Source organism: Danaus plexippus, chromosome 28 (genome assembly GCF_018135715.1).
Source record: "Danaus plexippus chromosome 28, MEX_DaPlex, whole genome shotgun sequence".
Lineage (NCBI taxonomy): Eukaryota > Metazoa > Arthropoda > Insecta > Lepidoptera > Nymphalidae > Danaus > Danaus plexippus.
In genome coordinates, this window is record NC_083556.1 from 2,834,321 (window position 1) to 3,106,386 (window position 272,066).

Sequence of the window (272,066 nt, forward strand, 5' to 3'; positions counted from 1 at the left end):
CGCTCTACACAAACCCCAAACAATATTTCAAAAGCCAAAACATTATTCTTAATCTGTTTCGGAGGTGCGCACACACACACAAATACAAATACACGCACACAAGCTGAAGTAACAATACAGACGTAGATAAACCCACACACGAGTACAAACTCACACAAAACTATTAGACATAGATGGTTTTGGTGATTGATATAATTTTTTAGGCTTTGATAGAAAAAATGAAATTATAAGGAAACTCGATTTTAGGAGCCTTGGACTTTTGAGAGAAATCATTTTCATTCTTAGTAATAAATATAACCTGATGGACCTATTGAGATGTGGTTCGATTAGAGCATTGATCATCACCAGGAGTATCTGATGCTATCACAAAAATTTCAACATTCGCTATAAGTGTAGGTTAACTTTTAATTATTTAAAATAAGTTAAAATGTAAATATTTGTCATTTCTAAAACTCGATTGCGAAAAAATATATGATATTTAAAACAAACAAATTATGTCATAATATATTAAAGTGTTGCGATGTAAAACGTTAAATTATATAAATAATAATGCGAATGAAATTCACAACCTCTTTTTTCGTGAGTGGTTTAATGTAAGTAATCTATGGTTCAAAAAATCACCTTATATCAAATCATGTTTACTACAACTAAAGACGCTGAAATGTTTAGGTACATATTATATTATTTATCATTGCTATAGTTTAATTATTCCAAAAAACGATCCTAATTTAATACGTCATTACAAAGATTAAATAATATTTTATATACATACCACATACGCAGCTTAAGTCATTGACATTTGACAGATAATAAAAATAAATGCTCTAAATAAATAAATTTCGAACAAATAAACAAATATAATAGAAACGTATGAGAATTCTTCATAAATCTGAATCCATTATTATATATATAATTCATGAGTTATAATCGGTAAATGTATAAGCCATTAAAGGGCAGCACTTCCCTCAAATATTTGTTAATGCTCGTACCGTAATGGCGTCGGGCGCGGGAAAGTTGACAGCTGACGTCGGATAGATAATATGATATCATTTTGGTACATAATTTCATTAAATATTGTATTTTATTAAACATGTTTCGTTTTAATTATAAATATTTTCTCTTATTCTTCCATTTATTAGCTTTTCTTAGTATTCCTTTCTAATTCAATTTTCTTTTTCATTATATTTTTTTAAAGCCGCAACTCAAGAAGCGAAGGTCGGAGATTATTATGATTTGAAAATATTTTAATGACGTTTAAAATGTTTTAATTATATAAGAAATATAACTTAAATTTAATAAGAAAAAATTTAAAAAGAATAAGAAAGTTAACAACCAACTTTCAAGTGAATTTTCCATCAAATCAAATGGTATCAGAATTAATTCATTACTTTATCCCCTTTAAATAAATGACACGTAAGTATATATTAATACAACGCCGTTATCAACGTACCCGACTTCCAAAAAAGGTAGTTCTCAATAAGTTTGTTTTATTTTTGTACTCTATAAACATTACAAAGTAAATGTTATATCATTTTTTAATAAATATATACATTAAAAATTCTTTTTATATTACAAACAATACCTTCGTTCGTGTGAAATTATTAAAATACCTATTTTTTTCTATTCCGTCTGTGTCATTCTTGTCTGTCTGTCATTGCGACATTTGGAAGGTGGAAATTAAGCCAATAACCATAGATAAGGAAGGTACTGTCAGTCACAGACTATTCACTAGCCTTAAACACACGCAAGTTATGATTTGTATGAGAAAAATATAAGCGAACTGTTTTATATATATATATCCACATCCGTCATAAAACAAGAATTTTTTCTATCTATTTTTTAAAATTTTAATGTTTAAAGAGTACATTTATAGCACATAATGAACTAGATCGTTTATGCTCCGTACACACAGCGGTGACGGTCGCTGTGTAATTTAGTGACAATTGCATGGTATCAGTCTGTTATCAACCAACAGTGTAACGAGCGCAAAACAGACCAGCTAAGTTAAACATGACTAGAAGAAGATCTGGGATTATTGACATATATTAAATATTTATTATAGTTAAATTAAACATGGGTTGTACTTGTAAGGACAGTAGATTTTATAGTATGTCAGTTTTATTATAAAGAAGTGGGTAGGTAGGTATATCGAAAATATATTTTTTTTCAAATTTTTCCCTAGTTTATATAAAATCAAGAATATAGAGACATAATTATTTGTCTGTTTTCAAAACAACAATTATAACTCATATATATAATATAATGTTTTTTAAATGGCATTATGTTTAAATTATAACTAATCATATTCCTATTTCTTTCCATAAAAATAAAATAATATTAAGTAGCTGTCTTAACTTCTATTAAAAAACAAACAACGTGTACATAATTTTTTATTTTACTTTAATTCACTTTCATTATAACGTAATAAATTATAATAATGTAATCGACATATGTTTTGTAATAATAGTCTTAATAAATACGTCTATTAATTAGCTATGTCATATTAAATTCACCAACGAACCGACAGTCACGCGTGTACACACGTACTAATTTCAGCGCATCACATGGTCACAGTATTTCCCTTAACTCAACGTTACGACTCAATCGCCAAGCCGTTGTTTATTGTATGGCAAATGATTTTTATAATTGCATTATAATTAGTGCATTTAAATTATATATAGGTTCTGTAGTTTTACGTAACGAGACAAATTAACATACGGAGTCGCAGCAAAGGACTGTATTTACGACTGCATTAAGGCGGAGTACGCACGGAAGTGAGGAAGAACATTGATTTACAATTTAGTCTATTAAATCCCAAGAAGTTATCTGTTTTGAGAATGTATATAACGATTTTGATTGAACTTTTCCCGATGATACAATCATCAAAATGATTATTTTAGTTTAAATCATACAGGGAATTAATTATTACAGTCAGTTATACATTTATAATAACGTTATCTTGAATACGAATTATGTTTTAATGAAACCTTGAACAATATTTGATGGAATTTAATAAAATATAAATTTAATTCAATTGCCACATGTAACCAGCGTGTATGTCTGCAATCACCTTTACCCGTACCGCCGTAAGTCATAAACAGACCACACACGAAGACCGTACGTCACACCGAGGGAATTCTGTTCAACGAGATGAAATAAATTCCTATTGTCATGAGCGATTCCCTCTAGATAACTGATGCTGTGATCTCACGTGTCACGTGACATCTAATTATCGAAATTAACATCACTGTTAAGTGTTAACCGACTTACAAGGTGACGTGTAATGTTTCATATAAACATGCTCAGGAGTTATAACGTCTAAATAACGAACACACACAATAAAGTATACAATATCAGTGCGCTCTTTATATTCCTTTGACATCTGACAGCTCATTTTAAAATGTAAATTTCCTTAAATAAACATGTCGATAATTGCAGGGTATACCCCAACTCCAGTGCGAATGAAGCCTTAGAATATGAAAACAGTCAAATAATTCGAAATTAATTCAAAATGAAACTAATGCTTTATTGTCAATTAGTTATTGTTATGAAAAAATCTGTGATTCAATTTGAGGCGAAACAATTTTGAAAGCTCACTCATATTATTTTATACATAAAAATATTACATCAAGTAATAACAGAGCATACAGGCAATATAAAAATATTAAAACATAATTCTCAAACAAGAAATATAATGTGAGCGTAATAAAAATCACAATAGCATAAGTAAACAATACAATTATCAACAACAATGGCGGCCGTGATTGACACCTGACAGCTATTTAGGCGGGAAACAAGTGACAGCTTGTTAGAGACGCCATGTTGATAATACAACAATATTAAATCGAGTTTATTAATGAGACAGAATATTTTAAAGATTTATTGATATATATATATATTAAGAAACGTTTATATCGAAGAAATAAATAAGGAGAGTGTACAGTATCGTTTACGTATGAAGAAATTACTCCTAACTGTCCGTGTCGGGTTTAAAGTTTCAAACGCATAGTACGGATAAAATCTTATCAATATAATAAATTATTTAGAATATATAAAAAAATCAATAATATAATTAAAATTGAATACGTTTATTGATGTATTACATACGCTGGCATATTCTCGTGGCGAGGAACGCGTTACCTTACTATATATGGTAAATAAATTTATCTTATGTATTGAATATTTTAGCACGTTACTAACATACACGCGTTAGGTGTTATAGGTAATGATTCGATAAACATACACGTTACATATTAGTGGTTTGGCTGTTAGTTTGTCTGTTACGTGATAAACAGAGAACTGATTTTAAAGGAAAATTAAGAAGATACTTTTAATTGGAATAAATTAGAAAATATGTATTAATTAAATTTTGCATAGTTTTATATAAAGAAGTTTTCGTTTTATGAGCTTATTGTAATTTATAAATTTTTTATACTTTCTTAGTAACTATATATTAGCAGAATTCATCCTAAACGATACATTCCCAGCAACGGATATTAACAGAAATAACTTATTCCGGTCAGTAGAAACGACGTAACGTAGAAAACGTAAAAAATATACACACATAATATATATATATTTTTACTAACTTAAGAAGAAACATCGTTACTTCTATCCGACGGCAGAGATTTTTTTTATTGAACTACGACTGTATATACTATGTTATATATTAAATAGTTACGTTAAATTAATTAAAATATACTTAGCATTATCAAAGAATTTTAATATACAAGTTATATCTATAACTTAATATATATAACTTTGTGCATCTCTCATTATTTTCTAATAAGGGAAAATTTAATGAATATTCAATACAAACGATGTTATGAATTAATAACAACATAGTAATATTTTATTATTATAAACATATTATTAATTGATTATTTATAATAGTTTTAATACAAGCGAAACCGAATGGACATGTTAGTCTCGTGAATTCCTCGTTGTTTATATGTATGTATGTATGTTTATTATTCTATTTGTTACGCAGAAACTCCTAAACTCATTTACATTATAATTTATATTTATCGGAATGACAGAATAAAAATTGTCAGGGAATTGAAATAAAAAAACATGCGGAACCCGGTCGACGAGCTAGGGATGATTAAGACAAGTCCAATATAGCATATACTGTGTTGGTTACAGACGGAACAATGCGTGAATGTTTATATATCTAGACTATTAACAGACGATCTAGATATGTAGATGATAGATGTAGATATATATAGATAGATGACTAATTAATAACAAACATGCTTTAATGAAGGGAACATTATTATTGTATAATTTGTAGAGCGTGCCGGCTGACCGATATATAGATACATTACGAGACGCCGCTAAACATACAAGTGAATTGTAAATCAGATCCGAGCTATTGTGTGATGCTGCGTCTCCCTCGCGCGGCGCGAGGACCGCGCGGGAGCGAGAGGGACGGCCGGCACCCGCCTCGGCCACTCCGTTGGGTGATGGAGGAACCGCCTCCAGTGGAAGGGGAGCTCGCTCTGGGCGTGTCAGCTGATCGAGATCAGTCGCGCTCCGGACGCCGCACCGGCAGCATCTCCAGCATGGCGTACGAGGACAGGTGCAGCGGCCACGCCGACATCACACAGGTCAACCAGACCCAGTACACCTGCACTATCAACCCTAGGAACATCAAAGTACAGCCCGCGTCGCCGCCGCCCAGCCCCGAGTACTACCGGCCGGAGACTCCGGACGTGAAGCCCGTCATCGAGGACGAGCGCCGGAACCCGATAGCTTTCTCCATCAGCAACATACTACGTCCAGAGTTCGGTGTGACCGCCCTGAGGAACTCCAAGAAGATAGAGGGCCCTAAACCACTCGGGCCCAACCACAGCATTCTCTACAAGCCGTACGAGATAACCAAGGAGTTGAGTCAATATGGTTACGAGTATGTGAAGACGAAAGAGGATTTCAACCTGCCGCCGCTGGGAGGGTTGAGGCAGACGGTGTCCAACATCGGGGAGAAAGAATCCCCGAAGGTCGTGGAACAGAAGAGACCGGACTCGGCCAGCTCGATAGTATCCTCCACCTCGAGCGGCGCCGTCTCCTGCGGCAGCACCGACAACAGCTCGCAGAGCTCCCAGCTGTGGCCGGCCTGGGTGTACTGCACCCGGTACAGCGACAGACCGAGCTCAGGTAACGCATTGTTATTATAAAACGTACATACAAAAACACGTAAATATTATTTCAATAAATCTATACGTAACTCTCGCGCTACAAGATGTATTAACGAAAACACAAAACTGTCTTAGACGCCGTCGGTTAATCGAGTTAACAACTTACTGTCAGTCCCGTTGTTTTATTTCTTCATTCAGTATTTAATCGTAACTAAAGTCGCGTAATCACTTGTACTGAGAGCAAAAACATCGCGAGCGGACACGTTCAGTGCTGGGTTAGGACTTTTAATAGTTAGTTCTCATTTTTTTTACATAATAATACGATTATCATTATTTTTAATCTAGAAACATATTTTTCTCCTGTGGACGCCGTCTCGTTTTAAATGTATCTGGTCGTTGAGAGCAAACAAAGATCTTACTTGTATTATACATGCAGACGCCTGGGGACGGGTCGTTTTATACATTATACATCTTAAATATTGTATAATGTATAATTCATAGGAATAATTATATCTCAATCTCGGCCTCCCGACTGTTTTTGAGGTCTCTTAACCGACCTTCGAAGCGAGATGTTATGTTTTAATTTACAATTTTTATTGCTTATTGTTTAAGGATAATCTCAGCTGGTGTTTCTCACGATCTCGTCTTCTTCAGCTTTTTCATATTAATGTAACTTTTTGATTATTTGATATTAAGAAAGTTTATGAACTTTACCGTGACACGAACAATCATACATCGCCCAGTTAACACACAGTTGCTAGTTAATGTTGAGTACTAAGGTTATTATGAAACAAACAAATAAGTATAAACAATTATTTCACTAACTTATATCCGCGACTTCGTCTGCATAACACTTGAAGAGTGTGACTATGAAAATTTGATTCAGTTAAATCTTATATATATAAACCTCTGACAGTATTTTTGTTATATTTCCTTGTCATTTGAATAATTCAAACAGACATTGACAGTTTTATATATAAATATAAATTATAGCTTTTTTTACTGTTTTAACTTATTCTTATTTTTATTCTGTTAATATTAATGGAGTCCTAAATCAATCATCAATACATATTATAAAACAAAGTCCCTCGCCGCGTCTGTCTGTTCGCGATACACGGAATAACTACTGCACCAATTATCAAACAGTTATCATCACTCGATAGCGTGATTCTCGAGGAAGGTTTTAGTGTATAATGTGTTAAGTTTTTGTATTTACTTGTGTGTACATTAACGGTATTTGTGGGAGATGTCGGGAAAACATGAGCCGTCTGAGAGCTTTAACCGAAAACGCTGCCTAAAGCCTTTGAGATATAACAAAATAATATATGATGGGACTGTGTATCTTATGTAGGTCTACAGAAAAGTCCGCGGTGGCATATGTCTATACCTTAAGGATAACATACTATATCCAATTTACGACTTTTAAAAATTGGCATCCCTAAAGCGTTTATTGGAAAGCTATTTACATAAATACGGTATTCTTTATTAGTCTTATCAAAATAATTTACTTCTTTTTCAAGCCTACATCAGTATCCGCAAATTACTCTTTAAATCATTTAACTCGGGCGTACCATTTGAAAGTTATCATAATATAAGTTTGATAATTCTCACAATCAAATAGGCTATTTTATATTTTTTTGTACAGTCCGTGCTAAGCCGGGGCTGGTAAAATATATAGCACAGTACATAAAGTAATTCTTTAAATGATTTTACGTTGACCGGAAATCAAATCAGCTTATTATATTTTCTTAACTTCCTTATATGGTAAATAAAATAATTGAAATGAAATTAAAAATATCATTTTAATCATATATTTTTCTTCATCAAAAAAAATATATATTTTGTCATATAAGTATTATAATTGAATATAAGGTATGTTGATTTTTCTATATATTTTAATGTAAACTTCAATTTGAATCACTCTGATACGTTAAAGACCTCTGTATGTCCGTCCGTTGAATATTTACGTTTGAAACGCCGGACCGATTTTCATGTGATTTGTCATATAGATAGATAGGATCTCGGAGGAGGCTGTATAGTTATTTTAAATAAACGACAAACGTAAAGACAAGCGCGCATAATATTCTGGATGCCGTACGCTTTAAAATTTAAATTATCTCATGTATTTGTATGTATTTTGTTATTGATTTATCACAAACAAACAAACAAACATACAAGTGCTTTGTTTTCATGTAACAAGTAATTCTGAGACGTGACAGATCTATACTATCAATATATCCTGGTTTCACTTGACACGAAGATTACATCCAAGTTTGTATGCGCTGTGTACTGAGCGTGTCACGTTTTTCGTTCAATAACCTAAGTTACTGCTATAAATTATATTTTAAAAAGATATATTCGTGAAAAACTATTAACGCTCCGTATGTAGTCTGGTAATGTAAACTTTTATTAAGGTATTGTCTTGTTATAGCGCGGCGAACACACAGAAATACGTATAGTTTAAAATATTTATACTTTTCTTTATTAAATTTATTGATATTTATATAGATGTCTGCTATCTTTGTTAGATTTCAAATATTTAACATATACTTACTTGGACGTAATCGTCTGCTGACTTCAAGTAACAGTTAACGTCAAACCGACAGTTCCAACGTAAGTTCATATGTTTATACTTTATATTTATTGAAATACATATTTTATTACATGTATATATAGCTATGTATATATATATATATATATAGAAATATATATTTCTAATAGGTTTTAAGTGTAAGTGGTTACTATGAGGCTGTCGGTTTGCAGGTGGGGTCAATGAACTAATGGACGTTAAAAAACTAAATTCTCTAATAAACCTTATAATATATATATTAACTGTTTTATAATACGTCTTTTTTTTGTTCGTGCTACAAACTTGCTGTGACAATTAATTTGAGGATAGCTAGTGATGTACCATTATGGTGATGTGATATATATATAATAATTTTTCCGATTCGATCGAATCGGAAAAAAAAATTATATAGACCTAAAGATCAGTAGATTCCTTGAAATTAAATCTATTATTGATATTTATGTATTTTCTAAACGTTAGCATAATTTTTTTTTATGTAACTTATTTTAAACTCACCTCAATACCAGCGAAGGATCCCGATTAAAATACAATGATGATTATTATCGGCGAGGAAAATTATTAAAAAAAATATTATTCCTCACTAAACATGGACGACGTTTTAATATAATTTATATTATTAACTAATAACGAGAATTCAGTGAAGAAATTAATTACTACCATTTACGAACGACTGCGTTATTAAGTTCCGATTAATGTTTATTTATTTGTGACTTCTGTTTGAGTTTCCGTTTTTTTTGATGTCGGTTAGCGCGACGGAATGCAGTGTTCTCCTAGATCCGATCTATCCTCACGCGGAGTTTTAATGCAAACGGTTCAGCAGTTTAATTGATGCGTTACAAATTGAATTAGTTATGGATTTATAATATAAGTGTATTTTCACAATAAGGTTCGAGGTTATATATATTTTTTTAAGTTTCTCAACGGTTTTGTTATAACACATGCATTATAATAGTATATTACGATCTATCGATATATCTAACCACTAGCTATCGTTTCCCAACACTATTTACTGGGAACAAAGCGCCGTCCTGAGGCTGGTAGGTTTTTGTTACGAAGAATGTTTTAAGAGTTTGAACCCCTTCTTCTAAATATATATTAAAAACGTTTCTGTTCCTATTCACTGTTAGTTTGTCTGTGTGTATGTTACTCGAGAACTATTTTATTTTTTATAAATAACTTATGAAAAACGCAATTCCATTGAAACACCAAAATACCAAATAACAATAAAATCAGAACCTCACCCCACGGTCTTATGTAAATTTCCTTAAAAAATCAATTCTTTTAAGTGATACCGTATCCATAAAAAACGGGGGTCAATTTTGTATATCATTGGTACTTTAATATCTTTAAGCGAAATCCTACCTTATCACTGTAACATAACGTCGTTTTCAGATTGTGTTATTTTAATGTTTCTTACACGAACTGAATACGTAATGAGAGAATGGATGCGGCATTCTAATTGATTTTTGTTTTGAAATATATTTATTTATATATATATATATAGTAACTTAATTATTTTTTATTTCTTTATAACATATTCATAACAAGTAGCTGTTTCAGATCCAGTTATTTGTATATTATATTTACTCTCTATATTACTTTATTAAAACGTTATGTCTTAATTTATTTCTAGCCATAATATTATTATTAATTTTCACTTCTTTGAATAATTCTTGTTTGATATGAAAATAAAAAATTTAATAGATTTGATTAAATATACACAAGTAATGTGTTTCTCAAAAGTAAAAGAATATCACAAGTAGGTACTGTAACGAGTACTGCAGTAAACGCAGGACTGTAATTATCGCGTTAAGTGGGTACTTGTACTAGGGAAATTGTTGGCGTAATAAATTAATATTGATACATACGTATGAATAATTATATATTTTATATTCTCATAGAAATGTTCCGCGGACAGTTAGTGGTCGCGCAAAAACGACAGACGGACAATTATACAACTTTATGTATTAACATTCCACCGAGTCGTTAGAACGTAATTTATTGTTGGGGATGTGTTCATTTGTTTCACCGTAACTCCTTAACCCTTAAATATAATGATCTGTGTTATTTATTATTATCTATGAATATTTTTTTTTTTATTATCTCTCATAGAAAACTAATCGACATTCGTTATGTTTCGAGTTTTAATCATTTAAATACATGAAATTAAAAACGCAAATAAGATGACATACTAATGAATTAAACAAAACTATATATAATAAATTAATATATCTAATTAATTATTAAACTCGACATCGGCTGTATAGTGTGAACACAACAGAAAATACATTAACAAAAATTGTTGCCATACATTAATCCAATAAAAAAAAAAACAATTAAAAACTAGTAAAACCGTTTGTGTTAAGGAACGCTCTGGAAGCAATATTTTTCTGTTTCGTTCAGTAACATTACCGCTCGTTACTGAAAAACCTCTATTTCAACTCGAGTTTGTTTAATTAAAAACCTCCAATAAAAAAAATACTGGCCGTTTTTATCGGGTGATAAACTGCTCTCGGATCGTTACATACAAATATAAACTTTATACACATAAAGATAAAACACATTTTTAAATCCGTCCCGATGTTCCATTTTTCAAACGCTGTAAGGTTTGTGTTTATACCATTTCCTGTTCTATTCTTAAAGCGATAAAACTCAGTATTCATTGATGATAAAAGTCTCGATTTGTAAATTTTCAACTCAAGCGAATTCAGGATATAATTCTCTTATAATAAAATTCAAATTATCAAATACATTTTCTAGTGTATTAGTCGAATACATGACTCAAATATTTCCTACGTCATGGATATTCAAATCTTATTACTTATTAGATAAGGTTTATAATTGCTTGCAAGCTAAAAGCTTATTCTAAAATAGCTACATTTCGAATTTGGAATTATTCACAATTAATCATAAGCAAAATATTTAAAACGCCACAGTCTATAAAATATACGTGTAATAAAAAAAGATAAATACTTGAATTCGGTTAGTATTTTCTTTATCTGTGTGTACAGGAAGGCGGGAAAGTGTTTATAGCCGTGATAGGGGTGAGAGATTTATTACAGAGTACAGTCGCACGCTAAACTGGTCAGATCCGCGCCACAGATTATACAGAATTATATTACGTTAAGCCGCTATTACACGCATGGGTTGAAAAAAAAAACACTTAAGCCGCTAGTACATGGTAATACATACATACATATATATAATATATTTTCATTTAAAAATGTTAATCATAAATAAAAGGTTTAATTAATTCGCGATAACAATCCGTAGCGATTAATATAAACGTCATGTTATTTTATATAATATTTATTTGACAGTCGCGTGTTTACATAGTTTTTAAGGCGATAAACCCGCTGGTACAACTTTATTGTGAAATTAATTATTACTAAGGAGGTTTTATTCAATGAGAAATTTAAATTGTTCAATGTATAATGTATAGTTTACGTTTCGTTACCAGGTCCCAGGAGTAGACGGGTGAAGAAGAAGGCGAGCCCTGAGGAGAAGAGACCGAGGACTGCCTTCAGCGCCTCGCAGCTAACAAGATTAAAGGTACTATATAATATATATATTTATATAAGAAGAATAAATAATTAAAGCCAGGATTTGAACCTGCTATCCTTCGAACATAGTCTTAGTTGCTTGTGAAGTTGAGCCATCGTGTCCCTGTGAGTGTTATTAAGGTAGCTATGTTTCGGCAGCACGAGTTCGCGGAGAACCGCTACCTGACGGAGAGGAGGAGGCAGGCGCTGGCCGCGGAGCTGGGGCTGGCGGAGGCTCAGATCAAGATCTGGTTCCAGAACAAGAGGGCCAAGATCAAGAAGGCCTCGGGCCAGAGGAACCCGCTGGCGCTGCAGCTCATGGCGCAGGGGCTGTACAACCACGCCACAGTCACCGAGAGCGAGGACGAGGAGATCAGCGTCACGTAGATATATGATAGTCCGCCATTAGTATTAATAAGAAAGTTCCTGTCTATTATAATAAATTATTGAATTATGTTCGTTTTTTAGTCAAATGATGCGTTTTAACCAAGTAGCATAGAGGCTGGTCCGGGCCGGATGTCGGTTTCTCTGTATATATTAACGAGACATTTTAAACCTCTCACAGCTGTCACTATAGTAATGTTACCGCGAGTCCTCGGAGACGAACTCGATACGTACAGTTTATAGTATGTGAATACTATGTTTGATGTGATAAACAAACTCTAAACTGTCCGTTTTAAGTGTCGATTCAAACTGACGGTAAGATTACTATATATATAATATTCTGTAAATATTGTAAATATTAAAATATATTTTTCGTTACTGTAGCTCTCGTGTATATTATTATATTATATTGTTATATTAAATGACGAAATAAATTATATCGGGTTTAAACGAATCGTTTTATTTCATATTAAGATTATATATATGTACACAGTTTCAATCGAAAATTATTGAAATATATTATCAATAAAATCACATATAAAAAACATTCAGTCACTGTTTTCTTTACACTAACACAAGTCGGTACTCACACAGCACACGTAGCGTTAACAGTTTATCGTTACTAAGTCTATACATTAAGAGACGAAACCTCTCAGCATTCCATGGATCCACCGCGCGGGTGCCGGGTCCATCGTTGCAGGGAGAGGAGCTTCAACAGAGCCTGGGACTTGCGACCCAGGTGTAGGTTTAAAGGGTCCCTATCTAAAGCGCGTGAAACGCTCACCTCCACCGTCCAAGCTCCGCTCTCTAACCAAATATGAAACGAACCTGCTAGAGCTGGCTTCACGCACGTTCCAAGAACGAATTGATGTGAGTTCTGGACAGGCCCAAGTCTTTTAGCAGGTTGTAGAGAGATTTGGCTGTTATACCTCTCGCTCCTAACTCTACCGCGTACTTTACAACGAACATATTCTTAGTGAATACGTTAGTGAGGTGAGTATTAACGTAACGTAGGTTATTGAATGAAAAACGTGAAACGCTTCGTATGTAGTGTGGTTCAAACTAGTACTAAGCGTACAGAGGGATATATTATATTCTTATTATTCTATAAATTTTCAATGACTTCTTCATCAGAATTACATCTTAAATTATTTCAGTGAATACTTTTGAACATCAATAATATATGGAATTAAAAACTTAAATTTAGATTCATACAGAGGACATACGATACACTATGCTTATAACCTGACTTCACACCTCGTAGCGTCCACACCTAACGATCACCAATGATATCAATATCGTGGGAAGGATGGAGGCTGTGATATTCAGAGATTTTGACCTTAAAAATTACCTAAACCTTAACTGGTATTGGACTGCACTGGTGGGCAGGGTGGCCCTGATGATATTCGGGTTCCATATTCATCATTTTCAAGTCTAAAATGTTAAACAGCTTTTAAGAGCTTCTATCTTAAAAACCAAATATTCGAGTATTACTAAATAATAATATAAAGAATTTAAATAACAATACAACAGAAGAACAATTTTTTATATATAAATATATAATTATTAATTTTAAAATATATTCACTCACGTTACATGCGACATGCAATAGATAATATATTTTTCATTACATTAAATCGCACCGTTTACAGCGACGTCTTAAATTACATATAAATAATTTATAAAATCATTTGCCATTACGTGAAACGATCGGACGTTATATAAAGAAAACTTTTTTAATATAATGTGAGAAAAATGTACATAAATAATGTTTTTTTTTTTAATTCAAACTATTTTTATTAAAAATAAGATAGATAATTATAAGAACATACATTAATAGCCACGTAATTTTGTCCTCACTCCTATCTATATCTGGACGAAATTCCATTAAAATCGGTCTAGACTCACAAAATGTCAATAAAAGCAAAATCAAAAATCAAAGCTGAATATTAAATTTATACTAGGGAATAATGAAAATAATATATATATATATAATGTGTTAGTATTGTCTGACCGTCCAGCGATGATTTATATATATACAGGGTGTTGTGATAATGTGATTGAAAAATATTATTTAATATAAAAAATAATTTATGTATATATAAGAATAAATTTATTAATTGTAAACGATTTCCACCTGAACCTCTCGTTTGTTCCTCGTTAAGCCTTATTTAATTTAAAATCATTTGTAAAAAAAAACTCACATGTTTGTTCGTCGCTTCGACCAAGTAGGTATTGGTAATCAAATATTTTCACTAAATACGATTCATTTAAATAGTTAAGAAATGTTGTAACAGACAAACATACACAGCCATTATTATGACATATATAATTAATACTAGCTATTTAATATGATTGTACAAGAACATTTGTTATACAATAAAATTAAGAATTATACTTACTGAAAATCAATTAAAATTATGTTCAAAACATATTTTTTTATATATTAGTACGTCTGTCAGTCCGCAGTGGGTCGTGAACATCCTGTATGATCGTATATTACAGTGACACATCTAATTCCCGGCCAATTAGCGGGGCCCATGCATCATGAGGTGACCGACGATACCAATTAACGCTGTTTTGTTGAACGAGAACTATTCTTACAACTATCATGTTGAATAATTTTTAATATAAACTTACTTACTACAAGTCTGTGACTACAAACGGCGCGTTGCACGTTACTCGTTAAACAACCGCAATCACTCTAATCACTTATGTCTTTAGCAACAAGGATGATACTTAAAATATTCTCAATATAGAACGGGCGAAGTCTGGGACGTAGCTACTAGCTAGTTAGTCTCACTCAATATTGCTTATATGTGGTAATTATAACAATACTATTAAAAAAATTATATTATTTTTAAAACAAACAATATATTTATCAACAGTAAAGCGAACACTTAAAAAACTATTGAATTCTATTAGATTTTAAAAGCCGCGGGACGAGGGTGATGACACGCGCGAGATAAATCTGTCGGAGGCTGGGTTAAATCATCTAAAAACGGATCTGTACTTGCATTGTTTTTGTTGTTTATATTCGTTAAACAAATATAAATATTTATCTCACAACGCATTACGCATTAATAGTTGAGATGAAACTAAAAAGATCACTACGACACCTTAGATTAAAATTGAACCGGGCCTTGAACTTAGTCTTAATAAAATTTACATTACTACCAATTACTTATAGTGTAACCTAGCTGTGGTTATTATTTAAAGGTTACTAGTGTTAACGAATAACCAGTAAGTAAAATAAAGGCTGTTACTGTAACAATAAACGTATCAGTGGTTCGGTAACGAGCAAATATGTTCCTAATTAGCAAGTTCCTGAGATGCTCTAACGACGTTAATATAAGGCGCAGACATACACACACGATGCCCTCGCTGACGGACGAGTACCGCGCCAACGATACGCGCGAGTGTTATATGCTGAGCTAGTTTTGATGAAATCAATCGATTCCGATAGACGATGGCTTGGATGTGTGAACTAAATCGTTTCTGATGTAACTTTAGAATATGAAAAATTTTCTATTATGAGATATTTATTAATAATTTTAGGATATATCTACAGTTAATGCGATGTATATATGTATAGCTAATGTATTGTTGATCAGTTTATGAGTTACTGTGAGGCAAACAAACACACGTTAAGTAACTACCCACTGTTACAGTTTAAACATTTTCGGTTCAAAATTTGTTAGTTAAACCTTGATTTAAACAATTAACCGAGCCAACAATACCGTCCAGTTAAAAGGCTTTTGTACTTAAATTAGATTACATTATATTTTTCGTTGTAATTAAGATTTATGTTATTGTCTGTCTGTCTGTGTGTTACAAAGATACAATTAATTAATGTTTTTAATGCTGAAGCTATTATGATGCAACTCATGAAATTCTTACACGGAGAAGAATTAATTTTTTTTTCGTATTTTACGTTTTAAATTACATGTTATTCGTAATGTTTTTTTATATATATATATATATATTAGTAAAAAAGTATTGTTAGAATGAAACAGTGTGACATACAGAGAAATGTAAGTAGCTATATATAGTAATAAAATAATAAAATATATATATATGGGAACTCTGCTATATATAGAGAAGAAAAAAAATATTTATTTTTTTAATATTTTTTAAATAAAAATATACAGATTATAAAGGAAAAATATTTGTAATGAAATATAAATTCCCACATATATATACCTATATATATATATATTTGTTGATTATTTTTATATTAAAATCACTGTCTGGGATCGAACCCGCGATCCGAAGTACCATCACTCCTTAACGTATATCTAGTGAGGTGTTCAGACATCATGAAACACACGGACTGAAAAAACATACATACATATATATATATATATATATAAATATACATATACATATACATATATATTAATGTTTTATTTACATTCAAAGCGTTGTAAGAATATTTTTTTTTATTTAATGTTATTTTTGTTACGTTTTATGAACGTCCTTTTCATCGCGGCGGTTGTATTCGTGTTTCACGTCCGTGTGTTTACAGCACAAGTACAATCGTCAGATCGAAAAAACATCATGTACAGCGATGTCATTACTTTGATACTTGAACAAGTGACAACAATTTATTTGATTGTTCGTGATAAATAAAAATAATTATATATTTTTTTTATTCTATTCTTTAAACATTGATAATTAAGATAACCAAACGAAATGATTTTTTTTGTTTTGATATACAAAAGTAACAAATGTCTAAAATGTATACCCAGCTATGGTCAATTAGCGGACATTTTTGTTCTCATATAAATTTCGGAATATCAAAATCCTGAGCCAACAGCAATTTTAATTTAAATAAAAAATATCAAAAAACAATAAAAAATTAAAAGTATCAAGACTGACAAATCAAAGAGCATTAATACCGCGTTTCAACTTGGGTGGTCCCTTCGTCTCTCTCTTTCACACTTAGGACTATCGTTATGTCGAACTCTTTCTCGTCGTCAAATTGTCAAAGATTAAACAACGAAGCACGGAACATGTTTTTGATAAATTGTGAATGAAATGTAATCTACAAAATTTTTATTTTGTACCATTTTTGGATAACGAATTTTGACAATTATTATGTATTTCCTGAATACTATATCTCGACGTTTTGTCCTTAGTTCAAAAATATTAAAACATTAAGCGCATGATCTTCTATAATGTACATTATACATGTGTGTTAATAATTATTTTAGGTAAAGTGATACATTTCAAGATCTAAATCTCATAAGACTATTTTCTTTTGTCACTTCTGCATTATTAGTCTCTGCATTTCACCTTTTATCCTTAGTCCTTTTTAATCTATTTATCACTCTCTCACCTTCAAATTTCGCATACCCGTCTCGCTCGCTCATTTGCACTCGTGACGTCATCACTACCCCCATCCCTGTCTAACATAGGCGAGGCTACGTCTATCCCTTTCTAGTATGGCATAATTTTTTAGTTCTTATTTCAAACTCATTACAAACTTTTTAATTTCTTCTGCGGCCATTGTTATTGAGCTCAGAATTCCATCTACAAAATGTCTTAATGTTAGTACAATTATAATAATTAAGAGTAAGGAATGTCGTGCTATTAAATAAAACGTACACATTCCTTATCTAATAAGGATATTATTGGAATCGACTTGATATATGTGATTTATCCCAAACTTGGAATAAACCTCGAGGTAAGATGTTCGTTATTACTTATAATGAGGTTTTTATTCTGATTTCTAAGCGTTACGTAAGAGTAGTATGTACTTGATCCTTGTTTTTAAAAATGACTGCTGCTAGTGGTCGTCAACATTTTCTAATTGCGAAGTTGTTATTATTTTATCTAATACGTCATAAATATTAATATAATTATTTTGAACGTAGGTATACAATTTTATAAGCGAAAAGTAATTCCATGCGGACGCGTTTCTAAATCAGGCGACGAAGAAAAATTTATGGCTTTCCATATCCAACTATTATAATATGTGGGACTATATGAGGCATATTTTCTTGCACGCGTCGTATTTTTTCACGCTAGATCTTAAGAAAGAAATTCCATTGATATAATTATGTGCATATACCAAAAAAAATAATATAAATAGCGGCGTTTATAACGCCCGGGAGGATCCCAAACCATGTTGACTCACGTTACCTATGACCTACACATGATCTAGGGTATAATCAGCGTCTTGTGTTTGATCAATTAGTCGATAACGTCGCCATCTTGACAGCTCCATTTTGACATTTGGACAGGTGTCGTGACAGCGAGCAACTTATAAAATATAATTTAATTCTTTTAATAAATTTATATTTACATATTTTTAGTATAATATTTAATGAATAATTTGATATTTTAATTATTACAGTGACGTTTTTTTATCATTTATATTTAATATTTTTATCATGTAAATTATATAAATTTTTAAATGTAATTAATCAGCCTGGTCCACCTCCAGCCTATTACCTCATCTCGGTCACTTTACTCAGATTTTATGATCATATAAGCTTGGTCTGTTATCATGATATACGGATGGTTGGTCATTTCTATAGAAATATGTATATTCAAGATTCAAGACCGTCCTGAAACACACAAACAAACATCACAACTAACAACACTCACCCGTAAATACCATAACAATCATTATAAACAACATTTATTTTTTTATCTAAATTCACTATCGCACGCGAATTTTTACGTCTCAATTTAATCAAAATGATACATTTTAATGGTTCTGTAATTTGAAAAGTCATTAATTCAATACAAAAAGCTCTGTTAGCTCGCGGCTATTCGCTAAACTGTTGTGCTGTTGTGTAATTTGGTGATTCACCGGGAATCGAACCGGCGACCGGCGAGCGATCGACGTGATAATGATACTATTTCACACAAATTACACATTCATCGATAAATTAAGTTGAAATTAATTCTCATATTGTGATTCATTATTGACATTATAATTATAATGACTTGCTTATAGCTAACAACTAAATGTAATATTTGTTTTACGAATCGTGATTGGACACAGTTTTCAATAGTTCAATATGGAAGCTCAATCATTACTATTGCATTGTATTAATAATAATTAATTTATATCATATAAATCAGAAAGTTAAATTTCAATAGTATAGATTGTGTATTCGAATTAGTTGTAACAAAATGTTAGCAACATTCGCCAGCCAGAGCTTTAATATGACGTGGTCATACGATACGTGTCCGCCAATTTACGGAATCGATGCCTTTGATAATTAAGATTATTTATAAATTAAATGTAAATTGATATATTAAGTCCGGGCCACCCAGGTCGGCGTGTTTGTTTTTATTTGCGTGTGATAGATTGCGCGCGCGCATCGCTCGGATTGGTCGGCTGTAGGGCTGACGGTGCAACGTTCAATTTATAATGTATATTAAAATAATATATGTATAATACTTTAATTGCCTTACAGATATTTCAATGATATTGTAAAACACATATTTACGTATAATATTTGAGTAATAAAATAGGTTCAATTATAAAATTATTACGTACAATGATTTGTTATTATCAAAAATTCCTAAACTGTTATTATTGAAAATCTAATTGTTATTTGAAGTGTTATTAATTAGTAGTTTTCAATTTACCCGCGTTTATTACCGTGTTTGAAGCATTTCTGTGGTTGAATTTTTAATTGAATACTTAAATATAGCATTTGTTTCGTTAGATTCAAACATAAAATAACCTATATAATTGTACTAACACTGTAAAAGCGAATGTCTGTATGTTTGTTGTTAAATGATACAAACTACTGAACCGATTTGGATGTTGTTGTGTCTTTATATAGTTCATATTCCTAGAATAGCTTGCTAGAGCGCAATATTCAAATGAATTCATGTATTTGTTAATTGAGCAATCATATAAAAAGTCAAAACACAAACTATAAATATTCACAAAACACGAAATAATTACTCATAATTATATATGACTTAATAAACGTACTCCCAAGTAATTGCTTAGTTTTAGAACCGGTTTGTTTTATTTATTGTTTATGATAGTAATAATGTTACAATTTTATGTACCCCCGCATTTAATTAACGGCTTAATGGATTCAAATCGATTATTGCAGTCTTGGAATGTCTGAGACGTTATTTAATAAAGTATGAAATAAAAAAAAGAGAAACATTAAATATTTAATTTAATAAAAAAAAGGTTTGTCATCTCTGTGTTCGCGAATTCCGTTTCCAGCCGGCGCTGTCCGCGACCCCGACGCATTCTATTTTCAAAAATTCCTTCTTGTATTGATCGCGTTCGATTGCTTTGAAGTAATTACAAAATTGTTTATTTCAGCTCTACAACAGTATAACAGATGATAAGCGTTTCTATGTTCGTTACAATAAGGTCCATTGCTTTTAGATTGGGCTCCTCGCTAATTGGTATCCAGATGTTTATTTTTTTTATTTGAATTATTGACATGGCGCCATAATTTTGTTTGTTATTTTTTTTACGGAAGTTCCGAAAGTGTTATGACTATGAACCTCTTTGGTGCGAACGATTAATAATTACGAATTCCTGTGAGTATGAACGAAACGGAATTATAAATATAACTAATGTCGGACAATAAATCTTTAGAGCGAAGTGAAATGTTTGTGGTCGAAACCTATTTAGTGTTCGCGCGTTGGGCTGTGTGTGGCCTAGGCACCCTACATTTGTGTACTAAACTAATGATCCAATAAATTATGGCCTCGGGGATAGTGTTCGTTATTAGAAATAACAGTTCATACGTCGCTGGCCGGTGTTTCCATTTTTAAAAGGCCCCGTCTTTTTAATCGTTCCCTCGTAGCTAGCGGTCAGTGTAAAGTGGCCATCGTCGCACTGCGTCGTGGGTGGTCAGCCATTTTTATTTAACCGTCAAAAGGTCCCTAACCCCGATAACTTTCGTCACACCTGTTTAGGTTTTTTTTTTATTATTTTTACAGTTAGCCAGTAATTTAAATGTTATATTGTTTCATGATTCAATTGTGTAACATTTTATAATTATTATAACATGACATTGGCTGAATGTAATCGAACATGTTGGTGTTATTAATTTGGTTCTAAATTTGAATATAAGCTTCCTGACATTGATATTAAGTTTAGTAAAAATCTATTCTTTGTGTTGTAATAGCAACTTAAAAAGTCCTCTACTTCATTTTTGAATTTTTGTTATCATGTTTATATACAAGTCGTATATCTATCCTTTTAATTGAAACTAGATATGTATTTTAATAGTAATAAATATACTATGATAATTCTTATTAGTTTTTCATATAAAGACACACAGAATGCTCGAGGAGTCTAAAAGCTTTTTTCGTATTCCGAATTATAATCTATGTTTTTGAACGTCAGTCGTTACATCCAAACAGGTCCAATGTATGATTTTTTCCACTTGTTATATTTTATATCATTCATACATTAACGATAAAACGAAGGCCTTAATAAACAATAATCATTTTTTTAATATATAAATTTCATGAATTTAATATAAAAATTATTCAAGCACAAGCCATTTGTGTATAGAAGGTTATATGTATGTGAAAATGTAACATCTCTAAGGTTATTTACTTTTGCAAACATTACCCTTCATTTCCAAGCCGGTTCAGTATTTAAAAAAATGGCACTTCAAATGTAACAGTGTTATACATTAACAGTATCTGTGTTCTGTAAATCGTAACACGTGCTAAGGGACTTCCCCCCGATATAAAGGATAGTCGCGGAATACCAGGAGATTACGGGCTTACATGACGTTTGACAACACTTGATGGAGCAGATAATATATATGTATATATATATAAATCTTGAGACGATGCTGGATTCTATGTATACATATATATATTCTATATTTAAAGAAAAATATCTATTAATAAATAAATATCCGTCGTACCAATATTTCATAGTCGTCATGTAAGCCGCGTTTTATATCTGGCATGCGAAACTCCCTCGGATTCAAATTAACTATTTTTTGAGCAATTTCACAGTTACATCTAACCGTGACCCCCTTCTTATTGATATATATTTTTTATTTCAATCTTGTTTTATTTAACTTTTTAGTTTAAAATATTTTTTATTGGATTTTATTTTTACTAAAAATTTTAATTCGTATTAAATTTGTTAAAAATCGGTTCATATCAATATCTGGTGACATTACTTGGAGTTATTATAATATAATAATCGTCTGCAAGAATTGAATTTTCCGTTGGCATGTACCTAGTATGGCGGTTAAAATTTTTCCTTTGTCTTTTGAATAAACTTAAAAAAAAAACATCCCATTAAACCTACCCCCGTCTGTAAGAAAAAAGATTCCGGATTCGCGACGCCCTCAGAAATTCCAATAAAATCTCACCCCGGGGTAACCGTGGACGTGTCAAGGGGTAACTCGATAGTTTGGTTCATAAACATTGTTTTTGTTATAAAATACTTTGAAAATTTTTAAAATGAAACGCTCATATATATATATTTCTAATTCTTTTTAATGGTTTTTAACTAATTCAATATGCTTACCATTAGTCCTTTCCGCCAACTAAATACGGATAGTTTCCATATCATTAACACCTTATACCTGCTATCATGACAGAACATATAAATGAAGAACGTGAAACTATCCGTATCTAGTTGTTTTTAAACTCGTGGTAAGGGTTATTAACAATACTTTCAAGTTGATAGTTTTTATATTCTCAAAAACATTGTCAATATATTTAGATACAGCTACATTGCACAATAAATAACTTAACTAACTTACAATATTTACAATACTACTATTATTTTACATTAAATGGCAAGATCTCTTATAAATTACAAAAAAAAGAAACACACGCATTTTTTTTTTACATTCCGATAGAAACTTCAAGCGGATTCCTATCGGAATATTTACAGGGTTTAGCCTCGAACAAAGTTACACCGATTTAGGTTCAGCCGATGTTTATACATTAATATATTTAATTAAATGTCCGTCTATATCTATGTACCTATGTACTTTGTCACTTTTATGTCAAGTGCGGACAGCTATTGAAAATATCTTTGTTATGATCTTCCTCCGGATTCCTCTCAATTCCTCTGCTCCCTCTCCCTGGCCTTCATTTCTAACTCCTCCTCCTCCTTCGTCAACGGTATGGTGCTGTGGTTGTACAGCCCCTGCGCCATGAGCTGCAGCGCCAGCGGGTTCCTCTGGCCCGAGGCCTTCTTGATCTTGGCCCTCTTGTTCTGGAACCAGATCTTGATCTGAGCCTCCGCCAGCCCCAGCTCCGCGGCCAGCGCCTGCCTCCTCCTCTCCGTCAGGTAGCGGTTCTCCGCGAACTCGTGCTGCCGAAACATAGCTACCTTAATAACACTCACAGGGACACGATGGCTCAACTTCACAAGCAACTAAGACTCTATGTTCGAAGGATAGCAGATTCAAATCCCGGCTTTAATTATTTATTCTCTTATATATATTGTGGTGGACTGGTGACTGTACCTTGAGTCTAGCGAGCTGTGGGCCGGAGAAGGCGGTTCTGGGTCTCTTCTCATCAGACGAGCATCCTTCTCCGGGTGGCTTCTTAGGTCGTCTCGTACGAGGACCTGAGTTCAAAGGTATCGTCAAAAATAACAAACACCTAACGAAAACATTCCATATAAAAAAAATGATATAAAAAAACCAATTTAATCTCACTATAATCATTTCTTTTAATAGAAAGAAAAAACTTTGTTCCTATCTCTTTAAAGAAAATGCTCTGAGCTTATAACTATTGATTTTAAAACAAAGTTTATATAGATATGACATGTACAGAGATGTATTGAATTATATAAAATATATATTACACACACACACACACACACTACCATGACTCACACACACACACACACATATATAATACATCCATACGTGAAGTCCCCTTAACGCGTGTTTGAGTGTGCGTGTCACTGAATTTTAAACGTAATGACATTAACATTCTCCTAGTAAAGTTAAAATTATCATATAGTTATTATAACTTAATATTTAGTTTAAATCATTTAAAACACTAAAAAATCTGTTTTGTTTCATCCTTGTGTTACGTATAAATTCAAATATATAGCATCATGTGTGTCCGACGTTCCAAAATATAGACTTATCATTAAATGTGGGTTCACGCAAGCAACATAATCATATAAATATTAAGATTAATCTTGATAAAAACATTCCAACAACAAAAACAGGCAGAAACAAACAAAAACAAGCAGAAATACATAAAAACACCACGCTGGTACTCCCTTGAAGCGGACGATGCAATATCTTAACCAATTCACAATATAATTAAGTTTTTAAAATTGGTCAAAATATGACACCGATCGCCTCAAGGCCACGGCGGCCGAGTCCTGGAAAACAAAACTAGTCTTACAATAACACACGTACGATATACATATATATAATAAAAGTTCATTCACACTCAAATAAAAAAAAGCGTTAGAAAATATACAAAAACTTGTTAATTAGAACAAAATTGTCACAAAAACGGGTTTTTTTGGAACAAAAAAAAAATATATCCCCAACCGTGACTGGAGACGAGCGACTTCAGTTCGTCGACTCGACGAAAACAAAAAAAAAAAAAAAAACTATTAAACACAAAACAAATAGTTAAATAAGATGTCGACATGCATGTGTGAACCCTCATTGTAATATGACGTCTACATGTGTGCGTGTATTAATAATATATTTTTAATCTGTTAAATATATTGTCTCTCACTTTGCTGCCCAGACCTCGACCCGTACTTACTTCGTCCTGAAACAAACAGAAAATAATAATTAAAAAAAAAAATCACAATAATATTGTATCTGTATTAATAAAGACCCGATACGATATCGAAATCCGGCCTTCCGTAATGACGATGACAATTGAGGTTATAAAAGATTTTAAATCATATAATATAACTCTTGAAAAGTAGTTTTTTCCTTGCACGTAATAAAAAACATAAATTCCTTTAATCCTTATAAATATTAAAGTCTCACTGTGTCTTTTAAATACACAGTTTTATAAACAGCCCGGTCTTTTTACAAGTCGATGCCCACCAACGAAGCTGTTTAATGAAGACATTTTCTTCCAATACAACTAATATCTGTTTATATGATAAAGAACTTAACGTTTCCCTCAGACCAATGTCAACTCTCTCTCTTATACTTATAGAGTCTATTTTAATTTAGCACGATTATGGAATGGACAAATTAATTTTACAACGTCTTATTCGAATTTCTCAACTCTTCCATCGATCTTTACAACTGATATTTATCTTTATTTTTATGATCAATAAAGTTAAATTTTCATTGTTCTGATAAAATATTTTTTAATACCGTGACGTCGACCAGACAGCGCAAAAGAGGCTTAATGATATAAAAAATAAAATCTAAAATCGATCGATTAATATTATATTAATTAAAAATTACAAGTTAAACGAACATTTAGTTGTATTTATGACTCTTTCGGGCCGACGCCGCAACGGAAGCCTACGTCTTTCCGGTCAAATGTCGGTCGCGAATTTTATAGTTATTATAAAACAATTAAGTTTTGTAAATCGCTTTATAATACGCTGAATCGAGACTCGTTCAGAAATATCTCTGTTATTATTAAGACATCATTTATAATAATAGATCGTTTTTTTTTTTCGTAAATAGAATAATTATATGTAGTAACAGTTCTATTTAGAGCTCTGTTCTCATATAATTTTAGTGGTCGGCTGTTAATATTTAAACTGGTCATGTTTAATAGTTGCATTCTAATGTGTGTCTATGGTATGACGATTATGCAAATAATTTGACAACTTATACCGGCCATAAACAACTCTGGCGTTTATCTCTTTATTATCTATGCTCATTAGAAGCGTTCGTAAATTAGAAAATTTTTGTGGGTGAATAAATTGAATTTTTATTAAACTATAAATTATAATTAGATTAGTTGTCTAATTAGCCTTGTCTGTGCTCTCTATATTTAATGAGCGGCCATTTTTCGGTGACAGTTAAGTTATAGGAAATGACGTCATCGCTGTATATAAAAATAGGATTTTAGTAACGTATATCGTTGAAATGGAATTTATTTTTCATTAATATATAATATATATATGGTAAAAAAAATGTTAGCTACATTTGAATCAGGTGATAATGTAAAAAATATATATCGGACAAAAAACAGTATGTTTGTATTATAATACGTCCTGTCACTTAGAGTAACAGACGGACAAACATACATATATTATTAGACGATAAAGTTTGTACTATCAGTGTTGAGTACACACTCGTACTAAAGGATAATCATCTACTTAATTTAGATAATATACAGTATAAAAATATATAATTTTATGCCAGCATTACAACGACATATTTAAATTTAAAAAAAATCACATACGAAATAAGTTGTATCCATTAAATTAAAATTAATTTAAATTAAAATGTCACACTTATCTTATAGGTTTTATTACTTTATTTCTTATTGTATGTCTGTGTCTCTATCACTAAATAAAACAATTTGACTCATAATATATACGTATTAAAGGCTTTAATTGTATCTTTATGTATATGATGCCTAAATTTGAAACTACCCTATTTAAATCGGCTAATAACCAGACTTGGGGTAAATAGCATTTCATATATATATATATGTGTGTGTGTGTGTGAATATTTTGATGTTTTTGCATTGATTTGTTTGTATCTGTGTGTGTATGTCTGTATGTATGTTACGTGTGTGTATGTGATGTACCGACGGCGCCTAATTCATATTACCCCGGGTGGTCCGGCCACCCAGGAGAGAGCTGAGAGTGTCCAGGAATATATTCGGATTCTATACGAAAAAAATATTTTAATATATCCATACATATAGATTTTATTTATATAATAAATCGGTTATCACAAGGTTATGATTTGATTAAATTAATTAATTAAATTATATTTTTTTTTATTTTATTTTTTTATATATTCTTATTGGAATTATATTGAATTCTGTTTTCTGAAAATATTTTTATAATAATTTAAATGTCCGAACGGTGGTTAATTTTGCGATGTAAATTTCTAATATTTCTGTTAGTTATATTTATGTATTGATAATTAATTTATTTTATTTATCTATATTTTTTAATAACGGTTCGTCTCCACGCCATTTATAACGCGGCTTACTTAATGTCACCAAAACATTTCAAGTCGAGCCACAACTTTGAACAAATGTGACCAATGAAATATCGACTCTACGGATAACGTTTTAAGATCTAAATTCACATATAATATCAAACTTAACATTCCAATACATCCGTCATATCTTTAATAGAATTTAAACTTTATTACATTCAATTAAAGTTTATTATCCATTGTATGGAAATCAGAATTCAAAAATTTCATAAAAGGAATCCATTTCACCGTTCCCATATAAATTTTGAATGCACTCTATCTTGTTGCAATAAGGCCTAATGTCGCTTATCAGTGATTGGTGATCATATAATAAAAACGCCTTTATTACAATGGCATAGAGCGTAATAATAATAGGAGATTCCGAATGTTATTTTGTCGTTACTGAGAGGAATTCCTATCGGAATGTCTAAGTTCAATTAGTACTTTATTTAAATGGATTAAAGTTCGTTATAGCTTGGCAAATCTGAGTTTATTTAAGGAACATTTGTGTGAAGTAATTGAGTTGTTTCCCGTCCATACATTTTTTTTGTATGTCCGTCTGTTGATCCCGTGTTTAGTATTAATGATTTTTTGGATCTTTACGGCGGATGTAAATCCTTACGTGGTATATCTGGATCTTTTTACTTATATAACCTAAACTAATAAATTCTATTGAAGTTTGAACCTATCAATGCATTTGATATCAACTGTACAGATATGATTTTGAATTACGAACGACACTAATGAGTTCCAAAATCAGTCAAAGGTCCTCCATATACAGCCACAGCCATACATCTTTTATTAGAGTGGAATCTTTTTAATCTGTATTTTTTAAGTTAATCTGTCACTTGTAAGAGCTACCATGACTCATAATGCCACCCAGGCGCGTCTGTTGCCGTCCCGCTCGCACGTATAGCGCTGTCTCGCTCTATTTTTTTTTTATCTCCATTGAAGTTTGCTGTCAAAATAAGGATTATAAGAGCGCGCGGATCGCTTTATGTAATACTATGTTTTATGATTATACATTAATTAATAAAAAATATATTCATTGCTCTTTTTTGTTCGTTTTTTTCGTATATAAATTTTCAAATTATTGAAATTAATTTTGGGTTAAACTTGTAAATAAATACCTTTAAATATATGTATTTCATCTTGAATTACTTTTTTTGTAATATAAATCGCATTGTATTATTATATGTACTGCATAATATCATCCGGGGTTTGGTATTAAAAAAAAATAAAACTATTCGTTTTGAGTGATGACTTAATTTTTGGATCCACCGCAGACAGTACAGACACAGGGGATAATGTATAATAAAATACAATTCTAAGTTATTGATAAATGTGAATGATAAATGTATATAAATGTGTTCTTTATATTGGCTGAACAAAGATCGATGTAACTCTAACATGAAACAGATTAATATGGGCTTTATTAATTTTAATTATCACATGTAACATGAAAATTCAAACGGAGTTACAGATAATAAGAGATAAAAAAATATTCCCTTCTAAACAAATACATGTATTAACTATTAATAGACGGGAGGCGAGTTTTTACAACACGACTGTGATGCTGCGATTCTGCTTAGAATAAACAAAATAACGCGATAAATTATATCCTATGTCCTATTCTGATATCTGAGCTGCATGACTGTAGAGTTTTATCAAAATATGTTCAGTAGTTTTCGGATTACTGAGTAACAAACATCTTCATAGATTTTCATATTTACAATCCGTATGTTTCGTCTCCTGAGTGTCTACCCGTGTCGTATGGTGTCACAATACCTCAGTCTCGTCGTCTGTAAGTCCGTGTGTGTTTTTTACTAACATGTAATCTATACGAGTTATATTCACTTATATATAAATATAAATTTAATGTGGTTTCCCTTTCATACGCCGAGTGCGGAATCGCTTTTTACTGTGAGTTAAGTTTTTATTACGATTTAATATATATATCATATTTAAAAATAGTTACTTTAAATGCACATTAGTACAAATTAAATGTTTATTACAGTTAGATAACTAGCCGCCATTTTGCTAACAATTTGTACGTCATTTAATACTCAGCAACAGAAAAGTGAATTATAACCTAAACATCAAATTTAAATTCACAACATACCCATATTTTGAACATCCATTAACTATAAATAGTAAAATGACATAAATTTTTAATGTTAATATTAACAACAGCATATATAATCCAACAGAAGCACGACATCGTGAACGAAATTATTTTTTAATGGCCGCCAGGAAAAGAACCAAAACAAACAGCCGACGTTTAATTTAAGGCTATCAATTAGTGTGATATATATATAAAAAAAATAAGAACAAAGAGCGAACAAATTTGTCTACAGTCTAATGGCTGCGATATTAGCACGAAAATATTAACTGAAATAGCTTCAACATAAATACGTTAGCGACGCCATTAGTTTCACTAATCACGTATAAATTATATCACAGCTCGGTTCAACTCAATTGACAGCTGCCGTTGGCGCCAAATTCGCTGTCAGTGTGACAGCCCGTGTGATTTAAATAAAAGAAATTGTCATAATAAAAGTTTATTAACGCGAGTTAAAGTTAGTTTTATAATATGTGCAGTCACAAATGGCTTTAGTTCTGTTTTATTTTTTATAATATCTCGATTTAATTCATCGCAGAGCTACGTTGATAGTTTTTTTAAACCATCAACTGTGTATTGAGTTTTTAGTCATTCAGCTTTGATAGAAATTTTTAATTCGTTAAAATATATATATAGGTAAGTTTGATTGATCAAACAGATTATATATTTCCGGGACATTATTAATTTTATACTCGGTGTTCGTTATTATAATTAATTATGCACATTTTTTAGTAAACATTAATACGTTACTAATATATTTGGTTGTCATTTTCGACGGTTAATTAATTTTTATATATAAATATAAATTAAATAGTTAAATAGTCTTTAGTATATATATAATTAATTAAGGAATAGAACATATAGGATGATTCAGATTTAACCGACTATATCGTATAATGTTAGTACGTAATATTTGATTTCACTCCACTCTTAGTGTCTACCACGAGTTTGTCCTTATAAACTAAATACACGCAGTTTTCCATTAAAAATCCTTTCGCGCTACTTCATACTGTAAGTGTAACGTATCTACGACGTCATTTTGATTCATACTAAGGTAACAAATCTACATGACCTCAACCAAAATTATTTTTCTTTACGTCTCTTTTATAGTATGTATATATATATATACGGAACCATCACAGTCCGGGCGTCTCGGTGCTGGCCGCCGGGTCAGGTTACAGATATTTTTTGTCCATCTCGTGTGTGAAATCTATCGGCTTGTTAAGTTTTAATGTAATTGATTATATTTTAGTTCCATATTAGGTTACTAATATATATGTTGATGTGTATGTTTGTTACCGTTAATGCGTTAACTAAGAAAGAGGTTTTTTTTTTGATTTGTCAATGTTAAATCATAAATAGTTTAAAGTAATTCTTATAAAAAAATCCTAGTATTTTTTTTTTAAATAAGTTTTTAACTTTTATCTATATAAGTTTAGTATTTATGACGTGTGCGAGGAACAGACATTTTAATATATAATATTTATTATTCTCCTCAGTCACCACCTATGAGACACTTACAACTTAATCAAAAAGTGTTCAGCATTTAGTTCATCCTGTGACGTACATACATTATAAGTAAAATGTACTAATTATATATTCTAAAACACTAAAACAAAATAAATTAAAATTGATCAATACGAATGTCTGTATGTCTTACAATATGTTACGATATAACTCATAAACTATTAAATTTTATATGCGGATATAGTTACTATGGTTATTGCTTTTAAATTTTATCTCATTCGTGTTTAATTATGACAGATCTCACGTCTATCTGTTTAGTAGTTAGGTCGGGACATACAGACATATGTATATTATTAATAGTATTAATATTTGTATCCAACATCAATCTATTGGAACTCTGCTGTGTTTTGACAAATTCATTTTACGTCCGCCATGTTTGTAATTATTGTCAGGGTTGTCGATTCGATGAAATTATACAATGTCAAATAAAACTATTTTATATTTGAATAATTAATGAAATTTAATTAATAGTCATTGTAATTTAATATTTATGTAATAAATAAAAAATATGAATATATATTTTATGAAAACAATTTCACTTACAACAAATAAGTACGTATCATAAGGAATTTATAATAAAAAATTAATAGTATTAAAATATTTTTTTAAGTAATTAATATATAGTAAACATGTATAGATAAATTTTATAGATGGCAACCCTAATCCGCCGGCTGGGTGGCCCGCGCTTGATATCCACAAAACAACCAACAACGGACGTGACGTCACCGCTACGACGTCACCGCACGAAATTCGACTCTACCACCTACACATAAAGCTCACATTCTAATACTTCATTATTCTTGTAACACACCGTCAAGCAGAACTGTTCTCTATTTCCTTACATACAAGGTATATATTACTACGGAGCTACAAGGAGTTTAATTGCACTTTTTGATATATATATTTGTTACGGGTCTCGTCTGATCGATGTCAACAATTGTAAGCAATAAATGTCCTGGTCCTATGACGGGTTTGAACCCGGGACCGCGCCAGCGAGCGCGCCGCCGTTACAGCCGCTGAGCTATGACGCCCGTACTAATTTCATTTGATATTATTAGGTCTATTATATATAGGTATAACTTTAATAAATACATACATTATAAAGTTACATAGGAATCGGTTAAGACGAACAGTGATTTAATATGTACTATATCTATATCACCCACCACTTTATAATATGGTATAGTGGATACGAACCAAAATAAATTTTGGCTTAAAATCATACGTATATATAAACACATATATTTGTATCGTCAATTCAATATATATTATAAAACAAAGTCCCTCGCCGCGTCTGTCTGTCTGTTCGCGATACACGGGAAAACTACTGCACCGATTATCAAACAGTTATCACCACCCGATAGCGTGATTCTCGAGGAAGGTTTTAGTATATAATGTGTTAAGTTTTTGTATTTGCTTGTGAGTACATTAACGATATTGTTTGAAGATGTCGGGAAAACATGAGCCGTCTGAGAGCTTTTAACCAAAACGCTGCCTCAAGTCTTTGAGATATAACAAAATAATATATGGTGGGACTGTGTATCTTATACAGGTCTACAGAAAAGTCCGCGGTGGCATATGTCTATACCTTGAGGATAACATACTATATCCATTTTACAACTTTTAAAAATTGCCATCCCTAAAGCGTTTATTGGAAAGCTATTTACATAAATACCGTATTCTTTATTAGTCTTATCAAAATAAATTACGTCGTTTCCGAGCCTGCAACAGTATCCGTAAATTACTTTTTAAATCATTTGAAAGTTATCATAATATAAGTTTAATAATTCTCAAAATTAAATAGGCTATTTATATTTTTTGTAAAGAGCCCGTGCGAAGCCGGGGCTGGTAGCTAGTGTAGTATATATATGATGACTATGCTTCATCATCAGATTAGATTATACTTCCACCCCGATACTATGACGTTAGTACAGAAACGAAAAACTTTGAACTATCAGTTTGAACACGCAAACCTATGGTAACTATTTTTGTTGTATAATTTTCATGATCCGCATGATATAATTTAATGTTTTTACAATCGATCTATATTCAGCAATAATTAATTGATTATTTCAACTTCAGTAGTAGACTAGACATGTCATTACGTTTCACATACAGTGACACACACACACACACACACACACACATTGAGGGGACTTCACGTATGGATGTATTATATGTGTGTGTGTGTGTGTGTGAAAGTTATGGTAGTGTGTGTGTAATATATATTTTATATAATTCAATATATTTCTATAATACATTTCATATAAATTAATATCTCTGTACATTTCTTCTCTATGCAAAGTTTGTATGTATTCAGCGTAAATGAGTTCAAAATACTCTTAAGATAACCAAGACTTTGTGTTTAAATATATTTAATTACAAAACCAAAATATTTCTTTTAACCTTTTCCTTTTCAGGATCGCAAATTTAGATTTAGTTACATCAAAATCGTTAAGATTTCTTTTTTATATTAATATCAAAACCGACCTGACCGAGTTCACTCAGTTATAAATTACTTCTGTACACAATTACAATTTAACAATTAATTTCTTTATCAGCTTTCTTCGTTTAATATATTTATGTATATATCAGATAATTACGTAGAAACAATTAAAATTACAACAATATTATAATTACTGTACTAAAAAGATGTCGGACATATTGATATAAACAAACACGCGCCGATAAGGTCCGCCATATTGTGAGTTCGTAAAACATCGTTTACACAAAATTAATTCAATGGAGTGTTGCATTGATTAAACACTGCTGTTACGAGATAAACCAAATTCTGTCCGGGCCATTAGTCACCCCAGCGCAGGGGTGAGTGCTGGGGAAGATATTTTTAAGGAACTCCACTTTGATATACGAACTGTTTGTTCTTTTCGGCTGTACAACACCGACCTTCGCCTTTTGCGAAAAAGCCTAACACACCCATACCTACTATACAACAAAGATATCAAATAGATTTAATTCAAATTCAAACTAAGTTATGATTCGTAAGCAACAGTCCCAGCAGGACGCCAGTATCAATCAATTTAACGAGCCCCAATCCACATATAACCGTTACTATTAATGACACTAATCAAATAACCTCCTCAATTATAAACGATAGTACGGCGATGTTCTAAGCTTTGTACACCAAATGAATTTCCACTAAGAAGCTGGTAAGTAATTACGTCTTTACTAAAACGCGGGAAACTTGTAAACGTCAAACTGACAGCCCGCCATCTTGGAATGTTTCTAGAGTCAATAGTAGATAATTACGAGAACAATTAGTCAAGCTGTTTTCACTTTGTTATTTGTTTTATATATATATGAAGATATACGAAAAGTATATATTTTAATAGTATTATTAATATTGAAGCTTTAAAGTTAAGTTAGATTTTTAGTAAAAAAAAAAACGTTTTAAGCTAATGGCAGTACTTTTAAGATTCTTATGTACATATATGTATATAATATCTGTAGATCATTTTTATGTTTGAAGTATTTTTGTCGCTAAATTAAAAAATACAATCATACAAATATATGAAGTATATTAAAAATACAATAATCGATGCATACAGACAAACACTTACGAGTGTATAACTCATAAACAAAACTAATTTAGGCAACGCCAACAGACGGTTAACGGAATTAAAGCGATGCAAATTAACACAACATTTAGCGAGTTAACAAGGTGTTAACTGAAAAATTAACTGCCTCACCAACCGGGAGGCGATCACTTAGATAGTACTTACAGATGATAATAAACGTAGGTTTTTGATATTGTTACGATCTAATGAAAAAAATAATAATATTAATATTAATAATAATGAACAAACAAAAAACGGACATTTATTTATTTATAAGCGAGTATAATATATAATATTAAATTACTATCTACTGCTAGAAGACGGATAAATATGTTTCATATATATATGTATACATCACAGACAGACAGAATAACAATTCTATAATAATAAAATGAAACATCAAAGCAATTATTATAACACCATTTAATTAAAATAATAAAACAAAAACTGTTTTATCGGACCTCCATCGACACAGAATTCGTTACACAGATTATTCTTAATAACTCTTTTTAATCTATGGAACAAAATAAAAATCTACCTATTGTTCACGGACGAAACGGAATACATTACTTACTACTAGTTTTCCTTGACTACACACGGACGGTGTTCATGTTTTCGCGTTGTATCACCGCTATGTCGGTTCTAAACTTCAGACTAGCCGTATACAGTGAGTTTACGGCCGGTGTTAGATGTGCTAATAATATTTCCGATCTTAAAATTATAATTGAACGCAACAAAATAATAAGTTAAATCTTAATCGAGTTATAAATAAGGAGCTGGCTTTAATTCTGCATTCGTTAATAAATAATTTATTTGACCGGTCTTACATCGATTCACCGACAGACTTGGTTCGAGTTACAAGCGTTTTAAACATATATGTGTCAATACGAACTTATGAGAGTAAAAAACATCGTCAGGATATCAACATAGCTACTTCCTCGTGATCTGGTTACTGAAGGTGCTAATATAGACTCACATTAAAAGACGTTATAAAATGTACATATACACGGCTATACGTCCTTGACAAAATTTTAACATATATATATATATGATATATATTTTTTTATTATAACGATATTCACAGGCTAAGGTTTAAAGCATACAGCCCGGACGGTATTACAAGCATAATGCCAATGTCACTAATGTCATGTATATTTTTAATTTCCTATATCGACAATGATTCCGTATCAAATTACAAGAATACATATATGAATATATTTATATATATATATATATATATATATATATATATATATATATACATATAAATTTATGTATGTATGTAATCCTTTGATGATAGTCTCTCTAGTATTGGACCTACCGCAATTCTATTTATGCATGAAAATGATTTTCTCGATAAACTAGTTTGAAAACTACTTAAATTATCAACATTAATTGATTTTATACTATTAGTTATTGTAAATAGTTTTTATTAATTCCTTATCCATACAGTAGTTATACACGGGTGTAGTTCCATGTTGTTATTTATTATTATCTTGTATGAAGCACTATTGACTATGATACTAAAAATATTTTAAATAACCACCGACAATTTATACGTACGCATAAAATTTATAGTATTAACTGACATTAATTTAAACAATTATAATTGGACGGCAAAAAAACCGCTCGTTTCTTGAAGATTGCGTCCAAAAAAACGCTCAATTAAAATGGTATTCGAGACGAATCGCAAACCGGACTCGGGCGAGATTAAACAATTATCCCCTTAGTTATAGATAATTCCGACGACACTAGCAACGACCCGCGGGTTTGTCTCACAAAATATTATTTTTATTACATAATAAAGCTCACATATATTTTTCTCTTCAATATTTTTTTTTTAATATTTAATCTGAGCGTTGGTTTAAAATTTTTTATGAATCCAAAGATTGTATTTAATAAAAATCGTAGTAAGCCATTATCGTTTTTCATCTCGATATCTAAGTTACAACTATTTCTTATATATGGAAATATTTTGTTATATAAAAGACGAAATAAAATCTTCTCAATATTTAAATTAAACTTTATATATATAATACATGTTCATTTATTTGAAACTATGTCTAAATCATACTGTCACATCAATAAAGTACTTGGCAGATAGCTCACTGACGTTTGACTGACTTTTAATTGCTAAACTTAGCGCCAATTGAAATTTCAGGACGGGGGGGCGAAATCCGGGGGCTGCAGTGCTCCCGAGACGACCCCACACACATAACACATACGTGACATATAAGATATTTTTATATTTTTTATATTAATTCAAAATATATATATTTTTTCAGGTAAGTAAAATTTAAAAAATATATATAATGTTAAGAATACACATAAAATATATACGTAATTTCTTGATAATATTATTATTAAATTAGTACTACAGTCAGCGTCTATTTACAGCGGTTATACTAAACAAACCTTACTATACGTACACACGACTGACTCGGAGTATTTATTGAAACACCCGAAATAACTCAGTGAGGTAATTATATGTTATCAACATACAGACTAACACCAGGACCAATTACAAACACGACGTAATCACAGCGTTGCCTGTTTTAATTACACGTTACGTACTCAAGGATCCGTACACGGCGTTTTGCGTAATTAATGTCAGAATTATGAACAAAAATAACATTAATATGTGTATTTAAAACTAGATTATTTGGTCTTCTGTATGTTTTTAATTTAATTAACAACAGTTCTTGCGTTAACTTTCAAAGTTACGTCGTAATGTCATAGCGTAGGTGTTAGGTAGTGGTTATGCTTTGCAATAATTATTTGTGATATAGTTCACCAGTCACCACCAAACTGACGGTGTGGAAGTATTAACGAAATCGGCGCTAAACAAAGTCGCAGGCCGATAGTTAATAAAAACTAATGAAGGGGAATAAAAACACGTGTCATTTGATTCATAGTGAGGGGAAGACGTCGATAAAATGAGGTGGGTACATTTTACCGATGTATGTTAGTTTTCAACGTATGGATTTTGATAAAACTCTACAATTATATAGATCATATATTAGCATAAGATATAGGATATAATATATCTCTCAATTTCTTTTGGTTCCACGAAAAAATTACACCACAACAATTGACTCGATTTACTTGTGCAATATATTATATACTGGGTATTTGATACTCTCCGACTATAATTTGTTAAAACTATGTAGACGAAGTCAGGGACTGAAGCTAGTGTTATGATAAAACGGTTTAGGCATATCGATTTTATAATAATTTATTATTAATATATAGCGAAATTAAAAAGCTTTACGATTAAGTATATTTTCATTGCGCCTACTAACTGTTAAATTTGTAACATTACCGACATCTATTAACGTAAACACAGACAGTTCCGCAGTTTGTCATCCTAAAACTGTCAAAGCTTTCGAATGACTATCCAAATTTATAGTAAGTTTATCAATATATGAAAAAAAATACGTCCAAACTGTCCGTTTTCGTGTTAACTTTGCTCGTATTTAACGTACACCGAGCTCTAAATCGTAACAGTAATTAACAACTAATCAATAACACAAATATTTTAATTGTTTAATAAAATTTTTGACTTTTATTGATTTATTCGAATAAATATCATTGGAATAATTCAATTATGATAAAAAAATTTGCTTGATGGAGAATAAACGGAGAAGAGAGCAGGAGTGATATAAAAACGAAGAGGCTTGTGAGGTTTGACGTTTGTCACGAGTTAAGGAAACCTCTCAGCATTCCACGGATCCACCGCGCGGGTGCCGGGTCCATCGTTGCAGGGAGAGGAGCTTCAACAGTGCCGGGGACTTGCGACCCAGGTGTACGTTTAAGGACCCCTATATAACGCGTTAAACGCTCACCTCCACCGTCCAAGCTCCTCTCTCCTAACCAAGTTTGAAACGACCTGCTTATGTAGTTTAGACATCGGAATAGGACTTAAGATATAACTTATCTCCCTATTCTTTAAAATTAAGACAAAATATTGTTTCGTAAGTGTTGGTCACCGTGTTTATTATCTAAAACAATCCTCTCTAAACCTAACTCCGATCACGCAGACAAAGTCGATGATATAAACTAGTTCATAATCAACAAACCAATAGTTAGAATAGTTTTAAATTAAAAAAATAAAAAATAAAACAAACACATTTTTATTTTATATTTGTAAGATTTATTTTTGATAATTTTTTCAGTTTTCTGAAAATCACCATTTTTTTTTTATCCACCTGTTTAGCAAATACTCGTAAACTATAATGCCACAGAGCGCAGACGAAACTTTGCCTAGACTCTTTGAACTAATATTTAAAAATTAGTTAGTTATATAGATAATTAATATTTGTTAACAATAATGTTATTGTCACATTATTTATTAAATTGTTTTATACATATTATGCTTAAAAATCAATGGCTTTGTGTTTTATTAAATGTACTAAAAAATTATCTTCACATCTCGATTAAATAAGTAACATAGCGAACTTACGTGAAGGCGTATCTCAAACGAATAGTGTGAAGTGTGCACGCGTAGTAAGCACCATTAAAACACACATACTAAACAGAGGTATGTATTTGTTAAAATAACTATGTATATTTTTGCATCGTATTAAATTATCATCATTCGACGTCCAAACTGTCGGTATGTATGTGTGTACACGTACTAAGTTACTAGCTACATGCGCGCGATCTGCTAGCTTTGGTATAACGAGGACGAGATCAGGTTCGGAGCATCATGTCTGGTGGGATTTATAGTTTTTATGTCACAGGACGCCACTAATTACGTTTCTTAAGGCCAATTGACATGTTAATAGTGTATGTTTGTCTTATTTTTTGATGGTTTGTGAATTCTTGATGAGAGACAACGTCTATACATGTTCTCGGCTTGTAAATTTAATGTTATTTTAGTTATTGTGTCTGTCTGTTTGTTCCGTCTAATCTATTAACCGGCTGGATCGATTTCGATGGCAGTCTCGTAAACAGGTGGATGATTTTAAAAGTGTAGCTGAGTCTCCTATTCCAGTTCTGTTTCTTATTATATAAATTATCATTCCAGTTGGTAACAAGTACAACTTATTTACATTGAAATGACATTTATTAGTAGAACTCATGAATAAAATAATATTACGCATTAAAAATGGATTTGCTTATATGGCAATGATAAAATAAATGAAATTATACACATATGTGTATAAATGCTTACTACAAGTCTATATGGTCACACTGCACACGGACCGTTTCCCGTTTCCCATTTAAACATCAATAACCTACGTTCATACTATACTTGCGAAGGTACTCCGAACTCTCCGTATTTAGTGTGACGATGCAAACAATGTAATCACACGGATCGCTGCTTCTATGTCGATAAATTAATCTATCGATAAGCTAGTGTACATCTCGCAACCGTCGACATCTCCCCCTCACTAACCACCCTTCTTGTATCAACTATTTATAAGTTGATGTTTAATTCCATTAGTGATGTTTATTTTGTTTTTATTGCGTGATAATTTAATGATTTTAATGAAATTATACACTTATATAATTGTAAGGTATAATTAATATTATACAATTGTATAATTCATACGTTTCTTATAAAACGTTTCGTGTGAATTGTTTTAAAGGAATACTTATTATAATACGAAAATCATAATAGACTTGGATTTTATATTGCAATGACTCTATGTGTATATAAAGTTACGGCGGCCTGGAGGTTAAGGAACCGCCTCTCATACGTGAGGGCGCTGGTTCGAAACCTGGTAAGTACCAATGTGATCTTTTCCGAGTCATATGTACTTTCTGAGAGTATTTAGACACCACTGACGGACGGTGAAGGAAAACCTCGTGAGGAAACCTGGACTTATAATTTCAAATTATGAGTTTGATTCGCCAACCCGTCTTCAGCAAGCGTGGTGATTAATGCTCTAACCCTCTCCATGTGAGAAGAGGCCTTTGCTCAGCAGTGGGCTCCGATAGGCTGATGACGATGATGATGATGATATATATATAATCCAAAAACATTCGTTTTCGTATAATCCGAACTGTATAACTGTCGGTTTGACGTGCATACTTGTGGTAGGGGAATTAATACGAAAATTTTGTTAGTTTCCGAAAAATATAAAACTTGTTAAAATTTCAGGCGTATTATCTGTTGTTAACACGCCTTAAAGTTACACCCCAGCTCGGGTACGTACTGGGAGGTAGTCTGACAAGGGGAGGATTTTTAGGCGAAATTTTATCGTATCCCAATACAATAAGGTATACATTTGATTGTCATTAATCCGGCCGTAACATCAAAATCGCCATTTATAAAGAGCCTCATCAAATATATGACTGCTTTTATTTCATGGGTCACTGACTCTGGTTTATTATAATTTTCGATGTATTTAGGGCTAATATTTCGTAATATTTTTGTAATACATTTCATCCGCTTATTATTTACAATGAAAATATTATTTTGATAGTTATTTAACATTGAAAATTTCTTTATATATTTTCAATGTTGCTCTTACAGAACGCTATCTAACACCCGCTGTTTATTTAACTTGTTTATTTATAGAGAAAATAACTTGAATTTTATTAAATCTATAACCTTAATACAAACATATCGTTTAACTACACACTGAGCGTTTAAAGTTAACCGTGTTCAAACATGCTAAGTATAATATTATCAAGGTAGAGTTATGAATGGGAAACTGAGTACGTCCCGTATTTAGTTTTTACGGTACAAATACAGTAAGAGCGCTGTAAGTAAATCAATTTTCGTTCAGAAACACGTTTATTTAATCGTGAGACTTAATACTCACCGGAACTCGGTCTGTCGCTATATCTGGTGCAGTACACCCAGGCCGGCCACACCATGGGACCTTCACCAGTCGTACCTTCCAAAGAAAGAAAAGATAAGATAAGATACATACGTGATACATGCACTTTAAATAACATCCTAATTACACAGGGAGATAAATTAATTTAAATGAAGGTATCTAAGCCGTTCGCGTGTACTCAAGTAACAAAAACTAATATTACAGGATTATTCCTATCAGTTTTTTTATTATTTTAACTACATCCTCCAGATCTTTCGGTCAGTTAGCAGCAACCGTGATCACGGAGACGAGATGAGGATCTCCGTGATGATGTAAAGTTTGTGAGAGCAAAAATAAACTAACTTTAAAAATCGATATATAGCTATCAAATTATTAGTAAATGACATTGTTTTAGGAAAAACCGCTAAAAATATTATATAATGTTGATATTCTAGTGGACTCTGCTTAAATAGAACTCACCGGGAGTGGATGAAGCGTTGCTTCCACTGTCATCGGCTTTTGAGAGGTCTATCGCGCCCTTATCAGCTGGCTTTACTTCCGGGACCCTCGCCTCCACTTCTTTCACCGGAGTCACTTCCTTCACGGGGCTGGTCTTCTCGTACTGCCTCGCTTTCGAAGTTTTTCGCTTGGTCAGAGGATCCGTGATCCGCCTGCCGAAGTCAGCTTTCAGGATGTTGTCTATACTGAATTTCAGACAGCTCTGGTTTATGAAGTCCCTCTCCGATTCATTGTCTGGAGATTTTGGAGAGTAGTTCTGATTTTGGTGTCGGTTTTCGTCGCTCTTGTGGGACTTGCTCCCGAAGTTTATATTGAACTGGCTCATGTTCAGGCTGTTCTGGGCTATCGGCATTCGAGGTACATTGGCTTTGAGCTCGTGATTCATCAGAGGGTTTTGGAACATCATCGGCTGGTTGAGGAACATCAATGGGTTTGGTGCTATCGGATTCGGTCGCAGAAGGAGGGGCTGGTTCATAGTTAGGTTGTGGCTTAACTGGGATATAGCATTTAGGTGGGTCTGAATGTGTTTGAAGGTGGTTATTCCTTGGGCCTCTGGTGCTTTGTCGAACACAGGCGCTTCGTTGCCAACCGACAACACGGTGTCGTCACTGCAGCAGGAGTCGTCAACACTGATATCAGCTCTCTCGTGATCATCGTCCAACCTTGGACTAATACTGGAATTTCTCGAACCTTCCTCGAAATTAGGCGTATTCTGCAGCAGTTTGTCAGTGGAGAACACATTCTCCGGGCTATCTCTTTCTTTCTTTAGGACGTTGTGGATGGAGAACGAGGATGAATGTACTGGTCTGTCTTTCTCCTCGTAGTCGGGGCTGGTCGTGTCTCTGGTGTTTGGGGAGTACGGCTCTGGATCCTCGTCGCTAGGATCCTGGATCTTGATCTGATCCAGATGTGCGGTGACGGCCGCCATTTTGTTGGGATCCTTACGCCATCTGATGATTAAACAGAAAAACAAAAATTTTAATAGTTATATATATTTTTTCGCATGGTTAAGAATAATGCAAAGTAATGCTTGCAACTTAAAGAGGTTTGATTTAATTTTCAGAAAATATGCATGCTGGGTTGTGAGAGTGGTCAGTCCTAGGGCTTCCAATTTGACCTCATCTTAAGCCGGATCTGTATTCCGAAGACGACCCACAGATATTCAATCGTCTATCCAAAGTGTGACCGTAGACGCAGCTTAACCCCAACTTGACCAGACCACGCGGAAATATATACAATTGTTTGCTATAAAACTGATAAAACTCATAAGCCCCTTCATAAATATCCACAGACGAAGCCATAGCAAACAATTAAAATGAAATATAGGAATTGTAATAGAATTAATTTAGCTCCGATACACATATTTATTGAACCGTGATTAAGATGAGTTCAGTTAGAGCCTTTTGATAAATAATAATAATGATGGTCGACTTTAAAATATAGAAGTTAAACCAAAAGGGATACATAAAATATCAGTTAATATTGTTTATGTGATAACTAACCGCGTCGCAACCACAGCGATGTAGCTACAAAACGGGTTACAGTAACAATGTATGCTCTACTTGCTCGTATATAAAACCTCTACGTGACAAACTTCATGCTGGAAATTAATTTAAAAAAAATTGCATCCATTCCATTATTTACTCAGACGGTGACCTTATTAAAACATTTTTTTTTTATATATAAATATTTGTATAATTGTTAATTTCGTTATGTTTACATATTAATTTATTTTTCCGCTCCCATAACCTATTTCATCAGACTATTTGTATTGGAAGAAAAAAGTTAAACATGATTTAATAAGTAAAGCATACTTCCGATGTTGTCGACCACACACGATGCCCACGCGCCTTTAGCATTTCTCACTAATCATCACATACGAAATTCAACCTTATGTAGTTATAAATAAAGCCGTTTTTATTTATATAATATCTTGTCGTTAACAACAAATTACTGCATACATATGTCAACCTTAAGATTTATCAAAATAAGGTTGTTTTTCAAATGTTCATAATAAATTATCGTTGTAGACTTATTTGATTCGCATTCGAAATACGAATTTATAGAACAGCAATACAGATGTTCGAGAACGCAAATTTAAAGTTGTTAAACACGTAGATTGTACTCGATGCGGTCGATTCTCAACCTTACGTCACACAAGATAAAGCATCTGTGAGACGTATATAAAAACGTTCCAAGTGAATTGGATAATTGCATGGCTAAGATTCAACTTTACGCCGGTGGTTATAAGGTTGTATTTAATTTTGTTTTATTTTTATTTCAATACCGCTCTGCAATTTTCAGGTGTTGGCGATTTTACATAGTGAGCTCTGGGCCTCTGTAATTGCGCTATTAATATAATAAAACTGTATGTCTGAGCAAAACGGTTTTTAAATTGATATTTTTGTGGCGATTTCATTTTTGATTAAACGTAAAATTTAACAATAAATCATAACACCATTCCAGTCTTGGTTATTATTGAAAATAATCTAAGCTGGCTGAACGATCACGATCCTTCGTGTGGAACGGCTTTTTGGATTTTTCACTTACGCTAAACGTCTATAGTCTGTAGTTCAATGAATATAATATATAGATTAGTACTTCGTGTGTCATAGAGTGTGACGGCAAGACTGGATAACATAAAAAAAAATATTCATAAACTTATATAGATATAGTTTTTATTCGGTCAACCCTAACATGGTATGACAACGAATAGCCATTAACTTGTGTTTGAATCACATTATAAATAAAACTGTCATAATGACACTTAGTTTCCCGCCAGGAATGGCGCGGACAAATGTCAAGATGACAAGTCATATTTTTTTTCAGTTCCTTTATAGAAGCTATCTGTTTAAGGTATTTTATGGCCGAGTTATATTAATGTTATTATTTATATTTATAAACGCACAATTGCTGCATTTGATATTGGCTTCCGTTCATAACTTTATAACTGCGGAGGTGTGTTCGCTGTTTCATGTAATTTCAACTTCAACAAATGTTCCCAGTTTTGTCGGGGAAAACTATCCGACGCTTGGAAAATATAAATAAAGTTTTATTGTTGTCTGTGGTTACATAATCATCGTTTTTTAATGCTCATTGTTATTCACAGACGATAACTAAAGGGTGGATTATGTAACTGTAGGATATGACGTCACATACACGAACAAACCGGATATACAATTAGATGAAGAACCGAAGTAAATAAACGAATATATTTATAAAATTTTAACTAGTTTTATATATAATATGTCTTATATAATAATATCGATATAAAAACTATAAAATTAATTTCATTATAACATAAATATTTTATTCTACAAATAGCAGTCGATTAACACATTTTTTTGAATATATTTTCCTAATGACACCGTGTAAACTTTCAAAAGCATTTTATAAACAATGCAGCAGACAGTGGAAAATAAAAGATTATTTTTTATCTGTATTCATTACAATTCAACATCTGATAGTACGAATTAATTATATTTTATGTATTTAAATCACCCATTTCTACCTTACACAAGCGCCTTCAACGTCTATTAACACCTTTGGTGCAGTGTAAGAAAAAAAATCATTAATTCAGTATGTTAACTTGGGCTACTGTATTTTATTACTCTGTGGCAGTACAAATTCAACTCTATTTGAAACAGGCAACATTTAATTTCCTTTAAATCATCAAAGCTCGTAATATAAAGAATGTGTAAAATACAGAGCGTTAGCACGCAGTCAATTAAATATGCTATTATATTTTCAAATACTCCATGTTTATATTTCTCCACATTTTCCCGCCGTCGATAAAGTTGACGAAATTTATGACAATGACATCTGTCAGAATGAAAATCAAAGGAGTTTTAAATGTTTCTTTTTTTTAACGTCGTTGAATGTTAAACACATACAGTATAAAAAAGTCAGGCGCGATTAAAAAAAACACACGCAACACACTGATGAGAAACTGCGTTATTTTATTGCTAATTTATTCACAGTAAAGATGTTTTTATTGTTTTTAGTTTTCCTGCAACGTCTGTTTCGTTGCATCCCTTTAAAAAAAACAAGGTCCTTAGAACACAAACATATGCTTAACGAGAGGGCTGATCGTGAACAAGTATTTTCAGTAAATTACTGTCACCGAAATTTTTCTATGAAAAACCTTAATGTGGCAAAGAAATGTTTTCGCCACTAACAAAATAGGTTCTCACATCGTCATTTTATAGCGAGTTGGTAACAGCAATTCGTATCATTAGGAAATCTTTTGATTGATAATAATATTATTTTATATAAATCTTTTATTTTTCTTAATAAAATTCTCTATCGCTTATTCCATATCAGGTCTTTAATGTTCGATAAAATTATTTATCGTCACCCATAAAACTATATTTAATTATTATCATTATAACCTTATATGTACGTCGGGATCGGCATTCTTACTGACAGGAAAAACAAATTTGACAGATGTCAAGTATGACATTACCTGCGCTGAATATAACATGAAAAATATTACTTTATTATAGATTATATATAACATAATAAAACAATTATTTAATTATAATGAAATTACAATTAGTAGTGAACCTCGTTTGGATGGCTTCAAAGTATAATAAATACTAGTGTCGGAAGAAAAATCGGAAGTAAACAAAAATCTCTATCACTGTTTTTTTTTTTCTAAATTCGTTTTTTTTTATATAAATATTATATAATGCTCAGTCCTAAGCTTTATATTTCTATGTATTCAATTAACATCCTGTGTAAGTCTAAAAAAACTAATGTCAATATTTTATTTATGGTATTGACGATTTAAATTAAAACGTGCTCTATATGATAATAACTTAATACATAATACGTTATGCGACTTACAAGCTGTAATGTGTAACCTATGTCTAATAAATGATAGAGCTGTGACCGGTTACAAAACCGGTTACCGAAAACCGATAAAGAACAAAATTATAGCTTTATCGATAAAATTATATACACGGCGTGAAAAATAACTTATTCATTGAATTCTCTGAGTCGCTAAACAATATTTATATAGCGATACATTGACGTATTAGCTCCTATGAGTTCCATAAAACATAATATATCATTGAGAATGACGTGTATATTGAATAGCAAAATGGCGGCGTGATAAGAGAATCAGGTTATGACATTGCTTGTACAATTATTAGTAATGAACCCTCCTCGGGGGTTCGGATCCCACCCGCATCAATCAGGCCAATCAAACGCCCCTAATTCAATAATAATCTACAAAAATTGATGTCCCCTAACAAACGCGGGGCGCTTTGTCACGTCGGATGGCGATAAATTTGAGATCGGCTGTACGAGCTCTATAAAGAACCCACTGACGGCGCCATCTGTTGATAGATAGTGGCACTAACGTATCGACTACTGGAATTAATATACATTGATTTATTTAAGAAACAATATTTAAACTAACCTAACATTTGTTAGAAAAATAAAAAAAAATCTAATAATAATGAATATACTTAAAATAATTACCCTTGTAAGCTATGTAATAAATACAAACATATATATATATATATATATATATATGTTTTTTCAATATATAATAACATCCAATTAAAATATCTCCAAATTCGTTAACTAATATTATATTCTTATTATAACGGACCTTAATTTTTTATATTTAATTGTTATTTTTTGTTACAACCCGTGTTACACTGAGTATCGTTGCTTTTACTGTTACACGCAAAGTATTATCCTTAGTCCGGGTTCAGTTAACTCTGTAATGTCAGTATCACGTTCTTGTGCACATTTAATTGAATGATAGTTTTTATTTATAATAACTTCTTCCCGTCTGTCCGTGATCAGGGTTGTTGTGAGTAATCTGAGCCCCGGAAGCACTTAGATAGCTACTGAATAATAATAAACTCGTTGTATCCGAAAAAAATAGTTACATTAAAATCTGTACATGCGAAAATCTTTAATATTTTTATAACCAAGTATGTGTTTTTTCTCCGCTTACACCACGTGCCAGTAAGTTAAATTTTTATTGTAGTCTCAACTACCGGTGTGTATTAGCTATCAACTCGTACTAAGCGACTGGTAATTTCGACCCGTGTATGTTAATGTTATAAATAACTATAGTTATTATTAGGATTTGAATCTTTTTAACTTGACACTTAATTTTCGGTTAGATCGAATATAATTAACTGATTGTTTTGCTTAAAAAACTATATATATATATATATATATATATATATATATATATATATATATATATATATATAGTTTTTATATAGCCTTGATCTTAGTAGTCTAAGTCTAATATATTAATACCAAAATTATATTTGATTCTTAAACAAGAATAACACATTATTTAACGTGTGAATTACTACGGGTTACTACGTAAAAAAATAAATACAGAAAGTTTGTAGGTTCTCTCTATATAAATCGGTAATATTTTTATTTTAATCTATTGTACTTGGGTACGGACTATTTATTGAGACCTCACTACGTTCAGTCTTTACGTAAACTAACATGAAAGCATGTGTAGTGAAATAAATTAATATTTTAATCTCACACTGTTAGCTATCAATTAATGTAAGTAATTAATAATTTTATTATCTTTAGTTGTTTTATAGTTTAGTTATCTCGTTGTTATCTTTTCGATATTTCTGTCACTTAAACTAACTTTGTGTTCACGGCCTAGCGGCGGTGCTGCGCGGGTTTTCCGTCAGTAAAACGCGTATTTTCCCAAAATTTTATGCATTTTTCGTGGCTGCTCCGTCGTTTTGGAACCATCGTTTGTTTTTATGACTTCAAGACACTCGACTAGCCGACTTCAAATAAAGTGTATTATGTTGTATTAAAAAATTATAATTATTTTTATTTTTTACATCATTACTTACTTGTAAAATTTTAATAACCTAAATATATAACAGTTGAATACAGTACGCTTACAGCACTACATACGAAGCGTTTCACGTTTTTCACTCAGTGACCTGCGTTAATACTCACCTCACTAACGAACTCACTAAGAATATGTTCGTTGTAAAGTACGCGGTAGAGTTAGGAGCGAGAGGTACAACAGCCAAATCTCTCTACAACCTGCTAAAAGACTTGGGCCTGCCAAGAACTCACATCAACTCATCCTTGGAACGTACTTCGAAGGCAGCCCTAGTAGCTTCATTTCAAATTTGGTTAGGTGGACTGTAGAGAGAGGAGCTTGGACAGTGGAGGTGAGCGTTTACGCGTTAGATAGGTTCCCCTGAAGCCTACACCTGGGTCGCAAGTCCCAGGCACTGTTGAAGCTCCTCTCCCTGCAACGATGGACCCGGCACCCGCACGGTGGGTCCACGGAATGATGAGAGGTTTCGTCGCATAATGTATAGACTTATTAACGATAAACTGTTAACGCTACGTGTGCTGTGAGTATTAACACTTGTACTAAACCTACTGAACAATGAACCTGCAGAACCTGCGTCACTGCAATAGCTTCATAGACTTTATCTTCACCACAACATGGAGGCTAACACAGACAACCTTTAACCAAAATCGGTTGAGACTCAAAAAGATCTTACAATGACCATTAATTAACTTCAAACCCATCAAAAACATTACGTTATAACATAAAAATATCAGGCACATTTTACATAACGATCCAAACATACAAACGTGATGGGAACTAGTAACAGCTTGTACAGCATGGACAAGCGAACCCAGACACTGAACTAGTTAATTAAATTATAAACCTGTTGGTAACAAATCCGATGACCTTCTCAAATAGCTGATCATTACATCCAATCAGTATCAAGGGTCCATTCCCTGACGCGTCTAGGATGCCTGGGTATAACTGACGTATTATTTAATGTTAACCGACACATAAAAAGAAGTATACGTGTTCAACTTGAATACGACCTGTGTAAATAATCTAGATTTAATCTTCTATAAGATTTCATATTCAGGTATCTGTATAGAGATTCCGTATGTTATTCGTAACACAAAGACATACATACTCTCATTAATTTACACAGCTGTATATAATGAAATTATATTTTAACGTATAAATAGTTTTATTAAACATAACGAATAGATGTAACTAGTAGTGTTATCGCTCCCGCTCCCGCTACCGCTCACGCGTTGTGAACACAACCCTAACGAGAGCATTGTAACCGATTAAAACTATTAATTACAATAATACATGTTTGTACAAATAATTTATAGAGCAGCAAATAGTCAATTAAATATTGTTTTTATATGCAGACATATATATTTTTTTAAAACCTTATAACCCGCGTATTAATTACCCCGGGGGAGAATCGGGACGTTGTACAGGGGGATGGTGAACTAGTTACGTATATATATATATAGATTTTTACGAAAACTCTTATAGGTAAAAAAAAATATGTAAATTCGATGTATACATCTGTGTTGTCCTTGTGATTGGCGGCGTTAATGTAAAGCTTCATCGAAATGGGTTCAGTATTACACCAGTGATGGCCGAGGTTTGATTAGTTAAGAATAAATTTAGACGGAACATGAATTTGAGATAACCTTGTGTATGCTGTAATGTCGCTAATGACTCGAGCAAACGAAGTCGCCGGTAGCAGCTAGTATGCAGTGTTTGATAGTTGGACAGTCAAAACTTTAAAACTTTTCGTTATATAGCTCGTACTAAGAAAATATATACATATTTTATCTTAAAAATAATGTCTGCTGTAATATTTTAGTCGTAATTAGGTGTGTGCTGTGGGCGTATCCCGGTATTAAGCTATAATTTAAGAAAAGTTGCATCGTAATCGATCAAGTGGCTATGATTATGACAAAATTAGATTTAAGAAATAAATTAAATTATATACAGGTAATATTCAATAATAATTTAATTAACAATCCTTACATAAACACACTTATATATAATTACACGGAGAATCAAACAGTTGTTCAAACTAAAACAATGAAAGAATATTATTATATTATAACGAATATATCTTATTTATCAACATTATAATAATTTTACTGTAATCAATACCTCTTTTTTCTGACGCAATCGGGTAAATATAGCTCGAATGAAAATTAGTTTTGTATGTATATTTAGTATGTTAGATTGTTCTGTTGATCGCACCCAAAGATTTTATAAGGTAATATCAACAACAATATAAATTAATGAAAAGTAATAAATGATTTATATTGAGTTTCTAGAAAAATAACTTCGGTTTTTATGTAAGTCTACAGGAATAAGTAGAATATTAATGTCGAATTATATACATATATATATAAACTATGTTTGTTTGTTTGTAACGAGGAATAACACGTATATATATATAAGGCTAAACGAAATATTGATCGTAAAGTACAAACATTACTTCCTCCGCTCGTCTCTAATATGACATTAATTTGACAGAAACATGTTTTTTGTTTTTTTAACAAAAATAACTAATTTCACACAAACTTGCAGCTATATAACACATCGGAGAAAAAATAACCAAAAATTTAGGTTTATTGTCATAGAAAGAATATAATTTTAAATGCTTAGAAAACAAATACCTATTTATTATACTTACTCACGTTGAACTAATACTATAAACACAACTTCACATATAAATAAAGACTTCTTTTCTATTAGTTTCACAAACAAAAGTTAGGTACGTACAAAATTACTTAAGAAAAACAGTTTGAGAATTATATTACAAAAATAATATAATATATATAAATATAACGCCATTTTCATATTAGCGAAGGTAATATTTTTTTTACTTATATATACATATCTCGTTATTTTTATAATTGGTTTATATAAAATTCTTATATACAAAGGCATGCGACTGTACACAGCCATTAACATGTGTTAGCACTTTTAACGATTTCATTATATAACTGTAAGGTTATATTTGAATTCCTCGCCAATTATAATGATGTATAGAATGTAATTAATTTTAATTTAATAGTTTATATATATGATGTTTATTAATTAATTATATTATTATAAAACATCGTTTGTTTAATTTTAAAACTATCTTTAACTGTAAGTCGGATTATACACTGATTTTCGTCATATATCATTTAGTCTGGGTTTCAATATATATATTTTAAGTCGTTATCTTTTAACAAAGATATTATATTTTCTGTATAAACTATGGGTATATTTAAATTATCTTAAATCGCATCTTTAAAACAGATATATTTTAAAAGCTACGTTAATATTTAAGAAACAGCTGAGCTGATTGTGATCGCATTGTACAGACAGACAGAGCACAGGTTATATGAGATGTAATACAGATATCAGCCCTTCGATATTTTCTTTTTTAAAAACTCGCCTCTAGTTTTGGTCATTTATATATATTAAATATTAATCGTCAGTTCTGTTCCTAAGAATACTTGACTCACAGTTTCGTAATAAGATCGTATAATGTTTTGTTAATTTAATTCACATTATAATGTTTCGATTTTTTCGATGGGAAATTATTGAAGGAAGTCACAGAAAAAGTTCTAACGATAGCGGAAGTAGTTGAATGTTTTTTAACTGTTTACGTGACGAGATTGCGTAGAACATTAATATTAGGATAGAGCCTGGACAAATTTTGATAAAGTTAATACAAATTAATGTACATCTAGAGATGAGAGATAGATATTAGCTAATACTATGTTAGATATATCTATATATGAATAGTAAATTAAATAAGTTTTGTAGGTAGTCCCGAAACACGGAAGAACGAAGAGATAGTGTAAAGTGGATATAGAAATATTTCTTTCTTTTCCTTTAAAGAAATTTTAATTACCTTTCCATATTAAGTTGTTTAGTATGAAATAACACTTTTGTTATTTATATCAATTTATTTGAAAATTAAAAAAAATATTTTACCTAGTATAATGCTTAATTTTAAATTTTAAACATATAAATAGAAACCTTCATAATATTCGTATTTCCTATACAAATAAAAACTACACGATAATCATAAATGAAGTTATAAATTGATAGTTTATTTTAAATAAATCAATGAAACGTAATTCTAATTTGAAAACTCTCTTAATTTATCGAAGCGTACTGTATTGGTTATAAAAAAAAACCTACCTCAAATATAATCCAGACAGTGAACTCACTTATTAAACCTCTTTGGAACCAAAACTTCACAGTGCGATCACAGACACTGACGCATTATAACGAAAAAAAAAAAAAAGGAACACACGAATTCGCGCCAAAAAACCGATCACCGCGTGACGTTTTAATATGAAAAATTTGACAGTTGTTTTAATTAAAACCTCGTCGTGGTGATGAGGGCCGCGGTCCGTTATCCGCGAAAGCTGGTATGGACTGGCGAATGTCAGCCTCGGTCCCCTCTACCTCAAGGCGTGGCTGTGTGGAGCTCGCTGTAGGCGGGGCGGGCTTTTTCTTCCCTATTTATATTAGTGATGTTCATTCCACCGGTTTTATTTTTTTGGACTCCGCTTTATTATATTGTAATGTCTGTTTGTTTGTCCGATTTAATAGTAAAGTTGTCATTTCGTCATCGCGACGTCGGCTGTGTGAGGTGCTTTAATTGAATGACGTTGTTTTTTTGCTGTCAACTCGATCCTGTTTGTTATCAGCGAATAACATATGAAGAAAAATAGGATTTTTATTTCACAGGAAAATTTAAGACCGCTGCAATGAAATCGTTTAGGTATGTGAGCGAAATATTTTCATAGTAAAGAATAACGAGTTTAGTTACGATAATAAAAATGTATGACATACATATATAGGATATACTGTAATGAACAAAGTTATGTTAAAATAAAATAGCGTTCAGATATAAGGTATACGAAATAAGATAATCTAATAAATTTATTTTTTTATAAAAAAATACTTACCGATCTAGCTACAGACGAATCAAATCTTAAATACATTAATTAAATTCAACAGTTAGATAAAAATAGAAAAAAAAGTTTATTCTCTCATAATATTATTACATAATTTGTTTAAAAAAGGCTCTGTGTTCAAAATGAAACCTTCAAAGACACATTCAGTTAATCGATATAAAGATTTAAACTGAACACTGTAGGAATATCAGAAGTAATATTGAAACGAACTAATATATATATATACTTATTTATATGACAGAATCCTTTCTTCTACAAACTTTTCAAACTTCCCCGGGAACGCTGCCTCGATGTACCAGGATTAATGACATTTCCAATTCGTCACTTCCTCCGCATTCCCGGAGGCAATTACAAGCAGGGGGAGATTTTAATTAGTTAGATGCTGTGTTCGAACTCACCGGTACACTTGACCGAATACTACTCACATATATATATATATATATATATATTCTATTGTACCGAACAAAAAAATAAATTAGATCCTTTATTTTGATTATAATTCTGTATATAGAATTTGTTTTTTTCGTAATGATTATCAATGAGGACTTAATTTACACAGTAATCAGTTGATAATTACTGCACTATTTGTATATTTCATTAATTATCTCCGCTTGTAATAGTTTCCGGTCGAGTGGACTAAACGGAGCATCGCACACTTTGTGCAAAAAAAAAATGCTCTAAAAACAATGAGATCGTAATTCTTTAAGAGAAAAAACTCAAAAGGGAAGTTTTTTCTTTTAATTAAAACTTCCGTACAAGTCACTCCTTGACGTAACTAAACACGCTGACATACGAAACGTAGATAATTATCATATGTATCGATTTGTTAGGAAATATTATTTAATTACAAGTTATATATATAAATATAATTTTTTATTTTATGTCAATTATTGTAAGACTTATCGCAATACATTTAATACTTTCTTGTTATTTTTAAAGTTTTTTATTAGTTGATACTTTTTATAACCAAATACATTTCTTTCATTAATTATTGGCTTAATAAATTCATCACAAGTAAGAATTTGTTATAACAGTGACTCCATCTATCGTGTGGTAGATGAACTAAATTACTAAAACATTCTATTCTAAGAAAATATTATTTCAAAGTTGAAGACGGAGATATTTTATAATGAAATAATTATTTATTCATGATTAACTTTGAGTTTTATGTATATTTATAATAAGAGCCCTCTATTATTGAATAGCATAATGTGAGAGTATTCCTAACAGCGACATCTATTGTTAAAGATATACACTGATTAACTAACTTAAGTTAGCTCTTCTGTGGCACTCAATTGATTAATATTTAAAGTATCGAAGATAATGACCAGGAAGTAATTTTAGAAATTTAAATTATTTGTAATATATATTAAATAAACAGCCTTTTTATTTTCTACTGATGAATTTTGACATTTTTTTCCTTTTGAACTGATTTTTATGAGCTAAATTTACATGTCTAATGTAGGTTACCCTATATATATAAAATAAAATATTTGTTATTTTATAAAACAACTGCATAGTTGTAATTATTATATAATAATATAAATTAAAATTAAATAATATGTGTTATTGAAATTATTAGTATTTAGTAATGAAGAACTGAACACAAAATACTAATCATTTTTAAAAGACTTATAATTTATTTAAAATGACTAGGAATCACTAGGGATGACTAGGGATGACTAGGAATGACTAGGGATGATTAGGGATGAGAAAAAAATTCTTTCAAGTAATAAAAATATTTAACAAAAACACAAATGTTTATTGATCACCACTAACGGTGTAACATTATTAAAAAATAAAAACTACTATAATATGAATTTTATACATAACTCTTAAATTATATTTTGAAAGCAAATTCAATTATGAAGGTGTAATAAACACACATGACACGTGACTGGCGACGAACCGCTCTAGTCTTACTCCCACATAAGAATTACTCCTTAGGTTTTAAATCTGATAATAATATTTGCAATACAATTAATATATTTTTTAAGTATTATTTATGCATGTAACAGTTTTATAATAAAGCTAATTTCTTAAACTTAAAACTTAAAACACCCGTTTATCATATCATTGCCGATCCAACACTTTTTTAGACCTACCCTCACTATTCGATCATTTTCTCTTTGAATGTTCCAAAATTATAATTTATATATTTAATAGTATATTAATAGTATATTTAATAAATATAGAACAGTATCAAGACGAACGCGAGCCCACATTTGTAACAAGACTGAAATTGCAGTCGCGTGACGTGGCGGTAGGAGCTGTAGAAAGATCTTTTAAATAAGATCTTTCCTTTTGACTGTTTCTATCATGTCACGATTAGAAGAGCTGCTTTCGAAGCAGGACAAACTTGCAGCAGCGATTGAAGCGCTTTATATCCATGTTTAAAAAGGACGGGCTGGACGAAAAACCCCGGAGTACGAAGATGTTTAGACTCTTTAGATAACTATTGTTTTAAAACTAATCACAATCACCTTCCATTAATAGACATTGGTGATGTATCGCTTCATTATTTCTCAAATGAAAAATATGATAATGTCTAATCAACAACAAAAGATTAGGGATGTCATCAAGATATGTTTGCCATCAAGGAGAGCACTGAGGAAGCGGGGAGAGCTCGAACGCTCGAATCCCCGACATATTTACTGCAGAACCCCGAGCAGGAAGATACAGCAGGTGGTAACAAGACCGAGGCTATGTTGAAAGAAACAATTAAGAAACTTTTAAGCTTATATACGAACTGCAACAATATCAAACATAAATGTAGAACTCCCCTGTGGAAAAAAGTCTTATAAATTCTGATACAAAACAGCTAACTGGGTATCAGAATTTATCAGTTAAAAAATATTTATAAGATTGAAAAATTTTTTTTATACAGATTTCTATAAGAATCTATCAGTTATGAGAATTTATGAGGCCACAGGGTGTCCCAGATAAGTGGGAATTGGAAGATTTGTTGTGAACTCTACCATCTCGATGGTCTGCTATAAATACATTGATTTGGGAGTTAGATGTAGAAGTGGCTGGATTAAAGATCACGAACAAGAGTTCCTAATACGCATTAAGTCAGACGACACCTCGCCACGCCGGAAACAATTTCATCGGCCTCGGTCGCAGCAGCAAGCATCAACTTCAATGCAAATGCAAGGTAGCACACACATGTCGCTGCAAGGAGACCCAGTTGAAGTTTTGCTCCCCGCAGCCATAACCAAGACAAAATCTGCTGACGAGTCATATCAAGTAATGCGCCTCTTGTTGGATCAAGGCTCGCAGACCTCTCTTATCACCGAAACAGCAGCCCAAATTCTGAAACTTCCTCGACAAAAATGTAGGGGCGTAATATGAGGACTCGTCGCCAAGAAAAATAATTGCAAGGGGATGATCACTATATAAGGTATGTCGATGTTCGGCTAAAATTTCAGACGGTTTTATTTTAAACGAGAAAATGTGCCGGGGCCCAAACCTGCAACAGGATTTGCAGAACTTAATCACAAAATGGCGGCAATACTGCTGACATCGAAACGATGTTCAGACAGATTTGGATCAGTTCACTTGAGCAGTGTTATCAAAAAATTGTTAGGCGAAAAGAAACCAACAAATAAAAGTACCAGCTGGCAACCCACTACCGTTAGTACGGCGCTAAGGCGGCTCCATTTCACTCGTAAAAGCAATTCGCACGTGACGAGACTCAACTATGAGAACAGCGCCCCCGACGCCCTGAAGAATAGTTTCTACACGGATGATTTATTACGCGGATCCCATTCTATATGATGTGGGAAACAACTGCAGGGAGATTTAATAAAACGTTTGATTTACGGTGGTTTTAATCTTAGAAAGTGGAAGCCAACTCAACAGGATAAGGAAAACGGTAACCGTGGTCAAGAAAATTTTGATTTCAAGCAACTCGAAGCCGCTACGACACTACTAGACTGGAACCCGAAGAAATTTTTTTATTTCTTTCAACAATCACAACACCCTTCAAAGTACATTAAATAAAAATAATACTTTTGTCAGAAATATCCAATATATGACCCCCTGGGCTGGATTTCTGCTATCACTATTAAGCTCGAAATTTTATTTCTAGAAATATGGAAGGTTTAAATACAATGGGATGAACCAATACTGGAAGAAAGCAATAGTGAATAAAATAAAATTATTAACTATTATCAATAATAGTGTGTTTGCAAACAAGGGCAAATGACAGCGTCGAGCTACACGGATTCTAAGACGCAATCACAAAACTTTAAGTTTGCGCAGGTTTTATAAAATAAAGAAAGGTCCAGTTTACTGGGTGGTGTCCGTAGCGGGAAAAAATTGTTATCAATTGACAAGAACACATCTTTGTTAGAAATGAACTCAACAGAGCAGTTTTATTGTCCAAATTAATGAGGAAAATCACAAAATGACTACTAACCTATGAGTCAGATACGGTATAAGAAACAACGGTTTCCTGCTAATTATGATATCAAGGAATGTAAACAAGTCAATGTTGGAGTGGCTGAACACATGTTCGTAAGGGAGCTGGTCAACGATTTATTACAGAAGCACAGTTCACTCATTAAGGCTATTAGAATCATAGCTTCGATTTACAGATCAATTTTCCGGAAGAACGCAGATAACCTATCAGTGGATCAGCTATAGCTATGGATTATCGGACACGGGTGTTTTGGGAATTGTCAATGTTGCATGGGCCGGGAGCAGATGTCTTAGTGCCACCATTATGGTGACTGCCGCAGCGATACGAGGCTGCATACGTTGGCGGAGAGCTCAGCTTACCCGAGCAGCGCCGTGATTAGGTCGCGGCCGTAGGTACTGTGGGAAACCTATCCCTCTTTCGGCTGTTGTGTACCATGGTAGGGAGCGAGTTAGGGTGATGTGCCGTCGCCACCTTTTGCGAGGTTGTGATGCTAGAAAAGAAGGTGGCGAAAAGAGAGAGAAAGGCTGTTTCCTCTCTCCCCGAAGCAGAAACATTGGGAGCCTTAGGATGGCTAAATTCCGGCCACCGTAGAGCGCGGCCTGTGGACAACAGATTTGGGGCATCTTGTCGTGCGATAACAGCTGGAGGCTTCGAGGCGGCGACGTGTGTTCCGCGCGCGCCTCATCGTTGAGTCGTGCGGCCGGGTGACGGCCGCAGAGTGGGTGACGTACCCCGCCTGACAGTCCCCTTCGCTCTTATACCCACAATGCCAAATTTAACTTTCAACTTCTCAGTTCAGAGCAATAAGGATATGAATAAAATATTATATCCGGCCAACAGCCAAAGGATGTGGCGTCTCCAATAGATAATTTTAATTTAGCAGAAATATATAGTTTGCTACAAGTACGAACTAGAATTTCTTTAAAATTTCTCATCCTTAAATTCAAGATATCACTAATTAGAAGACATGTATAAAATTTTCAGGCTCATACCCAAATGACAACCATCGTGTTAATAGCCGAATAGGCTGCAATTAATCTCAAAAAAAAAAAAACTCCTATACCAGTCGCAGAAAGAGACCTTCAACAATGTACGCAAAAAAATATGAATAATATTTTGTGTTAATGAGATCTAAGATTTTCGCGAGTTTTATTCATTTCAATGAAATTAATATTTTTCGGATAAACGGGCAAATGGTTTCACGGTTACTGAAAAGTAACCGAAACGTCGGGATTATGTAGTTTTTTAAAATAATAAAAATCCGCGTAGTATATCCGAAATATATTAGTTTCATTTAAAAAAAAATTGTGTTATTTAAGGAAACCTGGCTATCACAACAACGACGACCAGAGTTATGTGGGGTGTACCCGGGACAAGGATTTGCATACTATGTATAACTAGCTCTTGTACTAACAGCTGGCGCGACTTAAATAAATTAAATGAATATTTTTACTTTGTCGCAACCAGTGTCATGAAGCTATGGTAAGAAGATTAAAACGACGAAACAATAACGTTTACGACGTCCATCATCTCAACAAGAAACAGCCAAGTATCTTCAGCCGGTCAGTGGCCACCGCGAGCAACAGCTACGGTTATGGCAGTGTTCAAAGTGTTCTAGAAGTGAAAAGGTTCAGTGTAGCGATCAGACATGTGATCCAAGTGAAGTGATTGGTGCCTCCGATAATAGAAGCGCGGTTCGTAAAATAAAAACTTGCTTCCTCTCATATTTCGATCGGTATTCGCACTATCGGAACAGTAGATTGTCATATTTCAAAAACATTATTTATCACCTCGTAAATCACGACATAACTAACCAAGAGATAACTAACACCTTAGGTTCGATGTACATTTTTTTTATAACTTTATCTCGACTTACTCAACGCCCATCTACTAACTCTTATCCTCCCTCCCTGGGAGCATGAACAAGCTACGCTGGAGATTATTACTAAACCATGTAAATGTACTTATTATTTATTTCGGTTCGCATTCAGTCATCAAGCAATCCTGTCGTTCTCATACATCATTCACTTCCATGATATATTTTAATAATATATCAGTCAGACCAATCTAAAGCGTATTTGCTATCAATTCACATCATTTTATTAAGTGTATGTAAACAAGTGCCCTCACACAAAAGGTCATATTATTTGAAGAATACTTCTAGGAATTTTTATTATTTTGTTATAATCTTATTAATTAATACTCTTTGTTTTAATACAATTTATAAATAATGTAATGTGTGCTCCCTAAGTGTATAAATTATAGCTCCTGTTTTTTCAATTGACTATAAAAAGTGCCGAAGATAATAACAACGAAGTATATTTAACTAGTTTTAAATATTTATGATACATTTTATATATTAGTAGAAGAATAATTAATAGAAGTATCAAATTTAATTCTTAATAAACTCACAGTCAAGTGTCAAATTCGTTTCATTTAACCATTCATTCAGTCTTTAATTTTATGTTCAACATTCATTCACACATTCCTGAATGAATACGAATCTCGATCCACTGACCAAATGACAGACGTCATTCGTGTGTCGCCCGATAAAGGTGGTTTCATTCGCGTCAAATGTTTAGTATAACAAGAGACACAGTCGCAGCAATATGTCCACCGATCTCAAGGTCAGTGTATTTTTAATTCAACAACTTCAGTGTTATGGAAACATTCCAGAACGTTGTCTTATGTACAATTTCCATCAGGAACAGACGCGGCTGTCTGATTTAAATTCCATATTATTATGACAGAACTAATATTCGCGACCGGTTCACAAAGTTATTTGCATCTACAAGGCTATATTAGTTGTCGATTATTTCTAGGCGTTGTTGTTATTATGTCAATATATTGTTAATTAACACTTTAGGGGTTTTTTTTTCGATGATAAAAAAGTACAAACATAAATAAAGTGACAGATTAAATTAACATCGATAAACGACATATATATATATAAGTTTTGACGGGATCGCCGTGAGAGTGGGCCGGTGCGGAGACCACCCCGGTTTGATGGGATCCTATGTACCATATAGATTTCATGCCGATAACTAGATTATAGTGTCGAGACTAGGTAGAACATTCCGACAAAGAGCGAAACAATGTTTTAAAGTAAGCCCAAATGTTATTCCTCAACTGTCTGCTTCATCACCCTTAACCAATCCCTCGTCATGAGTACCAGACTGGAAGATGGTACGACTTAGTTTTGTACCCTCAATTTATGATTTCCACTCGGAGTCCATGGCGTTTCAAAGCCATTACTTTCATAAATCGTTCTTGAAGTGTTCCTTGAACGCCTCGAGTTACACAGGTCCGTCAGTGATCTTATTAATTTTAATGAACTATACATATTTAGTACTAGAATTTTATACAATTATATGAAGCTATAAAAAATAATAACGCAAGCCCTGAACAAGTTTAATTATGTTATAGATAAAATTACATTTTTTCCTCATTTGTTTGAAGTAATTAATACTTTCTTCTTTTCTATTCAAATCTCAGGACATTAAATTGTAGTGAACAACATTCTATGTTTAAAATTAAACCTATATACGAAATAACTTGAGTCAAATATAAACAAAATCTTAAATAAAACACTCAAGTATGCTTACCGCATGTTTACCGTCACACTACATACGGAGCGTTTGTAGTTTTTCTGTCAATAATCTTCCCAGATTATAGTATTAATATACTATTGTATGTTATCTCTACAGATAACATATCTCTGACCTAACCACCTGTTTTATAATATTCAGTATAGATATGAATTGTTTAAACAAACAGCTTCAAGTAAATGGAAGTATTATATAAATATAAATAAAAATGTAATAAAAATGTATTTTGGCTTAAAAATAAAATTGAATTTTTAAATAACCAAGTCGTGGTGGTCTGGAGGTTAAAGACCCGCCTCTCATACGTGAGGGCGCGGGTTCGACACCTGGCAAGTACCAATGTGATCTTTTCCGAGTCATATGTACTTTCTAAGAGTATTTAGACACCACTGACGGACGGTGAAGGAAAGCATCGTGAGAAACTTGGACTTATAATTTCTAATTATGAGTTTGATTCGCCACCCCGTCTTGAGCGAGCGTGGCGATTAATGCTCTAACCTTCTCCATGTGAGAAGAGGCCTTTGCTCAGCAGTGGGCTCCGATAGGCTGATTTGTGACTAAATATGTTCTTAATCATTCATTTTTATCCAGAGGGTGTCCTACTAAGTTTTTTTCCGATATTTAGCCTTGGGCATACGGGTACGCGACCCCGGATCCTCGAGCCACCACTTTCATACCTCTATCCTCAGTCCATGAAGGTGGTGTCCTGTACCTCCCCTCATTCCCCTTCCTAACCTCTTTCCCCCCTTCTCTATCTTTTCCTTTCCTGGTTTTACCCGTAAGACGGGGATTTGGAGGTCAGACGGCAGTCGCTCCGTTAAAACCACTCCCGCCACTCTTATGGTTGCAAAAGATTATGGACTGGGTACGGCTAGGGCGTCGCCGATAAACGACGCGCAGGCACATCGCCCTACACCTGCGATAAGTGGGCAAGGGCTACCGTGTCAAGTACGGGCACGGCTAAAGACGTTAGTACCCCAAAGGAAACTCCGCTCCGAATGGACTTACCACCGCGGATGCTAAAGACCGTGCAAAGTGGAGGAGTTTGAGCAGGAAGGCAGACCCTGGCTAATGCTGGGATAATTGCCAGGAAGAAGAAGATGTTCTTAATCATTCATTTATAAAATATATTTTTAAGGTAAACATACCGTCATTCACACTCAACAATGGTTTGAAGATACCTGCTGTTGGCTACGGCACGTGGGTCAATGTTGATAAAAATGTAAGGAATAATTAAATATATATGTATGAAGAACAAAATATATTGACTATATAATATTATTATATTTTTCTTGTTTAAAAAACATTAGAACCGCCTCTTATTGGAAGATAAGCCGAAATTACTAGAGGCTATGTCACACGCCATTGACGTGGGCTATAGACACTTGGACACGGCACACCTTTACCGGACAGAACCGGAAGTTGGCTGGGTAGTGCGGAAGAAGATACAGGAAGGGGTGATCACCAGGGAGCAAATGTTCATCACTACAAAGGTTAGTATAATTATTACTTAAAACATAACAATACTAGTTAACTTGCGAGTTAACATAACTTGCAAGTTAACACAACTTGCGAGTTAACTGATCTTTTCAGTATATTATTACAACTAAAATCATTTTTTTTTTTTAATGTATTTTATAACATTTATGTGCGTGTAAAATGAATTATTATATTTGCAATATTTTTACTTAATCAACATTAATATAACATTACCAGGTAAGACAGGTAAGTAAAAATTCTACTCACTTTACTTATGATCTGAGGTCTGAGTTTCAAATGGTACTGCAAAAAACCTGTAGGTAGAAATTTTACCAGACACTTAATTAACATAATTTTTTGAAACAGTATTATAAAAGATTAATTTTAAATCTGGCAACACTTAAGATACATTTAACTAGCGCCCTTAACATAAAATCTAAATCGAGTAACAGACTAAGTAAGATTATGTTTTTTGCTGTCGGTATTTAAAGTGTCCAGCAAACAATTCTACTAACAGATGTGAGGCTGCATCATTTAAAATTTTTTACAAAATAAGCAAAAATCAGACCTAAAACAATAGTAAAATGAGTACAATATTTACTTACCTTTAGCGGCTGGGACCTGAAATAATACTGACCTATATGTTTTGTCCGTTACAAAATAAGTGAGGTCTGCGGGCCTGGGATATGTTTATTATTAATATAACATAACAATATATTCATCATCATTTAGCAACTCTTGGTCCACTGCTGGACATAGGCCTCTGCCAATTCGCGCCACATACCCGGTCCTCCGCCTCCCGCATCCAGTCCAACAATACATTATACACAGAATTTAAAATACTAATTGATAAAAAAAAAATCTCATAAACTAGTCTTTAAATATTTCATAAAATACATACATGCAAAAAAAATATTGGAAAATTAATGAATATTTTGAGCGAATTCTCTTATTTTAACATAAATTCTTAAATTCCTATGTACAAGAAAACAAAGAATTTACAATTAGTACCGCAGATGATCTCTTATTTACTATTTATAGTAACAATTGCATATTATTTTTTTATATACAAACTAAAATTAAAATAGCTTCTACATATTATACAAACATACAGTTAGTGAAAATCATTAGTAATTGATAAGAATTGTATTAAATCCAACTACCCTCATTTAATTCTCCTCATATATTTGTGTTATAAGGTATGGCAGCACAATCACAGGCCGGAAGATGTCGAGGCCTCGGTCCGAGGATCCCTTCAGAGGATGGGTCTGGATTATGTTGATCTCGTGCTTATGCACTGGCCTATGGCTATATCGGTAAGAAATTGACACACACACACACACACATAATCAAGTTATAATAATGACATTACACCTGCCCCATAATAAAATCATTATCATTTCAGGTCGAGGGTGCGGATGAAAAAATTGATTACATTGAAAGCTGGCGCGGGTTCGAGTCCGTTTTAGACAAAGGTCTGGCAAAATCTATAGGCGTCTCAAACTTCAATGCTCAACAGATAGAGAGGTTGTTGAGGAACTGTCGAGTCAAACCGGTGGTGAACCAAGTTGAGGTATACAGGAACTATAATAAATATATATATGTATAATATATATACTTTGTCATACCACAAGTATTGTTACAAAGAAAAATTAAATATACATAGCTTTACTAATAAAGATAACTGAATAACTTAATTCTGTTCTATTCTCATCATCATCATCACTCTTAAATAATTAAATTTTAACATAAGATTCAGATAAAATACACATATAATATTATATCTATATATTATTTTGATTTGTTAGCAAGAATTTTATTATTTATTTAGAGTAACAGAAATAATCTTGTTATGTTTAAAATAGAATAAATTTTAACTCACACAGCGCTATTACAGTGTTATATGTCGTTAATTTATAAATTTATTTTTATTATTATAATTTTAAATATCTTTTAAATATGGCATTTTTTTTCCAGTTAAACATAAACCTGGCCCAAAAAGATTTGGTGTCTTATTGCCAGAAGAATGACATCCAGTGTGTCGCGTACACGCCCTTCGGTAGTATGATGTCGAGTAGAGAAGATCCGAATAATGAAGGGACGAAGGTCGATGACCCCCGGCTGACATCCATCGCCAAAAAACATGGAAAAACTGTTGGACAGATAGCACTCAGACATTTGGTGGGCTTGAGTCACATTAACACACACTTAATAGAATAGACGATTATTATTCATAAATACTTAACGAAATGATTTTCGAATAATTATGAATCCGAGACAACACTTTCAGTTTCACTTAAAAATAAACACGCATTCGCACAGACCACACACGACAGAATCTTAGCTACCTATTGTGAAGACATTAAAATTTTAATAAAAACTCTTAACACTATAACTTGAATTTCAGTATGAACGCGGTTTGGTCGCTATACCAAAAACGATAACGAAGTCTCGCGTCGTGGAAAACGCTTCCATCTTCGACTTCCAGCTCGATGCAAGCGACGTTGAGACGCTAAACGCTCTCGACAACGGCTATCGAACAGTTCGTCCGTTATTCTGGCAAGAATATGAATACTATCCGTTTGATCGTGTCGACGCCCCGATACCGAAGATACCGGAGCAATACTTGAAGTGGGAAGATGGCGGGAAAATTGACATCTGACAAAAAGACATGTGACACTTGTTGAGAATAATTGAAATAATTACTAATGCTTCATTATTTCGTTTAAATTGTTATTCTTTAATTTTTAAATTTGTTATAATCTTAGAATCTTATTATCTTAGAATAAAATATACATATATTTTTTTGTAACGAAGGAAGTTACAAATATTAAAACCAAACTAGGTTTCGAAGTGGCTGAAAACTCAATGATATATTTTTTTAATAAAGTGAAGAATGAGAGATTTAAGAGTATTAATTTAGTAACAAGACAGAAATATCTTTTTAAAGAGAATTATTAAAACTGCACAACTTGTTTATTCCCAATTTCCATAGAATAATTAATAATGTCTCTACTCTCCAATCCTCTCCCCTCCCAAACTTTCTCCTCTCTCTTCTACGACACATCACACCACTCGCGACCTTATCTAGAGCGCCAACTCATGCCTTAGTCAATACAGCTTCTCTTTATTTTTGTTAATTAGTGCACTAACTTAACAATAGATGTCACTAATAGGAAAACTGACACATTGTACTAGTGGTTAATAAATATTAAATAAACCTTGTTATAAATATAGTAAAGACCCCAAAGTAAATCTGAGATGATTTCAATTTGGAGATAATATTTTGAGATCTAAGACTTTCGCGAGTTTTGTTCATTTGACGCGAATTCGACGCGCGCGTGTCGAAGTCAGCAGTGTGTGAACACACAATGGACAAACCAAGCCACTACATTCGGTTTGATAAACCATAAATCCTCGCACGTGAAGACAGGTACATACCGAGGTTAATACGAGAGGCTAATGAGATTGAAAAAACATCAATATTTCAATAGAGAAGATGGCTGGAATCTATCCAACACCTGGGACCCCTCCTTAAAAATATAAAATCCCATATCCATGACCACACAGCAGGACCTCGCGACACCGTAAGCGCATTTTGCCGGCATCCAGAGCGGTACGCCTGTAAATTAAGAAATCATTGGCGGTAGATGATAAATAACAAGGACCAACTGACAGACATTCACATCTCGTCTGCCCGTGGTCATTGTTGCTGAAAAGTAGCCGAAACGTCGGGAGTATGTAGTTTTAACAAAGAGACGAAACCTCTCAGCTTTCCATAGATTCACCGAGCGGGCGCCAGGTCCATCGTTGCAGGGAGTGGAGCTTCAACAGTGCCTGGGACTTGCGACCCAGGTGTAGCTTTAAGGGACCCCTATCTAACGCGCGTTAAACGCTCACCTCCACTGTCCAAGCTCCTCTCTCTACCTAACCAAATTTGAAACGAACCTGCTGCTTCGATTAACACGCTTTTTTTTATTATTTTGCATCTACATAATCCCGACGTTTCGATTTTTTTGCAGCAATCATTATGAAATCCCTTGCCAAACAAGTGCCTAGGGTAGATGTAGGAGCGCGCGAGAAGTTATATATACATAGTTTGATATAGCTATGGGTCCAAATTTATTTCAAATGTAGATTTGAATTGATAAATCAGATAAAACTTTGTCTTGAGTATTTTATTATATTGGGTGTAACTTTCTGACGATTAGCAGAGATATTTCTAATCAACACTAGTTGAGACGAATTTACTATATTTGAGATTGAATACATATTGTTTTAAGAAATGTTGGGTGTTGTTCATATCAGAACAGTCTCTGGAGTCCAGGGTCTATGTATCTGTTAAACAAATCAAAGGACTAACACCAGGAACAACTATGTATTTAGTTATTGTAAGCTATAATGGAATACAGACAATGTTATACTATACTAAACGTTATAAGTTTAAAATTTTGAGATGTTCAGTACAAACTTTCAATATTGTTATCATTTGGGGAATGAGCTGAAATTCTCTCCAAATCAAACATGACAAAACGCCGCCGCAAAGTCCATGACACAGCACGGATAAATGAAAACCGCAGAGTGCTTCGTAGTCTCCAAAGACACCTCGGAGTTGCGCTCGCTTCTTTTTGAGATGAAGACTGGGACAATGAATTCTTGTCGGGCAAGGAGTGTTGAAGAGCGACACTGTCTCGTTTATGCTACCGTTGGAAAGATCAAACCGATCAGCCGCTTTCGATGACAGAGGGAAAGTAGAATGCCTAACAGACGGTCATGAGAGCCAATGCGCTCAAAGCGTCCAAGCGTGTGACCCAGGTCACGTAGACATATCAATGATTACTTAGCTCAAAAAATACCATAACGAAGAGATCGTTTTGAAGCGACCAAATCAAGAAGACGAAGAATTAAAACTCATCCCTAACAATCAATCGGAGTTCGGAGCCAAGTACTCTAATGTTCACCCAGGGCATCGCTTAAAGAAGCGCATCATTAAGGGATTCAAAAATGGACGCCCCCATATGGCGGGAGCGATCTTTCTGGATGTGACGATAATCTGGCACAGCGGCTTTATTTACAATCTGTTCAAACTAAAGCTGTCATTCTGTCGTGCAAAGCTTTCGAGCCTACTAGCCGAATTGCTCATTCTACCTTATTCTCTTATTATATTCTTTCGAGTTGAGAGCAACGTTGAGAGCAACGAGCAACTCCACTTCCCGTTCTATAAAGCCTTGAGTCCCTCAAGATTCCGTCCTCCCCATTCTCCCAAACATGTTATTCACGAGCGATATTACAATAACAAAAATACCAAGACATCTAGACCTATTCGTGAATGGCAACGCAGTGTATACTTCATGCAGGTCTTGAATAAATCATCTCTCGCCTTCAGAAAGCGGCCAAAGCCTTAGGGAGATAGTTTCACTGATGGAGGATAAAGAATAATCCCAAAAAAGCACTTATCAGTAACAGCCACATAGGTATCCCACTACAAAGAATTAAATTTTACGATCGCCCCTACCTTGGCAAAAAACGAGCCAAATCTCTAGGGGTCACCCTGGACAACTATCTCACACTCCACCCTCATATACTGACAATCAGAAACAGGGTGACCTACTTCTTAGGTTGCTTATATACCTCGACTGCAGAAAAACTAAAATGCCGACTAGAAAGAAAGCCACTTCAGAAGACCTGCAAACTTTTTGTCTAATCGTATGCAAGCGTGTTCTTCGCCCAGACTGGTCCTTCAGAAATAAAAAACTACCAAAGCTGAAAAAAAATCAAAACTTTTCATCCTGATGTGTCTCAGAGGACTGTCTCGAAGGATACCAGCCACCCGCCTTATTCTCTGCCTGTTTCCTCTCCTGAATTTTATTTGTTTTTCTCGACATGTACCAATTCCAATGTACCAATTTTTATCAAATGATATTATTTAAAAAAATATGTCTGATTTCTGAGCAACAAATAATAAAATAAAACAAAAAGATTTCGAATACGTATTATAATTTTGATGACATATTAAATAGATGTTAGTAATTGATTTAAGAATTCGGGTATAAAAAAATATTTTGTAATATTATCTTTGTTATGCATTTAATTGGTATGACCAAACTAGCTTATACAAGGATGCTGAATAAATAATAAAAAAGATGTTAAATGCAATAAAATTTATTAATTCGTCAATTTAGGGGCAAAGTAACAAAAGCATGTAATGTTCATAGATTATTTTATTAGTAAAAAAAAAACACAATAAATATTAAAGCTTTAAAGCAAACATAATAATTGCTATTATACATACGACATGTAATATGACAGCATTACATTTATGTTGGATCCCGTATTAACAACAATTATGCACAATTACCGGAATATTGAAAAATACTGATGTAAAAAATAATTAATTTTTTAACTATGCATATAAACTCTTTGTTTGTAAAAATTAAAAAAAAAACTTTTCCTGATAGCATCTGTTTAAAGAACGAACTCGATCTGTCATCAACAAAATCAAATGTCAAAATAGCAAAGTTCCGGTATTCAAATATTGCGAACGTCATTTCGTTTATAACATTTTTTACTTCTTGTAAACGATAAATTCGTTTTCCAATTCGTCGTTAACGTCGGCGCATTTAACGTTAGCTTCGAAGTCGCATTGTCCAGAACGCTCGTTGAAGAAAAGTCCATCGGAACAATACGCTGTCTGCAGGACGCCATTGACGCAGCGCCAGTAGCGCTGGCAGTCACCCCTGATAACATATCAAGTAACGTTATATTTACATAATATGAACAATAGTACAAGTCTGTAGTTGTGTTTGAATCACGACGGGATAGTTTTACATAAAATTTCGTGATTAATATTTTAAAGATACTTGATCGGTGATCCTCAACTTAAAAGACAAACTTCATTTAACGTTATAACAATTAAAATATATATATATAATAAACACTACGTGTTCAAAAAAGTGTTGCTGGTTTTCTAACACTATTTATTAAGAAATTAAATTCACACGCTTCGTTTCCGATTTAACGGAACTTTCGAGAAAATAATCCTTATATATTCACGATAGAACTAGTATGAAAAATTTCTTTGTCATCGAATAACAAACATAACTATGTCCCGGATTAACTTGGGAATGTAATTGCTAGTGTTATTAAACCCACTTGTAAGCAACTTGTCTGGCAGCCGAGTCTGAACGCTGGCAGTTCAAGCCGTTGAAGCTGGGTTTGACGGGGGACTCGACGGCCAACGGACGTACTTTACTGATCACTTCGTCCGCTGTCAAACTGTTTACGGAACCTGAAAGATGTTTTTATTAATGAAATAATATATATTTGTGTTTATATGGACACAACCTTATCACGCTTTTCAGCGGTATAGGTATGAGATATAATTTCTAATAAGTAAAACACAATATGATAATTGATTTACTAGTTTTTTAATTGTACTCTTTAAACACTTAGTGTAGTGGCCCTTATTAACATATCTTTGTAACAAACATTAGTTAAAACGACATTTTTAATAAAATATCAAATAGAAACGTTGACATTGGCAAAATATTCCACTATTCCAGTGCGAGTGAAGCCATAACTTAAAAGAAAGCATATATAAGGTCGAATCGAGGAACCTCCTCCTTTTTGAAGTTAAAAATGGCGATTTTGATTTAAAATGACAAATAAGCTGTTGACATAAAGTTCTTTACAGACTAAAAATATATTGACCGTAGAGTATATGAGAATATCTTTTTTTTTTGGACACTATAATATTGAATAAATATATTTTTGTATCAACAGACGATACGATCAAAGTATTTATATATTTTATCAAATTATAGTATTTTATTAATCAAATCATAGTTCTACAATCTTGTTGAGATAAAATGTCATTTGATTATGTTTGTAGTAATATATTATGTTGTAATATTTTTTTTTAGACTAGACTACCCATAATGTTGATCGCCGAAGTAAGTATAAGCATTCGTGCAAAGTGTAAATCATAAAGCTCAGATCACACATGACATATAAAGCTCACTACACACAAGGATATATTCTAATTAGGAATATTTTTTTAACATTATATATTATTATGAGAATATAAATTAAACTTACTTAATTAATTACTTATTAGAAATATTAACTGTCAATACGAAGAAAATTAAGACTCTTCAGTAATGATAAAAATATATATGATAGATTTAATCTTAGATATCAGGGATTCTTTAAAAACCACGCGGTGTAAATCCTACCCACCTTCATAGTTGACGTCGGAGAAGTTGTCCAGGAAGTTGAACGCGCCTTCGCCGGAGCCTTCGTCGTCGTCACGTGTTCGCAGGGTGCAATTTGCTGCCCACGCGTGGTTGCACGTCTGTAAACGATATTATTCCAATTACAAAAAGTTTTTACTGTCATTCTTAAAACAATATTACTATTTTTTTTTAAACTAATTTCAACTCGCCTATCCAGCCATGAAACGTCAAATGAATTTGACAGTTGTCTTGTAATATATAAATGGGATTGAACAGATAACTGTTATGTTAACATAGATTTTGAACTGTATGTATTTTATTTCTAATAAGGTGAGGGTAGTTAAATATTTTTTTTTACTTATAGCCTGTGTTTGATTGAAGCTAAATTAATTTCTTTACATCAATATGACGTATAAAGTTGTAGAAGAATTCACAATAATTACTATAGTTGTTGTATTACCTGGAGAGGAAAGTCGAAGATGGTTGTGGCGGGACAATCAAACTCGACCTCGTTACCATGGGCGCACATGAAGAATTTGTTGCAATGAACATAGTGAGGCAGCAGTAGGAAGATCTGTTGAGGGAAATATTATTCTCTACAATATAATAATCTAATATTCTATTATATTTTCTGAGTTATTGGCCTTTTCCTTATATATTTAGCCAATATGAATAGATACTAAGGTGTAAGACCTGTGTCAGCGAACCTAAAAACGTCTACAATGATTTTAATTTCACATTTGAATTGAATATATTTTATTTAAATTCTGAATTGACAATAGCATAGACAATTTTTTTTCATATTTTTTTTTCTAAAGGGATTCGATTCTTATGTTTTATGTACTATAATCCAGAAAAAGACTATTAAGTGAATTAATATTTATTAATTTATCTGCAAATAGTTCAATTGTTAAATTTTTATGGACTATAAGTGAAGAAAATAAATTTAAAATGTCCTAACTGTCCCTGTCTTGTATCACTCGCTGCTTACCTCTCCTAGTGGGTCACAGGACAGAGTGTTCGGGTCGACATCGTGGTAATCAAATGCTGATAGGGATTGTTTGGGTTCAACGGCACCAGCAGATGCGCTGACGATGACGAACAGCAGAATCTTTCCTGTAATAAGATATTCTCAATTGTATTGTCATACATATATATAATTCTACTGGACTATTAAACGTTGGGACCGATTTGAATGAATATTTGTGTAGCGCCACAGATGGTTTAGATTCACACATCAGTCCGGCAGATGGCGCTGCAGTCGCTATGTAGGTTATTAAATGGAAAGGCTGTGACGTAAGTTACTATATGTTATGTTATAACACACCTTATACAGTCCTCTCTGACAAAAACTCCGATGTTCTCACAGACGGAGTCGCAGGCAGGCTAGTGTATTATAAATACTTAAAACCGATTCTACGATTGCTTTCTACGAAAGCTTTAACTTTCTCGGAATCGAGTAATGTTATGGAGCTATTTATCAAAAGTTATAATTATATTTATAAAATAAAATTATGCTTCGACTTGGAAAACGCTGACACGGAGGTTGCAGGTTCGGATCTCGTTCGTGTCTATGATTTTTGTTATTCTTTGTTATTTTATTACATTTTTAATCTATTTATTAAAACATTGAAGTTGTAAAGCACAAAGTTAATTAGTATTAATAATCACGTGTCTTCATCAGTTGAAAGGTTGCTTCATACAAACAAAAATCTGTGGTTTTATAGACACAAAAAAATAATTTAAAATCACTTTCAAATATATATAGATATGTGTTAAATTAAATTAATATAAAACAAGAGCGCTATAGATTGAATATTTCATTAGTGCTGTAAAAACAAAGTTAATATCCGCAGTTTAGTTGTGAAATATAAAAAAAAAAACTCGCAAAAGTTGCTTCCTGTCAATGTCGTATGAAGTAAACATAATAATCAATTGAGCTTCTGTTGACTCATCGTAGAGACGCTAATGTAAAAACGTTGTTATCCGAAAAATTTATAATCGGTATATTGATATAAATCAATTGATTTAATATTTAACGACGCCCAACTCACATTAAATATTGAATTTTTCAAACCTACCACAACGAATGCTTAATTATATTAGTTTAATAGTCTTTTTTCTATTTATATATTTAATGGTAAATTTTTCAACTATACATTTTTTTTTATGAAACATAAATTTGATTGTAACTTACTTAAAAGTTTTAGAAAAAAAAATGTCTATGTGACATTGTTTAAGCAATAATGTGTATATAATGAAAAAAAAATTGTTTTATTTGTAGTATAATATTGTTACGTATCTAATTAAAATTATATATGTTTTATGAATCAATGTTTTCCAATCCAACTTCCTGTCGAGATAGATACATTACACAGACAATAAATTAAATGAAGTAATGACAGTGATGACATAAAATTTTAAATTTATTAAAAAATAAATCTGGTGTCGTTTTTTGTAACAATTTTTTGTACCTATACCACAATATATAATTATAATTTTACTAGTCCATTAGTGAATTAATTTTTATAAGTATAAAGAGCCCGATATTCGTTTTTCGCTTAAGCCCGACTTATAATAAAATAACCTAATTTGTGTTCGTTTATTAATTGAAAACCTAACTACCACAAATAAGAATAGTAATTTTCCTTAATGTAAGTAAATTATTTGAGTTTTTCTCTTGACATTTTTTTACGGAGCAATTTATTTTTTGACATTACTTAACATGAATGAATTTATTTCAATAAGAAAAAAATATGGTTAACTATGGTTGAAGACAAACTGGATTGATAATATTGGTATAACAAAGATAACCACAGATTGTAATTAAACATGTGTAGAGCGTTGTTATCTTTGATCAGAATTATCAAAAATGTAATTGATTGGACGGACTCGGCCTGTTATGAATAATTTATGAAATATTGTTCTTCTTTCTAAAGTGAATATTCTATATCAATAGCAAAATATTTTGTAACGGAAATAACGTGTTTATCAAGAAACTTATTGCAGTTATATTTTTTTATTTTATAATACCTATTAGGTAATGTCTTTATGTCGCCCTAAGAAGTTTTGCTTATTAGGGATCTATTTAAGGACTTAAATACTTGACTTTTCAAAGGAAATCCAGCTGTAATAGATATTTTGCCTATATATTGTGGTTGAAATACCACCGAGCGTCCACAAATATAAGAACTCACAAGTATTTGTAGAATTAAACTTTTTCCTCGATAAATAGTTAACATATCCGCAGAATATTGTTCACCTGTCATTATTCATTGCAAGTTTAAAAATTACATATGTCGTATAACGGTACGAACGTATAGCTATACAAAAATATTTACAATTGAGTTACAATGAAGCGTTTTACCACAAATATATTATATCAATATAAGAAATCACATATAATTTATCATAGAGACGATCTAAAAACCTTTGCGGTGTTTTAACAATTGATTTAGACTGATTATAGATGTAATTTTATATTAAAGACGCCGCCCTTTTCATTTTTTGCATATTAAATAATTTATGAGGCATTTGTTCATTATTATTAGACGAGGTTCCTGTTTTATGCGTGAACTCATATCTTGCGTCTGTTAACATTATAATAATCTTTCATTTATCTTATATATAGACTCGGTTTAAGTTATTTAACAATTATACGAGGAAATCCATTCTTACAATTAAATTTAGTTAAAAATTACATGAAAAATGTATGGCAACCTTTGTGTGTTAAGCTATAATCATTATTTAATAATTGCGAACCATACGCAATACTAGAATTGGTATATTATTATTTTTTATCACAATAAAACTGCAAGGATTTATTTACGTGCATGAGTAACTTAATAAAAAGGTTCTATATATGGTGGTAGGTCTGTTTCATTATCGTAATTTATGAATAGATTTCAGATTTCTTTTTGTTTTTTTCACATTTTTTCGTATGTAAATTCAAAGTTTTTTACATAATAATTCCTTTTTTAAGTATGACTATTAACTTGAATTATTCCAGATATTAATTACGCATTAAATCAAAGTAAAAATAAAACAATTAACATATTAACAAATAAAAAATATATAAAATTAATATAGAAATAGTAATTTATGAAACAGTTAAGAACTAAAAATAAAATTTTAATAATGGCTGAACATGTGAACATTATTTAAAACATCAGTCAGCAAATTATGAAGACCTTAAATCTGTCTTTAAATCCTCAAAAGCAGTAATACATTAATAGGAGTGTGAAATTTTCTCACTCATGATGAATTAAATTTTATAAAGAGTTACTAAAATATGAAATAAAAGTATCCGTACCTACGTAATTATAAATCTGTCGGTGATTAAATAGAATAATTTTAATACTGGTTTTAAGATTTCCCTTATATAAAATTGTTCCAAAGAATGTCTAACTCTGAAGAGTAATGAGTCATGTAATAATAAATAATTTAAACATATATAAAAATTTTGTTAGTAATGACATTATTTATTATAATGTATATAAGGAGATGAATTCCGAGAATCCAAGTCAATGAGAACCAGTTCATAATGTGTCAAACTGATAAATCAAATTATTATCTGTCAAGCTAAAAGAAATAACAAGATAGCTTTATTTGTATTTTTGTGTTTTAAATTTTCTTATACATATAGTGAAATTCAATATTAAATAGAACTCCTCTCCGTAAAAATTTTAAATATTGATCCCGTAAAATGTCTCCAAAACCTAAAAGCGATGGTAAGAAAACAAAAAAGCTACAAAATATGAGAGATCAGTTCTTTAAGGAGTTTTATGCTAAAGGGGAAGTTTTAGTTGATACACCAGAAGATGATATAAAAATTGTCGAAACAACTAAATCAACTTGTGAAACTGTTGATCTAGACGATAGTTTTAGCATAGATGACCTTTTGGCAAAATATACAACGAAAGAAGCAGTGAAAACAAATAAGCGTACTAAAAACGCGGTAAAAAGAAAGAAGAACTTTCGCGAGAGTGACTGTGACGATCTTGAATATGTGATACCACCAATCAAGACACGCAGAGCATCAAAGAAACTCTTAAAATGTAATGAAACAAACGATTCAATTATAATAATCACAGACGACTTACCACAAATAATAACAGACACGAATAATACAACTAAACCCAAACGAAAAAGAAAAACAAACGCCAAAGATAGTATTAAACCGGTAACAGATGAAGTGCAACAAATTACCAGTGGAAGAAACGGGGGACGTAATAGGAGAAAAAAAGTATCACAGCCCGATCAACCGGCGATCGTACCAGGTACTACAACGAGAAGTAGTCCAAGATTTAGAACCAGAATGACTGCAACTTTAAGAGCGGCACCAACAGAGGAATACCCGACAATAACAATCGGAAACCTAGCAGAATATCCAGACAATTCAAGAAATGTCCCACTGTTTACAGAAAAAATGAACGAGGTTATAGATTTAGATGATTATTCAGATGAAAATGAGGAATTATCCGTCAAAGTGTATTGGAAGAATCACGAAGTGCATAGATTCAATATACGGAGATTTCAAAAGCTAAAGAATATATTTGAACACTTTTCCGATAAGGAGAATGTGGGGCAGAACCAGTTGCTCTTTACTTATGATGACGCTATCATCAAACCTGACGATACGCCAGAATCCATAGGCTACAATATAGCCAAATTTATAGACGGAGGTGTTGTAAATCGGACGATTAATCTCAATAGAGACAAACCTACAAGTAAAGAAAAGGGCATCAAAATAAAGTTTCAATTCAAAAATATCAAAAAGCCCTACGAAATATATGTTGAACCCGACGAGAAATTATCAGTAGCCTTTATAAAATGTGCTGAGCACTTAGAGATCCCGCTACATAAAGTAAAATTCCAATTCGATGGGGACTATATAACAGGTAAATAAGACTGATATTAAATATTAGTATGCTAGGATGTACGAACGTTTGTTGGGCTGTTCTTTAAAAACTACTGAACTGGTTTCAATGAAACTATGTATAGTGAAACGACAGACAAGGACATGTTCTTGTTAAGCCATTACAGACTAAACATTGCTGATGTTCGATCAACAAATCTTATTTTTTTATACACTATCGTTTTCACTCCGGCTATAAATGCAGATAAAGTCGCTGGCAAAAGTTATAACATATATATACAAAGTTGTTTTATTTTATCAATTTCAATTAAATTAGCCTTAATCGAGTTCAGTGGCATTTTAAGACTTTGACTATTTGAGGGTTTACCTCTATGAAAATGTAATAAGGAACTCGGGAGGAGAGTTAACGAAGTAAAAAATTATAAATTGACAGAAAAAATAACAAAAAAATTTTGTATATAACAAAAAAATGAAATATATTTTATTAAAAGAAAAAAATATAGTTCTGAAGAAAAATTTATTTTACTATACCGAGACTATTTGATTTAGATTATAAATTACTTCATATATATATATATATATGTGTGTGTTTTGTCACTTGAAATAAACAATAATTACAAAGAAAGATTATTGAAATCTTGTATTTAAGATGAAATAAAAATGTTCACTTTGTGAAAATATTATTAATTGACATTTTTAGAGATATTCCTCATGCAAAATTGGTTAAAACATCTTTCACAGCAGCCGAGTGTTTAGAGAAGATTTTTTTATCTGTGTTTATTTGTTTCCAGGTAAGCAAACATCGAGGGAACTTGAATTTGAAGGTGGAGAATGCATTGATGTTAAGATAGATGAAAAATAAATTTGTTTTAATGTTAATTAAATATATTGTATGATATTATTATTTTTTTTGCTTTATTTTAATATTATATAGTAAAGAAGAAACCTTTAAAAAGACAGATACATATATATATGTATGTGTAATGTATAATATTTATTAATAGACCCGTGTGAAAAAAATTTCATACATTAAGTAATACCACATTTTTACTTAAAATGTGAGAAATATCACAATAACTATATTATTTATCATTGATAAGTGCATTTTTCTCGTCCATTATACAAAATATTTCATCGTGCGTTATTATTCTTAGACCGAACTGGCTTTGTTAACTTAAATACCTGCAGTTTCAACGTGTATCATCCAGAAATCGTATATCTATATAACAGTAATTTCAAAGATTATTTGTTGTGTATTGTATTATAACTTACAACATTTAATGTTTAGGTTCACGTAACTCGTAATGTATCCGTCGATATACATGAATAACAGAAAAGCATCGTAAGAACTGTTATAAATAAAATTTCTATTATTATATTAATGATCCTGTTTTCAATATAAATTATTTATAATTAGCCTTATGAAATTCAACCGCTTAAATTAAACATTTTATAAGAGTAAAATATTATGAAATGACAGATAACTTATTACAGATTATATATTATTAAAAAAATATATTTTTTAATTAATATCGAAAAACTATCGATATAATGTCAGTATATAGTCATTTTATATAATATATTTTTTAACCAGTTACAGATTAAATTTAATGCTCAAGTTAAGGTTTAAATTATTTTAGGAAGCCGTAAATGAGTATATTTATTCAGTTAAATCAATATGAATGAAATTAAAACTCACATTATTTATGTTTAAAAGTGTTACCATTTAAAAAGTTTAAATTAGATACGTAATAGTAAAATAAAATAGTGTTTTCACTAACTATCAACACATTAACCCTTTAAAATATATTGCCTAAAATTTTGTTTATTTATCAGCGATAATAACGTAGCTAGTAAATTAAAGGATTAATAAATATATCGCACATATCATGTAACATTTAAATTGAATTCGGAGATTAAATATATTAAAAGACTTAAAAACTTTACATAGAAAGATTAAAATGTGGAAACATACTCCAGTAAACCGCTAGGTGGATGTGATATTATGTGTAGCTCAGTATTTAAATAGCATCACAGATAATGTTAAGAACGAGTTATGCCAATATTTTATTTTAGTAACAAAACAAATAAATTTATAAAGTCTATGGGAATAAAATGATAAATGTCTTTATTATAAACAAATTGGTTCAACAATTATTTACCGAACAATATATTTTGCTAAAATATAGCTTGAAGTTTCTATGTAATGTCAAAGTTCACGAATTAATTCAACAATATCAACTCACCTATCATATTTGTAATTTGTAAGTTTCTAACAACACTAAGCAACACGGAATGAACTACAAATAATTTCTTTCCTGTCTTTTTATATAATATTTTTTAGTATCTAACTAGCAGAGTCATACTACTTTACTCGCCGATGAAGATTATAGTTTCTTATCTATTCACCTATACTTTTCTCCGTAAAAAATAATAGATCGAATTTGGAAATGATAAAATACATGAATTTAATTTAAACTTAAAAATAATAATAATTGCAAAGGAGTTTCAATTCAAATCAAAACAAATAAACAGACATAAAGAAATCATTAATTTGATATATCACACCTAGGTTTGACAAACCCTTGACAAATCATTTATTCAAAAAAGAGTTTTCATTTTGTCATAACAATAAAGTCCATTTTGTTACAAACTTATCGTACTGATAGTTATACGGAAACACACCAATAAAAGATTAATTACTTTATCAGTTGATATCTAATAGTGTTGTAAATATTTGCGAAATTAATTCATTGGAATTATTTATTTGTGCGTATATAATAGACATTAAACTTGTTGACCGTTTCGGTACAATCCCCTTTAAGTTTGATAGACGTCACAATGGCGTCCATCTTGACAGAATTTTTTTAATTTAAATTGTATGGTACAATATTAATTATTTAAAATTTTGCATCCATTCAAACTGCTGAAATTATTGCGTTGAAGTAATCTTTATGGACAGAAATTTAAATATTGTTTATTAAAATGTTACTTATATTTTTTAAACATTACGAAAATTATTTGCGTTAAAAAAATGTTTTGAAATATTTTTGTATTTTATTTTGTAAATTATATAACTTCCATTATTTAAAAGTAAGTTAATACGTATGTCTGTTATCCAAAATATAACCTGGAAGAAATCGAACACGAACTATAAGTACGTTTACTCTTAGTTCGCATCACACTTTATATACAACGTTAACAGTTTTTTGTTCGTAAATCTTCTAATATTGTAGTATTATGTGTTATTAGAGGTTGTAGACTCAGAAACGGCAAACGCTTCGTATGTAGTGACGATAAAAACTTAGAATAAACACTAAGGTCATCTTTTATTTTTCGTGTCTTTTTGATCAATCGGGACGAAACCTCTTAGCATTCAATGGATTCACCGTGCGCTGCCGGGTCCATCGCGTTGCAGGGAGAGGAGCTTCAACAGTGCCTGGGATATGCGACCCAGGTGTATGTTTAAGGGACCCCTATATAATGCGCGTTAAACGCTCACCTCCACCGTCCAAGCTCCACTCTGTACCTAATATATATATAAACAACAATTAAAGTAGTTTTGTGTAAAACTAAAACCTATATAATTCTGTTCTATAACGAACGCCTTCCTAACTAAATGTGAATATGATACAGTATTTATGTCCTTGGCTTACATTTTATTTATTTAAGATACTCAACGTTTTCTTGAGGGATGTCGCCATACTTGCAATATTTTAATAGATTCTTTATCCTGACTCTGTTGTTGTAAATATGTTTATTGTGTTCATTCGGTTTAGAAATACGTATTGTAGTGTTTATTTTGTATGCATAAGATTGCCACAATTAAGAAAACACTAAAAGTAGTAATTATGGCAGATATGTAAATAATTTTTGATCGATTTGTGATCATTTTTATAATTTGTCTCGTGAATGTTTGTAAAAAGTTATATACTAAAAATACTACCGACGTGTCGGTTACTTTGTCGCGATCGTGATCACGGACAGACATCCGTCGAAACGTCGGCGGTCGGGAGCGTGTAGTTTTAAAATAATACGTACCTAGTAATTCAAAAAGATTAGTTTTATTTAATTATTAATGAATCCTCGGGATATATTTAGATCTCATAAAATATTACGCACCCACGTTAGCAGTATTCCCAAAAAAGATCTCCCTATTAAAACTACAGTAACTCTAACAGACATGTATTATTGTTTCTGGTCTCTACATAATGCAAAATACTGATTTAAAGAAAAACCAATATCCAAGGATTTAATTTAGTGTGTTACTTATTTTAGTTTCTTAGACATCATGACTAAGAGTAGGTATAATTGGACTAAAATTCTAACAAAATCTACAATCGTTGAAGAAGAAGTAATATCTATTGTATTATGTATAGAATTCAAAATTACAAATATTTTGTACAAAAATTTTTGAATGTAATTTAGGTGCAAGGAATTTTTATTTATTACGATACAAGTATATCTCATGATCTGATATATACAAGTCTTCGAGGTCTTGCTGGGGCTATCATAAATAGTAGACTCGTCGTCTTAAAAGGTAATCAAGAGGATTATTTTATGATAGGTTATTATTCCTCAGTTTAAAAGGTCATGATACAAAAATGATGGCTTTATTATAAACAAATCCAGAACTTTAACTTTAACGTCTTTAATGACTCCGAGGTATGATGTGAATATCTTCTTGATTCAATGAGGGCTTGTTAAATTTCTCGTATACTTTTCGTCTACAAAAACTTATACGTCTTTCTGACATTCTTTCATCTAATAATCTAAAATCGATAAGTATTGAGTATTTATTTCAGGTGCTGAGTCGTGTCAAAACCAAGCTTTGGGCTGCTAAATCTATATGTTCTTCACAGCTGTGACAGTACGACCCTCACACAAAGGATATCCAAATTTCTGTTATAACTCCCTTTTTTGTATGATTGAGGGTTAGACAAGCACTAATAATTTTACTTTTCAGTCTGAACTAAACTGTTCTCATAACGATATACTCTCCAAACGAGATGACACTTCTGTACCAAAATTTCCAGGTGTCCAACGACGGTGGGTACGCTACACCTGATTACACAGCTAACCCATGTTTAATATCAGCTTGTAATAAATATAACAATTCCTTGAAATCTTTAACAAAACCAACAAGATGTCAAATAAAATTTGTTTTTTTATTTCTCTAACAATACGAGATAAAAATATTTAAATAATCTAATATTTAAATAAATTTATCTCAAAAAATTTATCTCATAATCGATTTTATTTCTAGGAATTTATATCTTATAAGGCATAGCTTTATGGTTATCGATAGCAATTAGTATTGTAATCGAAATATTCGCTCGAAGATGTGGGTGTAGACTAGAAATATTATTGATCTTGTTCGTTTGGATTCAGATAAGTAAATATTGTACATCATCATCAGCCTATCGGAGCTCACTGCTGAGCAAAGGCCTCTTCTCACATGGAGAAGGTTAGAGCATTAATCACCACGCTTGCTCGAGACGGGTTGGCGATTTCTATCTTATAATTTGAAATCATAAGACCAGGTTTCCTCACGATGTTTTCCTTCACCGTCCATCAGTGGTGTCTAAATACTCTTAGAAAGTACATATGACTATGAAAAGATCACATTGGTACTTGCCAGGTTTCGAACCCGCGCCCTCACGTGTGAGAGGCGGGCCTTTAACCTCCAGACCACCACGACTTGTACAAATAAAATTGGTATTTTACCAAAAACAAATTTTTTTATAATATTCAAAGTTAAATAATGAATAATTATAACTATTAGTGATATTCAATTTCCATTACGTCCTGCTAGTTACAGATTAATGTCTATATGTTTAACACAAGTGTCTATCGCCACTACATACGAAGAGTTTCCCGTTTCTCATTCAATAATCTACCTAAATACTATAATTTACGAATTAATTTAAGATCTACCAATGAAAAAGTATTATGAGAGAAAGAAAATTATCTTGTTTACTCATTTTAAGTTAAACCGTTTTCGATATCACAAATAATAAAATATTTAAATTAACTATAAATTAACTTAGATAATAGACAATTATATCTACACATTAATGACAAGAAAATACTAAATTAATTTATGTTGATTAACATTAAAAAATAAAATAATTTAATTTGGTTTCAATAGAGCATATTAATTTTATTTAAAAATAACTATACGAAGTAGTATTAAGTAATATCTAAATGTATTTCTATTTAACAAGATTCGTCTTCCTCTGTAATATTATTACAGTTTTGAATAAACATCGTCAAACTAGTAAAACGAGAAAAACTCGAAACGAACGGTGTGTAGTGTCAGGATGCACTCATGATAAGTGTTCTGGACATTGGTAATAACAGATAAGCAATATAATCAGTTCGAGAACAAACAAGTACAATAAACCATTGAAATATAAATAGAATTATAAATTTTATAAATCCAATAATACTTTGTGAAGAATTACAATATCTTTATTGTACATTGATATATTTTTGCCGCCATTTGGATAATAATTTTACGTAAACATTTCGCCTAACATTAATGTATTGCGTCATAAAATAATAATGGCGGCAGATGCTAATAAACATTTGATTTTTTTTATGCCTCAGATTCTACGTAATCGGTTTACAATATGCAATTTATATAAACCAAGAGTTGTAAAATAAGGAATTGGTGTCTTTGATTTGTCAATAAAACAATTATTGTGTGATTTATATTTTCGATTTTTTATATATATGTCAATAAAAAATATCTTTTAAATTACAAATATTTTATTTTTGTTTAAAATATAATTTTGCTAGTTATAAAACTCTTATATCTTATCTTATTTCTATGTACTTTAATAAATAATTAAATCAGTTGTCTATTTCTTAAATTTTTTTAACATTAATATCGAAAAAAAGCCTTTGACTTTACCTGATTATTTTATAAATATCTAACAAAGTTACATAAAAACTAGTGTTCATTCCTTTAATGTTTTAATGATGAATTATCACTGCCAGACGAGAAGACAGTGTCTGTCTAAGTCTTCTCATTTGTCATCTGCCGCCAAAGATTTCTTAATTCTCTTACCGCTCAGGATGCACGCAGAATGCATTAACTACATCTTGACGTGTGACAGTGGGATCACGGGACAGGGATTGTATATTTTTGTTCTATAAAATGCTTAAAAAAAACCTATTTTTAAATCCTATTAATACCATTACGAAAGTCAAATAATTCTTCAGCTTTTTTTGATTCGTTTATCATTATTAATCCTGTCGATACTTTAGGACATTCTGTTTATAAGAACCATTGGCGTCTCCTTCGTGTTCACAGTACTCAAGATTATTTATTTATTTATTTATTTATTTATTTATTTATTTTTTTAATCGATACACCACAGTATTTGAAATATAGCACTTAAAACAAGAATACGATAAAATGACAGATACAATTTCAAACACTTAATAGGTATATACAGATTATAATTAGCCTAACAAATAAAAACGTTGACATTGGCAGAATATTCAACGATTCCGGTGCGTATGAAGCATTAAAACAAAAACATTGCTGTCATCCAAATATTGGTGTCTCAATTGGAAATCACGATCGTCCTAGACTAGTTACAGTTGGCATATTTTTTGTTTCATAGTCTCCAACGGCTGTGTAATAAAAAAATATTGACCTAATGTGAATTCTACAAACATTTTTTTATTTAAATGTGTCCTCATCTTGTTCCTGTCTTAGGCAACATTAAATTATTTTTATATCTTATTATTTTTTTCTACAAAAAAAAAATCGATATATAGAAGAAATATACTCTTATAATTATTTACTTGTATTGAAATAACGTCTTCATACCTAAAAAAATGTTAAAGTAGTGCTAATGTTATGACATCTAAGACTCGCGAGTTTTATTCATTTAAATGAAACTAATATTTTTCGGATGTACTACGCGTGCTTTATTTTTGGTTCAAACTACATACTTTTAACTTTTAGTTTTTTTAACTACATACTTTAAAAAAAAAAAATCACGCGTAGTACATCCGAAAAATATTAGTTTCTTTTAGTGCTAATGTTATATCAACAAATAATATTCAATTTATAAAAAAATACTTGCTGTACCCGTGACTTCGTCTGTACGGAATATTTATACTCATAAAAATAAACAAAATTCTAAAATAAATGTAAATCTATATGTTTACAGCAAGTTCGCATCGTCACAACATACGGAGCGTTAATAGTTTTTCATTAATAAATATTCACATTATAGTATTAACGTAGTTTATTCAATGAGAAACGGGAAACGCGTCGTATGCAGTGTGACGATGCTTACTCGGACTATGCATACAGAACTCAATACTTCTTACAATAATTATATTGAAAATCTATGAAAGCACGTCTCTCAGAGGTAATTATTTACCCAACCTTCTAAATCCTGACTTCCTCCTGATATTACAAGTGATATAAGTGAACCACTTCGAATGCTGACAGTGCATACGGTTACGAGAATTATGATAATTCCACTCAGTAGGGTATGTTATTTCTCCCTTACTTATCTTAATATTAAAATTTTTGCTTCGTTCTACCGAATCTCATAAGGCTTGAAAAGGTGCACAATAACTCCTCTCCTCATACTCAAAACCGGTCAAAGTAGACCTTCGTTTCACGATGGCCAGAGCAAGTTATTCCGAGGACGTTTCTTAATTTTATCGCACTGCTCATAACTCTGTTAATTTGATATAGGCACGTTAATATTTTTTTTTTACAATATCTTGTTTGGCGTTAAACTGATTTCGGGGTAACCAAGTTGGTTGTTGGCAACCCATTTTGTCGTACAACATGTCTTCCTGAATCCTCTCGCTATAATGTCATTGCTGGGTTATCTCAGTATACTCTTCACAATATTTCTTAACTCTGTTACCTATATATTATTTAACTATTAGTTTCTGATTATATTTAAGTATAGGACATTTCTAACTTAAATAAAAATTTGACTGCCATGAACATATGGTTTGAGATTAAACCGACTAAATCTCATACAAATCTCTTTTACAATAACTTGCCTAAATTACGAGTATCAGGTTATGCTTCTCTTATAGCTCTTGGAATGTGCCTGTCTGGAGCTGGTTTAGCTTCGTCTGGCTTGTTTACTCCAATTAGCAGAAGCCTTTAACATGTTTGACTGTTGATTGAAAGCTTTTCTTCAGCGATATTGCAGCATTCAGTGCTACTTTATATGATTGGTAACAGATGCAAGCCCTTATTACGCAGCTCATGTCATTGCGCAAGTACCTATAACATCTCTGATCATTTTTATTAGCTCTGTCTGTCCATATGTATTTACACTACCTTAATTCTGTTTATTGGGTTAAAGAAGTCTATTTGTAATGAGATCTAAGATTTTGAGCGAGTATTCATTTAAATGAAGCTAATATTTCAGATTACTACGCGTTTTTTTACATATCGTCTGCCCGTGATCACGGTTGCTGCTAAGTAACGGAAACGTCGGGAGTATGTTTATTTAAAAATAATAAAATAACACGTTGTTATCCGAAAATATTAATTTCATTTAAATCCATTCATGTTTAATTATTCTCAAAAATTATTTTAAAAAATATTTTATTTTAACTTCAGACATGTTAAAACAATACTGTCACTTGGAAGTTGGAGAACACCTCCTTTTGTTCCAAATATTTTAAACTATTTCCTTTTTTATCTGTATTTTGGCGTATGAAAGAACATATAATAATAAAAATGGCGGATGTGTTATTTTTGCGTCCCTGATAATGGTTTCAAATTAAACATTTAATGTGTATTAGCATGTGATAATTTATGGCACTGATAAATAATTCTAAGCATAAATGAATGGTTATCTTTTAAGATTAAACATATGCCAATCTTCATTCTTTCTGTCATTGTTCAGTTTGGCTAAAGTTTTTTTCTTTTAGCAAACACATTAACTGTATTCAAAACGTTTAAAAATAATTAATATTTAATGAAAATAATAAGTAACAGTTCGATGACATTTTACGTTCCTGTTTTTGAAACATAAAGAGAGGAGCTTGGACGGTGAAGGTCAGTGTTTAACGCGCGTTAAATAGCGGCCCCTTAAACCTACACCTGGGTCGCAAGTCCCAGGCACTGTTGAAGCTCCTCTCCCTGCAGCGATGGACCCGGCACCCGCGCGGTGAATCCATGGAATGATGAGAAATTTAGTCTCTTCCTATTGCCATAACTAATAAATCGCCATTAATGAAATAGCCTTAGTTAGCATGTTAAAAATATCACACATTTAATAATATTAAAAAAAATAATAATAATTTAATGTTTTTTTATTATTTCTATAATCTGTAAATCGATTTTTAATTCTTTATTATACTATTTTATTGCTCTTTTCCTTACAATATTAGGAGATTAGTCAGACAGTCATCAAGTATTAATGACTAATGTTTATACTTACTCCAAGTTTGTATGGACATACTACAGAGAGTATCCGATGTTTATTAAATAACCCAGATAAATACTAATTAGATTACTAATTACTAATTAGACTAGTATTCTTGTGCCGTCATTTGAAAGCCAGAACACAGCAGTAATTCGCCCGCCACTTTGTACAGTTCAAGAACTAAGTCCAAACTAAAAAATCATTTAATATCCTCGCTATAGTAAATAAAGGAAGTTTTATATCCAACGGCTCAGATGTTAAAACTATTTTTTTGCTAATGTATAGAAATGTTCATTGTAAGTGAATGTTAAATTCTTATGAGAAATTAAGTTCTTTTATACCAAGTATGGCTTTATTATAATAGTAGTAGGTATCGTCGAAAAACACCAAAGTAAATATAATGTCCTTTGATCACTGAAACTACCGGAAATCCTAGACGTCGTTTATTTTAAATCTATCGAAAATCTATTGTTAAATAATTTTTATTTGTAGATATCAGCTATACTTGGAATTAGTCTTCAGTCCACAGTGACATCTGGACCATTCGCATGATGAGCTACACATATAAGTCAGTATAAGTAAATTTAATTACTCTATGTTCGTCACGAATAGTGTGTGAATGAAAAACTGTTACCACCACGTCCGTTGTGTACAAACTCGGTGTAAGCATACAGGCATCTTCCGGTTTTTACAGCCCGGTTTTTGTTTCTTTATACAAGATTGGTGCCGCGGCGTTTTTGTTAATTTTTTGATATATGTTTATAAGTCTTTGTAGTAACAGTTAGTGATTTCAAACTAGCGTATTTTTTGCGGGTATACAGTAGTTTCAGCATAAGAGCTTACACGTGCTTTAAAAAACCGGACACACGTAAACGGCGTGTTCGCTCGAACCGGTGGTGTCGTGTCACTATCAACATGGATTCGGACGGAGATACATCACTATTTGCGTTATTAATACGCCGTTTAGTGAAGTCTGAAACGACGAAAAAGTTCTGAGTGTCACCGATAGTTGCATCAAGACTTATAACCGGTCACTTTAACATACTTTACTCAAAAGTGTCTCTCGCAGCTCGAGCCTATACGTCGGTAACACTGAAAATGTTTTGAAAATGAAAAAAGTCTCAATGTAGATAGTTGGCAATACTTTTATTGTATTTCGTAATAATCTCCGTTCCTCTCTACACATCGTCGCATTCTACAGAAACACTGAGAAAAGCAGCATGCCCATTCTTCCTAAGGGATCTCTTCTATGGCATTCTCACCGCATCTTCGGGGCCGTAAAGCAAATACCTCGAATAAATAAAAGTCACAAGGCGCCAGCTCAAGAGTATACGGCGGGTGACTCGACACCTGTCATAGTCAAATATTCAACAATCCGTTTTGCGGAGTGCGCTGCAGCACTGTCGTGGTGAAGGAGGATCCTGCTTCGGGGGCGCTGCTGTCGAATTTTACTTAACTTTCCTTTCCTTTCATCTTCTAGACCAACTGTTGCGAAATAACCTTTCCGACCAAAGAATGAGGCCATCATTTTTCTCTGACTTCTCCCTTTCTTTACCTTAGCTGGCCGATCCTCGAAAGGAAACACCCACTAAACTGATAGTCTTTTGGTTTCGGGTTCGTAGCAATATATTTAGCTTTCAACACCCATGGCGATGTCAACTACAGCAGCATTTGGCGACACTTGTCCATGCGAAGGTGTTTCTGATGGTCGGCTAAAGTATGGGGAATCCATGTGGTACAAAGCTTCCTGAAGCTTAAACGTTCGTGTAATATTTTTTGACCTTGACTCATACCAATGCCTAGGCTTGCCCGTATCTGCTGACAGGTCACTCTTATAACTGATTGTAAATAGTGGCACGAGATGGGGTTGTTGAGTAAGCTCACAACGGAAGTCATAACAAATCATTGACCGAAAATTTTCTCGCTTTAGGTTCATTTTCACGTGTAACGAGTTTTAAGAATTGCCGCCAATTAACCGAAAAAAATGACAAATATACTGCATAAGGTTACCAAAGTTCTGAAGTTCTAAATTTGAAATTCAAAAAGATTTCATTAGCAATGTTTCTAACTGGCCAGTTGTAAACATTTTCAGTGTTACCCGCGTACGGGCTTGAAGCGTGTGCTTACAGCGCCTGTGCATATGATTTTTAATTATTTAATGTCATATTTAACAGAGTTCCTCAATTTTAAAAGACTGAGTTATATCAGTAGAGGTCAAGCATTGCCGCGTTATGTCTTTGCACTTTCTTGAACACATATTTTCGTCTTAAATATGTAAAATAAAACAGATATAAATTTAATTTACTTTATTTAAGAATGTTTTATAAAATAGTATCCAAATCGATTTGCATTGAGGTAGAGAAGAAAACTTTGTTTCGGACTAATTAACGCAAAACCCAATGATTATATCATGTCATTTATTCATAAATAATAATTGTAGACGCCATTTCCATTTATACGTTTATTAGAAACTTTGATATAAATGAAACTAATATTTTCGGATTACTACGTGGTATTTTACTATAAAACAAAAAGAATACTCGTCTGTCCGTGATCACGGTCGAACGCAAAGTAACCGAAACTTCGGAAGTATAGTTTAAAGTAATAAAAAACGCGTAGTAATCCGAAAAATATTAGTTTTATTTAAATGAATACTATCGAGTCTTAGATCTCATGACAGTGTTATAAATAAAATCCATGTTGTAATATATATTTATTATCAGTACTAAGGGCATTTCCTCTCGAGCTGGCCCTTGCCGCCCTCGTCGTACTCCTGGGACGAGATCCACATCTGCTGGAACGAGCCGATAGACGCTAGGATAGACCCACCTGGAGATTATATGCATGAGAGAGTGTGTGTGATATATGATACGACAGAGGGAACGAAGAAAAAACTTAGAAAAGGACGCTGAAATATATATATGTATATGTGAGCGTGAGTGTGTGCGTGCGAGCGTATGTATGTGTGTAAGATAAATATAGTATCGATCTACTAAAATATTGGAAATAAAGACATTTTATTGTCGTTTTTTTTTTCTTTTTCTAGATGAATCATATGTGTTATTGATCTCGAATCATCTTCCGTATCACACACACACTCACATATATTTAGTATATATACTTGTTTGTGTGTGTGTCAGTCACGTACCGATCCAGGCGGCGAATCGTCGCTCGCTGTGCGCGGGCGGGGCGCTGGTCTTGAGCCTGTGTGAGGAGGGCGCCCTGGCCGCCAGCTCCTTGCCGAGCCTCTCCATCCAGCCGCCGGTGCACGCCACCCCGCCGCACGCGACCACCGCGCCCCAGAGAGCCGAGCGAGCGTCCGCGTCGCAGGCCGACGCCGCCGCGCAAACTGACAATGGAAGGCAGCATATATATCAGTGGCGCGCACACCACAGATGCAAATAAGCACTGCTCACCCTACCCATATAACAACTAAACCTGTATTATTTAATTCTTACTTACATACTTTTAATCATACACTACAAAATACAAATGTTTACAGACGTTTAACATGTCATTTGATTCACGTTTTGGTAAAATAGTTAAAACTGACCTCTGTCAGTTTAAAAACTAACATATCCAACGGATATTCCGGTTTAAATAACTTTCATGAAGCGGTGATGGACAGATGGTAATCGTGTTTCCGTGACTCAGAGGACTTTGGTTCTAATCGGACTGATAAGGCGCGAGCGTTATCAATGTTTCAGAGGAGGAAATTATGATGAAAATTGAGATATTTTTTTTATATCCTGCTCACCCTACCTACATATATCTGTGCACGTCTCTGTTGTGTTGTGACACGTGAAAATTTATTATTCTTCTTCACGTGTCACATATAAACAACAAATATTTTTATCTGTGGTTTATTTTAAAATCTACATCGTATAAACGAAACCGTTGCTAAAAAGAGGACTTGTTTAATAGATCGTGTTTATTTTAATTGTGATATTGGAATCGACGTTGTAAATTAATAGCTTTGAATGTCGTCACTCTGTGCTTGTTAGTCTTGTGAAGTTTTTATTGTGAACCTAACATAGATAACCTTTCTAGACCTAATAATAAATTTTTTTCTTACAGAGAAACTCATTCATCGTTTAATTTTCTTTATATATATAATGAAAATTTAAAACTACCCTCACTTTACAAACAAGCTCATACCCTTATCTAATAACCATAAATTATTTTTCAACACATACCCAGATGCGGCGCTCCCAGAGTCTGTTCAAACAGGCATTCCGTCAGTTTGAACCTCTCCGGTCCGAAGTCCTGGTGATAACCACCTGGAAATTCGTAATGAACACCTGGAACGGAAGCGGCTGTCCGTTCGTCGTACACCATTTCAGACACTTGGGCCACTGTGTGAACGAAGTCCTCATACTGCCGTTTTAGCATGTACTGCTGCCAGCTGGAAGTTAGACCTGCTGGTAGAACGCGAGGTGTGTATCTCGCTCTCTCTCTCTCACGTATGACTTCTTTGCTCTGTATGCTGTATAAGGGCAGCATGTGGATGTGCATGTTTGCCAGCAGCAGTTTGGCTTGGGACGCTAAGTGATCGCCGCCGAGGGGTGAACGGGCTGCGGCACTTGTTAACGCGTATCTGTGGGTTTGTATGATGCACTTATGTATACAAAGATATCTATATATATATACTAGATATGCCCTGCCACACTTCGCTGTGAACAACAAAACACAGCATAGGTTTTATTGAAGTATATTCTTTCAATACTTGTGGGTACACAGTATTTTTTGTTTTCCCGTTATTTGTGTACATGTAAAGGCTATCTGCTTTTCCAACACGGAAAACACTCAACATTTATACGATTCAGATAATTGCATAAGGTTTTGATAGACGTTTTAATAGGAAACAGCTTATTCTATCTAAAAATAACTTAGCGAGGGAATAAAAAAAGACATCAGCGAAGTCAAGTCAGGGCAGTCTTTGTTCAATACGTGGTTTCTGTATTGTCAACATTTAGTGTAATAATAAAATCACAGATGTCACTACGCGGTAGTTACCTCGCGCAAGCGAAATGTTCTATCATTACTTGTAAATAGCTGAAGGATGTTAATTCACTATTGTTTCAGAGGAAGAACTTGGAACTGATTTTACTTCAACAGCGACAAGCAGACTTCATTCACAAATGATAGTCGTGTGATAATTTCAAATTATAAGATTGAAATCGCCAATCCGCCTTGAGCTAGCGTGGTGATTGATGCTCTAACCTTCTTCATGTAAGAAGAGGCCTTTGCTCAGCAGTGTACTGCGATAGGCTGATGATGGACTAATGTACATGAACTAATTACAAAAAATTAAATTGCTCTTACCGAATAATAATATAAATACATTAATTTCGGAAAAATAAATATTCTTTGATAGTTTTTTGTTTCTGAATATTAATCAGTTAGAATAAATTTTATAGAATCATGCGGAAAATTAAAAAAAAAAAAATAATAATAAAAAAAAACTACACAGACAATATAACAATCAACGAAATATGACAAATGTCAGAATAATTTGACAGCTGCGTTTGACATATTTGACATTTGACAGCTGCTCTAAAAAAAACTGATAAAGAAACTAGTTTCTCTCTTTCTATCTCTCTCTCTCTCTTAATTAGTGGCGTTTCCTTATACATTTCGTCAATGTCACGTGTCGATATTATACTCAACTGTGTAAAGAGGGAAGAAGCCGTCTTGTAGACGCGGCTTCATTCATATTGTCTTCATATTGACGGCTTTAAGCAATTATTAATGTGTATGTTTACGAACCAATACAAATCATGGCCTATATATCTCGGATATCTGTCACATCACTAGCAAACTTTATCAAAATCCGTTCAGCATATTTCACGTGACAGCGGAACAAACATTGAAATCAAACTAATATTCTATGAGATTGCTTCAAAGTAACCGAAAAGTCGGGATATGTTGTTAAAGTAATAAAAAAGCGCATGGTAATCCGAATATATTAGTTTCATATAAATTAATACTCGCGAGAGTCTTAGATATGATTATGTGGAACAGATAACCCAGAAGCTTACATGCTCAAAAACTCTATTAATATATATATATATATATATATAAATTTTATTTACCCATCAATAACGGGGATTGCTGAAGTTTGGCTTGCACCAGCGTCTACCACCAGTGCTGTTGACTTTCCGTTCGCGAATGCTGCCAGAACAGCATTTTTGACCAAAAAGAAGGCTGGAGCTTGGTATTTTTCAAACAACAACTCAGCGAGCTTCTCCCGAGCCGGCCTGGTTGTCCACACGGCCTCAGTGAAGAGAGCCGGATGATGTTCTGATGGTGATCTTATCACCTGGGTGAAGTATAGAAGTTACAACAACCTAACAGTTCCTTATGAGCTGACAGATCATTGTTTACGAACAAAATAATATATAATATCACATAATGGAACGGCAACATATTTAAGGTATCCTCAACTAAATAGACTCGGTGATTTTTTAAAACTTGTGGAACCTATACTGTGAGTGTCATTTTAAAACATATTTTTGATCAAACAGAATAGAATAATCTAATAAGACAGATAAGGGTGAGTCACGCATATAACCTGATTATAATAATATTATCCTCTGAATTTTGAAGCTATTAAAGAAGAAGTAGAAGAAAATGTAAAAAAAAAATGCAGACTATAAACATTGTAGGCAAAGACAAATTAATATTTTTCATTTATCCACATAGTCATTAAGAAAATTCTTTGAAATAGTTTGTATAAACAATATGTAGTAATTAATTTGTGATACGAGAAGGGTTTGCATCTACTGCTACTACTGATTTACCGATTAAAATACTTCACTACTCATCGTCACAGAACTGTTACAAGTGGCGCCATCTGTGCCGTACTAATTATTATATACTGTAATCGTTAGAATTATTTTTAAGACCGATTATAATTAATTATTATACTGAACTGTGGTAATTTTGTAACGGCAACATTTAAGTATCAACCCGTATCTGATAACTATGAATACTGGCTTTAGCTGAATTACAGGACATTACTGGAAGAAATACCGAACATTGAAAAACAAATTCTATTCTTTGAACAGAACATCATGTCATAGGAATGCTTTTACCGCAATGCCCCACCAATCTATAGTACCTGGAGTCAAATAACTTAATAAAGAATTCTATATTTTTTTACCGTCACTGCAAAGAGCTATCTATAAGGTATGTATAAAGTGGATCATTAAGATAATTACTGCATAAATATCTAATATAAAACATGTTTGTAAAATACCTTTGAATAACAGTAATCCAACATTTTCTCAAACAGATCCCAGTTATCGATCTGTCCATCTTTCATATATGTCTGAACCTCCATGTTCGGCCGGGGTACGTGAAGCTCCGTCACATCTATGTAGTACCGGAGCTCATCTTTCTTTGTAGCTGATGAGGTGAAAATTATTTGAAGTAATTTCTTAATTTTATATTCAGCAAAGGTATGTCTGTATAAAGGTATGGCTCTTTGTTTGTGTTAGCACTTACTATTAATCATAGACAATAAGGTATTCCTAAGTGATGATAGAAAATTCACCAAAAAAATAACTTACCCACCTTACTTCTACCAATATATGTATATATATAATACAACTATTCAAGGAATACTAGAACAAGATTTTGAAAACGCTTAGGCTATGTTTACGATAGAGGTGAAAACATAGGTTCAGTTTTTTTAAATATTGAGTCTTAAGTTTAAATAATTTATAGCTTTCTTTACATAATTATTCTCTGTACTATTACAATCATCGCTTTGTATAATAAAATGACAATACATAAATACATAGTTAGCTTAATTTATTTACCGCTCTGTGTGACATTTCCATCGGGGACCTTTTCTTCAGCGTCAGGGATGTGAGTTGCTGGGCCGACACCGATAACTGCAGGGATGTCGGCTTTAGGAGTATCTTCTTGGGCATAACCAACCCTAAGCGAGTGATGCCCGGGATCGAACACTAAAGCTCCTATTTCATCACCACCATATAGCATTCCGTTAGGACCACTCATATTCAAAAAAAAATACTGATTATTTAATTAAAATAAGCTTTTTTTGGATAATGTTTACAATTCACTTTAAAAATTGTCACGCTTTTGACAGAATCATAATTGTGTGCTTTGATTATTATTGGCGTCGCATTTCGTTATTCCAAATTGACATTGACGTTAGCGTTTCAGCGCACCTATTAGTTTTCCCTTTTAAGTTGTTTTATGATATTTCAAGGGGCAAAATGTATAAAAGGAGAAAATTATGTTAAAAACACAAATATAAATATTTATTGGTAAAAACTACGATAACTATTTTTAGACTTTTAGATATGATTTCTACATTTTTAGTAGATTATTTTAATTATACTTAATATTAATATTTTTATTATTTCATATATCTTAATATGATTAAAAAAATATTGAATTTTCTGTGATATGTATTTTAATAATAATAGAATGAATGTATTGATTAATGGACATAATAGCTACGAGTGAAAGTTTTCCCCATCGTCGTTGTAGTTGTTGCTGTCGTTACATGTAGAGAGACAGAATTGAATTTTTGATTATTTGTCAAGATACTACAGCTCGAACATGGGCTGGCTCTCGCAGAGGATCGGCGTCAAGTAATCTTCAATTCCCTTTCCTCCCTTTACCTTTTCCCTCCCTTTCCCACCTTTTCCTTCCCCTCTTCCCTTAGGAAAGGTGGCAACACATCCGCAAAACTATATTGCGGATGTCCAGGGGTGACGGTACTACCTCTATTAGGTAGGCCGTCTGCTCGGTTGCCCGCTTTAACATAAAAAAAACTTAAATATTATATGAGAAATATTTAAACTCATATAGAGTCTATGATTTTTTTTTCTATTGTGTATAATAATCACAGAGTAATGAGCATTGTGAATTATATGAATATTTAGTATGTCTTAGAGCAGAAGGATTTATTAAAATGTATAGAGACCAAGGAGGAATGAAATAAATACAGGTTCGAATATTATTTGAAAGGATGTTAAATTGAAAGACTTAATTGTTCAGACAACACAAATATTTATTACAACACAATTTAGGTGACACATCAACTACGAACACCGATTAATTACTAAGAGCTTGTATAAGTGAAAGACAGATATACAATATGTAAATAACTAGACTACAGTCATTGTAAACTCTAAGAATTAGGATACAAAAATATATGAAAGATTACAATATAATGAATACAATCCATATTTATAAAATACCGTTACTATTTAAAAATTAAATTGACACAGGAAATTATTGGAAAAAAAAATTAAACTTAATAGCGACCATGATATGGAGATTCCGCAGTAAAAAATATATAGGAACTATAATATCGTTCGAGTATTTATACTTACTACAGCTGTATAAAATAACTTAAGAAATTATATTCAAAGAGTTTATAAATGTACGTTTAACAGTTACGTCACTTAAAGGCTATCTTATAGCTTAAACATTTTTAATATTTAAAAACAAAAGAAAGTTCGAGAAGGATATAGAAATAATAATAATTATCCAACTTCTTACAATCTTATCGTTTACGTACCAATGACGGTTGTCTTAACCATGGTTTTAATTACCGAATCAGTCTTACAATTAAGAGGCCTCTAAACCATTTTAATTGGTAGTAAAGTTCGGGCCCGTCCTACTTTAAACACATTTCATGCGTATAAAGCTACAAAACACAATCAATTATTAGCATAACGAGATTTTAAATTAAAAGAAAATATTTTTTATATTAATATATATGTTTATGAAGAAGGGTTCATGAATAATCGGTTATTAAGTTACTAATTATAATATTAAACTAAAAAAAAAAACGATTGCAACTTAAGAGCTTAACAAAACAGTAAAAATATATTTTCTTAAAACAACACTACAATCAGTACAAATATTAAAATGGACCTTCAATGGAGATTATCTATATATTTCGAAAAGGTCGGGATTACAGTATAAGTTAAAATATTGTATACACAATTCTTATCATAGATAAATAAAATAAGAATGTAAAGGGTTCTTTTTAATTATACATTAAAGAGAATATACAAAAAAAAGTTTGTCAAGAGATAGTTGCCTGTTGAACGACATATTGTAAAAAGGAATTCAGTGCGGAATGAAAACAGAAGTCAAATGTCAACGTTAAATTGGCGGTTTTTTAAAAATGACGTGTTTCAAAGTGAAGTAAGAATATTGTAAAGTAATGAAAAATGTTATACCTTATATTAAACATTTAAATGAAGCCGTCTCGTTATAAATTTATTTAGTGCACTGCATTTAAAACGTTCGAAGAACATCCAGTGAGTTAATAGTTTTTTTTTATAAAACACAACCTAATTGAATTCTTGTCTGATATATAGTATAAAAATATTTAAACATCAATTCTTTGGTTATAATCCCAGTGTTTACTTTCCTTAAAAAGTTAAAAGTGAAACTTGATTCTCTAAATAATCTTGTTATTGGCACATAAAAGTTTAAATCATACCTCCTTAGTGTAATATTAATTAAAATTCTATAGTAGAATGATATATAAGCGTATCGTGTATTCAAATAACACAGAGAGAACGTAAGTTACGTTATATACTAAAATAATTAAAGTATCAATTCTCTCAAATTTTTAGGACAATTATTTTAAAAATATATTTATTTTATAATATTTTTAATTATTGGACAATGGAATGATGCAGAACTAAATTCGACAAAAGATTTGAGATAATATTTATCACACACAACTTACTCTTATTGTAAAAGTGTTTAGTTTTGTGCTACCACCATGAAATAAATTACAGAGTCACACAGATTTAGGCCGAGTGATTAAGATCTGGTTAAATTTGAAGGAACCTGTCAGAATATACATTGAGTTGTCACTACTTCTATGATTATACAACTATAGCTAGGATACATAACATCAAATACATGATTATATGAAGTTTAAAGTGTGCCAAAAATATTCGCTCGGTTTCCAATACAAAAACGTGTTCTTTAAAAGACTTCTCATCCAATAATTGCACCGATGAAGGCTTTTAATTTCCATTGCCATGATCTTTTTTAGTCTCCGGCTGGGTTGTCTTCTTCTCAGCCGTAGCTTCCTGAAGAGGGGTGCAAATAATTATTATGCCCCGGGAAAATTTCCATTTAAAATTACTGTATGGAACATCCCAAATGCATTGTACTGAACAGTGGGGCGGCGCCCAGCCCCGCGTCCCCATCCGATACTCCGACAAGGTAGGAGCCCTTGCAGTCATTGCAAGTACAATTGTCAGTTAACGTGCAAAGCCCCCTTGCTGTCGCTATTGCCTGCCATTTAATTTTTTCGTCCTTCGTCCCACTTCGGTTTAGCAGATTCTGTAGAACAACTCGCGCTTTAATATTAAAAAACGCCAAGCTCTAGTTTTTGCGGGTAGGGATGTAGCAATTTTGACAGCACCTTGCATTGATCCTACTGGAAACGTCACGTGGGTGTCGTCAGTTTTGAGGCAAAGCGTGTTAATGGCTTGCTATTGTGTTGGTTACGTGATAACCTACATTCTAAATAGAACTTACATGCTATATTATTTATATGATTAGAATTAAGAAGCAGGTTATAGCAATCGTGGGCGACCGAGTGCGAAATTAACGAACCCATATCTGGTGTACCCCTCAAGTGTAATTTAACTTTCATCGCAGATCTTTATATAACTTTACATTTAAACCTTTGATGGTCCAAAACTTTAAATGCGTCTTTAAATCGTATCTGTAAGCCATGGTTCTATGTGTACGAAATTAAAATGAGATTTTAACTCTAAGGAGTTTATCTCGAATTTTAATTCAAGTTAAATTCCCTTTTACTATGATGTTTTTAGGAATTTATAAAGAAACTTTTTAACTATATTTCTTATAAGCTGAAGTAGTTAAAAGGATTTAATTTACTAGTAATGTTAAAATATTTAAACCTGTCCTGAAAAAGTATTTTCCATCATTGCGTTTACAGGAACGAAATGCTTTGTTCCCAAACCATGTATTTGGGTCGTGCACTCACCGACATGACTTCGTAATTGGTGGCCTGCCACATGTTGAGGTCTTTCAGCTCCTGTTCCTTGGACTTGCTCTTCTTAGGTTTCTTGAGTACAGCGCAGTATGTCGAGTTTTCCTCAGTGACGGACGCTTCATCAAACTGCAGCGAATTCGCGTCATAGGTGGTGCTGGCCTCATCCTCGAGAACTTCCGGTTCGTCGTATATTTGTATTTGATTTAATTCGTCTATCGCGGATGTCGATTCGTCTTGGAACGATTGGTATAATACCTATTGATCATCGATTTTTATGATAGAAATTTTTAATTGTATCAAAGTGTTTTGGAAAATTTATAAGTTTATTCTCATAAGGTTTAGCCTAGGTTTTGCGTGGCTGCTGTTTAAAACACCTACGTTTCCTACTATGTACTTTACCGATATAATGTCTCTAGGCATATTCTATGTATTCATTAAATTTTTTATGTTTGGAAATGTAAGAAACCTCCAGTTTTTCCATTTATTATAAAAAAAAATCTATTACAGTGTGCTATTGTAATCTTTTAAGTAAATTATTAAAAACTTTCCAATATTTATATTAATTTCATGTAGTACTCAAAATGAGAACTAAAAAATCTATACAATATTACCTGTTGTTCTTCCAAATTGGCTCCGAAGCTGTTCCGACGCGATGATGGTATCCCGGTAAACTTAACGAAAACATTAAAATATTTATAATGAAGAATATGTGTTGGAAAGACAAAGTCAAAGAAGGTTATAAGAGAGGTCGTGTAAGCGAAAATACTGTGAGATTTTATACTTTGCTTGAAGAAAATGCATCCCCTAGAGCATAATCTTAATTACCGGTTGATAAAAATTTGTTGCGACTGCTTCGCATAGAAACCAATATTTAGAAAGGTTAAGCCATAGAGAAATATCGTTTTTTATGAAAACGTATGTGATATCAAAGAAAAATGTACCGCAAATAAAAATATTGTTTAAAATTATCGAAATAAAGAGAATATGTCCCGAAAAATTTGGTGTATACGATAGCTAGATCTAAAAATTATGTCGTAGGTATTCACAAATAAATTGCCAAGACAATAATAATATACAGATTTTAAAGACTTGAGAACTCGGACAGATTTAGAACAACTTCGTTTCATCAACAGTAGTTATGATAAAAACAAACGGTAAAAGCAACATTTATGTCTGAGAATTATTTATTCATCTTGAAAATGACTGATAAGCAAGAATTAAAGAAGTTAATTCTATCGCAATTCATCTTTTGGAGAAAACAAATACCTCTTCATCATCGTCATCCAAGTCTAGCATTGGAAAGATGTCCGCTGGATTCAGTTCCTGAGAAACTATGCCCTTGCTGGTCGATGGCACTGGCGAATCCAAGGTGCTCGCTGTAAGCATTTGTAACAATTAATATAATCCTAATCTTTGATATAATCCTAAGCGAAAAGGCTTAATTTATTGGGATAATTAAATATTTCCAAAATACCGTCATGCTATTTCTTGGAAATATTTCTTACACTTAAATTCGCTACGATTCGAAGTGATTTTAATAACAAACATTCTAAATCAAAGCATCGACATGATAAGGTATTATGTGAAAGAAAGTGAAATAAAATAATACTTTCGTGCCAACAGCAGCTAAAGTCAAACCCGGTACAGCATTACCCGGTAATTAAATTGCGTTTTACGATACTACCATTGTTAGAATTATTTAAAGACTTAAATGAAACTAATATTTTTCGGATTACTACGTGTGTTTTATTATTTTCAAAAACTGCATACTCCCGACGTTTCGGTTACATTGCAGCAACCGTGATCACGGACGGACGAGATTTACATCTTAGTTAAAAAAATGTAATAATAAGCGTAGTAAATCCGAAAAATATTAGTTTCACTTAAACGAATACTCGAGAAAGTCTAGATCTCATTATTTAAAGACCGTTCAATATTTTTGGGTCCTTCCGTTACATTACGCTATTAAAGTTCACAAATATTATATTGTGAACTTTTTTTTTTTGGACACAAATAAAAACCCCGACCATTTACTTGTTGAGCAACAAACAAAACCTAATACCAATGTTTTTAATTTAAAATATTTTTGAAATTAGGTGCTAAATCTCAATCTATAAACTATCAAACATACATACATGCAAGCTTCCATATGTTTGTAACAGAAACTGTCTCTCTTAAATTCGTCCGCATTACAATTCTCTTACACCTTACGAATATAATTATACCGCCAAATAAAGTCGGAAACATTTATATAATGGCCCTTATACACAACGTTACTTATATTTAATTACAAAAAAAAAAAAAAATTTCGCTTATAGCCTAAATACATTTTTATAGCTCTGTATCATTGTTAAAAGCTCATACGGTAATGTATGTAAAATTTAAGTAGGAATTTTATGATAATGGTCTAGGGGTTTCGGATAGTCTGTTATAATAAGAATAGTTTAAATTATAAAGAAATGAACTGAATATATAGTATTCGTTATTACCATGTTCGCTGTGGTAGGTAGGAGTGTGGTCGCTCGAGGGCTGATCACCCTGGTCTCTACTCCGGCCCTTAGAGACCCCAAACTTCGTAGGCGCCATTACTGAAATCGTGAAAATTTTAAACAACCACATAGAAGTAATCATCTTCATATTTATTCTCAGCAATAGCATGTAACGTTAAATATTTTTTTTTATTTATAAAGAACTTTATTTATACATTCTCTTTATTAATTATTCAAAGATTTTATATATATATTTCATATCTAAATAGTTAATCTTTAATAGTTTTAAATGTAAAATTGAAACGCGCAAAACGATTGACTCACCTTCTGTGTACCAAAATGAATCGTATTTCTAGAAATTTCTAAAATGCTTTACATTTATATCAAAACTGTCTAAAAGATATTTTTTATGGTTGAGAACTTAATAGATACACTAATATTTGTGCCCTCAGCTATTAAATACACCACAAAAATATATGTTACGAATATTAGCACGTATAATATCAAAAACCTGTTTTCCCCTTCAATAATACTGAAAGGGTGCTTTATAGTACACGTACATCGAGAATACGCCACAGATAACAAATTTGATACCCTCTTGATAGTAACACGTAGATATTTGTAATTTCTACAATTTTCTACTTAAAAATTATATAACATAGTTATTTGTGTATAAGATTACAACAAAGATAATGTAAATTTTCTAAATTTTAATATATTTGTAGTAAAATTTTCACAAAAACAAATTATAAATTGATTTTAATGAGATCATCAAAAAATATGTGGACGAAACAGTAACGACCGAAAGAAAATTTAAAAGATTATATCGTTGTTATAGTTATTGTTTAAAAATAAAAAAAAAATATTACTCACCACTATAAAGAACCTTTTCGGTGCACAGACACTGCGCGCGCATCCTGTTTGTAATCCGTTCACGACTATTTGCGCGCGCAGATCTGGCGATTGCATTGAGGATATGCCTTTAATCTATTTTGTATTTTATTTTCTTTACGTAAAGTTTACATTAGCTTGTAATTGTTTTGTTTTTATTTTGTTAAAAGACTCGAATGATCCCATAGTCGATTGATTGATTATGTTCTCAGCAGTTGGTAATTTTTTTTACCTGTTAGTATTTTGGTAGCCGACAGATTTTTATTATTAAACCTCGAAATTCCTTATGTCAGTCGAGTCTTCTAGTTAGTCATGTAAATTTCACTCAAATCGACTCAGCAGCTTTTCGTAATTGAGTAACGGAAAAAAATATGCGCATTATCAAATACAGTTGAATATCAATAACAATAATAATAATAATATTCTTATAGTTTTTTTTGTCATATAATTTTTAATTACACTTCAATATATACGTCGTCTTTTCGTCCTTTATTTTTGTGATAAATCAAAACAAATTTCTTTTATTCCAAACAGTTTTATGATAATAAATGTTTGTGGCACTTCTAGAAGAAAATAAGTTAACATTTATTTGGGAAACAGATAAAGTAAGAACAGATAAGAAGAGTGACACAATAACTTTGACATAACCCAAATCGTGTTGCCCCAAAAAGTTGCACAAAGCACCTGATCTGAATCTAAGGTAGATTTGATTTACTGTTAATGATTTTATATTTAATGAGATCTAAGTCTTTCTTTCTTTTCTTTCTTTCTTTCTTAAATTTTCGGATTTACTATGCGTTTTTTATTATTTAAACTACATAATCCCGGCGTTTCGGTTACGTTTCAGCAAACGTGATCACTGGCAGACGAGATGAGTTTTTTTTATTTATATTTTGTTCATTATAAAAAAAATCTTGAGAGAGTTGAATATTTGATAATAATAGACAATAATTAAAGATCTTTCTGTTAGTAGAAGGCATACTTTCATATATTTATTTTTTTAGGGACAAAAATAAAACGCAAAACATTATGTATTGCATCGAATAAAGTTTATTTTAAAACTACAATTTCTATTTAATGAAATAACAATCACCAAAAATAATTTTCACCCAGCCTGAAATTTATCTTTCTGTGACGTGTCTTAATTGACTAGAATCGAGACGGAAAAAAAATTAATCCTTAATCATAATAATATAACTAACATAATTTAGTCTTAAGATTATTTGGCACTAATAGGAAAGGAAATATTTACGTTCGGAAAGGTAAGGAAGACCATTACTTGGGCGTTCTATCGTTCGTAAAATTTTTCGTGTCTATGTGTATCCAAGGTTTTTGAACACGTCGTCATTGAGATTGTTCTCGAAGAACGGCATCTCTCTGAAGATGACGGACGCGTCAGCTATATGCATTTGCCTCTTTCCGTATCTGAAAGAAAAAGTTTTATCCGAATACATAATGAAAAACATATAAGCAACATAATTTAGGAATTTAAGATATCAAGTCTTGTTTCCATAGAATAAATATGACTAGAAAAAATTAAATTCGTTAACACACATAGCCTTATTACTATAATAACATAGGATGCTTTTAATTTAATATATTAAAGACCTTCCTCTGCCGTGCACGGAGTAATATTCCTGAAGTTCTTTGAGATAATTAGATATCTGTTCCGCTGTATCAAATCGTTCAGGGCGTCGAGGCCGAGGGTACTGCGCCTGTGACGAACTCATCATCACGAAGGACAAGAAAATCATGGGAAGTAGGAGACGCATGGCTGAAAATACAATTGTTAAAATTATGAGGGTGGATTTTAAAAAGATATCTGATGGTTAACTACACATTGTCGGGTATCAACTGAAGTTTATTACAAAAATCTATAAAATATCATCTTTTCGCTATATTTAAAAATATCTTTTTATTAACTCTGGGGCATATTGAAGATATTCAAACTTCATATAAAAAAACATCCACTTCGTATTTAGTTGTTTCGGCTTCAATCGATGGCCGTCTTGCTTTATAATAATTTAAACTTTGAAATCTGATCTTAAAATTTCATAGTTTCCCAAAAATATAATTTTAATTAAATACAATATCAATTCAGTTCGTAGGAGTCGATGTACGTCAAGCAGTCCTTCTTGTTAATGCTGAGACTATGGCAATATTTTTCGACTATAATATTGAAATTTCTCACCTACCTCCAAATATTTTGGTAGCTTGACAGAGATTATCTCAAAAGCTATTGCCGTTTTAGTTAAACTGTCATCAGCTAACTTCCCTACTAATACTCTAAACAAGGGAATTTATTACGTATATGTATGTATATATATATATATATATAAGACCAAATGTATGGATGGATATATGCATTGTTTGATATAGTTTTACGTAACAAGTGCTAAAATAACTGATTTGCAAAAACATCCAATAATGTTTAGAAGGTTTCAGACATGACAGATTAGTTTATTTTAAAATTCTATGTGCCTTTGTTATTAGCAACGTACAGTATTTGTATGGAGTCCCCTAAAGTAAAAGGGGCCTGCCGTTTGGTTAGCCAATTAGCCCAATTAGATGTCGCGAACCAAAGCTAGTGATATTAATATTTGTAATGAAAATCTTAGCATAATATTAAATTCTTCAAATAAATATCATTAAAGTTGATTAAATTAACAATTATGCTTTAAAGATATTTTTATTAAGAACTAAATATTATTCAAGATTGAGAATTAAATGAAAGAAATTTTCAAGAATTTAAACCCGATTTATTAATACAAATTTATAACTACATACTTATTTTGTTACAATTTTTAAAGTACATTTTTTTTTTGGTGGTTAAATTGAAATTTTTTTATACTTAGACAAGAAACTGAGACTTGAAATATAATAAACTTGAAAACGAAGAAAAAGCACAAGAACGTAACGAGTTCTTTAAAAAATAAACAACATAATATAAACGATTGAATATTTTATGTTTTGTATAAACTTTCAGTGATATATTTAGAAGTAGTTTTTAAGAAATAAAAGCCTCAACCACAAATAGTAACCTGCTACAAAAATAAAAATATATTTATCAACAACAATGTATGGAACTTTAAAAAACGATCTTTTTTTATGTCAAAAGGAGGCAAACGAGCGGACGGCCTACCTAATGGAGGTAGTACCGTCACCCATGGAGATCCGAATAAAATTTTGCAGATGCGTTGCCACTCTTATTTGGGAAAGAGGAAAAGGAAAGGATGGGAGCCACAATTAACACGCAATAATTCTGGATTTCGTGACATTCTCATATTACTTTCAATTCAATAATCGGATTACAAGTGAAAATTAAAATTTATATTATAAAGGTTGTTTCACACCTCATTATCTATGGCAGTTATTCAGACTTTACTGTCACAAGTTTTTAATGCAACGGAATAAGTTTTTAACGGCTCAAATATTATAACCGTGTTATGGTTTCCAATAAGCACGCGTGATGTGTTGCCATATAGCCATGGGTTGATTTAATTAATATATCATCATCATCATCATCATCATATATATTTATATGTAAAAGCTGTAATTTAAATTTATATTACGTGATAGTGTTCATAGTACATCACGAATGATGATAAACTTATACTAATTAAATTATTAAAATTTTAATAAACTTGTACTGTTTTGGGCGTTTTCCATTAAGTATGTATCATGCGGTACATCAATATAAATAAAAACCTCGCCTAATCTCCACTGAACTAGCAGTTGTTTAATTATATAGTGATATGTATGGTGCGAGCAACTTGATATTTATAAAATTATAATTCCACAAAAGACGAAAGTAATTATCTTATTAGGTATGAAATCTTTTTGAAAACGAGCGGCTCTTTTGTTGTAATAACATTTTGAAATTAATAAGATCACGAGTGTCGTACATAGATTAAATAATTAATAAACAATCACGGGATTTGTATTATCTAGATCACAGATAACATACTAACGTTACTTTTAATGACAACGGCCATAGTAACACACAGATAATATATTTACATATAAAATATTTATAGTAATATTATGTTAGGTTAAAGTTAATACGTTTTTTAATATTAAATGTTATATGGCTTACAAAAGAGTTTTATTATGTGCTTCTATGGCGCATTCTAAAAAAACTACTTAAATATTATCTGTGGTCTACATTATTGCTCACCTAATAAATTGGCGGTGAAGAATATTTTCAGAAGCTAAAGGAGTGTGATTTACAGCGCAATAATGGTGTAAAAATTTTATATCGCCAATAATTCACAGACAATATTTATTATGTTGACATTAATATTATTTTCCAGTAAATTGCATTCCGTAGCAAACATATTTTTTAATTCGAAGCTGTAAAACTAGACGGCTATTGAAATAGCGACACTTATTCAGATATACGAGTGTTTTAAAACGACATTAAAAAATAGGAACATTTTGAACAAGGCTGTGTTTGTAAAGACCAATAGGAGCTATTTGTATGCTGTAATATCACAAGTTTTACGTCCACACATTATGTGAAGACAAGTTCCCGGTTATACATTTATAAATATTCACGAATATTGGTATTAACGTAGGTTATTGAACGAGATCCGGAACTCACTTCGCATGTAATGTGAAGATGAAGGGTACTCGTAGTAAGTAAAATGATAACAAAGACTTTCACGTGTATCCATTTAAATAAAATTAAGTTTTACGTATATTACTATAGTTTTTAATTATCTAAACTTCATACTCCCGATGTTTCGGTTACTTTCCGGCAACCGCGATCACTGCCGAGCTGAAAGTGTCTGTCTGTAAGTCTTCTATAATAAATATATTATCTGCCGCCAAAGGTTCCTTAATTTCCTCTCTTACTGTTCTGGATGCACGCAGAATGCTCTAACTGTATCTTGACGTCTTACAGCGTGATCACGGACAGGGATTGTATATTTTTGATGAAAGGATCCCAGGTGTTAGATATTTTCCAGCCATCTTGTCTATTGACATTAGGATGTTTTTTTTTAATACAATAGCCGTGGGAATTATTGTTTGTATGTGCCTGTCTTCACGAGCGGGCTCAGTGGTTTGTCAAACCGAATATAGTTGGCTGATGGCCTGGTTTATCCACCGTGCGTTCACATGGTTGCCGATAATATCATTGTAAAATAATAAAAAAACGCGTAGTCGTATCCAAAAATCTTAGTTTTATTTGAGGTAAGCATGTTCAATAAATACTATTCCAGACATTACGAGAGTTGCATCTTTTCCTTATATCACGTGTGAAGAAAAATCCCTATTTTATTATATCCCTCCCATTAATTGCGCTACTGATAATTTTGGTAAAAAAAAATCTAATTGTATCTATCCAATAGATGTATGTTGAGTTTCACAACTAAGAGTCGACCTTAGAACATTCATAGTCAGTAGGTTAATAGGAGCTTGGTCGGTGGAGGTGAGCGTTTAACGCGTCAGATAGGGTCCTCTAAACCTACACCTGGGTCGCAAGTCCCAGGCAATGTTGAAGCTCCTCTCCCTGCAACGCTGGACCCGGCACCCGCACGGTGAATCCGTGGAATGAGGTTTCGTCTCTATCGAGCTAACTGACAACAAGATGGTCTTTCCTGCGAACGGAACCAGACGTAGCCCTGGGTGCAGCCCAAAAGTTTCGTCACGATACAACGATAGAAGTTCCAAGAAATTTCTCAAATCATGTATCAATATCAATCATCTATTCTTAAATGTCTAGAGAACTGTTCAATCACGGACCAAAACTATTCAATATGCAGAAAGAAAAATAAGGTAGTCCGAAATTTTCTAAACTTTCCAACGCTAACATAAAATTTAAGTAATTCATACTTAACGTGCTTCCTAAATACAAGTCAATATATTATTAAAAACAATAGTTTTTGTCTTACTCGAGAAGAATATCTTGAAATTCAAAAGTACGTTATAATGTTTGGTAATTCAAAGAAAAACTGTGATAAACGTTAAGCTCCAAAGAAAATAAGTGCCATAGTTTCTTGTTCAGAATGCCAAAATAGGCGTATAGTGTATCGATAGCACAAAATCAATTTAAAATTAAACCGCCCAGGCACTTTCAACGCCTTCATTAAATCATAAACACATCAGTAAATTAGTTTGCCGTCACAACGACCATGAGAGCTGTTCAAACAAAGCTTTTCAGTTTTGAGTTATTTATAACTGATAAAACTTTTATTGTGGACATTTTAAAATGCGATAACATCGGTGGAATAAAAGGGATCAAATCTAAATGTCATTATGTACCGGCTTAAATGTGCCATTTGTAAAACAAATAAAAAATAATGCCATAACAAAACTGTTTTTATGGCATTGCCATAATTATATATCGTACTTTTATAAATAACTTAGAGAGGAATTTGAAATTATCAATGGATTTTGCGAGAAAAAATTCATGAAAACACTATTTAAGCTGAATATAAAAAAAAATATGGCAAAATTTTTGTTCTTTAGTCGTGAAATTAGGTGTTATCTTCTTTCTTATGCAACAGAAATTTAAAAAGAAATGCTATTTATATCTTCTCTATATTTTCCCCTTTCAATAAATCCGCGGAGAGAAAATTAACATTGAAGGTTAGCGATGGATATACAGAAATCTATCGATAAAACTACGACTATTATTTGTACACTGTGAATCTAATGTCACATTAAATGACGTCTATACTGAATGAAATAATAAATATATAATTGCGTATTTCGTTCAATAACTATGATAAAATATTTATGTAAAAAAAATATGTATAACTTTTCCTTATTCAGAAACAATCAAGCCAAATAAACGAAGTGAGGTATCATTTTGTTCACAGTCTATGATCATATAAATATAAATAATATAATATTACACGTATGGTATAAATTACGAAAAAAAAAATATCACGGTACATATTTATCGATAAAACTATCCACATACTGCCATCACTAGCCACGTTTGATTAGTTGACCACAATAGAATCTATGTATGATTGGAATCCAGAACTGTACATAAATATTGCTCCATTGTTACAATTCTAATGCAAAAGGAATAAAATCTTTTGTAAGACATTTAAATTACAACACGCGTTTATATACGTCTCAATTACTGCTGACCTGTCCACAATAGTTTTACTTATTGAAAAAAACAAATATATACAGTAACAAGAAAAAAAATATTATTAAAACATTTACGTATAAAAAAATCTACATAATTATTAACAATTTAAAAAATAGTCGAAGAAAAAATAAAACGTTTGTTCCAATTGTTACAGTCAGTTCAGAAATCCCAAACTTTTAAAACGGCCAATAAAATGTCGTCGAAACTATTGATACATAGATTAAAAAAATCCAAGTGTAGGTAAAATTAATGTATCTATGACGTGTCATAAGATATTAAATTTTATTATAAAATAAAATCAGTCACACTTTATTACCAGAAACAATAAAGTTAATATTTTTTACAAGAAATTAGAAATCATATTAGTTTTATAATAATCAATTTTTTTACTCAATTTGTATATAATATAAAAAAGAGGGAGAAAAGTATAATAAGTAAACGATTTTTTGATGACCTCAAGACCTTTCTTTCCTTATTTGATAATGTCAAATTAGAAATACTGAAGGTTTTATCAATACATGAACGTAACACAAGAAAATGAAAAACAGAAAACGCGTAGAACGTAGTGTGACGCTGCCACTTTGAACTGAGGTTACTATACTAAAAAGGAACTTAAAAAATCCAAAGCGTATATGGAATTACGTAACATACTTACATCATATATATTATTAGATAACTATGTAAGGACCTGTAAATATATATCTAATATTAAACTAGCTATAAAAACTCATTTGTCGTATGACACGTATCTCGTTAGTGTTGCCAGCCGTGATAACAATTTCCGATGTCAGAATCCCTTTGACTTGTAACACTGATTTTAAAATTCAAATTCTGTTTCACAGCCATTACGGCTTGGTTAATTTGTATTAATATTAATGACAGATTTTGAGATGATGTAAATTTTAATTCGGTATATATTAAGACACGGGTCTTGTTTAATATGATAGATTTAATTAATGATTTAAAATTACAGTGTGGACGTCATTTTGATATTTTTCTTATGTTCTCTTCATTACGATTGTAATATTTTAAGCTAACAACGGTATTCCAGTATTTTTAGGTCAAATTTATGCGAAGATTGTTGTATGAAAAACTGTTACCGCTCTGTATGTGGTGTGATGCTACAAGCTGGGCGTGGACCTGTGTTGATCAATAGTTCTGATTATTTAAAAAGAAAGGTTTCATCAGGATAGGTTCAGTACTTTTCTTTTTAACAGCAACAGATACAGTATTGTTTTTATGATGTGATTAAGCCACGGTTTGTATCGGTCTGCCAACAACGTACAGATGTACATATTGCATAAAACCTATTACCATCTTAAGGGAATTGATTAAAAATATGGACGTGCAACCTAACAAAGACAAAGTTTATAATCAGGAGAAGTGGACAAAGATAATTTTATATAAATTATCATTCAAATGCATATATATATATTTTTTTAAGACATTCTACATTATGTTATATGTATAATTATGTTAGTCATTTAAGACTTAAGGCAATATATATATATATAAAAATGATTGTACCAACCGAAATATTATTTTAGTCTTTGATATTTTTTGTTATAACAACATGAATTTATCTTCTGGGGAATTTTAACTGGTGACAGATGGGTGGAGGTTTTAGTCCTTGATTACGGAACTCTAAAAATTGAAGCATCTAAATGGAAGTGCTTAATAATATTAATGAAGTTCAAAGCTTGCTTCGACACTATTTAACATATGTATATATAAGTTAGCCCAACTTTTAGGCTTATTTGTTAAAAAAAAAAACTATTGAAAATATTCGTATATAATACGATTATTAGAAAATCTTCGAGATACTTCAATATAATAAACCTGTGTGACGCAAAAGTTTTTTAAATTTCGCTGTCACATTTAATATATTATTATTAATTAAGTTCCGCTTTTTCATATAATTTAGTTTTATTTGAACTAAAAAAAAATACAGACGAATTGACGACGAATAACCTATTCTTTGAGGTCGGCTAAAATGTATATGTTATTGTATTACAACCTAACACGATTTGGCGCTGTTAAACGCATTGTTCGTTATTATAAGATTATTTTTTGAAGTGAAACTTGTAATGCGACTTGCAACAGGGTTGCGTTAAACTTACAATGCACCTGGGGAGGGGAGACAGAAAGTACACAGCTAGTAAATGGGTGGGTCGTTTGTGAGTTGTATGCAATGTTTACTGAGGTTTTCTTAAAGCAACCCCTTCCTTTTTAATATCCACACTACGAATTTGACGAAGGACTCCACGCACTTTGTATATTATATTGATATGAAAAACTCTTCGTATGTACTGAACAAATCTTTATAAGAAAATTAATAATAATAATAATATAATACACAAAAACACAGACAGACATTTATATTATATATTAAATATAACCGCATCATCCTAAATTATAACTGAAAGGCGTCTATTGAACATAAATTTTGACTTAACAATAAAATTTCCGGTAAATCTTTATTGTCCGAATAAGGTTAAGTGCGAGTTATTCGTTACAGAAATAGATGAATGTTTTTGTATATAAAAGAAATATTATATATATATAAATAATGTTATAAGTATAAAAATAGCAATCACGCATATTGAAAAACAAAAAAAAAACGGAAAATTCAATGAAATTTGGTGTACTTAGTATTTTAAAATAATTAATTAAAAAAAAAATTATGTAGGTATCAGAAGAAAATAAATATCTTTATATTTACATATAGATAATTTTTTTATTTAAATCTGCTTGCATTGAGAATATTATTTCGATTTTATAATAAAAATAACCTAAAAATCTTATATATCTTTTTGAATCGTAATTATAATGGTTATCGGAACGGAGTTTGTAACATTAATGTTAAAATTAATTACTTTTGAACATCTAACAAACGCTTGTCAGGTTGTGAGTAAAGTTTTTTTCTATGTTAAAACGTTTGAGATAAAATTAATTAACTACATGTATTGGCTTCCTTTGTATCTTGTTACACACAAAATTTTTGCTATTTTATAATTTTACAAGATGGCGGACAGGTGATAACACACACGTATGTATATATATATATATATATATACACTGTAGCAATAATGGATTTTACTGTTTTCGGACTAAACATTTCGCTTGAGTTGAATTATTTAATATATCGGTAAATATTTTAGAATAATTTGCTTGTGCTCTTAATATCGAAAAGAAATTTATATTATTTTTTAACGACTTTCTGGAACATTTGTATAAAATTTAAAACAAAATCCATATTTTTCTGTAATAATATATGAATAGCATAGATTTATTTGGGAATAAATGTTTTCTTAAAGAAATAAAATTCTAGATATCTAAAAGGTAACACAAGAAAAATCCTATCGAAGTGAAAGTAGACGAAAAATTTAGTTCATATTTTATATAGTCAAATCATATCCTTTTCATTGCCCTTAACCGACTACTGTATAAAAAAAGATGAGTTATTGTTTTATCTACGTAAAATATTTATTTTACATTAAAAAAAAAAAAAAAACTTTAAATCATAAACATTTTCCTTTATTAAGTCGAGATAGCGTAATGTGAAAAGTTGAAAGTCTGTGTAGTTTTAAATCAAATCGCGAATAGTTTGAAAAAAAAAAAGCAATCAAAGACGGAAATGGAAGAAAGCTATTACGGTTAGTCTTACAGGAGGAGAATATTTTTAAAATGGCGTCCACTTATAAAGAGCCCTCGGAACTGTCATTTTAATAAGGAGACCGTTGTTGTATTTTATATGTACAAACTCTTTTAAACTAATTGGCTAAAAATATATACATTTATAGTTCATTTCATTAATAATATGTTCGTTTAATTTTATATTAGGTATTAATATATTTTTTTTATTACAAAATTTTGAAATTTCGTACCGAAATTTTGTGTTTTTTTTTTACGTACCTTAATCGCGCACTTTAAAAAATCGTTAAAGATTTCGGTTTTGTTTATTAATTATTTATTAAATTATGTTTAATATTCTTATTGAAAATTCACTGAGGTGAGTTTAAACGATTTCTAAAACGTTTTGTTTGTGATAAAGAAAAAAATATTAAATAATTTTTACCAAAAAAACCGATTATTTAATCATAAACAAAATGTGATTGAAATTAATATTAAAATATTAAAAAAAAGTGAAAATATTATCTTTTTGTATCTTTTCACTGAGATATAACAAAAATTTTCATTAACAACTCTCATACCAACAAAAATGCAGATATAAAAAAAAAAAAACAAGCAAACAAATAATATTAATTGAATTAAAAATTAGCTTATTTTAATTTTTTCAACGGAACGTGTAAGCTTAAAATATGCTTACCTTGTAATAAGCTGTCTGCTGGCTGGTTACTGTGTAAATGAGCCCCGGACGTTATAACGCGCCCTTTTATTGCCTGCATGAAATCAGCTGTTACAGGTGGGCGGGGTTTGGACAGGAAATACATGGAGTCGCTCGTTAATAAAAATATATATAATAAAAAAAAAACGAATTAATCAGAGTAATTAAATAAATGAGATTACGCTTTTTATAGGGAAATATATTTTTGAAACAAAAAAGTGAAAAAACAATATATTACTGAAGAATACTAATATTAAATTTTATTTGAAATAATCTTTTTAAGTAAATTATATTTGTATGTTTTATAATAAAATAACTTGTATATATATACATATATATTATATCTAACATTATACATTGTGTCAAAATATTTTTAAATAGAGACCGCAGTCGGAATCTAAGAAATATTTTAATAAAATAAAACACGTATAAAAGTACGTTTCATTTCTTTAATGATTTCCTTAGAAAAATATTATTTTATACTATTTACTTCAGTTAACATCATTATTATCTTTCTTTACTTTATAAGTATTTCTTTATAAGAATTGTCTTGTTGAAATCCTAATTAGTGCTATATATATATATATATATATATATATATATATATATATATATATATATATATATATATATATATAGGTATGTATAACTAAATGTATCTGTCAGTTTGTCACGAAAGAGATTATCATACGTTATCATAACTTTGTGATGTGAATATATAAGTGTCTTCCGTCGTGTGTAACAAAACAAACTCTGTATTAATGAAAAGAAAACTGAATTTGAATTGAACGAGAGCAAGAAACTATATTATCTTTAAAGATACATCTTACTTTATCTATCTTTTAGGAGTGTTAAAAAGAAATATATAAAGATGATTTATACACATAAATTCAAGCGTATTAATTAACTTTGAGAATGATAATAGTTATTTGATTGGATTAAGTATCGATCATATTTTTAATGAAATATCTATCTATTAATTATAATAATTTTATTAGTATTGGTAGCATGAAGATGTTATCAGTCACGATAGCCCACTTGGCAAAGGAAACGGAAGACAATATTCTCGAGGTTCAAGATTCGGGTCTAACTGGTGTTATAGAATTTTTCATGATATGTTTTATACTTACTATGAGGAGCTTGTATTGTGGGGGCGAGCCTTTAGCGCGCGTTGGATAGGGGCCCTTAAACCTACAGCTGAAAAAGCCACTGATCTTAATCAGAAAAATATTCCTGTGTTGATTAATCCATTCACCAAGGAAGGTTGCAAACTATACAACATCGCGCTGTGACAAAAAAGAGCAAACTATTAAACAAAAATTTGCATACATAGGAAAAATATTTCACTTTCGAGAGCTTTATTTGCGTGGATGTATCTCAAGCATATCTTAAGTTTTACACGATCTAAGCGAAATGTTAATGCATGATATATATAATAATATTATATTAACACCAACAACGCCTCCACGTTTTCGTGTCTGCGTAGCTTTGATACGATTTTTGTAATTAACCCGTAGTCTCGAACTTTAATGAAGGCGTCTCACTTAAATTCAATTTAATTCAATTAAATCTCTGCATCGCGAAATCCCCCATGAATGAAAACCATGGCCTAAAATATAACCTTATATGAATAGGACAGAAATAACTATGTGTATAAGTTGATAGACTTTGAAAAAGATTGTTCTGATATAATATGTTGCTCAAACTTTACGATATTATTTTGGTAATGAAAACTTTGTTTGACTATGCATTAAAAACGGCATACGCTCTGTATGTAGTGTGAGGAAACTTAGATTAAGGATTTAAATGGGCTTTACATAGACGAACTTTATATTTTTTTAATAGTTTACTATACTATCTGATATGTAATGTTTATTTATTTATACTATTTGTATATATATATGTGTATATTTATGTATATATTTTATGTATATATCTATGTATGTATAATATCTAAATTTCCTTATATTATATATATATTTTTTGTATACTTACATATAAAACTCTTTATTTATTTTTACCTTCTCTATTTCTATTGTACCTACTCCACGCTTTCTCATCTAGTTTCCTCTATCAATAGGGTTTCTGGTAGAGATCTCTTTTAAGACATAAGTTATCCTTTGTACATCACTTTTCTTTTGTAACTAATTTTGTAACTCTTGGTACATAAATAAATAAATATTAAAATAAATATTCAAAGAATGATAGTCGCTTTTCACAAGTTATAGTCACTCTTAACCAATACACTATCCTGATCGCGAATTACTTATACGAAGCTTACAATACATAGGAAATGTTATTTCTTTCACATCCAATACCGCAGTTAATACTGTTACGTGTGCGGTGTGAAATGTTGTACTGTGAACACTGCGTACGTAGTTTCAGTGCCGACTGGGACTAAGCATAAACTGAAAGCCAACTAGGAAATTGTATAACATACTCAATTTTGATACCTGAATAAGTAAGAAAAAAGGAGGCAAATGTCTTCAAAACTAAGGAGTATTCTATCATTCGAAAGTAAATTAAGTTTTCACCCACCACTCTAATTCAGACAAAATATACATTATACCTATATTTATTTAGTAATCAGAGTAGAAAATTTCTTTAGCCACGAAACGAACTAGCAACCAGCGAGATTTAAAGCACAGTGTAGACAGTCTTAATATTATAAGGATTATTTTTAAATATACGGAAAAAGCGCTTCAGAATAATCTTAAAGCGCTTATACGATTTTAAGCTAGTCGTATTCATTATTATTTTAAAGTTATATTTAATAATAAAAACTTTAACTGTGAAACAAAATGGCGAAGCATTTCCTATATATTACACGTTCATGTAAAGATTATTTGCGACATATTTTTATTACCATTCGTGATTATCATGAAACGATAAAGATGTTTAAAATGGTGCCAATGTCTTTAATTAAATTAATTAAATATTTACTTTAAAACTATCAGTGTTGTAGTTGACGAAATAACCTTATACTAATAGTCTTATTACTTACTACCTATGGTTAACTTAAATACCGACCGTTTGAAAGTTTATAATTCATGGTTTGTACGAATATATTACTTAATAATCATAGACTAAGGCCTGCAATTCTGGCTTGCATTTTATTGTATCTTGAAGTCGTGGTGGCCTAGAGGTTAAAAGTCCCGCCTCTCATACGTGAGGGCGCGGGTTCGAAACCTGGCAAGTACCGATGAGACCAGTGACAGACGGTGTCACCGAGCAGTGGCGGGATAACCACAAGCCCAGCCGGGAAACTGGCTGGAAGAGGCTTACTGTAGCCTTGAGGTCTTAATAGTCTAAAAAGTGCTGATGCAGAAAGCAAGGGGAAACCACTGCAACTATTTTCCCATGAAAGTTATCATGTATACGGGTCACTGATATGTGTTACCACGACGAGCCTGCAAAGACTCTTGCGACGATGATGATGATGATCTTGTATAATCTCAATGCGTTTTAATTGTCTTGCCTCTTGTCTGATCATTGCTATGTGTGAAAATTGAACGATTTTAGCATTCAACGGCTGAAGTGTGATAAAAATATTGTGAACAATGCTGTTTAGGTTATATAAATATATATATTAATATATAAGTAGATAAAATTTATAACGTATTTAAGAAGAAATAAAACACTCTTTTAAGTTAATTATTTAATCAAATTAACAAATTAAAGAAAACAGGTTGGAGATCTTAAAGGCGAAGTGTCGCTAACAATTAAACAGGGATTTACAATGATTACTTAAAAGCCTGAACGTTTGTTGTCATATGTATGTATGTTTGTTTGTAAAGCGTTTTCACTTAAACTATATGGACCGTACAGTGTAAACTCACCGTGTTTAGTTTGAATACGTAAACTCGAGGTAAGCTAATTTGACGCCGTGTTCCTGTTTATAAAAGATAAATTTTTAATATGATTATAATTTTATTGTTATTACTTCTATAAAAAAAATATTACTGAGTAACAAAAGACGTATTTAACATATATCTCTGTGTATAAAGGTAATTCTATAATTATTTAAATGGATACATAAGTTAATACTGTCCCGGATGATCTTGTAAAATTTTCGCGTTGTAGGAAACAAAATATTTCTTGCGACCTATCAAACAAATTATATCTCTATTATCTATTTTGAATTCAATCATTTTATCTGTTCACAGACAAACTAAAACACACAGATAAACTGACAACCTTATTTTTTAAGTCTTTTAAATATAAAATAGAGCATAATGAAATAATAATGTGTAGAATGGCTATATTGGTAAACTATTTATTAGTAAATAGCCGAAGTTTCATCATCATCACCAGTCTTTTGGAGCCCACTGCTGAGCAAAGCCCTCTTCTCACATGGAGAAGGTTAGGGCATTAATCACCACGCTCGCTCAAGGCGGATTGGTGATTTCAAATTTATAATTTGTAGTTATAAATTCCAGGTTTCCTCACGATGTTTTTCTTCGCCTGTCAGTGTCAGTGGTGTCTAAATACACATGACTATGAAAAATCCGATTGGTGCTTGCCAGGTTTCGAAACCGCGCTCATGCACGAGAGGCGGACCTTTAACCTCTAGGCCACCACGACATCTAAGTTTTAGTTAATGGTAGTTTTATTTTAGACTATTACCTGCTATGTAGGATGGTTTAACAGTTAAATTAAAAAGGGCAGATATTTAATCGGTGAAAATATTTTCTTTCATCAATCTAAATCATTTTCTATTGGTCAGAAAACGAACTTTGAATTTATTTTGAAGATAAAAAAATGTATTATTTTCCTCAGAATATCTTAATAGGTGTCTTGAATAATAAATGTATCCGAATTTCTCGTTTCACAGCTTAAGATAAGAATAATAAATAGGAAGGTATTTAGGATAGTCATTTAAAAATTGTTTATATTCTCGACTTCAAATACATAAGATTTTTTTTCGTTTTGTATTAACTAACCTCATGTTATATTAGACGCCTTACACAGATAATAAAACCGCTTTTTTCTTAAACTCTTTTGTAACCTTTTTACTTTAAACTTGAGACGTATACCTTGCATAAATTTTAGTATTTTACTGTCTAAGTGTTCGTTAATTAATGTCATAGTTTCATTATATTTCAGAAAATAAATCTATGGATTCTGAGATTTATAATCAGCACAATAAATTGTCCTTTGCATGTGGATTTAAAAAAAAAAACATGGAGTCAACTATGAAATATGAATGACCAATATCTTCGTATATTTTTAGATCTTCGCTTCTTCTTTATAACCTAAGAAATAGTTAAAATTTACCAAAACATCAAGAGTGTTTCGTAAAAGCGTAGTTATCGTGCCAAGTTACAATCTCGTACTAAGTTAAAGGAAATGCTTAAAAAATATTGAGCTGTTCGCGAATGGTACAATAAATATTGTAAGGAGCCTTCTTAAAAAAAGTATAATCATCAAATTAATTTAAATACATACAAATCAAGACTTAAAGAAAAAACTTGAAATCTTTAGATAGATTATTAATAAAATCTTTCATTGTATTTTAAATTGTTTCTCTGTACCGTTTGCTGTCAAAATTGCCGCGTAAATTTTAGATAATAATCAATGAAGCAACTTAAATGTCAAACGATTGCGGCAGATTATTAAAAAAAAATTAATGTTTGAAAAAATTATAAGAAAAATCTATAAATAATATTAAATATGTTCAGACATTCATCTTGATATATTTGTTGCGGACGCGTCTTAATAATTGGACGAGGTTATACTGGAATGACGCAAACGAATGAAAAATAAAGTCAATTGACTGTCCGAAAGTGGTGAAAAAGATTATTTAACATACTAAAACATAGACAATAATTATAATTAAAACTATTATAATACGTGAAATAACTATTATGAAACTAGCACCTGTCGTGTCGAGAGAAGACAAAAATTACATAAATAATATTTTTATTCAATAAAATTAGTTGCTTTGTAACGTTTATTGAATGATAGTTATTAATAATAGTAATGCGCAGACAAAACCACTTCGTATTATATGGAAGTGACATATATATGTATAGAGAGAGAGGGAGAGAGAGAGAGAGGCGAAACTTCTCATCATTCCATGGATCCACCCTGAGGGTGCCGGGTCCATCGTTGCAGGGAGAGGAGCTTCAACAGTGCCTGGGATTTGCGACCCAGGTGTAGGTTTAAATGACCCTATCTGAAGCGCATTAACCTCTCACTTCAGTAATTCAATAGTAGTACATTAAAAAAAAAATTAGTTTTCAAAATAAATTGTTAGCTATCGCATACCGCAGACCTTTTATTGAAATATCGCTTAATAAAAACTAACGATGTGAAACACGTCTATTAATAAAACATATTTAATAATAAAAAAAAAGGGAAATATCTTTTAAAAACGTTTCCCTTATTTTAAATTAGATAATTTTTTTCTGTTATCCAAATAACCATCTTAATATTTATAAAACTGCATTGAAATTTTCTTTAATATGGAGAAAAAAATTGCATTCATCATTGTAACCTTTTCTCGTGAATAAATTATCTTTATATATATATATATTTTATAAGGGGTACTTGTTTCATAAGTATTTTACTTTGGAGGGTAGATGTGACATAAACAATGTCAAGGCGTTAGTAATATCTTTAACAAAATCATTTATTTTATATATCGTTGTATGATTTGGGTTGAGGGACAGTAAATGTGAATTCGTATCGTGATTTGTGATATGTGAAGATAAGTTATTCTGTAAGTTTTAGTAAAACACAAACTTGAACATTAACCATTTTGTAGCCAATGTTATTCAATTATGATTTCGTTAAATTTTAAATGACAATATAAAGTTTAGTTGGTTTAATAATTGATTACGAAAACTTATGTAATGATTATTGATTATTTGAATTACTAAGATTAATCATTGTAACTTAGCATTTAAAACTAGCTGTTGCCCGCGGCTCCGCTCGCGTGTTGGTCGCTTTTTACATAACCATATATCAAACTTAAAATAATAACATACAGAAGAGATGATAACAAATGATAGACAACCACAACCAACAAAGAACAATGAACATTCGAACCGCCTGGTAGTCATTACAAGAATCTTAACACCGCGATCTAGGTTGATGACGTATTTTATCAACGCCATCTATCGAGCACAGTGTTCAACACTTCAACCGCTCGCGCGCGCACTGCGTTATTTGTTATTTTTGTTTCCTCTCATAAGTTTTAATATTAAGATTAACATATATTAGAACATATTTAATAACTAATATAACTAATTAACTATTAACTAATATATAATATATAACTAATCAATATTAAGTTGTAGTGTTTAAGGGTTTTGAAGCAGTGCTTGAAATAAATTTTCAATTGACCATAACTTCATTTTCCCTTAACCGATTTTGAGGAAACAAAGTTTTGACAAGGCTCCTATTTATATGTAATCCAACTGTGAAAACCGCGTTCAAATCCGTTGAGTAGTTTTGAAGTTATAACGTACCAGACAGACAGACAGAAAAATTCAAAAAATTGTTTTTTTGATTTCTATGACTCTTCTTGAATTTACTCCTATCAGTTTATTGGAAAAATATTTAATGTACAGACATTCAATTTTTACTGTCTTATGAATAGATTAAGAGTAAATGTATTGACTCCACAAAAAACCATTTATATTCGGAGACGTCGCCACCAACGTCTGGACACAGTGGACACAGTGGTGTGAGAGCTATCCAGGAGAAATTACTAAGTATTAGTTAAAGTTGAAAATAAAGTGGTGCAAGTAAGTGAGTGCTTTATTGGTGACAATGAATAACCGGACAGGTGGAAATGAACTTGGACTTGGTTCTTCGACATATATATATATATATATATTTTCTTATTCACTATCTTAACTCTAATGTTATACAAAAAACTGGTCACAAGTTTTTGACACAAACATTCTTACGTCATAATATGAACGTAGGTGATAGAATGAAAAACGTGAATCGCTTCGTATGTAGTGACGGAAACTTGTGTTAAGAATACTGGTATCTCGGAAGCCTATTAAACAGATACGTATAGTTATATATATTTTATTACGTCTTTATAACAAATACCATTGTTAAGAATATATTATTATAAATGTTTTGATAATAAAGACGACCATTATAGGAATAATAGATTGCATGGCACGGCCATTTTAATTCACATTTGAACTGTCAATGACAACGAACGCGTCATAAGATGGATTTTATTATTTTCGTTTTAATATTTACATTAGATTCATGTGTGGCCAGTTACCATGAACAGTATAGAGGTAATGTATAAAAGAGGTTTTATATTAACTTTTAATGTTGAATAAATGTGAAGAACCTAAAACCTTGAATCTAAAACCTTCAATAAAATATATATAAATGTTGTACCCAATAGTTAAAAAAATAAAAAAATATATTGTAGTTATCATTTTCATACTAGAACGAAATAAATTTCGGTTTATTTTTTTACATATGTATTTCTTTAATTAAAAATAAAATTTCGTCGGTACCTGCGAATACTTATTGTTAACATTAAATACAATTGACAGGAAAGATTGTATAAGAATTTCCAAAAAGTTAAAAGGACTTTTTTCTTACTAGTTTTATATATACTTATTAACTATATAATTATTTTTTTAGTTCCGATCGCCGCATCCGATACTTGGGAATCGTACATATTTATCGGCAAGGAGTATTTGATACAGAATTTACCCGTGAATTGGGAGAATGCTAAACTTATATGTCAGTAAGTAGAAAGGAAACACATAATTATGCTTTTATGAATATATTTATTAATATAATTTAATTATATGATATTTGTATTTAGATTTGTAAATCAATGTCTATTATAGAATTTTTATATCACAAATTTAACCGTAGTTATCTCTTTATCTCTTCAACTGGCAACATTTATATAGTTTAAACATAAATGTTGCTACCTTATAGTTCTCTTATTTTAAAAGATATATACAGACTAAATATATATTATAAATTAATATTTTTGATTATTATATACATATTTGAGACAAAACTTCTCATCATTCCATGGATACACCGTGCGGGTGCCATCCATCGCGTTGCATTGAGTAAAAATAAGTTACATGTAGCAAGGTTACAATAAAAAAACAGAGTTATTACTTCCAGAGGCCACCACAACGGCTCGCTGGCTGTTCTCGATACGAGGGAGAAAGCCGAATTCATGGCGGAAGCTCTGTCAGAATTGCAGTTCTGTAAGAGAATCAAATATACTATACTATACTAAATTGTATCAGTGGCACTCTTAAAATAATTATTTATTCTTTTGCATGCATTAATATTATTTCTGGCGAAGGTTTGATCTGTGAATGGATGTCTTTAATAATATTTTTTTATTACATAATTGGACACTTCGTATAAATGATTCGCTGCACAGAAATTCATTCTTTATATCAAACAAATCCTCTATAAAATAACTTAATTCAAATCACTTTTTTATATTCATCTTATCGATACATTGTTAATTTTGTTTTATTATCATCATAATTTTAGCATTAGTTAACTTATACAAGATTGTATTTCCCGCGTCCAGTCTATCACTCATAGATCTTCATTATTAAAATAGGTTTTTGAATAAGATACGTTTGGTATGTTGTGTGTCTATGTCGACGTGTCGTAAGCTCAATGTAATTCAAACTAAACACGTCCAGTTTCGAAGTAATATGTTGATAATACTATTTTGCCTAATAGTCTTGTTGTTGATGTATATATATATATGTATTGTAATATTATATTTTACAATTGAATCATTGAGACGAGTTTACAGCGCTAAGTTCCGATGGCGACTGTCGACAGAAATATAATAATTTATTTAGTATGTAACATATCGAATATCGGTTTGTTTCTAAGTGACAATATGGAATGTGATTTTCATTACATTAAAAACATCATAATATATAAAACATAGGCACACTATAAAAATTAACGATAAACGTAAACCCTTTTTATCCATTCAGTGTGACGAATGATCTAAATTTAACTTTAGTTCAACTTAACAAAATACAAGAAGAAAAAGTTACAAATGAATAGGACTTAGAAACGATTGAACAAAAAAATTATAATAACTAAATAATACTAACAGAGAATTCAAAGATTACTTAAGATAAAACGATTTAATTGTAGCTCAAAAAAGCTATCACGAATGATTATTAGACTAAACTAAATAATTGATATATGCTATATGTTTGCCAGCGGTTGATTCAGTGTGGGTCGGAGCCAGGCGGGCTTCCAGCGAGGATCCGGAAGGATACCGCTGGATCCAAGGTAAGCTTGGTAATTTGTGTGTACGTATGTGGTTATGACCAAGTGATTAAACTCATTAACTGGTGTATTCTTTGCAACTCTATCTATACAAGCCTTTTTTAAATTTCCTTAAGTAACATGTTATTAATTTTGGATATAAATCTTAAACATTATGTATGATACATCTAAATTCTAAACAAAATATTTTAACGATTCCAAATAACTTATAGTAAGGGTAAGAATAAAATATATTATCATTTAATAGGTATGGAATTAAGGAGAACCGCGTCGGATGTACTCAACAACGAGGCCGATGACTACAACAGGCACTATCCTATGGTGAGCTTAGAAACATTCTAGAAACATCCAGCAGAATCTGCTCTCACAAAAGATTAATCATATTGGGTTTACATTAGAACTACCCACATACTCCTCGTTATAATACTTAAATTAAGAACGCATCCTCGTTACTCAAATCATAGTTAAACCGTTTTCAATATTTGAATTTAGAACGCATTCTCGTTATTTAAATAATAATTCAACTGTTGGCAGTTTTTAAATTTAGAATACATTAGGTATATATATACCAATTATGTTTAAACTGATTTCAATATTTAAATTTAGAATATATCCTCGTTATATAAGTAATAAATAACCTCTGTCAATATTTCAATCATGATTATTCAATTGCCCAGTGGTTGAACCGTATCCACATCCCAGTACCGCCTGGTGGAGCGGACTGTGTGGCCTTGGAGAGAGTGCGCCATGATGTACCAGTCTTCATGGACCTCCCGTGTGACTTGAAACGGGCATTCGTCTGTATGAGAGGTGACTAATATAAGGCCCAAAAGTGAACATTATGTAGGCTTAGATATATCCCGCTCATTAAAATCATTAACTAAACAATTGTAATCAGTATTTGGAAACGAAACAAACATTATACAAGAACAATAAAAAAAAACAATCAAGATCAAAAAAGGGGCTAACTTGAATGTAGATTTTTTTTTAAATAAGTGAATAAAGAACAATCAAGAACAAACGGCTCAAAAGCTTAAAGGTCAAAAAAAGAAAAAATAATAATTGCGGGCCCGACTTTGGTGAGCCCATATATAAGTAATTTATTAGATAATTCCACTTATAATAAGTAACAGATTGTAAATAGTTCAATGTGGAGCTTGGAAAAGAAATTATATATATTAAATAAACTGCATACAAATTAGGAAATAAATATGTATTATATAAATACTTTTCATACTATATTAATAATAAAATTTAAAACAATTACAAAATTTGATTAAAAAAACATATACATACGTTAGTGACATTTCTACTCTTGTGACGTTGACGTTTGACATGTGATAGTTGTATTTTTTCTTTTTTGTAAATGTGTTTACGGCTCTGGATACGAGTCCTTTTGACCCTTGATAGTTGTATTTTAAAAGCAGTCTTGCCATTTATTAATTGTATTATATAATGTTGCTAGTCTTAAATTATAACGCATTGTAACAATAACTAACTCATATTTGAAATCTCACAGTCAAAAGAATCTCGGTTTCAGAAAAGTATTGTTTTCTGTTCTACATACAATCTAAACAGCTTCCTTATTTCTCAAAAAGCTTAAAATAGGATCTATTGCCATTTTATAATGAAATAGAAATTTACATAACACCTCTAGTACGGGATAGGGTAGTTTTATAATAACATTATGAATGTGGGTCGTTTTATAATATTTATTTAAAAAAATTGATATCATTCCCTGACCCTAGCGGGTGAATTATATTGTTTATTTTATTTAAATTTATATTCAAGTATTAAGCTCAACATCGCTTGAATGTTTAAAAAAATATAACTAGGACATGCACCTCTTCATCCTTCTTGCTTCGCTCGAAGCTCTCAGTGAAGGTGAGTGAAGCGAACGAGCGTTTAGTACCGAACTGCTGTTTCGGACACGGGTTTTGTTTTCCGGCCATAAAAATGAAATTGGGAGTTCGATAATATTTTTTTTTTTATGAAAACCCCCTCAGGTAAGTCTATCGAACAAAAAACTAATACTCGATCGGACTTTCGTTTGTCGAGATCATCTCCGTGGATGAATCACCTGAGTCGCCAGTATAGCGATCCTCACGCTTCACTCAATTATACTCAGACTAAATATATGATAGTAAATCTACTACAAATAGGAAATACTTAGGTAATAGGTGTTAATAATATAAATAATATAATATATCTCATTACACAAATCAATTAAAACCCCCTACCAATACTGCATCAGACGCTCACGTGGACGTGAAGATACAGAGAGTTGGAACTGTTCGCTGCAGCTCCGGATCCTATCAGCTCTTTGATGGAAGGTTGGACTGGAAGCAAGCGGCTGCGTACTGCGTGTTGAGAGACATGGCGTAAGTTACGACACATTAACAGCGTTTACAGTCTCTCATTCATAAATCGTCACACAGTATATATTTTTGTATGCTCTGTTAGAGTGGGAGCGAGAGGTATAATAGCTAAATCTCTCTACAACCTACTAAGACTTGGGCCTGTCCAGAACTAACATGAATTCATACTTAGAACGTATTTCGAAGGCAGGCCTACTAGGTTTGTTTCAAATTGGGGTAGGTAGAGGGAGGAGCTTTGACAGTGGATGTGAGCGTTTTAAGCGACGTAATAAGAGCCCCTTAAACCTACACCTGGGTCGGAAGTCCCCGGCACTGTTGAAGCTCCTCTCCCTGCAACGATGGACCCGGCACGGTGAATCCATGAAATGATGAAAGGTTTCGTCTCTTAATGAGGTTATTGAATGAGAGAGGGCAAATGCATCGTGTGTAGTGACTATTTAAACTCGGACTAAGCATACTGTTCATGATTCAGGTTAGCCAACGTGGCGTCTGAGAGGTGTCTTAGGAAACTCGGCTTAACGATGTTGAAATCACGTCCAAGTAAGTCAATATATTAATGACGATAAATATTTTAATTAAACCTTATTAATATAATTTTATATTGAATGTGTCGCTACGAATTGTATAGGGTGGCAAGCGGAGGTTCCAGGAAAACTACGAAACATACTTATATGTATATTATAATAAGAATTACATATTAAAACTTATAACCTATACCTAAGACTACATGATTGCCACGATGTTAGGATAGCAATGCCATCCATAGCTTGTGTGGTATCAGGAATCTTCTGGTTCACACGGCTTGGTGTTCGTTCCGCGAGTCAGCAACGTCCATCGTAATATGATATTTATCCATACAACGATATTGCCCCGGCGATGTTCAATTATTTTTTTAATATTGTACCCGTACGTAACACAAAACATACGTATAAACAAAGTTTTATTATGAAAAATATTAAAAACCTTTAGAGCCAGTTTCACCAAACTCCGTCTGTTAAATTTAAACGAGACCTTTCGATTAATAGTTTTGATGTGTTTTTATAAAAACGAAGAGAATATTCCTTCGTATCCTTTTTATTAATTGACTGATAAAAAAGCCTTAAATGCTTTAAAAAATAACGTTGAAATTCGTTCTAAAACTCGGAAATATAGAAATTATGAATACTAGAATTTACATTATTTGTTACTAGCAACATTAGCAACAGGAGAAATGTTGTCAGCGTGAAAAAAAAATGGACACATAAAATACATGTGTATAGTACAAATACGGAAATGAGGAAAATACCTTGAGTGGGACATTTCCCTCGACACGTCACTTGTTAGCGTTTAATGCGACCAAATTTTATATATCGTTGATTCCACAGATCTGGCATACAAAAACCTTCCTTTTTAGTTTACTAAGTGTAACCCGTCAAAGTCGTGATGTCAATAAATTGTGACATAAATATGGACGGAAATTGCGTTCAAGTTATAAGTGATGAAAAGAGTACCAAATTTACAATGTCAGAGGCAAGCCGGGGGCAAAAATTTTTATTACATGAAAAAGAAATTTTAATTCACCTTATTAATATTAATATAAATACAATTTAATAGTCAAAAATTACAAAACAGAGGCTGTTACTATGCCTAAAAAATCATGGGTGGGATTTGACATTTGAGTTTTGACAATACAATAGATTAAAATCCCGTCAGCCATTTGTCGGACTTCTAGAGGGGGAATTACTACTAATGTCTATTGTCTTGGTCGGACATTTAAACAGACAGTGCGTGGTGGGACGCTCGATACATCTAACAGTCCATCAAACGCCTTCACAAGACGTTACTTATTTGACAGTGATTGGTGACACCGGGTCTTAGGCACTAATAAATTTTCTGTTGGCTGTCGGATGAACTTAAAACTTAACATTAATTTCATATTACAGTTCATGGTCAATGGACAACAATTGTAATGTCATGCTTGTGTATGTTTGTTAACCGATAACTACTAAACCGAATACAATTACCCTGTCTTCGTAAAATACAGCGTAATATATTGCGCTATAGTATATAGAATTATGTTTAAAATCAAGCATTGTTAAACTTATCAAAAAAAAAATATAATATATGATCAAAAAATTCATCGAGACCAGCAGGCTTACTTTTATATATTTTTCTTCTTATGAAAATCACAATCCGATTGACCCAATGAGATCTAAGACTTTAAGAGTATTCATTGAAATAAAACTAATATTTTTCGGATTTGCTAAGCGTATTTCATTTTTTTAAAAACCACACACTCCCGACGTTTGGTTACTTTCCAGCAACCGTGATCACGAGCAGTCGAGATGCGAGTGTCTGTCAGTTGGTCCTTGTTATTTATCATCTACCGCCATCGATTTCTTAATTTTCTGGCGTACCGCACTGGATGCCGGCAGAATGCGCTTACGGTGTCACGAGGTCCTGCGGACATGGGATTTTATATTTTTAAGGAGGGGGTCCCAGGTGTTGGATAGATTGCAACCATCTTCTCTATTAAAATTCTGATGTTTTTTTTTATTTCAATATTTTGTTTTATTTATCCGTCAAATGTACAGAATACTTAATACATCGATTCGAGATAGTGTACATTAGTTTGATTGGCAAATAAAAGTTATCGATAAATTGTAATTCTATATTTTTTACATGAGTCTTTATAAGTATTATATAACTATATGATAGTTTAAACCATAATTAATGTTGATGTAAGGAACAGCTATAGTCCATTCTCTTGGTAATTCCATCCAGGCGTAGAGAGCGCGTGGATCGGTGGCAGGGGCTCGCTTGGTAACTGGTCCTGGCTAGACACCGGCGTCAGCATATTCAATCCCGGGCAAAACAACGTCTCACAATGGCCGCCGATGAGGTACTTATTCTGTTTTATATATTTGTAACTATTGATAGATTCGTCAACTTAAAGTTATTTAAGGTTTTGAACCTATTTTATATCTTTCTATGAAAGAAACTTGAAAGTTGAAACGACCAGTTTTTAAGTAAACGGAAATTGACGTTAGGATTTTTCGTTTCTAACTGAGCGTATTATTAAAAAAGGCAAAAGTATGAACAAAAAAATTACTATTGCCACACAAATATATATATATATATATATATATATATGTTATGTTTCAAAAATCAAGTGCTTAGACCAGAGACAATATTTATAATTTTAAATAAACCTAACGACTACAACTAATAACTCTTCGCGTTGCAGAGACAGAAAAATAATAAAACAAAATGGCTGCTTACAAATTGATAGACACGAAACTAGATCACCCGTGTTCTTAGAAGCTCGCTGCGAAAGGAGATTGCAGTTCATATGCTACAAAGGTTGTATATTCATCACACATACTAACAAAACACATATATATATGTATAATAATCATTATCGTATACTTTTACCAAACATAAAACCATACTATTTGAATTAAACAGAGACACATCTGTCACACTATAATATTAAGTCCAAATTAATTTTAACATAATTTTATAGAATAATTCTAAATAAATTATTTCATAATACTGACATATATTATAAATTAGGTACGCGACAACCTCTCCCGTCACAGTCGGATGATATTTATCAATACGTGGTGATACGCCAGTCCTTATTCTGGCAGCACGCGTACGACAATTGCATCACAATGAACGGCTCGTTGGCTACTGTTGATAGCAATGACGTACTTATACAACTCCTGTTGTCTATGGGAGAGAGTGGGGATACGCGTAAGTGTCGTTATTTTTTTTTATCGAAAGTGATTGGACTAGTTTTATACAGCTTCATCAAAGGAGGTTTCATATTTAATCATTATTTGTTATATTCGTTGGCATTAATTACTTTACCCCAAGTGAATCGACAGTTTCAGACTCTTTATTCGCAAATATTAGGAAAATAAAATGAATAATGTTGTCCCGCCTCGACATACTACAGCAATAAGTAAAGTTGTCAGAATTTTCTATAAAAATCATAGAATTTTATGAACGAGTTGCTTTAACAATTATATCATTACGTCCAAATGAATTATAGTACCAAGAATGATTTATTTCTCTAGAATTTTCGTTCTTGTCGTGTCAATAAATTTTTATTTATATGACATATAATTTATTTGATTTTAAAGTCTAGTATTTAAATTAACATATATATAAAAAAAATGATAAACAAAATTCTATATAATATATATTATGTTTATACTTTGATATTAATAAATATGAAAGTATCTTATTATATTAATAATAAAGCTGTGGAACACGTCTGGATATCTGGTCGCCTGAACATGTCACGAGATGTCGCCACTGACGTCACCAGCTACACCTGGTACAACCCGACCAGCGGGAAAAAGATCCCGGATCCGAAGACTGGCGACAACACCGGCTTATATGTACGTTTCATTTCCTTTTAACTAAGGCTTCGTTCGCACTGTAATTGTGAAATATTCTGCCAATGTCAACGTTTTTATTTGTTGGACGAATAATAATCTTGAGTACTGTGTACTGTGTTGATGGAATTAAGGCCTTTATTTAATAATCATTTTTATTATTTAAGGAATGCTCTAGTTATATTCTTACGTAAGTTTCATTTATAAATGAAATAAATTTAAACATTTTATAACTCATTTCACATACATCTAATCAACGATCGGGTACTCGTACAAAACAGTACCATAAAAAAATCCTCTTTTACTATTCACATATTAACACAGACATGGAATTGGATGAACAAATTTGATATTTTAATACAATAGATTAATACATTGTGTCGATTAATTTATTTAAATGTAAAACAACTCGAGCAATAAGCGATGTTGAATCTTCACTAAGGACCTATGTATAGTGTAGTGGACCTATTTTACTATAGATGCCGCCATGGTTGGATGACGAGTTCACCATGGACAGCCCGTGTCTTAACCTGGACCGTCAAGACCACCTCAACGGCCTGGTCTATGGTCTCCCGTGTGACACTCCACAGTATTCAATATGCATGATAGGTGTGTATCCGAACGTACACTGACATTTTGTGATATTACAACTTAATTTTTATTACATTGGCATAGATTAAATATGAAAAATAATGATTTTGATCCGATAATTCAACACAAATAATACGTAACTTGGTTACAGTATGATAAAAAAATTCATATTATAAACTTTATTTTTATATATTTCGAGTAAACGAATAAAACGTTATTTAACCAATAATTCAGTTGCAATGTTCTAAATTTTTATTATCTGATATAACCTAATCTAAATGTAGATGGTTATTCTAGTGAGGCAACCCTGTGTCAAATATTAAATCTACTAAATAAAACTGTCAAATTGTTTTAAAGTATGTAAGGATACACAAACTGAAATTATATTTTAACATATTAAAACTTGGATTTTAGTTCTTTTGATACGAAGATAACTATTTGAGATGTATTAGCAAATATATTAGTTTCTTTCTATACTTATATCATTCATATACTTTATTTTGTTTACAGAGAAGTCAGCCACAAGATCGTACCCTCAAGTCGGGAGTGACGGATATGAAACGGCCTAAATAATGTATACACATACATAACTTAGCCCGTGACTTCGTCCTTGAATAATCTATGTTTATTATATATATTAATAAATATAAATTAAATTTCTGAAATACTTAATTACTCCCTAATACATAAACTATCTGATTATGAAAGTGCCATCAAGATTCATCCAAATGTTCAAGAGATCAGCCGTAACAAATAGATAGACACACAAACAAAGCAGCTGTTTCATAGTACAAACAGAAAATAAAATCTTATATATATATATTTAATGAAGTTTGAATTAAATCATAACAGGATTTAAACCTGTGACTTACACAGTAGTGCAATCCCGGGCCTTCACTAACTGAGCTATCATGCATGTACTGGAGTTAGTGATTTAACGATTCGATATAGTTTCTCATAAAATGCTCTCACACATTTTATTATTTCTTTTAGTTAATAAAAATAAAAATATATCTCAAACACCAGCGACTCATTCAATACATATTTTTTTTTTATATAAAGGAATTGTAATTAATTTAAAGCTATGTTTTATAATCAATTTTAAATCACATTTATATCTCCTGCGTAATTCATATAGTTTCTCCTTCTATGATCGGCTTGCTTTATCTAATTTGATGTTAGAATCGGCTGACATTTAAAATTGTAATGATTTTCACAATATTCATTATGTACAGCTAAAACTCTTATTTAAAGTAAATTAGACGAAACTTAGTTATTTTGGTCAGTGCGCAAGATGATTAGATATAAAATAATAAAAAATGTATAGATTAAAAAAACTTAGATTGATTTAAACGAGTAAGTACATGCGGAAATTTTAGATATTAGCATTAAATGTTAATACTATGGCAAAATTCTTTATTTTTGTTACTAATGAAAATCACTACTTGTGTAATGCTCTTAGTATTTTTATAATATAGGTAGAATTTTCAAAGGCACTTAAAAACAAAACAAAGACGGTTAATAATGGTTTATTTTTAGTATTTCTAAATATATATTTGCTGTACAAACACCTACTAAGACAGTATGTATAAATTATGAGTACTTTTTATGATTCTACAGGTTTATTAGCATAAAACACAACATTACATAAGAATTAATTTATGTTATTCATGTTGTTTAATGTTTCTATCCATTGAGAATTAACTTTACTCAATATTTTAGTGTTCTCGTTGACTGCGTTTAAATTCTTTCTGAATGTTTGTAAGTGCTCTAGATACGCCCGTAAAGAACTGTTTAAGGCCCGAACTGACTCCAATTCTTGACTTAATTCTACTGTTTCTTTCTAAAAAAAAGAGTAAAATAAAGGTTTAACCAATAATGACTTAATTCTTTCTTAAAACTTAAATATTTTATTAGAAGTATACTTTATTAGTACTTCATCCTTACCTCTCTTTTAGATGACGTGACGGATACACTAGACATTATGTAGGTACTAATTTAATTAATAACTAATTTATAATGTGCGCTACATTTATAAATTCTAGTAACGTTAAATATGATAACAGCGAAAGATTGTCATAACAAAACTAAGTATTTGAGTTAACGGACATAATTTATAAAATTTCATAATTACATTATGACATTTGGGTGTACGTTCAGAAATATTAATAAACTCAAAACAAGAATGTTTGTAACACCAAATTGATTTTTTTTGGTAGATAATATACTTACTTTATTTTTAACAAACATATATTATTTTACATTCATTTATTACATTTTAGTTATTAACTAAAAACTGTTTTGACTAGAATAATTCTATACAATTCTGCAATAATATATATTTATGATAATTATTCCCCATCCACGGCAAGAATAATTCATGTTTGATATGTATGCATAACTTGTTTCATACTCCATATTTCTTCGAAACTTGCTTCCGAGAAACTTTCAGTTTAAGTTTTTGATTTACATCAGTATTGTTCATTTAGAATCTATCGCAAAAATATAAAAAGAGTGTGGGTCTTTTTATTTCTTTTCAAAGGTACCTTATATAAAAATGTTAAAAACAAATTTCAATACAATATAGAAAATTAAAAAATCATTATAAAAATTTTACTGATAAAGAGCATGAAGTATTCTAAAAATAAAAAATGGCAAAAAGTTCTTGATTAGTGTCCCACTCAAAATTAATAAAGATTTAATATTATCTATTTTTATTATAGATGAATTATACTGATATATTACCACCATTTCGGATTTAGGTTTACCAGTTTAAATGATGATTTATAAGTAAAATGAATACACTTTTAGACATATATATATTATGATTGCATTCAAATTTGACTCTAGCTCGTTTCATATAAAATAAACATAGTTTATCGATTTTCGTTGCAATAATTAAACGCATGCGCGTTCAGTGTCTTCCAGCGCCATCTAAGATTCTGCTATTCTTTTCTGAAACGCCGCCATTTTGACATTTGTTTGGCTTTGTGTTTTTCAATTTGTAATTTATCATTTATTTACGTGATAACTGTGCATCGTTTACATAACTTTGTGTGATGTTTAGTGTACTATAGTGTCTTAATCGAGAATATATAATAATAAGTGAAAGTGGATTCGTATTAGTGGCGCATCAATCAATAGTGTGTTAGCGCCGATTTTTTTATTTTTCGTATGTAGTCTAAGTATAGTTATCCTAATACTGCTGCGTTTATATTGAATAAAAGCTCAAAATACTGAATTTTTAGCATTTTCATTGAGTAATTTGTGTGTGACATTAGCAATAATTGTAAAAAATTGTTGTGAAAAAAAGGCGCGAAGTGTTTTGCCGCGTCTAAGTTTAATATCGAATAACTATATTTAAACTCTTGAACCCTTACCTATACTAAACATTATAGGTGTATAGTGAATAAGTGGCTGTAATGAATAAATATAAACCTATGTACCAGTTAAATGTCTGGAGTAAAACATAACTTTCTAATAGTATAGACACTATGTAAGTATAGCACCATTCACAATCTTTTTAAATTTGATCTTAATTTACTTTTTCATATTTAATTACATTTTATAAAAAAATGCAATTTGTGTAAACTTATATATTACAGATTAAGAGTTTCCTAAACTTGCGATGCGGTTAAGAAGTAGGAAAAGGGAGCGACCGCTCTCAGCGCGAAATTCACAAAGGCAAACGACTTTGAAATCAAAATTAAGAAGACCGCTCATCCAAGCGAAAAATACTTGGAGAAAAATATTGAAGGCGGACAATGGTATCTCGGTACCAAGTCCTTGCATCACTAGGTCGCAGAACAATCTAAATCTAAAATCCAGAACTCGAGCGAAAATTGCCAAAAGTATGGAAAAACCACTGGAATTGCCATTAAAGAAAAACAAGCCGAAAGAAGAGGCTAAGAAGCCTATTTTCCAGACTGTCGTTCGAAACTCCGCTAAAGATATGGTGACATCAACAACCAAGCCCAAAACACAGAACGATAAAGTAACAACAACCACAAAGACAAAGTTAAAGGATGTGCGAACAACCAAAAGTGCTCAGCTCCGACAGAGCTCTTTGAACAGAGAGCTTCGGAAGACAGAGTCCATATCGTCAGCTCTCAGCTCGCCTCGCAAAACACGTAGGATGGATAAACCAGAGAAATCTGCCTCATTAAACAACTCACCCATTCGTAAAGTCCGTCAACTAGGACTGCCATCATTGAAGCTGAACAATATAGCTGTCAGTTCAACTAACGAGAGTCCCAAGAAGAGAATTAAACCCAAAGCTCCAACTGTTCCCGAGCAGAATAACGATTTCAACGATGATAACGATGTAACCATGTATGAACCGCACACAACTACTTTCGATGACTTCCCGATTCCAAAGACCGTTGAATCGGATATCGATGGGCAAGTCGGATCATCAGAGCTCTGTCTACCCAACGACTGTTTCAACGACTTGATAGCTATCGCTGAATGTGCCAGGATAATAAGCAACAATCTATCAACAGACGAAGATATTAACTTACTAGCAGATAAAGCGGCCAAAGTTATGACCACCGACAAAGATGATAAAGTCAAGAAATGTACGGACAAGAAGATTAAACAACGGTCAAGCGGGGATTTAGAAATGTACCAGCCGACATCGACCACGGATGATTTGGATGTATGCACCGATTTCCTGAACCACGGAGATAAATATGTTCAGGTGGGATTTATAAGTAATTTTCACTGACGCCATCTGTGTATAGAATTTTTCATTTAATTCTATTTTTTTTTATATTTGGCACAGTAATTATTCAATGTAAGGCAGTATCCCGTCTCATTATAACATTTCCAAAATTTTTAAACAGACTAATCTAACCATAATCACATTACCTTAAATTTAACTGTGCATCTTAATTAAAAAAATATAAAAATAATTAGTTAAAAATAAAGCCATTGTCACTTTTTTAACAAACACCTATGTCTATTAAAAAAAAATTGAAATAAAATAAAAATATATAAAAATGACAAATTTCGGGATTGACATACAAAAAATAGCCTTAGTTACTTCCTTTTACTTCAGCTAACTACCAATAAAAGTCCAATCAAAATCGGTCCAGCCATTTCAGAGATTAGCCGGAACAAACAGTCACACAGACAGAAAATGTAAAAGTACTTACCGCATATATTCATATGCATGTATCAGAAAACCGGTTATTACAATATAACAAACAGACATTCCAATTTAATTAAATTATGTATATATATGAGGAAATAGTTAAATTGGTATCAATTAAATCAATTGTTCAGTCGTAGATGCATTAATTGAATTATTTAGTTGTAATATATCTATCAGCAGCCGGACCTAGTATCTCTGTTGGAGCAGGAGTATGTCCGAGATGAGTGTGTCATATCATCGACCATGGCGATGGAGAGTCTAGAGGCTTTGTCTGCCCGAGGACCCAGCAGCGGGTTCCTGGCCGAGATAACACACAGCCTGTCAGCCGGAGACGATACCTGGGTGAGGAATATTAGAGCAGTATTGTATAGAAGCTTTGTTAGAACTATTTATACATTGTATTTCTATCCACTAAAAAGTTTATAAGGAAAAAATTACTATTACTATTACCTAACTGTCAGTTGTCTATCAAAACGTATCTCAAGAACGGATATTATAATCTTGAATATTTAAGTCATAATACTAAGGTGGTAGTTATGATAGAAATAATGCCTGGGGAATGACAATATACAGAATATATATATAATTTAAGTATTATTTGTTCCAGAGCTCAACGGATGTTGTTGTAGAAGAAAACGCTTTGAACTGTCATGACACAACACCTGGGATTGAGGTAAAGGAATCTATCACCACCACATAGGATGGTTTTTATATAAAAAAGCAACATATAGCAGGTTCGAATCCTGCCCGTGTAGGTTTTATTCCATATGCCCTTCATTAAATTTTAATTGCGACAAAGGAGTTAAAAATTTTTATATAAATTTACTAGTAAATTGTCTTAGAAATATGAGATTCTATTTAACTATGCACAGCATGTTTGTCGCCGTATAAAAACTATTGAACTGATTTTGATAAAACTATAGTTAGCTTACCTCGGAATGAGATAGACTATATATATTGATAGACTTGCTGGTGCTGATGTTTTGACTTTATCTGAACCTGACATCAATACTAAAGCCTACGCAGACGAAGCCACGGTCTTAAGCCAGTAAAGAAACTAAATTTCCAGGAGTCCACATCAGTTATATCATCATGCAACACCAGGTCCAGCGGTGAACAGATGACGTCATGGACGGACGCCTTCGATCCTTATCTGTTTATTAAACAGGTATTTATGTGACATATAATAAGAACATATAATAAGAACATTAACTTGGGATAACAGTATAAACATCCTTAGTATTAGTTATACTGTAAAACTGAACACAGACAGTTTGAAGTTATTCTATGCAGTGTAGTAAACTCACATTAAACTGTGAGTTCACTTTAAGAAATTTAAACCCATGGTTAGACTTAAGAGTATATAATTTAAGTGAGAATTTAGCTATCATTTTTTATAGAAAATACTAATTATGGTTTAAGAAAATTGTATATATGTATAAAATAGTATTACCAGTGATAAGCAAACATACATATTATAATAATATTCTTCAGCTGCCACCGCTGGAAACCGTATCAGCTGGAGGACTCAGAACCAGGTGTCCAGCGCTACCCCTCAAAACTCGCACCAGTCCAGATTTTAGTCTTGTGAGTATAGTCATAGTATAACTAACAAAGTACATATACCAGTCTAATATCCAAGCCTTGTGGACAAAGACGCGGACAATGGCTAGTGTATATATATCTTCATATCAAAATTATTGGTAGTTTTACAAAATTTACTACACGATTCTAGCGTTTTATGAAATGTTTATGTTTGAATGAGAGACAGAGGTTCCCAAACTGATTGTCCTCCGCCCAGTTTGAGAATAAATTATCTTTTAGCGTACCCACTTTTACATGTACTGAAAAACCAGTATTACTTATCCTAGCCCAATGAAACAGCTCACTCCCCAGCCTCTACACAATGCTATAATTTTTTGAGTCTCTCACCGACCCCTTAAACCCTGCAGTGTCCACAAGGGGGCGTTGTCGCTCAGTTCTGGAAAATTTGTATTATATCTTATATATTCCAGGTGTTGGATCTAGACGAGACATTGGTTCACTGTTCTCTCCAGGAGTTACCGGATGCTAGCTTCCACTTCCCCGTACTATTCCAGGATTGCAGATATACGGTAGGATAAATATTTTCAAACAAGATATATGTATATATATTTTTATGTCTTTTGACCTTAATATATGTATATGATGTTTTTCCAGGTGTTTGTCCGTACTCGTCCCCACTTTGCCGAGTTCCTCTCTAAAGTGTCACGTCTGTATGAAGTGATTCTTTTCACGGCTAGCAAGAGGGTGTACGCTGATAGACTACTGAACCTCCTGGACCCGGCCAGACGATGGATTAAATATAGGTATATATATAATGAGTTATTGAAGGAAATGATAGTTATTTGACTCTATATTGTTTGAATTATTCCTCAAAGTCATCCATTGTTTCCACACGCTAATGTGTGTATGTCTGTCAGGTTGTTCCGAGAACACTGTCTACTAGTTAATGGTAACTATGTGAAGGATTTGTCGATACTGGGACGGGATCTCAGGAGAACTGTCATCGTGGACAATAGCCCACAGGTACACACATATATATATATATATAATATTTTTTTATGTTATTAATATAGGTAACTAATAATATCTCATCGAGTTAAATAAATCTTAACATTAAAATGACCTTCCATATTCAGTTAGTTGTGACCACAACTTACACAAACTGAATACAGAAAGTTTCTCGTTTTTTCTCTCGTTCGATACTTAATAGGGTCGACATACAACACAAATAAATATATTCTGCCTATATTATGTTTTTTAATTGATATTGATTATATCATATACGTTACAGGCGTTCGGCTACCAGCTGGAGAATGGTATACCTATAGACAGCTGGTTCGTAGACCGCAGTGACAATGAACTGCTCAAACTGCTGCCGTTCCTGGAACATCTGGCCACGGTAAATATATATATATATATATGTAGCGTTCAATAAAACTATTAAATTCCTAATATGTGCAGTAAATTAGCAAAACTGAATGACGGATTTTATTACAATAAAGTGTTTAACCAACATTATTATTTAACAATAATCAGCAAATTTAACTAGCAGTTACTATATAGTTAAAAAGTTGTTAGTGTGGAGTTTGTTTGTTTGTCTCACTCGGAGACTGGTAACTGACAGGAATAGTACTGTTCAGGAAGTGACGTCACTAGATGTCGCTACTACCGCTTAAACAGTCCATAATTTAAACGAACTTATTCTTGGAAATCGAGTAATTTTCAGAGTTGAGGCGAAGTAAGGTTTACAAAATGAAATGTACAGATTGTATGTAATTATTGTATATATATTAAATTTAAATGATCACGCTCAATAAACTCAAACCTACGCGCTCTGATGCAGCTTCTCAGCCGCTTTTACTGTTGAGCTATCGCGTCCATATCTGAATAGTAACTAATAAGAACAGTTTATTGATAAATAATTCGTAGAGAATAAAATGTAGAGAATTTGATCCAAACACGTAACGAGACGACATTTATTGTGTTCAGTCACATGAAACTGATATTTTCGGATACTACAAGTTTTTTTTTTCTTATTATTTAACAACTACCGTCAAATCTTTCATCTCGGTTACTGAAACGTAACCATAACGTAGGGACTACGTAGATTAAAATATTTAAAAACGCGTAGTAAATCAGAAAATATTAGTTTATATATATATATATTAATGTTATATTTTTTGTTTCACAGAAAGACGATGTCCGGCCATACATCAGGGACAAGTACAAGCTGTTCAGCTACTTGCCACCGGATTAAATCGTTATATCACAGATTATAAATTAATTATATTAAAATTAAGAAGATAATAAAATATTCGGTTGTTTATTTATTGAGGACGGAAAGTATTTTTTTTTTTTACTCTAGGTTCGGGATTTTTTTTTATCTGTGATTTTTTAAAACATCGGTTTTTTTTTTAAATTATTATTTTTGACTGAACTCCTATGGAATATATATATTAAGTTAAGTTAATTATTTAATGATTTTTATATGTGATTGGATATGTATTGACGAAAAAATACTCAGCGTTTGTATATAAAATATAGGTGATTTGATGTAGAAATATTTATATATATATATATAAATAAATAAATAATATTTTTCCCTTACATTACGTATCCTTCTATTCGTCAGGTGCTAATATAGTTTAGAATATTTGTTTTTACGATAAACAATAAAGCTGTCTAATAATTTATAAAGATCGGTCTAAAATAAATGATTATTTACATACATATTATCTGTTAACGATTCTTTTTTATATTAATTTTTACTATTGATATTTATTTAACTAAATCATTTGAGACAGAGCATTAACTCGGTTGCGCTGCCGGCGGCTTATGACTTTATTTACTTGTGTGTGAATAAAAAAAAGAAATGTGAATTTATACGTGAATTTAAATTTAATCTATTATTAAAATTGTAATTTAATTATGTTAAATCTTCTCGCATTTTATTTGGTATATATTTTTTTTCTATATCAATATATTGTTTTATCTGTGAAGTATCCTTCCCAATAGCCGTAGTCGGATGTCTACGTTAGTTAAGTCTCAGTAGCTACTGTAATAGTTAATTATAAACAATAATATAATCAAATAAACATTTAACATATCAGTGTTTCATTTAATTTGATATTCTCGCATCTTGTTTTACATTAATAACTGTTAGCAAATCACTTGGTGTTTTAACTAAATTATTTAACCTCTATACTATAAGCATCAATTTAACTCGACGAGAAATACTTAAGATCAGTTAATTAGGAATATAACTTAACTATAAGGGAAGTGAGTAAAATATTATATAAAGATCGTTATACAAATTAAATGACAATATATATATATTTAATTTTATTTTAAAATTACTTTTGAACACAAAACAGATTATACTCTCCAAGTCACAATATGAGACATCCACCCAGTCTGTGTGCAACGACCTTCCTTATATACAATAACACACACACGTATATATACATGTGTGTTTGTGTGTGTCGCTGACGTCATCCTCTAGTACTCGCTGCCGCTGTCCAAGTGACGATCCTTTACATGGCGAATCAACTGGTACGTAAAAATTGAATATTAATTGAGAAATATTAATATATTTAGTAATTAAAACTGTTTTACAAATATAGTATGGTGGTGTATGTGTGTGTGTTTGTTACACTACCGCCTAAAAACTACTAAACAGATATTAATAAAAACTTCTCAATAATATATCCGATTGTTACAAGTGGCGCCATCTGTGCCGTACTAGTAATAAGACACCATAATCCTTAGAATTATTTTTAAGACCGATTATAATTAATTATTATACTGAACTGTGGTAACTTTGTAACGGCAACATTTAAGTATCAACCCGTATCTGATAACTATGAATACTGGCTTCAGCTGAACTACAGGACATTACTGGAAGAAATACCGAACATTGAAAACCAAATCTGAAGCTGTACCTCGAAATAAAAATAACAAACACACACACACACACACACATATATATATATATATAACTGACCTGTGAGTGTGTGTTAGCTCTGTAAGGACACCTCGCACACTGTAGCGAGCTGGCGGCGGCTCGTCCTCTCCACTTGCCGACGCCCCCGCTATGCTCGGACGCCTGCGACAGTAACATACACATACTAACTCACGCACACGACTCTGTCCGCGTTCCTTGATATACTAGTGTACAACTCGCGTCACTGGAGATATAGTTGTTGTAAATCTAGTCTAGTAATAGTCTTCATCAGTCGGAGTCGTGTCATAACACGAGTCGGTCACAGTCCGAGTGGGGACGCGCGAGAGTACATAAAATACTATATTTAGTGTAACCTGAACCCGAAATCTATTTTACTCTAAATTATAATAACACCTACTTAATAAGTCAAATAAATCCGAATTACTGAGTCAATGTTATTAAAAACATATATATATATGCAATATATATATATATATATATCTCAATCCAACCTTGTGTTTAGTGAGTTCCTTGATAGCGTTGCATTTGAAACTGCAAAGTTTACAAGAGTACAGGAACAGTTTGAAGGCGGGCGACGAGAGGAGCTCGTGCGGCGGAGGCAGGGAGCTTCGCCCTCGCGACGCCCCGCTGTGACTCAGGACACTCCTGGAGATAATATATATAATATTGTGCATAAATAACTGACAGTTTGTATGTTAGTGGAGAGACAAATAACTAACTGTATAAGTTAGATCACACTTGTATTATCTTTGTGTAGTTTTAGTTAATGTGTATATTGATTTAATTTTAATACATTAATATTATTTACTTCGCCTTCTGTAATGCCTTCGCTCTCTCCAATATCTCTGTTGGTGACATCACTGGCTTCTGTTGCTGTAACAGAAAATTATATATATATATTTAAATTTGTATTTTTTATGTAAAGACAATACTAATTCAAATAATACAACTATATGTTCTTTATATATTAGTTATTGCCCGCGACGTCTCGCGTGTATTAAGTCCAGGAACAAATTACCGCTCACCTAATACAGTACATCTGCTTTAAAACTGTCAGCGCCACCTGTTATCTATCTCGTGAATTTATATAAAATACACAATAAGTCTATATCTTATTCTGTTCAGTAGTTTTTATGACACAGCAACACACACACATCAGAGACAACATTCACAATCATTTCTTAGCTTTTATTCATTTAAATGGAACTAATGTTTTCGGACAACTACGCGTCTACTGGGGTAAGTAGTTAAAATACTAAATAAAACGCGTAGTGCATTTTAATAGGCCAGTATTAATAATATTACTTTGGGCTCCGTCCTGAGATCTGATTGCAGGAACACTAAGGGTCCTTGGTCTGAACCTCCTTCCACCACCACATATGACTCTTGATCATTTTGACCTGAAATAAATAAGGTATTGTTAGATTGGCTTTGTTCCCCTTCCGTTATAGCTAGGGTTAGATTGTTATCGCTCGTATCTCCTCTTAAAGACTGTCTCAAAACCGACATCCGATTACTAGAACATTCTGTTTTATATTTATTTACGAACATCAATGGGAATGTCCTAGTAAAAAATAGCCACTAGTTTCGTTAACTCGCCACTAGATGGCGCTGGCGTTAAATGTCGAGAACATTCTGAAATACTCTAACAAAATCATAACTAACTTATTAATTCAACATCATAATATAATCTGTGTTTATGTCATGACGAAATTTAAATTCAAAATGTATGTATGTATGTTATTATTTATTTTTAATTAAATTTCTAACCTTTACTATTTAAGCGAATCATCAAAATTATAACAAAACTTCACGACATCATCCCATCAGTTTACAGAGGACATGTTTAGAGATAATTATCATGTATATAACCATCTTTTATTGAAGTTGGTTATAATAGTTTACCATCATCTTCAGCCAGCACGCACGTCACCGTCTCATCATTGTTTCCAACCAGTCTGTATGATTGCTCACCGTCTCCGCACCTGGTCAGAAGTGTTAGTTTGAGTAGAGCACGCTAACTAACTCACTAGGAATAAATAGATTTGTCGTAAATTTGCATGCGTAAGAATGGGTAGCGAGAGGTGTAACGGCTAAATCTCTACTAGTAAAGACCTGGGCCTGTCCAGAATTATTATCAATTTATTCTTGGAACGTACTTCGAAGGCAGCCCTAGTAGGTTCTTTTGAAATTTGGTTAGGAGAGAGGAGCTTGGACAATAAGTTTGGGAACAAATTAAAATACTTTCTTGGGATTTTACATAAAATACAAAAAGAAATATATTATTGAGAATAGAAAATTTATAATGAAAAATATGTAAAGAAAGATCAAATATTATAGCTGTTTAGCTCATATTGTATGAAAATCAAGATATTAGGACAGATCCGAGCTGTAGTATCCCAACTTACCGAACTAGCGTTAAATTCAATAGATCCAGCACAACGTTTTTGTCTCCGTCTAAAACCTGCATGTATTGCCCGTCCTCACTTTCAGATTCCTGAGCCTCGATCTCCTGGGCTTCTAGCTGAAAATGTCAATTGTCTAATAAATAAATTATGCATTAACATTGCTATACGGACGTCCCCTAATTTATTCCTCATGATGTGCTATTCGATGGTGAAAGCTTCATCAAAATTTGTCTTGATTTAGAATCTGTTTCTTCTGAATTGAAAATATATATATATATATAGTTTAAAAATGGTACATCTCTAAGACAATGAAATTTTATAGTCTCAATAATTAATTTTAAGTGCATTGTTAACATTGTATCGTCTTTTGTTTAATTTTTCCATAGAACTGTTGAAATCCTAATCTTATTACAAGCAGTTGGTTTTTATAAATAATATTTCTGACAATATCAAAACCAGTCACTCACTTTTGTGCCTTTATGATACGGTGACACCTCAACTATTTGAAGTTTTCCTGAAATCAAACAGATATTTTATCAAAAACTATTTTTTTTATTTCTCTTATAAATTGGGATCCGCATATATAATAATCTTTACCCGTATATCTCATCTCTAAAGTACAGTTAGTTACACAGAATATCTGATCAATGTTGAGACAGATTTAAATTAATTTTAATAAAATTAGAAAATAATTCACGTAAGAAAATGATTGTCTGTTATGATGAAGAATAATTTAGGTTCCAGTATTATTAAGACCCGAGTGAAGACATATGAAACTATCCATAGGAATAATATATAATTTTCTAATAGTTTAGAATGTTCTAGACTACTTATATATGTAAAAGATTAATCTTAAATAGTTCAAACACTGAATATTTCTACCGTAAAATAAATTATATTTATAATGACGATCTTAACTAATATGTGTACAGTTGTAACTAACCGTCTTTATATTCGGCCGTCAGCATTCTTGTCGTAGATTCCTCCACTTCAGTCTCAATCTGCTCTTCATCAGACATGATTACAGCCTGTTATTATATCAAATACATTTACACCTTAATAAAAACTATTATAACTATAAAATATGATCCTTGATTTATTCCATATCGTAATAATACGAAGGTTTAAATTGCACTTTTATAGTAAGCCAATTTATGACTCAACTTCCATTATTGGTAATGTATCGTAATTTAAGTTTCATGGATTCAGATATTTTCTAACTACTTATAATAACACACTTATTTATTCATAATCGGTTATTCAGATGTCTGTAATTGCCGTGAAAATGCCCAATACGTGCCGCCAATGATAATGTTTAATAACTTATTCAAATGTAGTTATGATTTAAACACCTAAGATTTTATTTTGAAAATACGAGTGATAAAATTGACAATAAATACAACTTATTGCAACACCATAAAACTCGGTGTTTCTATAACGTAATTTTATGCAACGAATGTTTACTTACTTTGGATGGCAACAATAGTATAAAACGAAACTAATATAATTACAACAAGACTATAAGAGTCGATGGATACGTTTTAACTGTCCACGCAATTAGCTTATGCAAAATACTAGCGCCATTTTAACTTTGTTTCTTGTAGACTTGTATTTTATTCGGAAGATAACACGATCTCACTGCGTGGTCAGTGTTTCCAACATAAAAAATAAGTTTAAACAATTATTATATAAAAATAAATCTGAAAAATTTAAGAAGACTGTATACATAATATATGAAATAAAATATCTATTAATGAAAATAATATACCATAAAATTAGATTCGATACTCAAAAAGTATTACTGTTCCCTCTTTTTTGAATGCTACCGTAATACATCTATATTTAAAATCAATACAAAGGACACGGTAGAGACAGAATCTTATATTGCAGATGAAACGAAACATCTCTTTCTCTCTCATAGAGTCTCCTATTGAAATTGATAGAGCTATAAAATGCTGAATATTGTACAAATCACTAATATATACCAAAAAATAATATGCTCACAATGACTATTACCGAATTGTACAACAAAATACATATCAGATATATAAAAATAATCCAATATTATTGAATAAAACGGTATTTAAATACGTGTTCTGAATCGCGCTATCGGTATTTTACTGTGTGATAACTATATAAAGAGCTATTTGAGGCTGTATGTCGGAGGGTCCGTAGCTACTAAGTGAGCCGGTGTTGGCGGGGAGCCGGTCTGATTCCCCGCCATATGTTGACACGCTGTAAGCAATCAATGAATACGGAATAAACAAATGTCAAATACGTCAAGAAAATGATAAAGAGAGGCTTCGGCCTCATCCACACGCTAGTAGCTGATTTGACCCTTCTTTTGCATATTTTTTGTTTATTAGTAGCTATCGATATATTTCTAGAGTCTTAGTTTAATTTTATGCATTTAAAACAAGCTGCGCATATTAAATTACTGTTATATATATCTACATATTAAGTGTAAAGATACGAGAACTATTGTCTTCTCTGTCAACTGTGTATAATATGAAAGTAACGTAAAATACTTAAAAAAAAATGACTTAGCTTGTATATGAACCTGACTTGTAAGATTTTTAAAATTTTTCAACATCTCTACATTCAGTAGGTTGTTATAGTAATGGTTTAATTAAGAAATCAATGTTTATTAACGATCCTCTTTACTAATTATCAAATTATCGGTTATTTAATTAAGTTAATTTGAGGTTCTTTTATTTAGATATTTTAAAGTAAAGTTCGGAGTTAATGTTGTTGGTACTTACTTACTTTTTCTACTAGAAACAAAACATACAGTCTTAGAGTTTATAGCGAGAGTTTGTTAAATTGATTTTTGTATTAATTTGAACTATCTTTAAATATTTATTATAAATAATTATTTTATTTTGAATATATCTTTCTTTATTTATTTAATAATATTGAGCTTTGTGAATTACACGACTTATACACGTAATGTCTAATAGTCTGTTTAGTTCATAAAATGCTATAAATTCTGTTATATTTAAGTATAAGGTGAAAAACTGTCTAGTATCAAAGTCTCTATATAAATAGAACTTCTTTAAGAAGGAGAGCAGTTTTATCTAATGCTTAAATGTAATTTACGCGTACACCTCTTAATAAAATACATTTTTCGTATATTATATTTACGTTTTTACAACTTAAGATTAAATTGTAGCAACCATGACAACTTGATTAATTTAATATTATGTTATAAAAAATATTTTATCAGTACGAGAAATGTCAAAAAGGAAGTCAAAGCCGCTACATCTGTGTCTGTGAGAAGGGGATCTCGATTTTCATTTTTAAAGAATTGTTTATTTTTTATAAGCATTTCATTAATGGATATAAACCACACATAATCCGCTGGGTGCGACACATTAAGCGCGACACGTGTAAGACCGGCGGGAGCTCAGCCCGGCCTCCCACCACCACCGGCTGCCAGAGTAGCTAGGGACCTCCCGGTGCATGAACAACAGAACTTATATATATACTCATTCGATAGAACGCAACGATACCGCGATTCAGATCCTCGATTCCGATTGGTCAATTCACATCTAGTTGTGAATCGAACATTAGTAAGTGCGATTTTTTTTTTTTAATTTTAAGTTTATTATAATTCTGTTTGTTTATTATTAAAACGTTTTAATGTTTTCTTAAACATTGTCTTATTTTATTCTACTTTAGAATATGTTACATGAATATTTATTGGAGATTTTGAATGTAGAGATAAATGTAGAGTTACTAATTATGTTATACCTTCGAACTTGAATCATTTATTATATAAGAACTAATTTGTATATATTTTTCTTTTAACATAAAGAAATATTTGCATAAACTCTACAATTTCGTACTTAGCTCGCTTGTGTTGAGTAAAAGGTTAGATGACCTAGTTAGCGGATGGAAGGTAAACATGCAATTTTAGCTCTTGTTTCATATATTAATAAAGTGTAATTTCGTCTAACGTACACATTATAACTCTACCTACGATTTTAGATCCTAATTTGACAACTATATTTACGTTCAGAAAATAAAAATCTAGTGTTCTATGTTGTAAATAATTTATTCTTGTATTCAATATCCGAATGTAAAAAGCCTCATTTAATTTAAACATTAAACACGATTCAAGTGATACTTTCTTTATTTAATATTAAATTAAAATTATTCAATTGAGATGATTTAAACTTCATTTTAAATTTAACTTAGTACATGGAAAGTAAATGATAGTGCGAATCCATTACAATAATTATATCTAAGTAAAAACTAGAATATTAATATATGTATATGTTACGTTTTTAATGAAAGCATAATAAATGATAATAAAAATACATAATACATCAAAGCATATTAAAGATTAATCAATATTTAAATAATTGATAAAAACTCAGTCAGTGAGTTAATTTTAGCTTTGAAATCGTTTGAAGATTTGCCTTTAATACGAATATCATTTGTTAGCTCTGTGTAATGCGACATGTGATAGATGAACGAAAAAAATTCACAAAACTAAGAGATGTAATAAAATATTTACTTTAATGTGAATAATTTAATACATTTCATATTTGGGGTCAAATATATATATATATAAAACGTAGCATAGTATATAGAGCAGTACGCGAGAATATCAAGAAATTGCTTGCAATCAAAATCTTTGCATCGGACAGACACTAATTGAATTTTTTTTTCTAATAATAGTTGAAATTAGGGAAATATAATAAAAAAGACGTGACGAGTATGTGACAAAGTATAGTTTTATTTTCATTTAATATATGAGGTGGTATAAATTATATATAATTTTATTTAAATTAAAATTAAAGTAGGTCCATATAGAGCCAAGTGAGGTACCTGTAGGGCTCTAGCGTATTAAGTAATAGAGACGAGGCAGTGTAACTGAAACAAAAGGCTTTTAAGGAAAACATTTGCCTTTGTTTTTGAAATTTTGCATTAGAATTTGAACCTTTTCTTATTTTAATACTATTCAAATATATAGATATTCTTAAAGTTCGTGTTATGACTAAATACGGAGCGTGAACAATTTTTCTTTCATAAACTTCATATTATAGTATTAACGCAGTTTATTCAATGTGAAACGGGAAACGCTTGGTAAGTAGTGAGATACAAAGTAGGGCTCAGCGTAGGATTCATTCAAATACTCACAAAGTTACTAGCTATAAACACAGGTGGTAAGGATAAATTTTTATTTTATGAAATCTATGTGATGTAGAGACGACAAATATGATATCTATCTGCCATTATTTAAACATATCACAGAAATTAATAGACAAGTAAGATATATTTAGTATTATTATTACGTATCTGTTTTTTGTTGTCTATTTAATTTTAATTTAAAATAAAACTAATTCAAAATGTTTAAAACGAGACACAAATAATTTTTCCTATACAGCTCGTAAGGGGAGAAGGTTGTGATAGGGAATTTAAATTGATTTCTTTTTATCTATATATAACGAGATCAAAGTGTTAATAGTATTTATTATATATATAGGCTTATTTTTATGATATCATACAGAAATATATATCATAAAACATTCGGTTTAACCGTCTGTAAATACAAATTGAAAACATTGTTATTATTCTATTAAAACTATTTCCGGTTAACATTCGGAATAGAATTCAAAGTTAACAGTGAAAATCTAAAATTAAACGAGATACGAGAGCTTAAAAAAAAATATACCCCTGTACCCTTAATACGAGTTACCACGTCCAAATACATTTGAAGATTGAAGGAGGATCTATATCAATCGGAAAACTTGTGGTAAGGGGCAAGCTATCTCCTGTGATCACTATATTAAAGCTGGTCGAAGAGACGTCATTTTATACAACTTTGAAAGATACAAAGAGTCTCTCGCCTATATCCGGATGTAATACAGACGTTTGCGGATACTATCAATGTAATGAGATCGTTTATATATTAAAAATAACTGTTAATAAAACCGTAATAATTAAGTTTTATGATTATTTTTTATATATTCTTTATAAATGTGAAAAGTCTAATTAAAATTTCATGTTAACATGTCAGGACGCGGGGCTTTTTTATACACAGCTAAAGATCTTTTATGTAGAGCCAAGGGTTAATATGTTTTGTGTGGATATAACTCGACGTAACTCATATTACACCGGCAGAAGGTTTATAATCGCTTGTACTTTGGAAACCAAGAAGTATGTTAGTACATCTTAATGTAAAAGAAACCTGATTTCCACCCCTCCACTGTCTTACTTACAGAGTAATGTGAAATAGAGGCTCATAATATATCTATAGCTTGAAATCAATCTGTTTTGGATGGAAATATATAATAATATAAATGTAGAGCATGCACTGGTACGAGAAAAGAGCCACCTATGTGATTTTTTATAATATTTTTATGATTATAAACGAAATATCGCTAACAAAGCAGTTTAAATACAACGCAGGGTAGCGTGTAATGGTGAAAGATTCAATGATATTCCCAAGATGCAGCCTCTGTATCAAGTGCGCTCTGCTTACCTGAATCGCGCTAGTGATGTTTTCTCCTATAGTGGAATATAACGAAGTTTTTTTGATCTCAATCGGGAGTCCGTTGCCACAAGGTACGGTGGTCCACGCAGCCACCAAACTAGTATGCGGCGCACACTAAATTAAAATCCTTATTCCCACGACACACGGATGCATTTCAAGATTTGCCATTCTGTCAACTAGATGAAATTGCTAGAACGTACTTTGTACTCAGACTCAGGAGAATGACGAATACTTGGACTTCAATCAGTCCCTATGTGGTAGATTTGACTCCTTTTTTTGTTCTAAGAAGTGACTGAATAAATCTAATATTCACGGATTTACTATGCGTTCATTTATCATTTTTAACTGACGTCTAAGTAACTTCACAGCAGCCGTTATCACGGTACTGTCTGTAAAGTAACTGGAACGTCGGGAGTATGTACATATGTAGTTCAAAATAAATAAAAACTCGTTTTGATACGAAAATGTTAGTTATATTAAAATAAATACTCTCTAAAGTTTTCTATTTCATTATAAGTAACGAATACTTTAAGAACTAAAGACGAAATAATTTATTTATCATTAAAATAAAAGGTTGGAATATTCTCAGGACTTATTTTTAAATGAAAGCCATTTTTAAATTATTTGATTTTCTCCATTAAGATTATATACCATAAAAAATATGGGCCTTGTATTATATTATTTTATAATAAGGTATTGGGAAATCGTAGAATTCTCTAGTGTTTTTAGATCCCGTATATAGAATAAAAGTTTTCTAGTAAGTTTCAGTGGTCTCATAATTGTATTATTTTTTATATTTCAATAGTATAAAGTGGATTCAGACAAAGTTAACGGACGGTTCTGAATCAGTCGTAGATTCTGTGTAAGGTAGAGACACTACGTAAGAACAAAGGAAAAATACCCAAAATTGGTTAACTTTTGACGTCAAACTGTCAGTGTTAATCTAGATTAGAGAGAGATGAAACCTCTTAGCATTCAATGGATTTAACGTGCGGGTGCCGCGCCAGGTCCATCGTTGCAGGGAGAGGAGCTTCAACAGTGCCTGGAACTTGCGACCCAGGTGTAGGTTTAATGGCCCCTATTTAACGCGCGTTAAACGCTCACCTAAACTGTCCAAGCTTCTCTCTCTACCAAACCAAATTTGAAAAGAACCTACTAGGGCTGACTTCAAAGTACTTTCCTAGAATGAATTGATACTAATTCTGAACAGGTCCAAATCTTTTAGTAGTAGTAGAGATTTAGCCGTTATACCTCTCGCTCCCACTTCTACCGCGTATAAATCCACGACGAACCTATTTCGAGTGAGTTCGTTAGTGAGCTCGTAACATTTGTTGACCTTGATGGCATGGACTTTGGGGATGTTGGTAACCGTAACCGTACCGAACCGAACCATAAGCTCTATTATCACAACGCGTTTTAAAATTCGCGAATACTTAAATACCTATATCTGGTTTGGAGGCCGACGCACAAATATCCTCTGGGATTTTGTATTGTTTCTCATCCATCATTATAGTCCAATTCGAAGTCGCGTTAAGCATAGAGTAAGGCTTGACGTTTGATTTTATAGCTCTAGTGCCTTCTCTCACAAAACATATTGATCACTCGTTTGTGGTTACTTCTTTTTGCGCTCTGGCTACCGAAAGACTAACCGCTTCACGTATGATTCCCAGAACCCTATCGTACTTATTCGAGTAATGACCGCAATCTAAGAGTACCTACCCTACATCCCACCAGCAAATGCTTAGCAGTTCCAACTGCCTTTCCACAGATATAGCAAGGTTTTTTTGGTACCTTTACCCCATTTTGCTAAGTTACTCTGATCTGGGAAAATCAATTGGAACGCATTGAGATAAATATAGAGATAGATTAGCAAGGACACTTATTATATATTAACCCTAGGTATATACAATTCAACTTATTAAGACTAGAAGAATCTAAAAATATATTAAAATAGTTATAACATTGAATATTTTTATTTCTTTTCCTTTATTTGCATTCAAACAATACATTTTTTATATAATTGTACCAAAAACTGTCTCTGAACAACGCTGCGATTCAAGCAACTGTTTTTTGTTCTGCAAGTTCAATGACACATTCGTAAAATACAAAGTTTAGATACAACTAACGTTATAAGACAAGCGTTTCTGGTCGTTTTTGACGTAAGTCAAAAGTTGACAGCTGAGTCGATTTTGACGTAATTTGACGTACATAATTATTTGGAAAATTATATTTGAGGGACTTAAATTATGATCTTGGAAATATAACACAAGAAAATCAGCGTATATATCATAAAAAATAATAATAAATTTATTTTTTGTATTATTATCGTATGTTAATTAAAATTTGAATAATATGTGTAAGCCATCAATGAATCAAACTTGCGGTTTTTGAACTAAGTGCACATGTTTCTCATGACAAATTGACATTGTATGCCATTAATAAAAATATTTATATTATAATTATTACATTAGCATAATTATTAGAAATAATTATAGGAATGATCTTTTTACAATAATTGTCCCCTCAGGCCTCATTCGCAGGAGAGCTAAAAATTGTTGCTTCAAAACGCCGGGTTGGTGTTTTATGACGATGTGATTGTTCACGAGCGTTTGAAAACCATTCTTGTTTCGGCTTATGTTACAGTATAACGTGATTAAGGCTTTCTGATAAACTAAAAGCAATAGCATTTTTTTCTGCTAGAAGACAAAAAAGCAAAAGGCATTCTGATACATTATTATAGTAGAGATACATAAAACGAAACCTCTCATCATTCCATGGATTCACGGTGCGGGTGCCGGGTCCATCGTTGCAGGGAGAGGAGCTCTAACAATTCCTGGGACTTACGACCCAGGTGTTATACAGATACCGTAAGCGCGGATCTCCGGACGGCGAGCAAGGATAGCTTGTCAGTACTAGTCCTACTTGTCAGAACCAGACCTAGTCAGTAAGAGTCTGACACTCCCTCTTGCCCCACCCAGGACAAGAGGGGTCATATGATGAGTTTCCCCTTTTGAAAAGACAACACGTAAAGTAGTCTTTTTTATTTTCGAATGTTTAAAAAAATATTTAACTATTTATTGGAAATAGAGAAGACTTAAATAATACTTTAAGATATCAACATGCGCTTTGCGATAACACCTCTACTGTATACAACCGATGGTTCTGTGTTAAGTAATAAAAACAATCCTCGGGTATATTAAATTTAAGCGATAAAAAAAGGCTGAATTGAGATTTATTTAAAAATGCATTCGTTTTATTTCAACGCTTTTATAAGTGGGCAAAAAAACGTCCCGTGCGAATGAGTCTTTATTCTGTTCGACTTAATCGACGGGTGAAATGTTAATGAAATTATTTACTTACGTATAATGTACTGAAATTTTACAGTAAGTGTTCAATTACATACTATTTCCTATCCCTGGCTTCGCTCTCGATATAAAGAGACTAGGTAACGTCTGATGTCCAAGACCCAAGTCTTATAATGCGTACAACATTTAAAATAAAATGATTCAGTTGTTTTCCCCTATTATATACACAAATATACACATATATTATAATCATATATAAACTTTAATAACTGGTCTTTGTTGTAAGTTTAAATATTTGTAATCGATAGACTCTGGTGTGACCCCGGCTGACCAAATTCGTGAAAGATGACGCCCACATATTTTGGGTATGCTTATAAGTGTTATCGTTACTACATACGTATCGTATCTCGTATCTCATTGAATAAACTACGTTAACACTATAACGTGAAGTTTAATGAATAAAAAACTGTTAACGCCCCGTATGCAGTGTGCGAACTTGGAGTAAACATACAGATCTTTTTTTTTTATGACGCAGGGAAACTCTTTTTACGAGCCGTCTCACCGGCCCTGGTGGGGCCGGAGAGGATGTGTGAGACTCGGCCTGGGCAGGTCCCTACTCACTAAAACCACTGCGAAAGCCATCGGCCGCTATGTTGGTGCACCCCGGATCTGTCAGCGACAGGGCAAAACATACAGATCTGTTCAATATTCTGACTAATCTAAAACAATCTCAATTGTATTTTCATATTCTTTAATATTATTTAGAAGCATTATGGAGAGAAGATTCCTGTCAATAGCTCCCGGACATTATAGACTGTTTTTATTATTTAACTCTGGTTGCCAAGTTTATCTATATATAATCAAGCTACAAGTTAATTATTTCATAAGTGACAGTTAAATGTTTAAAATCGTCACATTAACTGCGTACTTTAAAAACCAACTGTACTATCTTGTTAATATATTTTCTATGTTAAAAAAATATACTATTAACCAGTGTTAAATATAATATATATGTTGTAAATACTAGACTTTTCAGAGGCTACTTTTTCATTACTCTTTCTCAATATCCTCTCAACACTTTTTGATTAAAACTAAATGCAAGAGCAGTAAAATGAAACAAAATAATATAATTATTGATAATACATATCCAGTAAAGGTATTGAATGAAAATTTTATATTAGAAGATTTTCTATATTTTCTCATTGTGCACTATGGGCAGTTTTCCGATTACAGAGCGAAATGCGACTCAGTGGCGACTGGCGCACAATGCCCAAGTGTGCTAATGCTTAGTTGGAACGTGAATTAGTTTTCGAGTGCACCAGCAGAGTGCGCTAAATTCAGTGTTGAGAATAAAAATAGTCATACAAAAGAATGCGTCTGATATAAAAAATGTATGTATAGTTTTAACTTTTAAAAAGAAAATGTAGTACATTTAATGTATAGAATATAAAAAAAAAATAGTCAATGTTTATACCTCCACCCATCTTTACATTTACTTTTTAACACCGTCTGAATTAACTTTGAGCATTTCGAAAAAACTACGATATGACGAAAATTAAAAAAAAAATCTTAACAATAAACAATACTAATTAGTAACGATAACATAAATAAAAATACGATCAATGCCAACATAAAGAAAAAACAGCTGTTAATTTAATTGCAAGCATCGCGCGAAAGCAGTATTTTTGAGAGTGCTTGATTGTACGAAGCGTTGCTGTAGTTGAAACATTCAACGTTGACCATTACGCCGCACATTTGGAAAACTACCTATGTTTACCATATGACAAAAAATAATTCATGTACCCTATAATACATATGGCAACCCCAAGACGCGCGCATGTCCAAACAACGTCACCCGCAACCAAAACGTCCCTACAACAACATTTATTTATAATATATAAAAACTATTTACTAAATAAATAAAAAGAAGGTAAGCAGAAATTTCCTTATACAAATTTATTTGTGCTTTGTAAATTTATAAAATTTTAATCACAACGTCCCTACATTATTTATTATTAATACGATATATTGATGACTTTGTTTATTTGTTAATCAGTTTTACATGAAGCACATAGGTTTTCTTAGAGTTGGCTGTTGTCGATTGGCTCATGTATGTCCATTTTAAAAAGCATGTTAGGTTAGGGTAAAGATAGGACAGGGGTTAAAAGGGAGGATAATGATTATAACCGATTTCTGTCAAATATCTTTTATAGACAACTAAATATACTGTAAGGATCAGCTGATAGTAATTACTAGCTATTGTACGCTTGTTCAGTGTGTATGGTCAATATAAACGTAAAAGTTATCATTGATGACTCTCCTCGCATCATAGTAATAACGTAAATTATTTTATGAGACACAGGAAACGCTTCCTACGTAGTGTGACGACAAAAACTTGTATTAAGGCTACAGATGGACAAACAGAAATGTTATAAATCCTATACTTACTGTTCCTATAAAACAGTGATTGCTAATGTTGGTCTCATTCTATAGTTTTCTGAATGCATTACTCCACGAGAATAGATTTCGTTTTTAACATAGTATTTATAATACGAGTTTGTACACGCGATCTCGTTCACATCTAAATAAAAATTAACCTCCCTCTTATATTAAAGACATGGGAATAAAAAAGGCTCTATATATTTTTTGTATTTATAATATAAATAAAAATCTCATGACCCCAATCCAATGTTAGATACGATGAATTTAAATTTTAAGAAACTTAGACTAAATCAAAATTAATAAGAGATATTTAGTAAATATACAATAATAAACAAAGTATTGATCTGTTATAACGACCTATCTGTCATATAAACTCAACATGTATGCAAAAGAGACGAAGCCTCGCATCATTCCATGGATCCATCGTGCGGGTGCCGGGTCCATCGTCGCAGGGAGAGGAGCTTCAACAGTGCCTGGGACTTGCGACCCAGGTGTAACTTCAAAGGGCCACTAACGCGCGTTAAACGCTCACCTCCACCGTCCAAGCTCCTCTCTCTACCTTAATATTATTTGTGTAAATAAAATTAGTGTCACATAAAATCTCGCTTTAGACACTGACATGGCGGCCAACGGCACGGGTGCTGTCTTCTTCCTGGGCACGAGAGCGCATTACCAGGTAACCGACAGTCATATAGTAATAACTATTTAAAATAATTGTTTTCTTTACAAATTGATAATATAATTAAACTATATTAAATTAAATCGTATTTTTTTATTCATCTAAGATATATCCCGCCATAACTATAGGTAGATGATAAAAAACGATATGTATGTGTGTTCATACTTGCATTACTCACGAACGTGACTAACGGAGTACAATTTAAAACAACGAAAGATTGTTGGATATAACGATAATAAAATATAAAAACGTTTAAGGTATCAAATAATTAGATTTAACGAGACCAGTTAAATTCTAAACCTTTAGTAAATTTTAATATAAACATCCTTATTCTGAAATAATAATAAAAATGATTCCTATCAACAATGTAGGTTTTGGAACAGCCAAGTAATTACGATGCGGAGAATGGGAATGCATCGACTGAGACCATATACCAGAATAGGTCTGTCGAGGAGCTATGGCCGGCGGGGTCGAAGGACGTGAAGTACGACGGGAACTACAACCAGGAAAAGGTCAATTGGTACACCGAGGACTGCGAGGTTAAAGGTCAAATACCTATGTAATGTTATAGTCATGAAATCTAAGACTTTCAGTATTCATTAAAAACTAATATATTTGATTACTAAGAGTTTTTTTTTAATTAACTAATCGCGAAAACTAGATGACTCGTCTCGAATTTTATTTTGATATTATGTTAATTTTAGTGCTCTAGTCTATAATATAGTCCAGTCTAGACTTTATGTCCTACAGTTCTTGAGGTGAGAGGTGACAGTTGTATTAAGAGACGTACCAACGGACGCTCGACGGAGGCTTTGCTGTGTGATGACGTAAGACCTGCAGCCGCTGCGCTCAATGACGTTGAGGAAAAGACGTAAGGAATAACATATACACCTGGACACCTGGATAATACAGCATAGAACCAATGTCATCCAGCTCAATGAGTTTATTACTAGTCACATATACAGGGTGTCCCAAAACTCAACGTCACACCGAAACGGGGTGACAGGATTGATTGTAACTAACCATCATGAGAAAAATCAGAAAAAATATCTATCCCATGCAGTTTGAAAAATGATGGCCAAAAATAGTCTTAATTCTAGAAAACTCGGGGGAATTGTGTCATTATTATTCACTGTGGTTCTAGAAATGTTATTTATGGTTACGATTCCAAGGTCTAGGTTTTTCTCAAATGCCCATAATTTTTCAAACTGCATCCAGGGATAGGTATTTTTTCTGATTTTTCTCATGATGGTTACAATCAATCCCGTCACTCGTTTCGGTTTAACGTTGAGTTCTGGGACACCCTGTATATAATTGTTTTGAAAATACAAGATATATTAAAAGAAAATAGTTTCTCTTTTTTTTTATACAAAACTATTTGATATTTTCTATATTCTGTTATATTAATAACTCGATTAATCATAAAACATAACAGTAATAACGAATATATATATATATAAATGTAAAGCAATTTTTCTTCAAAGCAGCGAATTAAAAGCTAAGCCACGTCGTGTGTCTCTCCTTTCATACCTCACGTCCCTCGCGCGGCGGAAGCGACCCTCGGACAAGCATTACTTACAGCATATGGAGAGTGTGCTCAACACCTGCACCTACAGGGAGTCCTGCAGGTGTCTGGACTGTCAGGTTAGTAGATAACCACGAATACACACAGATGCATATACACTCGCGCACGCGCAACACACATATGTGATTAAGATGAGACAATAATCATTTATTCGCTTCACATAAGATTCTGGTTATGAGCGTTATAAATTAACCTTCTAAATACAGCATATATATAAACATACTCAAATGAAAATTGTATAATTTAATTAAATACCAAAAATATATTTATAAATGTCAAGTATTTACGTATTCGATCACCTAATATCAAGTACCACCTTATTTCTACTTATATATGCCAAAGATAATAGTTGTATTTGTTCTTATTTAATTTGTATATGATTATTGCTAGTAAATATTACACCAAGACACAACAATACATATATATGTACATACATATAAAATCTCGCGACACTGACTGACATATAAGCCTATTAATGCGTACGTAATGTTTAGAATGAGATGGAATCTTCCAATGTCCTTAATAATTAAATACATTTATGTGATGAATTACTTGTATTTATTCTTATTTAGATGGATGAGAAAATTATGGTCTCTAACCTCTGTTATAAGTACTATAATTTCGATAAATTCCGTTCCATGTTGTTTGTAAAATAAAAATAAATATTCACTATTACACATTTACGTTTATGTCATTAGAACGATCATAAGGTAATTTGTTTAAAAATTATAATTTATCTTTTAGAATAAGATCAGTTTGCATGAATGAAATAAAATAGTTATTGAAAGATTATACATGTCACCCTTTATATGTTATGACAGTTGTCACTTACTAAGCGCGGGAAAAAATGTAAATTTAAATAGTCTGTGTAATGCTAACAACTTTGTCACCTCCATTCTACACGACACTGGCAGAATATACTGTGCACGTCTTTGCACGTATGAAGGCCATATTATAAAAAAAAATGCTAACAAGTTAAGAGCAATATAAAACACAATTACTTAAGGGGAAGATATTAAAATTTTATTCAGGAAAACAAATTTTTAACAGTATAGATTAATTTATTCTCATTTACAAAAATAACTTCATGGTGTGCAGCTATGTATAAAGAAAATTGTATTGTTAGTATTTTATTTTACGTATATATTTCTATATTATTTTTGAGAATTAATGAAAGTTTAAATTGGTTATAATTAACATATTTCAGGAAATTATACTTTCGATTAACGGGTGGATAAAATATAAAAAATATGAAAAATTTATTATTTTAAGTATATAATATTCACCAATGAATTCCATTAGTTACTTTAATCATAGTTTATTATAATGCATAGCAAAATTTTATGTTATCTTAAATTTTAAATTGGCTGCATACAGAAAACTCAGTTCATGATTTTGTATGGAATAAAAAAAAAACAAAATACATTAATTCAGTAGTAATTTATTTCATTACGCAAAAATAAATATTGGAGCAATTGTTGTGGTTAAAGCCAAAATTTTTGAACCGATCGTAACAGCACCAACATATATTAAAATTATTCAATCTTAGAGCATAAAATCACGGTAAAGTTGGTCAAATTATTGCTATCAACATTTTTAAGCTAACAAGGCTTTATTTAACAAATTTATCGATATCATATTCTAGGTTAGTGTCTACATCATCTGTGGTGTTAATATTTTTCTTTCTTTCTCCCAACCTCAAACATTTCAAGCAATTCTGCCCCTTCCTGAGCCAGCAGCCTCTGTGGTACATCGAATTGCACTTGTCACACATTATTGCTCCGCTGTCGAATGGATATAAAACCTCATTGTTGCCGCATACCTCACATAAATAACCTTTGCCTGAACATAAAGAGCAGTTGGTGATGTGCAACCTGCATACTTCCGTTAGTTCCGTTAGCTGTGTCTCGAGGCTGCCATCGTTGATGGCTTGTAAATGTGACATGCTGTATTTCCTGTTGACATCACCAAGCTGAACAAATAACGGTGATAGTAGATTTGAGCCTTCACTACAAGCACACAAGTAACGTTTCATCCATTCCAGATCTTTCCGCATCTTATGCACCCATTCAAGTTCAGCTATGAAGCTAAATAGTTTGGAATTAACATTTTCTACATCAATGTAGGGCCGAGACCAAGATAATGTCAGCATCTGGTAAGCTAGTCTCGATATGTATCTTTTCTCCCAATCCCAATTGTGGACGACCCTAGCCGGTATTGGGGATAGATCATTCCAATGACAGGTTCCACAGAAATACATCCCGGTGTAATCACAGAGACGAGGCTCATTCCATGAGTCTTTGAATGTTAATGGTGTATTGCATTCCGCACACTTGTACTCCTGTGCCGCTAAACCTTTCTCTGGACATATATTCATCTCGAACTGTCCCTTCTCTGTCATAACAACATGCGCACACACTCTACAGATATCGTCGACGCATTTGTAATGACAAATGTAGCCGCAGTCCTTACATATATATGAACTTTGAACAATACTCCATATTACCCCGCTGCAATGATCACAGTATTGTTTACGATTGCTAGTCGTTGTCTGTTGTTCGAAGTGGTGACCCTTAATTGCCACGCGAGACCTCAGTTGACCGTCGTTTTCTTTTAAATCTTCTAAACGCAGTCTCAATTCAACTAAATATCGCACGAGCCACTTGCGTTCATCGGAGCACTGTGGGCTATTTAAAACTAGCTCTTTGCATTGATTGATAGCTTTCTCCACTTCCTCTTTCGTAGCTGAGCTGTGTATTTTGAGTTTCTTATTCGCTATAGACTTCGGAATGTAGTTTGAATCGTAACTCTCGTCAGCGGAGACACATCCGGATGTGGAAGACGATGATCTGGAAGTCACATCGACACTCCTGGGGCTGCAGCAGATTAAACTATTACGATACTTTGGCGAATCGTTCAGGGTTGTGGCCATGATTGTCTTGCACTAATTATAGTTCCTTATCTGCAATACATTTTAATACACACTGTCCTCTTTACATACTTATTATAACAATCTCGTTAATGCGTATGGACCATATAACGCTCATAATATATTTTCTTTGTTGTGAACAAAATAAGTGATGAGTAATGAAATAATAACATAAAGCTATATGTCAACTGTCAGATACTTGACAAGAACAAAGACAATTTTGACGTTTGCGTAATGTTTTTTTTTTTTTTTTTATAAATTATCATATGACGATTAGAATTATATGATTGTACCAGTTGATGATGACGTTTATTTTATTTAAATGATTTTGTTTACTTTATGTAATTTCTACGTTAACTAGAACATTACCATAATCTTGTGGGTTTTCACCGTTACATTGTATTTAAAGCTTATGTTTACATAACAGTAAATTAAATTAAATTCTTTGTTTCTGTTTTTAAAGATTGACTTATAAGTACTTCTAGAATTTTAGAAGGTCGTATATAAATAATTTCCATGACCTCTGGCTGGTTACAAAAATAGTTTGATAGCATATTATTATCGTAAATCTGAAAAGGTTTTTGTTGTCAACGGTTTGAACTCATTTATAAATTTTTGATAATTAAGAATTCTGTATACCTTAGTCAGACTGTATTTCATTACAGGGTAACGTTACTAAATTAAGTTGAATACAGAAATAAAAAGTCTTATTATTTAACAGTGGAGGGTAACTAAAAGTTTTGATGATAAATAATGTATATATAGATCTATTTTAGAATAATTTTTCATTCATTTCAGAGCCGTTACTTCGAATGCGACGAGGACAGTGACGGCTACAGTTCGGACGACGACTACTCGAAATACAGCGTCAAAGAAGACATTCGGACACCGGAAGAGATAGATGATGAGGTGGCAAATATATTATAATTAGTTCTTAGCATTTTAAAGGCTGTGATTTACAGTTTACAGCATAATAATACATCGCTTTACATTCTTACTTATTCTTTATATCTTAACTCTACTTTCTCCATTACCTTTATTGTTATATTAATTTGTAGCAATAAAATAAACGTGTCATTTATTTAAATTATTCCAGGTATTTTTGGATTCCCCTGAGAACGATAATACGTCGACAGATCTCCTCCTCGACGAGGGAATACAAGAGGAGACGATAGATGAAGTCTCTGAAACTGATAGGGAAGATGATCAACAGTTGAAAGTTGAAGTGGCCGCGAGCACGACGGCTATGTTCAACCTCCTTCTGTATCATCCTTTTTCGTGTAGCATTCAATAAAAAAAAAATCTTAATAAATAAAGTATTGGCTTGTTTCTGAACTTATTGTTATTTTTTTTTACATGCTTCATTGTGCTTTTAGATGATATTAATTGTTAATAAAAAAAATAAGATTTCACTATATATAAGTAATGATATAATAAGGAATTGTTCTTCGTATAGGATAAATACAACGCACATTTAGGATATTATATATAAGGTGTATTAGGAAGATTTTTTTTATTTATAAATTCCGTAGCTGAATGTTTCCTAGCTGTGCCGTCAGAATGATAAAATATATACAAATTTATTATATTATATTATATTCCTAATAAGCCGTTCACCAAATGTTGACAGATGAAAATATATTAGCTATCTTAATTACAGATTTAATATATTTACAAAGTGTATCGAGAATTAAAATATATTTTGGTCAATTCAATTATATATATATATATATATAGTCTCAGAACTAAGTACCGTCCTTGATTGTTGTAGTTAATTTAATTTTATTTGAATTAATTCCTCGATTACAATTTAATTTCCGATTTTTTTTTTAAATAAAGAAAGCTATGTAGTATAGTGTATTCAATAATTTAAGGCGAAGACACTTGTAATTTCTATACGAACGATATTAATTTATTAATTCTAATTCTCTACTTGTTTTTTAATTAATATCATGTTATGTTCATATCAATTAGTCCTACATACATTATGCTGGAATGAAACCAAGTATTTTTTGTACTATAAGAATATACAAGAGATCATGGCATCGGGTAGATATATTATGTGGAAGTAATAAAAAATGTTTCTTTAAGGTAAACAAAATAATAATTAAATGTTCAATTTACGAATTTACTTTAAAGATATTTACAAGTCAAATTATTGTTTGTCTCTAATAAGTATTATTACTTCTACATTTTTCCAGCTATTTCTGTGATTCCGTTCTCTTATATATATATATATTTGACCGAATAGGTTTTAATAGTTGTGTCAAGTAAGCCATCATTTTATTAAGCGATTTGATAGTATAAGTATATTTATTTTTGTTGTTGATTTTGGTCATATTTTTTAATGTCCACTTATTTTGTTAATATATAATTATAGATTAAAGTATTGTTATGTTTTAGGACTACTTTAAAAGTGTAATATATATACATACATACATACATACATTTATATTTTAAGCCCAAGGTTTCCCTTATTGCTGTTTGTTATAATATGTTGCAAAAATAAAACAATAAAGAAATTAAATTCCATTTTATTTCCAGATTACATAATTACCAAAATCATTCCGGACTATTTTATAACAAAACTAACATGTCCCTCGGTACAACAAACCAAATGTTACTTCTTAAATACAAAATCTACTTCAATTATATTACATTACGGGTCACAAATCATTATCCTACACCCGCCGTCCCGGCTTGCAGCGTGGCGGGTCATTCACTTATCGCGCGGATGGGCTGGTGAAATGTACAGTGAATTTGTGTCATTACATTACCTTAAAACGAAGTGTTTTTTTACTCGGTACAATTTTATTCTACTATATACAAATTACAAACCGCCCCGATCTCTACTCTATTGCACTATAAATACAGCAAATTTTGCTTTACACTTAGCACGAGTGTGTTTGACATTTCAAATTAAAAATAAAAATTTTGACATTTGTTTTTTTTTTTAATTTCATTCAAAAATACGAGGACAGGATTTCACATAATCAGCCGTTTGTATTAATTCATATATAATAACTTAGTTTTAAGTGTGAAAGTCTTATGTTGTGCATTCTATACAGGTACGTTGTTTAATTTCAGTCGGTGATCAATATTGTAACTGACATTATATTGTATTGCTAACAATCTATGGAGACTTTCGTTTTCGATTGCAGCGTGTACTTTTTTTCTTTGTTTTTTTTTTCTTTTGTATTTTCTCTAAATTACTATTTAATTATCTATATATACACGACGCACCACTTAATTTACTATTAAAATAAATTCCAAGTATTGAACTAAGCATTTATATTTCCGAGTGGTACAACCGCCAGCGGTATTGTCTTTTGGATTGGGCACCTATTACAAGCGTGTGACGTCACAGAGCGTGTGACGTCACAGAGCGTGTGACGTCACAGAGCGTGAGACGTCACAGAGCGCGTGACGTCACAGAGCGCGTGACGTCACAGAGCGTGAGACGTCACAGAGCGCGTGACGTCACACGCTCCCAACTACATGTACTGGTAACACCACAGAACGAGAATAAATTATTTTTTTTGTCCGTCAAAGTTTTTTACATAGACGTGAATGTTTTATTCCATATAATTTCAACCTTTTATAAGATTCGTAACAGTTCCAGCGCAGGTATTCGAGTGTCTCGTTATTAAAACGCTTTAAATTAAATATAAAAATATTACCTTTCGAATAATAAGCTAAAATTTATATACAACTAACCGTCTAATCATAATCGCGAGCTGTTTCGGGAGCCCACAAGCTGAGCACGGAGCGGGTCAGCCGGCTTTAGGCACGGTGATCTGTATTTGTCATGATTGTTATAAATTAATATAATTGAGCAAATTATGTTTACGGAGAAACGTATCGAGCAAGGCACTGTCTGGCTCCGCTGACTTGTAAGATTGGTTAAAAACAAGATATCTACATGACATTAGCTATGTGAAAGGAGGTTTTACATTATTCATCATATATATATGTATATATGTGTGTGTGTGTGTGTGTACTGGAATACATAATGTAACCAAGAATTTTCAGTGACTTTCATTTGTTTTACATTAATAATATGTATGCTAATGCTATTGTATCATATATTTTCAATTAATTTAGTTACTTCTGAGACATTATCATCATCATCATTATAGTCGTATTGTTTAAACCGTCCCCGTGAGTTGCAACTTAAAACGTCATTTAGTAAGTTTTTTAGTAAGAAACAAGTAATAATTTAGGGTTCGCGTTATAAATATCGTATCGTGAGATCCGGCCCGTACTTGAAATTTCTTTGTCCGTTAAGTACAGATGATTCATCACCCTACACGTTACACTTCATTAACTGTTGTAGTCCTTGTCGCAGCGGTCGTCGTGGTCCCAGTACTTGTGGTTCTTGGGCACCTCTGTGACGTGTTTCCGGGGCGGGGTCTTGTCGCCGTCCCTCGCCCTCCCTGACCTGGAATCCCTGGAACTCCTGGAGGCCGAGCGCAGTCTCTCTCCGTCGCTGTCGTCGTTAACATTATCCTTGGAGAGCTGTCTGCTCCAGTTCCTGTTCTTGGCGTCTTCCTTATCCGGTTTCTCCCTCCGCCAGTTCTCTATGGGGCGCCTGCTCGCCGTCTTCTGGACCTCGTTGTTGATCCTCTCGACCCTGTCGGGCCGCTCGTTGTACTGCGGCACGTATTCCTGTGCTGTGTAGTTCTGTGCGTTGTTGATGTTCTGTATGTAAGCTCCGTCCCCCTGCTGGAGATAGTTGGCGTAGTTCTCTTGATAGTTGAAGTTCGGCGGCGGATAGTCTGGTACCGCGTAGTTCTGCATGTTGGGAGGCATCACCGTCGGATTGAACACCGTTTCCGTTTCCTCCTTCTGTTCGTCCGTCTGTCTCCACGAGTTCAGATCGTATCTCTTCGTCAGATTACTCTTAGTCCACGTTTCGAAGCTGTCCTGCGTCAGTTGTTCTTGACGTAACAACCCAGCACCGGCACCCAAAATGGGGCGTAGTTTCGGCTTGGTGTCCTCGTCTTGGTTGATGCTTATCTGCGACATATTCTGGCTGACCTTGTCAGTTTCCGTTTCCGTTCTGTGGTCTTCCTTATTCTTCTTCCACGAGCCGTAGCTGACTTCGCTAAAGTTCTCGTCCGTTGTTAGATCTAGATGGGCAGCGTAGAACTGTTGCAGCGTGTTCGGAAGCGGCAGAAACTTGTTGAGGCAGAGGTCCGCGGATAAGAGCAGCCAGATTATGCTAACGGGTGGAGGGGAGAGTAGGCGCAGACGGATCGATATAGAGAGCTCGTCGAGCTCCTGGGACAAGACTGACAACAGTTCGCGACCGTTCTGCATCAGCTGAAACATATATAAGCAACATTAATTTCACATAGAGTTTTGAATTCACACACATTTGTGTGATATCACATACAAATTCCGTTTATATCTGAGCGTTGGCGTGATTATATACAGATTTGTTAGCGCAAGTATAGTTACCTGCGTGGCTAGACTTCTGTGCGCTCTAAGATCGTCGCTGGCTAGCAGAGCTCGCATGTATTGCAGTAAGGGGCTGGCCAATATGTGCACTTTGTTACCGTTACAAAGGCGAGCCTCTGAAAATTATATATATAATAACTAGATCACACTGATGCATAGTGAAAACACAGTGAGGCGTTACAAATATAACGTTCATATATGGCTTGTGTGGTTATGTTGATGAAAATTGATTAATTTTCGACTATTATTAATAATTTTGTATAAGAGTAACACTACACAGACAGGATCCGTACCTGTTACTTACAGATAAAAAACAAATTTACAAAACACACACACACATATATATATATATATAAGATATATAAGTAGATATAATACCTGCGAAATAATCTCCCATGAGATTAGCTGCGTTTATTAAGTAAATGGGATTGGATCTCTTCAACGCCTCCAGCTCTGTAAAGAAGAGGTTTACATTATTACTGAATTATTACATAATATTAGTTTTCAAACATCTATATGAGATGATTAACGCCACCACCAATTCTGACGTCAAATAATATTACTGACAGTTTGCAGTTTGTATCGTTTTCATATTAATATTTATCTTACTAAGGACACAGGGAGGTAAATTAGTTGTTTAGTAGTAAAGTGTTAGTTATGAGACAGGAGAGGGTAGTTACATATAAATTGAATATAGATGAAAAAAAAACCAAATATATTCGTATGTACTACGCCTTATATTATTTCAAACTAAATACTCCCGACGTCTCGGTTACTATGCCACAACCGTGACCACGGACAGACGATGTTGTAGTATTTAAAAACAACTAAAAGCAATCCGGATATATTAAATTAATTTAAATCTTATATATCTTACTAGTGAAGGTCCCCTGCATGATGACGTTCAGTAACGTGGTCCTAAGTAACTGTTGCCGCTGCTGCCTCGTGAAGGACGCTCCGACTGCCGCGAGGCGACGGCACGTGCCAGCACTGCACAGGGCCGCCGCACGGAAAGACGCGAACGCCTGCCTGGAAAATATAGCAAAAATATTTGTACTATATGATAAAAAATTATTGCAGATTGATTAGATTTGTATGCGACTAGTTTTTGCATGTGGCTTCGTCTGTTTACGTTTCAATATACGTATAGCTGACCGAGCAGGGTATATTCCGTATTAGAGACAGTTTACATGCAGATATTGGATTTAATTAAGTTTTTTTTGTTTGTTTATCAATCGAAAGGAATGAAAAGTATCGTAGGTTCGTCTCCTGGTTTTAAACTGCCTCCTCACCAATATTCACCCAAATTGGTACAGCCGTTCTTGAGTTATAAATAGTAAAACTAACAACTTTCATATATATATTTATATATATTCGGCTAGTGTTTTCGTGACTGGATAAAGACTTAAGTGGAATTTAAGTTTACGCCTGTGATATAAAACCTAAATATTATCTTATGACTACAAAGATATGGCAATAGTTTGAGTTATATATCTCTAGATGTTATAACTTACTGTAACCTGGCCTCGTCCGGACACATGCTGGTGACGGTGGTCTCGAAGTGACGTAACTTCCGGTTGAATTGTATGCCGTCTTCACCGGGAGAGAATTGTTCCAACTAATAACGGAAATGACATTAATTAAGTCGAAGATATCGCTTCTATTTCCTATTTTTTTTTTGTGTGAGTTCGCATAAAATACCTTACTATAATCAAGTCTCTTAAATTATAATAATTATTTTTAAATTTAAAACTTTATATGCAACATAACTATCGTCCAACGAAACAAGATAAATAATGTAAACAAAGTTGTAAAGTATGTTGTGTTACAAATATATACAAAAAAAAAATCGTATATTCATCAATATATAGGAAACATTACATTGTTGATTATGTATGTATTATTTATTACAAACCGTATAAATACTTTTTTGATTTTGACAATGACATTGACATGACGTTAAAAATTTTGACAGCTAACTTTCGGCGGGAATATAGCGCAACTAACCAATATGAGTAGCGGCGCGAACTGTTCGTCCACGTGCAGCAGCTCCGCTATCGAGTCCTCGTTGTCGTCGTCCTTCTCCTCCATGACCTCTGTATCTGGAAAAAGGTTCACTGTTTACATAGATTAAACATTTAAAATGACATACTGATAACGACGCCAGGTCACACGTGAACAGCTAAGGACCATTGGAATGATTAGGGTAAATGAGGTTAGGTCTTAACAAGAGTTCCGGTTGAATTAAGAGAATCTATAGAAATAAAATTATTTTTAAGATATTTAAGAAATTACTATTTAGATTGTAAATAAATCTTTAAGTTACATTAAAATTATTTTAGTCCAAAAACTATATTACATGCATACACGCGTACATTGCATCTTAAAGCTAATTTAAGAGTATATATGGCAGTCATTTGCTATACGGCAAAAATTACTAAGCCGATTTCGATGTAACTTTAATAAAGTATATATATTGCAGAGTTCATAACACAGAGCTCGCTAGAGTGGGCCAGTTCATTGTGAGGAGGCCAAATAGATTGTCCCAATGGGAACATTTAAGAAAACAGTCATCAATTATAATTGACAAGTTAACTTATTGTGAAGATTGGTCCTAATTGATGGGACAAAATATTGATTGTACAGTAGTTGGTATATATTAGTGTTGTAGGAAATATATATATATATATATAATATTAAAAATTTTGTTTATCTACAGCTCTGTACAGTTCTCAAAGTTGTTGTAAACTTAAAGTCACTGAAAATCAAGTCAAAGGTCGTAGTTCACAAACTCCTCCTCCTAAGTGGGAACGCTCACTTGTTTTCCGAGAGTTTGAAGGCTTGTATAAACTTCCGAAGTTGTACAAAAACTTGTTGGACTTCAAAGAAATATCAACATTTCCGTTGCTTTGATTTAAATCATACTCGATGTATGTAGAGTTTTATAGTACTAATCATCATCATCAGCCTATCGGAGCCCACTGCTGAGCAAAGGCCTCTTCTCACATGGAGAAGGTTAGAGCATTAATCGCCACGCTCGCTCAAGACGGGTTGGCGATTTGAAACTGATAATTTGAAATTATAAGACCAGGTCTCCTCACGATGCTTTCCTTCACCGTCTGTCAGTGGTGTCTAAATACTCTTAGAAAGTACATATGATTCGGAACAGATCACATTGGTACTTGCCAGGTTTCGAACCCGCGCTCTCACGTGTGAGAGGCGGGCCTTTTAACCTCTAGGCCACCACGACTTATGTACTAATTATAATCATTCGATAATAAGGACTGTTATATATGTATTTTTAAAATTTATACATTAATATATATATACATATATATATTTCCTGTATTATATATGTGTGTATATACTGTATTATCTATATACAATTCATACCTGTAGCTCGGGGGCTGAGTTCCGCTAGTGTCCTGGCATTGATTTCGTCTTCCGTATCACCAGGACGAGGTTCTCTTAGATGATGTCTCCCGCTGTAACCCCTACCGCGACCCGATGACATTTTACACTGTACAAACACACCCAAAGTATAAACAAACGACATTATAGCTCGATGTACGAGTATATGACAAATGGGTCAAATTTAAGCAAACCGATGGCCAGTATACAGAAAAGATAGGAAAAATCTCTCAAGTTTCTCATTGGTCTCAACTTATCAGCCATAAAATAATATAGCAATATTCCATACAGACATATCCACAGGATAAGCACAAACTTTATGGCTATTATTACAGATTTATGACAAATAGATATAATAATAATAAGGAAAAGATAGGAAAATTCATTTTAGAGTCACTTGTTTGTTTTCTACTATAGCAAATATTCCGACTTTACTTGTTAATACATGAAATAATTACTATTAATGCTATCCTTCGAATAAGCTTCCATTGTCATGTTATTACAATTTGTATATCTTAAACTCAAGCTGATAATAACGTGTGTAGTTTTAACTCAAGACTGTAGGTATCGAGTTTTGTGTCACTTGTAAGGGGTAAGTGATCTTTCAAAATTATCATCTAATTTGGATGACATTATTTTATTTCATGCACTATAATGTAGGTTGTAAGTAAATTATGTTATATTTTTCCTATTACGAGATCTCGGGGACCGTTTGAGACTGATTGTCTATGAAACATGACCTTAAACCTCTGGTTTCTTCAATAATCAACAATTTATGTATGGTCATATTAAAATTAATACATTTTGTTGTTTAACTCAAATCTCAGAACCTATATTTTTACATACAGTTAAGACTATTAAGATTTAGACAGGACAGAAAATGGTATCAAAGACAAAGATCCTGGTTAATAATCTGTGGACCCTCTGAATCTATATAATACAACATTATCATTATATGTTTTGTATACAATTACAATATGTATTGAAGGTAGGTTTTATTCATAAAAATGTTTATTATCTCGGAATTATTTGTCCTTCTCTTGCATATTTAATGCAAAAGTAGTATATAATGATATTATAAAAATTTTCCATAAGGAGAAGTTGATTTCTCATCAAACTAAAGGCTTTTTTTGCTGTCACGAGCAGATATTTTTTTCCTAATATTGATTCTGCTTAACTTTCAACCTTAATGCATTTATAAATACTATGACATATATAATTTTCTTATTTATATAAGATAGTAATGTAAACATTTAATGTCAAGACATGTTTTTGTCACAGTAATCTTTTGTTTAATTTTTGACTTGACTTCATGCAAAGGTTATGGTGATTTATGATTATATAAAAACTCATTTCTAATAATGCAGACCTAAACAATTCATAAACACACCTTATTGTTAATATATGTGTAATGTATGCAAATATTATTTTTGCTCTCTCTTGTAACTAGCATCAATTATATACCAGGTGATATGTATTTATGATATCTAAGAACAAACGCCATATTTACTCCGTGTGTCGACTATATAACGGTATATTTACTTACTTAAATTATCAACACTTATACCAACTTACACGGTCACGTATTTTTTATTCGATGGAAACACATCACGAGAATTTATGATTGACGTACGTGCATGAACGAAACTATAAGAGATTTCACTTCATGTTTTATTTATAGTGTCCTATGTGACATGTTATAAGATGAAAATATTTTATAAACTGCCGGTATAATCTTGATGACGATGTTCCAAATATCTTTACTGTTCACTATTGATTACCACGCGACACAATTCCACTGACACCTGTAACTATTTGTAAACTAAGAAAAATAAAAATATCAATAAAATATAACTCACCTTAAGTTTATATTTTAAAACAGTTTTTGTTCCTTATTTATTTCCTAGTTGTTTCACGTAGCGGTTGTCATGCATTTCGTTTCCATATTGGCGACGCTAGTGATTCGAAAATTCGAATCTACAACCACAGACTGTTGCTATTTATAAAAATTACCTGTTAAATATAATAAGAATGTATTTTAAATGTAGTAATCAAAATACACAAAATTAATAACAATTTTTCGATTTTTTAATACTGTGGTATTAATACAATTCGTTAATTGTATCTTATTCCTTTATTTTTTAATTATTTTTTCAAATCTATTTGTCTTTTAAAATAATACAACTAAAGAGGCTGATTATATAACAGTGTTTTGTTAAACAATCTATAATTCATCCAGGTAATTTCTTCCGGTTTATCGGTTTTTCTTATTCGATTGACAAAATGACATTACTGTTTTTTGTGTGTGGAAATGAGGAAAAGTGGAGGGGAGAGCTGCTTATTTAATAAGGTGGTTTTGGGTCCTGAATATTTTCCTAATATAATGTAAATTGAAAGTATAACCGTCAGTTCACCCTCCTTTAATCGATCTTTTTAAATTTTTTGCCTAATATTTTTAAATCAATAATTTTATCAAGAGTTGAAGTGTTATTTTGTCCCTAAAATTATCTTCATAGCGCTCTCAAATTGTTTGTATTATTGATATTTTTAAAATAGTCAATTGATATAAAGTAAAAGACTTTCGTTGAAAAATAACAATATAAAGTGTATTAGATCACCGTGAATTCTATTACGTGATATATTTGGAAAGCAGTAAAAATATTCGCCAATAAATCGCGGACGTGCTGTTTAGTATTTAATAGGATACAAAATGTCTGACGGGCATGGGGAGCCGAATACCCATAGGAAAGAGAGTGTGGGGGGTGCTAACGTAGCTAGTGATAGTCCCGTGACAGACCCTGGGCAGGTTCGCGGTGTTAGTACCGATACCTCCGCCTGCAAGTTTGACGGTCAACGCGGGAAATCCGGTGCATTGAAAAAGTCTGCGAGATACAGAAGCCGGTCCTTATCCGCCTCCTCCGCCGATTCCTACAGTTCCACGTCCTATACTGGTGAGTATTCTCTCAAAACCGAGTATCATCGTTCTATATTCAAATAACTGCAATTTTTATTAGTAACGACGTATTTAAATATTTTAATGGTTAATGTTTTATTTTTCGAAATGTTGATTGATGTGGCCGGAATACATATAATATTTTTTATAATTATATCTACCTGTACAGGCGCAGGTAGTGACATAAACAAAATACACACACATGTATATTTGGGGACCCTTTAATTTAATTTTTAATATGCTTTTATATTTTTCATAATTCACTTATTCTTATATTGTATATGGCTGTATACATACAGCCGAAATGACAAACAATTTGAAAAATATATTTTAAAGTTTGTAAGTATTTTAAAATACATAATGAAGATGTGTTAATAATTTATTATAATGGTATATAACAATCTGAATCGACCATTTATGTGTGGGTTTTGTAAAGATAAATTTATCAACGCCAAGGTTTTATTTTTACTGGATTTTTGCTCAAAATTATTGTTGTGGTCTTATATCATAATTTAAAAAAAATGATGACTCTGATTTAAAAAAAAAAAATTGTTATAAAAATTATTTGACTTTAATTAAACAGATAATGTTTTCAATTGAATCAGTTGACCAATTTATTGCTAGTCACAGAATATGTTTATAATTACACATAAACAACTATTTTAAAGACCATAAAGAAAATAAAAAAATATATGTGTAGTGTTAGGAATGTACAGAGATATTTTCATGTTGATATAGATTTTTCTTGATAGTTTATCTGTTTTGTTACAACAAAGCTTAAAAACCTTTATATAAGGTAATGAATATATTTTCTATATATAATAATTAACTGAAGAATTTCAATCTAACTTGAGCTTTTAGCTGGTATGGACACAATTGGTGCCTTTGTGTTTATTTTTTACATTAAATATAGTTTGAAAATAATTGTATGTAAAATTTGATATTTTTTTTTAGCTTAAAGTGTAGAAGATTTTGATATTAAATGACAATAACGGGAATTAATAACTCACCTAACTTCCAAAATTTATGTTATCTGTTGTAATTTTAATGTAGAAACATATTAATATGTTTTGCTAAATGTTGAATTAAATTAGTTGTCTAGATTAATTTTATACAGCGCCATCTATTGACCCTAAATGTTAATTAAAATTTACTAGTGTTGTTCCACCAGCATTTAGCTTTGACCTATCACTCGAGTTGACCGTATTTTTTTTTGACGATTGTGGAAATCGTCTTATTATTTTTTAACTTTATCTATTAAAATAATTACGATTTTTTATGAATATAATAGAAAAAGCATTCGGCTACGTACAATGAAGTTGTGTTTATTTGAATTCACAATAATATTTATCAAAGAAAGTTAGGAGCCTGTGTGTATTTTTTTTTGGTATAAATATTATATATATACTTATGTATGTAAACATATGTGTCGCATATCTGTGTGGGTTGCATGTGTCCGTATCTTTCTGTATGTGTGTGTTTAAGTGTGTTTGTGTGTGTATGTCCTTAAAAAATTGAAACGTCATCAAGGTGGTACACTAACCACTTATAATGTCGGTCAACGATAAAATCATGTGACGATATTCAATAGGCGATTTAATTATTGGGACAGCATTGAACATGTATATTGAGATAATATTATGTTCGTCTGTGTGTATAAAATATTTATAATTTAAAAAGTTAACACTAAGTATACATATATCAATATCAATACATATTATAAAACTAAGTCCCTCGCCGCGTCTGTCTGTTTGTTCGCGATAAACGGAAAAACTACTGCACCGATTATCAAACAGTTATCGCCACCCGATAGCGTGATTCTCGAGGAAGGTTTTAGTATGTAATTTGTTAAGTTTTTGTATTTACTTGTGTGTACATTAACGATATTGTTTGAAGATGTCGGGAAAACATGAGCCGTCTGAGAGCTTTTAACGAAAACTCTGCCTAAAGCCTTTGAGATATAACAAAATATTATATGGTGGAATTTTGTATCTTATATAGGTCTACCGATAAGTCCGCAGTGGCATATGTCTATACCTTAAGGATAACATACTATATCCATTTTACAACTTTTAAAAATTAGCATTCCTAAAGCTTTATTGGAAAGCTATTTACATAAATACGGTATTAAGTCTTAACAAAATAAATTACTTCGTTTTCAAGCCTGCATACTACAGATACTGATCTGTAAATTACTTTTTAAATCAATTAAATCTGGCGTGTCATTTGAAAGTTATCATAATATATGTAAGTTTAATAATTCTCAAAATTAAAAAGGGTATTTTATATTTTTTGTAAAGAGCCCGAGTGAAGCCGGGGCTGATACCTAGTGTAATATAATTGCATGTAAATGATCACGTCAAAAAATAATTTAAATAATATTTGCTCAACAGAATTTTTTAAAATTATTTTATAATCTAGATATATATGAGATGAATGTGAATTACGAATTAAGAGTTTTGAATGAACAGAAACTCGATTTTAGTTAGTTATTAAATTTTATAACAATAGTATAGGTGTGTTTATATAAAACTATAAAAAAATAAACATGAAAAAGTAAACGAAGATGCGGTACATTACATTTATGTTAAATATAAATATATATATATATGTATATAGACACGTGTAATAATGAAACATCCTGTATATATATAAATGTACAATTGAACAGCCCTCAATAAGCGAGTTTAACATACTGTATATACTAGAAATATGAAGACCTCATGTATAAGTTATTACTATGAAAGTGATTGCTTATGAATTATTTACATATAAGTGCTGTTGGTGTGTGTGTGTGTGTGTGTGTGTGTGTGTGTGCGTGTGAATGTGTGTGTATGTTAATGAATATTTGATCTTTTTACATAATGTGTAAGGTTTAAATTATCTAAACAAAATAATTCAATTGTTTTGTTAAATTGGGGTCACCAATACTCAAAACTCAGTTTACTCGTTGTTTTCGTTTAAAGTTATTATCCTTACCAATAGTTTATACAGTCACACTAAACAGATAGTTTAAATTTTTTCGTATTGTGGTTACGTAAATGGTATTAACGACAATTCTATCGGTATCGAAGTTAGCTTCATAAATTTTTTATAATTTAAACAAATACATATTAGGCTAATAATTCTATTATAAAAACAATTAAGATTTTTTTTTGTCTCTGCTGATATTAAAACTAATTCAAAGATGTCTTCCTCTGTATTTCATGTTCGAAACTTATAGCAGTATGTTTTATACATATGAGATATAGGTATCATCTAAGCATATAGGATTTATTAAAAATGCCAAAAAAAAAATCTGTATAAAAGCAAAATCTCTCCAAAACTATTAGTTGTATGTAAGATTACTCTTAAACATTATAGCCTGTACATATATATAACGTATTTCTCAACTAACATTAAATTCAATCTACCCTCCAATATACTGACCTTATGTCATTTAACTTAGTAACGAAATAGTTAGTTTGATTCAAAACTCAACGGTGGCTGATCAAAGATATAAAACAATTAAATTATTAAGAGCTTAGAAGATTTACTACGACAATATATATATATATATCATGATTGTTACCCAATATTATGTAATCTTTATCTAATTGGCACCTAAACACTTTATACGGCAAACGGAGCGTTAACAGTTAATAGTTGATCATTTCTAAATAATGTCGTATTATAGTATTAAAGTGTTCTTAAACGAGAAACGTGAAACGCTACGTATATTGAGTAATGCAAACTTGGACTTAGTGTACTGGTTAACGTCTTAGCTCATCTCTGGACCATCCCGACGATATTCTGGTAATCACTCCCGAAATTCTGTTAGTAGTATTTTATACGCAATATCCTTATTGTACCGTATTAATTTAAATTTTTTGTTTAGTTTAAAGTACCTAAGTTATAACATAGACTTCAAACCGCCATATTTTTAGCAGTCTAATGCAACTATTTTATGAGCGATCGATAAAAAAAATGACAGACGTCAATAAGCTTACTCCAAGTTCGCAACGCACTAAATACGGAGCGTTAACAGTTTGTCATTGATAAAATTCCTCACTTTATATGCTAATAGTTTCTACAGTCAGTGTGTAATCAGTAACATGTCTAAATATTTATACATAGATCAGTTTATAAGTCTTCTTGATATAAATATATATATATTCATTTAATTTAATTTTAAGTTATAACATCATTAAATTGTGTATAGTTTTTTATTTTATATGTCTAACCGACTTGACGGCGAGTGTATTTACATTATTATTATTTACACTATTATTAGTTATTGACAGATCACTGTACCGTGGGTAGTCAGCCGTTGAGACTGTCCAAGAACGCTGCGTCAGCTAAAAATAACCGTAGCACTGTCTGGTTGAAAATGGAAGCCTAAACAGAGGAGCATAAGAATATTAATCGAACAAATGTTGTATAAAATTTATATATATATATATTATTTTTTACGTTTAACGCCTTATAAAGAATTATTGCTTGAGAGCTTACTACGTGTTCTCTGTAACCGTCGAAATTAAGTGTTACATAGTATTGTACAGTTAATAATCGATTTATCCATTATTTCTTACGTTATAATAATTATAGTATGTTTATATGAAACTAATATTTTTCGGATAAACTACGCGGATTTTTATTATTTTAAAAAACTACATAATCCCGACGTTTCGGTTACTTTTCAGCAACCGTGATCACGGGCAGACGGGATGCGAGTAAGTTGGTTTCATTTAAATGAATAAAACTCTCGAAAGTCTAACCATTATAATATGTTATTTGTTCGTATTTGTTATTTTTAAAGCAATTAAAAGGTTTTTTTTTTTTAATAAAATTGTATCATAATTTAAAAATACTTCAGTTATTAAGCGAGAAAAGTAAGTTACAAGTTACTCGGAAAATGAGATTAATTTAATCGGTTACGATTATTACGTTTTACTATTACGATGACATATTTTATACTAAAATTGTTATAATTAAATTTTAATTTGTATTTAAATCTATATTTGAACTCTAAACAATGTCGCTTCCACGTCTTATCTACACAAAAATTATTATTATTATTTTATTTATTTATTTATGGGAAAACATACAGCTTCCACAGTTTCCACAGTTATTTTGACATGGAGTGTATTATAGCTTACATTACAAAAATACTAATAATAATAAAAAAAAAAACAAAAAAAAAACAAATATAACAAGAACATTAACAGCAAGGAGTATCAAACATACGATTTAATAAAACAATCATTTATAAAGGTAGTTTTAAAAATTATGTTTTGTAATGAAATTTATATATAAAATGCAATTTAAGGGAAACTACGTGTATACATGGGTGACTAAAGTACGAGTGTACATACAGCTATACCGATAGTTTAAACGTATTACTTAAATGAAGAATCTGTGTCGATAATGTATACTAGGATTTATAGATGAGGGTGGTTATAAAATTTGTCATTTGTTAAAATTACGATTCAAAATGTTGTTTTAATTTTTTACTTAATATAAATATTTAGTACTTGTATATTAACGAGATTTAAGAATTTAACTATTGTTGTAAATTTATACGCGGTAGAAGTGGGAGCGAGAGGTATAACAGCCAAATCTCTCTACAACCTGCTAAAAGACTTGGGCCTGTCAAGAACTAACATCAGTTCATTTTTGGAACGTGCGTCAAAGGCAGATCTAGCAGGTTCTTTTCGTATAAGATTAGGTAGAGAGAGGAGCTTGGACGGTGGAGGTGAGCGTTTAACGCGATTTAGATAGTGGCCCCCTTAGCCTACACCTGGGTCACAAGTCTCAGGGACTGTTGAAGCTCCTCTCCCTGCAATGCGATGGACCCGCACCCGCACGTTTCCACGGAATCATGAGAGGTTTCGTGTCTCAATTACTCATTATTATTTAGACATATATTTTTTCTGACTGATTAAACTCTTACTAAATCCATTGATTTTTTGGTCGATTAAATATTATTAAGTTTCTGTTCAGCCATTTTGTCCCGTTCTTTAACAGGAAGCTTTCTTTCAAAGTAGATCTGTCTGTCTTGTATTCTAATAACAATGGTAAATTTTGTAATGAATTTGTATAAGAATTACCAACATTACTCATTGATTACTTAACATCGTTAGATCAATAGTTTAATTAATAAAACGGTTGTATTACAAACGGGTTCGAAACCTGGCAAGTACCAATGTGATCTGTTCCGAATCATATGTACTTTCTAAGAGTATTTAGACACCACTGACGGCTGGTGAAGGAAAACATCGTGAGGAAACCTGGTCTTATAATTATCAAATTATAAGATCGAAATCGCCACCCCGTCTTGAGCAAGCGTGGTGATTAATGCTGTAACCTTCTCCATGTGAGATGAGGCCTTTGCTCAGCAGTGGGCTCCTATAGGCTCCTATAGGCTGATGATGATGATTATTACAAACATACAATGAAAGGGTCTTTTTTTTCCGCAGAACTGATTTTTTTTAAATATTTTACACTCAAAATAGACTCTTTATATAAATTTAAAATGTTCAGCCTCGTAATACGACATATTTATTTGACGATATACAACCTTGATGGTGTAACGATCTGACGAATTTTATGTTTAAGCTCAAACATTAATGTTATGTAACATAAATAAATATTTAATATCAACTACTGGTCTAATTTTTTATATGACTAAAGAACTAGCTGTTTGCCGTAGACTTTGTCCTCATATTTAAACTCCTTTGAAGTACTGGTCATCATACTTATGAGTTTTCTTTGGACTTCTTGAGGATCCCTTTATCAGTTTCACACTTATGACAAACGAATTATCTCAGGACAATGACCTCTCGATAATTTTTTTTATTGAAAATTGCCCTTTAAGTTTATAAGTAATATTGTAACAAAAATAGTCTAATTAAAGTCTTTTTTTAAGTCAGTTAAGTAGTGCCCTAAGTTACTCTTGATAATATATTATCTATTTGCGAGAGAAATTCCCATTAAAATCTGTCCAGCCGTTACAGAGATTACCCGGAACAAACAGGCATGCAGCAAGACAAAAAAAAATTTAACATTGCATTTCAATTGTATGTATCATATATATTTTTGTATGAGTTTAGTAAAAATCGTTTTTTTTTTTAAATCACTAATGTTATTTCTGTTTTTTTTTTTTAAATAAATGATATTATCGATTCCTTCTCTTGTGGAACATTTTTTTTAATTCCGTATATTCTAATACAATATTTATTATATAAGAATATAAAAAACTTTGAAAATGTTAAACGTAACTAAACATTTGGAACGAGATTGGATTTGGATTGGTAGATTTTGGATCTCGTGTTTACGGCAGTATTATTTTATAGACAGACCGATGGGATACAGATCCTTCCAACCTCCATGGGGTCAATGGGAATTTGATAGGTATTAAAAGTACCCGCAAATAATTTCATAGTTAATCTGATTTTAGATTTTAGAGTAAATAACCTCCTACCTTCAGATACGTAGAAGGATAGACACTTATGACTCGATTATAATATTATTTAAGATGAAGTAATATGAGGTTTTTCTAGTAAACTAACTTTCTGACAACTGTTAATTATATATATTAATATAATATTTCAAACTATCCCTGTGTGTGTTTGTGGTTATGTGTGCGTGTGGAAGATACTTGAAGGCGTTTCAATTCTACAAAAACTATAATACAAAATACTCAAAACGGTCATCCAAAAAAGGGACATTTTCTTACTAAGACTAACTTATGCCTGCGATTGTGTTCGCATAAACGAAATATTTTCTAATATATGTGTACATTAAAGTGGTAGCATTCGTTGCTTAATTTTCGGAGTTTACCAAACACCTAAAATAGGTCCTCTGATAATGAATTGTTACGCCACACTTTTCATTGAAGCTCTACACCACAGCGTGACGATTGATGTTTATATGGCCTTTATATTTCCTCAAGAAATATCCTATTCAAGAAATATATATCTCTACTAAGTACTAATATTATAAATGCGAAAGTTACTGTCTGTCTGTTACGCTGTCACGCCTAAAACGCTGAACCAATTTTGATGAACTTTGGTAAAGAAATAGACAGAACTGCTGAAAAACATAGGCTACCTTCTATCCCGATCCCAAAACCACACTGTGGATCCATGAAGTGCAGTTCGGGTTGAGTGGCTTCAGTGGCAGAGAACAACTCAGAAAGAACAGAGTCGCGTGCAAAAACTAGTATATATATGTTCCATTTATTACTTCAGAATAATTTTGTTTCTGAGGTTAGAACGTTCATTCATACAGACGTACATATATCACAATAAATAAAAATATTTCTTATCTTTATATATATATATAACTAATATTTTTCTATGTACCATCGCATTTATTTATTAAACTATTTCCGACTTCCGTACACGAAAATCTTCATCTCGTCCGTCCGTGATCACGGTTGCTGCAAAGTAATCGGAACGTCGTGAGTATGCAGCTCAAAATAATAAAATACGCGTAGCACATACGACTATATTAGTGTTATTTAAATGAATAATCGCGAAAGACTTAGATATAACTATATATATAAAGACAGTATGTCCGTCTATAATAAAGAATATTATGGCCAAAATACACCCGTTTGATGCCATAGCACAACCTTATCTCAAGACATCTCTCCATTCAGACGAAGCACCCTCACGCGGAGTGTCCATCAAATTCATCTTAATTAGGAATATTTTCTTTGAAATCTTAACCTTGGTTAGTTCCAGTCGAAAGGAATACGTGACTTCAAATAAGCACATATAACATTTAGTCCAACAAAATTTGCCGTACACATTTACTGAGTAAGTAAAGCCTATATAAAATACTATATCTTACCGTGACTTTGTCTATATGCGATTGTATTTTTAAAGCTTTCGTGTTAATAATGTTAGGTTTTTCGTGTCACGTTATACATACTATATATATAGATATACGTCATTTTAAACATAACGATTGATGGACGAAGAATGAAAAAAAAAAAACTAATAAGGAATCTCTAATAAATCTATATTATTTTTTCTTAAATTAAGGTCTTAATTTTTTTTTTATAATTACGTATGACAATCATGTTATATACCTTCATATTTGAATTCAGGAATTGATATACAACAAATATATATTTTTTTAACATTTCGTGATATCTCTCATATTTTATTTGAACTTTAATTACATATTAATTCTCATTATTTTATGTTTTTGTAAAAAATATTAAAAATAATCTACGCTCAAAGTCTCTAATGAAATATATTTTATTCATTTATTCACATTTATACAACGCATTTATTTAACGTAACAGGTTATAGAATATAGATTGTATTATAAATATTTATTATTATATTTACTTTTTAATTTACATTGGCTGTTAATAATTGGGTGTGTGCTTGTCTTTTTTGACAGTTTAAAAATATTCCTCTCGTTTTAAAAGATTAAGCAAAGATATATACTGACATAAATAATAATATTCGTAGTTAAATTAATACATAATCTTTTTTTTTGTGAATTTCTTCTTAAATTGAATCGACTCCATTCTGAGCAATAAATTTTTTATGGGTTTAAATTCAGTCCGCAATCTCGACTGGTTCCAGTATCAAATATTTTTTTTTTATTCGGACAAGGTCTATAGAAACCTGTGTTTGATTTATGATGCCAGTTAGCAAATATAATTTATCTTGTCGTCGTTAGGACTGGAAAGGACATATGGTGGCATAGTTGTGAAGGTGATGAAAATTAAGATATTCTTATCTGTACTTGAATGTCTTTTTAATTCTAGAAAAATATGTACATTTTTTTTCAGCCAAAGTTCTATTTATAAAACCATTTTCATAAAAGAGGTTTGATACATTTTAATAGTGATGTCGCGTGTTCGTAATTTAAAATTGTGATTGTGCACAAGATAATTCAAAATAATTATTTTGTTACAATGTTTATATTTATTATGTAATCGTTTTTAAAATTAAGAACATAATAACAAACTTTTATTTGTTGTCGTCTATGTTTAAAAACCTATTATGAATTGAAAGTAAGTCTCCATGTTCCGTAACAGCAAAACCTCTTTTTTTAACTTTTTATTTTGTTACATCGATTTGAATTTCGACATTACATGCATTGTTATATTGATTAGAATTTCGAATGTTTATTACTGAGAGATGAGATGTGATGTTGGGTGTTATACGTAGCAGCGGTTAGTATAGCTCGTGACCCCGAGCTGAGCGGAGCTCGCGCTTTTTGTACTAAATACAGCCGATTCCATATTTGGATTTCGCGTTTCGAAATTTGAAAGTTGTGATTTTTTTTTTACGTGAAAGTGTCGATATTTTTTTTCGCCTTTGTTTTGTGCCATGACTAATTATAATATTAACACATGGCAATGAAATAATCGTAAAAAGTAATGACATATTAAAAAAATAAACGCAGAAAGCTTATCTAATGAAAAATAAATGTTCGTAATTTTAGAATTTTCTACGCTTCAACTTTAACGCTTTAACGATGCCATTCAATTCCAAGGTCATACGAATTCATTTAAATGCATTTATATTTTTTTAATGTCAATGTAAATTTTGGCGCGCTTTTCACTGCGGTTTCTTTTAATAAGTAGTGATGTGACTGCGGTAGGTGAGCGGTTGTTTATTGATTTCCGGTTCTTAGTATAACTTGGCTCTAAACTTTGCATCAAGTGGTGGTATTCTCGTTGGTGTTTCAGTTTTAAAACAATATTAGGTATTTTTGTTTTCGACAAATTATTAAAATTAACATTAAGTCCAAGTGGATAAGGTCGCATGTCGTTTTCAGTGCGCTTTCGTATCATTTTGCAATCTCTCCTATAAACGAAGCACGTTTCATTTTACATTCATATAATTGCGGTATTGTCTTGAAAAATGAGTTCTAACTAGTCCGAGTATAAATGTTTTATAGATATATATATTAATATATGTATTGTAAAATTTTTATACCGCGGAATGTTTGGCTATATTTAAATATTATTATTATATCAGTATATAGTGTTATATGCATATATAACAAAACAGTATGTTGTGGGTTTACTGCTATGGAAGGTATTTAAATATCGATTTTTTTTTCTTTTCCACGATCTGTAATATATGATCACAGTACCCTAACGAAATGACCTTCACTTCTTTATATACGTTTTTTTTATATATAGAAACGTAATTAATAGTCCTTGGTTATTTAAAAAATAACAAGACAGTTGTAAATTAACCCGATAATCTGATTATAATATGTCAAACAATTATTTCGGTTTGTGAAAGCAAAATTGTTGCGTTTTTCGATCGTTTTTTTTTTTTAATTTAGACTGCATAGTGTTTGACTGTGATTCCACCTATCGAAATGTGGAAATGACGTCGTAGGTGGTGAACGTACGACCGCAGTGGCGAACTATGTATATATGTATGTATATACTATAAAGTATCTCCGTATATCTGCGGATGCGCCATTCGAGATAGCTGTCTTACAGATGACCTATAACTATCAGGACATAAATATATATATAGTAATTTGTTTTTATCTCCCGAAAAAGTAGCCGATACTAGCTAGAATTTTCTACTATAGGCTGTGTAAATTCGCACATAAGGAAATATGTAGTACGGTTCATTTAAAAAATCCTACGTCTTTAGATTTTAATAATATTTTAAGACACTTATAAGAACTTGAGGGTCTTAGAAGTGTGTGTATTTTATAAAAATTAGTTTTCATTGTATATCTGACCACCGGTAGTGTGATTGTTTCTAAACATAATTTATCGGGTTTGATCGAATAAAAAAGTTACGTCGAAATTGTTCAGTTTTATAGAGATAACAACATTAATAGTATAAAATATTAATGAACAGATTTTTTTAATATTTGTTGAAATATCTTATTTCCTCGCTTACAGGAAACGGATGTGTATGTTGATCTATTTTCCATATTATGATTTATGAAACCAATATTAAAACGTATGTACGTCACTAGTATTGAAATAAACTTTCAAATTATATACGAATATTTAAAATTATAGAATGATAAGTATTTGTATAAAATGCATTCTAATGATGTGAGAACATGTTAGGTTGGGATGGTTAGGTTAGTGTTAGTGTTAGGTTAGGATTGTTAGGTTAGTTGAGGATGATTGCTTGTTATATGTATATAATATTAATCATCAAGAATATTACTATCTTCACTCTGTGTACTACTTTTGTATATTTTACATGGATAGTCTGTAGTTTATTTAGATTTACAACCATTTTACGATTCCCTCGACATTAGAAGCTATCGTTAAACTTTGGTATGTTGCAATTGGGGCTCTAAATTAGTGGTACTATTTGTATATATATATATATATATATATATATATATCTTATCTATAAGATTGAAATCGTCTTGAGCAAGCGTGGTGATTAATGCTCTAACCTTCTCCATGTGAGAAGAGTCCTTTGCTCAGCAGTGGGCTTCGACAGGCTGATGATGATGATGATATATATATGTTTTAATTTTACCTTAATTATATAGAGGTTTCAATTTAATCTATCCTAGGTTAATGCGGTTTGATATATGTACATCTTGATGTACGGAACAATTCAATTTTAGGTAATACAGTCTAAATATTTGTTTCGTTCGTTTAAATGCGTCGATAAAAATCGATTCAATTCGAAGTCGTGAAAATCGACTTTATTATCTCGCTTCTAGTCTACAATTAGAATTTATACTAGAATTTAGAACAATTTTAATCAATAGTTTCATAGTATAGAAGTTAGCTTGAACATTCCGTATTTGGAATCTCGAAAGTCTTGACCTAGATTTTTTTTATATCTCATTTTTATACTTGAATTTATATGTCCAGATAGAGTTGTCTTTTAAGATAATAAAAATTTTCTTTCTTTCTTTCTTTAACGTATCATTCTCGTTGTTTTTATTTACACATATATATATATATATATATATATATATATAAATATATTTCCGTCTCGCATAACATGCATGTTTTAATACGACTGTGATTTTATCGATTCAATTCACTTCACTGATTTATGTGTATGTGTGTAATGCTATATATATTGTCATATGCGGAGCGGTTTGTGTGTGTGTTTGTTATACGATAGTGCAATAACTGTTTTATTGATAAATAATTAGTACATATTTGAAATCAATCAGTGAAGAATTTCTTTATATGTAATTATATTAATATATATGATTTTCTTAGTTACTATAATTTATTTATAAATTGTTCGACTTCTTTGAAGTCGTATTAATTTTCTATATTAATCCTACTTTTGTTTGTTTTTTTTTTTTTAATATATAGTCTTAGGTACGTGTGTATATAAATAGTGATTGTTTGAAGTGTCGGACGTGTGTTGTATTGGTATTGAATGTATCAAGTGACCAGTGGACCGATGGCGGCCATTGTTGGTCGGTGTTACGCAACACTGAGCGGTTATTGAAAAAAATATTATTAGGACCTATGATGCGTTGTGTGTTTGTTTGTTATGCAGATCGTGGATTACAAAACAATAATTTGTTATGGCTGCGATTTTATCTATATATTATTATTAATATCTATATTTGTCCGTGAGATAGAGTTTTAGTAGTGCAATTTAAATATATATATTTTGGATTGTAATATATTTCGATGAAATATTGTAAAATGGTCGGTGTTATGACAAAAATTCAAAATTCAAACTTAAAATACATTAAAATTATAATATTTTGATTTGAAAAGTTCTTGTAGATCATTCGTCCATGTAAAATAAAACTAATATTTTTCGGATTTGCTACGCGAATTTTGTTTGTCAGTGCGCTGTCTCAGGAGTACCTCATGACACCGTAAGCGCATTCTGCCGGCATCCAGAGCAGTACGCCAGAAAATTAAGATATCGATGGGGATAGATGGTAAATAATAGGACCAACTGACAGACATTCACATCTCTTCTGTCCGTGATCACGGTTGCTGAAAATCAACCGAGACGTCGTGATAATGTAGTTTTTAAAAAAATAAAATTCGCGTAGTAAATCCTAAAAATATTAGTTTTATTTTTATGAATACTTGCCAAGGTCTTAGATCTCATCATTCGTCCATGCGATGAATATAAAATGTATGAAAATAAAAAAAAAAATAGAATGTTGAATATTTGATAGGTTCAATAAAAATTTTACCTAATTGAAATTAATACTCACATGGCATGTGGCATATACAATTCCATCATGGCCAGTTACTGCATAATGCGGTCCATAGCGAAATGGATGTAGGTCGAACGTAAAGATTAAATATAGTTTACATGTTTACAATAACTATGGACGTATCTGACGGTGGGACCGATTGCACAAGACACTAACCCCGGCGTTACTCGATGAATGTGTGGAAAAAAATATTTAAAGCGATAATAAATCTATCTAGCCTTTATAGTTTATTTGTTGATAGGTGTAATGTGTGTCTATGTGAAAAAAAAAATGTTCTGCTTCGGACTATTTGTGTTTTAATATGCAATTTATATACAGGGTGTCCGGTGGACAATGGATAACTTGACAGTTTATATAGCTCTTATGACCTTTCGAGAAACATAAAAAAATATATTAATGTTATATGAAAGTAAGCCATATATAATGTGTTAATGTGTTTATAAGATTGAAACTTAGAAATAGTTTTGAAAATCCTAATTGAGAAATAGGATTTCCTAAAGAAATTTATCATTTTATTTATATATATATATCTATACATATATATGTATAATGCTGAATAATGTCATATAGTTTCGTAGTTAGTTCGTAAACTGCCATGTTTGTAGTACAATTAATATAAACTATTTAATACGTCCAGCGACTGCAGGATCTAGTTTTGGAGATATTTCTCAGAATTGTAAACAGACATACATACACAATTTGACTCATGTATGTGGCTTTCGTGTTTGTGAATATTACAAAATATATATTAATAGCATAGCTATTAATAATCCGCTCCAGATGTGCGTTGAGTCAAAATCTTGTTTACCGATAGGGCCATTATTAATTCGTTTGTTTTATATAATAAAAAAATTGTCACGGTTAAATTAATTACATACCTGTCAGTTTGTTCATCTGGTTGAAAACTAACTGTACTCTCTTGTAATATTCTCTATGTAACAATCATTATTAACTAGTATTTGAAATATATTATAAACTAGCGGTCCGTCCTGGCTTTGCGCGGGTTTGCAAATTATGTTATTTATTTTCTACCTTTCCTTTATATATATTTTTTCTGTTGTTTTAATTTTTAATATTATTTATTTGAAAAATTATTGCGGGACATACTTTTATTTTATCGTAAATCGTTTTAGAGCATTGTTTTGCACATTGAGTTAAGTCTCTGAAGTTTTAATAAGGATCTCAAAATATTCCCAGCAACAAACATAGACCATGTTACTCGAGATGAATGTAGCTAACCGATGGTGAAGGAATTTTTGAAATCGGTCCTGTAGTTTTTGAGTTTATTCATAACAAACATACGTACAGACCAAAAAAAAAAATTTTTTTGTCTTTGCAATGAGACAAATATATATAAATACATGATATATATATAAAAAAACTTGTTGTTCTATATATTATTTGATTAAACAATAAACATAATACATATGTATATATATATATATAAATTATAATCAACCATCTTGATACACCAGTCATTGAAAAACACATTAAATATTTTAGTATAGCTCATTGAATGTATGTTCCGGAGATATGTGGAAACATATGTATGTATGTATGATCGAGTTGATCTGCTATCTTCATCTATCTATAATTTCGCCTAACATTATTACTTTGAAAGCATTATTTTCTTAGTTTTGATCTATATCTTCTTTGCTTATTTCAATTACACGTATTATATTCTCCGCTTAGTATCAATAATTATGATAAAATTTTATGTCATTCAAAATACATAAAAACAAATAAATCTAATAGACATAATACAATTTCTGTGCCCGTGAGCGTGATTGAAACAACGAACTGTAAAAAATCAAGGAAAAATGTAATGAACTAAACTGTAATTCACGATCTAAATGCCGTCCTCTGGTATCCTGAAGAACAGCATGAATGAGGAGTGCGGAGCCTCGCTGAAGAAGCGCCACTCGATAGTGTCTGGGAGAAGTGACTTCTGTGAGTTTCTTATTACGCTGGTCGTTGTATAAAATTGGTTCTGTAAACTATATTCGGTTGATCCTTGAATTATAATCTAATAGACGCAAGCAGGAATCGAAGCTGCGATCTCTAGAATACAGTTTTCCAAATGATTTTCCAACTAAGCAACGAGTGTGATGAGTCTTTTGTCTTGTATTAATAATGGAAATTGATCATTGTATGTGTGTATGTTTATATATGAGCGAGTCTAATTCTTTGTCTGTGCGGACTATAGATTTTATTGATAGAGTTACTAATAATGGCCTCAAATAATAAATAGTTATTGTGAACAGCTGTGAGCGTCATCTATCAGTCAGACAGTGATTGCATCTTAATACACGTCACGTTGTCATCCTAATGTGCCATATAAAATTTCGATATGAACTATAATAATATATTTAGAAAAAAAAAAAATAATTTCAAACGTTTTCAAAAACATAGAAAACATTTTTATTTTATAGTCTCGATAAGACTGGCGACACAATCAAATTAGTCTCACGACGTACATCTATTGTCTTCATTCACCAAATCGGGATTTTCCACTATTCCACTATTGGCAATAAAAAAAAATTATATATCTTAAATATTTTCTTATGTATTTTATATACATTAAAAGCAATTTGTAAATTAAAAGTTAAGTGCAAATGACTTGCAAAGTTTGTACGAAATCATATTTTATTATTAACGACGTAATCAATAACTAAGACTATTCAAAATACGTAATTGTCTTCAATGCTTACCTCCCTTGCCATGACATACATTCATCATGAAGTCAGCGAAGAATTCTACTAAAATTTTAATAAATGTCACGCCTAAAACATATAATGGTTTCTGTCCAAAAATTCATGTAAAACAATTAATTTGATCGCAAAATTTAAATGTATTATTTTATATTTATTATCTGTCATGTGGTGCGAGTGAATGTCAAAAAGATTTGACGTTTCTCCCGTTTTTCGCGCCATTTTCAGCTCTGTACTCTGTTCAATAAATTATTAAATATCTTTACATCAGTTCACTTTTGTTTCCATATATGCCCCTAATCCTTCATTACCAATGATTGTCGCCAGGGTCCTCGTCAGATGAAGACGAGGGGGTCCAACCTCACGAGAAGGCTATCGCTGCCGGCCAGCCGAATCCCCCGTACTGCGTGCGTAACATAGAACAGCATGATTTCGGTAGGAGGGAGATAGAGATCGCTGAACAGGAGATGCCGGGCATAATGGCCTTGAGGGCGAGGGCAAAGGACGATAAGCCGCTAAAAGACGCGAAGGTATGTAACTTGGACACCTATGTGCTGTTTACAAAGAGAAGAGTTCGTATATCCTGACATACAGCTCGTGGTTATAGGACCTCTAGGATCTAAATGAAACTAGTATTATTCGGATTTACTACGCGGATTTTATTATTTAAAAACTACATAATCCCGACGTTTCGGTTACGGTTGCTGAAAAGTAACCGAAACGTCGGGATTATGTAGTTTTTAAATAATAAAATCCGCGTAGTAAATCCGAATAATACTAGTTTCATTTAAATGAATACTCGCGAAAATCTTAGATCTCACCTCTAGGATCTATTGTATTATTAATCTTTTTCTCTAATTAAATAAAAAGACTACAATGTATGCGGCTTAAGCAAATGTAAAAAGTAATAAAAAAAAAATCTCTGATACGATAAAAAATCGAAATATCTTTGTCTGTGTCGTAGTATAATGAAGTTGATACAAGTTATTGCATGCATGCATTTTTAAGCTTCGATGCAGCAAGAGAAAAGATGATGAAGAAAATTTTGACGTATGGCATTGTAGCTCTTAAACGGAACGACCGATTTCTATGCGGTTTTTGCAGAAGAAAGCCAGTTCCATTACGGTCTTTCTTACCTATGTTTTTTTAATATCGGTTCAGTGATGTAAGAGTGTTTTAAAAAAATGATGCGAGCCGTTTTTGGCGAATGATTACTTGATTGTCTCACTGAGTATAATCGTTACGTTCAATTAAAGATTAGGTTTGTTTTTTGTTTTATTTTAATAATATCAAGTTAATATGTGGTATACACAGATAGTAGGCTGCACACACATTAACGCTCAAACGGCCGTGTTGATCGAGACCCTGGCTGCTCTGGGCGCGACTGTTCGTTGGGCAGCTTGCAACATATACAGCACACAGAATGAAGTGGCCGCTGCCTTAGCGGATGCGGGTAGGTCACAAACATATTATATACATATATATGTATATGTATATATATACTATCACTATACATTGCTATCATATGCAGTGTTATTTCTATAATTAACTTGTACAAAACTTTAAAAGCCATACACGGTTTGTTTACATTCTTTATCTTGTTACGATGGAAGCATTATATCAGGCTTTCTACATTTATATATATATATATATATCAAGAAGAGAATATATATATATATATATATATATAAGATCAAGAAGAGAATATATATATATATATTCTCTTCTTGATCTTATCTGACTCGCCCGCTGTTTGGATTAATTCGATGTTACATTTTATATAATGAAAAATTTTTTTGCTTATTTTTTTAGAAATAGTAATTGAAATCCTGATGAATAAAATTATAATCCACTGTCAAGTGAGCAGCTGTCACGTCACATGAGTTTCCATTTAGTTCGCGTAATAAGTTTTTTTTTGTGAATTCATCTTATTTATTAATTACATATATATATATGATTTTATATATATAATTGTGCTGGATTGTCTTTCATATATATGTTCTATAAACCTTCCGAGATTTCATTACAATAACTTCCTCTTAATGTTTGCTTCAATAACGCTTTTCGTTAAATTTTATCATCTTAAATTCTCCGATATATAACATGAAGGTTACGCTATATTCGCGTGGCGTGGCGAGAGCGAGGAGGCGTTCTGGTGGTGTATAGACCAGTGCTGTACCCCCACTAGCGGCTGGCAACCCAACATGATACTAGACGACGGTGGAGACGCCACGCACCTGATGCTGAAGAAGCACCCGGCCGCCTTCAAACAGATCAAAGGTACGTCAAAGACGAGATAGCGGCAGCTATGGACGCGGTAGAGCCTGGCTGTGGTCAAACGACAGCACGAACATGGGCTGGCTCGACCGGGGAAGTACCGCCCTCTCACGGAAGATCGGCGTGAAGCAGTCTTTAATGGTTGCGTTTCGTCCGATGAGTGAGAGAGACGGTTGAATTTTCCGTTTTCCTTCGCACGACTTTAAAATCGTGTTCGTTGAATTTAAATAAATTATAATCTGTATGTATTCCTAATATCTGAGATACGTTAGTGGAGAGTTTCATCAGAATCAGTACAGTACAATTATATTTATAAGTGTAGTCAGGTAATATATATATATATATATATACGTACAATAATTACTCAACTAACTATATGACTTGGTCTTAACTTATTAGAAATCCTCTGGGTGTACGGAGCTAATCAATTACTTAGTTTAGGAATATGATATACTAGCTTGAAGCAGTGACTTTGTCCGCTTGGATTCGGAATCGGGTTCAGAGATACCAAAAGTGTGATTAATACAATCTTTACGATAACCAGCCGTCAGCGCCATCTATCGTCTAAAACAAGATACTATATATACAATGTTCGTTTATGGTGCTAGTTTAAAATATATACGAGCTGTAGGAATAAGCACCTCAAATGTAATTCTTAAAGGTAATTTTATATATAGATATTATTTTTATTTTGGTGGATATTTTGTCAATAGAAAAACATTGTATAATAGCTCTTAGTATTTGATTTGTTAAATTCACTTTAGTGTTGACCTTATAGTAAAATATTACTTTAAAGTACGTTTATACTTAAATAAGGGAAATTTGACCTGCACGCACAACCACATGTTTGCATCAAACCACATACAAAGCGTCTCTCGTTTATCGTTTCATAACCTAAATTAATGTGCGATGTTTTATGAATGATAAACTATAAACGCTCCGTATATAGTTTGATACAGACACGGAGTAAGCGTGCCGAGTGAAACATACAGCTATACATTTTATTAAGTTTTTTATCTTAAGGAATCGTTTAATAAATTACACAGGTCTGCAAAAAAAAAAAAAATAAGAGCTGTTCTGATTTTGGAGGTATCTACGTTAAACCAGTTATCATCTTAAAATAAACTATAAAAAACCTAAAGTTTTTTTGTTTCTTAACAATTCCGTAACAAAACGTATTATTTATCTAAAATACATTCATAAGTGAGCACTAAACATTTCTTTTTCTCTGTGAGATTCCTTTTGGTACATTGTCGCGTGTGAAACACCTGGAAGGTCTCCCTGAAGCATCCAACAGTTGACTGCAATCATTGAGACGCTCCATCTTCCCTGATATCTTTTTCCATCTCCTCGATTCGCTTACATCTCCCAAATACATGCCGACAGCATTTTCGTTGCAGACCTGTGTTATTAATAATATTTATTTAATTAAATTAATGTATTTTATTTTAAAACGGAACATTTTATTTGATATCGATATGTATTATCATTGATATTAGTTAAAAATTATTTAGGAGAAATGTAATAAAATATAATATTGTCACGCGTCATCACTCGGACTGTTGAAAACTATTAGATTTACCACAACTATATGTTCGGTGACGCGCGTTCTATAGCTAACTACCCTTCATTAAATCGATAGTATTATTAAATATTGTACTACCCTCATACAGTATCTAACTACCCTCAATCTAAGCTCTAAGGATTACTAAATGTTGTGCTACCCTTATGCAGTACCTAACTACCCTACATCACATGTTTGAGTATTAAACATTGAACTACCCTACATAACATAAGCTGCTCTCACAGGCATCGTCGAGGAGAGTGTGACTGGAGTCCACAGACTGTACCAGCTGAGTAAGGCCGGCAAGCTGAGCGTCCCAGCCATGAACGTCAACGACTCGGTCACCAAGACCAAGTTTGATAATCTGTACTCGTGCCGGTGAGTCGTGTGCATTAGCTGGAGGTGAGCGTTTAGCGCGTTAGATAGGTTCCCCTTAAACCTACACCTGGGTCGCAAGTCCCAGGCACTGCTGAAGCTCCTCTCCCTGCAACTGGACCCGCACCCGCACGGTGGAGTGATTTCGTCTCTGTATATATATTTTGAGTTAAACTTTAAATTTCTTCATAATTTTTGATAAAATTACTTAATTGATTTGAGGAATTTTCCTATAATAAGGAAAAACATAGAAACTCTCTTTTAATATATACGTATGTGTTGAAGTATTTTAACTTTGTATGTACATATTGAATTAATCGTTACAACACATATAATACTAGTTATTAATGTTTGTTACATAGAGATTTTTTTTAGTAAAAGAAATCACAGCTAGCGTTTAAAGAGGAGAGTGGAAAAACTGATAATTAAATTATCATACAGAATATTATAAGCGTTTTTCTAGACTATTTCTTGCCCTCGACTTTATCCGCGGAGATTAAACGAGGTGTACTAAAATAATATGTGAGCTAACGGTAGCGACATCTATCGCTAGCTTCACGTAACTATACATTTAACCGTTACGCTTTTCCGTTCATAACAATCGGAAAATTACTTTGATTTCCAGCTCATACGATATTCTGTCCAAGCTAGATGACTGAAAACCATTATCAAATTGATTTATATTATAGTATTTTTTAAGGAGTAGCAAACATTGGTTCAGTACACGCGGAACTCGGCGTTTGAGATACAAATGAAGCGTTTTATTCCAGGGAGAGCATCATAGACGCCCTCAAACGCAGCACGGACCTGATGTTCGGCGGCAAGCAGGCGGCCGTGTGCGGGTACGGGGAGGTGGGCAAGGGCTGCTGCCAGGCGCTCAAGGCGCTCGGCTGTGTGGTGAGTACGCCCACGGTGTGCGTGTGTGTGCGAGTGTGTGTGTGAGAAGTGGTTCTACCCCCATTTGTCATCTACGTTATTTTGTGCAATACGTGTGTTTTTGTATAAATTTAGTTTCTATTCCATCCATCCGTTCACTTCAATATAAAGTATATCTCACTTTATTAAATCGATATTTTTAAATTAAATTATTTTAAACCGAGCTGCGTCAATGATCTTATAATATAACAACCATACTTAGTATAAAAATAAAAATACTGTAAACTCGCCGTATTCAGTTTATGCGAGCCCGTGGTACGCGCACTGGTCTATTATTACTATCATATAATCACTATACGTCTCACGTGTTGCTATCACAGGTGTACGTCACTGAGATCGACCCTATCTGCGCGCTGCAGGCCGCCATGGACGGCTTCAGAGTGGTCAAGCTGAACGAGGTTAGCGTCTAACGATCTTATCTTCATTTAAACTATACGTTAATTAAGTTAACTATATATTTTAACCGATTTTCTGTGATTGGTACAGTTGTATGTTACCTTTGGTCACTTTTAACTTAACACGCCACTGTGTGAATTATAACAATATATATATATATATTGTTAGTAATAATTATATATAATGTGATGTGCTTTGTAATTCTAAGCTTAACGTTATTTATATTCTGATATTTATTGGGAATTCTTATGATGGTTAAACTAGCGCCATCTGTATGTTTGTTATAATAGTGTAAATTAATGTTAATAATGTTTCTGTACAGTAAGTTAAATGTCCAGATACTGAAAAATTGGTTTTGTAATTTATAATGAGAGCTTTTGCATGTTTTACGTGACGTTCAGTGTTTTATTATTTAATGGAAACTCTTATGAGGGAAAACTAGCGCCCTCTGTACGATATTGTAACCTACCCTCACCTAAAAATGTTACCTTTGGATATTATAAATAGGATGTAAGTGCTAGACTGGGGATTCTGTCACGAATTGTGGAGCAATAAACATCTAAGTCGAAGTGTCTAAATTTATTTCTAACAATAGATAGATATAAATATATAACTTATATAATGTCTGATAATGTCTGTAAGTAAAGAGTCTATATATGTATATAAAAATATCACAGCAAGTGAAGATCTCTATCTAATTAAACCGATTAATTTATTTCAAGTTATAAAATAGCCTTTAGCCTAATGACTTTTCCTAACAATGTGATCTGGACTCGGCTTGCAAATATTGAATAAAAATACATATTTTACATCGCAGGTGATAAGACAAGTGGATATAGTCATAACGGCGACGGGGAATAAGGGCGTGGTCACACGGGACCACATGGAGAGAATGAAGAATGGATGTGTGGTGTGCAACATGGGCCACAGTAACACTGAGGTGGATGTACACGCGCTCAGAACACCTGATCTCATGTGGGAGAGGGTCAGGAGTCAGGTTAGTGTGGCCACGGCCTTATACAGCTGGTACGTTTGTGTATATGTGATGACATATGAAAGAGATGGGAGCAATTTGCGTTGAAAGCCTAATATAATGCATCCAACGAAACAAGATAAAGAATGTAAACAATACGTGAATGGCTTTACACGTTTTGTATAAAAATATGTAAGCATTGTTTATGTGATTTTTTTTTGTTCATATTTTTTTTTTATTTATCTCGCATCTTTTGCTATTTCTTTATAAATTCAGCCTTAGCTGGGTGAAAAAGCATTAACACTAAGAAGTTATAGATTATTTGACTGTTTTTGAAGTATCATTCAATTTAAAAGCTTTAAAGCGATCCAAAGCGGCTGACTCTATGAGACAGTATATACATGTTCATATAATGTCAGGTGGATCATATAATCTGGGGTAACGGCAAGCGCATCGTGTTGCTGGCGGAGGGCCGCCTCGCCAACCTGTGCTGCTCGTCGCTGCCGTCGTTCGTGGTGTCCGTGACGGCCGCCACGCAGGCGCTCGCACTCATAGAGCTCTACAACGCGCCCGCACACAGATACAAGGTGACGTACACACGCACGCACACACACAGATACAAGGTGATGTACACACGCACGCACACACACACAGATACAAGGTGGCGTACACACGCACCCACAGCGCAAAGAGACCTTAATATATCAAATTCAACTGCCCAAACATACGAAAATTGAATTAATACATATTTTTGAATATGTAAAGAGCTGTTACTATGAATAAGGAGCATACATTTTTTGACCACAATATTTTTCCTCTCGGACATATGACATGTAGTACATATATATATATTAATGTTTCCAGGCCGACGTGTATCTTCTACCGAAGAAAATGGACGAGTACGTGGCCAGTTTACATCTACCCACGTTCGACGCACATCTCACAGAGCTCACAGACGAACAGGCCAAATATCTAGGTCTTAATAAAGTGGGGCCCTTCAAACCTAACTATTATAGGTACTAGCGCAAGACTAGGACCTAGCGAGGGTCCGGCTTACTTATATAGACTGAAATTCAAGCTACGTTATTCTCGTTTCATATGCTCTTGAGTTATTTGAGCTTTGTAGTCTGTGGTTCAGTTATCGTTTATGGCATTGTAGTGTGGGTAGACGTAGAACACGTACACAGTTGCCCGCACCGCGCTCGTCAGCTGATGCTGGACTGATTTGGGTTCAATTTGATTTACAGATAGATCATGATGTGGAAATTCATATTAAATTGGGATGGTATTATGTTATATATACATTACTTTTCGACATTAAAAAAATTCAATCGGCATATTAATCTTCTTAAGTACACTACCGCTCAGTGAAATTGCCATTAAAATCGGTACCGCCGTATTGTTCTATAGATCACCGCCGACAGACTAACTGACAAAAAAATTTACAATTTTTTCTCATGGCTGCTTAACATGTGCACTTGGAAAAAAATATTTTTTTTTTCAATCACTACAAACAAACAGTATTTATTATATTTCATATAAATATTCTATAATTTTAAAATGATTTTCTGAATTCGGAATTAAAGATTAATTGAATTAAAAACAAATTACTTTTAATCTTGTACTAAATGTTCTTTTTTATTTATATATTTAAAATTTTGGTTTAAGACCGTTTCTTAAACAAGAAAGTATTTAAGATTCTCTAAAGCATTGTTCTAAAAACGCTTGCCTTTGGTAAATAAAAAAAAAAAACTGCAAACGTCTGTATCTGATTGGAATGAGTTTGACATAAGTGTCGATTCAATTTGACAATCTCGTAACGGAGCTCTCCTATTGGTGGATTCTGGTAAATCTGTGATGTGATACAAAATTTGAAAATGGAATGAAGTCTATCTACGGTAAGTCGTTTAGATGTAGCTCGTTAGTATAGATGGCGTTCTTAATTTAAGTTGATTTTTTTTCGTGTAACAGTCGTTTTTTACGAAACAGATAACATAATTATCATTTCGTTATAACATAGGGTTAGGTTATTGTTTTGTGATAAAAAATGTACAAATAGTGAAGGGAGGTCTTTCCCTGTTACTTTTAATATATTTGCCACCAGTTTTTTTTTATTTTAGAAATAGTTTAAATTATCGTTTATAGATATGTTTCAGTATTAGAAATGTTAGGTTTTTTTTTAATGTATTTTTTTAGTGAAAATTTATACATTTTTTTTATGTAAACGGATAATTATAATTTGTCATTTCCAGAATACCATTCCTAAAAAGTTACAAATTCTCTTTATTTTTTTTTTTTTTTTACTTTTTTAACGTTACAAGTGTTGTTTATTGCATGAAATTATGATTATTTAAATTAAATTAAAAAAATATATTATGATTTGAAGAAAAAAAAGTTGGTTTTCATGTATTTCTGAACGAAAAACAATACCATCGAAATGTAGTCGCTTAGTTGTGGATTTGTAAATAAATATATTAAAAAAAATCAGTTTGAATGTATGTACAGATATAAAATAAGAATTAGTATAGCATTAACTGACGGGAATATGTCGATTGGTTTAGCTTAGATTTGAGTTAATTTTACTATTTACTTGTTCCGCTTCAACACCTAACGAAAAAAAGTGATTGCTTTTGTTCAACAATTATTTTTATATATACATTTAAATATATAAAACATCAACTCTATCGGTTATTACTTATTACCAAGTGTATAAAACCTTTATTGATTTAGACATTGACATGACGTTAAAAATTTTGACAGCTAACTTTAGGCGGGAAAATAATGATGTAATTTTATTGATTTCAAGAGTGTCTTTATTGTGTTAGTTACGTTTAATTATAATGGCCAGGTAAACGAGTGCTCCCTGTTAGATTTACAAGCTATCATTAGTGGTGAGACGCCTAAACCGTGTAATTAGTATTGGTATAAGAAATTGTTGCCATGTTTTAATAAATAACTCGGAAAATATATGGTGTTTTATTTATTTATAATCTATATGATGGTTTCTGTTCTTTTAAACGGTAACAATATAATTATTTGTAATTTAATTATCTATTTTGTAATTCTGTGATAGTTTTATATGGAATGGTCGGTTAATGTTAAACGTCGAACTGTCAGTTCGTCTGTTTTAGTAACTCGCTCTAAGGGTACTAAATAAATAACAAAATGTTATATGTTCTCATCTAAACTCCCATTTCAATAGTAATAGGATTCCTATTCTCGACAGAGTAAATTTTTTATAATTAAATAATCTATAAAAAAAGCAAACATGTCGGTTACATCTTCGGTCATTTTATTTATGCTCACAATATCCCCCGAGATTTTCAACATTGCCACATATCGGCCGCTCTTAATAAAAATGGATACAGGGAATTTAAGTATTAAATAAGGCGCGTACTTAACAAACGTTTGTTTATGTCAGATGTGATAACAAATATATCTGTGAGTTTAATTTACCTTTAATAAACCGAGATATATTTATGCTGGTTACAAAGACTTCACAAAAAAAAAAAATACCAATTTCGTGTTCGTTTCCGAACTTTAATATGAACGATTATTTAAATGTCTCTCAATTTAAATGTATTAGTATTTTTTTTGTCACGTCATATCCTCGATGTTACTTTTCTAAAGATTTCTCGATTATAATTATCGTAATACCAATATTATCGAAACTACTCGACGTTTCTCAGAAACCGCGTCTGTACTGAGATTAGTTAATTTAATTTTAATAATAAGATAAGTCTTTTAAACCGGACTTGAAGTCAGGTCAGGATAGGTTGGAAATTTTCCGACGATCATAAACAATATTAATAATTTAGTTATAAATGTTAAAAGAGAAAGTTATTCCGTCATAATTCAATCGTGTTTGAGACCGAAAACTTTTCTTTTTGCTATGTTTTAAACAAATCGAATGTGTGTAATATATGTGTCATTACTAGACTATTATATATCTGCGGGGAGGCAGTTGAAACTGCTAAGCATTTGCTGGTGGAATGTGGCGTACTCCTGGATAGCGATCAATACTCGCGTCGTCACTATAGGGTTTTAGAAATCGTAGGTGAAGCGGTTAGTCTTTCGGTAGCCAGAGTGCAAAAAGAAATAACCACAAACGAGCGATCAATAGGTTTTGTGAGAGAAGACGCTTGAGCTATGAAATCAAATGTTTACCCTTACTCTATCCTTAATGCGGCTGCAGATTCGGTAAAAAATATGGTTACGTATGAGAAGTAATATAAAATCCCAGAGGATAATTTGCGTCGGCGTCCAGACCGGACATTTTTCTGTATTTGCGAATTTTAAAGCGCGCTGTGTTAATAGAGCTTACGGTTTCTTGGGAAACCAACCTTCTTCAAAGACCATTCCATCAAAGTCAACAAGTATTATGAGTTCACTAATGAACTCGCTAAGGATAGGTTCGTCGTAGATTTGTACGCGGTAGAAGTGCGATCGAGAGTTTTAACAGCTGGACCTCTCTTCAACCTATTAAAAGACTTGGGCCTGTGTAGAACTAACATCAATTAATTTTTAGAACGTACTCCGAAGGCAGCCCTAGTAGGCTAATTTTAAATTTGGTAAGGTAGAGAGAGAAGCTTGGACGGTGGAGGTGAGCGTTTACGCGTTAGATACGGTCCCCTTAAACCTGCACCTGGGTCGCAAGTCCCAGGCACTGTTGAAGCTCCTCTCCCTGCAAAAAGTTTTCATATTGTCCCGTCTAAGACTCCTTTTTTTCCGCGTTTAATTTTCAATACGTTTTGCCTCCGCAACAATTTTTTAATTATTATTATTTATTTTTATGAGATGATTTTATTAAGCAGTTTCGATATGATGTACAAAATATAGTATATTTAGTAGAATGAAATGTATATTATACTTGGGAGTGTTTTCGGGTATATCTCGCTCTAATTCCAGAAGCAATTTCTGTGATCGGACAGCACGACGCGCGGTGACTCAATCTTTTCGTTGTAGATCTTCCTCTCATCAGGACGAAGTGATACGCTTCCTCCTTCCTCATGCAGTAAAGGATTGGAACAGTTGTCCTATGACTGTGTCTCCTTAAAATTATAATTAGGGTATCTTGAAGGCTACTGAAATAGTGTATTCACTACCTACTTCTCCACATCTATCTACCAGCGGATGGATTAACAGTCAAGCTGTTTCCAGTCATTATAAATAAAATACCATCTGAAATTATACAACAACGTTATTATTTACTTTTGGAATGTCTTTTCTTTGAGATTAAGCAAAGTATTCTATAAAAAAGAACCTGAGGGTAGTTTAGGAACGAGATATAAATTTTATGCAAAAATTTTTTTACAGTCATTGTAATCACTATAAGTTTCTATATTGAAAAACTATTAAAAGTACAAAATTGTTCAACACTCGAGTCTTTTGTGCTAGTCCGTAACACGACATGATAAATGTTTTCTCAGTAATCAATATCTCATCAGGAATCTTTGTTTCAAATTGATTATAGACGCGTTGAAAACAGATATGAAAAAAATTTTCAAGTACGTCCTTAAATAGTTGGCTTTGTTTTAAAATATCATCATAATGACGTGGACTTTTATAGTTATTATATATTGATATTTACGACTGGCCACACAGACGAGATCTGGTTGTTAGTTGTGTTTTTTAAAATAAAATGAAATGACTTAACAAATAAGGTGTTCTTCATGGTCGTTTAACCTAAATTGCATTAACTCGTAGCCAGGAATCGCCTGTCGGTGGCTCGAAAGGTTAATAAAAATCATTAATTCTGGCATACTTCTTTGTCGGCAAATATTGGGAGTGCCTCTTAAAACTTAAAAGCCTTGTGTTTTAGACTTTTAGAACATCATTTAAAAGCAATAAGATGTGTAGTGTTACGGTTTCTGTCAAGTTGATACTTTTTAAAGGTTGCGAATTATTTAGAAATAAATGTAAAAAATAAAATAAAATAAAGCATAGATTGAGGTAGAATAAAATACTGAAACTATTGAAATCGTAACAAAACCGTTTAAAACGTAACAACAGACAAAAAAAATGAATGAGTTAGTTGAAAATCTGTCTAAAGTAACTCATGGGAAGAATAGAATGATATCATCATCATCATCAACCTATCGGACCTCACTGCTGAGAAAAGGCCTCTTCTCACATGGAGAAGGTTGGAGCATTAATCACCACGCGTGCTCAAGGCGGGTTGGCGATTTCAATCTTATAATTTGAATTTATATGACCAGGTTTCGTCTCGATGTTTTCCTTCATCGTCCGTCAGTGGTGTCTAAATACTTCTTAGAAAGTACATATGATTCGGAAAAGATCACATCGGTACTTGCCGGGTTTCGAACCCGCGCCCTCGCGTATGAGAGGAGGACCTTTAACCTCCAGGCCACCACGACGAGAATGATACAATATTGTAAAATATGTCACCCTGTTGGCAATTTTTTTAAGCTAAGGCTTCACTCGCACTGGATTCGTGAGATATTTTCCCTACATCATTTTTTTTATTTGTTGGACGATATAATCTTGAGTTCTGAGTGGATTGGCTGTTTTTAATAACACTGACGTCACACTTCCAATGCAAAGAAATCTGTTAAATATAAAAGATAATATAAACATACAATAACGTTAGCTAGCTTATCGCAAGCTCGCCTAAAACAACACGCTTTAGCCATAACTTTTGTGAAGATAATATCGATCAGATATAGAATTAATTGTATTAGATATGGCTCGGTACAAACAACACATACTTAGTAATTCCATTAACTTGTAACGCATCACATTGGATTAAATGACTTCATCATTCTGAATATTTTTGTTTTTTCACTTAAATTTTTTTTGCGTCAGTAATATTATTGGATAACAGTCATTTGATATGACTGAATAATACTCATAAATAATCCTTACTTGCATGTTCAATGTGCTTGGTTAAATTGCTTAATAAAAAAAAAATTATCTATGATCGAACATGTGATACGTAATAATGAAGCTCGATATTTGAAAATATATATATACATTTATAAATAAAATATTTTTGTTATATTTTAATAGCAAATCATATTGAAAATGTGTTGAATCAACAGTCAAATCGAGAATCCTTAGATTTTTATTTCATATTTAAAAATTTTCCCAGGGTCCGAAAAGAAAACATAGTCTAAATTTCCCAAAAGCAAGCTTAGACTCTGTTTTCTTTTAAGTATACGTCCATCTAGAATATCATATGTATATTTTAAAACTTTCTTGTTGGTTGTCTTGAAGGGATCGCTTTTTAGCGATAAGGCCGCACAGATTGTACATTTTATCTGCAATAGTTTCAATAGTTGTTAATTTAAGGGTGTACAATAAAGAATATTATTATTAATATTCTTAACTAAACCGGATGTAGGTGACAACAGACTGTTTGAATGGAGAAATATACCAGAAATACTTAAACTTCTTCGTTGACAGAAGTCTGGTGGTAGAGCCTAGCTGTGCTCAAGTTACTGCAGCTCGAACATGGGCTGGCTCGACCGGGGAAGTACCGCCCTCTCACAGAAGATCGGCGTGAAGTAGTCTTTAATGGCTGCGTTTTATCGGATGAGTGGGAGAGCCGGTTGCGCTTTCCCTTTTCCCACCCTTTCCTCCCCCTTCCCTAATCAGGGGTGGCAGCGCATCCGCAAAACTATGATGTGGATGTCGCCAGTTTATACGCTAGAGCTATGTTACAAGATATTATAAAAATAATAGGTTAAACATTCTTTTAGCTACCAAAGACATTCTATGTTCTGAAATCTGGAAGTTAATGGCACAGGGAAATAGAAATAGAAATATGGATTTAAAAGAAATTAATTGTGTACCCTCTAAAGTAGATCGCTGAATATACTCGTACTGCTCTACGCCTGAAAGAAGCAAAAATCGTTATTTTTAATACGTCACTAATCTGCTTTTAATTATTCTTTAACTAGATTTTTTTCTCTTTGTGTAGTTAAAAAGTCGTAAAAGAAGATAACTGGGAATTGATTATAATTATGATGAAAATGTTTTAAAGTGAAGTTAGTAAGATGCATCAAAACTCAGTACAACAGTTCAATGTCAGGAGCGTGGACACAGCACATCCCTAGACGCGACCAAGGCGTCTACGTACTATCTTTTCAACTGTCAATGTCATTTCGTATTTTCCATAATTTTCTGTAAACTCTGGTTTTATTTGCTCTAGGATCGTGGAATATTTTGCCAATATCAACGTTTTTATTTGTAAATGTCATATTATATAAAAGTCGTCGTGTTTCTTCCCTGTATATAACTCAGTATTATCAATATGGTCTGTACAGTATTATTTGTAGTTTTAAAGATACATATAATATATAATGAAGTGAGATTTTTAATAGTGTTTTATATGATTAATATAAATAAGTGTCCTTAACAAACAGGTGATTTAAATATTAAAAAAAAAAACTACGCATTCGTTTTTTTTTTTAATATTTAGAGTAACATAATGTCGTCAAGATAAATTTGAATGAGGAATTAATAGCCGTTAATGAGATCTAAGATTTTCGCGAGTATTCATTTAAATGAAACTAGTGTTATTCGGATTTACTGCGCGGATTTTATTATTTAAAAACTACATAATCCCGACGTTTCGGTTACTTTGCAGCAACCATGATCACGGGCAGACGAGGTGTGACACATAATAAAATAAACAACATATGAATAAATATTTTAAAAGTTGCGAATATAATGATGTTATTCTATACATACTTTAGCTTTTATAGAGGTCAGAATTTGAAGCAATATTTAGTTAAGATTTCAAATTTGGTACATTTTAGCAAAAATTAACAAAGTAATAATAATAAGTCTTGGATTTGAAGTGTCTAGATACCTTAAGGTCAACAAATTTCAAGAGGAATAGACATCAGAATTTAGTTAATTATTAATTCAGAAGAATATAATGAATAGCTACAGTTTACATGTCTTATATTTTGTGTGGCATCGGTTTATACGATACGGTCTATTCAGTTAAAATCAAAATGTGATAATAACTATTTTTCGCTTGCTTTCCTTTTATAATATTATAATTTTTTTCATCTGATTAAACCTATTAGCTTTTAACTGTAATACACAAAAATATGACGATTTTTTTTTACTGAAATCTAAAATAATAGTTATTTCGCTTGGTATTGACTAATCGTTTTATTTTGCGCGACCAGTCCGGCAACCATTTTGTTTTTACAATTATATTGAACAATAATCACGCATTGAGAAATATAAACATAAAATGATCGCAGAGAATTACAAAATGAAGAAAGATTTATGAGTCCACTAACTGTCCATTAAGAAGAGGAAATATTAAGACGAGAGTGGTTGGGATATATGGAGTCATGGCTTCCAAACACATGTTTTCCCGTTAGAAAATTTTATCCAGGAATAAATTGGTCTCCACTTCACAAGACGCTAAGATATTTTTACCAATTCGTTTGTGGAGTGTCCAACACTTTGTTCTCGTTTAGAAGATACTTTTTTAAAATTAAAGACATTATTTTTTATGATAATTATAAAATTAATTGTCTTTTACTATTTCTCAATCCTGTTAATCAGATCGCTTTTCTGTAGATTTAATTGACCTGAGCTCCATCCTCCATTTACCCGTTCACCACTTGTACACCGTGTCGCAGTGCAAGTAAGTCCACTGTTGAACACGATTTGTCTACCCCTTATTTATTTCGATTTTAAATACTGAAGTTTCTGATTGAACGTAAAAACGTAAAAAAATCCAAAAACTGACATATTTTATTCAACTTTAAAATGAGAAAAACAAGTAACTTTTCATAAAATTACACACGGACGATAACTAACAAAAAATATAATAAAATAACAGTTATATAGAATAAAATTCAATCTCAACAAGTCTGAATAAGTATTAAATTACATATTATAGATTATAAAAATCGACAGCAAATCAAAGTTTTGCTAAATCGTCTGTAACAGTCACGCCGTGAATCTGTCACAGTTTGCTCAGCTGTTTTGCGAGTAATATGTCATTGTTCGATCGATTGTTTTATATGAAAAGAAATATTAAAGTCACTTATAATAATATCCAAAAAATCTATTAATTGATTTTAATGACGTCATCTTACGATATACCTATCGCTGTTAGTTAGGTAGCTGACGATATGACACCGCTTATTTAATGATGGAAATATTTTTCACTTATGATAGAAATTTAATTATTATACCTTAATTGTAATATATATGTACGGTGTAGGTTCGGCGGAAATTTGTAGGCAGTAGAGTTGGGAGCGAGAGGTAAAACAGCTGAGTCTCTACATGCTCCCTCTCAACCTACTTAAAGGCTTGGAGCCGTTCAGAACTAACATCAGTACATTCTTAGAACGTACTTAGAAAGCAGCCCTATTAGGTTCGTCTCAAATTTGATTAGGTACAGAGAGGAACTAGGAAGGTGGAGGGGAGCGTTTAACGCGTCAGATAGGGCCCTTCAAGCCTTACCTGGGTCTCAAGTCCCAGGCACGTCCCAGTGAAAGCGCCCAATGTTTAAATCAATTCCATTAAATTTATGCGAAAAAATTCTTGATTTTTCTAACTATCTTGCAAAAAAAGTCTCCTTAATTGTCTACTGTCCAGAGAAAGTTGCATTAAATTTAGTTAACTACACAAATTCTGCGTAGACCATCAGATAATATAATTGGAAAAAAAATATATATAAAAAAAGTATGTAGTTAATTTAACGATCAGCTCTTGAAATACCATATATTTATTTACTTATACATATAAAATAAAAACATTGTACGTGTGTAGACACCATTAAAAGAAAACTCTTAGATATTTTTGGGTTTAAAGCTATAATATTTTTTCGCTTTTATTAATTTTCGTTCAACCAAGATGTCATGATGTATTTTAAATAATTCTACAAAATTATTTCTCAATAAACAATTGAATAATTACCGTTTTGTCTTCGCAAAGACTTCTGAAAACTTTGAATGTGGTTATAATTTGCGACATTTTGTACTATATAAAAGTGTCAATACGATTTGCTTAATTACTTGTCTTTGTTCATAAAAAACGTAACTCAGCAAAATGCCTATTTATTTTCCAGCTATTAGGCTTATAAAATCATGAGAGTTACATCCACAAAATAACAATATTAAATAAACCACGTTATGTGGGTACTTTTGTCAGTTATTTAAAAAAAAATCTTAATCTACCCACAGTTTTCTATGACATGTCTTCGATAAATAAGGATAGAAAATAAACGCACATTTGGCCGTTATAACTCGTTATTACTAAATATGTCCATACAGTTATAAAACAACTATAGACTAAAGGCTTCGTTTTTTAGTTGCAATGTTATATAATGTTTAGCGAAACTATACTTATTCAATGTTAGCGTCCTCACGTACATACAGAGCGTTAACGTATGTTCAGTCATAAATTTTAACACATATATCAAGGAAGGATATTGAACGAATAACGGGAGACGCTATACACACACACACACACACACACACACACACACACACACACACACATATTACAGCCTCTTTCTATCAGCTGAAAATGATACACAAAAAAATAGGACGAATTCCGTTGCATAAACAGGAATATGACTGAAATTAAAGAAAAAAATATGTGTTCGTAATTCGAACATTTGCTATATATATATATGGAGTCTTGGCTTACTATACCGCAGCCTTAGTGATAGTTTCCATATAACTCAATAAAAACAGTTTGACTGTTTGAATTCAAACGCATCCGATTTAACTAAGCGTAATTTAAATCATTTCTCAACCTACGCACTGTTAACTTAAAAAATAAAAATAATTATTAAAAGAATTTTAATAAAAGCGAAAGAAAAAAAACGATATCTCAATGTTTTCTTCGCTTACATGATTACATGTAGTTATATTTAACTGTAGATTATTTCTTAAGTCGACGTTACCAATTAATGATTCAGTCAGGTGTGGGTTTTAAATGTGTTTGTAAGGCCTTATAATATATATATATATATATATATATTTTATTTTATTTTTTCTATATATTATATTGTAGCCAAGTTCATGCTCAGCGTATTTCTGACAAGAAGGCTACAGCCTCTTAGTTCTGTTGCCATGCTTATGTACAAGTTAATCACATAACGCACCATAGAACTATGTATTTCAGATCGATTTATTTCGCTCCAGTTGAGATAACAGACTTAAAGAGCAACCAGCGTTCGAGGCGGCCATTGAAAATATATACAAATACAATATAATCATTATCAGTGTTTTAGAATATTTTTGACATGTAATATTTAATTAAACATGTGTTTATACGAATTTTATCGGTGTAAATTATTGATTTCCATAGATATAATCGTGATCGATCAATTATTTTAGCAGTTCTGTGTAAGTTTTGTGTGTTAGCTGTTGTTGTTCTGTTTCTTCACGTATGGTGAGTTTTTTTTTTTTTTTTTAAATACACACGTGACTGCCGTTGAGCCAAAATCATTCTTACTCATTTCTAACCATCAAATACATAAGTAATATAAATTATTAATTTCTATTTTATATAATAAAATATGCTTTTAGTGTTACGAAGTTTAATAATATGATATTTTCGAATAATATTATTATTATAATATATAATGATGATTAAATACTATAATTAGTTTATACGTCATTTAGAACACTACGCCGCGGACGGTGAGACTATTGTTACCAAGTAATATTTATAATTAATAAAAAATTATTTAATATCAATAGCAGAACATATGTAATCTTAAATGTATGATTGAATCTATTTTATTATCGGTTAATTAAATTTAAATAACTTATCCTAATTACATTAATTTATGTGTTTTACGTCGTTCCATGTTGTTTGAATGTGAAATGTGTTATGAGCTGACGTTGTCCCGCGGCTATGTCTGTTAATTAATTATTTATTTGTATCAGTTTTTTGTTGTTATTTAATAGATTGAATCTTCTTTAACATTGGACATAATCCTGTTTTAAGCTCTTTTTATTGTTTGATAGGTTATCATATATATTTTTTTACGGAATTCCCTTTTGCTACAATATCAATGCATAACTTATCTTTAGTCAGTGAGTCAGTGAGTGTAAAACTAAAGTACACTATAGTACACCAATACAAACATTGATCTATACATCAATTTTTATCCAATCAATGTATGTAAATAATTACGTCTATTGGTACGATAAAATCTTATAATTTTCTAATATTTTGTTAAATTCTAACACTAAACAAACAAATAACAGGCGCCATTTTGTCTATAGTTACCGTAACATAGCTTATGACATATATATTTTTTAATTATGGCCTTCATCCGTGCAAAGACGTGCACAGTATATTCTGCCAATATCAATATAATACATATCAACAATAAATATTCTATCTGACAGTAAATGTGACATTCGTGTAAAGCCAATTGTAAAGGTTCGTCTAAACAATTTTATTAAAATATATATTTTTTAATACCATTGATGTTATCATTATACATAAGTTAATTTAAACAATAAATAAAAGAAAAGAAATGTCTTTTATTTCACACGTGAAATTTAGTGTTATATATAAATGTGATTGATTTATACGTATGACAAGTAAAATTCAAACTGAAATAATCGCGTCACATACTAGCTCTGTATATATTATTCTGTAAGCAAAATCGTTAAGCAATTGATAGGTTTAAACAATACGAAAACCGCAATTCGATTAAAGGAAAGTATAAAACAACGTTCTCCATAAAAAAATACAATTTAATTTAAGCATATTTTTTGTTTTGTTTTCAATCTAATTTTTTTTCGGTTTTCCTAAAATGTCAACGTTTATTAAGGTCATCAAGTTAGATGTGTTACTGAGTTTTTAGCTCATTATTATACATATCATCAGTCTATCTATGCAACTGCTGAGCAAAAGCCTCTTCTCACATGAAGAAGGTTACAACCTCAATCACCACGCTCGCTTAAGGCGATTTGATTGGCCATTTCAAACTTATAATTTGAATTTATAACACCAGGTTTCCTTACGATGTCTTCACTCTAATGTGCTTGATACATCTAACTCGGAAAAAATCACGTAGGTACTTGCCAGGTATCGAACCCGCGCCCTCACGCATGAGAGGGGGGCTTTTAAATTTAAATGTAACAAACTCAGATTTATTTTCAGGTTTCCAGAATCAATGCTAAGAGTATTTAGTAATTAAGTATTTGTTTATCATCACTAAGAGAATACGTGTCAAGTGAAGGAATCATAATGTGTTGCGTCTAAGCTTATTTATATAGTTTTATTTCTAAGTATTTTTTGATCCCAATTCTCATTTAATTCTTTTGTACTCTTTCTATTCCCCTATATTAAGGTACGTTCCATCAACATTAGTGTTTTAATGAAGAAAACTATTCTTATAGTTTTATTTTCGTAAAACTTTTGTTTTGTTGGATATGTTTAAAAAAAATCTTGTCTTCTTTGTGCCATAATTTTTATTACATTATTGTAAATCAAATGCGTTAAGCCATGAATCTCAGTCGTTGTCTCCTGAGTGTGCTAGAATTCCTAGAAGAGGTTCTGAGAGGCGGTACACCATCATATGAAGGCTACCTCTCATCGCTCTACAGTCCGTTCAACCAAGTGATTTATCAAATATTCGTATGAAATATTTAGACGAGGTTTTTTCTGTTCCGATTTATTTCAGAGGTCAACAAAAACTCAAAAACTTTGTCAGTCCACACAATCCGTTTTCAATTTTTAGGATATTTTTGCTTATTGTGTATCATATCGATTCACTCGTTAATTTTCTGCAGCTCAGTACTCTTATTTGCTATGGCAAAAACTTTTTTCTTTACTTACTGGTCCTATGTACAATAATGATTTCTTTTTTGGTGATTTTGCGTAAAATTCAACGTAAAATCTGTGGCATTAAAGCCTTGTTAGGAGCAATCTGTTCAAGGGAAACGCCAGTCGAACAATAATCTTCATAGCATCCCTACGAAGAAATACGTTCCCTATTTCCTTTTGCAGCATACGGATACAAACAGTTTGCCTCCGCTGTGTGTTATTCGAATTATTATTTGAGTGTCTTCAAGGAAAGCTGTATGTCATAATGAGATGTAAAACTTTCGCGACCATTCATTTAAATAAAACTAATATTTTTCGGTTTATACCACGCGCATTTTATTATTTTAAAACCGTGTTCACGGTCGCTGCAAAGTAAGCGAAACTTCGGGAGTTTGTAGTTTTTTTTTAAATAATAAAATACGCGTAGTACAAACCGAAAAACATTAGTTTTATTTAGTTGAATGCCACGTTAATGAGTTAGTGCTTTCACCACCTACGATCTTGAATCTCTCATTATTTGGCGAAAAACTAATACATTCAATTTAATTCTTATTATATATAATATAGGCCACTTTTAAGTCAGGTTAGGTCAAAATGCTTTTTTAAACGTAACAGAAGAATGAAAAAAGTTTCTAAGACGTCAATTTTCCTGTACACAGCGTCGGTATATGTCAATACATAATAAAATTTTAATTGAATACAAAATTCCAAGTGTTTCTGAATTTTCGCGCGACCTTGGTACACATGCAAGTTAATTAGCAAATATATACCGAACAAATAAAACATACAATGACAATTTATATATAAAATGTCATTTTGTTTCAATATTAATAATATTGATGTAAAATTCAAGTATTAAAATTTGAATTTCTTTAACGCGAGCACGATTTGAACGTGTGACTTTAAGAAAAATGTCGTAGTCTCCTTTCTGATCAGCAATGCTCTCACTCTATAATTGTAACTGAATTTATTGGTTCACGTATTTGGCTTGCCCTAAACTTTGTAAGTTAAAGTTGAAATAAAAAATATATTAATTATATTTTAACGTTCATCAAAATGTTTAAAGATATTACCAATCTTAATTACATGGGTTCATAGTGGATAAGTTATATTATTGACTATTCCGACCCACAATTTATGTGTTCAGCGAATGTTATCTTAATTTGTAAAGATAAAAGGTCAAAAAAAACTGAAGGTCTCTGGGAACCAGGTCCGGCTATAAAGTGGCTTTCTAAGCATCCCTTGCAACCCGAGTGTCTCGCTGAAACACACCGCGAAAACTAGACGCGTCTCTTCTATACGACTGTGTCACATGCCCGGTGCAAGAAATTGTCGTAGTTCACCATTCATAGCTCTTCCTTTAGGCAAGTCAAGGAATAGTAAATTCCTTCGTTATCCCAGAAAAAAATCACCATATATATACTTATTGTTAGACCCGTCTTTGAACCTTTAGGCCGACTTTCCAACTTTAAACTTCTTTGGTGGTATACTGCCTTAGTAACACACTGCATAAAACAAACAATTTGTAATTTTACTACGCTTTTATTTATGATTTTAACCGACAACGCTATGACACAAACCCTTTGGGTATGTAGTTAAAATAATGAAAAAAAAACGCGTAACAAAATATCAGTAAAAAAAATATTAGTTTTATTTGCATAGACTCTTGTTGTGACTCCGGATCACAATGACGAATGCAGGTTTCGTCTAACCTCTACGCTGTCACAATAGAGTTACAAATTTGCTCCAAACCGTTCAGACACAACTTCAAAAGATCCCCACCAGTCATCGCTGTTCGTCGGATAGCGTTTCTCGGTTCTCAACACGCGCTTATTTCATTCCTGTATAAATTTAACTAAATCTAATATCTTTTAAACTCATTATAATATGTAATCCAACAGCTATCTGAAACAATTTCATTCTTCGATCTGCGTATACAAATTTTTCAATTTATTATACATTTTCTTCGCTCACCATTCTCCCTGGAAGGCCCGGTGGGGGCTGGTTGTCTTGACGGTTCTTAGACCGATAACGTAATATTTATAATTAAAGTATAGTTTACAGTATGGCATTTCTTTATTTAGGACCTCGTGTATTTAAAATCATTTATTAGTAGAACAATTCTTTTATAGACATAGTACCAATAAATACATCAGTACTCAATCAAGTTCGTACGAAACGTAAACTTAAATACCACTAAGTTAAGCCTTCTCTAAACTGAGCAACAATTTAATATTTTTCTATCCTAATACCTTTCTCATATTATGCCGTAAATGTATTTTAATTCTATTCAGAATGAGATATAAAAAAAATCAAACAAGCAATTAAGTATCTTATTTGTATTGAAATAGAGACTATTTTTTAGATATTAAAATAATGACTACCTCTTCAGCACTATCTGAATATGATAACGCTCAGTTTTTTATAATTATTCATAACACTGAACTTGATTAGTTTTAATTAATCTGTTATCGATAAAATGATATCTTAAATCCCTAGTATATCGATGCTTTTTATCGACTCCAAGAAACGAAGGTTTCTGCATTGCTATTATTGTTTATGTTGGTCGGTTTGTTTAAAGCATTTTTCGTATACCATAAAGCGTGATAAAGAATAGGTTCCGTGTAAAATACGATAAAATGTACGCCTACTGTTACATATTCCCAATGCACCCTTTTCTGCTGATTCTATACCTTATTCCTGCCTCATCAGCACCTCTTCTCCTTGCCCCCGCTCAGCCATCCATCACACATCTCAGTCTCACTCCATCATCCATAAAAACGGTCGTGTCCACTTTCCATACTAAATCTTATTTTTAAAAATCCTTCGACCCCGAGGCTCATAACAGTACGAAGCTGTCTAGTTGTATTTTCAGTTAATTTAAAGCGAAACCTTTTTTTTTGGATCGCATACATTAAATGAAAGTTATGAATAATTTAACATTATCATAATAAATAAATTTTGTTAATGATTGAAATCAGTAGGGGACATATGTACGTATAGGTTTTCATTTGTAGTAGTTGGCACAGTAATTGCTGGGAGCTAAGATTTCGTGAGTTCTCATTGAAATAAAATTAATATTTTTATAATTATTTTTAACATACTCCCGACTTTTAGCCTAATATTTATTTAAATCTGTTATCAAAATAAACAATTACCGAGGAACAACGCAACGTAAAGAAACGAGGTAATGTGACATGCGATAGATGGGCGAAAACATTTGAAGCGTTCTCTAATTTAATGAATGAAAAAAAAATTAACAAGTGAAACTATATATACAATAAAATACATTTATAATATATTGAAAATTAGTTTCACAGTTAGATAAAATATTAAGTAGTCATTTTGGCATTTCATTGATTATGCTGTATGTATAAATCACCCTTTATTTTACTATAACACAGACGAAACTTCTCATCATTCCATGGATTCACTGAAAGGATGCTGGGTCCATCGCTTTGCAGGGAGATGAGCTTCAACAGTACCTGGGACTTGCGACCCAGATGTAGGTTTAAGGGGCCCCTGTCTAACGCGCGTTAAACACTCACCTCAACCTCCCTAGTTCCTCTCTGTACCTAATCAAATTTGAGACGAACCTAATAGGGCTGCTTTCGAAGTACGTTCTAAGAATGAACTGATGTTAGTTCTGAACTGCTCCAAGCCTTTAAGTAGGTTGAGAGGGAGCATGTAGAGACTCAGCTGTTATACCTCTCGCTCCCAACTCTACTGCCTACAAATTTACGCCGAACCTATACTTCGTGAGCTCGTAATACTTATTGACCTTGATGGCTTGGTCTTAAGGGATGTTGGTTTCCCAAGGAACCTAAGCTCTATATTGTACTACAGTAGGTATGTATTTAAAGACTATTACTTGCGGCGACAGTTAAAAATTTTCGTGTGATTCACTAAGTGAGCTAAGTAAAAATATATTTTCTATACGATAAGAAGAAAAATGGTGTAAAAAATAAGCCACAAAACGCAAATTTTTTCACTATACAACTAATTTTCATTCGTATTTTATTATGTTAAAGATAGTTTCTAGTTTTTTAACAAAAGCGAAACCTATTTGCTACATTGGAATGAGCACGTGTTATTTCTCGTTTTGTCAAATCAGTTATTCATTACTCGTAAACTTTTGTATAATTTATATTGCCTTTTTTGTGACTAAAACCTAGTTAAGTCACAACACATCTTCCTGACAGACTATATCCTATTTAAGCATACAATGTGTTTTAAAAGCATATTCAGAACACTTATAACGTAAATAAAAATTTCAATAAATAAATTATGTTATTTGGTGAAAATCATTTCTAATTTATGAAGTGATTGGCCTCTTTTCCTCTCATTGTAATGTCTTACAATTTTAACTTACAAAATTCTACCTTTCAGTCTTATGACTTATATATATTTTTTGTTATGTTTTATTAATAATAGTGTTTCTTCGTGGTTTTAATCTATAACTAGGCAAAGGAACGATTTGTGATAGTTTGTTTTCGCTCTTGACGTTGTAGACTGTTGTCACAAGACAATTTTAATTTCCAATGATTGGCATTCTTGTGTTCTTTAAATTAAGAGACAGATTCTTCATTAATCGGAAATAACTTCGGTGTTGCCAGATCCTTTATTATTAGAAAATCTCTCTATGTTTATGTTAATATAGAGTTTTGGAATCTTAATTTGGATCTTCTTATGACAATATTAACTCCACTGACAAATTTTTCTAGGGAAAGAAGGTTTTTGTCTAAAAAGATGACAAATATTATATATGTAAGGTCATCCGTACTTCCAAAAACATACAAAAATAGTTATTTTTTGAATAGAGTCGAAATTAACGAAGACTATGATATAAGGAGCCATCATAGACGATATCACCAACAAAAAAGAGCGCGAATATTTTTTTTTTTTAATCTGTTGACTATACGGACAGACTATATCAGTTTATTAATATCATATCTTATTTTTAATTTTATAATTCTTATACAGATTATTATTATAGTTCGTTGTAATGTTTGACTTAACTTAAAAGCACCCGGAAGGTTGTTTCTGTACGAAATTGACCAATAGTGAGTCCGGTTACAATTTTTTTTTCCGAGTTTTGAAAACTTTCTACGCAGCAATACAAAGTTTAATCACTTCTTTATATAAAAAATCCAATCTTCAATAAACTACGAAAATTAAAGTTGATAGAAGGAGTAAAAACAGCCTAATAAGTTGTAATATTACGAGAAATTACGTGAATTATTCGTGAAGTTAGCTTAAACTTGACTTAGACACTACGGAAGAATATTAATTTCAATCTAAAAATATATTCACGTTGTATGTAAATCATAATCACATTGTTATATATAATCTTATCTCTAAATATGTAATGATATTTCCGTGAAATCGTACCTTTTTTTATCTCATAATCCCATGTAAATATATATACTTTGATGTTGTTTTACATCGTAATCTAAACGCTACAAGTTTAACATAATTTTTGTCTTAATTTAGTGGAAATTATGCGCCTAGATTGTGTCTAGATAATGATTTATCTGTGTTCTGTCCGTGTTATCTGCTGTAATGGACTTGGAGGAATGCTTTGTGGGACCGACGTTATATCTGAAAATGACTTTCGCTTTCAAGCCACGCGTTTTTATTATCTGTATGAAAAATGTCAAGAGCTATTCACGCGCGTAACTTTTCCATCGATTTGAACAAATTTATTTTGTCCGAAATACTGATGAAATTTATATGTGTAAATAATAGTTTATTAATTTATATTATAATTTATAACCTCCGGCCGTACCAATCTGCGCAATGTATTCAGCTAACATCACTTAAAATAAAACACAAGGGAGTTTGTTCTGTAAAAATATATTAATTTCAAAATTCTAATAAGTCTAAATTTCTTACTATTTGTAATACAAAGCTCTCTCAGTTATTTTTTTTTATATTTATGCTATGGCTTGATTCAGGCTCGAATTGTGGAAAATTTTCGTTTGTCAATGATTTTTCTTCTCGAACGAATTATAATTTTGAATACTCTTTTCAGAAAACACAAAGGAGTTTAATTGAACACAGCCTATTTTTTTTATAAGATTGTAGTTATATTTTCACCAGCACCAGAACAAAAATAATACTGAAATAATAATCTAAGCAACTTAATGAGTATATACTAAGTTATTGTTTAGGAAAATACTAAAGTTGAATTACTACTAATATAGGGTTTCCCATTAAGGGCGCTTGATCTTTGAAATGCAAAAAAAAATACATGTAGGAAAGATATTTGCGAATTTTTTTTTTTTATTTGGAAGGTCTATCGACCCCATTATGTATGGAATATGATATCATTCAAATGACCGCCACGGCTTCGGTTGGTGGCGCGCACACGAAAGGTCCAATTTTCGATGACTCTGGCGCACAAATCGGGCTGTATTTGATCGATGGCGTGGCGTATGTTGACTTTGAGGGCATCGGTGGTTTGCGGCTTGTTGGCATAGACCTGCGACTTAAGAAAACCCCACAAGAAAAAGTCCAGCGGGGTCAAATCGCACGATCTCGGTGGCCAGTTCACGTCGCCTCCGCGCGAGATGACCATGTCCAGAAATTGCTCGTGCAGAACTTCCATCGTAGCGTGTGCTGTGTGGTACGTAGCGCCGTCCTGTTGAAACCACATGTTGTCCAGATCCATATTCTCGATTTCAGGCCAAAAGAAGTTGGTTATCATCGACCGGTATCGCTCACCATTGACGGTGACGGCCACACCATTATCGTTTTCGAAAAAATACGGACCAATCACGCCTCCGGCCCAAAATCCGCACCAAACAGTCACTTTCTGCGGGTGCATTGCCACTTGGTGAACCTCGTGTGGATTGGTCTCGTCCCAAATACGGCAATTTTGCTTGTTGACATAGCCATTCATCCAAAAATGCGCCTCGTCGCTGAAGATGATTTTTTTGCCAAAATCGGCGTCAACTTCCAACTGCTCTAATGCCCAGTCAGCGAACACACGGCGCTGTCTATGGTCATTAACCTTGAGCTCTTGGGTCAGCTGGATCTTGTACGGGTGCAGGCTCAAGTCACAACGCAAAATTCGCCAAGTTGTCGTCTGCGAAAGGCCGAGTTCCTGTGCGCGACGCGGAATTGACTGCCGCGGGTTTTCGAGGACACTGTCGCGCACAGCGGCAATATCTCGGCAGATCTCGCGTTACGTTGACGCACGGGAACCGGCTGATTGTTAACTGACCCGGTTGACTCGAATTTGTCCACCAATCGACGGATAGTCGACTCGGCAGGACGATCATCGCGACCGTAAAACGGGCGAAGTGCGCGGAACGTTGCTCGAACTGAAGACCCATTTTCATAAAACAATTTTATGATTTGCACGTACTGCTCGACACTGTAACCTGCCATGGTGGTTTGGGAGGACGGAATGAATATAACACACTGCATTTGACAGCTGTCACTCAAACAACATGGCCGCAATCAGCTGTCAAAGTTCAAGCGTCCCTATTGGAAAACCCCATACTTGTTAGAATTACTGAATCTACACGCAAACCAGACAATAGGACTTTAAACCAAACTTTTAAAAAAATACTCAGCGTTAATGCATCGGGAAATATTATTAGGAATAACGTCACTTAGGAGATTTGTTGTTTTTGGACAAAACAATAAGATTTGAGAAATCGAACCATCGTCCAAGCTACTTTCATGCGTTAAGTGATATCTTATTTTAATAATGAGATCTAAGATTTTCGCGAGTTATATTCATTTAAATGAAACTAGTATTTTCCGGATAAACTACGCGTGAGATGACATCTCGTCTGCCCGTGATCACGGTTGCTGAAAAGTAACCGAAACTTCGGGAGTATGTAGTTTTTTACAAAAACAAATCACGCGTAGTGTATCCGAAATATATTAGTTTCATTTAAATCCTATTTTAATTTTAGCCAAGTGAACTAACAGTCCTAGCATAGCGACTTATTGTGAATGGGCACTCATGGGCAGCGTTTTTGTAAAGGAAAAAACAAGGTTTATTTGGAATATTTGCTTAGCTGGATACATCATGTCGACCTTTAATGATCTTTGATGAAGACCATTCAGAGAACCAGGATTTATTGAGATGTATTTTAGCTAACCCATCAAGATTGTTGATAAATATCATTATACATAAAGCGCTGATACGAGCTTTTGTTTTGCACATGTATCCACGGACTCATTATCCATATTTACGAGAATGATCTGGAACCCGAAACCAAATTATTGAAATTTTGCCCATACCTTAAGATAAATGATTATAGGATTTGAAAATATTTAGAAGGCGCTGGGAAAGTAGAGACTCTTGGACAGCTATGAATTGAATGGGGAGGTAAGCGAGTTGACCTAAAATTTTGACAACGATAGGGATTGTTGGAAAAATTTTAATACGATCATTTGCTTTGGTTTGATTTATTTACTTATTAACGGATGCGATGGCAAATGTAATAATAATAACTTAACTATGAAACAGTCAGTTAAATATTATAATCGAAGCTCTATCTGACGTCCAACACTTTCCACTTGTAGGAAAGAATGTCGGGAAAGATTTCATAACTCCTAAGATGATACGTAAACGCTTAGAAGGGATTTTATTTAATTTGGACAATTGGAAGTGATGATTGTGCTGACGGCACATGTAATACATGTGGCTATGAACAATTTTTTCATATAATATATTTGGGAGAAAGTCAGTCCCTCTCAGTTTTTTAAATAAATATTCTCTGTATCAACTATTTGACAGAACGGGATCCATCCGGGTAACGAATTTGTCATGAACAAACATCAATGTCAAAATAAATGACATTAAGACATATACAGATAAACACAAAACACTTCATAAACCTTCACAGATAACAAAAACAGTTTTTACTAATATATAACGTGGAAGTTCACTGGTTTTATAATTTTTTTATTTCATAACCTAACTATAATGAGATCTGAGATTTTCGCAAGTATTCATTTAAATGAAACACGGGCAGACGAGGTCGAGGTGATCACGGTTGCTGCAAAGTATCCTAAACGTCGGGATTATGTAGTTTTTAAATAATAAAATCCGCGTAGTAAATCCGAATAATACTAGTTTCATTTACATTACCTAGCTATTTAAAATCTTAAGTTTTATTTACCAACTCCATTGACGGTTTTGCTAGCTCAATCAATACTTCTTACATTGGGCAACATAACTCAAATTAAGCAACAAATAATGACAAGTAACTTACTCTTTGGTGTTATATTAGACAAGATCCTGTACGCCTTTTATAAGAAGATAAAGTTAGCAGAAGTGCGGCAAAAATTACAAATTTCGTAGACTCGAATTTTCTTTTCTCTGGTTTTCTTTTATTTCAAAGGCAGCAAACGAGCAGACGGCCTACTTGATGGAAAATAGTTACCGTCGCCCACGGAAATCTGTAACAAAAGGGATGTTGCAGATCTTTGCCGACCGGGAGAGAAAAAGGGTAGAAAAAGGGAAAGGGTAGGAAAGAGAATGGGCAACCGGCTCTCTCACTCATCGGACGAAACGCAGCCATTAAAGACTACACGCCGATCTTCTGTGAGAGGGCGGTACTTCCCCGGTCGAGCCAGCCCATATACAACTGTAGTAACTTGACAACAGCTAGATGTTACCACCTAAAAATGTACAATGTTCCAGTCCATGCAATGAATCGTGACGAGAGAACAGTATCCTACCTATTATTTGACTTTACTGATATTACTTACATTGATGGTGACGAGGACTTGACAAATAAGCTGGAGCGGCTTCAAAACAAATTCATCCGTCCTCTACTTATAGCCTGCTCTTAAGTCTTGTCATTTCATAGGATAAGTTATATTTTGTTCAATTCTATTTGGCTCTAATATGTCTTAAAGACAGAAACTGGTCGCTCGCTCCTTTATAGATTAACTTCATGTATTTAACAATAATTTCCATATAAGTTTCCTGTATATTTCAAATAACTATTTGTAATGAAAGCCATCCATTTGTCGGTCAGTAGCTGTTGACATACATATGTACATACATATATTGTTTTTCATGTACTAAGGTCGCTACATTTTTTGATATCAAGTCGTCTTTAAATAAGACACATTTTGTCGTTTCGATATTTTATAATTATTAATTTTGAGTTCAAGAAAGATCCATCTTCAACGCTTAAACAGGTTTCTATAAAATGAGAGTTAGAGAGATCATAGTAGAGCATATTAATTCCACACTTCAGACAATTTCCGAATGGGGTGATGTAAATCTTGTGACAATTAACGCCACCAAAAAGCAAGCAAAAAAGCAAGCAAGTGGTATCCTAGAACCTTAACTTTAGGAAGTACATTGAGTTCAAAACTAAAACAGCTGCAAGGAAACTCGGAGTCTTTGCAAAAATGCGGCAGTACTTCACGCCGGGACACCTCCTTTGTATGTACAAAGCACAAGTCCGGTCGTGTGAGGAATACTGCTGTCACATCTGGTCAGGCGCTACCAAATGTCACTTAGCTCGCTTGGACTCAGTGAAGAGACGTGCAAAAAGGCTTATTGCTGACAAAAATTTGTTTAAATCTAAGCAAGTCAGCCTTGAGCGCTGGCGGAAAGTAAGCAGCCCCTAGGTTTTCTTCAGGATGCACTCTGGAGAGTGTGCACAGGAATTGAACTACACTGTAGATCAGGCATCCGATTTCTGTCATCGGACAAACAGACACACGGTGAACGTCCATCATTTCATTGCAGAGCTTCCTCGAATCTAGATGAGTCGATAATGTTCCTGCAAGGTCATGCGCACGGCAAAGAATTTTAATAGTTTGCCTGCGTCTGTGTTTCCTTTAAATTATAGTTAGAGCCTTCAAAAAAGGAGTCAATAGTTTGTTACTGAGATATTGAGATAGTGCTCACCATCTACGACTTCATGTTCACCTTCCAAGGGGTAGAATGACAATCATGCACTATCCAGTCTAAAGTAATATATATACATATATATAAAATTACGGAAACGTATATTTTATAAATAGTAGCACAATATATGTATTTATGCATCTCGAAGTGTCCGGCAATAATTGAAAATTTCTTTGCCTAACAGATGCTGCTGTGTCCTTGTTAAAACTATGTATACCTACCTAATCGTACTCTACTTGAAATTTTTGGACTTACAATCTTCTTCTTCTTAGAGTTTGTGCTATCTTATGACGGGGTCCACTCTCCTAATTTTCTTTTTCCACTTCGATCTATCATAGACATCGTCTTCCAGATGGGTTTATGGATTTACATTATCGTAAATAAATAATTACAAGAAATATTAATTTAGAAACAGGGGAAAGGTACGAAAAACTTTACCTATATATGTATAAAAGAAAGTTGTATTTGTTAAACTGTTTATAACTCAAGAACGGCTGGTGGGATATGGTTGAAAATTGGTGGGGTGATAGCTTAGTACCAGGGACGGACATAGGATATTTAATACTGTTCGATAGAAACAGAAAAAAACTTAATAAATTCCAATATCTGTTTATTTACGGCCTCTGTAGCGGAATAGAGTTCGCTCGATCAGCTAAATATTACTGATTGGGACGAAGTCGGTAGCAAAGAGTTGTAACTCATAAAATCATTTAAAATTAAAGGGTTTCTTTCACATTATTATTCTAAATTTCTTTAACGTTGTTCTAAATTGTATTTTTCTATTATATGTGAACGGAAAATGTTGATCACTCTTACAGTGTTTTAAAACATTAACAAATCATGTATTTATAGTGAGGTTATATTCTACTGTTAATAGATTAATATTAGATTAACATATTTAAGAGTCCAAGGTATACAGAAAACGTTAAAAAAAGCCTTTTAATCTAACGATATCTGAGTTAACTTTAATATAAAAACAATTTAAATAAAATGAATGTATTATGTTAATAATTTACTATTAAATCATGAAAGAAAAGTTCTTGATATAAGAAGAAACGATATTAAATGAAAAAATATATACATTATATTTCGTAAAACGATCACGCGACGGAGATCTGAGTCGTTTGATGGGAAATCAAGAAATATAAATATATTATTAAGCCTTTATTTTATTTTTCATTAAAATACAGTTACGATGTTTATCGTTTGAGTACTGCTAGATTGCAATCATGAAAAAATACTTGGAATTCCTTATATACGATGACGTCACTATGCGTCATTGCTTTCACGGAAATTAAGTAATTTAAATTTAATATCAAGATTTATTTTTGGGTTCGGGATAGTTATAGTATATAAGTCGTGATGGCCTGGAGGTGTACGGCCCGCCTGCAGGAGGGCGCGGGTTCGAAACCTGACAAGTACCAACGCGATTCTTCCGAGTCATATGTGCTTCCTTGAGTGTTTATACACCACTGACAGGTAAAGGAAAGCCTCGTCAGGAAACCTGGACTTATATCAAATTACAAGTTTGAAATCACCAATCCGCTTTAAGCAAGCGTGGTGATTTATGCTCTAACCTTCTCTATGTGAGGGAGGCTTTGCCCAGCAGTGGGCTCCGACAAGCTGATAATAATGACATTTATGGGACTTAGAGTGAGCATTACAATTTGATTTTTGTTTCTACGTTTTAAGTGAAGACAAACATACACATCAGAAGAGCTCTCAGAGTGTAAAGGTCTTAACCTTTAGCTAGTGCTTGGGTTCAAAAACAAACGCTTACGATTAAGGTCTACGTGTACAAAAACAATTTGATTGATAATTTTTTTTAATGAATTTTCATCATTTTATAACCACTGCGGGATATTCAGTAAAATTTTTGATACGGTCGTAAATAATAAAATCTATATACATAATTGTTCCCCATTTATAACTGAAAATCTACGAAAATATTTGCAATTTGTTTTGTCTAGGCGTTTGTTGTATATCATACATATATTAATGTCTTGAACGTAGAGTCGGTGGCGAACAACTGTGATTTTTAATAATATTTATTACTGATTATACCTATGAGGTTACTACAGGAAATTGGTTCTAACGCTAGTATTATCTGTGGTAGTTTTGATGTCTGTGGAAATCGGATTTTAATAGTAAACGCCATCTTTTGTCGAATAGCATTTAACTAAAGTCGTTATAGGGTTCTTCCTTAAATAACACGATATAATTATTATATTTTATATTAAAGGTGTTCGAAGGTACTTTTGGTGCTGGCATCAGATTAAGACGGCGCACGTGTATTAAGCGGAAATGATGAAAGAACATCCGGCCTAGTTCTGCCACATATTGCTAACATACTTTGAACTAGACTCCATTAATTGATATATACAATATTTATTAGTGATACATGAAGTCATTCTTTCTGGAAGCCACAAAAACTAATTGCTCTTTACCATGTACTTTTATATAAATTTTTTAAAGCGCCATCTAGTTACGAGTAGACGATGCACTTTTATACCAATAGGCATTACAAATATTTTACTTAAGAATAAATTATTTTTATATTTAAGATCATATTATTATAAATGTTAATTGCTTGATTCTCAGGCATCTCATATTTAGTTTGTAAGTTTTTAAATATATTTTAATTATATGTGTATGTTAAAACGAAGACAGGTGATTGGTTCACGAATTCGTATCTTGACAGTGATACTGTGATTTGTATATATATCAGCATTATTGGTTGTTTCTTTTGTTTGATCCGCCATTTCTTGGGCACATCGATGTAGAAGGTTTTTTCATTGTTTCTGTAAATTGGGCTTTAAAAAGCTAAAATACCTCCATTTTCAGATATGACGATATTATTTTGTCTCCTACTGTTTGGCTATGTCTGGGCGGATACTTTGCCCAATGGCTGCCCAGCGGACTTCGGAGTCCATCGCCTCCTGAGACACGAAACGGATTGCAGTTTGTATTATTCCTGCAGCAATGGACGTAAAATTCTAATGCCCTGTCCTGGCGGACTGCTCTTCAACGAAGCTATACAGGTATATAGACATTTTGTAATAGAATGCAAATAAAATATGTTAAATAATTTCAATAGTAATATTCTGACAGGTGTGCGATTGGCCGCGTAATGTTAAATGCAATTCTGATGCACCAACAACGACCTTAAGACCTCCAACGACAACTCAGAGGTCGACAACAACTCAGAGGTCGACAACAACGACTCAGAGGTCGACAACAAGTCGACCATCGCCACCAAACGAATGCCCAACAGATTTCAATGTCATACTAAAACTCCCTCACACAGATTGTGAAAAATATTACAACTGTAGCGACGGTGTCAAAGTCCTCCTTAAATGTCCACCCGGGAAATATTTTGACATGGATTTGCAGGTAAATTATAGAAAAAAGATCAAAAGAACATAAATTATAAAATGTGTATGTGAATAAAATATCGATGGAATTTTTTAATTTTATTACCTTTCGCCTTTTAATTAATCTTATAATTTTTTACCGGGAAATGATAGTGTTATCACGGCGTTTTTTTTTTGGTTCTAAGCGATATTTGATTTCAAGATAATATTTCTATCGTATTTATCATATAAAGAGACCGCATCGTCTGTAGATTTAATCTAACTCAGCTATGCTTTGTTATATATATATTTAATTAATCATTAAATTAATCAGTTATATGAATATTTAATTAATTGCGGTGTCATGTTGTCCAAAGTTTGGTATAAGTTAGACTACGCATTTGAATTTACCTGCCTTTATATTTTGTTTGCATCGTCAAAAGACAAACCGACATTTTAGAGAATACTTTTAAATACCATTGTCGATACTGGCGCTTCTGAACGGAAAATTGGGAATTGTAATGTTGGAAAGCCGTGGTCGAAATACCGGTGGCCGCAGATGATAAAATAGTCACAGATAAAACACAGACTAATCACTTGATAAAACATTAGTAGATAAATATAGAAATGAAAATGGAAAAGACTAAATGGAAATAGTTTTATAATATATTTTTAATAAGTTATCTTTGAATTTATAATTTTAAAGAGCAATACTATAAGATTATAATATGTTTTTGAGATGACATGTCGTTTAACTTAGCTGAGAAAGTACAGTTTGAAAATTTTAAACACAATCCTTTAATTTATGGCACGAATTTAATTCACAGCGAATAATGAATTACTCCAAGGTTTTGTGTAATATTTTTTTATTCTATGATAATCATTATTTTATGTGAAAAGTGTACTCTTTGTAGATGTCTGTACATTGAAAAACAAAACGATATTAGATTAAAAGAAATAGAGAGAGACTTTTAATAGTTGAAGATTTCTGCAACTTTTACAGGAAGGACTACAGCCAACTTGTCCTTTGACAGAGGGCGTAAAATTTTGGTAGTCTAAACTTGTTGTTGTTGTTCATAAGTTAATTTAGACAAAATATAAAATAAATACAGTTTATATGGAAAAGATTATTACAGTTTTTTTTTGCAATGGGCACAAAAAATTAAAAATAGTGCAAAAATATTTTGTAAACGAAACAATTTTTATTTGATGTAATAAATTTTGCAATGGTTTATAAAATGTGTTACACAAAGCTGGTTGAGATTAGGATGAAGAGACAAAGTTTAGAGCACTTAATATTTACCAGAATAAGGACACGTTAGTGTTGTTGCTGTTAGGAATTAGCAGACTATGTACAATCTAGATAGATTTTCCATCCCTTAGGTTCTTGTATCGTGAAGTAGCCAAGGAAACAAAAAGGCAACGTATGTGTTATATCGATTTAAAAAAAAAATCTTACACCGTATTTAGTTCACCAGTTCATTGCTTTTTGGCGACAAAAATGCAAGTGCTTATGCAAAAGGAAAAAATTAAAGGCTTATAAAATTACATGTCTTAGTTACCTTAAGAAATTTCTATACATAATAACGACAGCACGCATTTATCAGCGTTCCTTGCTGTCTAGTATTTTAGAGAGTTATGTGAATTAATATATGAATTATGGACTCGAGTCTAGACTACAGATAAAGAATAAGTTTATATTCGCGTATTCAATATAAATATCAATATATATCAATACTTTTAAGATTTTGCTATTTCTTTTGGGCTGAGAACTTTTTTATTAAATAAAATGTGATAAAAATATTTGACGGACAATTCCAAAAATCCTGGAGTTTAAAGCGGTTCAAGACATCAGCTGTAGCTGAGATCAGAATTATAAAATATTATAACATCGCTGAACTATTGATGATATATTTTCTGTTTATTAAAGGACTGTGATTGGTCAGAAAATGTGAACTGTACGCGAGATCGTCTCCTTCCTAATGGATGCCCCGCTGAGTTCCATGTGAATAAGAAACTGCCTCACGAGGACGACTGCAACAAGTTCTATCATTGCAGTTTCGGTATCAAAGTGGAGAAAAACTGCCCTCCAACTTTACACTTCAATCCCATACTTCAGGTACTGGACAAGAGACGAGCTCGTCTATAAACATTATTGTAGTTTTTGATTAAAACAACTACTAAAATAAATCAGACGAAGTATTCTTTATGATACAGTTAATAATAAATAAAACATATAATCCTAAAAAAAAAATTGAGTGAGTAATTTTAAAACAAATTTAAAGGTTTGCGATTACCCTGAAAAAGCTGGTTGTCAAGCAAATGACGACAAAGGAGACTGGTTGGAAAACGGTTGCCCATCAAATTTTTCCGTCCACTGGCTTCTACCCCACGAAGAAGATTGCTCTAAATTCTATTATTGCGTTTTCGGTAAAAAAGAAGAAAGAACATGTGCACCCGGTACATACTTTGATTATAAAATACAGGTAAGAAAGTAAAATAAACAACAATATTGATATAATTATAAGATAAAGACATTTTTTTATAAAATAAAAGATTATACCACGGATATTATTCACATAAAGGTATGTAACCATGAGTACATGGTCAACTGTACGGGATCATCAAAGTCCACAACAACAACGTTTACTTCAACCACTGAAATTACGGAAGTGACCGCCAATTCAACAACGAAAATCACAGAGAAGACCACTAAGTTACCCACTGCGGCTCCCACAAGTTCTACCACTGAGATCGTGACCGAAGATCCTTCGACAACAACCACTGAGATCGTGCCCGAAGATCCTTCGACATCAACCACTGAGGAGGTAACAGACGCTCCCACAAGTTCAACCACTGAGATCTTGACCGATGATCCTTCGACATCAACCAATGAGGAGGTAACTGACGCTCCCACAAGTTCAACCACTGAGATCGTGACCGAAGATCCTTCGACATCAACCACCGAAAGGGTAACTGACACTCCCACAAGTTCAACCACTGAGATCGTGACCGAAGTTACTTCGACATCAACCACCGAAAGGGTAACTGACGCACCCACAAGTTCAACCACTGTGATCGTGACCGAAGGTCCTTCGACATCAACCACTGAGGAGGTAACTGACGCTCCGACAAGTTCAACCACTGAGATCGTGACCGAAGATCCTTCGACATCAAACACTGACAAGGTTACTGACACTCCCACAAGTTCAACCACTGAGATCGTGACCGAAGATCCTTCGACATCAACCACTGAGGAGGTTACTGACACTCCCACAAGTTCAACCATTGAGATCGTGACCGAAGATCCTTCGACATCAACCACTGAGGAGGTTACTGACACTCCCACAAGTTCAACCACTGAGATCGTGACCGAAGATCCTTCGACATCAACCACTGAGGAGGTAACTGACGCTCCGACAAGTTCAACCACTGAAATCGTGACCGAAGATCCTTCGACATCAACCACCGAAAGGGTAACTGACGCACCCACAAGTTCAACCACTGAGATCGTGACCGAAGATCCTTCGACATCAACCACTGAGGAGGTTACTGACACTCCCACAAGTTCAACCACTGAGATCGTGACCGATGATCCTTCGACATCAACCACTGAGGAGGTTACTGACACTCCCACAAGTTCAACCACTGAGATCGTGACCGAAGATCCTTCGACATCAACCACTGAGAAGGTTACTGACACTCCCACAAGTTCAACCATTGAGATCGTGACCGAAGATCCTTCGACATCAACCACTGAGGAGGTTACTGACACTCCCACGAGTTCAACCACTGAGATCGTGACCGAAGATCCTTCGACATCAACCACTGAGGAGGTAACTGACGCTCCGACAAGTTCAACCACTGAGATCGTGACCGAAGATCCTTCGACATCAACCACTGAGGACGTAACTGACGCTCCTACAAGTTCAACCACTGAGATCGTGACCGATGATCCTTCGACATCAACCACTGAGGACGTAACTGACGCTCCTACAAGTTCAACCACTGAGATCGTGACCGAAGATCCTTCGACATCAACCTCCGAAAGGGTAACTGACGCATCCACAAGTACAACCACTGAGATCGTGACCAAAGATCCTTCGACATCAACCACTGAGGAGGTTACTGACACTCCCACAAGTTCAACCATTGAGATCGTGACCGAAGATCCTTCGACATCAACCACTGAGGAGGTTACTGACACTCCCACAAGTTCAACCACTGAGATCGTGACCGAAGATCCTTCGACATCAACCACTGAGGAGGTAACTGACGCTCCGACAAGTTCAACCACTGAAATCGTGACCGAAGATCCTTCGACATCAACCACTGAGGAGGTTACTGACACTCCCACAAGTTCAACCACTGAGATCGTGACCGAAGATCCTTCGACATCAACCACCGAAAGGGTAACTGACGCACCCACAAGTTCAACCACTGAGATCGTGACCGAAGATCCTTCGACATCAACCACTGAGGAGGTAACTGACGCTCCGACAAGTTCAACCACTGAGATCGTGACCGAAGATCCTTCGACATCAACCACCGAAAGGGTAACTGACGCATCCACAAGTACAACCACTGAGATCGTGACCGAAGATCCTTCGACATCAACCACTGAGGAGGTTACTGACACTCCCACAAGTTCAACCACTGAGATCGTGACCGAAGATCCTTCGACATCAACCACTGAGGAGGTAACTGACGCTCCCACAAGTTCAACCACTGAGATCGTGACCGAAGATCCTTCGACATCAACCACTGAGGAGGTAACTGACGCTCCGACAAGTTCAACCACTGAGATCGTGACCGAAGATCCTTCGACATCAACCACTGAGGAGGTAACTGACGCTCCGACAAGTTCAACCACTGAGATCGTGACCGAAGATCCTTCGACATCAACCACCGAAAGGGTAACTGACGCATCCACAAGTACAACCACTGAGATCGTGACCGAAGATCCTTCGACATCAACCACTGAGAAGGTTACTGACACTCCCACAAGTTCAACCACTGAGATCGTGACCGAAGATCCTTCGACATCAACCACTGAGGAGGTAACTGACGCTCCCACAAGTTCAACCACTGAGATCGTGACCGAAGATCCTTCGACATCAACCACTGAGGACGTAACTGACGCTCCTACAAGTTCAACCACTGAGATCGTGACCGAAGATCCTTCGACATCAACCACCGAAAGGGTAACTGACGCACCCACAAGTTCAACCACTGAGATCGTGACCGATGATCCTTCGACATCAACCACCGAAAGGGTAACTGACGCACCCACAAGTTCAACCACTGAGATCGTGACCGATGATCCTTCGACATCAACCACTGAAGAGGTTACTGACACTCCCACAAGTTCAACCACTGAGATCGTGACCGAAGATCCTTCGACATCAACCACCGAAAGGGTAACTGACGCACCCACAAGTTCAACCACTGAGATCGTGACCGATGATCCTTCGACATCAACCACTGAGGAGGTTACTGACACTCCCACTAGTTCAACCACTGAGATCGTGACCGAAGATCCTTCGACATCAACCACTGAGAAGGTTACTGACACTCCCACAAGTTCAACCATTGAGATCGTGACCGAAGATCCTTCGACATCAACCACTGAGGAGGTTACTGACACTCCCACGAGTTCAACCACTGAGATCGTGACCGAAGATCCTTCGACATCAACCACTGAGGAGGTAACTGACGCTCCGACAAGTTCAACCACTGAGATCGTGACCGAAGATCCTTCGACATCAACCACTGAGGACGTAACTGACGCTCCTACAAGTTCAACCACTGAGATCGTGACCGATGATCCTTCGACATCAACCACTGAGGACGTAACTGACGCTCCTACAAGTTCAACCACTGAGATCATGACCGAAGATCCTTCGACATCAACCTCCGAAAGGGTAACTGACGCATCCACAAGTACAACCACTGAGATCGTGACCGAAGATCCTTCGACATCAACCACTGAGGAGGTTACTGACACTCCCACAAGTTCAACCACTGAGATCGTGACCGATGATCCTTCGACATCAACCACTGAGGAGGTAACTGACGCTCCGACAAGTTCAACCACTGAGATCGTGACCGAAGATCCTTCGACATCAACCACTGAGGAGGTTACTGACACTCCCACAAGTTCAACCACTGAGATCGTGACCGATGATCCTTCGACATCAACCAATGAGGAGGTAACTGACGCTCCCACAAGTTCAACCACTGAGATCGTGACCGAAGATCCTTCGACATCAACCACCGAAAGGGTAACTGACGCACCCACAAGTTCAACCACTGAGATCGTGACCGAAGATCCTTCGACATCAACCACCGAAAGGGTAACTGACACTCCCACAAGTTCAACCACTGAGATCGTGACCGAAGTTACTTCGACATCAACCACCGAAAGGGTAACTGACGCACCCACAAGTTCAACCACTGTGATCGTGACCGAAGGTCCTTCGACATCAACCACTGAGGAGGTAACTGACGCTCCGACAAGTTCAACCACTGAGATCGTGACCGAAGATCCTTCGACATCAACCACCGAAAGGGTAACTGACGCACCCACAAGTTCAACCACTGAGATCGTGACCGATGATCCTTCGACATCAACCACCGAAAGGGTAACTGACGCACCCACAAGTTCAACCACTGAGATCGTGACCGAAGATCCTTCGACATCAACCACCGAAAGGGTAACTGACGCACCCACAAGTTCAACCACTGAGATCGTGACCGATGATCCTTCGACATCAACCACTGAGGAGGTTACTGACACTCCCACTAGTTCAACCATTGAGATCGTGACCGAAGATCCTTCGACATCAACCACTGAGGAGGTTACTGACACTCCCACGAGTTCAACCACTGAGATCGTGACCGAAGATCCTTCGACATCAACCACTGAGGAGGTAACTGACGCTCCGACAAGTTCAACCACTGAGATCGTGACCGAAGATCCTTCGACATCAACCACTGAGGACGTAACTGACGCTCCTACAAGTTCAACCACTGAGATCGTGACCGATGATCCTTCGACATCAACCACTGAGGACGTAACTGACGCTCCTACAAGTTCAACCACTGAGATCATGACCGAAGATCCTTCGACATCAACCTCCGAAAGGGTAACTGACGCATCCACAAGTACAACCACTGAGATCGTGACCGAAGATCCTTCGACATCAACCACTGAGGAGGTTACTGACACTCCCACAAGTTCAACCACTGAGATCGTGACCGATGATCCTTCGACATCAACCACTGAGGAGGTAACTGACGCTCCGACAAGTTCAACCACTGAGATCGTGACCGAAGATCCTTCGACATCAACCACTGAGGAGGTTACTGACACTCCCACAAGTTCAACCACTGAGATCGTGACCGAAGATCCTTCGACATCAACCACTGAGGAGGTAACTGACGTTCCGACAAGTTCAACCACTGAGATCGTGACCGAAGATCCTTCGATATCAACCACTGAGGAGGTAACTGACGCTCCCACAAGTTCAACCACTGAGATCGTGACCGAAGATCCTTCGACATCAACCACTGAGGAGGTAACTGACGCTCCCACAAGTTCAACCACTGAGATCGTGACCGAAGATCCTTCGACATCAACCACTGAGGAGGTAACTGACGCTCCCACAAGTTCAACCACTGAGATCGTGACCGAAGATCCTTCGACATCAACCACTGAGGACGTAACTGACGCTCCTACAAGTTCAACCACTGAGATCGTGACCGAAGATCCTTCGACATCAACCACCGAAAGGGTAACTGACGCACCCACAAGTTCAACCACTGAGATCGTGACCGATGATCCTTCGACATCAACCACTGAGGAGGTTACTGACACTCCCACGAGTTCAACCACTGAGATCGTGACGGAAGATCCTTCGACATCAACCACTGAGGAGGTAACTGACGCTCCGACAAGTTCAACCACTGAGATCGTGACCGAAGATCTTTCGACATCAACCACTGAGGACGTAACTGACGCTCCTACAAGTTCAACCACTGAGATCGTGACCGAAGATCCTTCGACATCAACCTCCGAAAGGGTAACTGACGCATCCACAAGTACAACCACTGAGATCGTGACCGAAGATCCTTCGACATCAACCACTGAGGACGTAACTGACGCTCCTACAAGTTCAACCACTGAGATTGTGACCGAAGATCCTTCGACATCAACCACTGAGGAGGTTACTGATACTCCCACAAGTTCAACCACTGAGATCGTGACCGAAGATCCTTCGACATCAACCACTGAGGAGGTAACTGACGCTCCGACAAGTTCAACCACTGAGATCGTGACCGAAGATCCTTCGACATCAACCACCGAAAGGGTAACTGACGCATCCACAAGTACAACCACTGAGATCGTGACCGAAGATCCTTCGACATCAACCACTGAGGAGGTTACTGACACTCCCACAAGTTCAACCACTGAGATCGTGACCGAAGATCCTTCGACATCAACCACTGAGGAGGTAACTGATGCTCCCACAAGTTCAACCACTGAGATCGTGACCGAAGATCCTTCGACATCAACCACTGAGGACGTAACTGACGCTCCTACAAGTTCAACCACTGAGATCGTGACCGAAGATCCTTCGACATCAACCACCGAAAGGGTAACTGACGCTCCCACAAGTTCAACCACTGAGATCGTGACCGATGATCCTTCGACATCAACCACTGAGGAGGTTACTGACACTCCCACAAGTTCAACCACTGAGATCGTGACCGAAGATCCTTCGACATCAACCACCGAAAGGGTAACTGACGCACCCACAAGTTCAACCACTGAGATCGTGACCGATGATCCTTCGACATCAACCACTGAGGAGGTAACTGACGCTCCGACAAGTTCAACCACTGAGATCGTGACCGAAGATCCTTCGACATCAACCACCGAAAGGGTAACTGACGCATCCACAAGTACAACCACTGAGATCGTGACCGAAGATCCTTCGACATCAACCACTGAGGACGTAACTGACGCTCCTACAAGTTCAACCACTGAGATCGTGACCGAAGATCCTTCGACATCAACCACTGAGGATGTAACTGACGCTCCCACAAGTTCAACCACTGAGATCGTGACCGAAGATCCTTCGACATCAACCACTGAGGAGGTAACTGACGCTCCCACAAGTTCAACCACTGAGATCGTGACCGAAGATCCTTCGACATCAACCACCGAAAGGGTAACTGACGCATCCACAAGTACAACCACTGAGATCGTGACCGAAGATCCTTCGACATCAACCACTGAGGATGTAACTGACGCTCCGACAAGTTCAACCACTGAGATCGTGACCGAAGATCCTTCGACATCAACCACTGAGAAGGTTACTGACACTCCCACAAGTTCAACCACTGAGATCGTGACCGAAGATCCTTCGACATCAACCACTGAGGAGGTTACTGACACTCCCACAAGTTCAACCACTGAGAGCGTGACCGAAGATCCTTCAACATCAACCACTGAGGAGGTAACTGACGCTCCCACAAGTTCAACCACTGAGATCGTGACCGAAGATCCTTCGACATCAACCACTGAGGAGGTTACTGACACTCCCACAAGTTCAACCACTGAGAGCGTGACCGAAGATCCTTCGACATCAACCACTGAGGATGTAACTGACGCTCCCACAAGTTCAACCACTGAGATTGTGACCGAAGATCCTTCGACATCAAGAACTGAGGAGGTAACTGACGCTCCGACAAGTTCAACCACTGAGATCGTAACCGACGATCCTTCGACATCAACCACCGAAAGGGTAACTGACGCACCCACAAGTTCAACCACTGAGATCGTGACCGATGATCCTTCGACATCAACCACTGAGGAGGTAACTGACGCTCCGACAAGTTCAACCACTGAGATCGTGACCGAAGATCCTTCGACATCAACCACTGAGGATGTAACTGACACTCCCACAAGTTCAACCACTGAGATCGTGACCGAAGATCCTTCCACATCAACCACTGAGGAGGTAACTGACGCTCCGACAAGTTCAACCACTGAGATCGTGACCGAAGATCCTTCGACATCAACCACCGAAAGGGTAACTGACGCATCCACAAGTACAACCACTGAGATCGTGACCGAAGATCCTTCGACATCAACCACTGAGGATGTAACTGACGCTCCCACAAGTTCAACCACTGAGATCGTGACCGAAGATCCTTCGACATCAACCACCGAAAGGGTAACTGACGCATCCACAAGTACAACCACTGAGATCGTGACCGAAGATCCTTCGACATCAACCACTGAGGAGGTAACTGACGCTCCCACAAGTTCAACCACTGAGATCGTGACCGATAATCCTTCGACATCAACCACTGAGGAGGTAACTGACGCTCCCACAAGTTCACCCACTGAGATCGTGACCGAAGATCCTTCGACATCAACCACCGAAAGGGTAACTGACGCACCCACAAGTTCAACCACTGAGATCGTGACCGATGATCCTTCGACATCAACCACTGAGGAGGTAACTGACGCTCCGACAAGTTCAACCACTGAGATCGTAACCGAAGATCCTTCGACATCAACCACTGAGGAGGTAACTGACGCTCCGACAAGTTCAACCACTGAGATCGTGACCGAAGATCCTTCGACATCAACCACCGAAAGGGTAACTGACGCATCCACAAGTACAACCACTGAGATCGTGACCGAAGATCCTTCGACATCAACCACTGAGGAGGTTACTGACACTCCCACAAGTTCAACCACTGAGATCGTGACCGATGATCCTTCGACATCAACCACTGAGGAGGTAACTGACGCTCCGACAAGTTCAACCACTGAGATCGTGACCGAAGATCCTTCCACATCAACCACTGAGGAGGTAAATGACGCTCCGACAAGTTCAACCACTGAGATCGTGACCGAAGATCCTTCGACATCAACCACCGAAAGGGTAACTGACGCATCCACAAGTACAACCACTGAGATCGTGACCGAAGATCCTTCGACTTCAACCACTGAGGAGGTAACTGACGCTCCCACAAGTTCACCCACTGAGATCGTGACCGAAGATCCTTCGACATCAACCACCGAAAGGGTAACTGACGCATCCACAAGTACAACCACTGAGATCGTGACCGAAGATCCTTCGACATCAACCACTGAGGAGGTAACTGACGCTCCCACAAGTTCAACCACTGAGATCGTGACCGAAGATCCTTCGACATCAACCACTGAGGAGGTAACTGACGCTCCCACAAGTTCAACCACTGAGATCGTGACCGATGATCCTTCGACATCAACCACTGAGGAGATAACTGACGCTCCCACAAGTTCACCCACTGAGATCGTGACCGAAGATCCTTCGACATCAACCACTGAGGAGGTTACTGACACTCCCACAAGTTCAACCACTGAGATCGTGACCGATGATCCTTCGACATCAACCACTGAGGAGGTAACTGACGCTCCCACAAGTTCAACCACTGAGATCGTGACCGAAGATCCTTCGACATCAACCACTGAGGACGTAACTGACGCTCCGACAAGTTCAACCACTGAGATCGTGACCGAAGATCCTTCGACATCAACCACCGAAAGGGTAACTGACGCATCCACAAGTACAACCACTGAGATCGTGACCGAAGATCCTTCGACATCAACCACTGAGGAGGTTACTGACACTCCCACAAGTTCAACCACTGAGATCGTGACCGAAGATCCTTCGACATCAACCACTGAGGAGGTTACTGACACTCCCACAAGTTCAACCACTGAGATCGTGACCGAAGATCCTTCGACATCAACCACTGAGGAGGTTACTGACGCTCCGACAAGTTCAACCACTGAGATCGTTACCGAAGATCCTTCGACATCAACCACCGAAAGGGTAACTGACGCACCCACAAGTTCAACCACTGAGATCGTGACCGATGATCCTTCGACATCAACCACTGAGGAGGTAACTGACGCTCCGACAAGTTCAACCACTGAGATCATGACCGAAGATCCTTCGACATCAACCACTGAGAAGGTTACTGACACTCCCACAAGTTCAACCACTGAGATCGTGACCGAAGATCCTTCGACATCAACCACTGAGGAGGTAACTGACGCTCCCACAAGTTCAACCACTGAGATCGTGACCGAAGATCCTTCGACATCAACCACCGAAAGGGTAACTGACGCATCCACAAGTACAACCACTGAGATCGTGACCGAAGATCCTTCGACATCAACCACTGAGGAGGTAACTGACGCTCCCACAAGTTCACCCACTGAGATCGTGACCGAAGATCCTTCGACATCAACCACCGAAAGGGTAACTGACGCATCCACAAGTACAACCACTGAGATCGTGACCGAAGATCCTTCGACATCAACCACTGAGGAGGTAACTGACGCTCCCACAAGTTCAACCACTGAGATCGTGACCGAAGATCCTTCGACATCAACCACTGAGGAGGTAACTGACGCTCCCACAAGTTCAACCACTGAGATCGTGACCGATGATCCTTCGACATCAACCACTGAGGAGATAACTGACGCTCCCACAAGTTCACCCACTGAGATCGTGACCGAAGATCCTTCGACATCAACCACTGAGGAGGTTACTGACACTCCCACAAGTTCAACCACTGAGATCGTGACCGATGATCCTTCGACATCAACCACTGAGGAGGTAACTGACGCTCCCACAAGTTCAACCACTGAGATCGTGACCGAAGATCCTTCGACATCAACCACTGAGGACGTAACTGACGCTCCGACAAGTTCAACCACTGAGATCGTGACCGAAGATCCTTCGACATCAACCACCGAAAGGGTAACTGACGCATCCACAAGTACAACCACTGAGATCGTGACCGAAGATCCTTCGACATCAACCACTGAGGAGGTTACTGACACTCCCACAAGTTCAACCACTGAGATCGTGACCGAAGATCCTTCGACATCAACCACTGAGGAGGTTACTGACACTCCCACAAGTTCAACCACTGAGATCGTGACCGAAGATCCTTCGACATCAACCACTGAGGAGGTTACTGACGCTCCGACAAGTTCAACCACTGAGATCGTTACCGAAGATCCTTCGACATCAACCACCGAAAGGGTAACTGACGCACCCACAAGTTCAACCACTGAGATCGTGACCGATGATCCTTCGACATCAACCACTGAGGAGGTAACTGACGCTCCGACAAGTTCAACCACTGAGATCATGACCGAAGATCCTTCGACATCAACCACTGAGAAGGTTACTGACACTCCCACAAGTTCAACCACTGAGATCGTGACCGAAGATCCTTCGACATCAACCACTGAGGAGGTAACTGACGCTCCCACAAGTTCAACCACTGAGATCGTGACCGAAGATCCTTCGACATCAACCACCGAAAGGGTAACTGACGCATCCACAAGTACAACCACTGAGATCGTGACCGAAGATCCTTCGACATCAACCACTGAGGAGGTAACTGACGCTCCCACAAGTTCAACCACTGAGATCGTGACCGATAATCCTTCGACATCAACCACTGAGGAGGTAACTGACGCTCCCACAAGTTCACCCACTGAGATCGTGACCGAAGATCCTTCGACATCAACCACCGAAAGGGTAACTGACGCATCCACAAGTACAACCACTGAGATCGTGACCGAAGATCCTTCGATATCAACCACTGAGGAGGTAACTGACACTCCCACAAGTTCAACCACTGAGATCGTGACCGATGATCCTTCGACATCAACCACTGAGGAGGTAACTGACGCTCCCACAAGTTCAACCACTGAGATCGTGACCGAAGATCCTTCGACATCAACCACTGAGGACGTAACTGACGCTCCGACAAGTACAACCACTGAGATCGTGACCGAAGATCCTTCGACATCAACCACTGAGAAGGTTACTGACACTCCCACAATTTCAACCACTGAGATCGTGACCGAAGATCCTTCGACATCAACCACTGAGGAGGTTACTGACACTCCCACAAGTTCAACCACTGAGATCGTGACCGATGATCCTTCGACATCAACCACTGAGGAGGTAACTGACGCTCCCACAAGTTCAACCACTGAGATTGTGACCGAAGATCCTTCGACATCAACCACTGAGGACGTAACTGACGCTCCGACAAGTACAACCACTGAGATCGTGACCGAAGATCCTTCGACATCAACCTCTGAGGAGGTTACTGACACTCCCACAAGTTCAACCACTGAGATCGTGACCGATGATCCTTCGACATCAACCACTGAGGAGGTAACTGACGCTCCCACAAGTTCAACCACTGAGATCGTGACCGAAGATCCTTCGACATCAACCACTGAGGAGGTTACTGACGCTCCGACAAGTTCAACCACTGAGATCGTAACCGAAGATCCTTCGACATCAACCACTGAGGAGGTAACTGACGCTCCGACAAGTTCAACCACTGAGATCGTGACCGAAAATCCTGCGACGATCGAAGAGAGTGAGAAAACGACCACTGTTAATGTTGTAACTACACCACGCCCAATATGCCCACCCGGTCACTCTGGAATTGTTCCTGACCCAGAAAGATGTGACAAATTTTACATTTGTACGGGCGGGATTGTCCTTCCCCCTAGTTATTGTGGACCTGGCGAAGAATTTGACCCCAACACTAAAGTAAGTGACAAGCAGCAACAAAGTTGTAAAGATGACATAGATTTTGATCCAGAAACTAGGGTGAAATGGTTTTGAGCATAGAGTAATAATTACTCTATTCTTTTTCATTTATGATGTAAAACAAAAAATGTTCTTCAATGAAATTTAAATGGAAAGGGGAGTTAATTTTTGGATTCATTTAATTTTGACAGAATGTCATTTTTCCAACATTTTTGTTGATTTCATCCTACTTTTTATAGTTATGAAGAAGAAAATTAAATGTTTCTGGTTTTTTAGTAACCAAACCAAAATCGTTTGCTATTTATGCAACCAAAGCACTGACATATCACAAAGACTACTTTTATATCTAGAAGTATTAGGATATATGATCAATAGTTAGGGAGAGAAAATCAATAAAAAAGTACAATTCGTATGGTCTTATGTGTAAAAAAAATTTTTCAGAGGTGTGTGGCTATATCTGAAAACGGTTGTTTCGCCAATCAAAACAAGACTACTTCAACAGAAACAACAACAGATTATACTGAAACACCTGAAGAGGGGGAAACATCATCTGTGTCATCTAAAACCACAATAAATGATGTAACTATTGATCCAATAGAAACAACGACAATTATTACCTGTGAGCCTGGCTTCACTGGATTGTTACCGCATCCTGTTTATTGCAATAAATTTATTAATTGTTCTGCTGGAGAAGCCTTAATAGGTCTTTGCGCTTCAGGAAAAGAATTTGATCCAAATTCTCAAGTATGTATTTTTATTTTCTATATTTGTTCAGCTCATTTCATATTTTGAAATTAATTTTGTTTCGAAGTAATACTTTGTATATTATATTATAGACAAATGATTGATGTAATTAAAACTTTTTTATTATTTCTCAGCAATGTGTTCCAATATCTAAGGATGGTTGCTATTCTTCAAAAGGCACTTCTACCACGACAGAAGCCGAGCAGACAACTCATAATACTAAATCTACTACTACTGAAGTTATAGAAACAACTACAATTATCATTTGTCCATCTGGTTATTCAGGGCTAATAGCTGATCCGGAACGATGTGATAAATTTTATATTTGTACGGGCGGAGTTCTTTTACCTCCACAATACTGCGGCCCTGGTGAAGAGTTTGATCCTGATGTGCAAGTATGTAACAGTAAATATAAGGCTTACATTTGCCAAAGGCGAAAAAAAAGAAATTATTAAACATTAATATATTGTCACTTCGTGTATAGATATTTAAGGCTTTTGCCTTAACAGTTTAGTTGTTCTTGAGCCTTTAAATACAAAGTTTACGTTTTGCAGAGATGTGTACGAATAAGTGAAAATGGATGTAATGCCAGAAGGAGAGTATCATCAACGACAAAAGAACCCTCAACTGACTTTACTGCTTTAACATCTGAAGATGGAAGTTCAGCAACCACAACAAATGAGGAATCAAGTGTCGTATCAACCGATACGACAACTACAACTAAAGTAACAACTGACCATAGTAGCACAGATGGAGGAGAAAGTGAGAAAACGACCACTGTTAATGTAGCAACTACACCACGCACCATATGCCCTCCCGGTCACTCTGGAATGGTTGCTGACCCAGAAAGATGTGACAAATTTTACATTTGTACGGGCGGGATTGTCCTTCCTCCTAATTATTGTGGACCTGGCGAAGAATTTGACCCCAACACTCAAGTAAGTGACAAGCAGCAAAAAAGTTGTAAAGATGACATAGATTTTGATCCAGAAACTAGGGTGAAATGGTTTTAGCATAGAATAATAATTACTCTATTCTTTTTCATTTATGATGTAAAACAAAAAATGTTCTTCAATGAAATTTAAATGGAAAGTTGAGTTAGTTTTTGGATTCATTTAATTTTGACAGAATGTCATTTTTCCAACATTTTTATTGATTTCATCCTACTTGTCATAGTTATGAAGAAGAAAATTAAATGTGTGGATTTTGAGTAACCAAATCAAAATCGTTTGCTATTTATGCAACCAAAGCACTGACATATCACAAAGACTACTTTTATATCTAGAAGTATTAGGATATATGATCAATAGTTAGGGAGAGAAAATCAATAAAAAAGTACAATTCGTATGGTCTTATGTGTAAAAAAACATTTTTCAGAGGTGTGTGGCTATATCTGAAAACGGTTGTTTCGCCAATCAAAACAAGACTACTTCAACAGAAACAACAACAGATTATACTGAAACACCTGAAGAGGGGGAAACATCATCTGTGTCATCTAAAACCACAATAAATGATGTAACTATTGATCCAATAGAAACAACGACAATTATTACCTGTGAGCCTGGCTTCACTGGATTGTTACCGCATCCTGTTTATTGCAATAAATTTATTAATTGTTCTGCTGGAAAAGCCTTAATAGGTCTTTGCGCTTCAGGAAAAGAATTTGATCCAAATTCGCAAGTATGTATTTTTATTTTCTATATTTGTTCAGCTCATTTCATATTTTGAAATTAATTTTGTTTCGAAGTAATACTTTGTATATTATATTATAGACAAATGATTGATGTAATTAAAACATTTTTATTATTTCTCAGCAATGTGTTGCAATATCTAAGGATGGTTGCTATTCTTCAAAAGACACTTCTACCACGACAGAAGCCGAGCAGACAACTCATAATACTAAATCTACTACTTCTGAAGTTATAGAAACAACTACAATTACCATTTGTCCGTCTGGATATTCAGGGCTAATAGCTGATCCAGAACGATGTGATAAATTTTATATTTGTACGGGCGGAGTTCTTTTACCTCCACAATACTGTGGCCCTGGTGAAGAGTTTGATCCTGATGTGCAAGTATGTAACAGTAAATATAAGGCTTATAATTGCCAAAGGCGACAAAAAGAAATTATTAAACATTAATATATTGTCACTTCGTGTATAGTCTTGTCACTTGTCACTTATGTATTTAAGGATTTTGGCTTAACAGTTTAGTTGTTCTTGAGCCTTTAAATACAAAGTTTACGTTTTGCAGAGATGTGTACGAATAAGCGAAAATGGATGTAATGCCAGAAGGAGAGTATCATCAACGACAAAAGAACCCTCAACTGACTTTACTGCTTTAACATCTGAAGATGGAAGTTCAGCAACCACAACAAATCAGGAATCAAGTGTACCCGATACGACAACTACAACTAAAGTAACAACTGACCATAGTAGCACAGATGGAGGAGAAAGTGAGAAAATGACCACTGTTAACGTAGCAACTACACCACGCACCATATGCCCTCCCGGTCACTCTGGAATGGTTGCTGACCCAGAAAGATGTGACAAATTTTACATTTGTACGGGCGGGATTGTCCTTCCCCTAATTATTGCGGACCTGGCGAAGAATTTGACCCCAACACTCAAGTAAGTGACAAGCAGCAACAAAGTTGTAAAGATGACATAGATTTTGTTCCAGAAACTAGGGTGAAATGGTTTTAGCATAGAATAATAATTATTCTTTTCGTTTTCATTTACGATGTAAAACAAAAAATGTTCTTCAATGAAATTTAAATGGAAAGGGGAGTTAATTTTTGGATTCATTTAATTTTGACAGAATGTCATTTTTCCAACATTTTTGTTGATTTCATCCTACTTGTCATAGTTATGAAGAAGAAAATTAAATGTTTCTGGTTTTTTAGTAACCAAATCAAAATCGTTTGCTATTTATGCAACCAAAGCACTGACAAATCACAAAGACCTCTTTTATATCTAAAAGTTTTAGGATATATGATCAATAGTTCCCTAACTACCATCTACCTCTCCCTAGAGGTAGTCATAGAAAAAGTACAATTCAAAAGTACAATTCGTATGGTCTTATGTGTAAAAAAAAATTTTTCAGAGGTGTGTGGCTATATCTGAAAACGGTTGTTTCGCCAATCAAAACAAGACTACTTCAACAGAAACAACAACAGATTATACTGAAACACCTGAAGAGGGGGAAACATCATCTGTGTCATCTAAAACCACAATAAATGATGTAACTATTGATCCAATAGAAACAACGACAATTATTACCTGTGAGCCTGGCTTCACTGGATTGTTACCGCATCCTGTTTATTGCAATAAATTTATTAATTGTTCTGCTGGAAAAGCCTTAATAGGTCTTTGCGCTTCAGGAAAAGAATTTGATCCAAATTCGCAAGTATGTATTTTTATTTTCTATATTTGTTCAGCTCATTTCATATTTTGAAATTAATTTTGTTTCGAAGTAATACTTTGTATATTATATTATAGACAAATGATTGATGTAATTAAAACATTTTTATTATTTCTCAGCAATGTGTTGCAATATCTAAGGATGGTTGCTATTCTTCAAAAGACACTTCTACCACGACAGAAGCTGAGCAGACAACTCATAATACTAAATCTACTACTTCTGAAGTTATAGAAACAACTACAATTACCATTTGTCCATCTGGATATTCAGGGCTAGTAGCTGATCCAGAACGATGTGATAAATTTTATATTTGTACGGGCGGAGTTCTTTTACCTCCACAATACTGTGGCCCTGGTGAAGAGTTTGATCCTGATGTGCAAGTATGTAACAGTAAATATAAGGCTTATAATTGCCAAAGGCGACAAAAAGAAATTATTAAACATTAATATATTGTCACTTCGTGTATAGTCTTGTCACTTGTCACTTATGTATTTAAGGATTTTGGCTTAACAGTTTAGTTGTTCTTGAGCCTTTAAATACAAAGTTTACGTTTTGCAGAGATGTGTACGAATAAGCGAAAATGGATGTAATGCCAGAAGGAGAGTATCATCAACGACAAAAGAACCCTCAACTGACTTTACTGCTTTAACATCTGAAGATGGAAGTTCAGCAACCACAACAAATCAGGAATCAAGTGTACCCGATACGACAACTACAACTAAAGTAACAACTGACCATAGTAGCACAGATGGAGGAGAAAGTGAGAAAATGACCACTGTTAACGTAGCAACTACACCACGCACCATATGCCCTCCCGGTCACTCTGGAATGGTTGCTGACCCAGAAAGATGTGACAAATTTTACATTTGTACGGGCGGGATTGTCCTTCCCCCTAATTATTGCGGACCTGGCGAAGAATTTGACCCCAACACTCAAGTAAGTGACAAGCAGCAACAAAGTTGTAAAGATGACATAGATTTTGTTCCAGAAACTAGGGTGAAATGGTTTTAGCATAGAATAATAATTATTCTTTTCGTTTTCATTTACGATGTAAAACAAAAAATGTTCTTCAATGAAATTTAAATGGAAAGGGGAGTTAATTTTTGGATTCATTTAATTTTGACAGAATGTCATTTTTCCAACATTTTTGTTGATTTCATCCTACTTGTCATAGTTATGAAGAAGAAAATTAAATGTTTCTGGTTTTTTAGTAACCAAATCAAAATCGTTTGCTATTTATGCAACCAAAGCACTGACAAATCACAAAGACCTCTTTTATATCTAAAAGTTTTAGGATATATGATCAATAGTTCCCTAACTACCATCTACCTCTCCCTAGAGGTAGTCATAGAAAAAGTACAATTCAAAAGTACAATTCGTATGGTCTTATGTGTAAAAAAAAATTTTTCAGAGGTGTGTGGCTATATCTGAAAACGGTTGTTTCGCCAATCAAAACAAGACTACTTCAACAGAAACAACAACAGATTATACTGAAACACCTGAAGAGGGGGAAACATCATCTGTGTCATCTAAAACCACAATAAATGATGTAACTATTGATCCAATAGAAACAACGACAATTATTACCTGTGAGCCTGGCTTCACTGGATTGTTACCGCATCCTGTTTATTGCAATAAATTTATTAATTGTTCTGCTGGAAAAGCCTTAATAGGTCTTTGCGCTTCAGGAAAAGAATTTGATCCAAATTCGCAAGTATGTATTTTTATTTTCTATATTTGTTCAGCTCATTTCATATTTTGAAATTAATTTTGTTTCGAAGTAATACTTTGTATATTATATTATAGACAAATGATTGATGTAATTAAAACATTTTTATTATTTCTCAGCAATGTGTTGCAATATCTAAGGATGGTTGCTATTCTTCAAAAGACACTTCTACCACGACAGAAGCTGAGCAGACAACTCATAATACTAAATCTACTACTTCTGAAGTTATAGAAACAACTACAATTACCATTTGTCCATCTGGATATTCAGGGCTAGTAGCTGATCCAGAACGATGTGATAAATTTTATATTTGTACGGGCGGAGTTCTTTTACCTCCACAATACTGTGGCCCTGGTGAAGAGTTTGATCCTGATGTGCAAGTATGTAACAGTAAATCTAAGGCTTATAATTGCCAAAGGCGACAAAAAGAAATTATTAAACATTAATATATTGTCACTTGTCACTTATGTATTTAAGGATTTTGGCTTAACAGTTTAGTTGTTCTTGAGCCTTTAAATACAAAGTTTACGTTTTGCAGAGATGTGTACGAATAAGCGAAAATGGATGTAATGCCAGAAGGAGAGTATCATCAACGACAAAAGAACCCTCAACTGACTTTACTGCTTTAACATCTGAAGATGGAAGTTCAGCAACCACAACAAATGAGGAATCAAGTATACCCGATTCGACAACTACAACTAAAGTAACAACTGACCATAGTAGCACAGATGGAGGAGAAAGTGAGAAAACGACCACTGTTAATGTAGCAACTACACCACGCACCATATGCCCTCCCGGTCACTCTGGAATGGTTGCTGACCCAGAAAGATGTGACAAATTTTACATTTGTACCGGCGGAGTTCTTTTACCTCCACTATACTGTGGCTCTGGTGAAGAGTTTGATCCTGATGTGCAAGTATGTAACAGTAAATATAAGGCTTACTTTTGCCAAAGGCGAAAAAAAAGAAATTATTAAACATTAATATATTGTCACTTCGTGTATAGTCTTGTCACTTGTCACTTATGTATTTAAGGATTTTGGCTTAACAGTTTAGTTGTTCTTGAGCCTTTAAATACAAAGTTTACGTTTTGCAGGGGTGTGTACGAATAAGCGAAAATGGATGTCATGTCAGAAGGAGAGTATCATCAACGACAAAAGAACCCTCAACTGACTTTACTGCTTTAACATCTGAAGATGGAAGTTCAGCCACCACAACAAATAAGGAATCTAGTGTAGCCGATAAGACAACTACAACTAAAGTAACAACTGACCATAGTAGCACAGATGGAGGAGAAAGTGAGAAAACGACCACTGTTAATGTAGCAACTACACCACGCACCATATGCCCTCCCGGTCACTCTGGAATGGTTGCTGACCCAGAAAGATGTGACAAATTTTACATTTGTACCGGCGGGATTGTCCTACCTCCGTTATATTGTGAACAAGGCAAGGAATTTGATCCAGCAAAACAAGTAAGTACTTAAACAAGAATAAATATCTTCTAACTTGAACGCTTTCATTGAATGATAATATTATATTTCTGCTTACAGACTTGTGTGCCAATATCTCCGTCTGGATGTACTGCATCTAAATCCTAAAAATTTTGGGAATCTGTAAATTGCTAGGAGTTACAAATTACAATTAGATTAACGACAATGTGGAATCTGATTCGTCATTTTCATCCAGACAGCAAAGCGCCAGGCGGAAATGTATGAACCCGGAGAAATTGCCGTTTTTTTTTACATATAATAAGAGATGTAACTTAAATTTTCATAAACCAAAACCTTAATTATTGTCCTAAAGCAATAACATGCATATTTATTGTAAATAAAATAAAGCTTTGTCAATTTTTTATGCGAGTTTGATTTTTCTCTCGACGTGGAATTCCGCGACAAGAAATATATAATGATTTAAGTTTCATTATAACGAATAGTATTATATCAAAGGCTGTATTATTCTTATATTTATGTAGTTTAAGTGACGAGGTTCGAAGTGAATTTAATTTTGTAACAAAAAAAATAATAATAAAGATTTGTTATTTGATGCCATTCAACGAATATACGTAATAAAATAATGTATTTTTTTTTTTGGTAACAAAAATAAATCGAGAAAAATTTTGAGTTTGTATTTTTTTTTTATTTCCCCTTTAAACTCTATCTTAATTTCATTTCCTTTTTGTTTCAACTGATGAGAATCTGTTTAACATTTATTTTAAGCAATGTACCTAGTACAGTTTAAAATGCTTTTTTTATAATAATTGCTAGTCACCATAAAAATTTGAATTAAACCGTAACAAAAGGTGAAAAGTCTAATAATATATACTTTTCATATTATCATAGAAAAATGACTATTTTTATAAGATAATGAAATTAAGTATAATAAATCTTTAACTTCAATTTTTTACTGTTATTTAATTGAGAGATATCAAGAGTAAATTATAACAAAACATCGGTCTAAATTATATTTAAAAAAATATATATAACACCAGAATCTATATATAAAAATTTTTTTTTAGCTATTACAATTAGTCCAAGATCGCAGAAAACTTACTTATTTTCTGATGGACAAACGGATGGATGGATGGATGGATGGATGGACGGATGTATGGATGGATGGATATGAATATCAGGACTCATTGTCTACCATTACTGTATGTTGCTCTATCACGAGTTCCAGTATTGAAGGACTGTACATAGTGCCAAAAGACAATGATAATAGATTTTATCATGGTCGAATAAATAATACAAAGATCACTTCTTTACAAGATGAATTTCGCCGATTATCATTGAACACATTGACAACAAGAGGAAGAAGGATTCTTGATTTCATGAATGACAAAATAAAGTTGTCCATGGTGACTATCAATTGCCAAAGTCTTAGAAAACATGTGTCGGATTTGAGCGATCACGTAATTGGTCCAAGCAATATTTGGTTACTATCAGAAACCTGGTTAAATGACGATGGAAATGAATTAAACCGCAAAGCTGTGAGATCCGCAGGAGTCGCATTTTATCAAACATCAAATAGGACCACGAATATAGTAACTTCAAAAATTGACATTTTATTACGACGCATTCATGAAGTCGATAGTGGTCAATCATCTATTGGTGATATGTGGTCTGCTAACTGTGATGATGGAACAGACATCATAATGGTGGTTCACATCCCGCCCAATAACGCAATTAATAATACTATAAAGTTTTTATATAAAAGACTCATGATTCACAGTCGAGTAGGTTCTGAAGAATCAGGGGAAAATTATCATACGTTGGCTCTTATTTTAGCAGGAGATTTTAATGTTAATGCGTCCGAAGATGGACAACTTTTGGTAAACTTAATACAAAATAAATTAGAACTACGAATGAATTATAACCAAAATGAGTCTACCACAAGACCTGGAACAACAATTAATGCAGTTTTCTCTTGATATCTTACTAATATTCATTCTAAAACATACGAGTCTTATTTCTCACATCACATGCCTATTGTTTCGGTCCTAATAACAAAAACAGCAAAATACTGAAGTATCCGATGATGAAAATGATGAAAATAATAAATAAATCGAAATATCTTTAACTTATCAATGATAACCCATAATGAATTCAAATATTTGTACAAAATTAACACGTGTATGTATATACATGTCTGTGTTATACATGTATGTACAAATGCATATATAATACATATAGATGGAGCGAAAGAAGTTTTACTTCAGTCGTGTGGTCTAAAGCACACTGGTTTTATTTGTTTGTAGTCAAAACTCAACTGGTCACACACCTTCCCTTCCTAATTATTTTACTTTTATCATCAAACAACAACAACAACAAACGACAACGACAAATTAATTATATTTCGGTGGCTACCGCAGGTTCCAGGAAAACTACGATACTTTTATGTTCATATATTATAGTAAGAATTACATATTAAAACTCATAACCTACACCTAAGACCATGATCGCCCCCGATGTTAGGATAGCAATCCCATTCCATAGCTTGTGTGGTATCAGGAATCTTCTCGTTCACACAACTGGATGTTTATTGGCGGGGTCAGCAACGTTACTCGTAATAGGATATTTTGTCCATACAACGACGTGTCCCCGGCGATGTTCATTTATTTTTTAATATGTTGCCTGCACGTAACAAATTCAAAATTCAAACGACAGTCGAAAATGTACTCGTAATAAATTTCCTTAAACACTCGTCACCAGCACAGAGCACACGGCTATAATTTTCCATAATTCGTTAATAAATTCACTCATTAGCTAATTAAAACTTATTCACTTGCGCTTAGAAAGACAAATGACAGTACTGAATAATAACAAAATGGCGGAAAAAAGAAGGATAGTATACCGACCAATCAAATAGTCCCGTTTCACTTGACAATTACCACAGTTACTGTGACATTTTAAAAGAATGGATTAAGGACTATTACACATGCAATAATTTTCTGCATACAACACGGGATTTGTAGATCGCCCTTGAGATAATTTTATGGAAAATATGCACCCAATAGTTGTGCCTACCGCCGCTCTGGCTGTATAGCGGCGCTAGCAGCTAGCATCGGCCGATCGAAAATATTTCGTTTTCTGTTTATAGATGGCACTTTTAATAATTTTACCAAATAAGAATCAAATGACATATTATTAAATGTCTGCAAACAATTAAGCATTCGTATTGCGTATTGTATTATTAAAAGTATGTAAGAAAGAATTAAACAATGTAAGTCGTTGTTATATGGGTAGGGTAGGCAGTGCTTATTCTTATCTATGGCGTGCACGCCACTGCCGCCACCGATCGCTTCCCTGAGGACACGGCGGTGCTCAGCCCAAGCAGGGCACACCGTCACCGTATGCTCCACCATGTCCTCCGGGTGGTCGTCGCAATGACGACACCTGGACGTTTCCTCCCTCTGAATCCGAAACATCCGTGTTCGGTCAGCACCTGCGTCAGGCGGAAAATGAGGACCCCGTTTCGTTTCCAGCACCTCCTTAAGGAAGACTTTTACCACTGCGATAGTAGCGTGCCCGGTCTTCAGCTGAGACAGTCGTTCTTTCCACTGCACTATGAGACAGCGCCAGAGTTCGTCCCGCCACGCTTTGAACTGTCGCGTTGGCGGACATTGGCTTCAGAGCGCAAACTGAGTTCATATTTAAATGAAACTGCGGTAGATTACTTTCTTCTGCTAGTCGCGTAGTACATCCGAAAATCATAGTCATACTTTGATATTAAGTAAACAAATATTAAGTATTATAGCTGTTTTTATAAGATAAATTGTTGTCGCAATAAAGTTTTTGTTTTGGAAGCCCTAAAAGTGTGTTGTTCTTAAAAAAGTTTTGTTTTTCAACACTGGCAATGACGATGTCAACGTCTGTAGAACGAGAGTTACACATTTCAAATAAAAATATTGTCATCTCCATTGACTTGTAAATTAGTATAAATCAATACATGTGGCACTCGGGAGCTGCTGCGGTAAACCTATTGCATAGCATTTTTTATCAATTCATGCTATTTTAATTATTTATTTATTTATTCATGCAATTATATTTATTTATTTTTAGCAGTTGATCTGCACGCACACATCTACTGGCACGCACACAAACACCGTGCCGGAATCTACCGAACTGTAACTGGGTTCAACGTGTCTGTGTTAGATTTATTTTCGTTAATAAAAGCTATGCAATAGCTCAAAAACTAATATATAATTCCTTAAATACAATATATAATACATTTGAGTTATTATAACAATTTATTATTCATCATTTTTTCTCTTGGATTGCGAGTTCGATACTTTCGAAAGAGCGTTGAAGAGGACGAAGTTAATTGAATATAGTCTCTGCTCTAGAGCTGATTTGTATGAATTACAGTTCACTTTCTCTACAGGGAGGCACCTCTGGAAGAAAAAGACGAAGGCTTCAAAAAAATAGAACATAAAAAACAGGAATAACAAAAACACACACTCACCAATACATGAGGACTGAATGCAAAGTTATTTTTGCAAGGAAGTCTCTTCATGACTCCACTAAAGCAGTTGAAGTAAAAATTACAGTTTTCGAAGTCGGGATAAACGAATCTGTCATCTTCACCACATTCGGGAAGTTGAGGTTTGATTGGTTTTTCAGTAATCATTGGTGTGAAATGACAAGGGCTGTTGGTAGTTGTTGAATAAGGAGCAAGAGTCCTTTTGGATTTCTTTGTTGGTAATGTCCTTACTGTACGTAATGAACTAACTTCTCTTGTTGTATGTTCATTGTTTGGAGTATAAGTTTCTGACTCTGTTGTTTTATTAGTAGAGTGAGGTATTGTTGCTTGGGTTGTTGTGGAATGTTCAACTGCCGTAACTGTCAAAGTAGATTCAGTAATGTTATCAGAATTGGTACGTAAACCAGGCGTTTCACTTGTAGATGTGCTGGGTTTCGTAGTCGTTGTGGCAGTGGGCGGTAAGGTTTTAATGTTCGGTTTGGTTGTTTGAGTAGGATTTACACTCGTTGGATGCGTTACGTCGGTTGGAACGGATGGTGTGTCCGTTAAAGTTGATGGAGTATTGGGGCTAGAACTTGTCGTCGGCAATGGATGTGAAGTTGTTATCACGGGCGTTTCACTCGTTGGATGCGTTACATCGGTTGGAACGGATGGAGTGTCCGTTAAAGTTGATGGAGTATTGGGGCTAGAACTTGTTGTCGGCAATGGATGTGAAGTTGTTATCACGGGCGTTTTACTTGTAGGTGTGCTGGGTTTTGTAGGCGTTGTGGCAGTGGGCGGTAACGTTTTAATGCTCGGTGGTGTTGTCTGAGTAGGATTTTCACTCGTTGGATGCGTTACGTCGGTTGGAACGGATGGTGTGTCCGTTAAAGTTGATGGAGTATTGGGGCTAGAACTTGTTGTCGGCAATGGATGTGAAGTTGTTATCACGGGCGTTTCAGTCGTTGGATGCGTTACGTCGGTTGGAACGGATGGTGTGTCCGTTAAAGTTGATGGAGTATTGGGGCTAGAACTTGTCGTCGGCAATGGATGTGAAGTTGTTATCACGGGCGTTTCACTCGTTGGATGCGTTACATCGGTTGGAACAGATGGAGTGTCCGTTAAAGTTGATGGAGTATTGGGGCTAGAACTTGTCGTCGGCAATGGATGTGAAGTTGTTATCACGGGCGTTTCACTCGTTGGATGCGTTACATCGGTTGGAACGGATGGAGTGTCCGTTAAAGTTGATGGAGTATTGGGGCTAGAACTTGTTGTCGGCAATGGATGTGAAGTTGTTATCACGGGCGTTTCACTCGTTGGATGCGTTACATCGGTTGGAACGGATGGAGTGTCCGTTAAAGTTGATGGAGTATTGGGGCTAGAACTTGTTGTCGGCAATGGATGTGAAGTTGTTATCACGGGCGTTTCACTTGTAGGTGTGCTGGGTTTTGTAGGCGTTGTGGCAGTGGGCGGTAACGTTTTAATGCTCGGTGGTGTTGTCTGAGTAGGATTTTCACTCGTTGGATGCGTTACGTCGGTTGGAACGGATGGTGTGTCCGTTAAAGTTGATGGAGTATTGGGGCTAGAACTTGTTGTCGGCAATGGATGTGAAGTTGTTATCACGGGCGTTTCAGTCGTTGGATGCGTTACGTCGGTTGGAACGGATGGTGTGTCCGTTAAAGTTGATGGAGTATTGGGGCTAGAACTTGTCGTCGGCAATGGATGTGAAGTTGTTATCACGGGCGTTTCACTCGTTGGATGCGTTACATCGGTTGGAACAGATGGAGTGTCCGTTAAAGTTGATGGAGTATTGGGGCTAGAACTTGTCGTCGGCAATGGATGTGAAGTTGTTATCACGGGCGTTTCACTTGTAGGTGTGCTGGGTTTTGTAGGCGTTGTGGCAGTGGGCGGTAACGTTTTTTTGCTCGGTGGTGTTGTCTGAGTAGGATTTTCACTCGTTGGATGCGTTACGTCGGTTGGAACGGATGGTGTGTCCGTTAAAGTTGATGGAGTATTGGGGCTAGAACTTGTCGTCGGCAATGGATGTGATGTTGTTGTCACGGGCGTTTCACTCGTTGGATGCGTTATATCGGTTGGAACGGATGGAGTGTCCGTTAAAGTTGATGGAGTATTGGGGCTAGAACTTGTCGTCGGCAATGGATGTGATGTTGTTGTCACGGGCGTTTCACTCGTTGGATGCGTTATATCGGTTGGAACGGATGGAGTGTCCGTTAAAGTTGATGGAGTATTGGGGCTAGAACTTGTTGTCGGCAATGGATGTGAAGTTGTTATCACGGGCGTTTCACTTGTAGGTGTGCTGGGTTTTGTAGGCGTTGTGGCAGTGGGCGGTAACGTTTTTTTGCTCGGTGGTGTTGTCTGAGTAGGATTTTCACTCGTTGGATGCGTTACGTCGGTTGGAACGGATGGTGTGTCCGTTAAAGTTGATGGAGTATTGGGGCTAGAACTTGTCGTCGGCAATGGATGTGATGTTGTTATCACGGGCGTTTCACTCGTTGGATGCGTTATATCGGTTGGAACGGATGGAGTGTCCGTTAAAGTTGATGGAGTATTGGGGCTAGAACTTGTCGTCGGCAATGGATGTGATGTTGTTATCACGGGCGTTTCACTCGTTGGATGCGTTACGTCGGTTGGAACGGATGGAGTGTCCGTTAAAGTTGATGGAGTATTGGGGCTAGAACTTGTTGTCGGCAATGGATGTGAAGTTGTTATCACGGGCGTTTCACTTGTAGGTGTGCTGGGTTTTGTAGGCGTTGTGGCAGTGGGCGGTAACGTTTTTTTGCTCGGTGGTGTTGTCTGAGTAGGATTTTCACTCGTTGGATGCGTTACGTCCGTTGGAACGGATGGTGTGTCCGTTAAAGTTGATGGAGTATTGGGGCTAGAACTTGTCGTCGGCAATGGATGTGATGTTGTTATCACGGGCGTTTCACTTGTAGGTGTGCTGGGTTTTGTAGGCGTTGTGGCAGTGGGCGGTAACGTTTTTTTGCTCGGTGGTGTTGTCTGAGTAGGATTTTCACTCGTTGGATGCGTTACGTCGGTTGGAACGGATGGTGTGTCCGTTAAAGTTGATGGAGTATTGGGGCTAGAACTTGTCGTCGGCAATGGATGTGATGTTGTTATCACGGGCGTTTCACTCGTTGGATGCGTTATATCGGTTGGAACGGATGGAGTGTCCGTTAAAGTTGATGGAGTATTGGGGCTAGAACTTGTTGTCGGCAATGGATGTGAAGTTGTTATCACGGGCGTTTCACTTGTAGGTGTGCTGGGTTTTGTAGGCGTTGTGGCAGTGGGTGGTAACGTTTTTTTTGCTCGGTGGTGTTGTCTGAGTAGGATTTTCACTCGTTGGATGCGTTACGTCGGTTGGAACGGATGGTGTGTCCGTTAAAGTTGATGGAGTATTGGGGCTAGAACTTGTCGTCGGCAATGGATGTGATGTTGTTATCACGGGCGTTTCACTCGTTGGATGCGTTATATCGGTTGGAACGGATGGAGTGTCCGTTAAAGTTGATGGAGTATTGGGGCTAGAACTTGTTGTCGGCAATGGATGTGAAGTTGTTATCACGGGCGTTTCACTTGTAGGTGTGCTGGGTTTTGTAGGCGTTGTGGCAGTGGGCGGTAACGTTTTTTTGCTCGGTGGTGTTGTCTGAGTAGGATTTTCACTCGTTGGATGCGTTACGTCGGTTGGAACGGATGGTGTGTCCGTTAAAGTTGATGGAGTATTGGGGCTAGAACTTGTCGTCGGCAATGGATGTGATGTTGTTATCACGGGCGTTTCACTCGTTGGATGCGTTATATCGGTTGGAACGGATGGAGTGTCCGTTAAAGTTGATGGAGTATTGGGGCTAGAACTTGTCGTCGGCAATGGATGTGAAGTTGTTATCACGGGCGTTTCACTTGTAGGTGTGCTGGGTTTTGTAGGCGTTGTGGCAGTGGGCGGTAACGTTTTTTTGCTCGGTGGTGTTGTCTGAGTAGGATTTTCACTCGTTGGATGCGTTACGTCGGTTGGAACGGATGGTGTGTCCGTTAAAGTTGATGGAGTATTGGGGCTAGAACTTGTCGTCGGCAATGGATGTGATGTTGTTATCACGGGCGTTTCACTCGTTGGATGCGTTATATCGGTTGGAACGGATGGAGTGTCCGTTAAAGTTGATGGAGTATTGGGGCTAGAACTTGTCGTCGGCAATGGATGTGATGTTGTTATCACGGGCGTTTCAGTCGTTGGATGCGTTATATCGGTTGGAACGGATGGAGTGTCCGTTAAAGTTGATGGAGTATTGGGGCTAGAACTTGTTGTCGGCAATGGATGTGAAGTTGTTATCACGGGCGTTTCACTTGTAGGTGTGCTGGGTTTTGTAGGCGTTGTGGCAGTGGGCGGTAACGTTTTTTTGCTCGGTGGTGTTGTCTGAGTAGGATTTTCACTCGTTGGATGCGTTACGTCGGTTGGAACGGATGGTGTGTCCGTTAAAGTTGATGGAGTATTGGGGCTAGAACTTGTCGTCGGCAATGGATGTGATGTTGTTGTCACGGCCGTTTCACTCGTTGGATGCGTTATATCGGTTGGAACGGATGGAGTGTCCGTTAAAGTTGATGGAGTATTGGGGCTAGAACTTGTCGTCGGCAATGGATGTGATGTTGTTATCACGGGCGTTTCACTCGTTGGATGCGTTATGTCGGTTGGAACGGATGGAGTGTCCGTTAAAGTTGATGGAGTTGTGATTGAGATAGGAGGTAGAGTTCGTATTTTAGTTGTGTTACCAGGTTCCAATGGAGATACAGGAGGTAAAGGATGAAATGGACGTGGAGATACATAGTTGCAGCACATTGCTACTGGCCATGGCTGGCAGTTCTGTAAGAGATATTTTATTTTTATCAACTAACATAAATATAGCAAATTCCATTCCTGGTTGTACGAAAGTTTTATATTAAAAGAAATCGTAATATCTTATATATGAAATAAAAAAAAATATTTATTGCTACCCGAGTCATGGCTTACCGAATATTAATTTTTGCTTATTTATTATAAACTCCCTCAGTTTAAAAGTGTTTTATTTAAATCGGATATACAATGATCTTTTATAGAGGTTCTTCAAGCCTGTGTGTAATTTGTCAAATTTAAACCTTGACCTTAATATTTTAAAAACCTTAAAAAATTGTGCATTAATTTTTCTACCAAAATCTAGGCTAGTGAGCGTTAGTGCGGTATAAACCATGAAACAAAACTAGGACCATAAATACACCCACTAATCAAATTAGCAAAAAACCTATTTGAAATTATTCATTATAACATCCACCAGAGAAAATCTGTATTTTTTTTTTTGGTTGAAATAACAGAATAACAGAAATTATATATATGGTATAAGCCTTACTTTTACTTATAGTTGTATGTAACTATACATCAGAATCGCTACCAAGTACACTACCCTTGAAAACGGGTTTGCTTTGAGGAGCACGTTTGCTAGACATGGCACTGTTAGAGCAATGAATATCGTCTTAAATTCAGGTATTTTATTATTGAACCATTTTTATAAGGACAAAGAATCAAAAACCCGTCTCCAAATTAACTTAAAACAAGTAAAAACAACGAAAACATTATAGACTTGACACTTTTTTAAGTGCGAAGAGTTCAACGTAAATAAATTGCGCAACAAATGAATCTTGTGACGTGACCGTGACAATTTTTTTTACTTTAATGGACATTTTTTTTGTCAATTTCCCTCAACTTTAATTAGTCTGTTAGTATATTTAGATCGGATACTTACATTAGTTTTAGTGTCGTAGAGCAATCCTGTCGGGCAAGACTGGAGATATGGCTTGAACATCCAACAGACTATGTATGTGTTGCAGTTTTTGGGATAAGGGATCGAGTTCAATGTCTGATTGAGGCATGGGTTACCTGCAACTACTGTGATGTAGGCCAGGACCAGATAATATGAGAAATCTGAAATTTTAAACATTACAAAAATTATTTCATTGCATTACTTTATGTGTCTATTACTTTCAATCATTCTTGTTTGTAATGGAATAACTTTAATTAAAAAATAATTAAACGTATAAATAATTAATTTATTATGTAAAGATACGAAATATGACTGGGTGATATCTTTAGAATAACGAAACACTATGTCCTGGATAGGATTACTCCCGAGTATTTTGCCGGTTCGTCTCGTAGTATTGTTTTATTTATTTTTTTGCATAGCATATGCTGAATTGCAATATAAATTAGAAATAAATTAAGGGTAATAAAGTTATAAAAAATTAATAAACATGAATATTTACGAATAATTTAATATTTTTTTTTTATTAATTCTTATAATCTGCTTAGTACAGATAAAAAAAACGCCCTTATGAAAGATGATTTAATATTATGCACAATCTTAATGTCATTAACGACTTATAATAACTTTAATTTATTGAACTTAAAATTGAGAAATCTCTTAGTCTGACGATAAATTTCTGAACTGACTCGAATAATTTCAATATCTTCATTAATCAACTTTCGAAATTAAACTATTTTATATAAAATTTATATAATTCTACGTAAAAAAATATATATATCAACATACCCATATCACGGTAGTTATTATTTAAAAATGACATTTATACTGGTGCCTAGTCGAAGTCGACCATTAATAACCGAAGAATCGATTTTGTCCGATTCATACGTATTATATATATCGTTTAGGATTTTGACCTTTATTATAATGGTAATAAAGTAATTCGCATCACACTAATTCTGTATGAAACTAAAGTAATTAACTGTTAATTAGGTAAAATAAGTTTATTTTTAGAAACTGTGTATATATAAATGAATTTAAATAATAAATCAATAGAAAAATAATAAAGATTTTGTCTTGTTACTGCATATCTTGAAATCTTTTAAATCCAAAAGAAAAAAAAGATTTTTTTTTTACGAAATCAAAAAAAATAAGCTCGCAATAAATCTGGCTAACATCCTTAGACTTATTATATCGTCAGCTAGTTCTAAACTTCGGTAACAATCTGTTATGCATTAATAAATTTCATCGTTGGTGATTTCAAAATCCCGTCGTTGCCACTCGTATCTTAAATATTTAATCTTATAAAACATTTAAAAAAACCTTAGAGACATCTCAAATAAATTCACTATGAATGAATTTTGTAATATTTTTTGGGGAAGAGATTTTTTTTCTTAGAACATAGCTAGACCTTAAATTCCAAAGGTATTCATAAGCCATAGTTAACTTACAAATCATCCAGAGGGTGTCCTACTAAGTATTTTTCCGATATTTAGCCCTGGGCATACCGGTACGCGACCCCGGATCCTCGAGCCACCACTTTCATACCTTTATCCTCAGTCCATCAAGGTAGTGTCCTGTACCTCCCCCCATTCCCCTGCCTAACCTCTTTCTAACTCTACTCCTCCTGCCTAACTCTCTTTTAAGTTTTGGAGGTCAGACGGCAGTCGCTCCGTTAAAACCACTCCTCGCCACTCACATGGTTGACGACAATAATGGACTGGGGACGGCTAGGGCGTTGTCGATAAACGACGCGCAGGCACATCGCCCTACACCTGCGATAAGTGGGCAAGGGCTACCGTGTCAAGTACGGGCACGGCTAAAGACGTCAGTACCCCAACGGAAACTCCGCTTTGCAACGTGGAATATTGGCTCTCTAACCGGACGATACAGAGAACTCGCAGATGTACTCATGAGACGTCGGGTCTAGTGTGCGTTCCTCCAGGAAACTCGCTGGAAGGGCAATAAGTCTCGGAACATCGGAAAGGGTTACCGGCTGAGTTGCTAAATACTCAGCACCCGTGCAGTCTTCCAACCGAAATACCTCCTAATCTTGGACTTATTGCCCCGATAACACCTGACGAAACTCGGAATTGTCTTCGACGCACGAAGAATCGGAAAGCGGTGGGATCTGACGTTATTCCGATCGAAGCGTGGAAATCATTGGGCTCTCTTGGTGTGCTCATACTGACGGACCTTTTTAACCGCGTCTTGAACACTGGGACTATGCCGCATCAGTGGCGTTATAGTTACATTACCCCTATATACAAAGGCAGGGGCAGTGTTCAAGATTGTGGTAGTTATAGGGGCGTTAAGATCATGAGTCTCACCATGAAGCTCTTTGAGCGCATGATCGACCTCAGGCTCCGCCGAGAGTGTACTGTCTCGGAATGTCAATATGGATTTCAGCCAGGATCGGGCACCTTGTGTAAAGTATCTATAGGCATCTGTCCTAAGCCATAAACCAAATAAAAATGTTAGTCTATAGTCTATGTAATCAGCTTGAGAGAATAGACAATTTTGATATGTCATCTAAACCGCTCATTGTTTTATTTGCTTTCCTATTTTAATTAAATACTACGTTACATGGTGTCAGAACTATTTAAAAACGTGTTAAAAAAAGGAAACGAAGAAATTCGTGAGAAAGTTGTAAAATGGCTACGAACGACGCAGTATCTGGAATAAAGCCGCCGGCTAACCTACAAATTGACTCGGACAAATCAACGTGTTGGAAAAACTGGTTACAACAGTTTGAGTGGTATGCAATCGCTGTTCAGCTAGATAAAAAGCCAGCCGATGTCCAGGCAGCAACATTTATGGCAGTAATAGGCCCAGAAGCGATCGAAATATACAATAGTTTCAATCTGAGCGATACAGAAAAAAAAAACCTGGCCGCCATCAAAAACAGGTTCAAAGAGTATTTTGCACCAAAAACAAATATATCATTCGAAAGATATATATTTTTTAAGATTGAACAAAATGAAGATGAATATTTTAACGAATTTTTAACCCGAATAAAACTCAGGCAATCAAATGCGAATTTGACAATTTACTGGACGAAATGTTAAAGGACAAAATAGTTTTTGGTATCCGATCCAATCAAGTCAGAGAGAAATTGTTGACAGAGGATAAATTAGACTTAACCAAAGCTATTAATATCTGTAAAACTAGTGAACAAGCGTCCAAACAATTAGATGAGTTTGAAAGCAAAAATAAAACAGATAAAGTACTAGTAGTCAAAAACAAAAGTGTCAAAAACAAAGAAAATGAAAATTTTGACTGCAAAAGGTGTGGTTCAAATCACAAACGCAGAGAATGTCCAGCATTTAACAAACCCTGTACCAAGTGCAACAAAAATGGTCACTTTGCCAAAATGTGCCGCACAAAGAACTATAATCCTAAATTAAAAAATAAAGTGAACACTGTAGAAGAAATGTCAGATTGTTCAGAAGACGAGGTATATATATCAGCTGTAAGTGGTGGAGATAAGAAAGACTGGACAGAAACAATACAAGTTGGTAAAATAAAATTTGCTGCCAAATTAGACACAGGAGCACAATGCAATGTGTTACCGAGACACTTGATGAACAAACTAAAGGCAAGTCTGAAACCAAGCCGAACAAAAAATTTAATAAGTTATACAGAAGATAAAATGGCAGTTCTAGGTGAAGCAGAGTTACTATGTAAAATAAAAAATGAAAAAAGAAACATAATATTCAAGATAGTTAAAGAAAAAGTTACACCAATTCTAGGACTTGATACATGTGAAAAATTAGAACTTATTGCACGAGTGAAAACACTGAAGGAAAGTGAATGTAAAAATGATATCTTCGAAGGCTTAGGATGTTATAAAAACTTTGAATATGATATTGACCTTATTGAGAACCCGAGACTGGAAATTAGACCGTCAAGAAGAATTCCACATGCTATAAGAGACGAGGTAAGGCAAGAACTTGATAGAATGGTTAAGTTAGATGTTATTAAACCAGAAACAGAGCCTACCCCTGCCGTGAGTCCTATGGTAATTGTGAGACAAAAAGGTAAAATAAGAATCTGTATTGATCCGTCAGATGTAAATAAAAACATTCTTAGACGTCATTTTCCACTTACTACTATAGAAGAAATTTCAGCAGACATTAAAGGTTCTAAATTCTTTGCATTGTTAGATTGTACAAAAGGATTTTGGCAGATTAGACTTTCTGAAAGAACACAAAAGATATTAACTTTTGCTACGCCATGGGGAAGATATTCTTTCAAGAGACTTCCTTTCGGAGTATCATCGGCTCCTGAAATATTCCAAGAAATTTTAACAAATTTGCTCAGTAAATTTAAAAACGCAAGAGTGTCAATCGATGACATCTTTATCTATGCAAAAAGTAGAGAAGAACTTAAGAAAACTGTTAGCAAAGTTATAGAAACACTGAAGAATTCAGGGTTCAAACTAAATAAAAATAAGTGCATTTTTGAATCAGAAAGAATTAAATTCCTGGGGCACATTGTTTCAGCTAATGGACTAGAAGCAGACCCAGAAAAAGTTGAAGCCATACAAGCAATGAAGACGCCAACAAATAAAACGGAGCTACAGAGACTACTAGGAATGATCACATACCTAAATAAATTCATCCCGAATATGTCAGACCTAACAAATCCACTAAGAGACTTGCTACACAAAAATACAAACTTTATATGGGAAGTTCATCACGAAGAAACATGGAACAAAATAAAACAAGTTCTCCAGAGGCCTCCAGTATTAAGACTATATGATGTAAATAAACCTGTAACATTAAGTGTAGACGCAAGTTCAAAAAATCTTGGTGCTGCACTCCTCCAAGAAGGACAACCAATAGCATTCGGAGCAAGGGCGTTGACCAAATGTGAACAGAACTATCCACAGATCGAAAAGGAAGCACTCGCTATACTGTTTGGATGTAAGAAATTTCACGAATATGTTTACGGCAAAGAACTGACAGTAGAATCAGACCATAAGCCACTTGAGTCTATCTTCAAGAAAAACATACAATCTGCTCCAGCAAGATTGCAACGGATATTATTTAATCTTACACCATACTCACCAAAAGTTATATTTAAAAAAGGTACAGAGATACCACTGGCAGACTTCCTTAGTCGAGACTGTGATGCCTCTAATCTAAAATATGAACAAGAAGAAAATCTGAAAGTTGCAGTTATACTACCTATGTCAGTAAATGCTAAACAAGAGTTAATTACAGCCACAAAAGAAGACCAACACTCACAGTTACTACTTAAGACAATAATACAAGGATTTCCAGACAAAGTCAGGGACCTTCCTACAGAACTACAACACTATTTTAATTTTAAAGAAGAACTAAGCTATCTGAACGGTATAATTTTTAAAGGAAATAAAATTGTGGTACCTAAATTACAGATCCCCAAAATGCTAAAGAATATTCATCAAGGACATCTAGGTATAAACAGCTGTTTAAGAAGAGCACGACAACTTTTCTATTGGAAAGGACAGTACCACGACATTATAAAACTAGTCAAAACCTGCTCCATCTGTGAACAAACACAAAGAGATAACATAAAAGATATAGTGCTAGTTAAAAAATTTCCTACACTTCCATGGCAAATAGTTGCATCTGATCTGTTTGAACTAAAAGGTAAAACTTACATAGTAATCTGTGACAGCTACTCCGGATATGTGGATTTTCGACAGCTAAAAGGTCAGTCATCGTATGAAGTTATAGAACAATTGAAACAATGGTTTGCCGTGCATGGAGTACCAGAAGAGCTACAAACTGACAATGGACCACAATACATGTCCAGAGAATTCAAGGCCTTTCAAAAAGAGTGGAAATTTAACCATGTCACCTCCAGTCCACATCACCCTCAGGGCAATGGGCTTGCTGAAAAAGCAGTTCAAGTAGTCAAGAACATATTGAAAAAATGCAGTATGGACAAGTCTGATGTCCAACTTGCTTTATTAAACTGGAGAAATACTCCAAGAAATGATATTTTAGGCTCACCCAATCAACGTCTATACAGCAGAATTACCAGATCTCCATTACCTATAAACGACAACAACTTAAAACCAAAATAATAACAGGAGTGACCACTGAGCTTAAACGACTAAGAGAAGTACAAGCCAAATATGGTAATAGGCACACTAAAAAACCAGATTCTTTTGAAATTAATGAGAAGGTCAGACACAAAGTTGCCCACCGTCAATGGGAGGGGGCAAGGGTGTTAGAAAGGCCTGAAGGTTTACCAAGATCCGTTATCATCCAAACTGATCAAGGACAAATACTACGCAGAAACTTCAGTCATTTGCACAAGACTCAAGCAGACATAACCAGAAACAGAGTGGTAGTTCCTGATATTAAATATACAGAAGAACCAACAACACAACAGGTTCCATCACCACAATCACCTGCTGCCCTGGAGTCTCAACCGACATCAACAAGTTCATCACCAAGTAGTTCTAATCACATGCTGGAGTCAACACTCACTCAACCATCAACAGCACCTAGATCATCAAGATATGGTAGAATAATAAAACCAGTAAATAGACTTGATCTTTAATAACACTTAAATCAGTACTTATTAAAGCTGTGCTCAGTAAATTTACAATCATTTTATATTTTCTTGTGCAACATTAATTATTAGATGAATAATGTTAGTTTACTATTCACATAATAGTAAGTCATTGTTTTGTCATATAAAATTTATTATGTTCATTCATGTTAATTAAAGAATAATAAGTTAGTTTTAAAATGTAAGAAAACGTTTTTAAGTTTGTTTAGTTTATAAAGAAAGGGAGATGTAAAGTATCTATAGGCATCTGTCCTAAGCCATAAACCAAATAAAAATGTTAGTCTATAGTCTATGTAATCAGCTTGAGAGAATAGACAATTTTGATATGTCATCTAAACCGCTCATTGTTTTATTTGCTTTCCTATTTTAATTAAATACTACGTTACACCTTGGACGCCATTTTTGCTATCAGAAATCTGATGGAGGCATACAGGGAAAAAAGGAGAGCTCTGCATGTCGCATTCCGAGATCTGCAGAAGGCCTTTGACTGCGTGCCTCGTCAATGTATCTGGTGGGCATTGCGATTCAAAGGGATCCCTGAGGCCTATATTGACATCATCAGAGACATGTACCGCGATTCCGTTTCAATGGTCAGGACTGCTGTTGGCGATACAAAACCCTTTCCGATCTCAGTAGGGGTTCACCAAGGCTCGGCTCTTAGCCCCTTCTTGTTCAATGTAGTGCTGGACACTGTCTCGGCTAACATCCAGGAGCAGCCTCCATGGCTGATGATGTATGCCGATGACATAGCGCTCTTTGATGAGAGGCAATGGACTTACCATCGAGGATGCTAAAGACCGTGCAAAGTGGAGGAGTTTGAGCAGGAAGGCTGACCCTGGCTAATGCTGGGATAAATTGTCAGGAAGAAGAAGAAGAAGAAGTTAACTTACAAATTATTTGCGTATTCTTATTTATAATGTTGGAACGTACTTCGAAGGCTAGTAGGTTCTTTTCAAATATGGTTAGGTAGGGAGAGGAGCTTGGACAGTGGAGGTGAGCGTTTAACGCGCCTTAGTTAGGCGCCCCTTAAACCTACACCTGGGTCGCAAGTCCCAGGAACTGTTGGATCTCCTCTCCCTGCAACTGGACCCGGCACCCGCACGCTGAATCCATTGAATGCTAAGAGGTTTCGTCTCATTTAAAATATTTAGAACAAAAAAAATAAGTGGTATAGAAGTTTTTTTTAAAGAAAATGTCTTAAGTAGGACCAGATCTTAGAGACATCGACTAAATGTGGTCTCACTTAAAAATCGTCTGTCCTGAAGTGTGATGTGATGTGATATTGTGGAATAATGAGGAATGAGTAGAACTAGCTATATTCCGTTGTTGTTTACGCTGTTTGGCGACGCCTATATAATGATGTTATCGCGATTAGCGAAGGAACTTACACGTGGTGTTCAGTTAAAATTGATTCGATTTTACACAACGTGTTAACAATGCTGCGTGAGGTTTGTTAAAGCTTGCCTAGTCATATTTAACCGTTGCTTAGCTTAAACACAATTGCGTCATGAAGTGATGAGATATACGACTTTGTTTTGAAGTAACTGAAAACTGAAGAATAAACTACGCGGACAGGGGTTCGTTGAGAATGCTAGATTTAATATCCGTTGTAGGAACAGGCTTATGAAAATATTAGTATACAAAACATGTTTTTTATGTTTTAGATATCGATTTTATCTCATTTAATCTGAACCATAACTCCTGTGATAACCAAAAGCTGTTTAAATAATTGACAAAAATTTATAATATATACTTTAAACGTTTCAATGAATTCCTCATATATTAGAAATATTTTTTTTTTGAGGATTTTTTTTTTCATAAACGTATAAAGTTTAGATTTTTTAATAGTATTGAGACGAATACCTACTTTAAAGTCTGCTTTCAAACACACGAATCAGCCTTGCAGCTGAACGTTTCTAAGTCGATGACAAAGCTATAGTGAAACGCGATAAAGAATAATGTATTAGAATAATCACCGAGTTATTCTCTTCTAGACTTAACTTTTGTATTTATAAAAGAAAATAATTTATTTTAGTGTAAACCGTATTTATATTCATATGCACGTAGTAAAAAACGATTATTTCAGTATCACAAACAGACAGTCAAATTTTACTTATATGTACCTATAGATGTCATTCTAGAAGCGAAAATGGACAATTTCTCTTATATTTTAGTGAAAATCGTCTGAATATGATTAAATTTTGAATAAAAACATGTCGTGCTTAAATGAAAGTAATATTTTTCGGATAAACTGCGCGGATTTTTATTATTTTAAAAAACTACATGCTCCCGACGCGACGTTTCGGTTACTTTTCAGCGACCGTGATCACGGGCAGACGAGATGCGTGTAAGTTGGTTTCATTTAAATGAATAAAACTCGCGAAAGTCTCAGATCTCATCATGTCGTGCTGTATTTTACTTGTTACCTATAAGTTACGTATTTCAGTGATTCTCTCAAGGTTATTTTTAGTCTCTTATACTTGAACGTGTGCACATTGTAATTTATAATTAATGCCTATGCCATTTAGTTGTAATAATTTGGTAAAATAAATATTATCATTCAGTTTATTTTTCATCTATATACTTAATAGATCAACTTATATTTTAATTAGAGTGTGGAATTACTCCCTACAAACTGTAAATTTTGAAGTTTACTTGATTTTTTTTTTATTATTGTCAATTCCGTAATAAATTTTCGAAAATCAATACATTAATATATACAGCGCATATGCGTCATCAAAATAAGAAAAGTAAAATTGTATTGTTGATTTGAAATTTGTTCTTGAAATAGGGAGAAAAAATTATGGATATGCTACGAGGGGGTTACGAAAATTGATCCAGGGAGAACGCAAGTTGAGAGGGAGATATTAATTGATAAAGATAGAAAGAGAGAGATCTACGCATCACTTTTGGAGCGAGACAGAAGTATGCGTCCTTTCTCTCTTTCTCTCACAGGTAATGCAGACCTAAAAAAATCTTTTAACACGTCGGCATAATCGAAATCTTTTTTTATATTTCATGCTATTGTTAAATAATATTTAGTAAAATAATCTCAATGTGAGTAGTGTGAACTGAACAGTTTTGTTGAAAGGAATCCGAATAGTTTTGTTTAATGTATGACATTGGCTACAACACTACCATGCCATCCATTAGTCATAACTTGTACGCACGTACATACGCCCTTAGGTTGAACAGAGTATTGTCTTGACCCAGATTATTTAGTGCAAACTTTGTATTTGTCTGTTTGATAAAGATATTTCTATTACTTGTCTTTCAGATATACATATATAGTATAGCATATTTTATTTGCCGGATTAGGGTCCTTTTTGATAAAAAATAGGCAGCAGTGCATAATCCCATAAATCCGACTCTGCACTGCAAGTTATCTGTCGGATTAGTGACGGTCCACTATAAGTAAATGTCCTGTAACAGCAACAATTAAACAGTTATTGCAAAATTATGAAATTCAAGTTTCAATTATGTTTTTATTTCACAAATACCTTATTATATTAACTTAATCTTAAGTAAGTATTTACGTTTTGTCGTGTAACCCAAAATTAAATTTGTAGGTGGTAGAGCCTGGCTGTGGTCAAATTACTGCACCCCGAAAATGGGCTGGCTCGACCGGGGAACTACCGCCCTCTCACAGAAGATCAGCGTGAAGTAGTCTTTAATGGCTGCCTTTTAACCTATGAGTGAGAGAGCCGGCTGGCTTTCTCCATCCTTTTCTTTCCCTTTTCCTAAATCAAGGGCGGAAACGCATCCGCAAAACTATGTTGCAGATGTCCATGGGGACAGTAAACGACCATCAGGTAGGTCTTCAGCTCGTTTGCCACCTCTGGCATAAAAAAATATTAAGAATATCTGATATTCACCGTACAAATATTATGAATAAAAGCGAGTATTTCTTTATATTATGCTCGCGTCTTTTACCTTAACACTTACTATTAATTGGATTGTAAAAATATATTAACTAGCATAAACGTACATTTTAAATTAGTAGGTACTTTTTTTATATTATTTTGACGTATTTTAAATTACGTTTCAATCTGAACTGTTTGATTGCAATTAAAATGAATTTTAAACGGTCTTTATTTATTTATAATCGCAATATAAACACATTATGTCGTCATTCAAATGTTACTTAAAGATCTCACACAATTTTATATCTCCACTTCAGGATACCACTTAATTACTACCTAATTTGGATTTGGAATGGGTTAAATATTTAGTGAAAAATGATCCCATTTATAGAAAATATTTAGTGCAATCATGTTTTTAACATTACAGCAACGTTGAACTGAAATTTAAATTATATAATGCAGAATGAAAAATTCTTTAAGTCACGATAGCTTAGTAAAGTGATATGCAATGTGATATGCCGGAGGGTCCAGATTTGAACCTTACTCGTGTATATGAATTTTTCTATTTCTTCTTATTTTATTTAAAAAATAAGCGAAGAAATTGGTTACCAGGAGGATAATACATAAATAATTAGTAATGAAACATTTTAAGAAGTAAACATTTGTATTATGTTGTCGGAAATACTATTAAAAATTAATTAATAACTCAAAAATGTATACAGTATTCCATACAAAACTAACAAGTTTTAAATGCGATCCAATTTATTAGGATCGAGGTATTTTTTTTTATTCGTAAATTGATATTGGAATTAATTGGCTATGGCAACACATTTGACAGTCGCTTAAAATTGGCGGGCTTTTCAAAAGTACAAGCGGGAAAAATTTAAATTTTAAAATATTTACTTAAATAATAGTCGTTGTTTTTAAAGCAGTTGTTACGTACGCGCTACATATTATAAAATAAATGAACATCGCCGGGGCAACATCGTTGTATGGATAAAATATCATATAACGAGTGACGCCGCTGACTCCGCGGAACGAACACAAAGCCGTGTGAACCAGAAGATTCCTGATACCACACAAGCTATGGAATGGCATTGCTATCCTAACATCGGGGCAATCATGTAGTCTTAGGTATAGGTTATAAGTTTTAATGTGTAATTTTTTATTATAATATACATATAAGTATGTTTCTTAGTTTTCCTTGAACCTCCGGTTGCCACCTTATATAATTGGCGCAGTCGGTAGGATTTCCGACGTTAGTTAGATTTAGGATTTTCTAAAATCGAAAACCGTCTGACTGACGAAGCTTTCAAGCCTTATCGGAAGTCCAGAACATTATGGAGTAAGGATGGCTGCTGGAACTCGTCACACATCGACCTAGGAAGACTACGACTGAAATTAAGTAAGTACACCAGAATCGCTCTTGTGTTACTTCTTTCCTTATTCATAAGATCCTCTATTCCTTTAAAATTGTATCGAGCAAATTTAAGGTACATAATAGTATATAAGTAAATGAAAAATGCTATATTTTAAAAAATTTAAAGATAAATGAACTTTTCCTTTTGATTTTATCCTTTTTTTAAATAAAACTTTTTTTATTCTCATAAAATGAATAGATTATTAAGCATGGTTATGTTTAATTAAAACTTTTTATCCTATACCTACTCGTGTCATATTGCCTTTTCCTCTAAATTATCCTATTAATTAATTCTCCTAAGTTACCACAAAAGCATTCGGTGTAATAGCGGCAGAAAGCCCGAAGTTTTAATAATAAAGTCTTCTATGGCCAATCTGATAAATTAAAACCTTGAAAAAAAAAAGGGAACTAAGAATCTGGATCCATGGAACACTGCGGCAACATTTTACT

At 33.4% G+C, this 272,066-nt stretch overlaps 18 protein-coding genes and 2 long non-coding RNA genes across 33 annotated transcripts; 10 read left to right on the top strand and 10 right to left on the bottom strand.

Moving 5' to 3' along the window:
- Nucleotides 1-5,366: 5,366 nt before the first annotated feature.
- Nucleotides 5,367-13,103, top strand: LOC116776384 (segmentation polarity homeobox protein engrailed-like). The gene is made up of 3 exons (XM_032669582.2): nucleotides 5,367-6,156; nucleotides 12,188-12,279; nucleotides 12,429-13,103. Exons 1-3 carry the CDS (start codon nucleotides 5,382-5,384, stop codon nucleotides 12,654-12,656), a joined length of 1,095 nt encoding a protein of 364 aa, XP_032525473.2. The 5' UTR covers nucleotides 5,367-5,381; the 3' UTR covers nucleotides 12,657-13,103.
- Nucleotides 13,104-23,106: 10,003 nt separating this feature from the next.
- Nucleotides 23,107-53,521, bottom strand: LOC116776385 (homeobox protein invected-like). Its single transcript, XM_061525406.1, has 6 exons — nucleotides 53,294-53,521; nucleotides 42,235-43,223; nucleotides 41,758-41,832; nucleotides 25,356-25,391; nucleotides 24,110-24,213; nucleotides 23,107-23,955 (listed from the first exon to the last, which is right to left on the bottom strand). Exons 2-6 carry the CDS (start codon nucleotides 43,199-43,201, stop codon nucleotides 23,701-23,703), a joined length of 1,437 nt encoding a protein of 478 aa, XP_061381390.1. The 5' UTR covers nucleotides 43,202-43,223; nucleotides 53,294-53,521; the 3' UTR covers nucleotides 23,107-23,700.
- Nucleotides 53,522-60,983: 7,462 nt separating this feature from the next.
- LOC116776334 (aldo-keto reductase AKR2E4-like) lies at nucleotides 60,984-66,304 on the top strand. The gene is made up of 7 exons (XM_032669518.2): nucleotides 60,984-61,131; nucleotides 63,248-63,331; nucleotides 63,420-63,602; nucleotides 64,788-64,904; nucleotides 64,994-65,161; nucleotides 65,566-65,769; nucleotides 65,996-66,304. The coding sequence occupies exons 1-7, from the start codon at nucleotides 61,114-61,116 to the stop codon at nucleotides 66,248-66,250; spliced, it is 1,029 nt and encodes a 342-aa protein (XP_032525409.2). The 5' UTR covers nucleotides 60,984-61,113; the 3' UTR covers nucleotides 66,251-66,304.
- Nucleotides 66,305-69,791: 3,487 nt separating this feature from the next.
- Nucleotides 69,792-80,000, bottom strand: LOC116776249 (uncharacterized). The gene is made up of 6 exons (XM_032669394.2): nucleotides 79,947-80,000; nucleotides 72,814-72,938; nucleotides 72,283-72,396; nucleotides 71,827-71,941; nucleotides 70,741-70,876; nucleotides 69,792-70,325 (listed from the first exon to the last, which is right to left on the bottom strand). Exons 1-6 carry the CDS (start codon nucleotides 79,951-79,953, stop codon nucleotides 70,154-70,156), a joined length of 669 nt encoding a protein of 222 aa, XP_032525285.2. The 5' UTR covers nucleotides 79,954-80,000; the 3' UTR covers nucleotides 69,792-70,153.
- Nucleotides 76,404-78,604, top strand: LOC133319782 (DNA repair protein Rad60). Its single transcript, XM_061525404.1, has 2 exons — nucleotides 76,404-77,722; nucleotides 78,492-78,604. Exons 1-2 carry the CDS (start codon nucleotides 76,528-76,530, stop codon nucleotides 78,560-78,562), a joined length of 1,266 nt encoding a protein of 421 aa, XP_061381388.1. The 5' UTR covers nucleotides 76,404-76,527; the 3' UTR covers nucleotides 78,563-78,604.
- A 10,833-nt stretch (nucleotides 80,001-90,833) lies between the features above and the next one.
- LOC116776248 (actin-like protein 6A) lies at nucleotides 90,834-96,295 on the bottom strand. The gene is made up of 6 exons (XM_032669393.2): nucleotides 95,960-96,295; nucleotides 95,395-95,543; nucleotides 94,229-94,455; nucleotides 92,330-92,730; nucleotides 91,282-91,482; nucleotides 90,834-90,962 (listed from the first exon to the last, which is right to left on the bottom strand). The coding sequence occupies exons 1-6, from the start codon at nucleotides 96,159-96,161 to the stop codon at nucleotides 90,859-90,861; spliced, it is 1,284 nt and encodes a 427-aa protein (XP_032525284.2). The 5' UTR covers nucleotides 96,162-96,295; the 3' UTR covers nucleotides 90,834-90,858.
- An 881-nt stretch (nucleotides 96,296-97,176) lies between these two features.
- Nucleotides 97,177-103,606, bottom strand: LOC116776321 (uncharacterized). Of its 3 annotated transcripts, none has more exons than XM_061525423.1 (6): nucleotides 103,539-103,606; nucleotides 102,666-102,764; nucleotides 101,443-101,552; nucleotides 100,788-100,847; nucleotides 100,168-100,431; nucleotides 97,177-99,238 (listed from the first exon to the last, which is right to left on the bottom strand). In XM_061525423.1, the coding sequence occupies exons 1-6, from the start codon at nucleotides 103,579-103,581 to the stop codon at nucleotides 99,173-99,175; spliced, it is 642 nt and encodes a 213-aa protein (XP_061381407.1). In that variant the 5' UTR covers nucleotides 103,582-103,606; the 3' UTR covers nucleotides 97,177-99,172. The 3 variants fall into 3 exon arrangements, with proteins under 3 accessions (XP_061381407.1, XP_061381406.1, XP_032525387.1); XM_061525422.1 differs by having other exon boundaries at nucleotides 97,177-99,494; XM_032669496.2 differs by lacking the exon at nucleotides 103,539-103,606 and adding an exon at nucleotides 102,990-103,202 and having other exon boundaries at nucleotides 97,177-99,494.
- Nucleotides 103,607-104,583: 977 nt separating this feature from the next.
- Nucleotides 104,584-115,029, bottom strand: LOC116776246 (pro-neuropeptide Y-like). The gene is made up of 3 exons (XM_032669392.2): nucleotides 114,998-115,029; nucleotides 105,165-105,330; nucleotides 104,584-104,981 (listed from the first exon to the last, which is right to left on the bottom strand). Exons 2-3 carry the CDS (start codon nucleotides 105,326-105,328, stop codon nucleotides 104,870-104,872), a joined length of 276 nt encoding a protein of 91 aa, XP_032525283.1. The 5' UTR covers nucleotides 105,329-105,330; nucleotides 114,998-115,029; the 3' UTR covers nucleotides 104,584-104,869.
- An 8,011-nt stretch (nucleotides 115,030-123,040) lies between these two features.
- LOC116776152 (uncharacterized) lies at nucleotides 123,041-133,478 on the top strand. Its single transcript, XM_061525324.1, has 14 exons — nucleotides 123,041-123,285; nucleotides 123,644-123,749; nucleotides 124,148-124,233; nucleotides 125,231-125,302; nucleotides 125,547-125,620; nucleotides 125,977-126,109; nucleotides 127,554-127,680; nucleotides 128,150-128,217; nucleotides 130,441-130,558; nucleotides 130,904-131,019; nucleotides 131,233-131,415; nucleotides 131,929-132,068; nucleotides 132,545-132,674; nucleotides 133,167-133,478. The coding sequence occupies exons 1-14, from the start codon at nucleotides 123,213-123,215 to the stop codon at nucleotides 133,223-133,225; spliced, it is 1,485 nt and encodes a 494-aa protein (XP_061381308.1). The 5' UTR covers nucleotides 123,041-123,212; the 3' UTR covers nucleotides 133,226-133,478.
- LOC133319771 (uncharacterized) lies at nucleotides 130,314-131,346 on the bottom strand. Its single transcript, XR_009753278.1, has 3 exons — nucleotides 131,217-131,346; nucleotides 130,939-131,011; nucleotides 130,314-130,567 (listed from the first exon to the last, which is right to left on the bottom strand). It is a non-coding gene; the product is annotated as an uncharacterized LOC133319771 (long non-coding RNA).
- Nucleotides 133,479-135,544: 2,066 nt separating the features above from the next.
- LOC116776164 (CTD small phosphatase-like protein 2) lies at nucleotides 135,545-142,465 on the top strand. Of its 2 annotated transcripts, XM_061525325.1 has the most exons (12): nucleotides 135,545-135,828; nucleotides 136,055-136,152; nucleotides 136,262-137,355; nucleotides 137,989-138,153; nucleotides 138,419-138,484; nucleotides 138,881-138,979; nucleotides 139,306-139,398; nucleotides 139,827-139,925; nucleotides 140,011-140,159; nucleotides 140,274-140,379; nucleotides 140,648-140,755; nucleotides 141,548-142,465. In XM_061525325.1, the coding sequence occupies exons 3-12, from the start codon at nucleotides 136,285-136,287 to the stop codon at nucleotides 141,611-141,613; spliced, it is 2,022 nt and encodes a 673-aa protein (XP_061381309.1). In that variant the 5' UTR covers nucleotides 135,545-135,828; nucleotides 136,055-136,152; nucleotides 136,262-136,284; the 3' UTR covers nucleotides 141,614-142,465. The 2 variants fall into 2 exon arrangements, with proteins under 2 accessions (XP_061381309.1, XP_032525165.2); XM_032669274.2 differs by having other exon boundaries at nucleotides 135,557-136,152; nucleotides 137,992-138,153.
- A 218-nt stretch (nucleotides 142,466-142,683) lies between these two features.
- LOC116776153 (uncharacterized) lies at nucleotides 142,684-147,376 on the bottom strand. Of its 2 annotated transcripts, none has more exons than XM_061525410.1 (10): nucleotides 147,197-147,376; nucleotides 146,672-146,756; nucleotides 146,196-146,242; nucleotides 145,729-145,844; nucleotides 145,226-145,305; nucleotides 144,626-144,720; nucleotides 144,129-144,193; nucleotides 143,812-143,965; nucleotides 143,360-143,461; nucleotides 142,684-142,905 (listed from the first exon to the last, which is right to left on the bottom strand). In XM_061525410.1, the coding sequence occupies exons 2-10, from the start codon at nucleotides 146,745-146,747 to the stop codon at nucleotides 142,855-142,857; spliced, it is 786 nt and encodes a 261-aa protein (XP_061381394.1). In that variant the 5' UTR covers nucleotides 146,748-146,756; nucleotides 147,197-147,376; the 3' UTR covers nucleotides 142,684-142,854. The 2 variants fall into 2 exon arrangements, with proteins under 2 accessions (XP_061381394.1, XP_061381395.1); XM_061525411.1 differs by lacking the exon at nucleotides 147,197-147,376 and adding an exon at nucleotides 146,965-147,102.
- An 8,088-nt stretch (nucleotides 147,377-155,464) lies between these two features.
- LOC116776388 (uncharacterized) lies at nucleotides 155,465-156,304 on the top strand. Its single transcript, XR_004353910.2, has 3 exons — nucleotides 155,465-155,616; nucleotides 155,847-155,903; nucleotides 156,074-156,304. It is a non-coding gene; the product is annotated as an uncharacterized LOC116776388 (long non-coding RNA).
- Nucleotides 156,305-158,508: 2,204 nt separating this feature from the next.
- Nucleotides 158,509-164,508, top strand: LOC116776198 (uncharacterized). Of its 2 annotated transcripts, none has more exons than XM_032669322.2 (6): nucleotides 158,509-158,656; nucleotides 159,031-159,205; nucleotides 159,410-159,530; nucleotides 160,144-160,303; nucleotides 163,972-164,082; nucleotides 164,270-164,508. In XM_032669322.2, exons 1-6 carry the CDS (start codon nucleotides 158,600-158,602, stop codon nucleotides 164,465-164,467), a joined length of 822 nt encoding a protein of 273 aa, XP_032525213.2. In that variant the 5' UTR covers nucleotides 158,509-158,599; the 3' UTR covers nucleotides 164,468-164,508. The 2 variants fall into 2 exon arrangements, with proteins under 2 accessions (XP_032525213.2, XP_032525215.2); XM_032669324.2 differs by having other exon boundaries at nucleotides 158,510-158,656; nucleotides 160,147-160,303.
- LOC116776197 (differentially expressed in FDCP 8 homolog) lies at nucleotides 161,670-163,352 on the bottom strand. Its single transcript, XM_032669320.2, has one exon. It carries the CDS (start codon nucleotides 163,174-163,176, stop codon nucleotides 161,857-161,859), a length of 1,320 nt encoding a protein of 439 aa, XP_032525211.1. The 5' UTR covers nucleotides 163,177-163,352; the 3' UTR covers nucleotides 161,670-161,856.
- A 1,183-nt stretch (nucleotides 164,509-165,691) lies between the features above and the next one.
- LOC116776216 (uncharacterized) lies at nucleotides 165,692-174,052 on the bottom strand. Of its 4 annotated transcripts, none has more exons than XM_032669350.2 (8): nucleotides 173,907-174,052; nucleotides 172,030-172,156; nucleotides 170,644-170,738; nucleotides 170,151-170,254; nucleotides 169,514-169,665; nucleotides 169,015-169,089; nucleotides 168,637-168,752; nucleotides 165,692-168,498 (listed from the first exon to the last, which is right to left on the bottom strand). In XM_032669350.2, exons 2-8 carry the CDS (start codon nucleotides 172,148-172,150, stop codon nucleotides 167,497-167,499), a joined length of 1,665 nt encoding a protein of 554 aa, XP_032525241.1. In that variant the 5' UTR covers nucleotides 172,151-172,156; nucleotides 173,907-174,052; the 3' UTR covers nucleotides 165,692-167,496. The 4 variants fall into 4 exon arrangements, with proteins under 4 accessions (XP_032525241.1, XP_032525239.1, XP_032525240.1 ...); XM_032669348.2 differs by having other exon boundaries at nucleotides 170,644-170,753; XM_032669349.2 differs by lacking the exon at nucleotides 173,907-174,052 and adding an exon at nucleotides 173,623-173,811 and having other exon boundaries at nucleotides 170,644-170,753.
- A 284-nt stretch (nucleotides 174,053-174,336) lies between these two features.
- On the top strand, nucleotides 174,337-201,368 carry LOC116776154 (adenosylhomocysteinase-like 1). Of its 6 annotated transcripts, none has more exons than XM_061525274.1 (11): nucleotides 185,197-185,281; nucleotides 190,925-191,119; nucleotides 192,208-192,410; nucleotides 193,195-193,333; nucleotides 193,990-194,160; nucleotides 195,967-196,099; nucleotides 196,867-196,993; nucleotides 197,353-197,430; nucleotides 198,246-198,425; nucleotides 198,821-198,988; nucleotides 199,266-201,368. In XM_061525274.1, the coding sequence occupies exons 2-11, from the start codon at nucleotides 191,023-191,025 to the stop codon at nucleotides 199,422-199,424; spliced, it is 1,455 nt and encodes a 484-aa protein (XP_061381258.1). In that variant the 5' UTR covers nucleotides 185,197-185,281; nucleotides 190,925-191,022; the 3' UTR covers nucleotides 199,425-201,368. The 6 variants fall into 6 exon arrangements, with proteins under 6 accessions (XP_061381254.1, XP_061381258.1, XP_061381255.1 ...); XM_061525271.1 differs by having other exon boundaries at nucleotides 185,200-185,387; nucleotides 190,862-191,119; XM_061525273.1 differs by having other exon boundaries at nucleotides 185,200-185,387.
- Nucleotides 201,369-226,846: 25,478 nt separating this feature from the next.
- On the top strand, nucleotides 226,847-249,862 carry LOC116765813 (mucin-3B-like). Its single transcript, XM_061525453.1, has 19 exons — nucleotides 226,847-227,138; nucleotides 227,209-227,490; nucleotides 229,381-229,569; nucleotides 229,736-229,936; nucleotides 230,036-242,113; nucleotides 242,555-242,857; nucleotides 242,992-243,252; nucleotides 243,412-243,795; nucleotides 244,235-244,537; nucleotides 244,672-244,932; nucleotides 245,111-245,487; nucleotides 245,965-246,265; nucleotides 246,400-246,660; nucleotides 246,839-247,216; nucleotides 247,692-247,994; nucleotides 248,129-248,389; nucleotides 248,548-248,925; nucleotides 249,105-249,482; nucleotides 249,561-249,862. Exons 1-19 carry the CDS (start codon nucleotides 226,944-226,946, stop codon nucleotides 249,606-249,608), a joined length of 17,142 nt encoding a protein of 5,713 aa, XP_061381437.1. The 5' UTR covers nucleotides 226,847-226,943; the 3' UTR covers nucleotides 249,609-249,862.
- Nucleotides 249,863-253,690: 3,828 nt separating this feature from the next.
- LOC116765825 (mucin-2-like) lies at nucleotides 253,691-260,617 on the bottom strand. Its single transcript, XM_061525373.1, is given in 5 exon segments — nucleotides 253,691-253,900; nucleotides 253,972-257,290; nucleotides 257,292-258,832; nucleotides 259,746-259,924; nucleotides 260,550-260,617. Coding segments are annotated over 5 exon segments (5,184 nt in total). The 5' UTR covers nucleotides 260,554-260,617; the 3' UTR covers nucleotides 253,691-253,759.
- A 1,573-nt stretch (nucleotides 260,618-262,190) lies between these two features.
- Nucleotides 262,191-266,670, top strand: LOC116769902 (uncharacterized protein K02A2.6-like). Its single transcript, XM_032661097.2, is given in 2 exon segments — nucleotides 262,191-262,778; nucleotides 262,781-266,670. Coding segments are annotated over 2 exon segments (3,423 nt in total). The 5' UTR covers nucleotides 262,191-262,414; the 3' UTR covers nucleotides 265,840-266,670.
- The last annotated feature ends 5,396 nt before the right edge of the window (nucleotides 266,671-272,066 follow it).

What these genes read in the sequence shown, in the direction of transcription:
- LOC116776152 (XM_061525324.1), top strand. Translation starts at nt 123,213, where the DNA reads ATGGATTTTATTATTTTCGTTTTAATATTTACATTAGATTCATGTGTG. An exon ending in AATGCTAAACTTATATGTCA is followed by an intron (nt 123,750 to 124,147) that starts GTAAGTAGAAAG and finishes TATTACTTCCAG; the next exon opens with AGGCCACCACAACGGCTCGC. An exon ending in TGCGTGTTGAGAGACATGGC is followed by an intron (nt 127,681 to 128,149) that starts GTAAGTTACGAC and finishes TTCATGATTCAG; the next exon opens with GTTAGCCAACGTGGCGTCTG.
- LOC116776385 (XM_061525406.1), bottom strand. Translation starts at nt 43,201, where the DNA reads ATGGCGGCCGTCACCGCACATCTGGATCAGATCAAGATCCAGGATCCT. An exon ending in CAACGCTTCATCCACTCCCG is followed by an intron (nt 41,833 to 42,234) that starts GTGAGTTCTATT and finishes TTTCTTTGGAAG; the next exon opens with GTACGACTGGTGAAGGTCCC. An exon ending in GTCGAGGTCTGGGCAGCAAA is followed by an intron (nt 24,214 to 25,355) that starts GTGAGAGACAAT and finishes CTTTGAACTCAG; the next exon opens with GTCCTCGTACGAGACGACCT.
- LOC116776154 (XM_061525270.1), top strand. Translation starts at nt 174,758, where the DNA reads ATGTCTGACGGGCATGGGGAGCCGAATACCCATAGGAAAGAGAGTGTG. An exon ending in CAGTTCCACGTCCTATACTG is followed by an intron (nt 174,999 to 192,207) that starts GTGAGTATTCTC and finishes GATTGTCGCCAG; the next exon opens with GGTCCTCGTCAGATGAAGAC. An exon ending in CGCTGCCTTAGCGGATGCGG is followed by an intron (nt 193,334 to 193,989) that starts GTAGGTCACAAA and finishes TATAACATGAAG; the next exon opens with GTTACGCTATATTCGCGTGG.
- LOC116776249 (XM_032669394.2), bottom strand. An exon ending in CCTGTGACCCACTAGGAGAG is followed by an intron (nt 72,397 to 72,813) that starts GTAAGCAGCGAG and finishes TTCCCTCAACAG; the next exon opens with ATCTTCCTACTGCTGCCTCA. An exon ending in GCCAGACAAGTTGCTTACAA is followed by an intron (nt 70,326 to 70,740) that starts GTGGGTTTAATA and finishes ATATGTTATCAG; the next exon opens with GGGTGACTGCCAGCGCTACT.
- LOC116776384 (XM_032669582.2), top strand. Translation starts at nt 5,382, where the DNA reads ATGCTGCGTCTCCCTCGCGCGGCGCGAGGACCGCGCGGGAGCGAGAGG. An exon ending in CAGCGACAGACCGAGCTCAG is followed by an intron (nt 6,157 to 12,187) that starts GTAACGCATTGT and finishes TTTCGTTACCAG; the next exon opens with GTCCCAGGAGTAGACGGGTG. An exon ending in CGCAGCTAACAAGATTAAAG is followed by an intron (nt 12,280 to 12,428) that starts GTACTATATAAT and finishes ATGTTTCGGCAG; the next exon opens with CACGAGTTCGCGGAGAACCG.
- LOC116776216 (XM_032669348.2), bottom strand. Translation starts at nt 172,150, where the DNA reads ATGTCATCGGGTCGCGGTAGGGGTTACAGCGGGAGACATCATCTAAGA. An exon ending in TCGCGCCGCTACTCATATTG is followed by an intron (nt 170,255 to 170,643) that starts GTTAGTTGCGCT and finishes TTCCGTTATTAG; the next exon opens with TTGGAACAATTCTCTCCCGG. An exon ending in ACAGAAGTCTAGCCACGCAG is followed by an intron (nt 168,499 to 168,636) that starts GTAACTATACTT and finishes TATATGTTTCAG; the next exon opens with CTGATGCAGAACGGTCGCGA.
- LOC116765813 (XM_061525453.1), top strand. Translation starts at nt 226,944, where the DNA reads ATGACGATATTATTTTGTCTCCTACTGTTTGGCTATGTCTGGGCGGAT. An exon ending in AATTTGACCCCAACACTCAA is followed by an intron (nt 243,796 to 244,234) that starts GTAAGTGACAAG and finishes AACATTTTTCAG; the next exon opens with AGGTGTGTGGCTATATCTGA. An exon ending in AGTTTGATCCTGATGTGCAA is followed by an intron (nt 248,390 to 248,547) that starts GTATGTAACAGT and finishes TACGTTTTGCAG; the next exon opens with AGATGTGTACGAATAAGCGA.
- LOC116776248 (XM_032669393.2), bottom strand. Translation starts at nt 96,161, where the DNA reads ATGAGTGGTCCTAACGGAATGCTATATGGTGGTGATGAAATAGGAGCT. An exon ending in TGGAAATGTCACACAGAGCG is followed by an intron (nt 95,544 to 95,959) that starts GTAAATAAATTA and finishes TCACCTCATCAG; the next exon opens with CTACAAAGAAAGATGAGCTC. An exon ending in GCAATCCCCGTTATTGATGG is followed by an intron (nt 92,731 to 94,228) that starts GTAAATAAAATT and finishes ACAAACCCACAG; the next exon opens with ATACGCGTTAACAAGTGCCG.
- LOC116776164 (XM_061525325.1), top strand. Translation starts at nt 136,285, where the DNA reads ATGCGGTTAAGAAGTAGGAAAAGGGAGCGACCGCTCTCAGCGCGAAAT. An exon ending in CTTATCTGTTTATTAAACAG is followed by an intron (nt 138,980 to 139,305) that starts GTATTTATGTGA and finishes AATATTCTTCAG; the next exon opens with CTGCCACCGCTGGAAACCGT. An exon ending in CCAGTCCAGATTTTAGTCTT is followed by an intron (nt 139,399 to 139,826) that starts GTGAGTATAGTC and finishes TATATATTCCAG; the next exon opens with GTGTTGGATCTAGACGAGAC.
- LOC116776153 (XM_061525410.1), bottom strand. Translation starts at nt 146,747, where the DNA reads ATGTCTGATGAAGAGCAGATTGAGACTGAAGTGGAGGAATCTACGACA. An exon ending in AAGGCATTACAGAAGGCGAA is followed by an intron (nt 143,966 to 144,128) that starts GTAAATAATATT and finishes TATTATCTCCAG; the next exon opens with GAGTGTCCTGAGTCACAGCG. An exon ending in AGGAACTCACTAAACACAAG is followed by an intron (nt 143,462 to 143,811) that starts GTTGGATTGAGA and finishes TTACTGTCGCAG; the next exon opens with GCGTCCGAGCATAGCGGGGG.
- LOC116776334 (XM_032669518.2), top strand. An exon ending in GGGTCAATGTTGATAAAAAT is followed by an intron (nt 63,332 to 63,419) that starts GTAAGGAATAAT and finishes AAAAAACATTAG; the next exon opens with AACCGCCTCTTATTGGAAGA. An exon ending in AGATAGCACTCAGACATTTG is followed by an intron (nt 65,770 to 65,995) that starts GTGGGCTTGAGT and finishes CTTGAATTTCAG; the next exon opens with TATGAACGCGGTTTGGTCGC.
- LOC116776246 (XM_032669392.2), bottom strand. Translation starts at nt 105,328, where the DNA reads ATGCGTCTCCTACTTCCCATGATTTTCTTGTCCTTCGTGATGATGAGT. An exon ending in TCCGTGCACGGCAGAGGAAG is followed by an intron (nt 104,982 to 105,164) that starts GTCTTTAATATA and finishes TTTTTCTTTCAG; the next exon opens with ATACGGAAAGAGGCAAATGC.
- LOC116776197 (XM_032669320.2), bottom strand. Translation starts at nt 163,176, where the DNA reads ATGGCCACAACCCTGAACGATTCGCCAAAGTATCGTAATAGTTTAATC.
- LOC133319782 (XM_061525404.1), top strand. Translation starts at nt 76,528, where the DNA reads ATGTCTCCAAAACCTAAAAGCGATGGTAAGAAAACAAAAAAGCTACAA. An exon ending in CGATGGGGACTATATAACAG is followed by an intron (nt 77,723 to 78,491) that starts GTAAATAAGACT and finishes ATTTGTTTCCAG; the next exon opens with GTAAGCAAACATCGAGGGAA.
- LOC116776321 (XM_061525422.1), bottom strand. Translation starts at nt 103,581, where the DNA reads ATGCGCGCGCAGTGTCTGTGCACCGAAAAGGTTCTTTATAGTG. An exon ending in CGAAAAGGTTCTTTATAGTG is followed by an intron (nt 102,765 to 103,538) that starts GTGAGTAATATT and finishes TCACGATTTCAG; the next exon opens with TAATGGCGCCTACGAAGTTT. An exon ending in TACCTACCACAGCGAACATG is followed by an intron (nt 101,553 to 102,665) that starts GTAATAACGAAT and finishes AAATGCTTACAG; the next exon opens with CGAGCACCTTGGATTCGCCA.
- LOC116776198 (XM_032669322.2), top strand. Translation starts at nt 158,600, where the DNA reads ATGGCGGCCAACGGCACGGGTGCTGTCTTCTTCCTGGGCACGAGAGCG. An exon ending in GCACGAGAGCGCATTACCAG is followed by an intron (nt 158,657 to 159,030) that starts GTAACCGACAGT and finishes TCAACAATGTAG; the next exon opens with GTTTTGGAACAGCCAAGTAA. An exon ending in GCAGGTGTCTGGACTGTCAG is followed by an intron (nt 160,304 to 163,971) that starts GTTAGTAGATAA and finishes CATTCATTTCAG; the next exon opens with AGCCGTTACTTCGAATGCGA.